General features: G+C 36.7%; 4 protein-coding genes across 5 annotated transcripts; 1 reads left to right on the forward strand and 3 right to left on the reverse strand.

Moving 5' to 3' along the window:
• Nucleotides 1–1,448: 1,448 nt before the first annotated feature.
• nrm (neuromusculin) lies at nt 1,449–210,635 on the reverse strand. Its single transcript, XM_068293654.1, is given in 26 exon segments — nt 1,449–2,888; nt 3,980–5,866; nt 7,524–7,618; nt 14,481–14,621; nt 17,565–17,751; nt 19,064–19,146; nt 19,290–19,448; nt 19,561–19,656; nt 19,763–19,892; nt 20,904–21,288; nt 21,862–21,977; nt 22,053–22,184; nt 22,259–22,434; nt 22,501–22,635; nt 22,638–22,681; nt 29,182–29,293; nt 29,436–29,595; nt 29,659–29,757; nt 30,702–30,778; nt 32,520–32,678; nt 34,290–34,460; nt 36,579–36,727; nt 36,817–36,988; nt 62,395–63,178; nt 164,903–164,972; nt 210,587–210,635. Coding segments are annotated over 24 exon segments (6,312 nt in total). The 5' UTR covers nt 62,531–63,178; nt 164,903–164,972; nt 210,587–210,635; the 3' UTR covers nt 1,449–1,577.
• A 7,229-nt stretch (nt 210,636–217,864) lies between these two features.
• LOC137579960 (serine/arginine repetitive matrix protein 1) lies at nt 217,865–220,076 on the forward strand. Its single transcript, XM_068293872.1, has one exon. The coding sequence runs from the start codon at nt 218,028–218,030 to the stop codon at nt 219,840–219,842; it is 1,815 nt and encodes a 604-aa protein (XP_068149973.1). The 5' UTR covers nt 217,865–218,027; the 3' UTR covers nt 219,843–220,076.
• A 1,596-nt stretch (nt 220,077–221,672) lies between these two features.
• Mes2 (Mesoderm-expressed 2) lies at nt 221,673–229,170 on the reverse strand. Its single transcript, XM_068293926.1, is given in 4 exon segments — nt 221,673–222,764; nt 222,767–223,302; nt 228,269–228,569; nt 228,686–229,170. Coding segments are annotated over 4 exon segments (1,449 nt in total). The 5' UTR covers nt 228,846–229,170; the 3' UTR covers nt 221,673–222,312.
• Nucleotides 229,171–266,942: 37,772 nt separating this feature from the next.
• Nucleotides 266,943–282,696, reverse strand: LOC137579978 (uncharacterized protein DDB_G0275275). Of its 2 annotated transcripts, XM_068293891.1 has the most exons (5): nt 281,533–281,588; nt 279,813–280,296; nt 279,003–279,719; nt 278,405–278,961; nt 266,943–266,977 (listed from the first exon to the last, which is right to left on the reverse strand). In XM_068293891.1, the coding sequence occupies exons 2-4, from the start codon at nt 280,118–280,120 to the stop codon at nt 278,544–278,546; spliced, it is 1,443 nt and encodes a 480-aa protein (XP_068149992.1). In that variant the 5' UTR covers nt 280,121–280,296; nt 281,533–281,588; the 3' UTR covers nt 266,943–266,977; nt 278,405–278,543. The 2 variants fall into 2 exon arrangements, with proteins under 2 accessions (XP_068149992.1, XP_068149991.1); XM_068293890.1 differs by lacking the exons at nt 266,943–266,977; nt 281,533–281,588 and adding an exon at nt 282,559–282,696 and having other exon boundaries at nt 278,842–279,719.
• Between the last annotated feature and the right edge of the window lie 5,662 nt (nt 282,697–288,358).

A 288,358-nucleotide genomic window follows, 5' to 3' on the forward strand; every position in this document is an offset into this window, starting at 1 on the left:
ACACATGCTATAAGAAATCACAATTTTTGGTTGGTTTGGTTTGTTTTAGAAATTTTTAGAACACACTTGGACATACAAAACAATATATATGTTTCTATATATAGAAAACTAAAACATTTTCAATTAGTTTTGTCAATGGATTAATATAATAATGAAATGAGAGTTACAGAAGAGGAAGGGGGGGTATGGAAGGTAATGTTATGAGTCTGAGGTTTTGGTATGCTGCTCAAGAGGTTTCCTTTTTGTTGGTTTTTTGTTTTTGCTTTGGTTTCGAAATAATTGCTGCATATTTACAGATGAATGAAATGTATATCTAAAAATTTTAACTCAATTATTGCCACTTTAATAAAATAAAGTTGTCATTTTTAAATTAAATTAAACATTAAATACATCTCGAGATGAGTGCAGAGAACTGTACAAGGGTTATTTCCTATATGTATGTATATAATAGTATTTATTTATAAATAAATATGCTTAACTATTAAATTATGCGTCAATTTATTATATATATACACATAAAAAAAAAACTATTTGCAAATATTTCAAACTTAACACATACAGTCAAATGCCGATTTATGCGTTGCCTTTAAGAACATTTTCTTTTGCCATTTTGCGACGCATAAATTTGGCCGTAGTTTTGTTTTCCATCTAGGAGGGAAGGAAAGGGTAAATACGTTTCGGTTTCATTTCCTGTTTATAGCTACTGTACTTAACTATATAGATCGAGTTGAACTTGGGAATGATTTCTGTTTGTTTTGGTATTGATTTGACATCATTATGCTTATACTGTCGATTGATCTATTTAAATCGGTTTTCTGGATATATGCCTATTATATATAAAGATATATATGGTTTATATACCTATATGTGTTATGTATCTGTACAATACGTTAACTAGATGTCTTTTTTGGGATGTATAGAGTGAACACTCTAATTGGCCGCGAATTAAACAATTTCTTCAAATTTGGTTTTGTGTTCCTGGACATCATCTCATCTGTGAGAGCAGGAATTCTACATATACCATGTGTATGTATGTATGTATGTATGTATTCATGAATGTCTATATAATATTTGAATAGTGTTTCGAATGAGTCTATTTTTGAATATCGGCCAGTATATTTATATATATGTATATATATATATAGTTTTTACAAAGTCTATAATTCTAAATCGTTTCCTTTTTCAGCTGAACTCACACATACACACAAAAAATTTGCTAGTATAGTATAGAGAGAATCTTGATCATAATTTCTATTTGTCTATAGAAAGCCGATATTCATTTTATGTGAATGATATTGTGTTAAACTTTGAATTCTTGTTTTTGTTTGTTTACCTATATCATAATATCGTTATCATTAAAATTATGTTTATCGTTATATTCCAATTTCACACATGAGACTTAAAAAAAAAAAAAAAAAAAAAAAAAAAACATTATGCTACATTAGTTTTATATTTATATAAATATATCCCCTCATTTTTCATTACTCTCTATATATTCTAAATACCTTGTATGCATCGTTTAGGCCATTTCGTAAATTTCGTATCTAGGGTTTGTGTATCTATGTTAAATATATTATTTAAATGTGAACTTCGCGATAGCTTTGGGTCATAAAGTATCTTAATGCCCCAGCTGTGGCATTGGCAATTGCCGTTTGCTGTTGCTGTGTTGCGGCATTCGTATGGGCGGGAGTTGGTGGTGGTGCTGTCGCATTTCCATCACCATTTGCATACGGATCTTCGTCGTCTTCAATGCGATCTTCGTCTCCATTTCCATCTACCATATATTCCTCCTCGCAAAAGCTATAGCCGAGATCCTCTTCATCCTCATCATTGGCTTCCGCTGATGCGGCAGAAATAATAATTTGCTCGCTTTGTTCCTTTCTTGGTTGTGTAAACTTAAAGTCTGGATGCGTTTTAGTTAGCACCTCTAATGCCTCCAATGAGGCGGCGGGATTTAGTTGCTGCTGTATGTGCTTGTGTTGTTGTTGTTGCTGCTGCTGCTGGTGTTGCAGTTTAGCTTTAGTTAAATCTGGCTCTATGCTCTCAACTGCTGTTGCTGCCGCATCTTCTTCGGCAGCAGTAGCAGCTGTTGCTGATGATGACGTTGCTGTTGTTATTGTTGCTGTTGTTGCTGGTGTGGGTGAAATTGGCTTAAAGGCATGACGCTCAGTCAGAGTCAATGGACGATAGTCGCCCTCTTTATGCCGCTGATGATGATGATCCATTTTCTCCTTTTGCAGCTGCTGACGTAGTTGCTGTAGTTTGCCATTGGCCGTCTGGGTGGTCTGAAAGTGGAAGGTGTGATGTTTGCGCAATGGTAGACGCATTGGACGACGCACCACCAGACAATCGTAGGCACCATCTGCTGATGTTGCTGCTGTTGCCAATGGATGTGGGTGTGAATGCAAGTGGGCAGCATTAGGCGGCACTATGGGCGGCACATATCTTAAATTTCCAACTGTATTCGAGGTGGAAGCTAATTGTGTTGCCTGCAGCAGCAATTCGTTTGGCATTAGCATTTGTTGTTGATGATAGCCATTGTTGTTGTTGTTCCTGTTGTCATCGCTAATTTGTTGCTGCTGCTGCTGCTGGTATTGTTGCTGTTGTTGTGTGAACGATGTTGCTGCTGATGACGCAGCTGGCGCGGATTTGGAGCTGCTATCACCGTGGGCAGCAAAGGCTTCTGAATTACCGTCGTATTGTTGGTAGTTGGCATTAAGGGTATCTGCATTGTACCGTTTGATATGTGCGTAGGGGTCACTGATGGTTTGTCGTCGTAGTTTCTTGTTGCAGGTGTTATTATTGTTGTTGCTGCTGCTGCTGCTGTTGCCGATGTTGTTGATCCATTTAATTGCTAGAAATGGATTAGTAGCCAGCAATTTGATTTGCTTTGGTTAGTTTGTAAGCAAATTATTTGGCATGATATTTGTATTTGCATGTTGTGTTGTGATTTGTTGACATTGTTGTTGTAAATTTCACCATGTTTCCACATGAAAAATCATATATTTCAGAACAGAAATAATATTGCATGTAAAATAAATAAAGAAAAAAAAAATAAACACAAATATATATAAGTACTATTTAAAATTTTAAAATAATCACAATTATCATAAAGTTTTGGCTTCTCTTTTTTAAATTATACACTTGTATTTAAAACAATTGCCAAAGATAGATTAAAGTAAAATTGAATAATTGAACATTAAACAAAATCTATATTCACTTAAACCAAATTACTAATATTATTGATAGTTTTAAGTGAACTTCTCTTGGGGTTTTGCTCAAATTCTTGAGTTTAATAACATTTAGAGAACTTTTTATTTGAATTGGATTAGTGATGGCAATTAAAAATCATTAATCAATCATTTTATCATATGATTTTTCAAACTGTTGTGATTATTTATCACGATTAATCGAAGAAAAATAAAAGTAGTCGATTTTTATTATTTCGTCTCATTTTAAATTGAAAGCAACAGCAACTAGAAAAGACATTTAGAAGCACAATAATGCATTATATTCCTCTATTCAGTGGACTTGCATTGGCAAAAAGATATTCCTGAAGGGATTAATGGTGGACCCATATACCAAATTGAACTTCGCCAGTGGGTATAAAATCGTTTAGGCTTTCATTTGCCTTTGCTAGTTTAGGTATTTCTTTTCTATGTTCTTTATAGCTAAAACTGAGATCTTGGATCTTGAAATTTTTTTTTTTTTTTTTATATTTGGGTATTGTATAAAAAGAGTCTTTTGCTTCTGAGACTAATCGATTTTAAGATAAATAATTGTTTACTTCGTATTATAAGATTCATCGTGCCATCACTAGATGGAATATCATTGCAAGTCTGTTGAAAGGTTTTAGGTCTAGTTCAAAAGTTTTCATAAATGTCTTAAAACTAATAAATCAAAACAAAATCCCCAATGGAAAATAATTTTGACCATGTTTGACCATGGAGGACGCTGCGTAAAATGGTAAATTACGTACCTCATAGGAAGCTGGAGTTGTGGAAACTGCGCGCTGCTGTTGCTGCTGCTGTTGAAGATTATGCTGCGACATTGTTGCTGTTGTCTTGCATTTACCTCTGCTAGCGGCACTGAGACTACTGGCTACAGAGAGCATGGAGGCCGAATGAGCTGGCTGATGGCCCAATTGGTACTGTTCGTAATCCTCAGGTGTTGTTATGTCCGTTGCTGTCGTTTGCTTTTGTATTTGCTGCTGCTGTAGCTGCTGGTGATGACGATTGCAACGTGAAGAGGAGGCAGCTGTGCCTCCAGTACCACTGCTATATAGCGATGTGCAGGATGAGAGAGATGTTGGATCTGTGACTCCACCACCACCGCCGCTACCGCTAATGCCTCCGCCTCCGGGATGGCTGGTGGAGGATGCCGATTCATAGGAGGAATTAATATGGGCAGGCGAACCGGAGCGCTCGTCCTCAACATTCATGTAGACGGGTTTGCGACCCAATAGCCCTGAGGAAGAATTGATTCCTCCAGCTGACGTTCCCAGTGCTGTACTATTAGCATTTCCAGACTTGTGAGATTTTTGTGTACGTTGATGACCCCCCATTGCTGTGGTGGGCAAATGAGACTCGTAGGAGCTATTGGATATACCGGAGTCACTTCTATAAATACTCAGACGTTCGGGTTCCATTAACTGAAAGTCGGCACCACCAGATGCTCCTGCTGCTCCTCCTACACCTACTCCTGCTGCTCCTCCGACCATATCATTTTTTTGCTGGTGCTGGCGATGGTGATGTTTTTTTTTGTGATGCGAAACGACAGCAGCTCCCCCTACAGTGCCGCCACCAACTGTTGATGTTGTTATTGCTGTTGATGGCTGGGAATGTAGTTGCACAGTGGCCAGATTTATGTTCAGGTTGCTGCTGCCGCCGCCCATATCCACATCAATATTGTCGGCAACGTTTTCATAAACAGGTGGATCATAGAGAAGCATGGGCTTACCACTGGAATCAATATCGCCATGGCCGCCACCAGCAAAGGAATGATGTCTTTTGCATTTCGATGCACTCGATGCCAATGAATTCGATACCAAAGACGAGTTTAAACTATTTAAAGGTGGCTTCTTAAACTTATTGCTTCCCGGAAATTTGAGTGAATAAAATTTTTTGTCCGTATCTTGTCCTCCGCCTATGCCAATACCACCGATTCCGCCAGATTTTCCACGTTTACCCCGCTGCATGCTGCCGTGCAATTCTTCGCCTGCTGCATCATATTTTTTAAAATTGCTAGCAGCCAGAAACGGATTCGTATTGAGTAGAGCAGAAGTTGGTGCTGGCGGCGGTGGTGGAACACCACGTTCAACTACCGCATAGGTGGGTTGATAATCGTGTTCGATTGCATTCAATAGCTGAATATTCGATGCAGAGTTTGTATGAAATTTTTGCTGCGCAGTTCCAGGCAATTTTTGATGATGATGTTGTTGTTGCTGCTGCTGCTGCTGTTGTTGCTGATGTTGCTGGTGCTGCTGCTGCTGCTGCTGTTGGTGATGTTGCTGATAGTATTCTGTATAGCTTTTGGGGAAACAATTGCTCAGATTATATTGTATCTGATGATGTGAGCTATCGTCGAGTTCATTCAAACTACGATTATGCTGTTGAGCCGCCGATGCTGGCAGGCGGTGCATGGTGTTGTACTGTTGCCCATGTTGTTGTTGTTGCTGCTGCTGTTGCTGCTGGTCGTAGTAAATTTGCTGCTGGTGAGGATGAGGATGTTGTAGAGTCTGGTGATGTTGCTGATGCTGCTGCTGGCTGTTCGTTGGCTGACTGATACTTCCATTTAGTCTCTTGGGTCGTGGAGCGACGCGCACCACATTTGTGTTGTTATTAAAATTTGTAGGGGTAGTAGAGAACTGGATGCGGTATGCGGTAACATGCGTTTATGGTTAGAAGGCGGTACACGTTAGGCAACAAGTGACGATGCAGCAGCGTATGATGGATAAAGTTGAAAGAGAACATGACAATTATTGGTTAGTTTTTAGTTAGTTTTTGGAATAGCACAAGTTTAACCTTGTTAAAGTTTTTTGTGTTAATAAATGTTGTTTAAATGTTTTTAGTTTGGCTTAGTGTTAATTACTAGCGACCAAAAATGTTTGTTACAAAACATATATGTATGTATGGGTAGGTGGGATAAGAGAGAAGGGGTTTATATTTATGTACAGGTGTTCAGATTCAATTTGCAAAAAATTTCTATAGAAAATTTGTCATCAATCTTCTTTAGTTTTCCTTTTTTTTTATTTTTATATGTGCAGAGTATAGTTATATATTCAATTGACTTTTCAACAAATAAAACATTAAAGAAAGCTATATAAGGCAATAGCCGAAATATGTATATGATCGGACAACTATGTTTTTTAACTATGTTGAAAAAAAAAAAAACTGAAATCATAATTTTGTTGATTTTTGCATAAATTGAATTTTCAAAAATGACTTGGAAAATAAATTTAGAAACTCTATCAGAACCTAATTTACCTAAATAGAAATTAATTAATGACATCGGACGACAGAGTTTAATATTTGATAAAGGCAAAGTTTAGTGTATCATAATGGTCGATTAGTTAAGTTAGTTAAAGATAATGAAAAGAGTTGTAAGTTTTAAAAACTGAGAAATAGGAAACTTATAAACTATTGAATAAACTCTAATTATCTATCAAGTAAAATATGTTTTTAATATAACTAAATTATAAATAGATAAACAGATTTGTTTCTTTCTTAAAACAAAAACTTAATAAATCAATATATGAAGTCAAGAGATACAGAGGGATAAAAAAAAATTATATATCGTGGCATAAATAGTAGGTAAATAATTAATTATAAAACGAGATTTTTTTTTAACAAGATCGAATAATGAGGTGAAATGAAAAGCAGCAGGCATCGGTTGAAGCAAAAAGAAAGAAAGCTTAAAGATTTTCTCTATAAATGGTTTTAGCTTTGGTATGTAGAATACTTGGTACACATATGTAATTCTTCTATATATCGCTACAGATATCGTACGTCTAGTTAATTTTAAAAACATATTTTAAATTCTTTTTGTTTGCTTTGCTGGAAAAACTCTTTTTTTTTTTTTTTTTTCTTTTACAGTCAAGACATTACAGGTCAGCAAAATTATAATGAAACCAAAAAAATAGAGCCAAATAAATTGAAATATATGTAAATATAGATAGTGAGAGAAAGAGACAGAGATAGAGAGAGCGAGACATATAGCGTTAGAGAGTGAGAGAAAGATAAAGGCAAGAGGCAAAGCGAATTTCATATACCAATTTTTTGGTTTTTGTTTTAGTTCAATTTCATGGAGTTTGGTTAATATTTATTTAGGTTGTGTGTTGCAGTGCATTTAAATAGTGTGAGTGAATTGGGTGGTGGAGAGTGCTTGGTTGTGGGTGGATGGATTGGATTGGATTGGTGGTGAAAAGTGGTGAATAAAAAGGTTTTTTGTTTACGATTTTTCGTTTTTGTTTCTCTAAAGTTTAAGTTAAGCAACAAACAGAAAATATTTTCTTGTAACTGTACCTTGTTGGGAGCCGTTTGGAGGCCATGAAATGGTAGATTCTCATACTCGCCAGGTTCCGTCAATGGATCCCCCAGTGAAGACGACTTGTCGTGTACTATATATAAGGTATATATATATTTTTTTTTGATATATGATGATACGGATCGGATGATTTGATTTCGTTTCATTTTTTTTGGCAATTAGAGTTGATTTTATTTTTTGATAAAGTTTTGATTTGTTGATGTGTTTCGACGGATTTTTTTTTTTGTTTTTTATATAAATATACATATAGAATATATATATATTTGTTGTGGTTGTTGTTTCATCAAATTAGAAGCAAATCAGATGTGATAATATAGATAAAAGAAAAGGAAGAATAATGGGGAGAAAAAAAATGGGAAAGAGAAATAAATTAGTCGAATTATAAATAAATATATATGTATTTAACTTATAATTTCATTGCTAAAATCATTACACTTAAAACAAACTTAAGTTGAGGTTTTTTTTTTAATTTTTTTTTTTTAATGCACAATTCACCTAAATGCAATATTTTGCATTTTGTTCTGCATCTTTTCGTATTGTGGTATTTGTAAAATTAAAAACATACAGTTATTCAAGTGAAAATTGAGAGACAGAGATAGATATGTATATCACAAGCATGCAACATGGACAACACGAAACGAATGAACAAATCAACAAACTCATTCTACATACTCTTTATTGCAGGCCATAAACAAAAACAGGAAAAAATAATAAAAAAAAAACATTTAGAAAATAAATGATATATAGAGACACGTTGTTGAAAAGCAAATATGTATGTATATATAGATTTGGTTAATGAATTATGATGGATAGGCAAGCAAATTATATCACAAGTTCTTTCTTGGTTTGTCTGTATTCATTGATATTTATTTTTTTGGTTTTTGGTTTTGGTTTCGTGTTCTCTTACTTGTCGATTATTTGTTGTTCTAGTTGTTGTTGGTTGTTGTTGTTGCTGTTGTTATTATTGTAGTTGATATATGATTATATGAGGACCTCAGTATTCGATTCATTATAGTAAATTACTTACAGCAATAATAATAAAGTTGACATAAAGAGAGTATGGATATAGTGAGGTACATTGTTATATACACAGAATAATGAAAATGTTCATGACAACGATAGTGTAAGGAAATCAAGTCAAAATGGGAACACAAAGAATTGATACGAGTTTGAATATGTATGTACATATATTCGATTATATATACAGTCTTCTAAAATGCATGAAACTTATACTTATAACTGATTCATTATCTTTTCAATCATTCTTTTCAAAAGTTCCTAAATAAGTAAATCTATGTACATATGTAAAAGTAAATCTATATGTACAAAAGTCGCAAACATTTTGATTTTAACTTGCCAAAATTTGAATAGTTTTTAGTTTATCTCTTGTTTCTCAAATGCAAAAATTAAAGAAACATATTAGGTTGTCTTTGGAAGTGAATCAAAGCCCTAAATTTGTTAATAAAACTCCATGGGGCAAGTTAAAGCTTTCAACAACTTTTGGATACTTATAATCATATGCAGATGACTAAAGACTTTTTTCGCAAAATTGAACAAATTTTAAAATTGGCAAAAAGAAATACTTAATTAAATGCATTGGATTTGCGTGTATATAGCAATTTTTTGCCTGTCTGTTTTCTGGTCTTATTTCAAGCAAGTCATTCATTTCTAATAACCTGAAGATTTAGGTTTCTAGATAGGTATCTCTATGTACATACATATGTATGTATGTATATTTGTTTGTAACCTATGTTGAACAAAGTCACCTTCAAATATTGCAAGTACATGGAATTAACTCCAAAAAAAAAGGAAAAAGAAATCGCAAACATGGAGGTAATAAAATTGTAAATGATTTATGGTTGGATAAAATGTGATAAAATAAGATGAGATTGTATATGAGATATGTGTGTATATATGTTGTATGTGCATGAGCATGAGCATGAGCTTGTGATGACTTGCCAGAGTTTATCTTACTTTGAACGCGTTCGATTTTGCTGCTGGGTGATACGAGAACCGTGCGTTTGAGCAATGGAGGCAATGTGGTGATTGTGTTGCTGCTGCAGCTGCTGTTGCTTCTGCTTCTGATCCTGATGGGTATGTTGCTGGTGGACAATTGTTGTTGCTGGTGTTGGTGCTGCTGTATGTTTTGCTGCTTCTGCTGTCCATGGCCATGACGCAAGGGCAACATTGGTGGCGGTGGGCGTGGCGGTGGTGTGGGAGATTTTAAGATGCTCCGCTGTTGTATGGGATGATGATGATGATGCTCCAAGGAACTCACGCCAGGCCCAACGCGGACTATGGGAGCTGTTGCAGCTGTTGCTCCTGGGGGGAGATTTTAATGTGGTTGTTGTGGTGTCCTGTATTACAGTTGCCATTGCCGTTGCTGTTGCTGGCGTTGCTGGCTTGTCTAATAAAGGCGCTTGAAATGTCACAGAGGCATGTGATTGGACACTGGTGGGATTGTGAACTACGTTGCTGATGACATCTTTCAATGGTGTCGTCGTTGCCGTTGTTGATGTTGTTGATGTTGCTGCTGTTGTTGTCGTTGTTTGATTAGTTGCTGTTGGCGTCTTTTTGTAAGTGACTAGCGATACGTGAACGATATGTGAGAAATGTGTGTGTGTGTGTGTGTGTGTGTATGCGTGTGCATGTAAAGGTGATACAAAAAATTAAAAACAAAAGAAAAAAAACAGAAATCATAAGTCTATATATTTTTAAATATGTAGGTTTGGGGGTTTTTTGAATCTTTACCACTGCCACTGCAGCGTATGCCCTTGAGGCGATGTTGGACACCAAATGGACTTGCTGCTGCTGCTGCTCCTGCCACATCATTATTATTGCCACGTCCTCGCCAAAATGTTTGCAATAGACCCACATGACTTCTCTGGCTATCGCGTATGCCATCGTCTGGTGATTTCTTGGCCCGTCTAAAGACAAAAGCCAAAATCCTTTCCACTCTCGATGATGAATTTGTTGTCGATGCCGATGGCATTATTCCGCTTGGGCTTTCCAGGCAATACGTTGCTTCTGGACCGGAGGATGCGGCCTCATGTTCATCTGTTGATGATAATGGTTTTATTTTGATCATTCTTCGACTGCCCAAACGTGTCGATGATAATCCATTATCTGTTGTTGTTGGTGTTGTTCCTAGTGCTGTTCCAGTTGCTGCTGTTGTTGTTGCTATTGGTAGTGGTGTGTCCGTCACCTCGGTTAACATTGTGCTATTGGAGTTAGTTGTTTGAGTATCATTCAATACGGCACTCAATTGTGCCGACAACTGGCTTGCATTCCCTGCCTGCCCTGCCCCACTGAGATTCGGTTTCAATGTCATACGATTCACGGCTAGATTCTCTTTGGTATCGCTGCTCACATGTACCATTACGCCCGGACGCAGTGGCCAGCGTGGGGGTGATTTTGGTATATTTCCATGTCCACCATTTCGCTCAATGGTGGTCGGAGGCGTGGCCAGCAACAACTCGTTGTTGTTTTCGGCTGCGGGTAGCGATTCTTTTTGTTGCTGTTGTTCATGTTTTTCTTGCTGCGGTGGCAACAAAGTAGCTGGCAGCAATGTTCCTACCGCTTCTGTTGCTGCCGCTGCAGAATTTGTTGTTGTATCTTGTATGGGCAGGGCAATGCCCACTTGTGGCAAAACTGGCTGATATGAGAGCACACTGATAGTTGATATCGTTTTTGATGATGTTGATGTGGTTGGTTTGGTGGATTTGTGGGTGCAGTGTGTGGTTGCAGTTGTTGTTGTAGTAAGTTTGGTTTGTTGTGTATGTTGTGTGTATTTTGTTATATTTTTTTTTGTGTGCGAATTTTTTTGGTTGAGAATCAAGCAAGCGATATGAAAAATCCATTTTTATGATTACACATGTGAGTGATATTACACAGCATTATATAACGCAAATTATTCGCAATAATCAAGAAGCAATTATTCAATTGTTTATATATGCAACGAAAAACGTAATTGAACAAAATAACAAAAAACAAAAGAAAAAGAAATAAATAAATTAAATAATTTTATAGTAATTACGTATGTATCATCAAAAAGTACATATGTATGTATGCAAAGAGCAAAAAGCATGCAACAGTTTACAATTTAAAGATTTGAACAAAATTTTTCAATAATTTTCTTTTCATTTGTAAATTTGTTTAAATTTGAACTTGAAATCATAAAAGCGAAAATAAACTACGCAGAGTAATTTTTAATGTTGAAAATAATTTGATATTGTAAAATTTTAGAGCTTTCTCTCTCTACAAGATGTTGTAATTCAGCGACCAACCCTGTCAGATGAACAACCTCACAAAAAAAGTAATCAATTTTGACAGAGTTTACAGAGTTTTTTTTTCTTCGTTTTTCTTTTGCATGAAATTATGGGCTGCGCCTCCTGAATAAACGCTAATAAGTAGGCAATAGATTTTAAGTTTCTTGTGAAATTTTATCGTGTTTAATTCATTTCTTTATTTAACTAAATTTTTACAAAGCAAGGTGTGCTTCTCGATGTATCCTTTTAATGTCTGTATAGGCAACTTAATTTTTGTCCAGTATGCCAGATTTGTTTTTGGCTATAAGTATTGCTATTCGATTTTTGCATTGACATTTTATTTCTCATTGAACTTCAAAATGAAAGTGTTTGTTGGAAAAACTGTCGTTGCAGAAAATGTTTAAGTTTATAGCTATAATCTTTTTGGTATCGCTTATTTATTCCCTTTCACAATCCTCTATTTGTTATTGCTGAGAATCTAGTCTTATCCTTTGTCATAGAATAGGTTTATAATAAGTTATTCATTTCAGTTGAAATAAATCGAGTCTAGCCTAGATGAAAACTGTTTGTTCTCGAGTCCGAAGATGGTTTCGGGATAATAACCAAAATTTTAGATTAACTAAACTTAGTATAATAGATGCCAGTGTTGTTTACACAATATTTATGATTTCAAGTTCAAGAAACTGATTGCCAAAAAGAAAATAAACAACCAACTGAGGAGAATGAAAAATGGAAAAATTTTATTGATGGAAAACGGTATGTTCACTTACCTTTGATTAGCGCTGATGGAAACTTCCGTATGATCTTTACCAATATATATATATATTTGCACACGTATATATATATATATGTCAAAAAAAGCATACATATATATTGATATTGAAATTGAATATCGATGTATGTGTAGTTTTGTGTGCGTGTGTGTTTAATGGTGTCATTGCGTGTAATTATTTTATATTTGATTAGCAGAATTAAAATGTTGTTTAATTTATTGTTGTTGTTGTTGTTTGTAGTTTGAATTGTTGTTGTTGTGGTTGTAGCAGCGAGCAATTATGAAGTGAAGCCGCGGTGTATGGGGACAATGGTCGTTGTCGTTGTCATTGTTGTTGTTGTTTGTTGTTTTTTTTTTTTGTTTTTTTGTATTGCAAATTAAATTGAAATAGACATAGGAAGAAAGAAACAAAACGGCAAGAGCGTAAGCGAGATAGTGAATGTGTATGACAGAGACGGAGACAAATGGAAAGATAGAGAGCGAAGCATATCAATAGAAAGGAATGAGGGAGAAAAAACAAAATTTCAAGCGAAAACAATTTACAATAAATTTGCGGGCAATAACAAAAGGCAATCATTTTGTTGTTGTTGTTGTTATTTGTTTGTTTTGCGGTTGTTAATTAGTTGCATTTGTTGTTGTTGTGTAATTAATAATTATTTTAAGTTTTTTTTTTTGTTTTGTTGTTGTTGTTATTGTATTTTGCATGTTGTTTGCATTTTGCAATTTTCGCAATATTTCATTATCCAATAGAGTTTTTTTTTTGGTTTTCATTTGTGTGTATAGATGTGTGTGTGTGTGTGTGTGTGTGTATATTGATGTTCCATTTTTGATGTTGTTGTTGTGTTATTTGTTATTGTTATCGTTGTTGATGTTGTTGTAGTAGTTGGTATTGTTGTTGTTGTTGTTTAAGCATTTACACATTGATGCAGCCAAGCAAAATTATGTTTATGTACATAGAGCATAATTTTTAATTGAAAAAACAAGAAGAAATTTTTTAATCAATATTAATAAATAATTAAATATATTGTATATATGTATATATAAGTAGACAAATGAATATTTATCCAATTCTGTTAATTAATGCTAATTACTTTGAATATTGGTTCGATCATAACAGGAAATAAGTCAATCTGTCTTTGAATTAAACATTCAATCATTTTAAAACTTACAATTCAATTATATTGGAAATCATCTACTATTATTTTCAGTCTTTGTGTAATTCAATTTCTAATTTTAATTCATTTGAATGAAATCATGTAGGATTATTCTTTTCAATTATAATTCGTAAGTTTTGTCATTAGTATTAAAAGCAACATTGGTATTTTTACTGTCCTTTTTCTCCTACTGGAAGTCATACGAATGTTTAAAATTTTGAACTCTGGCTGTATCTTTATATTGAGTCATCTGTCCAAGAAGTAGAAGGAAAGAGGAGTAGCCTACTTAAATCGGCAATCCAATTTTTTTTGGCGAAACTGGCAACATGCTATTAAAAGCAAGCGAGGATATCTCATGCAAAAATTAATGAAATATTTAAAGCGAAGGCTCAGCACGTGCTGGTGTCGTTCTAAATTAAACTAAATATAGTAAAAAAAAAAGAAAAAAAAAAAAAAATAAACCAAAATACGTAACAAAATATTTAAACAATATTTAGTATTTGTTGAGTAGTTTTTTAACCAATTGATAGATATGGTAATTTATAACTTAATTCTAGAATTTCCTCTGTAGCCTGCTTAATATTAAACTAATTTGGAGATGGTAATGGTACGAGAGGTACATAGGTCTTTGGGGACAAGGTTAAACATATTTTTTTGGTAGCGGGAGGGCAATGGATTTGGGTAATAATAATAGTAATAGACTCTCTTCTTACATTGCTAAAATTGGCATAAGGTACTCACATTTATCCTGTCGCCGACGTCGACGGCAAATGCAAATGATTATGCAACAAATGATAATGACGGCTAGCAATAAGCCCAATATGGCGGCCACCAATATAATGAGCGTTGTTTTGTCCCATCGCTGCCACCAAGCGCGTTGTTCTATTTAAAAAAAAAAGAAAGTTGAGTAGAAAATTAGTGATAAATAAATAAAGCGATTGAAGATAACATGGAGAGATTTATCAGGTAGAGGATCAGAAAAAAAAAAACTTGAACTCTTGACATAGACGAGGAGGGGTGGGTTCGTGTGACATGCCATAAGAGTGACATCTGGTTTTAAGGCTGCCTACTTATTATGATTGGATGCTTCGTTAGCTAACTGTCTCACTGACTGACTAACCGACTGACTAACTGACTGAGTATAGCCACATTCTCTTGATTCTGGCTTAGACAGTAGAACATGGCTTCGTCTTCGTTCAGCCTCTTTAATTTATCAACTTGTCACATGGCTTTGCCCCATGCAATTCTCATTTCTATCTTCCTTTCTTATTCATTCATATCTTCCTCTTGCTCTCTCTCTCTCTCTCTCTCCCTTTCTATTTCACTCTTTCTCTGTTATGTCTGAGCATCAAGTATGCAGTTTTTGACACAAATGCATTTGCAGGTCTACCCACAATTTCATGCTCTTACCCCCTGAAACGAAGCATGTTTCTCTTTTTATACCCTTACAAAAAAAGCATATTCCTAAATTAACAAGGTCTTTACTTTCACACAAAACTTCTTAGGTGTATTGTATTAGAATCACTAAAAGAGCTATAAAATTTTAAACCAAGTTTTGTTTTCCTTTGCATTAATTTATTTTATGCCCAGTTGGGTTAGCTAATAAAAGAAATAAAAGACGACAAATGTTAAGAATGACAAAATATAGCAGAATATTCTAAATCTAGATTATTTTAAGATTTTTCAATCCTACATACATACACATGAACTAGTTGTATAGTGTATTAAACTGTTAATATTTATATAACTTTTATGGCATCGTTTCTATTATCGTTTTGGCTAAAGGAGTAAAAACTGTGTTAGTCAGTAGGTTGTAGATAATATGTATGTATGTATGTAGTAGCAGTGGCAACAGCAGCTGGCTTCCATTTCTACTTACTCCTATATTCTCTGCAGTTCTACAGTTTGTCTCTCATTGTTTTCCGTATTGCTATAATTCAGCTGTTTATCTTCCAAACAAATGAATTGTCTTTGCCAGCAGCGTACGCGCGGCACATTGCATACTTTATGGCTGTCTGTCTGTGTATGTGTGTGTGTGTGTAATGTATGCCAGCAGATGCCTTTGTTTCGAGAAACGTTTATCCATGTATTTACTCTCTGCGTGAGTAAGTGAGCGAGTGAGTGAGTGAGTGTGTAAGTGAATGCATGTACTTCGTATTTCTCGCATATGTTATGAGCTATTCATTTTGGCGTGCTGATTCTCGTGTCAACAACATTTAACAGTTAGGCACCACCTACAATTCAGCCCTGTCCTTAACCCCTGCCCGCTGTCCCTATTGACTGCATTGTTCTCGCTCTGTCTACATATATGCATGTATATGTATGTGTATATATTTATACCCTTTTCCTATCTTACCACACATACAACTCTAAATAAGCGAAATGAAAAATGGCGGTTTTTACAGTTGTGTTGGATTAATGGGGTAAGCAGCAACAGCAACAGCACTAGCAGCGTAGTGTATATAGATATATCCGTTTTACGTTTTTAACGGTCATTGTACTAATTTCCTACCAGATGTGCGCATTGCTAAACTTAAGATTTTCACTTTAAACTGACATTTATTTAATTATTTGTAGCTATTGCAACTATTTTTACTAAAATTACGTGTTTTGTTGTTCAATTGAGGTATCTACTTACTTTTTGGTCTCACTATTTAGCGATTAGTAGCATTTTTAGTTAGTGTTTAATTCAAGCAATTCAACGAGAAGATAATAGTAAATCAATGATTGGGTTAATATATATAATTAATTAGTTATTTATTGTGGTTTAAATGGCTACTAGTCATTGTTACTAGTTGCTAGTATGTAGTCTTCTTTCTCCACACACACGCACATACACACCCACACATATGTATACAATCATAAATCAAACGTTCAAACTTCATTCACATTGAACAAAATAACAAAACTAACTCAAAGAACCTATATTGGCATTTACCTTGCCACCAAATAAAAAGCGCTGAACCAGCTGTCGAACAATAAAAATAAAAAACACACAAAATAAAACCAAAATTAAAATATATAATACTAAATAATTTTTGGGGACAAAATGAAAATAGAAATAAGGGTGACTAAAAGCTATAAGTATATGATAGAAACAATGGGTGACAAACAAAATTTTACATTTTCTAACGAAATTGCAAATTTAAATTTGCAATCATAAATTTAAAATAAAAAAAAAAACACGAAAAACCAAATTAAAAAAGAAAATGAAGTCAAGACAGCGCCATCTGCAGTCAAATTTCAATTTCAATTCAATCAATTGAGGAGCAGACCGAGAGGGTCAGAAAGTGGTGAATATTTAGCAAGTAGATAAAAAGGAGAAAGATTTGGAACAGACATTAAAATTGAAATTGAAAATAGACTGGGCGAAAAACTCATGACTTAAGCAGCTTATCAAATTGAAGGAGCAAAACTGGAGTACGAGTTGAAGTAGAAGTGAAAAAGGACGCTACTGCGAATGGCATAGTAAAAACTGTGAACGGATTTTGGTCGCGGTTAAACGCAAAAACGTGAATGATGGCAAAAAAAAAAAAAAAAATTCAAAGTAAAGAAAAACGAAAAGTGAATAAAAAGGGCAAAAGCCGAGAATAAAATTCACGAAAATCAAGAGAATCAATTTCCGCTGACTCTTGTTCTTGTCGTTGTAATAAAACGTAAAACGAAATGAAAACCAGATTTTATTACACTTTAGAATCTCTTTTTGGCAATATAACCATTAATTGACAATTCTTTTTTGAATTCGTGGGGCTACTAGTACTTAGTGAAAGCAGAGATCGATTAACTAGTTGATTGTTAGCTTTAAGTTCTATAAACTATACTTACCGGCAACTTCAATGTCACAGAATGCACCCAAACCGACTGTATTATTGGCCACACATCTATAGGTTCTGGCAATGGCATAATCCTCTTGTAGTATATAATAGCTTTTGCTAACAGAAGCCTTTTTATCGCCATTGCCCAAAGATTCTACCGTTTCATTTTCAGCTTTAATTGACCATGAAAAATCGGCCTGAAACAATAAGAAACATACAAAAAAAAAAAAAATATGAGAATATGAATTTGAGTTACACTTAAACTAGTTAAACATAGAGTTAGGTACCACATACATATTCATTTTGCTTTCATCTTTCATTTTTCGTTATCCCTTTTTGATTATTCAGGTATTTTTGGTTTTTATCCAAGAATTTTGCTTCGATTTTGCTTGTTTGTGTTTGTGTTTGTGTACTTAGTTCTTCTGATAGCTCTCGCAGGGATTTGCTGGTGATGCATTTCTTTCGAGTTTTACTGAATGTTTGCTTGGAGCTACAAAACCAGCATCAGCCTTTGGAGTGCCTACTATTTGTGATGACATATGTCCCGACTCTTGCCCCGGCCCAAAAGCGTTAACCACATTACCATTTCCAATTCCAATAATTGGCCAAAGACTTTACTCTGAAATTTCCATTTACCTATACCTATAAATTTTACTACCACCCCACGTCAAGTTTTTAACTGAAGCAAATTAAATTACAGAGCAGTTGAAACAAAAAAAGCGGGTAAAAGAAATCCAAAAGAAAAACCCGGGTAAAACAAAAAAATGCAGCACTGATTTATGCGCCATGGCAAACTCAAACTGCAAACTGTTTGGATAGTAGCTGCAACCTGGCCAGAAGGTAAACTCATAAAATTGAAAATTCTTGCAGCTACCTATCGAGCAACCAGCCAAGAGGCAGATGAGCCAAACAGCGGCAATAGAAGTAAGAGAAAATCAAAGAAAAAAATTTAAGGAAAAAGGTGAGGGAAAAGCAAAAACGCAGTTCCGCTTAGTTTCTCCAACTCTTGCACAATTGAAATGCTATCGTTATTGCCATTTCGATGGCCTGCCACCCATATATGTATGTATGTATGTGTGTCCCTTATCCCCCCAAGTGCCATGTGTGTAGGTCTGTGTTTGTGTGTTGACTATCAAAGTAAGGTTAGGTCGTTCATTGAGTGCATACATATGCTTACTTTGCAAGTCATATGACTTTAGAATGTCGCTTGCCTTACGGATACATAAACTCTTAGCTCACCATTTAGATACATATATTAAGAATAATTTTTTCCCCAATTAAGATTAGGTTACCCTTGGGAAAGTTTATGTTACGCTTGACGATTTCTTCATTAATATTTCTGATGAAACAAAACCTTCCAGCTCTTTTGTTAGGGTATTCAAGTTGGTACTGGTGAAAATTTGTTTATCCCTTGGCTTGTTTATTCATGATGTTGCGTACCCTTTATGGGTTTGTTCACTTCCTTTTCATTTCCCCCCACACTCTCTATATAGCCATACTAAAACTCACCTCTTCAGGATTTCCGTATGCTGTGCAAATTAATGTATCCTGGTCATCGATCTCTTGTCTTTCAATTTCACAACGTGGTTTAACTGTCGCACACCAAAAAAGAAGAAAAAGGTGGAAGAGAAGAGTTAAGAGAAATGAATGCAAATACAAGGCAAAAAGGGGAAAGTTAAGCTGGCGTAGTTAACACAACCATTTGATGATTTTGTTGGTTTTTCTGTTTACTCACATTGGACATCGATTACGGTTTCGGCAATACTCTTGCCATGCTTATTAAACGCCAGACAGGTGTAGGTGCCATTATCATTGCGTTGCATTGCCTTATTGATAATCAAAGCGTTACCCCGGGTGATGGTCTGGTCGCGGAAACGCCATTCATACGATGGCTCTGCAAATCAATTAATTGGTGTGTTAAACAAATCTCGAAATCTCAATTGTCTAATACTAAGTAACTAACGCTCCCTAACGCTTATCAGGCAGCACTCGAATGAATCACTTACCGGGATTAGCTCGAGATTTGCATATGACACGTCCCGGTATGGTATCTTCCTGCACATAGACAATGCTCTCCGAAACGGTTGTATTATCGGGGGCATCTGTGAAACATTTGTGAAATATAGTATATACATCGATGTATGTATGTATATGTAACTGTGACACGGCAGTAATCTGGGGTCTCGGATCTCAGTTCTATGTACTCACATTCAATGCTAAAGTAGGTGGCACTCTTGATGCCCGCTCCCACCGAATTCGATGTGGAGACGCATGAATAATTCGCATTATCTGCCTCAATATCGAATTTTTTATTTGGCCAATTTGACATATTGAAGTGCTGTAATCGGTTTGCAAAATCCAACATGTCAGTGAGAGAGAGAGATAGGAGGAAAAGATTTTCATTTTAATGAACGGATAGTACATGGGTGAGGCAAAGAGTGGGTGGTTGGGCCCTGGTCTGTTGCTCTTGTTTTTGTTGGTGTTGGAGGTGGTGGTATTGCAGCTGACACATGTCGTTTGTTTTGTCGGTAGGCGGTTGTATTGTATTGTACAATTCAAAATTAATTGGGATTTCATTTGTCATGTGAAGTGGCGTTTTGTTTAAGTATATACTGAGAGAAATTAATAAAAGAAAGCAAACAAAAAGCAAGAAGAAAAAAAAAAAGACAGCAACAAAAAAGAGTTAAGTTTGTCAACCGAACTGACTGAAGACATCAACATTTTTTCAAGTTTAAAGCGAACTGTAATATAAATTTGAATTAATTTGCATTCTTTATCTACTCTTTTTGTGTTTTATGCTTTTGATTTTTCTCAGTGCATTTGAATGTTTAGCTAATTACACATAGAGAGTTGTTCATGTGACAAAACTTGAATTGTAATTTGATACAGATAAATATTTAAGTCGGCATTTAGGTATTTGCTTTGCTTTCTCCATATAAATTTAGATTAAGTATAATTGATTTGATGCATTTCTCAATTGAAATGTTTACACCAAAGGTTAAACAAACATTGAAGGACTTTCGCATATAAAACGTATAAAGTTATTTTCCTTTGGTTTTCTGTTTCTGGGAATTTCAACCCAATTGGAACTCCGCCGTAGTCTGAAGCAATCATCTATCAAAAACAAATCCCCAACTAAGCTCAATTCTGTTGCTCACCTCACTAACAAAAAAAAAAAAAAAAAAAAAAAAAAAGAAAAAGAAGAAAAACCAAAAATCCTGTGAGCAGTACTATGCAATTGACCCTTGCCTCCCACTCTACGCTTTTCATCAAGCCCTTTATCCGTTCAATATTGCTATGGAATTTAAGTAGTGAATGTGTGTGTATATATGGGTATATATGTACTTACCAAAACTGAGAGCATACTCTCAAAATCACCAGTTGCCGGGGAGGCATCCATATACTTCTCTTTGACAAAGTAACGGGTATCGTTCTTCTCAATCGGCACACCATCCTTCAGCCAGGAGATCTCACAACGTGGCACACACTCAATGCGACAGGTCAGATTGGCATTGGCCGAGGAATGCAGCATGCCCGTATATGGTGACAGATTCTTGATGAAAAATGGCGGTGCATGTACCTCCAAATTGACTGTGGCCATAACACCCTTGCCGCCCTCATTGTATGCATAGCACGAGTAGTTCGTTCGGCTGTCTAGGCCAACTGGCTCCACTGTCCAGTCCTTGGTGACAATATCCTGAAGGGGGCCACGACCGCCGCGTAGCCAACGATATCTGTGGGGTTGCATAACCATTTGAGCAATGAACGTGAATTTGCCCATTTTGCGGTATAGTGCGTAGGGGGATTGTACGGAAGCGGAGGCAGAGGCAGAGGCGGATGCGGATGCGGATAATGGTTGTCCCCATTCCCCATGTTTCCCCGTGTATAGGGTTAAGATTTGTGATTGTGGCGTGTATGTGGTGAGCGTGAGCAATGTACAAAGGGAATGATTCAAATGTAAATCAATTAGAGCATGCGTTTCTTTAATTTCATTTGTTGAATGGGAATTGCCAATTTTTCTGGATCCTCCGACTCCCACGAACGATGATGATGGAGATGATGATAATGATGACGATGACGATGTGAATGGAGTTTCTTGCTTTTCGAGGAGTTCTTGTTGCTTTTGCAACAGCAACGCCTCGAATGCGGCATCAGCCTCATGCGGCAGCAGAGCTTGCACCGTATGATAAACTATTTCTATTTTTGGTATTGTTTTTGTTGTTGTTGTTTTTGTTGTGCTGGTTATTGTATTGGTGTTGTTGTTGTTGTTGTTGTTTAGGTTGGCTTGTGGTAGTGATGGTACAAACCTATTCGATTCGGGATAACCCGGATCATCCACAGAGCAGGAGAATATCACACTCTTCTTTTTAACAGCAATCGGAGGGAAATGAGTCAGAGTTGCCGGACCAGGCTCATAGTGCACCTATAATGAATAATATTGAAAGCACACAGGAGAACATGATCATACTGATTCTATAGGTTACATGTGATGACCTACCATTAGTTCCTTCTCCTCACTGCGAGGACCCCAGCCAGCAGCATTCAGACCTTCACAGGAATAATTGTAAAAGAAACCACGTCCAATACTCTCCAATAACAATTTACTGGGATCAATATGGCAAAGATCCTCCTTCGAAAAAAAAAAGGGAAAAATATAAGAAATAAATATTTAAAATAAAAATTTCAATGTTTTGAGTGACTTACTCTCGTTTCCTCACAATCGGGCAGCTCTTTGAGCAGAGTCGAATTGGCATACCAACGCACTTTGGTTAACATCGATGGATTGGCATCGATGATATTACAGAATAGGGTTACATTCGATTCATCGCTCTCCTTGACTGGTCCCTCGGGTATCATAAGAACCTCCACACGTGGAACATCTTTCAACAGAATCGTTCAGGATTAGAATGGTTTACTTTTAAATAAATATGTCTCATGATTCTTACATTGAACATCCAAATCGATTAATTGATCTGATGAGCCTTTGCCAATGGCATTTGAGAGTTCGCATGTATAATTGCCAATATCCTCCTTTCTGGTGGATTTAATAACCAGGGCTACATTATCGGAATTTCCCCCTGATAATGATCCGTATCATTCACATTGACCGTTTCATTATTCCGATACCTAATAAATCAATGGAAAATAAACATGAAAGAAGAAAATTTTACTTTACAATCATGACTTGTCATAATTTAAGGCTAGTTAGAAAAAAGTAGAAAAAAAAACACACACACACACACACTCATACACAGTCATTCTCACTCTCTGTTTCATTTATTATGTAACAGAGTTACAGAGAGAAAAGGGAGAGACTTTTACTCTTGTCGTATCCAAGGCTATTTAAAATTTATGGGCACGTTTCATTGTATTTTTGTTTTCATAACACAACTTGCACAAATCTACAAAAAAAAAAAAGGAAAAAAAATGAAAATATCCCACTCCAATTCACTCCCTCAAAACATGAGTGACATGAATTGCTTGAGAGGGAGTGGCTATGGAGGGTACTAGAATGAGATGAAGTGGACTCTGACTGTGACTGACTTTTCAGTTCTCCTTTTTTTTTTTTTAGCCGGACAATTGTACGAACGAAATTATGTCAAATGTCTTTGGGGCCTTCTTCTGCCTTTAACTGCTTTCCATTGCTTTACTTATTTAGTACTCTTTCCACTTTTCTCCCACCCTCTCCATACATCGCCTGCCTGCTTGTGCCTTTCTATATTTTTCTGTAGTTCTATCGTGTTCATTTTGCATTTTGTTGTTTGACAAGCTTGTATACGTATACGTATACATATTACGTATGTAGGTCTCTTAGTAGGTCTCTTCTCATTGCCAGGGTTTTAAAATCTACTTACAAATGCTGCACAATTGGCAGACACAAAAGAGTTCACGTTGACATTTCCATAGAAGTAAGTCTGTAAAAGTACTACTCTGACTGACTGAGTGACTGACTGGTCCCTTAAATACTTAACTCAACCTTATTCTTGTGACTCTCTCAAACATGACACAAGTTGCAAAGTTAATATTAAACCAATAAATTTAAATAAGTACAAAACAAATGTAGTTTAGGCATGTAAATTCGAAAACCTTGTAAGTTTTTTTTTGTTATTTTTAACCATTAACTACTTCAGTTGATATTGAAATGTATTTTCCTTTAGTTTCTTGTACTTAAATCTGCTTTAAGTGTCTAAGTGTTTTAAACTAACTGCAAAATTTTAATCATTTAACTCAAAATAACATCGTTTTGCATTTGCAACAAAGCCCACCTGCTGAGTGCAATATTTTGGATATTTTGTTAAAGCTTTCTACAAACATATATTTGTTGACCACTAAAAGATTTCTTTGGACATTCGACAATTGTCTCTGTGGGATATATGTATGTATGTATATAGGATACAGGGCAGGCATATCCTTTGTTTGTTATTGTTGTTTCTGTTTTCTTTGATGTAAAAACAATTTTACAGACTTGCCTTTACTTTTTGTTTTGCAATAAAAAAGTGAACGGACGAAAAGAAATTCCTTTCGGTAACCGTGTGCGTATAATTTAAAAGGCATTGGAAGGCGGCATAAATCGAAATTATATTGCCATCGAACGAACCCAGGCGGATTACAGTTGAGTATAAATTTTAATTGATTTGCAATAAACGCAAAAGGTAACACAGAAAAGCAATTTCCACTTCGCTTCCTTTTCACCTCTGCCCTTCGTTTCACAGTTTTACAGTTGTTTTCTTTCTGCTTTTTGGTCATTTCACGGACCCCTTTTATGCCCAGCCATTGATCAGCCAGAAAAAGGGGTATTGACAATTTGGTGATGACCATAAAAAGAGTATACATACATATATAAAACTCTGATCGGGATAATTTATCAAAGGTATTAATATGACTATTTGTCTCTTTTAAACAAAAGGTCTTAGAATGGCATTTTATTTACTTTGTCATTTTATGGGAAACTTTCTAACTAATCTAATCCAACTAACAAGTTGTTTGCAATGAAGCGTGACCACTTGTTGACCAAGTTTGTGGTTTTTTTTTACAAAGGGTATACAAACGTCGGCAAGAGTTGATTGAGTTTGTTTGTTTTCCTTTTGGTATCCGGCCTCGTTAATTTAATGAGTGACCGACCGCTTGCCACTCACCATTGGCCTGGACTGTACCGCTACCAATACCAGCTCTACTACTATTTTCAGTCTGTCCATGTGTGTGTGTGTATGTGTGTGTGCTCTATGGGGCTCAACTTGTGTTGCATAAATCCGCACATCACTACAAGCGTAATTAATTTTAATTATCGGCCCATGGCAAGGTCCACCGCTCTGTTTCCCCACATACACATATGCACATACAAGTGTGTGTGTGTGTGTGTGTTTGTGTGAGTGTGCGGACAACGAGTGTTTGCCAAAAAGTTAACGAGCCTCGCCTGGTCTGGTCTACTCTACTTTACTTTTGGGTTTGGGTTTATCCCCTTGGAACGTAGAAAAATTGTCGGCTTGAAAGAAAAACATTGAAATACCTACTGAGTCAAAGTCTCGGACAGCGGAAATGTGCGTCCTTCCATTTGGTATGATTCGCTTTCTTTTTTTTTTTTTTTTTTTTGTCTTTTGTGCTCTTACTCTTTGCTTTATTTTATTTTTTTTTTTTTTTTTTGGCTGACAGGAGCGGAAATGCTCTTAATGGTAAACGGAAAAAGTATTGAAATTATTTTTATATCGTGCAGACCAGCAGACAGCTGGCAGCAGGATTCTCGCTTCTTTGTCCTTTCCTTCACATAATGTGCGTACATATGTATAGGGTACATTTATGTGCATATGCTCTTTGGTCGGGAACTTTTTTTTTTGCCCAATTTACTATATATGTATACATATATTTATATAAATTCGCGTGTATGTGTGTGAGTGTGTGTGTGTGTGTGCATATAGAAAAAGCCTTCTCTGAGGCAGACATTTTTAATTGGTTCGAGAATCTGTGATTCGGTGCCTTTGTCCCTTCCCCATTTGACTGCCGCTTTCTTTTGTCGCAAAGTCAACTTACTTACGAACACTCAGGGGCTGGGGAACAGTGAACAGCCTAAAGAACGAGTGAGGATAACAGGAGTAAGCGAAACTCTTGTGGTTTATTGCTTTTTGCGCTTTAATAATTCAACAATTACAATTACTTTTGTGGTGATTTATGTGGGTGTGTGTGAGTATAACGGGGGAGTAGGCATAGCAAGTGAAATGAGGAGAGATATCGCTAGAGTGATGCGCGGGGGTGGCAACAGTAAAAGTTGTTTCTCTTCTTTTACCCTATCTAGTCCTTGCTTGTATTCTATCATTTAATTATTAGATGAATTTTCTTTGACAATGGAGTTTATTTTTTTACTTTAGTTTATTTTTCCCCCTTTTGTTTTTGTTTTGTTTGATCAAAATGTTTATTATTGTTTATTGTTTCAAAACGTCCATAAAGACGAACAATTTTAAGCAAACAAAATTTAATTGATAGAATATACACAGTGAAGACCCTTTTTTTGTCAATTTGTTGGGTCAATTAAATAATTTAAGAAAATTTATTATGCTTATTGCTCAGAAGTATGTAAGCAAATACAATTTTTAATCCACTGTACAATAGATAACTAGCAGCCAGGGCTTTCAACTGATAAAACATGTCCTAAATTTAGGGAAATTTAACGAAAAATTACTTTCTTTTCTTAAAAAAAAGATATATCTTTTGTTATTTGATTATTTGTTGGCACATTTTTGTAAATCCTTTATAGATATAGCATTTTAGATTAATGTTTTAGAACATTGCAAAAGTCAAGCAGCTTCTGCAACGAAATTTGTTTCTACAGTTATATCTACACATAAATATCTGCATAAGAAGAAGTGCATATACTTATGTACTCTTGTTCATATGGAATTAAAGAACATTTTTTGTAGATTCCGCATAGGAAAAAAAGCTTTGTTTCGAGATACCAATTAGAATATTCTCGTGTCAAAGGCAATTTAGACATTTTCCACAGCAAAAACACATTCCACATACAGTAGAGTGGAAAATGCATTTAATTTTTTTTTTTCTCACTAACTCTTCCTCTGTATCTCTCTCGCTCTCTGCCTTTTTCTATTCCTCCTCGGTTGTGCATGTGTGTGTGTGTGTTTTTGTTGTTTATATTTTCATTTTTTAAACCACAAACACATAGAGGCGTAAATAAAATGCCTGCTAAATAAATTTGCCCTGTATGCCACTTTTGTGTGTGCATTTAATTTCTCAGTTGGCAAAGCAAAGCGCCAAACTAGATGCAAAGAGGGGTCTTCTGTATGTGTGTGTGTGTAGGATAGAAAGAGATAGGTGAGGTGGAGTAGGGGAAATGTTGAACGTGGAAGGGCTTGTAAAATGCAGCCACTTGACACAGATGAGTGTAAGTGAGTGAGTGTGTGTGTGTGTCTATCTTAGGATTTACTAGAGTATGTGTGTGTGAGTTTGTTGACTGTTCCATCTTCATTCATCATAAGGGTGAGCTGTTGCTGCTGCTGCATCCTTAGCATCCTTCCACCCCTCGCCTAATTAGACTCGCGTATGTTACTAACATTTTTTGCTTTGGATATGCTGTTTGTATAAGCAAAACGAGCGATGTAGAGGGGTTGGGTGAGGCGGGTCTTGGGGAAAGCAGTGTGGGGAGAAAAAAGTGACTGCATTTTGTGCACTATTAATCAAAAGTAAGGCATTACAACCATCTTACTCTAAGTGTGTGTGCTTGTAAATATGCACACACACACTCACATGTCTCTGAATTCATGTTTATATGTACTTGTGAAGCGGCAAATTCAATTTCCAAATTGATTACGCGTTTACTTTTGCGAAAGGAAGGTCTCACTGAAATGAGACCCATCTACTCTCATCATATGATCTGCACTTTAATATATTTGAACAATCATATAAAGCCCTCATCCTGTTCTCCCAGTGCTCTGGTCCGCGTACAAAACATTCCAATTAATACAGCAAAAATCCACGTATCTCATATATCCGCGAATCCTCATCTCAAATCTCGGCGAAAATTGCATTTTGGGGGTACTCAAATCAAAGAGATGAGCTGCAGCATCAGCATCAGCATCAGTGCAGCATTTCCAGAAATATGTCAGACATTCGCCAATGAATTTCGGCCAAGTTTGTTAGCTATGCATACTGGAATTCGTTGGGATTTTCGAGTGGCATTGGGTGGCTAGATGGGTTTGTGAGAGGTCGGGTTGGTTTTGCCCAGTTACGGGTGAGGGAGGCAGCTCCTCCCTCCACTGAATGGTTGTTGCCATGCCAGCGATAATTTCGCATTATGCGTGTGCCTGATGCCACGCGCTATATGATTGTGTGTAATTCTATATGGCCCTGTTGCTGTTGATGTGAACGATGTCCTTCATCTAGGCTAAGGCGGCGCAAAATCAAATGACACTGAACAAAAAACACAAAAGAATTTACTTCAAACTTATTAAAAAGTCAAGCAGCCGATTACTTCGCATATTTTTTGTCGGAAACGTCGCAATGAAATTTAATCCAAGCAATGAGAACCCAATTCTTTACAAACTCATAATATTTTATGGCTTTAACAATTGATTTATCAGTCAACAAGGGTAGCGTTGAATAAAATTATTGTTAACTTAAATATAATTGGTTTTTTTTTTTTTTTTTTTTGTAGTGTAGCGTGCCTTAAAGATGAACTTTAATTTTGGCACGTTCTATCCGCATATGAACTGACATTCGCATACGGATTCACATTACGCATTTTCGAGTTGCATTTGGAGTTTGTTTTGATTTTCAGCAGATAAATGCATCTTCGCTGCGACAACACTCATGATGATGATGATGACGATGACGATGATGATGATGGGGATGGGGTTGGGGATGTTAAAAAGGACGTTTTGAATGTGAATGGGAAGGAGGATGCTGTACGTGTACACTTGTCTAAACAGAATGAGGTTCCCATGGCACGCACTTTATTACCACTCTTCTTCTTGTTTCCTATCTCTCCGCCGCCTACTCCCTAGCTCACTCATTCGTTCACTTTCCCTCTGTCTCACACTCTCCCTCTCCCTCTTTGCTTCTGTCTGTCTGTCTGTCTATATGTTTACTTTTGTATTTGTTTTTAATTAGATTTTTGTTTACTGTGGAAATTTTAGTTAAATTGAGTTCTGGATGCAATTCCACTACCCTTCCAGTCTGTCCACTCTCTCCGCCGTGCAGCCTGTTACCTATGCAGTTGAAAGTCAGAAAAGCTATCACCTCCGCGCACGCCCTTTCTCTAGTTTCTCTAACTCACACCTTTGCCAGGCGCCTATGTAGTCAACACAATACACCCGTCACTTTTGCCTTTGGGGAACGAAACACTCTCACACACACGCACAGAGAGAGAAATTTTCGGGCCCTCCTCTGGCACTCTTTCTATCTCTCTTATCTAACTCGAATGTGCGTATTTGCACGGCGGATTTAAAAGCAATTTAAATTCGTTTGCATTTTGCATTTGACTTTTGCATTTGCTCGGATTTTCTAGCTTCCGCCATGTTGGCAATTCCACTCGTTTCGGTTCTGTTTCGTTTTGTATTTCGGTTTTTTCGTCTAGCTTTCACTTTATCACCGATTTTATCGATAAAAATTCTTAAAAAACTTACCAAATAACTTCGGTTAGAGATGCCGGATTAGAGATATATTCACAATTCAGCAAAATTATTTCACTTGTATTCACGACTAATTCTGGTGGATTAACCCTAACAACGGGTGGATCTGTAGAAAGTAAATGCAAAGTATGGATTGAGCTTAGTTTTACTTCTTTTTTTTTAAGTAAAGTTTTAATTAGAAGTTGATAAATTGATGAATTCATTATTGTATAAGTGAAATTCAATTTTAATATATTTTATATACTTACACAACACTTCCAATGTCATAGCCGATGATATGGCCTTCTCACGATTGATTTGTAAAACAATATTCTCAGCCTCACAGCGAAAAACGCGCACATTTTCAAAACGAGTGGCATTAAAAATCAATTCCGATTGGGTGTGATAGGTGCCATCCTCTTTTTCAAACTGTTGCAAATAGAGATAACTCTTTGATTGATATGAATGCCTAAAAATAATGATTGAACTTACCGCTTTGGTTCGTATTTCAGTTAGTTCATTTTCCTCTGGGTTAATAATTGATGTGGCATTATACCAAGTTAGGTTAACCGCTGGGCGTGCACCATGAATCTGTTGAAAATCAAAATGATTATGCATATCATGATTTAAACCTATAAATTAACAACTTTTCCATTTTCCTGCCATGGGCAAATACTGTCGATTCTGGTTTAGAAAGGCAATCGCTATTAAATTTCCATTAAACGTCAAGTGCATACTCACACAAACACACACACTAACATATATATAAGAGCATACATATTCATTTATATATGTATGTGTGTACATACTTATATGTATACCCATTACCCCATGAAACGTTTTTACTATAGTACCTTGGCAGACAGTAGAAAACAATTGCATGAAAATTCCATTAGAACACATAATACGCAATCAATAGGCAATTTCGCATAATTTTACGGAGCGCACAGCTCAGAGGCATGTCCTCTGACTTAAGTTACATGTCCGTTGCCCGCTTTTCACCTCGTTTTTATCCCTCTCCTCCCCCCAACCATGTCAAAGTGCTGCTAAACTGCAGTCAATTGAGCGCTTTTCCATTAAAATGCAATGGGGAAAATTTATAGGAAGAGGAAGTCAGAGCAATGACAGGACGTTGTCGAAAAGGCTATATGTATATGTATGTTGAGAGGGAAAAAAGAGGCTCAGTTAGGTAGAAGTCGAGCTTGCCCATATGTCGTTTTCATTCTTGTCGTCGATGTCGTTGTCGTTGTCGAGGACAACGTGGACGACAACTACGAAAAATCGCAAAATAATTGGCAGTTAATTGTTGTCAATTACTCGACTGCAACGAACAAAAACATTGAGGACGACAGGATGAGAAAGACTACATTGGGTAAGTTCTAAAATGAACAAACCATAGTCTCTAAGAATGTGTGCCCATAAAAGTATGCTACAAAAAGAACCGACCAAGCACAAAGATAAAATAAATATGCATTCACTATGTACGTTTTTCTCTCTAACCGGATTCAATCACATACTAAACCAAATATACTTACATCACATGTTAGCACCACTTTACTGCCCTGTACTGTATGATGTTCCACTCCATTGATGTCTATGCTTGTGGGGCGCACTGTAAAACAATGAAAAAATACAACAAGTTAGAGGAGAAAGAGAAAAAAAGATAGCAAATTGCTTAAAATACTTCAGACTCACAGTAAGAGTGAAAGGGAGAGAACTTTGTAATTGGTTTTATTCGGTTCTCTCACTCTCTCTATGTCTCTTTTCCTTTTTACCCCCTCACTGCCGTTGGTTGGTTGGGGCCCTTTCTCTTCCATAATATAAAACATTAATAATGGCAATTTGCATTTGGGCTCACTTGCCTACCGAACGACCGACCACTTCTTCCCCTTCCCCTTCCACGCAACACCCCTCGGCGCGTCAATATACCAAAACCTTTGCCATCAATCAATTTGTCCACTTTGTAAATGAAAAACTTGAACGTTAGACATCATTGCCGTTAGCTTGCTCAGTTTTATGTTACATTTAATGACTTTCATTAATTTTGAAAAAGAAAAAAAGTTAAAAATAACACAACAAAAACAACGTAGTTCTAATGAAACAAAAAAAAAATGTCAAATCATTTGTTAATTGCAAAGCAAAAAACGAAAAAAACGAGCCACTAGATATTGTCAAAGAGCTTTTAATTATAAAAATTTATTTGCATGACTTTCAAAGTCTGAAAATTGAAAGCGCCTTGGGACACAATGCCTGAATGATGGCTCATGTTCCATTTGCTGTTGTAATTCGAACGGTTTCGAGTTTAGATCAACCCTCTGGGTTTAATGAACCCGAAATACCAATGGTAGACAATATGCCGACAAACGGTCGAAAAGTTTAAAAGAGATTTGCCATTCTTTTAATTGCCACTTGCTTAAATTAGGCATGCAAATGAGTCGGAAAATTATATTACTAATTATCGATTGGTAAATTAAAACCAAAACAAAACAAACAACAATAAGTCATAAATAAAAACATCGAGGAAAAAGAACGAGAAATGTTCGAAATATTAACTTTGGTACAAAGTTGTTTGGAAATAATGTTTTAAGTCGGTGCTTCATATAAATCCTACTGCAGGTAAAGGAAGAAGTCATAAAACTAAGGTTCATAAAACAGGCGACGTTTTTATCTAAAATATGAATTGCTTTTTCTTTTAAGCAAATCATGTCAAATAAAAATTGACAGAGTTTAACTTTCGTCTTAAAGGTTTTATATTAAATGCAATCAATTTTATGGGTCTTGGACCAATAGAATCAGACTCTTATTTTAAAACATTTTTGTCTTGTGCAACACAGACATAATGATCTGCCTGTTTCCCATTATATTTGGCATAGTTAATAAAGTATTTTATTGGCCCGCTTTAAACATTTTTCATAAAGCAAGATGACAAAGCTAATCCTGTGCTTATAAGTAAGTTTATGGTATCCCATTTAAGTTTTCTCTTAAACGAAACGCCAATTACATTTAGCATCTACAGCTGACGATCGACCAAAACATTTTCTTCTCCCCTTTATTTTTATAGGCTTTCACATTCACAATGTAGTATATTGTGCGCATTATAAAGTTTCAAAACAAAGTCGTAAACTGTGAAACGAAAGCATTTTCCTATGACCATTTCGCTAAGCGCACCTATTTTCTGTATATGAATGAACACAGAAAGAGAGGGAGAGGAAGAGAAAGAAAGTGAAGATACATAAAGTTGTCTGGCCTAAACATAAAGCATTTGGGGCGCGGAGTCATCATTTCCTTTTGGCTTCGTGTACTTTACGACCGTTGTTGTTGAGTCATTCACACAGAACTCATAGAAAACTCACCTTGCAAATCCACACTGAATTTGGTAACAATTGCATTCTTTATGGCCGCCGATTCCACACGACATTCAATATCCTGGGCGAGGTCTTCACGTGATAATTGCCAATCCAATTCAAGTGTTGATGTGTATAGGCCATCCTTAAGATCATGAGTGGGCGAATCTAGAGAAAAAGAAAATGTGGGAAATGTTTAAGTATATTGAATCAACCTTTTAGTATTCAAAGCAAAAAAAACCCATTCTCAACATTTTATACATTTTAATGGAGAGGAGTGAGTGGAGGAATTCCCTGTAATCCTTTTTGCATTGCTATAAGTTCTTATTCCACCTTTTATGAATGCTAATTATAAGCAATTATGCTCCCGTTTTATGATAAGGGATGGGCTTTTAAAACACAAAACAAAAAGGAAAAAAACAAAAATTATTTCAACATAAAATCAAATTTGTTTTTGGAAGGAGGATAATAAACTCCCCGCTACCCGTTTCATAACCTCGCACTTTCTGCAAAAGGGTTGTGTCTTTTGTCTGTGCTGTGAAGGACCCCAATTATCCTGCTTTGTTACAACGAAATGGGTGGGGCAAAAAAAATGAATATATATTCCAAACCGGAAATGTTAAAAATACTCAAGGCCAATAAAGTTAAGAATTTTGCTTGAATTTTTTTTTTCACCATTTTGCTTCTTTTTATATTTCTTCAGATTTTAGCTTAAAGTTCCTTTTGAGCTAATTGTTATGAAAGATTTCTACCTCCCTACTTTCCTGACATTTATTTCAAAACAAAGGGGGGAAAAAAATGCGAAACAGAATAGAAAGGGAAATGGTTAAAGTCAATTAATTTAAGGATTTCAGAGGAATGTTTTTCCTTTCCTCTAGCTCTCCTTTTTCCCTCTCGTGTTGCAGTTGAAATATTTAATGAAATGTCTCTAATTTTACTTTTATGCTTTACAATAAGAGCACATAACATTTTATGATTTCAGCGTGGTTAGGCTATATATATGTATATATATATGTACCTATTCCTATTCTATATGCAAACTGATAAGCATTGCCCAAATCCTTGCCAGAGCTACCCCAAGTCTCTTATTCGTTCGCTCTTGCTTTCTCTCTCTTTATTGTCGTCGTCGTCAGCCACTGCATAAACTTTGTGGCGCATCGTAAACTCTCGAGTCGACTGGAATCGAGTCGACTTTGCCACCGTCTTGACTTACTTCGACATTGACTCTGGGCGCGGGGGCTTATGCATCAAATTGGCTACTTAACCCTGGTCTGGAAATCAATAAACGCGCTTCGTTTGCTTTTATGACCTGGCAGCAGCCAAAGTACAACACCCAAAAACAAAAAAAAGAACAACAAAAAAGAGAATAAGTTTTATGTTCCTATACCTTTGACAGGGGAGTTGGCTTAGGCTTACACTTGGCAAAATTCTAAACAATCAGAGAGATGTAAAAACTGTAACATTTAACATGTAGTTTAGTCTACTAGTCCTGCAACTTATATCCTTTGTGTTTGCTTAAACAAAATGTTTGTTTCAATAATGATGACTTATTTGTGCATTTAATTTCCTTTGATATGATTGACTTTCTTCTTTCTACTTTTTGTTATTTAGTTTAGTTTTTTTTTCCCCATTTTCATTTAATTTGATTTTTGAAATACTCGTCTTTTGGGCTTATTTGTTACTTGGACTTGGTTTTAAATGGTTTTTATTTTTATAAGTGTAGTTTAAAGGTTGTCATAGTTGAGGATGGCAGATTGAGGGATTTGTTATTATACTCACATGTTGCCAGGCGCTTGGTGCCACGGAACCAGCCCACATCTGGTTGGGGACGTGTGTTCTTTACAGTGCACGTTGCCTTTAGAGATTGGCGCTCCTGCAGGGGTCCCACGATGCTTCCGTTCTCGATGCGGTCGCCCTTAGCGTCCAAAATCACGACCTCAGTGGGTGGCACTGTATTGTCCAGTCGTTTCCAATATCCAATATAAACGTGTGTATGTGTGTACGTGTGTGTGTGGGCGGGTGCAGTGTGTGTGTGTGTGTGTGTGTGTAGTCAGAGTGCGTCGTTATAGTTGTTGTAGTTCATGTGTGGTGTCGATTTTTTATTTTTTCCAATTTTTTTTTTTTTTTTCGGGAGGTAAAAATGTTGAGTTGTGTTTTAATAAATCATATTTCGATTTTCGTTTACTTATTTTTTTTTTTTTGCAAAATATTAATTGATAACAATTAGAAACTAAGTTAAAATTAAATCATAAAATTGATGAAAATGAAATTTGAAATTGAATGATCATTAAATTGAATGATAGAACTAAGATAATTAGAAAATATAAAACCAAATTAAAGCATAAATAATTTTCAAACATTCCACCATTCATCATCAGCAGCAGCACACCATCATTCGAAAAATTTCGATATGAAACTAAAATTGATAAACTAAAACCGAAACTGAAAATGAATTGAATTTGTAAATAAACAGAAACTAAAACTCTTAAACCGTTGAGGCAAGAGAATTTTTTATCAGATGTTTATCATCTTTTTTTTTTTTTTTTTTTTTTGTTCAAGCACAACTAAACAAAAACCATTAATGGAAATCGTTTAAAATTATTATTTATCATTTAGTTGGAGATTTACCAATGTTTTCTACGTTTTTAATGCGCAGATTTTGTTCGTTGGTTTCGTATGGGGGGATGGGGGGATTCAGGTTAAAAATTTGTTTGATTTTTTTATGGGAATGTTTTTTTTTATATAAACAAAAATCAAGTTTAATTTCAAAAGCATTTGTTGGTTGGAGTTTAAATTGTTTTTAGTTTGAGTTACAGTTTTATTTTTAAAATTTTTTTTTTAGAGGAATTGGGGTCGGGCGGGGGGCACACAGTTAGTTCATACAATATCGGATGAAAAAAACACAAATTTTTTGGTGAGTGAACAAGTTGTTGTTGGATTTTTTTTTTTGTAATTTGTAGTTTTTTGGTTTGGTAGTAGTGTTGGTGGTTGGAGATGGTGGTGGTGGTGGTGTTGTTTGGTGATGGGCATGGATTGTTCCATGTATCGATCGATTTTTGCAAATTTGTTTGAGTATTTTTTTGTTTATTTTTTTTCACGTATACACCCAAAAATATATGTGTGTTATATATGGAATTTCCATGTCGATGTTGTTAAGCGATTTTTTTTGGGGTTTTTTTTTTTTTTGTTTTTTGGAAAAGTACAATCAGTTAAGAGAAAATATTTGCATGAGTTTTGACACGTTTAAAAATGTTTATGGAATAGAGCAAAACAAATAAAGATATGTAGATAGATAGATAGATAGGTAGATAGTTAGAGAAAGGAGAGAGAAAAAGAGACAGAGAAAGAGAGAGAGAGAGAGGATAGCGATTGGTTATATGTAAACTTGCGGGGTTGCACTTGTCAAATTGGTTATCTGTTTTATAGTTGTAGGATATATATATACACTTTGATTCAACTAAGGGGGTGGGGGTCAAAAGATTGTTGGATACTTATATACAGAGAGATGCAAAGCACACAATAAAAAAAAAGAAATCGACAATGGAAATGGCATTTAAATTCAGTCAAAAATTTAAACTTATTCCGATTTGAATAATGAAAAATCAGAGAGATTGAGATACAAATCTTTGATCATGACTGATTTTCCATACAATGGACAATCACAGTAAGCAAACACATGCAGTTCCTTTAAACATAAATATTAAGATTAGGATTCATCTCTTCCCTTTATTTTATATTTGAAATTCGAATGAATTTTCCCATGCATCATTTTTTTGTGTTTTATTTTCTCATTTATCATTGGTTTTTTTTTTTTTTTTTAATTGTTAGAGATTAGTTATTGGCATTTTGTTATTTAAAGCGCATACGAACAAACACAAAACAGAAACTTAAAAGCAACAATAAAGCAATTACAATAACATTCAACAAATGCATAAAATAAGCAACAACTTGAAAGAAATACAAATGTACACAAGGCGAGTCGATAACATGTGAAAATATGTGTTTATATGTATGTATGAATGCATGCATGCAATTTGTTTTCCAATCATTCCGAATGGAAAAACTTACCTAGGACTCTCAGTTCAACACGATAGCCATTGAAGTTATCACACGTTTCCTCGGGTATATAAAATGTTGTATCACATAGATAGATATCCTCATCAGATATTTTTAAGTCCTTAATAACTAATCTGTATGGATTTTGTTCAACTGTTACTCTGAATGAGGTCAAACATAAGAAAATAAAGCCCATTAGCCATTATATATTTCAAGAAGAATCAAAAGATGTATGTTTATTATTATTTACCTATTTTCAAATTCTTTGTTTACACTCGTCACATTGCTATCACCCAGTAGCATGGCAGCGATGCGACCATCGCCCTTAAACCAATTCAATGAATGCAGTTTACCGCATTTCTGTTCATTGACCGGACAGGGTAAAACTACATTTTTGCTCTCATGTTCGCTTATTGTGCGATCTGTAATGAAATTGTAGAGAATACAATAATATGGATTAGATCAATTTTGCCATTGCAAAAGTATTATTTTATTAATTAAGTTTAATAATTATGACTTCGAAAAAGTCAACTATATGATTTATTCAGGAGAACATTTGCCCCATTTCTTAAAACAAAAAAAAAAAAGGAGAAAAATCAGCAGCTAAAGAAGTCAATTTCGTTGTCAGATTTCCATTTGCATAAACTTTGGCGAGAGACCAAAATGAATGTTAAATTCTAGAATTGAATTCTTTATCAGGGAGCGTATAAAACACAAAAATTGGTAAATTGAAATTAAAGTGGCATTAGGTTTTGCTTCTAAGAAGTAAGCCTTTAAGTAGGCTATAAATATTTTCGTTTCGCTTTGCCTTTTCATCCAATTCCTCCTATTTCTAACCACATTTTTTTTCCTCAGCTTCTCTGCTTACTATGTAAATTCTAATGTTTACATTTCGGTTTAACATTTTCAACATTGATTTATTTGTGTGTGTGTATACGTGTGTGTATGTGTGTGTGTGTGTGATGTGTGCGTGTATGTGGCAATGTTTGTTTTGTCTACGCCTACAAATTATGCAAAGCAAATATAATATTGAGTGTATTTTGATTTGTTGTTGTCCCAAACTAGAAATTGCTGCTGCTGCTGCTCCTATTAAGTGTAATACATTGAAATCGACTTTGGAACGACTTTAAAGGTCTTTACCGTAACAGTTTATGGGAGAGCTTTGGCTGTATCTTTTATTTATTTTCTGTGGGCAAAGCCAATAGCATAATTTAAGATTTACATTTCACTTGTATTACATTTCTTTTGCATTGGTATAAAAATATCATTTATTTCGCACGTTTCATATGCCATAAAAAGTAATGCCAACTTGTCCACCTCATATGCCATTTTGTTGGGCTATAAGCGTGCTGGTGATGGGGAGGGGGGGGGGGAGGGGGGAGAGGTAGTAAACGCACATTGCCCATAACCGACAATCAGCTCCTACGTCTATGTGGCTTCCTTTTTCTTTCTCCCCTCTCTCTCTCTCTCTGTCATTTTTTCCCTTTTGGTGTCTATAGAGTAATTTTTTTTTTTTTTTGCTCTGTCTGCTGCCCCTCCGCAAATATCCTGCACTGTGGCATATTAGATTATGCTTGCTTCAGCCTCTCTTTTTCTCCTTTTCATCCGGCTGCTGTTTCTTCATCTTCCTCTGTGTGTGTGTGTGTGTGGGTTTTTTTTTTACAATTTTTCCATTTGGTTTGCTGTTTTCGTTTCTTTTTTTTTTTTACTGAGCTACACTTCCGCTTTTCCTTTGGCTTGAATTGGTTCCGCTCTTGGCGCATATAAAATTCAGACAGACATGTGAAATATTTAATTTTTCAACTAGAAAATCCTAGCCAGACGCTGTCCTTGTCCTCGTCCTAGTCTTGGTTGTCTCGTATGTCCTTGTCGTCCCCAGCAGCAGTAATCTCTTCCACTGTGAAAAGTTCCATGCTGAATTAGCTGAGACAAATGCCTCTGCATAAAGCGAATTATAAAGAAGATAAACGGAAGCACCATCGAAAAACTATATATGTATGTCTGTACATACATATATAAAGAGATATACGTACTAAATTCATATAATATATCCGACTTCCAAATAATCATTGTCTCTAATCGAAAATCTAATTTATATTTGTATAAAGCCCTTGAATTCCCCTAATTTTCATACAATTTGAGGAAAACAAATGCCGTGAAGAGAGAGAGAGGAGGAGAACCTGACCAAATGAAAAGGCAATATGTGAGAATTACAGAACTTCCCCTTCTGCATTCAGACAGATATCCATTCAAACACTTCCACAAACTTTGATTTGTTTGACCATAAATCGCACTTCATTTTTCATTAAGTTCTTTGTACGACGACGATTCTCGTTTCACACGCTTTCCTCCATCCTCCGCCTTCACACACTGCTCCATCGCTTTGGGAACCGCCCTGCTCATTTTCAACCATTTTTGTGGTTGCCTGTTCATAAATTTTTTACCCCTATGGCAAAAACTTGGCAAAAGTTTCTCTTTTCCCTACCATATTTAAGCCTTTGGCAAAGACACACACACAGATACAGACAGACACATAGAGTTTTCTTATCTCCTTTACTCGTGTCTGCTATATGCATGTGTGTGTGTGGTTTCCCTCCTGCTATTTCCCACTCAGCCATTGCTTTTTGTATGGTCTGTCAACGTCTTTAGCTTGGCTTTTATAATTCTATTTCCGTTTCCGTAGCAAAGCACAAAAAAAAAAAAAAACTTTTTCCTACATATTTTTCGCCATGTTTCATGCATTCTTCGCTCTGCTGGGTCTGGTGGAAATCAAACAATCAGTGTGCATGTGTGTGTATGAATGTCTTTCATTGTGTGTTTGTGTGTCATCATCATCTCTGTCTGGGCTACTGTTGTCCATTTATATATATATGTATACACATACATATATAAGTATACAGTTATATAAGTATATTTCATGGGAGACTCTTGTGCCCATTGACATTCAATTTGGGCAGCATTTAGAGGCTCGTCTTTGTGTATGCCTTAGTGAGATTGTGGTTTAAAGTGTGCGTTTTGAGCTGGGTGTTAGCCAGAATTCAACCCCAATCCTCTCTATCACCCACAAAACACACGCACACTCCTGGGCCAAATCCCCAGCCCGATTAAGTTTAGTTTTACTCTATGTTATTTTTGCGCCCGCATGATATTGTTGTAGTCTGGTTAAATATATTTCTCTCAAGTTTTTCTTATCTCTTGTTTTCTCTCTTCCTCTCATTGTGTTTTTTCCTCTTTTTCCTTTTTCGCAATCGAGAGTAGAAATAGATGAAAACTCGGTTGAAACATTAAAAATTTATAAATTAATTTCTTTCTTATATTTCTTTTTCTTCTTTTTTTTTTTTTTTGAGTATTCGCCCATAAAAGTATGCTATGAAAGCCAGCAAATAGGTTGAAGCAGAATATGAAAAACTTAATTTCTATTATTAATATTTTATGTTGGCTGTGCGAAAACCAATTAGGAGCCAAAAGAGAGAAAATGCATATATGATTTTTATGGTCCATATTGAGAGCAGGCTTGGAGGCGATGTGGATGGGGGCTGGCAAAAGAGAATTCAATATAGTGGACGACCGACCGGCTGCTGCTTCTCCTATTTGTACTGCTGCTACTGCTTGCTAGTCATTAAAGTAATATGTTTTGCCTAATTACAGGCTCTTTCCTTTTCTCTCACACACACACACACACACACATACTCATAACTCAATTGCCAGAGATGTGAACGGCGGCAAGGGGTAGCATACTTTTTGGGGCATTTGGGACTCTTTGACTTTTTATAGTTTTTAGCCCACAGCTGACGACGTCCAAGTGCAGCCTTCGTAACGGTAAATGTAATTAAAAACGAGCAATGTAACTGTTGCTTTTTAATTAATGCCTTCTCCAACTCCCCCCCAAACTCTACCCATCCATACGCACAAAAAAAAACCTCAAAATGGGCAGCCATTTTGATTAATAAAATTAAATTAAAGCCCAAAACCAAGTGCCGGGCATCCTTTTGTGTATAGCATTAACACACACACACACTGAGATACATAGACACGCCCACTGGCATGGTAAACAAAAAACGGAGACAGTTGGTAACCCCAACAATAACCACAACAAGAGTAAAAACAACAAAAGAGACATGTGGCCCATTGAAAATTTTTGCATATATATTTTTTGGCGAGGCGCCTTAAAGCGAGCAACACGTTTTTATTTTGCGATGCCCCATTGTATGTGTGTGTGTGTGTGTATATATATATGTGTATTCGACTTGTGCTTTATTTTTAATTCATTCTAAAATTCCCTTTTGTATATGAAATAATTCCATTAAAAAGAGAAGACCTCCGATAACATGCTTCACGCTTGGCCAGCTTCTGAACGTTGCCGAAGTAGAAGGCTGTACATTCATACATAAATACATACATTGTATGGTATTGGTATTGGTTTTAATGTGTAGAGTGACGATGAAACGAAGGCATGGAGTCAGGAGATAGAGCCCCTAAAAATATGCAATACCAACCATTTTTCATGCCTGCTAGCCCCAGCAAAAATGTGTTTTTTCTTCTTCGACACTCACGTGCCGCGCGCTAAAAAAAACATACCAATACATACACTAGGCATGTATAGCTCGTATAGCTCTATGTGTATGTGAGTGTGCTGCCTCAGCATGGCTGCAACTCTGTCCGTGTGTTATGTATAATAACACATCTCCTCTTCATCTGCTATTCATAGCATGTTCATCAATCAATTAATCGATATACATATGTGAGAAATTTTCTTTAGGGCGAAATAAAAATGGTTAAATTGCGGCACACACAGAAAGAAGACCACGAGTGAAAAAGGATGGTTGTTCAAATCTAGCAAAACAAGGAAAGCAATATTTTTAAACCAAATATAGATATATAAATATATACATATATATATATATTCCATATGTATATGTAGATGTTTATAGATTGAATGACAAATGGCCATGTGACTATGCCAAAGCCAATAGAATATGTTGTTAATTAAAGCCCGAGAGATTGAATTTAGCATTTAATAGTCGTTGTAGTATATGTTTATTATAAAAGTTTTGTGTGCACATTTTGAGCTATAAATGTTTTCAATTAGAAACTTGAAAATAAGTTGACAAAAAGTATAAAAAAAGAAAGGCAAATCAACTATATGGAGAGTATAAAGCATTTTGTCCTCTCTTTTTCTTTGTTTTTATGTTAGTAAGCATTCCCAGTGGCACAATTAAGTTGGCAAGCGGCTAACAAACACACACACACACACACATGCATGCCGACACTTATCGCACAGACAGCAATTCGAGAGTAAGACCCTTGGGAGCCCCTTGGTCACCAGTAATAACAACAAGAACCACACCATCATTATGAAGTTCATACACACCATAAGGGTCTCTATATGATTATGGCCTGAAGTAGGCGTCTTGTGTTCTCTGTCTTGGTCTGTTCACCTGTCCTGTCTCTGTCTGTCCCTCAAAGTCCGAGTCACGCCTACTCTTTTGTTCAACTAGAGAAATGGATTTCAGTTCAATTATCCATCAGATTTCTTTAGTTTTTCTTTTGCTTGTTTCGTTTTTGTTGCCCTTACTCGTTTAGGACATTGTTGTTTGTGTTTTCTGTCACATACTTTAAGGCGTTTAACACGTCTGCCAACAGTTAGAAGTAGTTCTTTTTCTCATTGTTTATTTTGTTCCTGGCTTACCTTTTCGTCCTCCCTCGCCTCACGTTCGGTAAACTTAAACGTGCTTTGTTTTTGATAGCGCTGATTATCGGGCACAAAACGAAACAAATAAACGAGACATATTGAAGGGAAAGAGCTAGAAGCTTGGTCTACGTATGACATGTGCTAAACTATATATGTACACTGAGCGAAACACTTGCAGAATAAACGCCTAACTAAAAAGGTTTAGTCCAGGTATTGGCATTACCAACTTTCTTAATAATGCAAAATGCAAACCACTTTAAGAAGTGCCATTATTCCCTTAATTTGTGCTCACTCACAGCTTTAAAGATCTAAATTTGTATGTGTTTATACTATTTCATGAGCAATATAAATGTTTGTTGACTAATTCATAATAGAATTTTAAATAATTTTCAATTTGATATACAGATAAATCAGAGAGCATGACTTCATTAATAGACAATTTAGCTAAACAAAACGAATGAAAATCAGATATATTTACACTCACACACACACACACACACACAAAACAGATTCAAATCAGTAATTCGCAAACAAAGCCAACAACACGTAAAAACGACGCTTTCACAAAAATTAGCATAGCCTAATTAAAATTCAGATTTGTGAAAATATATATATGTATATACAAATGTAAGTACATAGACATCATTTTACATACAAAAACGCTTAAAAAAAGAATAAGGAGAGGGAAAGGAAAGGAAGGAAATATGAATGCAAGATAATTCAAAGGCAGCGCCACAAACAGCCTACGTGAGGTCATGCCTACACAAAGAAGCCAGACAGACAAACACCTCCCACCCTAAAAAACCAAAACCAAAACAACAACAAGTGCTAAAAAAGATGAATAAAGCTGAAAAACAATTCCTCACTTGAGAAATCCCTCGCCCGAACCATTGGATGAATACCTGAGCGTAGTGTCTAAGCTGGTGTTGTACTTTGGGGGCTAATTAAATGACAGCAAACGAATTCGGACAAAAAATTAACCTTTAATTTTTTGATAAACAAGACGCCTCGTCGACCCCCTCCTAAAAGTATGCAAACAGAATGAATGAATGAATGAATGAATGAATGTAAATGAAGTAAGACAGAAGTTGGCCAACCAGACAACAGGCAGTCCAAGGAGAGGGACAGTGAGAGCAAGAGAGACAGTGAGAGTGATTTAGCGCAAAAAGTAGGTTGGGATCGAGAGTCGACCTGCAAAACCCCCCACCCCAGTAAGGTGGCAAACAATTTTTGACAGTAAAAACAGAAAAGAAAAGCAAAGAAAAAGAATGAAAAAAATCGTGCCCAGTTTCCGGACTCTCAACATAATTTCAATATGGCGTTGCGCGTGGCCAGCAGACGAAACTGCCACTTAACGGACGTTCACGGCTCACACCCCTCTAGATATTGCCATTCTTTTTCTCTCAATCCCCCCTCCCGTCAGTTATTCGACGCCAACGCCAACGCCGACAACGACGACGACTCATTCAACTCGACTCGAATCCGTGGCATTTTATTGTGAGTAAGAGATGAAAAAGTAACAAAATAAAAATTTGTGTTTATGTTTCATTTGTTTCCACCTCTACGTCCATCCTTCCGTTCCATTCCCCGTCACTGACATGCCTCGTTCGACACTCATTTTTGACAGCTTAAGGACATTTGAGGGTCATGCCACTTTACATGAGAGTTGGGGAATTTATACATACCAAATTCGTTTTGCTTCTCTTGTTTTTGTGTTCATTTTTTTTGTCTGTTCTTTGGTTGTAGCTCTTGTTTTTGTTGTTTTGTGCCATGTCTGAGATTTAAGTGCTGTAACCACAATCATTATGAGGCAAGCATCTGCAACAAGAAGCACCTTTACCAATTTTGATACCTCTCCTTTTTCTATGCAACTTGTGGGCGAGGGTAAAACCCTTTTTCTCTGGCCACTTAAGCGACAGGCCTAACAACTGTTGCCTGTGTTATTAAATTAAATTATGGTTTACCCCCGCCCCGTCCCGTTTAGCCTCCATCTAACCCATTCACCCACATTCTCTCCCATTCCCAGGAGGCGACCAAAAACAAAACCGGAATTCAGCTGATGCCAGCAGCAGCCCAACTACTATATATTTATATAGTTATGGAGGTGGACATGGACCTGTACATGGGCATTTGGGTAGTTTCGTTAGGTGATTCGCATTAAAATTTAGTGTTGCTTTTAGATCCCGGTAATACGATATTTCTATGCTTTCACTAAGAGTATGACATCTGGCCACTACGACAAGGAGGACCCAAATGGTTAACTAGTGTTCTATTTGTGTTTGGTTTTTTTTCTCCTTTTTCCTTTACGGCGCTTCAGTCTAATCAAAGAGAAACGAATGTTTGAATGAAGCATTTTTCATTTAAATTATTAAGTCAATTTTTCTTTGCCAGCTTTTGGTGTTCTTGCTGGGCCATTTTGCTATTTCCATTCTATGTGCTCTGTGTGTGTTTGTGTGTATATGTATATAAATCAGCCCATACCCACACCCATACAACTGTTTGGCTGGCTTGCTGGTTGCTGGTCTTCTCTAAGCATAATTAATCTACACGGGGGAACGTCAAGCGTCCGAGCCTAGTTAATAACTTGCTGCGGGTTGGCAACTGGTAACTGGGAAGTTGGAGCTCGTTCCTTGTCCTCATGCCGCTTAAACGCAACGCACTTGTCAAGATTTATTTCAATTTGCTGCCACCCAGAGAACATACACACACACACACACACACAAATAAATGGCTCTTATCAAGACATACACAAACACACTCCATACATACATACATATATGGGGCAACAAGTCACCTCCCTGTTCCCCTGAGACGTGCAAAAAAGTTGTTCGTGCTTTCGTTTTGGGCCTACGTGTCGTATACTTTTTCTTTCTCCCCCTTTCTTTTTTTCGGTGTATTTTTCTACTTCGTCTTGTGTGTTTTATTTTTGCCTTCTTGCAAAGTAGGCAAGTTTGCTTTTATATTTTCCTCTTTTTTTTTTTTTTATTTTGTTTTCTCTCCTTCTCGCAAAGAAAGAAAAATGAGACATAAAAGTGCTGTGTAAATGTGTGAAATTAATACGCACATACACAAACACACACACAGACACACATGTTAAGAGTGTGCCAATGTTAGCAAACCAAGGACGTAGCCCTTAATCTAATTTAGATATGAAACAAAGAGAATTCTTTTCCATCAAGTATGCAAGTATGAAATCTTAATAACATAACATATGAAAAGTTCTTCGATTTCAGATATGGATGTTCTTAAGTTGGTGTTTTGGAATGTTAAGCCATTCTTTGATTATGGGTTCGAGACCATCAATTAATATCACAAACGAAATAAATCTATTGATGGTCAATTGGTATACAAAACCCATAAAAGATCTTTTTTCCTTTTAAATTTCGATTGCTTTTTCTACTTTGCTTATTGAGATTCTTTTTGAGGCTACGCCCATGTGCAAAAAAACGAAACTTTTGCGTTCATATAAAATATTCGTTATTATTGCATTAGCAGAAAGTCCGAAATAAACTGAAATAAACTGGAATTTATGCCTAGCAAGCAATAATATTCTGCCATCTTTTCCCCCTTCTGTTCTGTTTTCTTTTCGTTTACTCCTTCCACTACATTTTCTTCTATTCGCTAAGCAACATTTTTGCTGGTCTTTCTTTTTGACTAGGTGTTGAAATTTATAGGGTTTGAGCAACAGTTTGTCGTAGTCGTGGTTGTATATAGTATTTCGTTGCTCTTTCTCTTTCTTTTTCTCCATTTCTTTTTCCCCAGCATTATTAACAACCTAACAATGCGGTCATAAACATTTCTTATATAGCAGTTTTTTGTGCTATTCCTCCGTTCAGTTTTGGTTCTGTTTTTCTGTCTTTTCTTGGACTCTCTTCATTTTGATAATTATATTTTCGAACGCATTCCATGTAACGGTTCGTTGCCCACGCGGATCAACTGCATCACAACTGTCACTTTTTAGTACTTGCTGCTGCTTGCTGGTGGCAACAGAAAGAAAGGGCCACTAGACAAGTTCATGTTGTAGGTCGTCAGGCCGTCAAGCCGTTTGCCAGTCGGAGCGTAACAATCGCTTTATTTCATTGCACTTTCTGACCCCTGCTGCAGGTAGTTTGGAAGAGCACTTTAAATGCAATTGCTGTTGTTTAGTCTGGTTTTGCTTGAATGCCAGCGACCCTGGTCAGAGTCGTCGTTCATTTAGATATACATATGTATTTGTGTATATATGTATGTATGTTTATTTGACTCAACTAACTTGATATAGCAATTTGTATGTATGCATATTAACTATTTTGGCCAACTTGAAGTTCAGGGGGAGAAAAATATTCACTTGGCCCATCAATCAACAAAGAACAAACTCCCAAACAAACTAATGATCCAGGAACACTTTTAAACCTAAACATGTTCAAAGTCCAAGTGTAATTACGTCCGAAAAACATTAGTAACATGACATAAACAAGAAAGGGTGACCCAAAGAGAACGAGAGGGGTATGGTGGAAAAGAAAAGTTACGCGGGAAAAGTAAAAAAAGGGCAACTTAAATTTGCAAAAGGGGCAAGTCCTTTCCGTTAGTCGCTAGGCAAATGTGTTGCCAGCATGCAAAATTTATTCAATGCAAAACAACAAAATAGAAACAAAAAAAAAACTAGCATTCTCGTTTACATTTCAAAGCACCGACTTAAGGTTACCCTGGAATAGCGAACGTCATGAATAAAAATGAGAATTCCAAAAGTCTATAAAAAAATTTGGATCTGCATCGACTTTTGTGTAGAAAACTCACCATAACGGTGAAAAGCCACCAGAAACGGTACTAGTTGACTCTACGGTTAGCCGTAATAGTCTAACAACATCATTTTGGCCTTTTCACGAGACCAACGAACGAACGAACGGGCGGACGCGCGGACAGACAGGCGGAACGGAAATGTGAAAAACTGACGCAGCGGGAGGGAATGTCAACGAAATGAAGAGGACAGAGAGCCGCAATGTGGGTCGTTGTGTGAGGACTCCCTTGTCGTGTTTTAGTTTGTTTTGTTGTTACATATATTCTCTTGGTTGCTTTTTTTTAATGTTTTTTGTTTGTTTTTTCCTTCATTTTCAACACTTTATACAACAAAAACGAGCAAAAGGTCAAACGAAATGACCCAGACATGTGAAAGAGTATGGCGCGGAGAGATGATGATGAGGGAAGGTTGTCAAGTTAGAAATGAGAAGGAATTTGTCTCCCGAGTGCTGTGACATAATTTTTAACTCTGGATTAGATTATCACAGAGTCCTTTTGGGTCGAAAGTTCCCTCTTCATCACCTGCAATCACAAAACGATGAAGGCAGACAAACAGAGAAAGAGAGCGAGAGAGAGACAGAACGGCATGGCATTGAAGGAAATTGAAACGACTTGACAAATTTATACATATATTTGACCATATATGTACATACATACATATGTACATATGTACTACACATTTGTATATAAATAGATTCATTTTCTATTTATGAATTCTGTGAACATATGTTTTTTGTGTGTGGCTATCGTGTTGAGACTTTTTGTCAAAACTTTCTTTAACAGTTTAATAAATATTTTCAATCAACAACATTTACCAATAAATGTGAAAGTTAAAACGCAAAGGCCAATATGTTTAATAAGGTCAAATGGTGGGAAAATGGTAAGTTTATAAATAATACTCTTGACATTGGTTCGTTTCTCCCCAAAAGTGTTCCAAACCTTTCTGTTCTTAAGCTCACTTGAACTTAATTTGGCAAATGCTTTGTATCTTTGGCCATATGGAGTTGTCTAGCCCACGCGAATTTCCACACCAAGTAAGATAAAAGAAGAAGGGGGGAAAAAACAAACGGCGAATAAATATCTCTAGGCCGCTGTTTCTCTTTTTTCTCTCTCTCTCTCTCTTTGTCTTCCAATTTTGCCACAGGTTAACCACTTCCGGCGGCAGAAGCAGTTCCTACCACAGGTAGCCAAAGGCAACCCCAAAACTCTGGCCTGGCTTGGTCTTGCTTGACTTCCTCCTTTCTCGGAGCAACATATGCAAATTTAATATTTTTATTAAAAAACTTTTTTGTTGGACCACACAAAGCAGCAGAAGCAGCAGCACCAGAAGAAGAGGTAAGAGAATTCAGTTGAGTTGCGTTGGTGGTGAATTGCGAACACTTCAACAATTTATACCACCAAGGGATGGGAGCGGTTAGGAGGTGAGCTTGAAGGTAGAGGCCAACTGTTGGACTCCTGCTGCTGCTTTGATAAGAAAGCGAATTAAGTGCTGCGGCTCCTGGAAAGGTGTTTTTTTTTTTTTTTTTTGCCCTCTCTCTTTCTCCCTCTCTCTTTCTCTCGCTCTCTCTTGTGTAACCCTTTTTTTGCAGTTAAACAAGTTTTTTTTATGCATATAGAGTAAGGATGTCTATCTCTCCCTCTCTCTTTGGCAATTTTTTGTTGGTTGCTGGTTGTTGTTTATTGTTACTGATGTCAATGGTTTTATATTACCATAGGCAAAAGTTTTATTGACTTTTGCTAACAAGTAACGACAATCTATATATTGCCAATTAAATTCAATTCTTTTGACTGACACAGCAATACGAAAAAAGCAAATACATATATGTACATACATGTGTTTGTACACTGTACACGTACAAGAGACTTATCAGGTATCTTTCTTGCATAATCTCTTTCAAACACCCCCAACCTCAACATCTCATGCATTTGAGTTACCACAGATATATATAAGTATACATATATACTTATATGTACATGTACGTATGTATGTATATGTATATAGTAACTCGGGGCAACTCATCTTTTGGCAATCTTTTGTTGTGGTTTTTGGCCCAAACTGCCAAACATGTAAAATATAGCATGGCCCAAAAAGTGCAGTTAACAAACAACAAAAACATAAAAAAAACACACAGGAAGTACATTTCTAGGTAGGCTGCTGTTGTTTCCTTTGCTTTTTCATTCTACCTCCTGCCACGCCCTCATATCAGTTGGTTTGTTGATTCGTTCGTACGTTGACTATTGCACAAGTCAGAAAAATGTCAAGCGATAAGCAAAAGCCGCTTAAATTCAACAATCGCAAGAAGCAAACGGCCGCCTATCAAAAAAAGAGAGATGAAGAATCTACCCTATAGCTTTTGACCGATTTTGTCTGTTTTGTTTTTGGTTGTTATTCACGTTATGGTTGTTTTTCCTTCTTTATGTTCCTTGAAAAGAATTTTAAAATGTTGTCGTGCTCTTAAAGTAGGTATGGTATATTGGATTTTCTTTTTGGTTGCAGTTTAAAAGTCTTTAAGCGATATTTCAAGCTAATAATTGTATCGAAATCATACTAGTAAATAAGTTTAGTTACTCAGTCACTTAGAAGCACACTGACTCATTTGTTCATTTGAATCATTTGTTTATTCCATTTCTAACGTTTCTGAGGTCCCTGATCCCGTTCTATACTCTTGGTAAAGGATCTATTAACAGATGTTGAATGATGTTGATGTGCAACGAATAAAGCATTTCTGACTAAAGATAGAGCGAATCTATATTTATAATTAAGAAATCGATAAATCTATTTGTTTTATCTTTAACGACCCAACACTATTTAAAGTATGAGTTGCATGTAGATATGTAGGTCCCTATTAAGAACATAGAACATTTTCTGTCAAATTGCAAAACAGAATAATTGATTTACTTTAAGAGTTTTTACTTTTAAGCTGTTGAATTTAACAAAGCGTATCTCTTTAAGATTGAAAGCAAAAACTTTGTCACCCACTGATATTGCAAGTGTATTTATTTTGCCTGACTTGACAACTTCATTTTGCAGCTGGAGTTGACGTTTGACGCAATGTTGAAAAGAAAGTTGTACTAATAAAGAATTACACATTATACTACATAATATTATGACAAGGGAGGAGCAGTTCAAAGACAAAGAGAGAGAGAGAGAGAAAAAGTACTGAGCATGGAGCATGTCACTCCTAGCAACATGGAACTCCGCTAACAAGCTACGAAAAATCTCGTTCCTGTTGCTGTTGCTGCTGCTGTCAGGGAAAAACTTTTATCCTGGGCAGAGTGAAAAACTTTCCATCATCATTAAAATGCGTTCAGGCCTAATTTAAATATGTTTGAACTTTGTTTTTCTTGCCGCCTCATTTTGTATTTATATTTACATACGAGAAAAAGTTCTTTGTCAGATTTGGCAGACAGAAAAAGAGAGACAGACAGATAGACTGAGGGGAAAGTTAATGTTGTTAAGAAGTTGATTTTTTTTTTGCCTCTCTCACTTTTATATACATACAATGTCGCATTAATGCAAATATAAACTGAACAAATTACAAAATGAAAGCTGCCTTCACGTTCGGCCCGGACTATCCCCCCATATCTCTACCCCTTTTCACATTCAACCCGCATCCCTTACATTTGTGGCACTTCTTGGTCGTCGATTCCGTTTTGGAGCGCCGGACAACAACACCTTTGACTTGGACAACGGGGAAACTTAATGCAGCCGCAAGACAACTTCACAACTTGAAAACTAAACTAAAAGTTGGGGTTAAGTTTTTAAGTTCTTAAGTACACATATCACACTGCTTGGCCAACGAGAATGTGGTGAGAAGGGCAAAGAGGAGAGGAGTTACCGCAACAAATGCGGTTTGGGTTTGGACTTTGCAGGATCTTAAGCTCTTAGACTGAAAATGTGAAAATGATTTATTTACAATAAGATGGTAGATAAGAGAAAAGAAAAGCGAAAAGAAAAAGAGAGATGAGACCAATGAAAGGAACTTAAAGAAATAACGAATAGTGAAATGGTTAAACAGAGAGTACTAAAGAGTCGAGAGTGAAGTAAAGTGCTAGGGAGGACCATGCCAATGCATGCTTAGGAACACGCTTTTACAAATACCATATACCCGACTATAATAGGATTATAAGTAGAGCGCGGGTGACTCATTGTTGCTATAATTACCTTTCACCTCCCCCACAACCAAAAACTCTACATTTTCTCACCCAGCTACGGCGGGGGAAATCATCAACAGCAGCAGTAGTAGTAGCAGCAGTCTCGCCTTTTGAACCAATTTGCTGTTTAAGTGCCCAAAGCAGGCCACATGCAATCTGTTAATAGCTTTTTAAAGTATCTACATGTATCCCCGTCTCTCTTTAGCTATTTCCCACTCTGTCTCTCTATTTCTCGTTTTGTGCTGTTTATACGAAAATAAACTTAGGTGGGCATTAGTCATTCAATAGAAACAATGCGGCAAAATATAAAATGCTTTTAGATAGGTCAATCTGCTAAAAACTAAAAAAAAAATTATTCACAGAAATAAAGTATTCATTAAATCAAAACAAATTCCAAAAACTAAGAATTGTAAGGCATATTAGTTCCAGTTTTGTTTTATTTCATATATTTAATTAACCAACTGATTTCATTTAGATTTAATGAAGGACACCTAAGAAAAGTGCAAAAGATGATTCATTTTTCCTGAATTAATAATGCCGAAACCCTTGGCTCAAAAGGGGGAGATATATAAAATTATTTAAAAAACTTATATAACTTTTAAGAATCGATATAAAACAAACATTAGAAGTTTACTAATTAGAATTATCACTCATAAACTTAATATTAAAGAATCCTTTTTATACACAAAACATTTTGCCTCCTTCTTTTGTTAATCATTTTTTTTATTTTTAGGCGGAAGTATACAAAATATAATTTCCGTTGTAATTGAAAACCTCACAATTCATTAAGCGATTAAGACAAAGCAAAACTTGAGAGCTGATGGCAAAAGAAAAAAAAAAAACCTGGCGAGCAAGCAAAAAATTAACAAAAGGAAGAGAGAGAGAGAGACAAGAAAGAAAGAAAGTAATCAAAATATTAAAGCTTACCAAAAAGAAGAGGTAGAGTTAGGCCAGCAAAGGGACATAATATATTATGAAACATTATGGCAAATGTTTTACTTCAGGTTTAGTTTAGTTGCTTCAGGGTTAATCACTTGACAGATTTTCTATATTTGCAACTCCTGACAAGATGGCAACGGAAGAAGCAATCAAGGAGCCACATAAAAAGGGTAAGCAGAAGTGATCAAACGGGAGGTGTATGTGTGCGTTAAGAAGGGGAAGCCATAGATGTGGCCTGAAGTTGTTTTGGAAGCAAATGTTCCATGTTGTATGGGTGATAAACAGAAGCAGCAAAGCAAATGTGTGGACAGCGTCTCCAAAGTATTAAATTTCACTTTCAAAATTTGCCAACTGTTCGAACTGCTGTCGACAGTTGGTTGACTGGCTGAACTTACTAACTGACAAACAGACTGACTGACTAAGTGACTCTCTGGCTGGTCGTTTGGTTGCCTAGTTGTTGTTTGCAAATACTTTATGCTCATTGATTTTGTGGCATGTTGCAAAAGCGACCAACCCGTTTATCGAACAGGCAAATAGACAGATGGGTGACAGGAGATACAGAGAGAAAGAGAGAGAGCGAGAGAGGTAGAGTGGGAGGAGAGGGAGGAAGACTGGCAGGTTGTACAAGTTGAGACTTTTGTAACCAAGCAAAAGGACAATGAGCATAGATTTGAACTGACTTTGGTTGCGAGGTTATGGGCGTACCACTTGAGTTGGGTACGACTTGGGTTAACTGGTATTGGATTACTTACTAAGAAAATAAAGGGTTTTCTTTTCTTTCTTTCTGTTTTGTTTGGTCAGAACCGAAGAAGATATTTCAAAACTTTAAGTCCGACCAGCTAGTATTTTTTTTCTTAACAAACAAAGGTAACAAATCTTAACAATGTCAACTTTGAACTGCAGCAAACGAACAAACAAACGAAATAACGAATGAACGCCTCAAGAATTTGTTTAACGCGATGCATTTTATCAATGTCAGTGGCAGTGGTGGCGGGTGGTGGGGACATGGCCATTATGCATGAGCTCCGACACTGCACCCGCCACCCCACACACACTGCTCCTCCTGCTGCTGCTGCTCTTGCTGGTTCCTAGTAGAGGGACATTAGCAAATATTTGCAACTTGAGTGAAAAGAAATGCAGCCATTTAACTTGTGAATCACAACGTTGCCATTCGCTACAGCAGGTGCGACAGGTGCGTGTGCCTCATGCAAGGAATGCAGTGGGAAACGAAACTTCATGAGGCGAAAGGCAAGGGGCGAAAGGGTCTTAGAGGAAATGACAGGAGGATCATTTAATTTATGCTGACACCACCCTGCTAAAATTTTCTCATCTTAAATCTTAAAAGGCAGCGGAACTGCATGTGCTTCAGCTGCAACTTGGAGACTTTGACTTTCGATGCTTGAGCATCTTTAGACAGTATTCCATTTGTCTCTTTTTCCCTCTCTCTCTCTCTCTCTCTCTCGTTTTCTTTTACTCTCTGTATATCCCTCTCGCATGGTCTCAGTGTGTCATTCAGCGTTAAATGAATGGCCAACTGTCATGTTGTACAAACTAAATGACAGTTTATGCAATGTCAAGAACCCGCACGAACCCAAAAAAAAACAAAAAAAACGGAAATGTCAGTCTCTGACAAGTCAACAAGAAACGGGGTGAAGTAGGGGGCTGGATAGTCATACTTCAAAAAAGAAAAATAAAAACAAAAAACTTTAGCGCATAATTTTCAAATGCGCTTTTTGATTTTTTATTCTTTTCTCTCTCTATCTCCCTCTATCTTTTTGTTGTTATTTTCGCTTTTTGTTTCAGCCATTTTGCATATGCGATGACGTCGCGCTGCTCATGGATGTTGGCTGGTTTATTGTCCATGTCTAAGCGCCACAAAGCAGTCAACGTTATTTTGTTCTTCTTTGATTTCTTGGTTGTTGCTTACCACAAAAACCATAGAGTGAAGTGCGGAGTTGGCTATGCCATGGAGTTTGAAACTGGGACGGAGTGGAGAGACCCCCAGAAATAACAAACATGACAGGTTAATTCGACTGTCAAAACGGGAATTTATCAAGCACAGGGCGTTCGTCCTCTCCACCCATTCCCCACCCCTAGCCACCTACCTATCTATCTCCCTTCCCGGCCTTCTTTTCTACATGAGAAAATATGTAATTCTAGACAATCCCCGGGGGCATTTCCACAGCCCCCAAATATGGCGGTACATTAAGCTCTCTTTCTCCCTCCTTTTCTCTCTGTTCAGGGTCCCCATCGACTTTAACTTTATTCTTTTATACTCTTCAGCCGAAAAAAAAAAGAAAACAGAAACCAAAAAAGAAAAGAAAAATAAAAAAAGCTAAATAAATATTGTGAAATGTTGAGCCTCAGCAAAACGGCGGCTGATTGTGAGTTTTGCCTTGCTTTTGTGGGTCTCCGCTGGCTTAGTTAGCAATTTGGTTTACTTAAGAGGGTTTCCACCTAAGCTACGTCTCCCAAGACTGCCCAAATAAGAATGGAGAATAAATATACACAAAGACAACTGCAGCAACAGAGTAACTAAAATATAGGCAAACATACTTATTGTAAGTACTACTACTACCAAAAATGACTTACTGGTCAAGAGCCACCATAAGGCACTTTATTAAATGAGTGGACTGAATCTATGTGTGTTTAAGGTATCTATCTGATTGCATAAATATTAAGCATTAAAAGTTTTGCTATATATAAAAGAATAAAATTAAACTAGCTTCATTAAAAAGTGACAACTTAGTCTTCAATTTATCTATCTGGTGGCTAAATATAGAGAACTATTTAGGTGTCAGACGTTGCCTGTTATAATTTTGCGCAAATGAATATGAAATAATACCTTTAAATTAAGCCAACATAAACAGGATATTGACCTAATAAATAAAGTTCGAAAGTTTATATAGCGAATGAAGATAAATTATAACAAATTAGACAAAAGATTACTACGAAATTTTCTTGGGAAATAATAAAATAAATGCATTAACGATTTGTTGAAAAAATTAAAAAGGAAATGACAAAGAATTATTAATTTTTTCGATTCTGAGAATTTGTTTAGAATTCATAAGAGAACCTGGCTAAAATATATAGAAAATAGATGGATGGAATGACTATGAAATCAGATATAAAATTGCTGTTGGCAGCAAATTTTATTTTATGTTATGTATTTATATAGTCAATTGTATTTAAAATCGAATTGAAAGGTTGGGCTACATTTAGCTGTTGATTCTGCACAGCCTTTGAAATGTGTAATCAAATTTAATTATGAATTTTTGTCAAATTAACATTGTACATTGAATCGAAATTATAAATTTAGTTTCACCAACGTCATCATTATGAATGGGCGGGGAGAAGTATGTCATTGATGAGGTTCTTTTTATGCGTCTGATGCAAATCGGTTTTGATGACATCTGTAACAAATTGCAAATTGCCAGTAACATTTGTTGCTTGTCTTGTTTTTGCCGTTGCCGCCCCCCTTCCCCTACCCATCCCTACCCAACCCATCATTGTCTTAATGCATTAATTATGCACTTTTCGTTCTCTTTGCTCCTCCTCCTTCTGCATGTTGTTGCATACAGGGATATTGTTATGTATTTTTGTGGATTTTATGTACTACATTTATGTAGTTATGTTTCTGTTTAGCTCACCCCTCTCACGCTGTCTCTCTCTCTCTCTCTCTCTGTCCAATACACATGCACATATGTATATTGTCTCTTTCCATTTTTTGGCTCTCTGCTTAATGAACGAAATTTAGTTGGAATTTGGTTTTTGTTTTAGGTTTTCCAACTGCCACGCAGTTTTAATTATGTTGCCGTATGCATTTACCCCGAACAAATGTATGGATAGTGGGGGTGGGGGCGGGAGTGGGGAGGCAACAACTATTACAAATGAGTTGCCTTTTGTCTGAGTTTTGCCAAAAATTTATGCAGTCCATGAAAACATAACGAGCTGCATTGAAAACATGGCTCAAAACAAGATCATAAAATTTAAATGTAATGACTTGCAGTTGAGGCGGATGGGCAATATGAAGAGAGTATGTATATAAAGAGTGTTTGTGTGGGTGAAAAATGGTGCCTTGTTGGGTGGTGATGGGTGGTGTTGTTATAGGCCGTTTCTCTATTCGTTGTCTGGCTTATTATTTAATTAATTATGCACTTGCGCTTTTGGTACCCTTTTATTTTTCTTCTCTTTTTTTTTTTTCCTCTAGTTGGAATTATTAATTTAGCAAACTTGGGCGGGGGCGAAAAAAAGAAAAATCTGAATAAATGAAAAGGCAAGAAAAAATGAAAGAAGCATGTAAAAGGCTTTATTGTTAGTTCCCTTTTCTTTAATGTTTTTCATTTCTTTTTTTTTTTTTTTTTTGTTGCATTTCGCCAACTTGTCTATTGCTGTCTTTCTCTGTTCATTAGCATTTGTTGGGCATCAGCTTCTGGTTCTCGTGAAAAACTGCAAAAATGCATAGTTTTCCTTTTGCTGCTTAGTTGTTGCTATTGCATATAGTTCAGCTCTGCTGCTACTACTACTACTACAAAGTCTTGCCTTCAATCTTCTCCTGTCCTGCCCTTTGCCCTGTGGCTTGTACAACAGTTTTTTTTTTTTTTTTTGTTTTCTCCCCTCTTTACTCTGGCCTTTGATGAGCTTGTTGTGTTGTCGCGACCAAAGGCGAAAAGCGGGCAAGGCAACAGGAAGCAGGAGTAGTAGTAGGACAAAGTTGGAAGAGGAGCTGAATAGAGGACTGTGCCAATGCAAACTAGAAAATGTATAGCCTGCCCTTTGACGGTGGCATACCCCTCCCCACGCTTTTACATATATGAGCTCTTAAATGGATGCCATGACTGGGCTAAAAAAAGGGGAGATTAAAGGCAGAACACACACACACAAACACACACACACAAACACAACCTAACAAGTTAACAATTTCACAATTTTCATTTTATTGAGTTAAGCAATTCTTCTTCTTGATTTTCATGTTCTTTTTTTTTTTATCCGCTCTTTTTGTGAAATATCCCCTTTTTTTTTGGTTTTTTTCCTAGGTCTTTCAATCTCATTCTCTTTGTCTCAACGCAATCTACTTAGTCTACAACATTCGTTTTCACACGCTAAAAATGGAATTGAATCAAGAATGGACAGAAACTGAGAAAATAAAAAAATGCGACCCAGACAGCGACAGAAAATCACTGACCCTTGAAAATAAATAATAATTACAAAAAAAAAAAAAAAAAAAAATAGAAAAAAAAACCTAACGATAAGAGTTACGACAAAAAATAAGAAATAAAACAGAACAGAATGAACATAAAAATAGAAATACGAATCGACTTGTTAACTTTTTTAGGTTCGAAAAAGTTGTGCTCTAACCTCAATATATTAGAAATTTTTATGGAAACTCAGTCTTAGAAAAGTTTCGACTATAATATTTAAGAGTAAATACAGATCAAGGTGCAAACCAAAGTCTAGCTAACATGGCCTCAATAAGAACAATGTCCGAAACGTCAAAAAAAAAAACTTTGTGCCTTGGCCAAAATATTAGTTCGCCTGTCTGAGGATTATAATTGAAATTCTACCCAATTGAGGTTTGGTTTCTTAGAAAGGGTATACAAGAAAAGGGAGAATGAGAGTGAGGTAGAGAGAGAGAGTTGCAAAGAGTTGGCCAAATTAATTACTACAATAACAACAAAGCGCTAATGTGACTAGAAAAAAATACAAACAAGAAGAAAATATCAAGAATATGGCGAGAGTTGTGTTCAAATAGTCAAAAACGAAAGAGACGCATAGAGAGTGAGAGAGAGGGAGAGCAAGTGCGGGAGAAGAGTGGGAGGTCTGGCTGATGATGAACGGGCCGAGCTAAGCAATTGAAATGAAATGTTGCACGCAAGGTAACAATAAAACCAACAAGAACAACAAAAAACAACACACCAGCGACACCGGCAACAACGCCAACAACAACAACAACAACTACAACATTAGCAGCAGCATTGCAGGTGTTTCGTGTGAGAAAGTGAAGATTGTTTTTAGTTGCTGCTGTTTGCGGGTTATTTCGGGTAAAGTGGTGGGGGGTTGGTAGGAAGGTAAGTGTTGCTGTTGTTCTTGTTGCCATTGTCGCTTTTAGTTGATTTAATTAAATTAACATTACACACACACACACACACGCATACACACAAACAGGCAAATGTATGTATATACGAGTCATTCTTAGGGCGCTGTTTGCCGGTTGTTGATGTTTGCTGTTGACTTAAATATGCATTTCCTCTTTTGGCTTTTTGTTGCGCCTCAAAACGATGGAAGAAAAAAAATGCATGAGAAATGCATTTGTGGAATGTGCATTTTCCTTTTTTTTCTCAGCTTTGTTTTCGAAAAATCTGAGACTTGCCTGCTGCAAACCTGAAACATGCTTGGTTGCATGGGAAGAAACTCAACTTGGAGTGTTGGACAGATAACAAGAGTCGCCGTCGAGGAGAGTGGAATGGCGAGGCAAATGTAATAATGTTGGGGGAGTCGGAGGTGCAATCAAACCGCTTCTCACTGCCTCTTGCCCCTATCAGCCCCTACCAATGACTGCCTGACTTTATTTGCCTTCTCGACTTGCTCGTCATCTGAATATGTTTTATGAGGCAAAAGTTTTCATTATACATTTTTATAGCGGTACAGAGCAAAAAAAAAAAAAAAAACCCGAGATGGTATGAATGGTTTATATGTATGTATGTATGTATATATAAATATATGTACATATATCTATATACAAGCAGATATGTTTGTATATATGTATATTCTAAGCGCATAAACTGGCTAAAAGAAGTTTGTGGTGCAAATTCTTCACACGTTTAGCGTAAAAGCAAATTTTATGTGCAAACTTTTGCGCCGGTTTTTCTTTGGTTTGTTCTGGCCTCCCCCCATTCCATTCATTGCCATCTTGCCTTAATGAAAATGCTTGCCAACCATTTTCCCATTCATTTTGTTTTATTCTTGCATATTTCTCCCTTCATCCTACGGCCCTTCCTGATGCTTTTTTTATGCTTTTATGACTTTCATTTGAGTTTTCATTTTGCCTAGTTTATAGTGTGCATTATATATTCTACTTTTTGTTGTTGTTGTTGTTGCTGCTGTATAAGACAACTTGATATGACAACATCTGGCTATATTTTGGTCTCTCTTAGTTTTTTTTTGGTTTATGCCGATCAACATGACCATATATACATATACATGTAAAATGCTAGGGGTAGGAGTAGGGGAAGAGCACATAGTCTGTATTTAATGGTTAGTTGCGCTCAATTGCCATTGCCAATGTCTGAAATGGAAAATGGAAAAGCGTCAAGAAAAACCCAAAAAGTCAAAACAAAAAAAAAAAAAAAAAAAAAATGAACCCAAAAACAACATTGTTCAATTGCTCGAACAAAATGAATTTGTCTATAAATAATAACAAGAGAAAACATTTACGCTTCTACTTTTTTCCCCTCACTCCTCACCACCACCCGTTTTTTGCCTCTGTCATTTCCTTTCGAGCATTCACTTGAACAGAATTTACAACGAAACATCAGCAAAATTTGTTTCTGTGTGAAACAAATGTTTTGGCATTTTCGATTTTTGTTTTTGTTGTTCTCTGTATTGTTTTTTTGTTTCTTTTTTTTTTTTTTTGTTGTTATATCATTGTGCTATTTTTATAGACATTTAATAAAATGCGAGTAAGACGAGGCAATTTTTCAATGATGTCGTTTCTAAAAAGCTTTTCATGTTGATTAATTGACCTTTTGGGTTCTAGTTAATAAACCCAATTTGTTGGGTAGAAGCACGAAATATTAGTAAATTAAAATATTCATTTATGTATGATAGAAATTAAAGAATAATTAGCACAATAAATATCAGAATCCCAGACTAAATGCAAAGTAAAATTTGATTTAATTTGAATTCTATAAAATTATTGGTAAAATTCTATTAAATCACTTGTTAAATTTTGATGTCTAGTATTAGACGGCTCATTAATTCAATGTCAGCCCTATATATATGTATTTTAAAATATGATTCGGATCATAAATACCTATACAGCTCTTGTGCCTGACGAATGTCTTTTAACAATTTGTTGGCATGCTCAGTTATAGCTCGAATTTAAAAATAATTTGTATAGGGAAAGTGAAATTATTAGATTTATAAATTATATTTAGATAAAGGAGTCAAAGCAGTTGGAAAGGGGTGAAAAAAAAGGTTAAATGGACTTGAAATGAAGGAAAAAGCAGTAAATGAAAAATGAAACGATGAATGGTAACGAGAGATTGATGGCGAAGGAGATTTCAATTGGATAAATGATTAATTGCAATTAGATAATATTTGTCCTACTTCAAAATCCTTTTGTCATTTTTCGTGTCACTTCAATCAGTTGTTGTTGATGTTTTTTTTTTATTTTTATTTTTCGTTCTTCCCTTTCAGTTCGTTCTAATGTCAACTGGCTGTCATAAGACAAATTACATCAAGTATACGCCTCGTTATGTGTCTCATGTTCAGTCATCAGCTTTTAACAACTCTCTGGCTGCCATTTAAATCCAGTTAAATTTAAAAAACATTTTAAAAGTCAAAAAGCACAAACGCGTAAGAGACTCCCTTCTGCCCACCATACGCCCCTCCATTCCTCCTTTTACCTCTACCCCATTCCAGTTTAAGCACGCACAGGCAGCAAATTTTATTTTATGTTGTTATCAACATTACAATACAATGCAGCATGTGATGTTGTCACACAGATACTCATCTATGTGTGTGCGTGCCCCATGTGTGTGTGTGTGGGTGGGTGTGTGATTTGTAAAACGGAACAAAGACGATGAAGCAAAAGCATAGCCAGAACAGTACAGAACAGCACAGGCAACAACAATTGGCACGTGTTGGCATAGAGAGAGAGCGAAAGGGGGAAGGGAAAAGGAACATTTTCCGAGTTAGCTGAAGCCCTATATATATACATTTACATGCCATCCCCGCCTTTTACAATTTGCCTCTCCAAGCATATCCCAGACCCCTTCTTTCAAAGACAGGCTGTGGCTTTGGTTTTGCCTCTGCTTTTCTTATTCGCCTTCGTCTTATCTTGATTTGTGGCAATTGAATGTCATGTGCAGCAGCAACAACAACAACATCACAACAGCAACTGACAGCATTAACATTATCAGCAACACATGCATAGTGAAAAGTAAGAGGTGGCAGGGGATGGTAGGGAAATGAAAGATACATTTGACGATGTGTCGCTTTGAATTTCGCGAAATAAATTTCCGTTACGTTTCTTCAATTGTTGAATTGAAGAAAATTTTTTTTTTTTTACTTTTTATTTTTTTGCTTTTCGGAAAGCAGGTGGTTCGAATTAGTCAATATATATATATACATATAATCGTGTAACATTTGCGATAATGCCAATATGTCTGTGATTTGTCTTGTTGATTTTACTTGCTTATCAAACAGAAAGACAGATGGATGTGGAGCAAGTTCTATAGGATGTGAACTCGAATTGTAGTTAATTATTATGTACATGATTTAAGCAGAAACAGAAACAACAAAAACTGAATGACACTTTCAATTAGTTAAAGTCCAACTGCATCCAATTTCGTGTTCAACTATGGCCAAATACATACATATGCGTATCCAAAGAGAATTGGGTAAGGTAGATAGGCACAATGAATGAATCATACAAACAGAGAGTCAGTCAGTTAGGCATTTGCCACTTCTAATCGAGTCGAGTTGAGTCGACTAGAGTCGGACTTGTTGTTGCCGTTATCGTTGTTGGTAGTCGTCAGTGGGGTCCGTCTGGACTACCAATCTACACTGAATATAGCAATTGAATATGCAAATTGACAACTTTTTCCATCCGCTCTTGGCAAAAAGAGAAAAATTAATGAAATTGTTATGACTATATATGTATGTTGATATCGTCTATATGTATTTGCTGCCATATGCCGGCTTTTAGTGTGCACTTCAATCTCTCTCGAAGAGAGAAAATTGGATCTTTAGACGTGTGAGTGTGTGTGTGTGTGTGTGTGTGTGTGTGAGTGTGTCTGGCTTTCATCTGGTATTTGCATTTTAAATGAAATGCTTTTTTCAAATTTTGATTTGTGCAAATGTTGACAAGGGATTTTTGTAATTATTGCAAAGAGTTGTCTCTACCCACATTCCATCTAAAAGCGACCCACCCATATTGATATTGTTAGTGTAATTTATCTTCTTGTTTTGTTTTCTATCTTGCTTTAAATTGATTTGCTAGAAAATACATAAGTAGAGACCATCAAAACAGGTAAAACTTACCAATTTGAGCTGTACTTTGGCCAATGGCAAATGCCAAGCTAAACAGCAACAGCAGCAGACCCTTGGGGTTCCATTGAAATCCGATTAGCGTCTTGTTGCCGCCGTTGCTGATTTGTTGTAAGCGCCTCAGCAACATGTTGCCAATGTGGTTAATGATGATATTGACGCAATGTTGCACCGATTTTTAGTTAACTCAGTGTGTATGTATATATATTTAATATATATACTCTTTGTTATGATGTCTTCGCTTGGCGTTCTCCTTGGATCTTCTTTGCATTCAATTCACTCAAGCACATTCAAAGCGTTTTGTGGGCGCTGCAGTAGAGGGGAAGTAGAGGAGGAGAAGGAAAAGATGTTGTTGGTTGTATGTATGATGTTGATGATGTCTTATTTTGATTCGTTTCGTTTCGGTTCGTTTTAATGCGATTCAATTCGATTCGATTCGATACGATTCTATTCAGTTTTTTTGGTTATCGTATTGCGTTTATATTTCAATATTTGAATTTTAATTTTTGGCATTTAAATGAATTTTTCCTTTATTTTATGATTTGTATTTTGCAGTTCCATTTCTCTTCTGTTTTTTGGTCTTTTTGTTTTTTTGTTAGTTTGCACTGATTTACACTTTTTTTTAATTCCGTTTCTCTTTCCCTCTTGCTTTCTTGTTTACTTGCTTGCTTTCTCTCTATGTATGTATATGTTTGTTTGTTATTTGTATTTCTTTGTTTGTTCACATCTTTGGTATTAAATTTCTATGATTGAACATTTTTAGCAATTGTGTTCTGTTCTGTAAAACAAAAAGCATACAAGAAATATTAATAATAGTAATGCAAGAACAATTACAAAAAAAAAGTCACAAAAAAGTCTCTCTACCATTCAAAAGGAAAAAAATAGTGCAGACTAGAAATATGGAAAAGTTTCTAGATTTTGTCTCCATGGAATTGTAGAAGAAAATTGCCTTTCTCTTTGTTTATCAAAGGAATTGCAAAAATGTTTCGAATATTATTACTTTTTTTGCAGTTTACCAAATAATTTAAAGTTTTGGTCCGGATTACACACCAACAAAATACAACTATTTGTATTCAGTCATTTAATATTCAATTCATGTTTTTGGGCCCTATCAAGAAGCATTCATTCTCTTCATCATCGTTCATTTCCATCATTGCTTTGGTAATTTTTGGTTCAGTTTCAGTTTGAGCCTCAAATTTCACATATTCGCATCGAGACGTCAGGCAGACAATTGATGATATAAATTTGAGAATTTTAACTGTCAGTGCCCATTTACTTTTGCAATAAGTATATAATTTCAAATTTAAATTACTGATTGGGTCTACTTTTGATACCATTCAAGTAGACTCCCCTACCATTCATCCCATTTCCACCCAATGGCATCCCATTACCTGCAAAGTATTTGGTTACTCATTGAAGATTGTCTAACAATTTCAAATGAAATTTGTGTCTTTGAAATTGATATTTGTACATTCTCACGTATTGAGAGTGGGATAAGGAGAGAGAGAGAGATAAACTTAAACTGAATTTTACAACTAATGCAATGCAAAAAGAAGGTTAGGGAATGTTTCGAAACACCGAAACTGTGACAGAATTTGGGCAAAGAAAAAAAAATCCTGTAAGATGAGAGAACGCAAAAAAAAAAGAAGGTTATGAATTTTATTTGATTTTCCAGAAATGGCAGAGGCAACTGGTCTGTGTAGAGCGTGGGAGCAGGAGGAGGAGCAGGCCGAAGATAAACAACAATATTGATAGGAGAAAATTGTGAAAACTCTTGCCAGCAAAACAGCAAAACGAGAAAATTATATTAGCTTTGCCAGAGCAATTTCCTAAAAGTATGCTGCACAATATTTTTTGTAATTTCTTTTCCAGCTTTTGTTTGTGTTTGTCCAGCGAACTCCTCTCGGTTAGCTTCAAGGGGCGGCCGGGCCTCCAAAAGAATAAAAGACAGAGAGAGCGAGAGAAAGGGCAGGGACTTGAAATCAGGGAATAGACTAGCTAGAGAGCTAACGGCAGCGATCCATGTATTTTAGAGGCTACTTTTCTATTGATTTCGGTCAGTCCCCGCCGCCGAAGGCCATATGCGGCGTATGCGCAATATTTGCCTTTTGCACTTGCCAAAGCGAAACGAAGCGGGCAAAATAAATAAATATCGTTGAGAGAAATCGAAGGAAAAGTCGAAACGAGAAACGAGACAAACAAACAACAAATACCAAAAATACCAAATAATATTAACAAAAACTAAGCCAAATGAAAACGTGACTGGGCCACACACACACACACTTCACATAGATACATATATACACAAACACAAATACAAAAACACAGAGATAGAGACGTTGTACCAAAATGTACTAAAAGTAAGCCATGGAAATAAGTATAAAACTACACAGACATTATGTGTCCATGTATATTGATCTGCATGTACATATTGAATATGTATATACATATATATTCACATAGATTTGTATATACTTGACCAATTTCTGGCACGCAAAAATCAACGCCAACGCCAATGTCGACGCCGACGTCAGACACATGCCGCAACTAACCCCTCTTTAGATATATCTAGTCAACGGACACATCCCACGTTTTAGATAGTGGGCGTCATTTCTTTTTTTCCTTTTCGCTTTGTATTTTTTAAGTTCAATATGTTGAAGGGTATTCTAATTATGTCACATTGAATGAGTCCCACACATGTAGTAAAAAGATGTAAATTAAAACTTGTTCAATCAATTAGATGCAAATAGTTCTAATGCATTTGTTGTCTTTCTTGAACAACGATTTTAGTATTCGATAACAACAACTTTGATAAATCAGCGTCTATATATAAATATATGTATGTTACATAAATTGTCTTCTCTCTCTCTCTCTCTCAATTTAAACTAAAATTTATGCTTTTTAATTCAATAAAGTCTTTAATAACTACATATATTTTTGTATGTTGTCGTTTTTTAGTATTTTTCTGTCCGTAGTTTCCGTAGTTGATTTGTTTAACTTTAGTGCTCAGTTCAAGGCATAAAATATTATCGGAAATGGTCGCAATTTAAAGAAATACATAAGTTTATTTATTTAGATTTCGCAGAGAGGGGCCTCTACATCTCTCTCTCTCTCTCTCTTTTCTATTGTTGCCCTTCTGTATTTATAAATCTTAAGTCGTTGGCCGACAATTTGTTCTTAATGTTAAAGCCATTTACTTTAAATGCCTGTCAGAAGGCAGTAGCTGTAAGAGTAACGCTAACTAGCTGTCTATTTCTTTGTTCCCCTGGAAGTCTCTTCCTACCTCCGTTTGCTATCGCTTTCTATTTGGAAAAGTCCTTGTGCGGACATCGTTGATTGACAGGCGCTTTTGCCTGTGTTTGGCTACCATTAATCAGCTTAAACAGCTGGCGCGTGCAAAATTAAAATATGGAATGGAATGGATGGATGGCGGATGGCCCAAAGATGGAAGTTGATTTCGAATCAGCAGTGAACAGAGTAAGCTTTTCAGAGGAGTGGGAGAGCGGTCACATCAAATGGCAAAAACTCAAGGCCGCAATGAGACAAAGAGAGAGCGAGAGAGAGCGAAAAAAAAGTAACACTAATAGTCATTTGAAGGATATTCTTCATGTGCTTCTGTATAGTTGTTCTTGCCTGTTTTTTTTTTTTTCATTTGTAATATATCTTTTCACATATTCTATTCTCTTCATTCGTTTTGTTTGGCATAAAGTTTGGTTTCTTAATCTCCTTTTCTCACTGCTTTTTTGCTATTTATGATATGCAGTTTTTGGTTTTTTCAGTTTTGAAAGTTTACAGTTTTCCTTTTGCCATGTAATTTCCCGTTCAACACACACACACACACACACATACACACAGGAAGAAGTAGGAGAGATATCAACACACAGAGTGAGATTTGTTGCTTCATTTATTCCATTTCTACGCCATTCTCTATCACCATATTCTCAGAAATACGTTGGCCTTGTGGTCATTCAACTGTAAGAGAGGCAAAAATACAATAACAACAACAACAACAACTACAGAAAGAATGAAGCAAAAATAAATAAAAAATTATTTGATTTTCTTTGCTGTAGTTGTTGTTCTTCCTCTTATGTATACACACATATGTATGTATATGAGAAGTACAGATATACATGTATGGGTGTATGTGTGTGTGTGTGTGTGTGTGTATATGTATTTTTTGTTGTGAGGCCTGGCCAAATTGCTTTTGTATGCATATGCCGGATGGTTTAGATGGGGACACAAACTGTTCACCCACAATCGTGGGAAATTAGGCAGAAACATATTTAAGGCGATTTTCTTGATGAGATATCGTTTAATGGTTTTTGCTGTTTATCTTTGTCCGGTTTCCGTTCACCCACATGGCTCCACACCCCCCACCTGCGGCACCACCCACTTAAGTGCTGGCATCTTCTTCTAATGAACATGGAGAAAAGAAATCAGCAAGTCACAAAAAACAAGTTTCCCTTCTTTCATTCTTTACTTTTTTTTTCGCTTTTTGCTTTTTTCTCTTTCTTCTCTGGTAGTCTTTTTTTAGTGTCCTGGCATTTAACGTATCGTTGGCATTTCAATGCCAAAGAAAAGGTAACTGAAAAGAAGCATCCTTGATGGTTCAAAGGACATACTCACACAAGTACACACACACTTATACACCCACATGTCCACAACAGTAGGCGGCATTTAGTGGCATGAAAATATTTTTATGAGAGACAACACAACAACAAAAAAAAACCAACTTCAACTCCTCATTCAATACGACTGTGAAATGCTCTACATCAAGTTTAAAACAGCTTCTTATACATAATTATATTTAAAATAAATTAAACTATTAAATAATAAAGATTCTTCTAGGCAAATTTTCTTTTCCAATACTAATTTATAATTGAATTCATTTCAAAATTTTAACCTATGAAGTGCTTGCTTAATTCAAGGTATAACTAAAGTCCAATATTCAAGGGTTTTTGTTTTGTTATCAAAAAGTGAATAAATGGAAGGTGCCTGAAGAGAGACTTTCATTCATTGGTATTCAAATAATGTCATTAAGCTTGATTATAATGAAAAGTAAAATACTTTTTTGACGACTATTCGGCGACTATTTTCAGTCAGTACAATTGGCTTAATGGTTTCCCAGGGCTCATGTGGATGCCCAGCCACTTAAAGCTTCATTAGAGTTGACAAAAAAAGAATCTAACTTGGCTATCATAATAATGCCGGAACTTTCACTCGGCAATTGTATGGGCCTACTGGCTTTCTTTCCCTTCATCGCTCTATCTATCCGTCATCTGTCTGCCTATCCATCAGGTAAATGACTAAGTAAACGCCTCATTAAAACGGTTAACAATTGCCTGAGAAAATCAGGAAAAATACTTAAAAATAGCAATTTTTTAATTGTAAATTTCCTTCATGATGGACTGCAAAATATTCCGCATTCAAACTTTTAATTAATGAGCCGACCTTTTGGAAAAATGAGCGATTCGAGGGGCAATAGGTGGGTGGGTGGCTGGTTGCCAGTTGAATGTGACTTGAGCTATGTTTATGGAGGCTCTGAACGAGTCGTCGACACGTGAGTTGAGCATTAAACAAACAAAAATGGAAACAGGAAAGAAAAACTAGTGACTAAAAAACGTAACAGTGAAATGTTGCCCACTTTCATAATTTGCACAATATTTTAAGTCACGTGGTGGAGGGGGGACTGGCGGGGGTGGGAGTAGAAAGCGACAGGAAGGATATACTGGCTGACCATATTGTTTATGGCTTGGGCAGGACGACAGCGACAACGACGACGAGTGGCTAAGCCAAAAGAGGAAGCTTTGTTTTCTCCATTCTTTTTGCCATTTTCTCTTTATTTATTTTCTGTTTTTTTTTCTCTCTCTCTCATTTTTGTCGTGCAAAGACAAACCCATAAAAATGTCACAATTCATCAACGCTGCTAAGTAGTTTCGTATTTTATATTGGCCCAGGGGAAGGTGGTAAGAGCGCTTAGCGGGAAGACTAAAGCGTAAGGAGAGGGGGGTGGCAAACGGGACTAGCGCTTAAAAGTTGGCTACAAATTTGAAACGCTTTTAGCGTGACCTCAGCGAAGTTTTTTTTTTTTTTTTTTTTTAATTTTTCCTCCTGCTTTTTTGTGTTTGTTTGGCAACTTGAAACAGGCCCAGCTTGGCTTTTATTGTGTGGTCTGCCCAAGAATTATTATGCATATATGCAAAGAGATGGCGATAAATACATATACATACACAGTATATGTATGTATGTGTGTGTTTGGGTAGAATGACAGATAAACAACTTCAACTTGAAAACCATTTCTAGATTTTCAAAACTCACTCAAAGGATACTCGAACAAAAGCAAAAGGCGGCATATATTTGGTATGGTATTTCTCTTAACGAGTTAATGCAAAAGCAGTTAACAAAACTTTTCAAGTGCCTGGCAAATTGAATTATTATAAACTTGCATAGAGACAAGAAAAACTCAATCAATGAATTGTCTAACAGACTTCTTTTGTTCATTCACATAAGTGGGCACTTTCAATCATTTTCTATATTCCCACCTCTCAGCGCCCCACAATCATCTGCATATTATATGTATGTGTGTATGTACATGTTTATGTATGTATATTAAAAGTTTTAATTAACTTAACTCTAGAGATGCCAGCCTCTGGCAATCTTCCATCATTCAAACAGCTTCACCAATTTGCCATTGATGTCAAAACACAGTGGGATGACAGAAAATTACCAATATATTTATAATCTACATGCATACATACATATGTATGTACATACATACAAATAAATATATTTATTTATATTGATGCTGCTGCCGGCGGGTAGAAAAAGAACAAACAACCAAAAAGAGGAACGGCGTGGAGGCATAACAAAAATATTATAAAGCTTAACAAAAAAAGGAAAAAACACATAAAGCGAAAAGAATTATTGAAACTTTTTAACTTGTCGATCAGAGCAGTTAGCAAGCAATTGGCAGTGCAAGCCAGTTGGTCATATTAAACAGCTAAAACTAGCCTTTTTTAAAATCTATTTTCTAATCAAGCGGACTACAAAGGAGCTAATAGCTCATAAACTTGGGAACCTGCCAAAAGGTTTGAAACTCAAATTGGTACCAGGATATGTTTTACAGTACTTCCAGTTTAGCATCTATTTATTAAGACAAAGTAAAAGGATCTACTGAAATCTGAATGGTCAGTGTAGATCCACTTGAACTTAAACGGTTTTCTTTTCTTTATGGATGCTTTTGTCATCTGCAAATTGACAGCACTGGCTATCAGTGTAGTTCCTTTCTCTCCCATTCTCTCTTTTTATCCATCTCTCTCGCTCTGTTTTAAATTGCATTTATGAGTCCTTCTTTTCCTTCTTGTTTCAGTCGCTTTTTTGCAGTATATGTATATGTATTTTCCATTTTTGATTCGATGTTTTTTTTTTTGTTTGTTTTGTTGTTTTTGGTTTGTTTGTTATATATATATATTTTTTGTTCTCCACTTCTGGGCAAAAAGCTTATGCATTCGAGTTTTTTATATTGTTTACGCCATTTAAACTTTGTTGTTTTGCGTGTGGCCAACAGTGTTGCTATCTCTCTTTCGCAGTATGTGATGGTAGAAAGGATGAAAAGGACAGAGTGAGCGAGAGAGAGAGAGAGAGAGAGCAGAGTATCTGTGTGGCAAAAGTGAAATGGTTATCGCGCTTGTTTGATTTAATTTATTGGCTTAGCGCCATTGTGGCCTGATGTGCAACACTTTACACAACACTCTTTTTTTTTTACGCTCCCTCTCAGGCGGCTGCGGCTGAGAAAAAAGGACAGACAGATAGAGAGCGAGGGAGATAGAGACAGAGAAGGAGTCAGAGGAGCTGAGGTTCCTGCTGGCTCTCTAGAGTGGCTTTTTGGGGCCTTGCTTCCAGTCAATCTACTCGGTTGGTTGCCAACTTTATAGTTGTTGCATGTTGTTGAGTTTTGTTGTTGTTAAATTTTTTTCTTTTGCCTTTTCTCTTTTATATGATTATTCCCTTTTTGCTCCTGTTTTTTTTCTTATATTGTTGGTTTTTTTGTTGGCATGTCGGTTGGTTCCTCTTGATAAAAGCTGCTGATTGCTGGCTTGTCTTGCGTAAACCTCGGAATGAGTTTGTTCTGATGAAGGGAGGAATGCCAGCAGATGAGTGAGTGGGCAGGAGGTTAAGGTAGCATCCCCAAACTGGACACTTCAGTGCAGTGGAAAGCACTCAATTTTTTTTTTTTGTTAGAAAAGGCAAATTGAATATTGTTATAAATGAAATTCCTGTCCAAAGTCCATTGAAGAGCAGCAAAAACATTTAATTTTCTTGTGATAGATTTTGAAAAAGTGGAAAATTGTTATCATAAATCACCTAACGCTCTGCCCTTCATCATGGAATTGTTTAGAATTCTGATTATAATTGATATCAATTACTCAGTAAATTGATTTAAAGATCTAATTTACTAGTTAGTAATTCTATTAAATATAACAATTAAAACGATGGTTGTCACCCTCGTTTCTTTGAACTGTATTTGTTGTTGAAAATGGTGGTTGATGTTGATGATGATGAAGAATAGAAAGTAGAAACCACTTAACAAGGGGGCAATTATTATTCATTCCCCTTCCCTCAGTGGATTCCTAACATTTGTAAAAGACATTTTTGTAAATTGAAATGCTTTCAAATGCCTCGCCCCTTCAATGAAATCGGAATCAATAAAATAAAAGGTGTATATAAAATAATCAAATATTTGATTTTAATTCGGATCACTTGACGATGATGATGATAACGATGCTATAGGCTATATATAGAGATGTATGTGGGCGACAAAACAAAAAAAGAGAGAGAAAAAACAAATGTCTAATGTTAATGCTATTACGTGGTTACATATATGGAATTCTCCCCTTCCCGCCCTTGCGTTGGCAATCACTCTCGTTCTCTCTATCCCTCTCTCCAATGCCTTTCTGCTCCCGGCACATGTCATTCATTGAAGTTTGATTCGGCAGCCCGTAAACACCAAGGAGTCATCAAGTCACGCACACATCCCAAAGTAGAAAAAGGGGGGACGAGGTTGGAGGTGACGTACCTTCCGCCACACACATGTCACAGTGATGGGGGGGGACGCCGAGACGGTGTTGCTGAGACAGGGGAATATTGTGCAGGATCAGAAGCCCGAGCAGGGGAAGGATGGGGTGTCACCTCTCTTTCTATTTACTTGGCCTTTTCTGACATTTGCTGCCAAAGTTGATATTATTAATTTACAGGCCCGGAGTACAAGACTTTGACATACATGATGGCATGGAGTATGGGGGAATGGGCATGGAATGATATCGTATGAAGGTTTTTCCCCCCGAAAAGCATGCCACACGCATTTTCTTGGCTCTCGAATTTTATCGACAAGTTTGTTTGAGCCCCAGCCAGCCAGCCAGCCAGCGAGAAAGTGAGCTAGCGCGAGGAGTGAGTGAAAGCCAAGTCACACACTCGGGTACCATAATCATAAAATCATTTTATTGCGCTGGCAATTTCATTATTTAGGATTTTAATGTAATTTCCCTCCAACCTCACACTAGCGCACATATATATGTATATATGTATATATATATATGTATATACTTTTATTCCTTTCCTTTTCTTGCTTCATGTTCCTCTCAATCTCCTAGGGTCTCCCCCGATGTGTGTCTCACTTTCTCACTGGGGCACAATTGACGGGGCGTTTTCGATAATTAGGCACACGGTCGAGAAAACAAAAAAAAAACCGTTGATACAATTTCACTAATTAATTTGCAAAGTCCTTGCATTGTCCCCAACAATTCTCCAATGTGTGCTTAATCCAACAACTTTGCGTGCCAAAAAGTTGAGAGTGAGCGTGAGTGAGTTGAAAGAGTCCCACATGATACATCCTGTGGCATGTGGAAGTATGTACATACATACATATATGTAAAAATGGTGTGACTTTTGTTAGTTGCACATAAATTTAGATTAGCAGGCATTATAAATGTGATTTAACCATTTAAACAAGGGTCTCCAAATCTAAAAGTAGCAAAACAACAAAAAAAAAAAAAACACCAGGGCTAACCTTCCAGACCAACAGCGAACCGACAACCCAAAACCGAATGCATGCCTCTTAACAATTTATCATCTCATGTGAGCATTAAAAATATATATGTATATATATGCAGGACCACAACTTGCGGCAACAAATGATAAATATCAGAGTAAAACCAACAAGTTATTGCACAAAACATTCAAAACTATGGTAATCACTTGGGCTTGGAATGTATAATTTTCATAAATATTTCAAAGTATTTGCCAACCAACAAATAGGTCACTGAAAACTGCATTGCACAAAAAATGAAAGAGAGATAGAGACGCACAGATTTCTAGATTCTACTTCAATTTCTAAATGTATCCCAATCTATAATATTTTGGCGACAGATCCGATTGATGCTTTAGAGATCTCTTCGTTAGACAAGACAAGTTGGCCGTTAGACGGCCGTCTTTTAAGATCGTGACTGTCTCTATTTTGTTTGTTGAATGTCCTTATTTTCTTTCATTTTCGAAAGATGCAATAACAACAGATAGAATCTTGAGACAAATTGAATTACTCGAATGAAAATATCAAATACTTTTGATTGTTTTATTTTGTCAGAAAATGAAATGAAAATGAAATCCTTTCGACTCCTGTTTTTTTGTTAAGAATTCACTATCAAAAATGCCGGCAAAGCAAATAAAACATTGTAAATTTGATTAAGTAATGCTTATAGAAGAATTTTACATGTCAAATTTTACATATTTTTGCCATAGACATTGTCTGGCGAATCGCCGACATGTCGCGACATGTTGTCCCCAAAATAAATCCCATGGAAAAGTACATGCTATATATTACCATATGAGTGCTCTGGTCTCTTTTGTTCCTCCTCCCCCTCTTGCTATCTTTATCTCTCACCCGATGTCTGCTGCAGTGGCTGGCATAAAAAGCGAAAAAAAAATGGCAAAAAAAAACAATAAAGAAATAAATTTTTTGGTCCAACCCAAAATGGCTGCTCACCAATGCACCCAAAAAACGACAAAAATAAAAATAAAGAAGGGCAAATGGTTTAAACAATGCACTACAGACTACAGACTACAATGCCAAACAAAATAGTATGATGCATGGGGCCAGACGTTGTTACTTCCCTTCCCCTTTTACCCCCCCACCGGCAACCGTCTTGCCGCACTCTGTAAGCTTTTCTAGCTGTTTGTTTAGTTGGCAAACAAACGCCCAAACGCCTAGATGCAGGCAACATCAAATTTTTCGAGAGCCCCAGACATAGGACAAATAATACTTTAGAAACAGCAGGAGCAGGAGAAGCAACAAGGAGCAGGGCGATGGGCAGGGCAAAAACTATTTCCCTTTCGTCAACATCATCATTATAAAGCGAGAATCAGAATTTATGACACATGTCCATGTCCATAAGTGGAGGGGTTGTGACAGAGCGAGCAAGGAGAGAGAGAGAGAGAGACAATCACTGCGTGGTTGGGTAGGTGGGTAAAGAGAGAAACCTCTTCAGGGATGACCGCAAATGAAAAATAACGTTTAGTGCGGTTTTTCCTATACACAATTCTATCTTTTCTTTTTTTTTCTTCCTCTCCTTCTTCCATGTATTGTTTTTTTTTTTCCTTCTCCTATATTTTGTTGTTGTTGCCTTTGTTTTTGTCGTAGTGCCCTGCGCCTTTGTTTATATAGCAATTTATGACATGCAAAGCAGCAGCAGCAGCAGCAACGGCGGCTACGTCGGCGTCGGTGGCAGCAGTAACCGAAACAACATACAGCACATTGAAAGGACCACAAGGACAATGGACAAACACGGCCATGGCTTAACCGTAATGTGTTGAGCAAATATTTATGCGGTCGCCAAACCCCTACCTCCCTCACCGACCCAGCTATACAACCCCAAAAACCCCTACATATTCTATTTGTATATGTTGTGCATATGCATGTGTCTGTGTGTGTGTGTGTGTGTGCTTTATATGTATGTATGCGTGTAGGAGGGAGAACTGGGTGTAGGCATCACATTAATATTTTTATTAGGTTTACCCAATTGGTATTACGATTTGCTCAACGTTGGACAAATGTTTGATATTCCCTGGTTATTTTCTTTTAATTAGTTGTCCAACGACATAAAGATATGTACATATATACACACACATACACGCACACTAACTCGCCATATATTCGTGTGCGTGTGTGTGTAAATGATTCTTTGATTACGACAATCGTATTAATTGTTTTTTCTTGTCTGTTTATATTTTATCAGTCAATATTTTTAAGGCACTACAAAGGAAGTGTTTTTATCATTTTTAAAATATTAAAAAAACAAAAATTGATATGAACAAAAATAAAATCGCTAAAAATGGCAAACAGTTGGTAAAAGGGTTGTTCTTGTTAAGGTTCAATATTTACTTTGGCAAAGCCAACACAAAATTCCAAATTGTCCCTCAATATCGAAAATTACTACAAATGTTAAGCAAACTTCTAATCCAACTACTGGTGAAATTTAATATATTTCTGAATCGCAGTTGTGAAAGCAAATAAAACAGTTTAGTTTAACTCTCCATTTCGGAAAAGCCATTGTGATTCCCAGCAATCAGAAAGAGGCAAACAAAAGAGGAGGAACCAAAGCCAAAGGGAGAAGAGAACTAGAAGGAAGGGGAAGAGTGGGAGTGGTAGCTTGTGGGAGTTGAGCTAGAAAGAAATTACATTTGCGCGCTTTTAATGTTAATTCATGGAAACGAGACAAAAAAAAAAAACCTTGGGAAAAATGTTTCGGTGTCTGGCCTTTGTATTTTTTCATTCTTGCGGTTCGATGTTCTGGGACCGCAGCGTAGGCCAACTTAAGGTTTGGTCAGGTGCAAAATAAGAACCAAATGAAATGTTGAATCGGAAGCAAAGTGGGAAAAATTTCGTTTCATTTTGATAAAAAAAAGTATGCTGAACTGAACTAAATTGAACTGATGCTGTTGCAAAGAAGTTCAAATAAAGTGAAATCGAAGAACTTCTCAGAAATGTACATACGTTTTTGTAGCTATTTCGATTTGTGCCAAGTAAACGATGTGCAGTCATTCTTTAACTTTTAACAAGTTTACAGAACAAGAAACTTGACCCTGTGCATTCTGTCTTTCGCTCTCTCTCGCCATCTCACTCTCTTTCACTCCTCCATAGCTCTTACAAGTTTCCACTTTCTCTCTCTCTCTCTCTCTCTCTCTCTGACGTTTCTCATGCGCTTGATTGATTGCACAAATGAAATAAACTAAACGACGTGGCTTGGTCTACCTGAAAAGTCGTCCGGACTGATGTCGGACTTCGAGTGCCTGTCTGGGCCAAGTATGCCCTATCAAAATGGACTCAAAGAACCAAAAACCAGAAAAAGAGAATCGAAAGATGGGCAAGGAAGATTCTTGCCCTGTAATTGTAACAAATGAAGCCCGTACCAGGCATTTCTCATATGAATCGTTTCGCAAAAGAAACGGATTCCACTCGTTTGGACGGATGGCAAATCCACCTGAGCATGCATACACATCACTTCATCCACTGCATTCCGTATTGCTCCATGAACTTCGCTTTTACCCACAACACAATCAGTCGGTTGCCCTCTGTCTGTGTGTGTGTGTGTATATGTTGTCGGTATAATGAAGTCCTATTTGAGTTTTCAAGTGGTCATCTGATGGATGATTTGATTTGCTTGGTTTGCGTTTCAATTAGATTTCTAATTTACCAATTTAATTTACTTACATTACTCATTTGCATAAATCCATAAAATTTCTATATGGGTACTTTTATTTACATACATTTGTGCATGTGTATGTAAAAACCGATATCCGTTTGAAATTGCATATGATTTATAATTTCGTATACATATTATGTTCATCTATGTATACAATGCTCAAATTGCATTATTTATTATTGCATTTTCAACATTCAATGCGGCGAAATAAATATTAGATTAACGTTTTAAATTTGTTTCATTTTTATTTCCCATTCTCCCCTTTATGCATATCCTTTTTTGCGTTTTTTGTTTGTTTTAGTTGCAATACTTTCTAGATCAATGAGCTTCATTATTATAATATTAAATGACAAAAGTGAAATTTACGAATGTTGTTGTGTGCGTGTGTGTAGGTGTAATATAATAATAATTTGAATCGTTTTAATCATTTACATATATTAAACTAAATGCCAAATATATGTATATATATAGTTCTTAGGCTACTTTTTGTTTTTTTGAGTTATGAAGGCAATTTGATGCGAGTTTTTGGAGTTGGGGGAGTTGAAAAACAGTTTATGTTCTATGATTTTCAAATTTCGTTCTCATGGCACGTAAAGCACATTACATGCCCCTCCTAATACTAAGGCAACGGTGCGTATAATTCGCAATTTAAATTTTTCCGACAACAACAACAGCATGAAAAAAAAGAACAGAAAGAAAAACATCTTCTGCCCATCTGTACACATCCTTATACACATAGATATGTGAGGATATTCTATATACGTATGTATGTATGTATGTACATATATTTAACCATATTTCTATCTGTCTGTCTCTCATGTGGCAAAGGCCGTTAAAAATTGGTGTTAACGAAAATGCAACATTGCGTTTCCACGCGAGACAACTATGACCCTTGGTCGATTTGGTTCGATGGCAGTTGGGTTCAAGCTACCACCAGCAGCAAATACATGCACACATTATTATCATCATCATCAACGTGGTCGTCATCATTATCATTGTGAAGCGTAACCCACGTGCACTTGTCTCTTCCCCAGCTGCCCCAGGGCAGGGCACGGCAGACCAGGCCAGCAACAGAGCCGACCCAAGCCGACTCTGCCAATGCCAGCCGTCATCATTGTCCGCGTCGTCGCATGTGGTCATTAAAGGAATTTCCGTTTGTGGTCATCGAACCGTAAATTAAAATGTGCACAAAATGATCACTTCTTTCGTTTTATTCATCCCCTGCCCCCTTCTGTGTGTGGGTGGGGGGATGCGGTGTTGTCGTATCCGGGGAAATGGGGGTAAAGTTTGTCAAACAGCTCTCACACAAAAAAAAAAAAAAATGAGAGAGAGGGGAAAGAACGAGTGAACAAAATTGTTTGACTTGATTCTTGTTATTGAGGCTATCGTCTTGCTCAAAACAAAAAAAAAAAACAGGTAGGAAACAGGTGCACATCCTATTTTGTTATTCAGGTTTTCAAAAGGATCTCGTACGAGACCAAGTAAACAAATCCTATGTAGCTCAAACTGTTGTTGTTTAATACATACTTAAATATGAAATTTGCACAAATATACGCAAAAACAACTTCTTAATAGTTTGGTTTACAAATTAGTTTCACCTGGAAATAAGCATTTATTTGACATTTTTATCTTTTACTTGTGGCCTACATATATGTATTCTTGATTGATCCTTATTGTTATTTTAAGGCCGCATTCGAATGTTAATAATGCAAAATTCTGTGTACATGGCAATGAACCGACGTTTAACCATGTCAAATTCTGTCATTTAGTATTAATTCCATTAAGGAATAATCCTTATTTAATCTTTCTCTCTCTCTCTATTTCGTGATATGTTTAAAACTACGACTAAGAATATGTCAAAACTTATATTAAATGTGTTTTGTAGTGATCGATTAGTTTGATAAAAACTTTTAAGACATACAAAAAAAAGATTTAGTAATGCCAAAGTTTCTAATTCTTCTAAACATTCGTAACATTTAATTGATTTATATGAATGCTTATGTAAAACTGTGAATAAGCGCATTTAAAACGGAATAAATATTTTGTATAAATATTCAAAAGAAAACAAGCAGTGAAATGAAACCAATAACAAAATCCTTCAATTCAACGAAACAGCATTTAAATACCTTTTAGCTTTAACTTAATATTAAAATCGGCAAGAACAGCTGTAAGTGATCTATGGCACCTCTTTGGACTAATTGACATTTTGTATATTCTACTTTTACATAAATCAGTTGGAAGACGAATTCCATGAGCTTGAATTTCCTAAGAATTCAATAGACAATAAATAGGCATATTTTGGAGTAGATTTTACTACCATAGCGTTTCTTTTATTTAGCTTTATGAGCAGCATCTGGTTAGAATATTACTCATCTATATCTATATCTTTACCCATAGATATACAAACATTACTCTGAATGTGATCGCAACAGAGGAAATGATTGGTACATACGAATGTAATATCAAAACCGTTATTGCCTTGTGGTTAGCTAATCAAAATGGAAGATTCATCTTTTATTCAAAGACATTCATATGTACATATGTATGTAGATATGTATATACATATATTGAATATATATGGATCTTTTGCCAGGCATGACACATTTTTTTACTTTTCGTTTTTATTTTTTGCTGCTGTTGTTGTTGTTGTTGGTTTTTGCATGAATTATACGTGAAACATGGCGCGCTATTTTTAAAAATGGAATCGGCTATGATATAATTTTGCCTGCCCCGACATTTGCTTAGCCGGCGATTTATATATCGTCGCTTATACATCTATAGATATATAGTACCAGCCAGATATACATACATTATATTTAAACATTTACGTTTTCGCTTTTAGCACACACACACACACACACACACACACATACACACACACACACACACTCATCACTCTCGGATATTTTCAACATTTGCTCATTTTCTCGTATAATTTCTATGACAACATTTTTATGTTTTCTTTGCGTTGATTTACTTTTGGCTATGACATAAATTTATGTTTTATGCAAACATTTCAAATTCTTTCTTAACATTTAACTTGTTGTATTTTATTATAAAGGTCACTTAAGTTATGAGTTTTTCGATTTTGAACTATTTCGGTTACATTTTCCAAAAAAAAAAAAAAAAAAAACAAAAACTAAAAAATAAACAAAAAAAAAAAAAACTAAAAAAGAACATCACAACCGGAAACTGCATTAGCAGATCTCAAGGCCAACCTGTGGTATTTATATGGAACAAAATTCTTGATATTTATTTATTTGAAAAAATTATATTCAAAAATCGTGTCAAGAATTGAACGGAAAATTTTCCATTGAATTTCACTTGCAAAAAACTCACAAATAAAAAATAAAAGAATTTTTTTTTTCAAATATGTTTTTTTTCTTTTTTCTATATTAATGCATTGCGTTTTTCATTTTAAGGATTTCCTCAGCGAATTTATTTCACACAAATCAACCGAAACTAACGATAAACCAAAAATACAAGAACAAAAACAAAACAAAAACCTACTAAAAGACGTAAGTTTTGGCTTACTTTCAAACTGGCTGTTAATATATATATATATATGTATATATACCAAATGTATGTACATATATATTTATGATATTTTGGTTTAACTGATGAATCGCGTAAGTCGCACGATATTTTCGTAATTACGATAAGTCGTTTTTCATTTTCAGTTGTACTGTTTGTGGTAAGCTTTTCTGGTCGAGACCGACACGCAAATCGTCCACGTACTCGACGCACGACGTTCAAAATGAAACTGAAATCCACTTGATGGCTAAAAGGCATCCAAAGCCAAAGAGCCAAAAGAGCCAACGGCAACAGCGACGTTCGCAGCGACAGCGACAGTGGCAGCGAGTGTGGCAGCATTATCGTCTCTCCTTCTAACAGTGTGTTGTGCCACACAGAGACAAGTGGCAGAGACAGCTGCGGTTCGGTGAGGCCAAAAGCCAAAGCCACCCCTAAAGTGGCTCACTGTTTGCCGCGCGAAATGTTGGCGCTGGCTTTGCCGTTAACGTTAACAGTCGCAGTCGGCAGCGACGTTGGCGTAGCTCGCTAACTTACTTGCACAGCTGTTGGCTTGTGTTGGTCAAGTGTCTTGCCTTGCCTTTCCCACCCCCCCCCTAGTATATGTGGCAGCAGCAAAAGCAGACGGCACAGTCAGCCAGCCACATGTTTCCCATCTTTTGTAGAGTTTTCCGTTGCTCAGCTACTTATACATTTGACTTTGGTATCTGGCAAATAATTAGATTACTTGATCTTTTGTTTGTTTGCTTATATTATTCTACATGAAATATATATATTTCTACATACACACACACAGGCAAACCATTTACGATGACGATTATAGTCGATCGAGAGAAATATACATATATGAAAATGAATTGATATTTCGGGTGGTCAATAAATAGTCTATAGGCTGAAAGCGAAAGAGTTTATTATTTCATCACGTATTTTCGCTAACCTTGAAAACTCAACAAATTATTGAAAGATAAATTAAGCAATATAATTATATTGATACCCTTTCCATCTAAGGGACTATTACATGAATAGAAAATTTTCATAAAATGAGTCAATGTGATTTCGAGACCAGCAAATTGTAATATGTTTAGGCTGTAATTGAGTCCTTTTTTCGCTGATTTCAAACTTAAAATTATGTTTTTGGTATGTTTTTTCATACCATTCATATCTTTTACCCAATGACTTTTCATTAATCGCATTCAATGTTCTAAATCTATTAAATTTTAAAAGATCTAGGACTTGTATTAAGTTATATTTAAGCGATAAGAGTTTTGATTTCGATGTAGACGACAGAAAACTAAAACGACTCGACTTTTTTGTAGGGTACAATAAACAAATACAAACAAAAAGAATAAAAATCTTCAAGTAGATTGAGATAAACTAGGCATACGAGGAATATTGAATGGAAATAATGATTAATTCAAATGAAATCTGAAGGAATGTTGAACGTAGAGTCTACCACCTAAAATACCAAATACCAAAAATAATTTTAGACAAACGCTTTGACTAATTTAAAAAATTCCTTGGTTTAGGCTTAAGTGCGATTGAGTGCATGGTCAATACTTCTTGTGGGTTTTGCGAAAGGCCCTCGAGCTTAAACTTCTGGACTATTAGGCGAGCCAAATGATCTGACAGAGACACTAAATTTATCATCTAATAAAATTCGTCATTAGATTCTCTTCTCAGAATTTTTTAAAATATACTCTACTTGGTCATTTGGAGCCACCTCCCGGGCTATAGGGTCACATGATTATGCTTGCTCTTGTCTCAAATCGGGTGCTTTTTAAGCCGACACACTAATTAACAAGTCAAACTTTGAGGACCAATCTCTGTCCATTTTCAGAACAACTGCTGCCAAATACTGCGGCCCATACTCAGCTGATTTCGAGCATCGACATTGTAACCTTAACGCTCATCAAAAATTGCATGACACCTGCAATTCAACGGGTTGAATTTTATTTCTAGAATGGCCAATCAGTTGAATGTTGTTAAACGATTTCAGCAAAATGAAAGACATTCTCACAGCTATCAACGAGCTATCACAAGATATCATTTATTTATGTACAGGCGTAATTCTCAATGCCTTCGAGTAATGAAATTTTGTTTTTTCCCCCTGCTTCTTAAATTTAATTGCCGACATTTCGGAATAAGGCATTGTTGCTGCTAATCTTGTTTAATCCTGCACGGCGCCTCAAAATTTAATTTGAAAATAATAATCATCTGGATTTATGGCCATAATTAGAACGCAAATACAACGGAAATTTTACAGCAAATTTAAATGACAAAGGAAGCCTTAAGTACCTACTAACGAAAAACAAATTTAAATTTATATCAAGTATTTATATTCAATGGTTATATTTAATAGCCAAATTTCGTAGTTTATTCTGTTGATGTAAATATGGTTTTTTCCAAATGATGAAAATCTTGTTGAGAATGTGTTTCTTTGGGACCTGGACTGTTTTTCCTCTCGCTTGCACCCTCGTGTTCAAATGGAACAGGAAATTTTATCGTACATGCTAGCCCGTGTCATCGCTATCATATAAAAAACTAGCTCCATCTCTATCTATTTTCGATCATGTTCGATTTAGGGGTCAGTTTGCATTTGTTTTGGTTTGCTTTCGTTAACTAGGTATATTTTCACTGTCTTATGTTAGATCCATACCCATGGATATCTGATCTACTGATCAGAAATGTAAATACTTTGCATGGCCGAAGATGTTTCCCTCTATTCCCTCTATGCGCTGCACACTTCTGACCAACATGAATATATCCCTTCTATTCTTCTTCTATATACATATGTAGTGCTCTACAAGATAAGTTCTTATAGACAAGTTAAGTTCTTATAGACAAATTCCTGAAGAGTGACAAATCTCAATAAGTTAGTTAGTTTTGACGAAATTGTAGGTAACGAAAGTTTAACAAAATTACTTCCAATGGTTTACAAACTTCAGCATAGTTGAAGTTAGCCTACGCTCTCCGCTTTTGTACGAAATAAAAAATGTATAAGACATTTATAATACAAAACTCTAAAATTAGCTTTTTATTTTAGATCTGTTTTGAGTCGAGTATTTTGTGCTTAGTTTGGAAAAAGGTTAGTAGACTTTTGTGTGATTTGCCACAACGATACATAAAAGTGTATAAGTTTTCTCGTTAAGTAACAAATTCGATCCTCTTCTTAGAACTTCCATAGATTTTGTTTGAGATTGTACACATGCATACATATATGTAAATATTTTGGTCGAAATGTGCCAACCACATACAAATGTAAATACATATGTATTATGGATGCATTAGGCCATTCCTGGCCATTGATCTTTATAGGTCACAGTCTGAAAAACACATTATCCCCTGAGGGGAAACTGGGCTAACAGCTGACCTTGTGTATGCTATGTATATATAATCTAAACACATATGTTCAGAATTTACTTCGAGATGATTTACTAAGCCAACAACAACAACAACAAAAACCATTTTGTTTGCGTGTGGGCGGTATCCGACCCAGCGACAATTTCAAGTTCAACAAAATGTTCTTTTTCCTCCAACCCCCTCCGACAAGTTTCCCCTAACTTTGTTCACTATGTATTTACATCAAACGAATGCGAGGCATCCATTAAATTGGCCCAAACGACTGGAGGAGCAAAAACCAAATGGTAAAAGAAAAGCGAAACCAAAAAAAAAAAAAAAACGCAGATTTTCGAAAATGCGAACGATTTATGCCTAATGCTTATTTTTGGCATCGCTTGACAAAAAACAAAACGCAGCGCCGATAGAAAAAAATTGAGAAATTCTTTAAGGACAAACAAAACGGCAAAGAAATTTGCTAACTAAAAAAATAGGAAAAAAACGAAGGCAAGAATGGCAAAAAAGAGAGAAAAAAATTAAGCTGGCTGCCGGCCAAAAACCAAAAGTAAAAAGCAGGAAAAAACTCTCCAAAAGACAGCAGAAGTCTACATAGCGAAGTGAGATTGAGATAGTAAAGGCAGAGAGAGACAGAGAGAGAACGCAGAGAGAGAGAGAGACAGCGCAGCAGGGCCTCTGCCGTCGTCAGCGTCGCAACATAATGCGAATGAGCATAGCAAAACAAAAGCGGCAATAGCGTCTTCCACTTGGCCACAAAGTGGAAGGAAAGGTAAGGGCAGCAACGGCAACGATGCCAATGTCTGACACCTGTGCGTACGTTTGTTGTTTGTGCCGCCTCTCTCTGTTCCCCCCCTTGCCGCGCATCTCCCTCGAGCCAACAATGACTCTTTTTTTTTTGTTTTTGTTAATGTTAATGAGTGGTATGAGGCAGAGAGGCGCCGGCAATGCCGTCGCACGCGCCTCTCCAGGCAGGTGGCACCATTGGCTGCTGCTGCTGCTGGGCAGGTAGCAATGCGTTGTTGGACCGTTCCCTACACTTGTGTGTGTAGTGTGTGTGTGTGTGTGTGCCGCCTGCTATATTATTTATGTGTTTTCATTTTCCGCCTGGTTGTCTGTGGCAGTGTCCTTCATTCTCTTCTTCATCTCTTCCTTAATCCGCCGGTTAGTTTGCAATGCAGATGCTGCTGCTGCTGTTGCTGCTGCCCCAACAGCTGTTCGCGCCTTTTGCCACTGCCAGCAAAGTGTTATTGAATTTATTGAGGGAATAAGATTGTTGAAGAGGGAATGAAACAGGTGGAATTGTGGATTAACACGATTTAACAAGACAAATGCAACAGGGGAAAAAACTGAAAAACTGAAAATTACATATTCTGATGAATTGAAAACCGGAAGAAGAAGAAGCTATTTTTAAAACAATTTTCATTTCATTTAATAAAAGTTAAGTAAGGTTAAAAAATTGTATGAAAAATAGATTTGTGATCACTGCTAACAATTTTCAATTTATTGCATCTATGCTTATTTCAGTTCAGGTCTAGAAATCTTTTCTTGCACATGATCTGGATAAAATCCATCACTACCTATGATGAAGGGATCTGGTAAATAAATAAATATTTTCTTATTAGTAACGTTGGTAATTTTTAATAGGGGATTTTGGCCAGTTTAAGAATTTATTAAAAATTACCCGCAAATTATTAAAAATATCGTTCTTTCGGTATGCCTAGATTCCACAGACTTCCATCCTATATCCGTTCATCCCACTGATATTAACAGTGGTGGTCAGTGGGTTAGCCTTTTTTTTTTACTTTGAATTTGATTTTCTCGGCTCCCAAGAAATTTGTAGAAGAAATTATTTCAGTCATGTACCTATATATTGGTTATTGTATTTAGATGATGGTGACGTAATTATTGTTATGCCAGCTTTCAACGTTTTTTTTTACAGGTGCGTTTGAACAATAAGGTCTTTTGGTTTGACGCCGTTTTACGATACCAATTTAAACTAAAGTAGTTTTTTCTTAATTTAAATATGAAAGAAAATTGAATTTCCCGTCAAATGATACATGTTCTGTAAAAATCCGACAAAAATTAGATCGATTTTATAGCCCATATTTTCAAAAAACTATGTAAGCAAAATTTCCCACACATCCGCCATATCTTTCTTTGCACGCATATATGGGAAATTTGTTCACTTAATATTGAAATTTACTTTTATTCAAAATATTCTATCCGATAACATTTCTCTATGCGACTAGAGGTGAATGTCTGAGGTTGAATGGTGACAAGGGAGCTTGAATATAATTTTGAGTTGAAGAACCTTGCTAAGACCCAAATATACATCCATACATATATAAAGACAAGAAAAATAAAAGTAAACAAATTTAATTTAAATTCGGTGAATAGAAATACAATAGAATAGTAACAAAATAGTCTTCGCTACTTTATATACTTATGAAATAATTTTTTTTATTACTTTCGTTGATCTGAGTGATTTTAAAATTATTGTTCAATAAATAGAAAGATTTTTTTTATTACATTTTGTAGAATTTTTGTCAATTGAAATTAACAAAGTTTGGTTGAAGCACCGTTGAAATGTCGTAATTGTTTCTATTATCTTTAATTGATCGCTTTAAAGGAATTTGGTCTCTTTGATGTTAATACCCGTTTCGAACATTGTTGCGAATAAATTGTTAAATAGTTAAACTCTAAAATGAATTTTAATCAATGCACTTAATACGCAAGTTTATCTACTTTAAAAGAGAAAGCAACTAGCCTCAACCGCAAGATGGTTGCCTAGTGTCCGCCAAGTGGATAGAAACCCATTCACCTGGGTACTAGAGAAATCTCCTTGTTTTGGGTTGCTGGCACACGTACTTAACCTTTTAGCGCTAATTTAATTGCCACAAAATGGGAATTTAACTTTTAATCCTTTTTTGTCCCGACAACGACGATGCGAAAAGAAAGTGCACAAGTAAGAAAAACTTGTCAGGCTAGCGTTAACGGAAAAGTGGCGTGAAAAGCCAACCAAACGACGATTCACCCACAGACCCAGCCAAACACACACACACACACAAAGAAACAGACACACACATACAAACACAGTGGGCCCAACACCTTGTCCCTGATTTTCTTCGGCTTCTTCAGTGCTTGGCAATGTTCGCGCTTCGTTAGCTTTAATTTCTGTAATTTGCAGCGACGATGTGCTAAAACGCAAGGATGGAGAAATGGAAATGAAAATGGAAAATGGAAACAGAAACGGCAACGGCAACGGCAACACGGCAACGCCAGAAATAAAATAAAACCAAAATATATATAAATACAAGGAAGAAAAAAAAAACAAAAGAAAAGTAAAAACGTCGCGACATTTTCACGAATCAAGACGCTCTAAAAGGGCCATACTCAATCGTCGCCAGGCCTTGAGACTTGCTTCCGTCTACTTCGTCTCCTGCTCCTGCTTCTGCCACATTGCCCACCTCCTACGCCTTTGGGGACTTTCGCTCTCTGTGTCCCTTTACTTCTACTACGGCTACTACTATGTACAATTGCTGCTGCTTCTGCTACTACTACTACATATCCTTGCCTACCTCTCCCGCTTAATATTTAATGACCAGCACTTGCTGTTTGCTTGAAGTCGCTTGGATCCAAAAAGTCTCGTCACCGTCCCACGTCTCCCGTCGTCGTCGTCGTCGCCGCCGCCATCTCATCCTTGTCCTCTTTCTCAATCCTTGTTCTCGTGCACTGTAATTGCAAAATGTTTCGCCCTGGAATTTCATTTACATTTTCCATGAGAGCGAACTCCGCTCTCTTTCTGAATAGAGTTTCGGTCTTCCTTTTCCCTGTTCCATTTGCTTTATTTTTTTTTTTTTTTTTTTTTTTTCTTTGCCTTGAACTCCGTTCTGTTCGTATTCGTCAATATGTGTAGGTAGGAACTCCCTTTCAGTCTCTGTTTAAATACTAATGTGATTTTCGTTTCATGTGAAAGCATTTTAAGGCCCAAAATGCGGAAATGAAGTGTAATAGAAGAAGTACTAAAGAGGTCTCTTCTACAAAACCTCTGACTTCTTGTTAGGGAGACGATTTTTATTAAGAAATGTAAAATGTGCTTGAGAATTAAAGGATGCACAAGCTTTTAAACGATTTCTTTCGATTACTATACGTAGAGCAAGCAGCATCATGTATAAATTGATCTTACATAATATCTTTGATATTATATTGTGACTTATAAGCGGTCAGACTTAATATAGATACAGCGACTAATGAAGATACATGCCAGGTAGATTATCCATGTATTTATCTAATATCAATTATTGTAATTAGTAATTTTAATCTAAAGCAACAGACTTTCAATGAAAGTCTTTCAAAACGTCGCTTCACTTTGCCTTTGTTTTACTCGATACATCTTCACAATTGCTACATCTCGAGGGTAAAGTTAAAGTTTTCAAAAACTGCCTTTAAAATGAAGCAAAAGTCATAAAGCCAACAAGCGATTCCCTTTCCAAGTCTCTCACCGCCTTCACGGTCTGGGCCCCTTTGGTGATGACTACTAAGTAGCAGGCCTCAACGGAACTCAAGTGGTACGGCATAATTTCCACAATTAAAGTACACAAATGTGCAATTTGAACAATTACTTCAACTTCCGAAAGCCATAAGGAGCCAGTAGTAAGTACTTCGCAACGGCACGCCCCGTCAACCCCTTTTAACCAAAAAAAAAAAAAAAAAAGGGGGGGGACAAAACTTTAATCCTTTTTACATTTAAATGAGGCAAACCCCAATCTCAACCCGGTCTCTGGCTCTGGGCCCGAGTTACTCCCACAACGAAGCGGTACATAAAATTATTTGCCCACCGCACAAAATGCGCAAAGATTTGCATAATGTTGGTTGGTGGAGGGGGACGGGTGGTTACGAAAGAAAACTAATTTTACAAAAAAGAAACCAAATATAAAGAGTACAAAATGAAATGCCTTGTGGGTTATGGGGAAATGTTTCAATGTTTCAAGAATATGATAAAATTATTAAAAATAATTTTTGTGTGTTTTCATAGAAACGGATTGGGCGCCGGGCGAAGAAAATTTACACATTGGGGTGGGAAATTATGCCATCTCTCCCCATATACAAACATACTCGTACATTGTTTCCATTTTTAATTAAATAAACAACTCCCGACAATGACGACAGGGGAATTTCTACTGCTGCGAAGTTATTTTTCCGGCTACAGGACGCAGTGCATCCGCAGGACATCCCAGTCCAAAAAAGACGAAACATGAGCAAAATAAAAAAAAAAAAACGCCACACACCATGCCAGAACAAAAAATAGAATTAATATGGAAAAAACCGGGCAAATGAAATAAACAAAACAAAAAAAAAAAAAAAAAAAAAAAAATGAGTTGCAAAAGAAATGGACCACAGAACACAACAGAAACAACAACAACGGCATGGCAAGGGGTACATAGGGTGTCCAGGCGGGCAAAGGTAAAGGGGAAGTGAAGACCCCATTGAACGTGAACTGACATTAGGGATTAAAAGCGTAGTATTTTTTCCGGCTATCCGGGTTGCTGTTGTTGCTATTGCTGCTGCTGCTGGGGCTACGTAACAACAACTGGCAAACAATTTGCCATTCATTCAGTCATTCATTCATTCATTCATTCATTTGCTCCGTCGCGTGCAACTGCAACGTGAAATGGGAATCCTTCGCCGGATTCATTAGCGATTTTTTTCTCCTACTGCTGCTGCTGTTGCTGTTGCTGCTGATTTTGCTGCTGTTGTTCCTGTGTTGCTACAGGATATGTCAGAGCAGGCATTGTTATTACTGGTTTTGTTGTTGTTGATGCTCCTCCTGTTGCTATTTTGTTTTATTATTTGTTTGTTTGTTATTTTGCAGTATTTGTTTGCTCATTACACACGTCATCATGTTAACCGCCAGTGGCCAATACCTCTTTTCCTCCACTCTTCCATCCACATGCCATCATGATACGCCGATTCTGCTCCTGGTACTGTTAGTAGGAGGGGTTCATAGAGAATGAGAAATAACATCTGCACTGGCGGTTGTCAACAATGAAGGTCCTGAAACAATTGCATTCGGATTGAATAAATGAAACGGATGAACCAGAGAGATTGTTTGTTTGAAGGGAAGAGTCCAAAGCTTGAAGAATATGGCTCCTAATTAGTTGCTGAGAGTTGGATAACTGTCGACTGACTGACGGAATATATATATTGTTGGCATACAAATTTCAGGCAGGAAAAAAAAAAAAAAGAAAACTCCATCAACTTTATTTCTAGGAAAAAGCCATTTCAATATAATAATACGAAAAAGAAACAGAAATACAAAGTCGGTCCCATGCACACACTCATACCGTTTATTGAGCGATTAAGATAGAAATCAAGATAGATAAAATCGGAAAGAAGGTTGTCTATTAAACTATTCCTTTCACACTGCAAAGGCTATTGATTTCTATATGTAAAGGTATTCCGGTTCGGACTAAAGTATTGCACGCATCAACAAGGAACTTAAATAAAAAGTTTTGTGTTCATTTCTCAGAGTCTTAGAGACAAGTTAGCATAGAAACAGAATAAGACACATTCGGAAATTGATCATTTTAATTATAAAATATCTTAAAAAACCGAAATTCAAGGCCTGGAAGATTGTATTTATCTTAAATTCCATATGAAGTTAATCAGTTTGATCAAATTAATGATTCAAAAGACTTAAATAGGTCAACCAGATTTATCAATGACCTTTTAGATCGAGACCATTCGCAGCATATGCGATGATCTGATATTATCTTTAAACTTTTCATTTGGCTTTTGTAAAGACATTGGGTTTAACTTAATTTTAGAATTTTTATATACTTATTTGACCATTGTAAGTAATTTATTATGCTCTTTCTTACTGTTTGTACGCCCAAAAGGCACAGACATTAGCCGCAGTCAAAGTAAACAGACAACCAAAAAAAAAAAAAAAAAATTGGAAACAAGAGTGGGTGCATGAGCTAACGAGAGAGATGAGTGGGCTGATAGGCCAGTGGACACCCACTCTATAAATATTTTCTCTAAATATAAGTAACTTCAATGTCTATAAAATAAATAAAAGCTCGTGTCCTTGTTAGACCAAATTTTAGCCCAAAGGCACAGCGCACCAGCAACAGTAGTAGGAGTGAAGTAATAGTATTCCATAGAATGAAGTAAAGTGAAGTGGCTTGGGGAGAACAGGAAGTATCTTGTAACTATGACGAAAGCAAAAAGCTGACCAAAATCATACCGCAGGCTAGTTTCTTAGTTCAAAGGCATTCAAAATCAAGAGCCAAGCCGGAGATGGAGAGTGAGAAAGAAAAATTCAACAAGGCCCAGCTCATTATATGCACCCATGATGATGCCCAGATTCTGGATAATATGATGGCGGCAGTAAGAAGGATGTGAAGTGTATTTCTGGGTAACATAAATCAGTGGGGCACCGCCTGGCAGCTTAAAACGCACGTGCGCTTTAGCAACGACTCAGTCCTGAGTTCTGATATAATTAAGCATCATAACTCGAGGGATATTTGTTGTGCCAAGGAGCAACAGCAGCAGCAGCAGCAGCAGAAGGAGAACAAGCACAAGGAGCAGCAGCACCTCCACCTCCACCCGTGAGTCCTAGGGCAGGATGGAGAAACGAATAGTAAAGGGAGGGGAGCAATAGGAGGAAGAGGAGCAACAACAGCAGGAAATGAGCAAAGCTGCGAAACTTAATCAAAAGTTGTTATTGTTGTTGTTGTTGTTGTTGTTGGTGGTGTGGCTGATGCATGCCATAGCATAAACTTTTATGTAGTGCAAAAAATTTTATAAACTTTATACAAAAACAAAAGGTAAGACAAAGACAGACAAAGGAAGTGACGATAAAAATGATGACCCAAACAGTCGAAGCGAATGATCATAACTTTCGAATTGCCACGGATGGGTAGCCGGGGTATGGTGGCTAGCAAAGAACATTCGCATTAATTTGATATTTCATATATACCTAAACATATAGATACACATACATATATAGAATTATAGAACAAACAAGTGTAATTGTTGGACATAATGTACAGTACAATAATGTTAGCTGGACAATGGCGGCCTCCTTTCGCTACCTTGCCTTGGGGCTGCACTCCCAAATTAGTCGTCCGGAATATGGCTGACAACATGTCATCTGAAGTCCGTTCCTGTTTGATGTGTAGAAAGAACAGAATAAAAATAAAACAAAACAAATGAAAAAAAAAAAGAAAAACCGAAAATGAAGAACCCAAAGTCAGAAACGAACCCAAGCAGAAGGTTTCCTTTTGCGTGCTTCTTGTTGTATGTAGTGTGTTTTTCTTCAGTTTCTTTTGTTTTTTCTCATACTTTTTTCTTTTTCTTATTTCTTTTTTTTTTTTTTTGTTGAAAGCATTTCGTTGACAAGCGAAAAAGGAAACTTTCGGCAAAAAAAAAGAAATCAAAATTGCCTCGCGGCTTTTGAAAATGCAAGACAAAGACTTAATAGGAAAGGTGCCATGGCAGAAGGAAGGAAACAGGTGAAGCAACCAGGCAAGGGATCAGAGGCAAGAATCAGGGAACGTTTGTTCGTCGTTACTTCGTGGTGATGATGGGAAGGAAAACATGGTGCAAATGTTGTTCTATTGTTTTTGAAGTTGCGTCCAAAAAAAAAAAAAAAAAAAAAAAAAACAAAAACAAAACGAAAGAAAACCAGAGAAAAGTTCACTTTGCGGGGGATGAAGACAGAGGAACAAAAATCTTAAACAAAAGGAAAAGCAAAAGTTCAAGTTGTTATTGAATGAAAGTTAAGGGTTGGACCTAAGGGTCGAGTCACCTGGCCGGCCATCGGTCCAAAAGGTTCACGGGTCTCTTCAATGGGCGTCGACATGGTCAGCGAAATGTGTTATAATGAGCCACAATCCTATTGTTTACCCCTTCCTCTACACCATTTCCTTCCTTTAAGGAGTGGAAGGGCCTAATGTTTCGTATTAAATACAATAGCTTTCAATGGAAATGGGCGGAGGAAAGGTCAAACAAAAAAATAAGGAAATATCTTGCCCATAATCTATTCAAAATTCTTAGCGCAACTAGAAGAACATGAAAATTGAATAGAACAATTTCGCACATGGCTTAAAAGTGTGAGGAAACGACACAACAATTGTGGATCAAGTTAGATAAGGCTTTCTGTTTGGAAGAGAACATTTGCCTATATGTAGAACAACCATTCAATGATCAATCGAAATTTTGTCATATATTTCTTTTCACCTCAATCGAAACGCAAATAAGACAACAGCTCCAACTCGCTACCATTTCACCCATTTCACAGCTCTTTAGCCTTGTTCAATGACGAGGGTTTGATGAAGTCTGAATGTGTGTATTTATTTCATTTGAATGTAACGTTTTCATTATGCCATTACCTTTCAATGGTAGTTAATATACATATGTATGGATGTAAGTACATTTATAGATGTATGAGTATATATAAATACCATTAATTTCCATAAATGATTTCCCTTTTTTGTGTATTTCTCTTGCTCAGTGTGCTTGTTGGTTTTTTTTTGTATGTATGTATTATACAAAAACCAATTTACTCGAACATTAAAATGTAAGAGAAATGTCACATTTGCCTGGACAAGAACCCAGAACGTAGAAAGATAGGCTAGGACAATCCAGCCAAACCAAACCAAACTAAATCGGGCCGAACCGAAGCGAACCGTACAAAACCAAGCCATATCATTTGAGTCCTTTTCAATTATATGTAGCACTAATTACACGCTTTAAGCCGCCGCCGGGCCAGAGGCCGTAATTAAATTCAAACAGGACGTGTAGGATAGAGGATGATAGCAGAGGACAGGAGAGCAGCAGCAGGATGGACGGATAGACGGTAGGACGAACAGACATCAGGACGACAAAATTGTAAATTTCTATTAAGCGAAATTCCCTAAGCTGATTTTGATGTCTGGCTGTCAGAGAGAAGAGAGTAACAACCGCAGGCATGGTAACCACGCCCCCAGTGTCGCCCATACAAAAAAAACAAAACAAAAAACCAAAAAAACACAGAACAACACAAAAAAAAAATGGCATAAAATTTGTATAATGTCGACTAAAAACCATAGAGAGAGAGAGAGACAGAGATGGAGACGAATTGCCTTAAACAACAAAAACAAATTCCTTTTTTTTTGGCAAGCCTTTAATGCGCGCAAAAAGGATTAAGTCAGAGACACACTCACTCACACACACACAGACACAAACACACAGATAGATAGTGTGTGTGTGTGTGTATGTACGAATGTAAATATCCTTACGGCATATGTACAGCCCTTGTATGCAAATGCCATATACTGAAGGAGAATGGACCACCGCGTGGGCGAGGACATTGACGGGGAGGCGTGGTCGGTCCGCTGCTGACGTGTAGCGAACTGTAAGGCGCGAGGAGAATACGATTTACATACATTTAAATTTCGCAAGCCTCGACGCTGTGGGTGTGGGCGGTGCCATCGGCGGATTCGAAAGGGAGAGAGAGAGACTAATGGTGGAAGTTGTGGGTGTGGGACAGGCAACCACACGTATCCAAATTTACACGCGTGTTCAACGTTGTCGACAGCCAACAAACATCATTAAGCGACAAACATTCGCCTTAAAAAAAAAAAAAAGAAACAACAACCAACAACGCACACAAAATGAAGAAAAACACTCGCAAAAAAAGAAACGGAATCAGTGGATCGCCCCGGTCTCCCGGCTCCTGCATTTATTTCTCCTCACTTGCCGCCTGCATCCTTCCTTGGGCACCAACAAATTGATTTGCGAAATGTGGCAGTGGCAATGGCAAAGGAAAAGAGAGACAGAGAGCGAAACAGAACGACAGAGAGAGATAGAGAGAGAAAGCAGGAGAATGATGAGGAGGAAAACCTGCAAGTGACATACCAAACAGAACGCACGCACGTAGCACTCCTCACATGAGTTTTGCTTAAACAAGCAAACATACTTCACTACCTCGTACCGCATCCCTTTTTGCCGCACATTCCCCCATAGCGTCCCGCCCCGTCTCCAGGGCGCATTTGGTATGGTGGACGTGGCAGAGACTTTGCTTAAGTGGCTTCTGTTCCTGTTCACAGTGTTGCTGCTGCCATTTCATTTCTTTTTGCAAATTGATGTGATGTGCACATGATATGACAAGCCAGGAGTGTGGGGCATTGGGCGGAGAGGGGGGATTGAAACCAAACCAAACCAAAACGGGAGTCGAGAGTGGATGAGAAAGAGAGTGAGCGGAAAGGAGAGGTATTATTGGTGGTGCCCTGTTAAGTATGCTATGATTTTTCCTTCTCCGATTTTATACATACGTATCTATGTATGCATGTATGTGTGTTTTCGTGTATGTATTTTGGTTTCTAATTTTTTTTTTTGCGCTTTCCTTTGCCTCATTTCAAGCTATTGAAGGTGCGATAGATGCCCTTGATGTGGTCGGGTACTAATTAGATTTTATGTAAATGGCAATAATGGATAATTAAGGAAGTTAGATTTATCTCTTTTCGCAAGTGAAAGCGGCGATCAATACTTCCGCCACCTCCGCCAAGTTCTGTCTCTGTTAATGGAAAGCTAATAGCAAATTGATAACAGACATATTACAACATTTAATTTGATAAGCCACAGAATAGTGTGAAAAGACTTCATACCTTCTTGGATAAGGTAACTATTTTTTCTTTCCTTTTTCCCTTTTTTCACTTATTCTATTTTGGAAATTTTTGCAATTTTCGCTGCTGATTCTGAGCAACTGACGTCTCGAGTAATTTGGATTTACATCAAATTGCAAGCTGCTTCAATAAATCGCTGCCACGCCAAAAAAAAAAAAAAAGAATAAATGCTGCCTACTCATACACGAGGCAATTTCCTTAAAGGGAGTAAGTAAGCATCAGCAGAAGCTGAAGGAGCAGCCTTAGTATAGCCTGTCGTTGCCGTCTGCAGTGTCCTAAATGCAAGTCGCCTGGCATTAATATCTATATAAATTTTTCATCTCAAAAGCAAGGAGACAATGCAAAAACCGTCAGCTGGCTGGTCCAAGGATAAGACGGGCTCCCAGCCAGCCAGCCAGCCAGCTGGCTTGCTCCTATGTAGCTCCTCCCCCATTATTTTGCTTCACTCTTTTAGGAATTTCACAGATATTTCATTGTCAGCATGATGGAATTTTTGTGTCCTTATTCCAAAGAGTCTGTCACTGTTCCACTCTACACCCAAAACACGCTGCACTTCCTCTTCCTCTGTGAGCCACTGAGAATTCAAGAGAACAAGAGAGAGAGAGAGAGACAGAGATAGATAGTTAGAGAGAAATGTCTGATGGGATGGGGATCTGAGTGAAAGTGCGGGAGAAAAACACACTTTCACTTTGTCATCACCCGAAATATTTTTGTCCAACTGGCAATTTCAATGATGAAATTGCTCCGGTCGTCGCCTTTCCACTGATAAAACTTTTTTTCCTTTTTTTTTTTTGTAAAGGAGAGTAACTGCAACGTTTTTGGGTTAATTGAAATTACACTCTGAGAGCTTTTAAAGTTGGGGAAAATTGTAGTGACGACTCACTCGCAGGCAAACAGGCAGACAGGCATCTTCTATCATTTAATTAGCCCAATTAGCGGGCTGGCACACACTCACACACACACACATCATCATACCCTGGTCTCAATACCGATTGGGATCACAAAGAAGAGCAATCGCTCTTCAACTCATTTGGTTTGCAAGAAAAAAAGAAACAAAAAAACAGATGAGCAGATGACACCGAAATGTTTATTTGCCTTAATCTGTCAACCTAATTGACTTGCTGAAGTTCGTATCCATGTCCTTTACCTCTTGGCCTCTTTTGCTCATTCCCATGCAGCAGCGTCTCGGCGAATTGCATCTCGACATTCAAATAAAGTCTGTTAATTAAAAATGAAAGAAATGTGCAGATTGCCAGACTGTACAGCAAAACTTAAGTACCATTTAATTAAATAAGAATGTTTTTAATTGTTATTGCAATTAGCAATCTGTCTACCTCAAGTCATGATGTGGTAAAATAAATCACTTTTCCAACGTTTAAACATACACATACAAGTGTTTGTAAAATTAAATCTCTCTTTAAACCTTTTTTAAAGAAACAAAATTTGATTATAATTTTATGGAATTGTACTTAGTTTATATATAAGTAGCTTTAGCTTTACATCTGGCAGAATATCGTATAAAAATCATACAAGAATTGTCATTATCCTAAATCAAACAAATCTTACTTTAAGATTTTCACACTTTTTCACCTTTGATATTAAAATATCAAAGAAGTTAAATTCGGCTATGCCGAAGTTTATATACCCTTGCAGTCCTTGACAATAATAATTTCACATGTTCAAAATTTGTTTTCTGCAACTCAATTCATTAATATACAAACAAAACAATTTTACTCTTCATACTATGTACAATTTGTTCTTCTTCTTCCCTCATTCCCTAAGCAAAGCAACGCACGCATACACATACAGTTTATGTAGCGTTGCGTCTGTGTGTGTATGCATGTGCTCTGTTGATTTGATGATGACGTAGTAGGCAGCAAGCAGAGCTGCCGGCAGCGATTGAACCGATTTATATAGACTGTAACTTGTGTTCTATTTATCCGATCAGGGTCAAATTTTGGGATCTGAGATTTTATATCAAATTCTATTATATTGGTAAATTTCATGGGGATACTCCAATTTTTGCAAAAATTTTTGTTCCAGAGTTATATGATATAGTAGTCCGATCCCAAAGATTTTCATACTTTGTCTCACCCGGGTAAAAAAAAGCTCCCAAAAAAAATTTCATCCCGATAGCTCTTAAGATGGCTGAGTAAAACGCGTACGCACCGACGGACAGACGGACAGACGGACATGGCTATATCGACTTAGCTTCTCATGCTGATCAAGAATATATATACTTTATGGGGTCGGAAACGTCTCCTTCTGTGCGTTACAAACATCTGACCAATTTTATAATACCCTCTGCAAGGGTATAAAAAGGAAAAGAAAAACAAACATCTTGGTTGGAGTTTCTTTTAATTTAGAGCCAACTTGTTCCTTTCGATTGTGAATAAAATTGTGAATAATTCAATTTAATTCGATTTTCATATTTCTCGTTTGCTCATTTATTATCAGTTGCTTACATGAAATTCAATTTCATGCAATAATTTGAGGAAATTTTTTTTTTTATGTGATGTTTTGTTATTGTTCAAATAACAAATAACAATCATTAAGAGAAAAGACTTCAAAGGCTGCTCATTCATTTGCATCTGATTAAGCATAACGAACATATCTGTACCTACATATATATACATACATATATATGTATATCTGATACATACGTATGTATGTATATACATATGTATATGTAACTAAGTAGGTAGGCAAAATGAGAAATGTATAAAAAAAAAAAAGTTTACAAGGTTTCTCATGGGCGTTGCCTGATAATTTTAAAATTCAATTTCTGGAAATGCGAATCATATTTCAACTGCGGCAAAGGCAAGTCGAGAATAACAGAAAAAAGAAAAAAAAGCTAAAGTGTGTGAGGGGTAGACAGAGAGGGAGAGAGAGAGAAAGCGAGAGATATTCATATTGATAAATCATACGTAACTGACATTTGTCATGCGAAAGAGTGAGTGGGTGAGCGGGTGAGTGGTGTAGCACTTTCCTGTCCCCTGTGTGACATGTGAGTGAGAGACAAAAAAGGTCATGGCTTTTCCCACTTTTCCATGTACTTTTAAGATTTGTCTTGAATGGCGGTGGAAAGAACATCATTCAAAATATAATTACATTGGAGGCGGTTTCTAGTGGCGGGTGCTACAACCCATTCCCACCTTACCGCTCCCCCTCTTTCTCACTGTCTCTTATCCTTGCACCGCATATCTCTGGTATTTCTGCTTTAACTTTCTGCAGTTGACATGTGATGCATGCAACCAGAAAGGGGTAAAGTAAGATGGAATGGGATGGAGATTGAGTGCAGCATGACCTGGTCTGGGTCATTTCTGGAACCTTACATCAACCACACTGAAAATTTTCTTATTTGCTGCTTGACTGAAGTTAATTCGTCTCTGAAAAGGATGCCTGAAAATCGGTTAAGGTTGCACGAAACGAACCAAAAACAACGTAAAAACGAAAAAGAAACGGGGCAAATAAATGAATTTTCATTTTTAACTTGCAAACACTTGCCACAAAATCCCCGTGCTGGATAACATTTGTATGTGAGTGTGTGTGTGTATGTGTGCCAGTCCATGTGCAGAGGATAAACGCATTTCCAAACACAAACACACACGCAGCGTCGCATACTGTGTGTGTGTGTGTGTGTGTGTGGGTGTGCATGTGGAATACATTCACTCACACAAAGCATATTTGCATTCAAATTTTGTTGCAACAAACAAACTGTTCTAGGAGATGAGCAGAAAGAACTGCAATTGCCGTGGTGTATATTTCCAGCGAGGCGTAAACCCACAGAAAAGGAGAGCGAAAGGAGTTTGAAAACATTGAAAAAACAACCTGCAACTACAACTACTACTAGCTGCATATACTGAAAGAAATTGAAAGTTGTTTTTCCCTAAAGGTCATAAAAGATATGTAAAAGCGAAGACTTTCCTTTTGATCCATAGCTTATACATTAAGGACTTTTCAATGATCTCAGATTTCATTCTACTTGAAAACCTAACTCATTAACAGATTGACACTTTAATTTAAGGACTCAATGCAGTATTTCTTTGTCATGACATTTATGTTGGAGTAATTCTTATAATTAATCCTTTGGCTGTTCGTTGCTTATTTTGCTTAAAGGACAAACAAAATACGATTTCTGGACAATAGTGGGAACTTTAAAAAAATTGGCTTCGATTCGTTTCTTTCAGTGTATGCAGGTCTACAGGAATTTCGACTGTTGCAAGCAGGAAGGGAAAAGAAAAATTGCATCGCTCCCTGAAAGACACACTCACCAGTAGACAAACAAACGAACATAAACGAATGAGGGGTGTGGGGTAGGGCGTTAAACAAGGAAACGTAGGAAAAAGGAAAAAGAAAAATCTGTCAGTTTGAAAACCGCGTGCATGTATCGCAATCGGGTTTCGTTTCCTTTTGGCCGCTATGAAACGCGTTGCCAAGGTGAAGTCAGGGGCCAAAAAGGAAGGACGCAAAGGACCTTTACCCCAGACCAGAAAAACCAAGTCATGGAAGGTTGTGTACGTACGTAGTATGCAGCCTCTGACTTGGCAGTCGATGGATGAATGTGGTTCCCACATGGACCCACACACACACATCTATATTGTTAAAGGACTCTATGGCCAGGTAGGTAGAAGTTTCAGACACGGCCTTGTTGCTTTTGAACAACTGGCAAAACAGTTGAGTAGCAGAATGGTTACACATGGTTTATAATATATAAATATAAACATATATACTTATATATCTTTTTTATATAAGTTTGTATATATATAGGTATGTTTTATGTGAATTGAATTGAGGTTAGGTATAAAATGCAGCCATATTGTGGCAAACAATTTGATTGAGCAGCATTGTACTTAGATTGACGATATAATTTTGGGAAGCATTATTTAGTTACTTCTAATGGAAACACAGAAGTCAACTTGACTTGAAGTTTTACTTGGAGATGGATGGCTTGATGGATGAATGGATGTATCGGTCGAATGTCTGACATGAGTTATATAAAATACAATTTTAGTTTTATAGTTTTTACAATCTAATTGAGTGCTGCAAATTGTTAACAATCAAAAAGAAAGTCGAAATAGAAAATAGAAAGCAAACTTTCAATTCGGGAATGCACTGAAATGAAATGTTTCTTTCCTATCCCATGTTTCTTTTCGCTGCAACAAATCAGCGTTAAATGAATGCTAATCATGTCAGCAGTAAATTGCCAGGAAACGGGACGAGGGCCAAGCCTCTTGTTAAATCAAGTAAATAACAAACTAAGAGCGGCCAAAACAATTAGAGGATTCAAACGAAGACCAGCAAAAAATAGAAAAACGAAAAGAAAAAGTACAGAGTAAAATAAAAAACCCAACCGAGGAACAATTGCCAATGACAAAATCCATTTAGTGCAAAAAGGATAAACGCCAATGAGACAGGGCGGAGGACTAGTTGAAAGATACGGAGGTTAGGGGCCATGAAGTCAGCTTGGCTGATTGCGACAACGACAAAACAATGCAATGTAGCACAGTGTACACTGTGCATTTCCAACGCTAATTCAATTATCGCTTATTGACATCAATTTGCAACAAAACGAGAGACAGAGAGGCAGAGGTAACATAGCCGGAGTAGATCGAATGGGTAAAGCAGGTGGAAGGTGGGGGAAAATGATAGAGAAGAAAATGGGGTGCAGCGCTGAAATATGCGCTAGAAAAATGCCAACTGGCCTCTGACTGTGTGTCTGTCTCTCTTTATCTGTTTCTGTTTCGCTCTCTCTCTCTCTCTCTCTCTCTCTGTTTCTCCCTCGCTTTCTGCGTGTGTGTTCAGTTGAAGTGCAATTGACACTTTTTGTGATTTAGTAGCAAACGTTTTAGATTACCAAATGCACAACAGTCAGACAGACAGACAAACAGATAGATAGATATATAGACATACGGATGTATATACAGACGAACGGATAAAATGGTAAATGCGATGGAAATGCGAGGGGGGAAAGGAGCGAATGCTAAAAAGAGCTATAGAGGGAACGACAATTGCTAATGCGAATGGAAATGGGGAAAATGCAAAAGAGCTCTGCTGGAAGTGGAAGTAGAATACTGAAGCTGAATCAAAATCAGAATCTGAAGCAAAATCTGGCAGCAGGTGCACACACACCATAGCTGAGCTTCTTTCTTTCTTTCTTCCTCTCTGTATTCCATTTCTATGGCCCCAAAAGTTGTCGTAAATAATTCAGAAGTGCTCTCGACTCTCTATTCTATTTGAAGAGAATAGTGCTTGGGCGGGGACGTTAGGGCAGTTTGTTGGATAGGAACAGGTCCGGTTAAGTAAAAGGATTGACATGCGCTTTGTTTTAATTGCATTAACTTTGATTTATTTACTTTCGTACGCATCGAATAGGTTTAGATTACCCAATTCCTGAGGGAATTGTGTTTTCTCCCCACACACAAACACATACGTACCTACATACATGCACATACATATATGGGTGAGGCAATCGATTTCATTATTTGGAATTCAATTATATTGATGCATTACCATCGCCTGACAATTTTCGGTAGATCGCTCACCTGCAATGAAAAGAAAAAAAAACATATAAAAATACAAAATTGAGATAAAGAGAATGCACTACAAGCATAATGGCAATTAGATTAGTTTTGTTTCAAGTCACATTAATCCAATTAACCTTTTGTGTAATCTTATGAACTAATATCTCTAAAGGAGTGCATTATAATGTATGTGCATATGTCAAATGAATTAAAATAAACATATTTCAGTTTGAGAAACAACAAGCATTGGGACTGCTTGTTAAATAATTATTTTTTTTTTTTGCAGACTTTTAGGAAATTTATTGTGTTTTTTTTTTCATTTTGTCTGAAGATACATATTTTGTCTCTTGCTGAGAGTATTATGACATGCCAAATTCCACCAAGTTCCCAGACAACGTTATGAGATTTTTAACAAAGGATGATGATACGTCTATGCTCTTCATGCTCATATGATTAGCATGATGCGTCAATCATCAAAAGACTTTGGTCAATAATTCAGAGCTGTAATGACCACACTATATCTTAAACGCTAAAACTAGTTGGGAATTCAAAGCTTGCATTTACAGATTACACATTTTTTTCTATGTATGTATGTATGTATACCCTTGGGCGCCATCCGAATCGGTGTAAAGAGTTTCGCGTTAATCATCTTGCAGAGGGAATTATAAAATTGGTCAGATGTTTGTAACGCACAAAAGAAGACGTTTCCGACCCCATAAATTAGACATATATGCTTGATTAGCTATGTCCGTTCGTCGGTACGTATGCACTTCAAATCGCAATATTGAAAGAGATAGAGTGAGAGCTTGAAAGCTTTGGCACACAGAGAGAGTTTGAAACCTTTAAAATTATTATTGCCAATGATTGCAAGGGTACACAAACTTCGGCAAAACCGAGATATAAAACTATTCGGGGATTTTTAAATGTTATCAGTAGAAAGGCAGTCATTTCAATGCAGAAAGTGCTCAAATTATTCTTGGACTATCAAATTGCGTTTTTATTTTGGACAAATATATGCACAAGTGTCAAGTGCCAAGTGCCAAGTGCCTGGCCTACCTTTCATAGCATATGGCACATATGTGAGTATGAGTGTGTGTGATGTATGACCTTTTTCCGTGGGTTTTCAATCATCATTCCAAAAGTCAACATCTTTATGGCTGGCAAATGTTTGCTTGTTTTTTTTTTTTTTTTGAGCAGTTCATAGAAGTTTTGTTATTGCATTGGCATTTGCAATCAAATGGCTTTACATGTTATATACATTTGCAAGCCTTCATTTAGTTTTCACTTTAACACTTTCTGCTATCCAATTAACATTTTTTATTGCCCACCCACCTCTCTCTCCCTCACGCCCATACCCTAGGCAAAAACACGCACTAGACTACGTTTTATAGGTGTGTGTTGTGTGTACCCACTCACATCCATATATATTCCAACTATAGAGTTAGTTTAGCTATGGCTTTTTACTCGTTCTATTTGTTTGATTTTCTCCACTCCTTCTCTGGTGTTTTACGTGCAATTTGCTCAGTTGTAATTGCTGTTGGATTTTGATTGCAAACAAGCCCGTTTATGGTTCTGTATGTAACTGGTTGATATATATTATAAAATCATTTTTCACACCACCCATCGTATTCTCTTTCCACCTGAAACCTGCCACCCCGTCATAACAATCAAATTCCATTCCATTTTCAAACCATTCCAAATGCCATAAATAAATAAAAAGGCAAAATAGTAAAATAAGAAGAGAAAGAACAAAAAAAGGAAGCAAAACGAATAAAAATACTTCGAAGGAGCAATACTCTAACGTTAATGATTAAACACGCTCTTTTGTTGTCTCAACTAAGATTATCGATATGAAATTCTATGCTACTTGTTTTTTGCAATTTGTTAAAGAAATCAATCCGATATGAATGTATCTTTGATTTTGAAAGAGTATTTGGCTAAGAGATCTTCAGAGGGCCCCTGATGACATTGACCATACTGAAGTTAGTATACCCTGACTGGCTGACTAGATACGTTTCTGTTGAAAGTCTAAGCTGAAAACTTAAATGTTACTTTCGGGGGCTTATACTTATATCAGCCCTAAAAGGAAATATCCTTGATCTTGATGTTTATAATAAGAGTTTTTATATATTTAATATGGACTGCTTCCATCTACTATATGCTGTTGACCAAATAGGCAAAATAAATAAACCCTTTTTGCAAGGGTATAATAACGGGCTGGTCCTGTGCGTCCTGCCTAGACGTGGCCATAAAATTGGCGTTAAATTACTTTGCACGCAGCCCCAGTGAGGAGCCTGACGTTGACGGCTCCCAAGTTTTCAACACTCCTTCACCTCCAACTCGACCTCAGCCCACCTTATCCTGCGTCTAGCGATTGGCAAAAGTCAAGGACTGCCATATTGTTTTTGCAGAAAAGGAGTGAGAGAACAACAAGAGAGTTAAAGCAAAAGGGGAAACGGGAGTCCAGCTGTTATTGCAATGCAAATTCATCACGTAATCGTTAACAGGCCATAGCTATGCTATAAAGGAGTTGGAGCGACGAGTTCTAGGAGTAGGAGATGGAGTGGCAGCAAAAGTTCAGTGGGCAATTCATTTCAGTCAAGTGCAGTTGCAGAGCCATCGTTGTAGTCACCAGGCAGTGAAAAGACATTTGTCTGCAGAATGCTGTTCTCTCTCTCCTTCCCTTACTCAGTCGGGCATCATTTTAACTCCTTTCTCCTTCGTTCGACCTGTGTTCCGTCATCCGCCTGTCATCAGTTGCCATCAGCTCTTCATTGTTGTGTTATCCTTGCCATTCTCCATTCCTTGTTTCTGACTCTGTCTCGACTCTGTTTGACTCTGAAGGCTTTGGTTGCCAGTCCAACTTGTTGACCTTCATGACATTATTTCATATTCATGTGCACGCAGGTTCTGGCACAATCCTTTATCATTGTTTTTCCCCGCACCTCCGGTTTTCGAACCCTTTAACAAATCATTGCCAACCACACAATCACCACACGTTGCCAAAAAACGTTTCTCTCCTTTAACAATAAAATTCGAAAAATAAATAAACAGATGGCATCCTGAAGAAGCATATGGCAAATTTGTAGCAATATAGTATAATGTCATGTATTATTTATGTCAAATAATTTATTTTCTCCCTTTGTGGCCAAATAACTGATACTTTTACTTTTGATCAATATAAAGTTTGATTGGAATCGATCATTGTATTTATTTTTGTTTTAATATATTAGGGAATTTTTTTGATCTCTTAGAGCTTAAATTGGTAATAGATAATTTTTGTGTGGCATAACCAATATCTACACTATATTGGACAATATTTAAAAATCATCTGTAAAACCGCTTGGACTTGTGATCTCAGGACTTTTGAACTCGATTTCAATCCCCAAACGACCTATTGCAATTTTTTTTTTTTCGACTTTAATTTTTTGTTTTTCAAGTGGCACACTGAACGACTTACAGGAAGAATATTTATAGCTTCCATAGCCGCAAATATTCACCACAGTGGCACACACTCCGCACTCTGAAAATCCGCACTCTCCATCCAATCCGTATACAATGAATGTTCCCTTGCTTCGTGCATCTTGCCACCATGTGTCCAGTCATTATTTATACGCTGCTAATCTTTCTCCATGTGGAAACCCTGACTCTCTGTGCTCCGCTTTCTCTCACTCTCTGCGTGTGTGTGACTTTAGCTCTGACTATGGCAATGGCTGTGACTGTGGCTGGTTGCCTTTTTGGCTGCTTTCCTCTGTTTCAGCTTCAGCTCGAACGCTGGCTCCGACTCCTGCTCTTACTCCCATTTTTGCTGCTACAGTTTATTGTTTATTGCGGTTGCCTGTGCCCGTTCTCCATTTCCATTCCCAAAGGACTTTCGTGTTGGCCATGTCCTTGCACTGTTGTTGGTTTTTTTTTTTTTTTTTTTTTTTTTGCTATAGTTGCTGTTGCTGCTGCTATTGCACCGGCTGCATTGCAACGAATATGACCACAAAATGCTAAAACGTCTTTTCAGTTACAGTTTAAGTTTGCCGCATTTTAGCTAAAGTGCAGTTAGTTGCTTCTCCAAGTCCCCCGTCTCAGATCCCACCACTACCATTACCACCACCTGCCCTAGCTACTGTGTCAATTATGGCAATTGCTTTGTACACTTGGCCACAAAATGTTGCCAGTTTTGTATGCCTTACCATATAAGATATGTTTACAGTAAGTAAGAGACAGAGCTACATAAAGAGAGCGACAGAGAGAGAAGCGGGAGAAAGCAAAGGCTTTGTTTGTTTGTTTATGCAGAGGCGTAATTTGTACGAACTTTTACCCACATACACAACGACTCCTCCAGAGGTGTGCAGTGAAATTTATGCTTAGCCTTACATAAAGCAGACAAATCGATAATCGTTTGATATTTATTGAGTCATTCGAGATTAATAGAGCTGTTTGAGCGATTACAAGAGAAAATTGTTTGTGTATATATAGAATTACAAATAGCCATGTGTGTGTACATATTCCTTTTTTCTCCCCGTTCTTCTCCAGCACAATATCCGTCCCTTTTTTTCAATTATTCAGTGTTTACACAGAAATTTCAAAATGGATTTTATTTCATTAATTGTAAGGGAATAAAAATTGTTAGTTTAATAACTATTTAAATCAACTAAGGTAAGCTTTGTTTCTAATAATCTCTGTATCAATGGACAATTAGATGCATTTTATAAATTACTTGACATCCAAGAACTAATGTTGCCATTTATTCTTATATTTTTCAATATGCTTAATGGGTAACATTCTATCTAACATTGATAGATTTTAGATATCTGATGTTAAGCTGTCTTGCATTTCATCTAAAAAGCAAAAATATGATTTGCCATCACGACACCGCAAAATGTTTGTTTCATACCAAAAAAAGTGCATTATGCCAATAAATTTTGTGGCAGCAGCCAAAAAAATAAAAATAACAGGCATTTCAACTAGGAGCTACTATTGCAGCAGCAACATTGGTGAATTTGTGTATGTTTTCCTAGAAATTTTCAAATAACTTTTGGTGCCCCCTCACACACGCACACACACACAAACAAACACATACTCTTTTTCGGGCTTTTGTGCGTGTGTGTTTGTGCTTTGAAAGGCAAATTTCCATAGCATAGTTTTATGCCTGGTTCCTGTTTTTATTCCACTTCTATTTTTTATATATATATGTACATATATATGTATATATAAATATATGTGTAAAATAAATAACAATAACCATGTGAGAGCCAAGAAATTTAGGTCAACTAAAGAGCATAGAACAGAAGGGCAAAAGTGTTTTGGATGGGGGGTAAAAGTGTGTGTATGGGGTGTATGGCAACAAAGTTATGCGCTTGAAAACTGTAAACATTTTTCGGTTTATGGCAGGGCACAAAAATATTCATCGTCATGAACATAAATTTAAATTTATAGCAGACGACCAAAATTAATGAGCAGAAAGCAGGAGTAGTAAAAGTTTTTTCGAGGACACACACACACATACACACACGCATACCAGGCACATACACATGGGCAAATTAACAGTTGTGCCAAATGAGCAAACAAAGCAAAAACAACAAGTGTCGGCTGGCTGGTGGCTTCAGCCTGAGAAATCATAAACAAAAAGGCTACCTGCTGTTTATATCCTTGGACATCCTCCATCTATACCAACACAACATGTTCATGTACATATATGCGTTTGGATGAATGTGTGTGTGTTTGTGTATGCATCTGAATGGAATGCCAACTATGACTTGCCTTCCATTCTCAAACTCCACCCTCCCCTCTCCATCTTTTACCCTCTTGCAATTGGCCATTATTTTCATTTTCCCCCTTAACCGAAATGCTTCAGTTGCTTTCCTTGCCACACTTTCTCTATCGCCATCTTGCTCTCTCTAGACAGCTGACTAACAAGTCAGGATTAGGGAAAGACAACGATGCGAATGCAGAATACAAAACCAAACCCAAAATGCAACAAACACAACCAAATCAAAACCCACTGGGAAAGGGGAATGACAAACAGAACAGCATAGAACAAAACTGAACAAGAACAGAGAGTAGAGCAGAGTAAAACAACATGGGCCAAAACCAAGAATGAACACACATAGAAGGACAGAAAGACCATTGGAAGGGGGCGGGATGGGGTTGGCAAGTGGCAAGGGGCTAGTTTTGTAAGGGGACTCGAGCAGCTTGCTCTTGAGTTCAAAAGGTCAACGCATTTTATGGTAATTTCTGAAAGCTTACAAGCATAATTTTGGCTCTGTGTGTTCCCGGTCTCTGTGTGTGTGTGTGTGTGTGTGGACGTTGCCTTTGGTTTAACAAAACATTCAGCTAAATGCATCCAAAGCCATTAGTAAAGAAATTTAAAATCTTTTTGTTTTTCGAATTGCAGATTTGATTTTTATGTTACAGTACATGTAGAAAAATTCCCCAAAATGTATGCTACAAATTTTGAATATTTTGCTGTAGAAACAAAAATGGCCTACATAATAGTCCCCGAAATGTATGCTACAAATTCCTTTTAACAAAAATAGGAGTAAAACCTATTTAATTAAAATTAAAAAAAAAGTGTTTAAATCAAGTTTTTGTAAACAAAAAAAATTGTACATTGTATATTAAGGAATATCTGGCACTTCAGAAATGTTAATAGAGCTAAATTTTCCTGTGTCTGATTGTAAGATATTTCTCAAAATTCATTTAACTACTGTTTGCCATCTCAGAAATTTATTCAGAATGCCAGATTTTACTCTGAGCATTTCAATGTAACATCAATTAATAAGCGAGCCATGGAATTTGCAAATGCAAATGCATAAAACAATGGAATTGCTGCACAGGAAGCATTTTGTGCAGTGGACCTAACTCGGATCTAGTTGTTGTGTGTTCCCTTTTTCGTTGCATTTCGTATTGCTGGAAGAAAGGAAGAAGAAAATGGCGAACAGAGGCACAGACCTATGGAAAGGGGCAGAGGAACAAATATGTACATATATATAGATATAGAGACAGAGAGTGAGAGAATGAACTTGGCAGTAGCTGCCGCTGCAAGTGACAAAGTGCCAGAAACAACAACAATAATAACTACTAAGGGACCATGACCAAGTCAAGCCAACGCAACGCAACTGAAACGAGGATGGGCAGGGCTAGGATCAGGACCAGAACAGGATGGGGCAAGGCAACAACAATGCCGCAGAGCGGAAACTCATTGCGGGTCCGCAAAAAACGCTGAGCTGTGGGCGCTGCCAACGCCAACGCCAACGCCAACGTCAACAACGAAAACAACACCAACAATAATACAATATTAACACGACAACGCCCACAAGGGACACAACATGGACACTACTCCATGGCGAATGCCACTAAGGATGCGTTTGGGGGTATGGGTATTGGTATGCGGATGGAATTGGGATGCATTGCAGCTCATTCGAATGCCAGGGCGTCACTTTTTGTCTTCCTCCTTTGGCTTTTTTCTCTCCTTTTTCATTTTTCGTTTTTTTTTTTTTTTTTTACATTTTGCTATTGTTATGCGCAAAAATATTTCTGCAAGCGAAAATTTGAACCAAAAAAAGTTTTGAACGGAAAACTTTGCTAATTACACGCGAAATGTTTGGGTTTCATGGACGAGACCCCAGAAGCACCAGAATTCTTGCTGTTTGTCATAATTAATTTCTGGCCACCATGGAGTTTAGTTGCTTCAACAATGTTCTTGTGGTCGCGTTGACAGCGTGAAAACATGGTGAAAAACTTTAAAAAATAGTGCCAAACGAAAAAAAAAACACACACACACACTCGCATACAAACGAAGCAACAAAATGAATAAAGCTAAACCAAAAACCGTAAATTGTTGGCCAGTTGTCTCGATGAAGAATAAAGTGACAAGTATTTATATGCACCTAAACTAAACATCTCTATAGATTTTGTTTGTAAACATTAATCAAGCTAAAACCATGCAATGATAGCCAATACGCAAATCTCCCTCGATAAAGCTAGAGCACTTTTTCAACCTGTTGTGATGTGTTCATCAGGCAATTCTATCGTGTGCTTTTCCTTTTCGAAACACATAAGATCTGAAGTGCTCTGTAGATAGAAAAAATTTGCAATACAAATATTGACTAATCACAATATTTAAATTACACGGCATCTGATAAGTTATCAGTTTCATAAATCATATTATTTTCATTGTCGCTCAATCCTGCAAAGGGATTAAGCCAAATAAATCATTACAACAATAAATAAAATTAGTGCGCTGTCTTCTCAAATATTTCACTCTTATTTCAGTGCAAATAACTAAGCCTTAGCATCGAAACCATTTCAATAAATATTTTATTCCATTACTGTTATTTTGCGGCGTATTTGAAATGACTAAAGATGACGAGAAGAATCTTAAGAATCTTGCTATTCATAGTAATAATATAAAAGAACATTTCGTCACACTGTGCACAGTAAACTGAAGTTGTGATGGTATTAAAAATCAGTAAAACGAAATCAACAGACATTAAAAGCGATGACGATGAAAGGCGTTGAGAATGATGATGAGAATGACGATGAGAACAATAATGACGCTCAATATGGCAAGGTGCCAGGGTACCTTGCCCTACCCTAAGGCAAAAGCCAAAAAGGATAACCACAAAGACGAAGCGAATATATATATGTATGTATGTATACATGCATAAAAATAAACAGAACTTAGGACACTACAAAGTTCTTTTCTACTTACAATACACTCACACAAACAGATACTACTTCCTATCTGTCTGTCTCTTTCTCGGTTTGTCTTATGGGTATGTGTGTCTGTGTGTGTGGTTTCTTGAGTATAATCCACCTGTGGGCCACACTCGAAACTGTCAATTATGTAATGTTATACAATGTTTATTATAATTTTTATGATATCGCTTGGCTCCCTTGTCGAACGCCGACGCCTCCGACCGTTGAACCACAGCTACCGCGGCTTTCGCAACGTAATTACATGTCTTGCGCTAATATTTATGGAAGCCATAATAAGCAAAAAGTCGTCGTACATTTTTATGACTGTATTAATGAGACTTGGTCCCTTCGTCACTACATCGCTCTCTCTTTCTCTCTTACTCTGGGTTCCTTCATGCTCCAAGTTGCCTATGTCGTTGTGGGTGTATATATTTTTTTGCCTTGACTTTTTTTTTCTTTCTGTTTTTTTTTTTTTTTTTTTTTTTGTAAACACCTTACTGGTTTCATTTACTTTTACCACATGTCCAATTAATGATCCTGGGGAATCACGTAGTCGTACGTCGTAACGTTGTAGCGAGAAACTAACAAAACCCAAAACGAACGGGACAAAGGGCAGGCAGTGGCCCTAAAAGAAACTTAAAGCTATCGACACGTTCGGGAATCAGCAGGCTAGCTACTAGCTGAAAACTTTGACTCAATTAGCATGTTGGCAGAATGAGAAGTCGTTGGATTTTGTTGAGAATCGGAATTGGAATCACAGAGTCTACACTTCATTTTGGGGTCACGTACACATACACAGAGAAGCAACAAAAACTCAACCTGGTCGCGCTTTCCTTCTCCATCTCTCCATCTTCATTCAATGAAGCAACAATTCCATGCTAACAATGAACTCGTTCTGTGAGTTTTTTTTTTTTGGGTGGGTTTTGTCGTTGCTGTTGCTGCTTTTCTTGCTATTATGCTCTTAGGTCAGTTCGTGGCTTTTCCGTACTGAAGTTTTCGTGTTGTCCTTGTTGTCCATGTTGACGCGAACGTGTCGGATCAGTTTTGGGTTTGAAATTATTATCTCCTAATTGGGTGACATGTGTCAGCTAAATAAATGTTATGAGAAGTGAATACAATAACCAAATTATTAGCATGGCAGACTACTTAAAGTTATTGATATCAATTCTGATACTTAAAGCCACGCAGATGAATGTGGTATAATATTTTAATTTCATGCTTATTATTTTAGCAAAAAAATGAGAAGGGCGTTTCTTCCTCTTCTTTTTTGCTTCTATTTGTTTGCTAGTCCCTTGATAGTAAAGCCTACACACCATGCGAAATGTGTTCCGTTGTTCCATTCGAGATTATATGAATTATATGCTCAAAGGCGAAATTAAACAACTTGCCAAGTCCTTTGCAGCGGCATTCAGCAGCAATTTCTGCTCTGGTGACTTTGACTTTTTCACTACAAAACAAAACCCGGAGAAACCGTCGCGCCCTATGAATGACACACCGCCGTCTTTTGAATCTGCTTCCTTGTGCGTGCTGCTGAGTCGGCAGCCCATTATATTAAATAATTTAATGCTTGTCGAGCCCAAAAGTATGCTACAGCTTATAAACGTCCAGCCACTGGCAACCACCAACACCTACAGAACCTACACAGCTGGTATGTCCTTGAACTTGGCGTTGGTGTTGCCGTTGGCACTGGCATTCTTTGCCAGTTGCATTTAAATTATACAAATTATACGCTGGCCCATTGCATATTTCAAGGCAAAGCATCATCATAGAAAACTTTTGTCCAGCACCCACGGTTACCATCCTATCATCATCATCATCATCATCATCATCTCCTTTCGCATTACTCAAACGCAGGTTTGAACTTTTAGCTCCTTTTCACCCCTCTCTCTTTCTCTCTCTCTATCTGTCTCTGCCTCTGTTTTTCTCTCAATTTCTGTGGATTCCCTGCTGTCTCCCTTTTTGTGTTGCATGTGATGTAACTGCCTAAAAAGTCAATGTCCTGTTGAGTAGCGTGTGTGCATGTGCTCGAGTGTCTAACTGGCGTCGTCATAGTCATCGTCATCATCATCGTCGTCGTCGTTGTAGTCGCAGCCGCAGTCGTCTCTAGCTTTAGCCATAGTTTCCAAGCCGCTTGTTTACTCACCACGATGGCGGTTTTCGTTTTTAATGGCGCACTCCAAAAAACGAGAGCTGACGGCATTCGGCGGGGTCTGCTTTAGTCTCGCTTTAAACGTTATTATAGCGCCTTTTTATAGACATATAAATATCATCGTTAAGTTCGTCATAAAAAAATCCAACCAGCAAAGGAGAAGCTATGCCACATCTATGTCCCTTGTGTGTGTGTGTGTTGGTATAGTTCAGTGAGGAGGTCTCTAATGATCGCCCTGGCCAGATAGCCTGGTTGCTCCGCCAGGATTACTTAGTGCAGCGCAAACAAATTACTGTTAATTAAACTCGAAATTGTTGTGCGGCATACTTGAAAGCACTTTTGTGTTAGATACGCCACAGTTGATAAAAGTTACGAGAGCACACCGAGAGACATAGACAGACAGCGAGAGAGAGAGAGAGAGTTGTACAGCGAGGAAATAAGAATGGTATATGTTGTATCGTATGTAGTCTTAGGTACAATGTGCTGGTTCAGCCTATTCTTATAGTTTTTCTTCATTTTCAGCTTTTGGTTACTGCCAGCTAAGTGTCATCATTCAAGTCAACTATGTCTAATTCAGGTGCGGCTGTGCCTTACTAAATCCTTGGCTGATCTTTAAGACTACGTAACAAGAATTTTGTCTGGTTATAATAATAACCATTTTGTGCAAACTTTTATAAAACCTTTAGTTAATCTTAATCAGCTAAATCAAAGGGAGACAAATTGTATTTTGCATCAGTTTATTTGGCAGACTTGTTTAGTCAAGATTCTCAGAAATTCAATTTCGAATAGCCTGTTCTCGATTTCGATTTCAAACATAATAGTTCGGTTTCAAATCGTTTGCCTTTGAGTTAGTGAAGTGAATAGCAATTGCAAATTTTTTTACAAAATCATAAAATTTACGGCTTTCAAATTTCATTTGAAATTTACGGCTGGATAATTTCTTTTCAAACATTAATTTAAAAAAAACGTTTCTTAAAAGTCAAACAAAGAATTGAATGTGAAAAACTAATGACAACCCTGTAAGGTAACAATTAGGTGAAACTAAAGTGTTTCGAACTTAGTTTCAAAACCTAAAACGATTAAGAACATCAAGTTCGATTCCCGATCATCCTTAATATCTTTATCTAGGCATTTTTTTCTTAAATCTTAGCTTGTTACAAACATTCATGGCCTTAAGGACATCTTAAATGTCAATAATAAATGGCAAAGCAGCTATTTCAGCGAATTGGCTGGTTTTATGCATTGTATCAATAGTACCTTTTACTGAATTAAAGAAATCTATATAAGGATTTGGTAATTTACAGCTCTAAAAGATCATTTGAATTTATGGCAAGCTCGTGTTAGTAGCTGCAATAGTTGAAAATACGGGACTACATAAGCATTTGCTGTTAACCTTTGCTGACCTCTGATATCTTCGTTTTTCTTTCACACACATTTCCAATGCAGTTTGCAGCTATTACGTGCCGAATAAATAAGCAAAAACCAGGAACAAACATGGTCATCTAATGATGACCAATTTGCAGTTCTGTGCTCCCAATTCTCTTAAAGAGAATACGGCCTGAGGGAGAGCAAAAGTAAAAAGAATTTGCAAATCATGGGGAAATGAATTTTTCAGTTTAAATAGTAAACTCTAGTCAAAGCAATGAGCTTTGTACTTTCAATGAAATTAAGAAACTTTCATAAGGCATAACCACATGCTAAAATCTTGTCTATGGCCATAGCTTGCGGTCATTTTTCAATTTATCTCTCTCAACAACGCCCTAAAAGTATGCAAATGTGTTCATTAACACATTTCCTCATCTAACATGCCATTAGTCAAAAAAAAAAAAAAAAAAAAATTAAAGGAGGCAAAGGAAAAAAAAAGGAAAACCTACGCAGAGACGACGACCACAAATACTATAATGAAAAACCCCAACAGGAGATGGCTGGCAGTCGTATTGGTAGGGCGGCTGAGAGGAGAGGTAAACTCTATATCTAGGACATGAAAAATACGAACGAAGGGGGCAAGAAGGAAATCAAATAGTTTACCTACCATTAATTACAGCCAGGGGGCAGTTTGTGCACACCCCAAACAACAACAGCAACGAGGACAACAACCCGTGGTAAAAGGCGAGAGGGGAAAGCTAGTAGGTACCCGGTGGTTAGGTTAGAAGCCTGGAGTTGGGGGCTATAGGGTAAGGGTAGGCAAAACTTTTCAGGCAAACAGAGTAGCCCCAATCCTGAACCTAAAAAACACAAAAAAAAAAAACTTTGCCCTTGCCTCTTACATAGGTGAGTAAGTAGTAGACTAGTTTGGGGAGGGGTTAATAGGGGAGGGAGTGGTATAGCTTATGCGTCAGCCACAAAGTATGCAGCAAATATTTAGATATGCCTATGCCATTGCCCCATCATCATCATCAGCAGCAGCAGCAGCAGCTTACCTTGCGTCTGGGGGGCGTTGCCGCCGCCAAAGAAACTTGTGGCATGGTCGAGAGACGTAAAAAGAGACAGGGAGAGTAGGAGACAAATGCAAGGGTTGAGCACTTGAGAACGCTTAATTAACACTTTATTAGCTTTACTCAGGCCAAAGGCTTAACCTGGCTTATGGGTTTAGGCTTTTTTTATATGTAATACCAACAGAAAGAGAAACAGAGGGGGAGGGGAAGAGGGGTGTGTGATTTTTGCGGTGGATATGCTAGCCGCCCAACCATACAAAATTTTCTAACAAAAATGTTTAAAATCTGGAAAAACTATTTTCAGATAGGATGTATATGTGTGTGTGTGTGTGTGTTTTTCGAGGCGACCGGATGGGCGGCCATATGTAATTGGAGACGATATACCCAAAAGGCATAGTTAAACTCTGATGCGATAGAAATCGTATAATTTAATTAAGCTAATGAAATTTCTAATGCTTCGTTGAGCAGGTAAAAAAGCAAATAACCAAGGGTTTTTTTTTTTTTTTTTTTGGGCACAGGATGAACTAAAGCTATAAAGTATTTTATCCAAAAATTTAATTACCCTTTGTATGGCAAAGAAGGAGGCGAAAGAGACAGAATTAGTAAAAAAGGGTGATTGAGTTAATGTGAAATTTCTTGCCTAGTTTACCGCACGAACTTAATTTAGACTTGGCAACTTGTTACTTGTGGAATTTTCAACTTAGACAGGTCTAAATATCAACATTCTACCATGGCTACGTATACAATAGGAAACTTGAGAACTTGTGGCACCTAAATGTCACTTTAATCAGCTAACTATATAGCTTGAAAATGAGTTCATTTAATTTGATAATAAACATTAAGCCAACACCATCAACCCCACACTAAAAAAATACAAAAAAAAAAAAACGGCATTGCCAACGACATCGGCATTGCCGTGAATTTGGTAGTCGTTATGTCTACTTACGACAAATAAAGATATAGCTAATATGCAAATGATTGTAATAAACGTTAAATTTTATGTTTTAACTTGGACGCAAAAACTTGCCCTGCAGGTAAGTCAACAAAACTGAGAAAATGTTCCTAACCTACATAATTGAATGAAATGTCCAAAGCTCTTATAGAAAAGAATGTCCAACCAAAAGGACTATAAGTGTGAGAGAATATATGTATACAATAAAGAAAGTTTCGAGAATGAGAGAAGAGGACATAAGACTGACTTATCTTAATTGAATTATCAAAAATTATGCATAAACACGTAGAGAGGGAAACAAGAGCAAGAAGAAAAGAATCTTAAGGAAAATCTGTTGCTGCCGCAAAACCTTCAACAGTGTGAGAGAGATAGAGAATGTGTGAGAAGGAGACATTGGCTGGTCTATGTACATTTTGTGGGGTATTTAGCTTTTTCAAAAGACCCGGCACAACAACAATAACCCCAAAGCGGATTCTCGATTGCTTTGAGAACTAATGAAGACGCTTGTTCATAATTTATGGTCGTTCAACACGCAACTTTGTGCGTCCCATCAGAGAAATGGTTCGAGGTGATTGTAACTGAAACTGAGACTGAAACGGAGACGTAAACCTAGACGGATACGACGGAGACTGAGATGGTGACCGAAACGAAAGACTAACGCTGACTTGACTTGAAAGTTTCTTTTGAGCGCTTACACTGGCCGACAGCCAAATTATTTGTGTGACACTTTTTACATTTTTAATATTTTCTTATGTTTTTGTTTTGCCAAAAGACATAAGATATTTACAAAATTTTTATGTGTTTCATAAAAAATTTGAAAAATATATTTTTATTAAAAAAAAGAATCAATTTAAAAAGTCTTACCAAAAATGGTAAAACAAAAGTTGAGCAAACAAAAATTTGTGGTCTAGTGTCAAAATGGTAGGATAATTAACAATTGTCTGCCGTTGCCCTTTAGCCATATTGAGAAAAGAGGTATATTTAAGTCAGCCAACAAATGCAGAGAAAACTTTCAGTTATTTACCTCTTAATAAACAAAAATTTCTTGATAATCTATATTTCGATTGATAAAACTTTAAGGTGATGGTTCATAGTCTGGTAGGTCGTCACATACTATTACAGGGTATGGAAAAGCTAGGTGACCTAATGGCGTCAACGTTAATGCCTTTTGTTGTCCTGTTATTGGTTTTTGCATTCTCGATGCCGTTTATGAAAATGGCGTGTAAATGGCATATTTAACTCGAAACTTGTTAATTGTATGCTTTGTCGCATTGCCGAAATCATAAATCATTTGCCAAACTTAAAGGAATGATTAATGCTTAAGCAAACAATAAAAGGACAAAACAAAAAATTGATGAAGATGGCTAAAAGATAACGGCAAACTGCCGCAATACGAAGGCATTTTGTTTAAAGCAAATTGAAGTTGGACCCACTGCTAACAAATACTGGGTTCAAAAATTCATAGCACCAAAATGAATTTATAGTGCAAATTTTTTTATTGATTTTACTGGCACATAACTGGCATACACACCACACTTCCCGTTGGCGGCCGCCCTCGAAGCGGCATGCCCCATTTTTTGATTTATGCGCAACTTTCGCTGGGGTGTCCTGGTTATACTTTTTTTCATTTCAATTTTTTGTTTTTTTTTCTTTTTTTTATACTAATTTGACCGCAAAATCTATAAAAGGTAACTGGAGGCCTCGCCAAACTGAGCCGAAAAAGTTGAAGTGTTTGACCTGAAATATTTGTGATTTCATTTTATGGTTTTTCATTCTGTTTACCTTTTTCTTTTCAGTTGTGTTGTTGTTTTTTTTTTTCTATTTTAGTGAAGAGAAAAGCGTGCGAGAAGGGGAAAATTGAAAAATTTGTTGATTCTTTTTGTTTGTTTTTTATTTTAGTTTTATTTCATTCCTTTTTTTTGACTGGTTAGTTGGCGCTGAGTGCACTTGACGCTTCAAATGAGCGTGCTAAAGTTTGCCATAGTAAAAGTTTTTAATTTTAATGGTGCACGAAATTATTGTGTGAATGCATACCTACTTGATAATGAGGCATGGTCGGATGGTTGGTCGGTGGTTGGGTGGTGAGTTGGTTGGGGAGGTTGTAATATTATGGCAATGAGTTGGCTGGTTGAATAGTTTTTTGCTGCTTTGGACTGTTTACTTTTTCAACTGTTTATATTAATTACATCGCTGGGCCGTTGGCAGAGCAACGAGAAGGTTAAAACAACGAGCCAATTATATATACAATGGAGTAAAGGTATGAGAACGACAATCTACAATCTTGACGAACTTACTAATTGTGGAAAAAATCATTCCATTTTTTTGATAATAAAGGTTAAAGTCAATATAAACGTTTCGAAAAGAATCATTGTATGACAAGCTAAGCCTACAGAAAGCAAAAATAAATGATGTATGGATAAAGAAGGTCCTTCATTTATTTCAAATGAAAAAGGAGGTTGCTTTCCCTATTTATTTGTTACTGAGGTGCCTATGAATAGGCAATGAAACTAAAGTAAACCTAATAAACGTAATGCATACATTTCTTCTTTTTTTAAGTGGTGGGTGGTTGGCTATCAAGAAACTTATACTGCCGACACTTGCAGGTGTAAAAAGATTAATTACAAGGCTATTTAGTTAAGTTTGCCAAACACTTAACTAATTAGATGCCAGGACACACACACACACACACAAAACCCAAAAACAACAAACAAGGCAGATACATAGGACATAGGACAAATGTCAAAGTTGATGGTGTGGAATAAGGGCAGGGTGATTTTATGAAGAAATGCAATTTAATTTACCATTTACTCAAACGTTTCAGAGTTTTCAGTTTTGTTGCAAACTCAAATGTAGGTACCTGCTTTGATTTAGTTCAGAAGTGGTTACCTCTCACTTCACTGCAACCTGCAGGGCTTTCTCATACTCTCCTCCCCACCATTGCACTCCTGTTTGCCCTCGAAAAGGAAAAAAACTTTGGCAATAAAAATTGTGGAATGTGAAAAACTCAGTGAACTCAAGTGCATCTCATCTAAAACAAAAATGTTTGCCTGTCTAGACTGGAAAATTTGTTTCGAAATTCTTTCCTTTTGTTGTTGTTGTTGCTGCTGCTGCTCCTGGATGATGGGTTTATTAAAACAAAACAAAACATCAACAACAAAGAGAGCTCCAAAAATTGCTTACAAAATTTGTTTTCGCTTTAGTTATTGTTGTTGCAGGCAGGAAAAAGTAGAAAAAAAAGAACCAAAAAGTAAATAAACGATTACCCTGTAAAACATTGAGCAAACGGGTATACTATGAACGAGAAAATGGCACCAGAAACTTAAGTGCCCAAATAGTAAATGACTAAATGCATTAAAACGCAAAACAACAACTGATCTGTGATCTGTGAATGAAAAACATTCGAAGGAATTTACAGAGTATCTGCAAGTTGATGAACTATAGGTGATGACATGAAAGTCTTTCTTTTTGCCCCTTTTGCTTTTATTTTTATTTTTAATATTGGCTGCCTGTTTTTCTTTTTACTTAAGCCCAGGAGTATAACGTTGAAATAGGCTAACCAAATGTTGATGGCAGTAATTTTTGTATTTAGCAGCAAATACGATTAACGTTAAGAGAAAGTAGAGCATGAGCATAAGAAGTGCGATGAGTAGGGCTAAGATTGACTGTAGCGAGGGAAGTAGCAGTGGAAACATTGAGTGATTTTGCTTAATCCTGGCACCCGGTCACATGGCACGTACCAATATTCCTTGAAGGGGTTATAAATTATTATCGAACGACCCTGTGACTTGGCACAAAAAACCAAGGGGCAAAAAAATAAATGAAAGCTTGAATTGGCCGCATTGCTTTTCCGCAAACCGAACTAATTGACATTTCCACTAAACCATAACCAAAAGTCCTGGGCCAAATTAAGTTTTCTGTTTTCGTGGCTAACATACAAATCCATTAGCACCTCAGCACGGAGAGAAAGAGAGAAAAACGAACTTCAAAGGGCCAAAACACTTTACTGTGACTGGTCACTTTTCTCTTTCTCGTTGTTTCTACTTGTTATTTTTGTTTTTTTTTTTTTGGTTTTTTTGGCCGATGGTTTTTTCCGAATTTTTCAGTTTTTTTTTTGTCTGACAAGCAAAGTTTCCTTTTGGCTAAGAAATAATCACCGCGTTAAAAGCAATGACCTGACCCTCTGCTGGCAACCATTAATGTATCGCACTATTGCTGCAGCAGCAGGCAGCCATGCTTCTAGTTTCTCCCATTCTCGCTCTCTCTTTCCCTCTGCGTCTTTCTCTCTCTGACTCTCTATTTTTCTTAGCGTCTTGAACTTTTTGCCTTGCGGTGCTTTGCGGTATTTTCGTGTACGTGCTTTTCATACAAAAAAAAAAAAAAAAAACGAAAAAAAAAAAGTTCGAAATGCAAGGCCCGTGCAAAATTTACCTCAAATGTTGCTTGTTGGACGATGTAGTGGAAAGAAGAACGGACTGGCGCAAGGATAGAGAGCCAGAGACAAAGACAGGGAACGACGGCCAGCAGTCGACACAGAGGACGAAGGACAGGCAGAGGTAGCACGCACTTCATGGCGCTTGGTTTTTATTTTAACATCATTAAGTATTTCTAAATGAGCGCTGCTTTGAAATTAAAATTAGATTTTTTTGTTGCTCTTGAATTTAATTTGAAATTCTGCCACGAGAGAGAGAGAGAGAGAGAAAAAAAGATAATATAGAAGGTGAGGTGTCTGTGGGGATGGAGACATTGCTCCGGCAAACCGCAGCATTTAAAACTGTGGTGCGGCATAATTAAGTGAATTATGCATGTGCATATATGGGACTAAAGACTTGACTTGGCGCGACTTGACTTTTCCACCACACCGCTAGCAAGACGAGAGAGAGAGAGAGAGAGAGAAAAAAAAAAAAAAATGAAAACTTTTGCACTAGTCACCTAAAAATGTAACGTAATTTATTTCAAGTGACTGCACAGAGAGTGTGAAAGAGAGAAGGCAGAACGAGGCGGGAAACGGGAGACAGCAAGAAAAAGAGAATTGCAAAGAGAAAGACACATGTTAGACAGCGACTCTTGACCAGCATTTCATGCTGTGGCATTTTAATTTCATGGCATACTTTTCAGGCATCAACAAAATTTCGTATGCAATGCATGAATTTCGTTACGTTTATAGAGCGAAAGAGAAAGGCGCACAAAAGCACACAGAGATGTGTGAGAGTAATAGAGACAGGGCATTCGAAATAATTGTGGCTAGAGCAAAATCTTTTGTAGAACACAAAAAAAAAAAAAAAAACACAAAACAAAACAAAGCAAAAATAGAAAACAACAAAGTAGAAAGAAAGAAAAATAGAAAAAACCAGTGCGTCTGACATTTCCTTTGATTTGTGTTGCCTACTTTTTGGGCTGACTCTTTGTGAAGGGTCTTCATTTCATTTTAAGTATGTACATATATGTACATATATACACATTCAACGCGAAATTTCACTAGCATAACTAAATAAATGATGTTATAGCACATTTCTTAGCCAAGACAAACTAAAGAATTGTAATTAAAGACTTTTTTTTTTTTTATTATGGAAATTGGAAATCAAATGCATGATTATTTATAATATTTAATTTATCAAATAAATGCTCGATGGGTAGATAAATCTGATTTGTCCCTTACAATGGCTACGGCAGAGTATCAAAAGATTTGCATATGCCTATCAAGGGTAAATGCCAAATTGGCTTATCCCTCAATTGATAATGTTTCTCGCCCATTGGCATATTTTCAGGGCACTCAGACGCCTTTCGATTACACAATATACATAAATATTTAATTAAAAATTAACGCTATTTCCATTTTGTATTATTCACAATTTTCACAATCCATTTCGCTGAGCATGAATAGACATGGAAAAAAAAAAACAGACGGCGCAAAGCGGTGCGGACCATCAATAATGCACAGGGAAAAATATTCCAATAAAAATTAAATTCAATGAGAGAGAGAGAGAAAGAAAGAGTAAAAAAAACCTCACATACACACATACATAAAAACATGCACATAATAACTATGTATATGTATTTGTATACCCATTTGAATTCAAATAGCGAAAGGCCAACTAAAGTTGGCGCTCAGCTGGAAAATTTTCAATTAATTAATAACAAAAGCGGAAATTGATAATATTAGAGATGAGTTGAATAATGAATGAATGAGGAAAGAGTGCATAAAGTGACCTATGAAATTGATGGGGTAAAAACTTCGAACTGATTGAATGCAACAATTTTTAATGACAGCAAGCATTAACTAGATTTTTTATGCTATTTTATTTCAAATATTATTTAATCAGTTGAATAAAAAAAATGACTTAAATGCAGCTAAAAAAACGATGGAAAGGTTTCCCAGGTCCATATGCGGATCTAGAGAAATGAAATAGAGAAACTTTGCCCCTTAAAGTATGCAATAGGCTAGAAAAGTATTCATTGTTCATTGTTCATTAAAGTTCAATAAAGTCAGTTGGGACAAACAGACTAATTAATCACTTTTATTCAATCTGAATAAGTAGTTGGTAATTAAAGTTGGAAAATAATTTCTTTCTAATTTAACAGGAGGCCTAAAAGTATGCAAGCCAATTGAAAAATTACAGTTCTTGGCGCTAAGGATAGTATCTTAGGCCAGTTGCAGATTACCTTTCAGTGTTACCAATATTTGTTTCAGATTCTAAATTTTTGAAATATTTTATATATGTATATATTTTACCCTTAAGAAATTTCAAAACTTCTGTATTTGTTTCAAAAAGTGAATTTTAGAGCTTATTACATACTTTAGAGGTCAAACCGCTTTCCATATCAAAGACCTCAATCAAGAAAGAACATCAGAATTGCAATATCCATACATCCATACACTTTTCTTCAACGCTTAAACAAGTTGAGAATGATTACTAAATGCAACAAATATAGATTGGCAAAGAGTGTGATCCAAAGAGAGTTAAAGTAAAAGCTTTTTGAAACAAAATTCCAATTAGCTACGATTACTCTTAATGAACTTATCCTTTGGCTCTTGCTTCTCCCTGTGCTTAATCCTACTGCTGCGATGGCTTGCTGCCTTTTTTTTTAATAGTCTTTATCTTTGATTATGTAACAGGATAAAGACCGCGAGTTGGCAAAGCTTTTAAATTTATTCTACTGATTTAGTTTAATTTAAACTAACTGAGTTATATTTCTTACAGACATTTGCCCATCTTTCGTATTGCAATCCAAATAATTATATACAGGTAAGTTTTGTTATTTTATATACAAGATGTCAATACGTAGAATGTTACAATATAGATACACAGAATATTTCAAAGAAAACATCAATAAACATTCCATTATTGTACTTTAAACTCAGTTAAATTAAAGCGAAATTACATTGGCTCGCTGCCTCTGCTAGATTTCTCATGCCCACCCAATGCTAATGAAAAGTGACGACGACAATCACTTAATCATATAATAATAAATGATAATGAATTGATGACTTAATTTTATTACTGGTTAATAAGAGTATGTGTTTCTTCGTGTTTTTTTTTTCTCGGTGTAGTCCAAATCGCTATGTGTTTGACTGAATGACTTTATTAACCTCGACAAAAACAAAAAGCACAAGAAAACACAAACAAAAAAAAAAAGAGAATAAGGAAAAAAGGTGAAACTCAATGAAGTTATTCAGCAGTTTAAGGGCCATCTAACATTGCCACCTCTCCATGCCGTCTTTTGCTTCTATCGGTTGCCAGCCTTTTGCGGCAGGCCCACAATCGATAGCAATAAATAATAATCAGACACTTTTTGGGTGGTCCGGCCCCAAAGTAACGAGGAATCCTTTTTCCTTCTGTTTTAAATGCTGACCCAAAGCTGACTTCTTTTTTTCTATGTGTTTTTTTTTCTCCGTGAATTACGTCGTTTAGCTTTGACCTTTGACGGGTTGGCTGCATACACAAACCTACCACATTTTTATATACATATATATGTATATGTATATGTATATATAAGTAAGTATATAAATTCAACCCTAGTCAGCCCACTCTTTGCGGCATTTTGGTTGGTTTGCGTGTGTGCGTGATGTGTTTATTAATTCATCCATCCATCCATCCAGCCATCCATCCATTCATTCATTCACTCATTGTTTCCCCCATTGTAATGGTCGACATTCAATTACGTTTTTAGTCCAAAGCATTTATGAAAATTAAAAAGGAGCCCAAAAAGTAAAATACACCACATAGAAATAAAAAAAGAACCACCTACACATAAACCCACTCACACCAACACACACACACACATACACACAGGCAGACACACAGACAGACAGACAGAGTAGAAGTATACATAAAAGGGACAGTACAAAATGAGTGACAATTTATATAATTAACAGGGAGGGAGCTTCAGATGGAAGAGAAGGCGTTTGAAAATGTGGGCGTTTGCGTTATAACCGAAATTTTTCGGGGTACAGCCTTTAATTAGTGTTACCAATTTGTAGAAAATTTGAGGCCAATTGCCCGAATATCCCTTTTAAAAGTTGGTGATGAGTCAAAAAACCAAATTGTTACAACCTAGAGGATTATGCAATTGTTACATGTTTGCTTTGTTTTCTGTTACCTTTTTCTTACTTATGGTTAAACAAAATGTTCGTGGCGTTCCCTTCTCCTCTTACTCTCAGCTCGGTCGTTTTCTCTGTCTCGATGGCACTGGTTGTGAGTTGATTAAATTTATTGCCCGGCCACCTGGTAGAGTGGAGTGTCCTGGCTGCCATTTACAAGGCGCAACACCGAAAAGTATGCAACATTTGCCCAACTCCGCGTTAGCTGCATAGTTCCAGGGGCTGTTGCACTTTGGGCATCTGATAAGGCTCTGGCCTAATGGTCTACTGGGTGTTGTTGCTATTGCTATTGTTTGGCGTTAGTGTGTGTAAATGTTTGCATTTTCCAACTCTACGGTTTCCCCTCTGGTTTCTCTCTCTCTCATTCTCTAGTCGGGCTGGCAGGCACTGTTCCTTTGAGTACATATGTACAACTCTGTGCGTGCCAGTGAACGGAAGTTATTTCAGACGTTTTTATGCCTTTGTTTCGGGTGCAGCTTTTGTTTCTAACCCTTTTGCTGGTCACTTTGGTGTTGCTGCTAGTTGCTGCTATGCGTGAACGCCAACAACTAACGGGATTTCATGTGCCGTTCATTTTATTCAGCTGATAATCGTTTCGACTTTTACACAGACACATTCGCCGTTCGCCCAAAAACTCGTGACTCTAGCCCGCTCCCCACCACTTTCAGTTGTTCGCTGTGCCGCTCAAAGTGTGGCTAAAAACAGCGGAAACGGAAGTGAAAGCGCAGTTTTTGTATGTTGTTTTTAACCGAAAGGCTACAGAGGACAACAATGAAATTATGCACATACATAAAGTCGTATTTGTGCATGTATTAAAAAAGACTGATTCTTGCCTTGAAATTCAAGTAAAGTTTTTCAGTTTTAAAGCGAATGTCAAGTAAATGTTGATTGGCAATGTTTGCTGATTTTTCTACTTGATTTTCTTATTCTTGATGCTGTATGTTGTCTTTATGTTTTATTAAAATTCTTTTCAACTTCGAAATTCTTTTTTCTTTTATGAATTTCCTTTTTTTGCTCAGTGAGCCCCAAATTGATTTCTGTTGTAGTCTAAAAAACTTTCCATTTAATGCAAAAGGTCAAAAACAATAAAAAAAAATGTTTACCAATCGCCACAATATTCTCCTCCCTTCCGTTCTGACATTCCATTACTGTGCTTGCCTTACTTCTTTTTTGTTTTTATTTTTTTTGGTTATATTTATGATCCTAATTTAATTAATACGGCCATGTAATTGCTGCATAACTTTGATATGGAAGGCAAGTGCTAGTTGTAGGAAGAAGGGGGAGGCAGAGCAGGGAGGTCGTTTCTTGGCTCAATTTAATTGCAGTAGGTCACACACAAAAGGGAACATGCGTAAGAAGGACAGGGAGGGAGGTTGTGGCAGCAAATGTCCTTTTTTTTTTTTTTGGTTGTTGGTAGCACTTTCACACGCCGGAAACCGTGAAAAGGCTCAACAACTAGTTGACATGATGAAGCGAGAATGTTACACCAGTGTCAAGCCAAAGGAGGAAAACGAAGGAAAATCACAAAAAAGAAATGGCCAAAAAGGGACACAATTTGCTTGTCTCTCTCCCTTCCGTTGCTATTGCTATGCCTGTCTCTGTCACTCTGGCTGATTTCTTTCTCTTGTCCGCTTGTCAATGAAAATGCTACGCGCAAAGGGCAAGAAAATGTAATCAAAAAATTTGTAATACCAACAAAGTTTTCCTCTCACTCACTTTTCACTTCTCTTTTGTATAGCTTTCTCTCTTTCCTTTTCTCACTCTCTCTCTTTCTGTTTGGGTAGGTCTGTCTCTGCCAAAATCGCATTGAGGAAGCAATAAAAATGTCGCTTAATTGCCAAAACTTTTGCTTAGATTTTCATTATTTTATTGCATACTTTTTGGGGTCGTCTACTCTCGTTTTGCTTTTTTGTTTTTATTTTTGTTTTTTTCTTTCGTTTTTGTGTGTGTTGAAATAATTCTCTCTCAACTCAATGCATGCATGATCACACACTATGAATATATATATGTAACTTTGTATGCTCTCTCTCGAGATGCGTTAAAGAGAACAATGACTCGATGAGAGACAAATAGAAGTCAGTCGCGAATGAACTGCACAACCAACCACACGCATTCTGTTTTTCATTATAACAATAGGTTATGGGCCCAGGCAACGTGCCTATGTGGTTGCTGTGGTAATTTTTATAAGAAATTAGTTTTCGCGCTGTGTTCTAGACGGTTTTTTCACAAAGTATATATGAACAAGTATAATGTCGGCGTTATATCAGATTGATAAACTCGAGGACAGTAATTATGACTCGTGGTGCATCCAGATGAAAAGTGTGCTGGTGCATGCGGATTTGTGGAATGTGGCGTCAGGCGTATTGGCAAGGCCAACTACGGGGGAGAACACCGAATGGACGACGCTGGATCAGAAGGCATTGGCAATGATCACCTTAAGCGTCAAGACTTCACAGTTGGGACATGTGAAGCACTGTGCAAGTGCACATGAGGCTTGGAAGAAGCTTCAGGAAGCTCATCAACCCAGAGGACCCGTTAGAAAAGTAGCACTTTTCAAGAAATTGCTCAGTAAACGTATTCAGGAGGGTCAAAGCATATCGAGTTATTTGTCGGATTTCAAGGAAATCTTGGACAAACTTGCTGGCGTTGGAATCGAAATATTGGACGAGCTCACGACGATTATTTTGCTTTCCAGTCTTCCAGACGAATTCGACAATTTCGTTGTCGCCATAGAGACACGCGACAGTTTACCGTGTTTCGACATGTTATGCATAAAGCTGAGAGAAGAAGGAGAACGCAAAAGAGAGAGCGAAAAACCGATCGAGAGCGCAAAAGCATTTACAGTGGTGGAAAAGCAATCGATGCAGAGAGACAATTGGAAGAAAAAGCAAAAAGTTTGGAACTGTTTTGCGTGTGGCGGCAAAGGCCATTTTAAAGCAAATTGTCCCAGTGTAAACGGTCGGAAGGTTGCATCGAACCCGAATAAGGCAGTACAGTCATCGTTAGGTTTGCTGAACGCGTTGGACGCGAAATGTTTGGAACGATCGAACTGGTGTCTGGACAGTGGCGCCACCAGCCATATGTGTTGTAACAGAAATTTGTTTTCAAAATTTGAGAAACATTCGGAAAAAATTGTTTTGGCTGATAATAACTTTCTTCAGGCTGAAGGAAAGGGCGAGGTAAAGCTGAATATGGTTTCACGTATACTTACATTAAAGAATGTATTGTATGTACCCAAAATGAGAGGTAATTTCGTGTCGGTGAGCAAAGCAGTTGAACATGGAAGCATCGTTGAATTTGGACTAAAGTATGCACGAGTGATCCAAAAGGGCGAATGCATTTTGAAAGCGGACAAAGTTGGCCGTTTGTATATTTTTGGAACAGCACCGAGCGAATGCTATGCCATTGAACAGACTTACGAAGATTTGTGGCATAAAAGGTACGGACATCTCAACTATGGCAGTTTAGCTGAAATTGCACGAAAGGATTTGGCCTGTGGCATGGGAACGTTTGACTCAACGTCGTTGGAACCCTGCAAGATCTGCATGGTAAGCAAGATCACAGTACAGCCATTTCCAGATTCGACCAAGAACAGAGCTAAGGAAATCTTGGAGCTGGTGCATTCAGATGTTTGCGGTCCGTTTGATACAAAAAGCCTTGGAGGCAGCAGATACTTTTTGACATTTATCGATGACAGGTCTCGTCGCATATTTGTATATTTCCTGAAGGGAAAGGATGAAGTGTTTGGAAAGTTTGTCGAGTTTAAAAACATGGCAGAGCGGCAAACTGGAAAGAAGCTAAAGTGCATTCGGAGCGACAATGGTCGCGAGTACGTCAATAAATCGTTTGACGAGTTTCTCAAGGGCAATGGAATATTGCGGCAGCTCACGGTACCATACACGCCGCAGCAGAACGGTGTAGCAGAGAGAGTTAACAGAACTCTTGTGGAGATGTCAAGATGCTTGCTCATCCAGTCTGGTCTACATCAATCTCTTTGGGCTGAGGCAGTTTATACAGCTGCTTATCTGCGGAATAGGTCACCAACTCGAGCCCTGGTTAACATGACTCCAATGGAAGCATGGAATGGTAAGAAACCATCAATAAGTCATTTAAAAGTTTTTGGGTCTATTGCAGTGGCACTGGACAAAGGACATCATAAGGGCAAGTTTGATCCAAAGGGCAAAGAATACCGAATGGTTGGTTATTCTCGAAATGCGAAAGGGTATCGGTTGTACGACGCCGAAACCAGGCAAGTTGTTGAGAAGCGAGACGTTTTGTTCGACGAGCGTTTCGGCAATGGCGATTCGAATGGTGATATCGTCAAGTTTGATTTTCCATATACGGATGATCAGGATGCAGTATTTGTTGATGCAGCAGATCACTTGAGTAGTACAGACGAGTCTGATGCAGAGGTCACCGAGAAGGGCAGCAGTAGCGAAGATTTCGACATGGCAGTTGAACAAGAAGTGGCAGAACCTGTGGTTGAACAACGGGTTGGACCCGGTAGGCCGAAGCTGATTCGAACTGGAAGGCCTGGTAGACCAAAGAAGCAGTTCAACATTTTAAGCGCATTGATTACAAGTGAGGTGATCATACCAGAGACCTATGATGAGGCGGTTAGTAGTCCGTTTGCTTCGTATTGGCGTGAGGCTATGCAAAAGGAGTATGACTCCTTGATGTCAAATCACACTTGGCAGCTTAGTACGCTACCGGAAGGGTATAAACCTGTTGGCTGCAAGTGGGTCTACAGTGTAAAGCGTGATGCAAAGGGAGAAGTCGAGCGTTTTAAGGCGAGACTAGTAGCAAAAGGATGTTCACAGCGCTATGGAGTGAACTACAATGAAACATACTCGCCTGTATGTCGCTTGGAGAGTGTTCGATTCATCTTGGCCCTAGCAGCGCAGTTAAAATTGTATCTACACCAGATGGATGTATGCACGGCTTACTTAAACAGTGATTTGGGCGATACCGTATACATGAGGCAGCCCGAAGGATACGCAACTGAAGACAAAAGCAAGGTACTTCTGTTAAAAAAGGCGTTATATGGACTCAAACAGTCGGGACGGGAGTGGAACTCCAAACTCGATAGTGTTTTGCGAGCTAATGGTTTCATACCTTGCGACAATGAACCATGTCTATACAAACAGCAAGCAAAAAGGTAACCTATCTCTAATCCTTGTCTATGTAGACGATCTTCTCATAGGATGCCAGGAGAAATCGGATCTTGACAGGATTAAGTCAGCTATTATGGCAGCGTTTGAATGTGTTGACAAGGGACCTGTGCGTTTGTTCCTTGGCATGGAGGTTGACCGTGATGGCGAGCTTGGCGAAATATCATTGGGTCATTCACAGTACATCAAGGATCTACTGGAACGATATGGCTATGCTCAGTGCAGAAGAGCCGCAACACCGTTAGAAGCAGGGTATCAGGTAGCCTGCGATAAAATGGAGTGTAAAAGGGTTGATGCAACTCTTTATCAGTCAATGATAGGCGAGCTAATGTGGCTTGCGTTGACTACTAGACCAGATATTCTCCACTCAGTATCGAAGTTGGCTCAACGTAACAAGGACCCCCATAATGAACACCTTGCAGCCATAAAGCATGTTTTAAGATATTTGGCTTCGACAGTTGGCTTCAAGATTCATTACAAGCAGTCGGATGCGGCGTTTACTGGTTTCGTGGACGCAGATTGGGCAGGCGATAGGATTGATCGCAAGTCTTATACAGGATATGTATATTTTCTGGCTGGCGGACCGATATCATGGAAATCGGAGAAGCAGCGGAGTGTTGCTCTTAGCAGCACCGAAGCAGAATACATGGCGTTATCAACAGCGTGCAAAGAAGCCATTGTATTGCGTCGATTAACCATCGAGATTGGTTGCGGAGAGGAAGATACATCTACCGTTTTGTATGGCGATAACCTCAGCGCGCAGCAATTGGCTAAGAACCCGGTACACCATTCAAGGACGAAGCACGTGGACATTAGATATAATTTTGTTAGACAAGTAGTTAATGATGGTCAGATTATTTTAAAGTATAAGTCTACTAATGAAATGATAGCTGTTATCCTAACCAAGAATCTTGCAAAGAAGAAGCATGTAGAGTTTACGAATTTGTTAAGTATAAGATAAATTTGTGGACATACTTGCATTGAGGAAGGGTGTTGAAATAATTCTCTCTCAACTCAATGCATGCATGATCACACACATGAATATATATATGTAACTTTGTATGCTCTCTCTCGAGATGCGTTAAAGAGAACAATGACTCGATGAGAGACAAATAGAAGTCAGTCGCGAATGAACTGCACAACCAACCACACGCATTCTGTTTTTCATTATAACAATAGTGTGTTTGGGCGTGTTAAGGGTTTTGCTTGACTTTTTTTCCATCTTTCCTCATCTTGGTCGTGGTCGTGTGGGTGATGGGTTCTGTTAGATTTTTTTTTATATTTTCGTTTCGCCATTTCGCCTCTGTCCTGCTGATAAAATAAAAATGGCTATACTAGGAAATCCTTATTGCTGAGTGCACAATTCTAGGAATTATTAAGTCAATATTAGAATCACTTAATACATATTTCAAAACGAAGTGGGCGAAAACCTTTCAATCGTCTTAATTAATAAACGAAAGTGATGCAAAAGCAAAGCAACTTTAATTGATCTAATTAAAACTTTGCTAAGCCAGCATAATTAAAAATAAATTTCAAATAAACTTTGTACTTTAATTTTAAAAATCAACTGCGGAAATCACCCAGCCGCTGGCCATACTAGTTAAAATGTTAGCAAGCAGAAGTTTTTGTTCTGTTTTCATGATGTTAACCCAATTTTTGGTTGTCTTTCTTTTTACTTTTGTATGCTTTACCTGCATATGCGAAAAATGTGAAAAAAATGCGCTTTTAATTAAATTTCGTTGGCAGTGCAAACTTTAAAACATACAAAAAATGTATTCAACAAAAAAAAAAAACTAAAAAGAAAAACCGGAGAAAAGTGTCAAGCATACATGTGAGTAGAGTAATTCCTGTATGTTTACTTAAGGGCCACACCGAAAAAGGCAATATGAACAAGAACTATGTAGAACGTTTTAGTCTATGCATATGCATATATGTATTGTATATCCATACCGACTGGACACGTTGTTTTTTTCATTAAATTTTTGTAGCCAAATGTTTAGTAAGTTAGCCAATTTCTATTGGCCCAAAAATATGACATGGAAATTATGAACAATATCGTGAAATTAATTCAGGTTTTTTAACTGGTTCAACGAAAACGAAATTCATTTAAATAAATGTGCATATTACCAACACATTGACACCCATGCCTCTCTCTCCCCCTCGCCTGCTCCCATAGTCTGTGCACCACAATTTTCATCTGCATTTCACTTTGCCATTTTCACAGCATATTTCCATATACACATTCAGCTCTTTATTTATTTATATATATGTATGTAGATATATATATATATATATATATATATATATATATGTATGAGAGTTTCAGAATTTTTTTTTTTTTTTGTTTTTTTTGTTGTTGTTTTCCGTTTTATTTCTGAACTTTCTCTGGGACAAACAATATCCATTTAAATGCCACGTATGCATTTAATAGCCATACAGTTATTTAAACTGACCGAAAGAGGAAAAGCGCCTGGTTGCTCGACAAAATGCTGCAGTTGGTTTTAATTTTCACACACACACACACGCACACAAACAAAAACCAAACCAAAAACAAAAGAGAAAAAAACAACAACAAAAACAACAAGTTGTACTCAAATGGAGTAGCAGCAGCAGGTGTAGAAAACCCAACAACAACAAAATATATTTGAAGAAACTAAAAAGGGAAGAAGAATAATAAAAAACGCAAATAGAAATGATACATGAAAATGATATAAATTACAAAAAAGAATGGCGAAAAATTTATTAACTGAATTATGCTGAATAATTTTAAAGAGATTTTCATTGGGCAAAGAAAAAAATGAAAAAAAAAATTGATCAACAGCAATTTACGGCAAGCAATTGGGCAATAAAAAAAAAAAAAACCCTAAATGCAAACTATATGAGATCAAATTATGCAATTTACGAGAACGAGTTTTCCCAATGCGTGACAATGTGCAAAACTCAACAGTCCAAACAGAGAGAAAAACTCGGCTCTTAATCCATAAGAAGCAGGTACAAAAAAATATAGCATACTTTTTTTGGGGCAATGGCATTAAACACATTGAAAATGACTTCAAGGATCTTGGTATTAGTAATACTAAATACCTATATGAAAATGAACTTTTATTTGCCTACATTAAAGCGAGGAAGAATCGAATTTGGTTGATATACCTACATATCTACATACATATGTACATATATTCGCTCAGTGTAGGGATGGCGAATTGAATTGGGTGCTGTGCTTGGTTAACCATTTCAAACTAATCCAGAAGAATCTCGTTGCACATGCAAAAGTTTGCAAGAAAATGACATGAGCAGCTATTCCATTGCTTCCTTCATTGCCACTACCCCGAACCTCATACAGGCTGTATGCTCCGCTCTGTTCCGTGTGCCATGTGTCCCCGTAACCAGTTACCCGCACATAGGGTCTCCAACTATGAGCTGATTTAATGGTGCATTTATAGCCAATCTATTCGCAGAGCTTTGTGTGCGTTACTGCTTCTGTGTTGGTGTGTGGGTTTGTGTTAGTGTTAGTGACGTTGATACATTTGGCAAGTGGAGGTTAGGGATTGGGAGTAACGGAATGGAAAGGTGTTGGAATTGCTACTGCTGCTTCGTCTTCTTCTTCTTCTTCATGTGCTTCTTCATCGTCAGCACGTGTGCTGAGTGCCATTGAAACTAATTGAAAATGCGTCACACACATCCACCTATAACACACACACACACACACAAACATACAGAATGGGCGCACACATACATATGAATGTACACCTACATACATACATAGGTAAGAATAAGGCAAAACCTCTTCATGAAAATCTTGCCAGACAAAGTTTTTCCACGTCTTTTAAAATGGAAATTATTAATAATATATTATGCAGCAGCTGTTCATGATGCATATGTGTGTGTGTGTGTGGGGTGTACTATGCATAGGGGTGTTTGCTAGTGCTGGATACACCACTCTAGGTGTAAGGTGTATGCCAAAGTTTTTGCTTTTCCTTACTTTTATTCTATTTCTCTTTTCCCTTTTCTTTATTTTTTTCCTGTTTTTTTTTTTTTTTTTTTGTGTGTGCTTGTATATATATTTTTATTTCTACACCTTTATTTATATGCATGATTTATAACGAAATGACATTGATTGATTTGGAATTGATGGTGTGGAAAAGTAGATAGAATGGTTGCGCTAAGAGCCCCTTAAAGTATGCTAAACTATGCAACTAAACGCAATTAATATTTCAACATTTTGTTTCGTTTCATTCGTTCGTTCGTTTGTTTGTTCACATTCGCGGAAAAAGCATTGTAAATTATGCAAAACAAAATCAAGCATATTTAGTTAAATATACAAAATTAAATATTCAAAAATTATGAAGGAGACTAATTGCAAATTACACGCCATATATACACATATATACAAACATATATATATATATATACATAAATATAGACAAATAGATAAACATTATTTCAACTAATTCAAATACATGCATAGATAGTCGGTGGCTCAGTGAAGACCAACTAAATCTACAATTCTGTTGTTCTCGAGTTCGAACCCTGACGTGGGTGGCTTTTCCCTCTACCCCCCGATAAAGCAATACTAAAAAGGTAGTTCCGTCGAGGATAATGGAAAACGATTGTGATTAACGAATATTAACTTGGCAAATGTTTAAAAAACCAAGTCTTCGCCTCATCATTAGATTAAATTATTTGCTTACTAACTTTATTAAATATCCCTCGCATTTACATATATTTTTTTTATAGCTTAAACGTTTCCTTGCCTTAAAATATCTCAAATTACCCACGTATAACCCTGCCTTGAGCTACGTTTTATTTTCATATATTAATGAAATTTGGTTTTCTTTTTTTTTTTTGTTGTTTGGCCATATTTTGCGCAGAATCTGTCCACACATGGGCACATCATCTGTCACACATGACAATCCTTGATTCTCTTTTTTTTTCATATGTGTATGTTTTCCATTTATTTATTTATTTTTTATTTTTTTTTTTTTATTATTGTTACTCTTAATTTATTTAGTATGCAGAAAGTCAATCGTTTTTTTTTTTCTCTCAGTTTAAATTATTATTCCCTACAAACAAGTCCCTGGCTTTCCCTCACTTTCCAGTCTCAGAGTTGCTCTTTGGCTGGGCTTGGCTCTGACTCAGTTGACGTTTTTTCCCCTCCTGTTTGCTCGAATTGCATTTTTCATTTTATTTATTTATTTATTTGTTAAATAAAATCAATGAAAACTGATTGATTGAGAAGGAACAGAATCAGAAAGAAGCGGTCTCTGGGTCAATTTTACAAACAATTAAGCCGAGAGTATACTTTAAAAGGCCTCCCCTATAACTACCATCACTATTACCTTCATGTCGATGTTGGCAAGGGATTTTGGATAAATAAAGCTGCCGTTGAAGTCAGGACACGTGCCAGGGCTTGGAATACTTAAACTTGCTGCTGCCCTCTTCCCATCGTGCTGGGCTCTCATTTCTTTGCCCAAACTACGGCAAGTGGTAACTGGCGACTGACTGCTGTCGGAGGGGTATCCTTGCAAAAACAGACATCGCTGTGCATTGGTTAAACAAACTTTGAAAGCTGCAAGACAGGCGTTAAAGCACGTCCTGGACAGCATCATCGGTTCATTCACTTCACATTCACTACCGACAGCCTCATACCATCATCTAGACTTTGCTATTATGGTTTCTTCTCCTCCTGCTGCTCTTCCTAGCAGCGATGCAGTTTATGTCAAAAATTTACCAAAGACTTTGATATAATTTGGCGTGTGCCGCATACTCTTAGCCTCTGCTCTTGTTTCACTCACTCGCTCTCTTTCTCTCTCTTTGTCTCTGTCCTTATGTAATGAACTCATCGTCCACTGACTTTTGCTCTTGCTGGCTAGATGGCAAAGCAAGCCAAACAGAAGGTGCTTCCGGGCTTAGTAACGCTAATTAGAAATACGTGCTAAAAATTCGCATGAGTCTGTCGCATATCGCCTTCTTGTCCATCCTTTTGCGACTTATCCCATCTATGTTAGAACTTTTAATGCGATTGCCATCATTAGAAAATTTCGAATACAATTAAATGCATTTTGTAAAATTCAGTAACTTATCATTGCCTTATTTAAATTTCAATTTGTAACATTTGAAAGTTAAGTTTAATAAATCACTCATAGCCCTAAAAATCTTACCAGTGATAGAAAAAATTTTAGGGGGCGTTTCCCCTCCGATTAAGCAATACAAGAAAGTTAGTTCCGTCGAGGATAAAGGAAAGAATTGTGACTAACAAATAAAAAACTTATCTCAAATCGAACAGATCTTATTTTAAATATTCTGTAGAATTCTTCTTTGTGTATTTTTCTGCCTTATCTGAAGCCCAAGCTTCCTAATATAACTATTAAGACTGAAACAAAATTTCATGGGCTGTTCCTAAAAAGAAATGTTGGATTATAATTTTGAATTACCTACGGCCAATCAGTAGCCATTCCATCATTCACAAAGCTCGTGACTATCAGTTGAGTGTTTTGCTTCATCTTAAAATATTTTTTTTTGTCATATCGCTAAGTTAACCTGAATTCAATGAGGTTACTGATTTTAGCTGCGACTGTCCTGGATTAATCTCCGGCATTCGAATTCGCTGAATGAGGGCAAACAAAAGACTTTTTTTTCTCAATTTAATTTTTTTTTTTTTCTTATTTTTTTGCGGCTTGTCTCAAGACATAAATCGATATTTTCAAGTGCGCCCACAATTTTGTCGACGACAACGACGGCGACGACTTTGGTTTGGTTAGATGACTATCAAAAACCACTTTGCCCAGAAATAGCATAATATTTGCACACGGCAAACACACACACACACACACATAGAGAGAGAAAAAGAGACGGAGAGACAAACACACTCATATACACTCACGCGGCTAAATGCTTGGCTCCTTCACTCACTTACCTTCCATTTTTCGTCTTCATTTTTTTTTATTTTTTTAAAGAAGAGGCGACATTTTCCTTTCTTTCTTTTTCATATTTGGGGAAATTTCGACAAAACGTTGAAAAAGGCAACGCGAACGTCAAGTGGAAATTTCTGCTCGCACATAAAGCAAATATTTTTATGATATTTTATCATCTCAGAGTTGAGTTTTTCATTTTTTTTCTCTGGTGTGTTTTTTTTTTTTTTTTAAGAGAAAGCCTTTTGAAATTCAGTTGGCGCGCCTCGCGTTGATACCATGCACACCTCATCCCCCCATTTACCCATCACCCTTACTTGGTTACGTTGGATAGGTGTGGGAAATGGATTTTCGGATTTCGGCCCAACCAAACAACAATAATAACAACAACAAAAACGTAAAGCTAAAAATTTTTCACGTTAGGGGGATAGTGAAGGCGAGAATAAAAACATAAAAAATTCCCAAATTCTATTTATTTAAGTATTCTTACATCTTTAGACACTACCCACGCCTTATCTTGTACGTACCCAAGTATATATATGTATGTATATGTGTACATATACATAAATAATAGGATATATTAGGTAATATCATTGTCTGGCATTTCATTCAATATGCTAGCTACGTTTTAGACAGAATCAATAACATTTGTTAAATGTTAAATATGATTTAGACTTGAATGACTGCAATATACATAATTGTACTAAGTTAAAACAAACAGAAGCCATTGCGAGGATAATCATAGAATTGGATATATGCTGATTATGTCGACATGCTGAAAAACTTTAAAAAAAATTCTTTAATACCCAAACCGAGTGAGTAAAAGGGTTAAAAAAAGATTATAATTAATATAAATTTAGTAAAATCAATCGGATAATATAGAAACATTTATGACTATCAAAGAATCCAAGAATGAATGAAATTAATAAATAATTTAGAATGGTCTTAAAGTATATAAAATAAGATTTCGATTAATTCCAAGAAAGAAGGATTCATGCCCAAATGCCAAACAAACTTGGAAAACATTCAAAGGGGATCGACCCTTGTGAAGATTGTGTTTAACACTTTTTTAAAAGTTAGATCGTTAATTTTTGAATCGTTTATAATTATATTTATTTAATTTTTGAATTAAATTTAGAGAAATTTTTCATTTTTGTATTTTAAAAACTTTGTGTGATAAAGTACAAGAAAGTGGGTTAACACAATTACGGGGAACTAAGTGATCTGATATCAAAAAAGCATCTTTGTTAATTATTAAATTAAAAATTTATATGAACTTGAACTAAATTTGATTGGAAACTCTTTTGGTTCTGTTTTAAGTCGTACAAAAAGAACTACTCGTTTTTAAGATATCCTTCAGCTCATAGCCCCTAACGGGATAAACAAATTACAGTAGTTCGGTCTCAGTTGAAAAAAGTAGTATCGACAAAAAAACGGCATTAGAAAACAATCCACTATCGAACAATCCTTTTAACCACTACATACATACATATCTTGCATATCATTGTCTCACGTGTTAACTTTATTTAGAAATAAAAGAAATGATTAGAAAAACCAATGTCACATTTTTTGACGTTGACGAAACAAATCCTAAAAAGATAAAATAACTCTTTCGAAAAAATAAGCCTTTTAATGTAATCAATATTCGATGGATTAGTAATCAATGACCCATTTGCCAATTAAACACTTCTATGTCAATGCATTTCCTGGCATCATTTAGCATACTTAACTTAACTTAACTTAATGCATAACAAATCCTTTGAATGGCTCAACTATAGGGACACTAGCACAGGGAAATCAACACAAAATAAAGATGGGGAAAAAAGAGAGAATTCCATGCCTTATCCTGCATCTAATTACCGCTAAGAGCTCTGTGCCATCATCATACGCCATCAGACAGCTGTCAACTATGTGAAGAGAAAAAAAAACAACCAACAACAACAACAACCTAGAAGGGAAGACTGAAAAAAGCTATAACAAGCACATGCATGCATTAGCCGCTCACGAGAACGCTTCTATGGCTAACTACGACCAGACTATTTCTCACATACTCACTCCTTTACACTCGCTACTACTGCGGAAAAGTGGAAAACTTCTAGCTATGGTTTGCATTATAACAAAGTAGCCTCGCGTTAAGTCGACGACGCAGGGAAAACAATTTTTAATGCCTAATGAAAAACAATGCAGCAGCTCAGGGATGTGTAAAAAGTTGCGCTAAAAACAACTAAGGGGAACCAAAGCACAAACAGCCAAACAAACACAAACAGAAACAAACACACAAACAAAAAATGGGGCAAAAAACTACAACAACTACTACTAAACAGAAATACATACATACATATATACCAAAAGTGACGGGAACCGAGATGTGCGGGGAGTAAGTGAGAAAGAGAGGGAGAGAAAGAGAAACAGAGAGTGGCATATCTATTTGTTTGGCTGTTTAGCAACAAAGTTTCCGGCTTTTTTTGTGGCATTCCTGTGGTTCCATTTAGTAGTCAGTTGGCTGCTGCCTGGTGCAAAAAGCGACAAAAGAAGCTGTCAGTTGTTTGTTTCAGACCAGGCGAGAGAAATGAAAAAAAAAAATAAACCAACAACTAGAAAAAGAGGTATAACAAAAAACAAAATACAAAATGAAAGATAGAAATATGGAACACTAAATATATAAATGTGGCAAAGGCAAAAAAATATGGCAGTAAACTGGTCAAAAAAAAAAAAAAAACACAAACAAAGAAGTTAAAAGGCAACTAAAGAAAATCAATATCTTATATCCGAGTCATATTATTGCCACATTGTAAAAGCGTAATGACTTCAAAATTACTTCAGATTTTACCTCAATTTTTTTGGAGATGCAAATCAAACCAACATCATTTAAGGACAAGAAATGTAAAGAATACAAATTGCTTGGCAACTTGATGAGCATAACAACAACAAGAAATAAAACGAACGAACTTCTAACTCCTTTCATAAAAGTAAATAAAAGCATAAAAAATTCCAAAATTAAGCTATTAAAACAAGAAGAATGCAAATCCATTATAAATTTTGAGCTGCTCATGTCAAATTAAGTGAAAAAGGCGGATACAACAAGACAATAACAATAGCAACAAATGCGCGACATTGAACAATTAACGAACAACAAGAGCATTAATACCATGACACAAATTTCTAATCAATCTTCACGACTTATTCATGCATATAAACCTAAACGGCGGCAACACACAAGCAGAGAGATACAGACACACACACACACACAGACAAATCCACCGCAATATGCCTGCCTGCATGCCGCCTCTTTGCAGCTATGTACATACATACATATATATGGCTGTGTGTGCGTGTGTGTGTAGGTATATGCATGTGTGTTTGAGTTTTGCAATTACAACTTAAGCACACAATCATTATCATAATCCTTAATCGATATTATGGCTTACGACCGGAAGAAAGGCAAAGAGCAGACAAACATCTGCATATAAGTATAAATATCTTCTCAGTCAGTGTGCGTGTCTGTATGTGATTCTGTGTGTGTGTGTGTGTGTATGTGTGCTTTGCTTTTAACCCACTTCCGCCGTCTGGCTACATTCTTGTCTGGCCATTCTGGTTGTGTCCTGCTTTTGCTTCCTTCTTGTGTTTTTTCTTTTTTTGCTCTTCGTATTAAAATTCCACATACGATGCGTTTGCTTCGATCGCATGGCCCATCAATGTGCGAAAGAGACAACTAAAGCTAGACATCTGAGAAACAAGGACAGTTAATAATCCTTGTTAATTTCTGTAGGAGAAAGCAGCTGCTGTTACTGCCGTTGTTCGCCTCTCTATCCCTGCCTTACCCGTCGAAACTGTCGTTAATAGTGAAATTGCTGTTAACAAATTTAATATCCTTAAAAATATATTACGACGCCGCTGTATTGTACTTGCTGTATTCTGTGCGGTATCCTCGTTGTATACTCTGCCGCCATGGCCGCAGGATTAAATGATAAAACTGAAGGAAGCAAGTAAGCAGGCAAACAGGCAGGCTAGCAGCAGGCTGCTTCAACCTGTTTAAAGTCACCGCAGAATCTCAAGGATAACTTGGCTCACAAAGCGTTTAATGAAGGTTGAAAATTTCATTTCACTTTCTTTTACTCAGCTTTACTTCTTTTCATTTTTGTGTGTGAGTGTATATGTAAGTGAGTGTGTGTACGTGTAGTCCGCCTCCGCTCAATGCACAATGGGGCGTATGATTGTTATTGAAAGTGGGGACAGGGTTCAGTTCAGTTTTTTTTTTCTCTGCTGTTTGCTCCTTTGACGATGTCATGTACGTGTTAAGTGGTTATTGGTTTAACAGAAGATGGCCAACAAAGTGTTAGGTTATGGCTTAGAACATGGGTTAAACTTCCATTCATATTTGCATTAAAATTTTCTTTATATTACCCATTGGGCCAACTGAATTTGTAGCATACTTAGGGGAGCTCTTGGCAAATCAATGCAAAACGAACAGAAAAACGACAAAACGTTTAATAGAGACAAAGTCGCACGATGGGTTAACCATCGATGAAAAAATTTTTGAGGAAATTGTGCAAATCGCAAGCGAATTCCATTCCATTTGTTTTTATATTTTACCGTTTTTTTTTTTTCGTTTAGCATGTTATTTGAACGGACATAAATAAAAATTTACTCAAGTTTAAATCTGTTGCCTAAAGCCTTTAACTTTTGAAAGCCACATACAGAAAATGAAAAGAATCGGCAACAATGTGAAAGGAAAAACCCAACGAAAAATATGTAGTATAAAACCAAAATCCGCCAAAAAGTATGCAATAAATCACAACGAAACGCAGCTAACCAACAAAGCGAATGGTGGGTGGTTGTATGGCATTTGTGAAGGCGAACCCAAGGCTTTAGCTCCTTCTGCTCTCTTTTGGTCTCTCTTTTGCTGCTGCCCCAACTCCACCCCCTTGTCTTTCCCTTGTTCTGGTTGTCTTCAATTCGACTTGCATACACATAAATTTGCGTTGCTTACAAGGTTAGTTTGTCATGTGACGCCTTCGCACAAGAGATTCAAAGTGGAAAGAATAGCAAAACGGGGTAAGAAGAGGAACCAGGAGACTCAGAGTTCTACTGAAGCAGGGGGAGCCGAATATGCTGAGGGACTTGGCTTGAGGGGAAGGGGCTTCTGTAGAGATGGGCGACAACTGATAAAACCGTATACGAAAACCAAAAACGTTCGAAAAACGATTTACGACACCATGGCGTCGCATAATTTGGTTCAATGGCTGGTGTGGCGGTTGGATTGAGCGTACGTCAAGGAGGGAGTACGGCATAGTGGGGGTAGAGAGGGATTCGAGTGCCAATGGAAGGGGAATGAGTGGAGAAGACCCGTTTGGTTACCCCCGAATGACGCATCATTTATTATTTGGCACTCAACAAAAATTGTAAAACAGGAAGCAAAGCAACACCAAAGGCAGACAAACGGCAGCCACTTTGAAAGCGAATTAAAGTAATAAATTAGTTTGACTGCTCCCTATGCTCAACTGGCAGGCTTCCGCACCATACCTCCCCTATCAAACTCTGCACCTAACCCCGCTATCGTCGCACACACACACACACACACACACACTTACTGGTTCTGGCTCATATGTGGGGCTGCGCTCTCATTTTGATTTGAAAGCCTTCGCACGCCGCCACATCGCTGGCAAAGGATGGAAGGGACAGACGGGGGCAGGCCGCAGGCATATGAGAAGAATGAGAAGGGACAAAAAATGTCGCCATGTTTCCAGCACTTTGAGTCTGTGGCGGCTTTTTCCACTAAATTGCTTTGCATTTGTTTTTTTTTTCTCTCTCTCTCTCTCCTTCTCTTTCTCTTTGGTTAAGTGGTGTGGGGTTAGCAACATATTTTTGGCTCTCGGGCTTGCAACATTTCTCATAACGATTCGACATTGGCTCAAGGGACTGGGCAACTTTGGCATTTAAAAAAAAAAAAAAAAAAAAAAACCAAAGAACCAAAAGCAATGCAAAACATAATAGAACACCAAAAAAGGCAAAACACACACACACACATCGGGGAAGAGAAAAGATAAACTGTCGTTGATATCTAAACTCCAAGTTTTGTGAGCCTATAGCTCGCCTTAGCTTCTTCGATTCCATGCTCCCTTTCCCATAGTCGTCTTCCCATCGTTTTACGTTTCTTATGATATAATCTGTTTTGTTGTTATGGTGCTTTCTTTTATGATATTTATATGCGCGATATTTATCTCAATCGCTGCGTTTGCCCAGCCATCTCCTCCTTTTTTACTCAGTCTTACTGTCTGCTTGCCTGCTTGCTTGCCTGCCTGCCTGCCCTTTGTGGCATAATTTTTGCGGCCTGACAGTTAATATATCGAAAAGGTTTTCCTCCTTCCCGTAACTCTCTCTCTCTCTATCTATCTCTCTAAAAAAAGATGATAAAATGCTAGCAAATAAATGGAGATTTACAAGCATATTTGGTTATTGGTTTGCTTACTTCCTTCAAGTTTGAAGGCAGTTGCCTTGCAACTTTGACTGGGGAATTGTGCATAATTTTTGAGTCCATAAAACTTGTGGGCAATCGTTCAGGCCTCCTCCCTCACTTCCACTAGCATTTTCTAGCTCTCCACCTCCTTCCTGTTCGGAGATAATAAACGATATGGTCTGGGAATTGAGTTAAGTTAAGCCATATCGGAGATTAAGCGGATATTACTTGTTAGGCAATAGACAAATATAAACATTTCAAAAGGGTCTTAAAGAAGGTTAAACTATCAATAAATAAGACTACCAAAAAATAGTCGAACCCGGCTTAATTGTATATATTTAAAAAATTACAAAAGATGCATTTATAGATAGAAAATGTACATTTGATATTATTTAAAAGTTTGCACGGATTTTTAAATTTCGAAATAATTTTCTAAGGCAATTAACCAATTAATCCAGTCACTAGCCCAACCAACTAGTTATTATATTTTGTTTAGCCCTTAATTATTTACTTATTTAGCTTTCTTTAGTCATTAAACTCCAATGAGGTTTAGAAGGTGTTTCGATAAATACAAAATTAATCAAATTAATTAATTTTTGGTTGGACTTTATGTATTTGTATTTAGTTGTATTATAACTTACAAGCGCTTACCTGCTTATTAACTACTTGGATGTAACTAATACCAGTTAACAATTTCACTCACCTGGAAATTCAAGCAGAGAGAAATAAGAATATTATAAAAGATGAAACTAACAAGTAACATTGCTCTTTCTCTTATTGTTATATATGTATGTATGTATAAGCAAAGTTAAAGTGATTATTGTTATAGTTTTAAACAAAAGAGTCCATCATTCAGCTTCATCTTCAACTGCAATTATGTTAATTTCACTTCATGGAAATTTACATTTCCACTTGCATAATTACAGATATACATACAACCACAACAACAATAATAATGCTAACAACAAAAACAAGTCTATGAAAATAGAGAGGAAAGTAATATGCTTACTTCCACATTGCTAAACATAATTTTCAGGTTGTTTTTTCTTCTTAGTTTCTGTTCTTTATTTTACATCTTTCTCACTGTCCTATTTTTTCTCCGCCTTCTTCCTCGAGTAAGGAGTAAGGAGTAAGGAAAAAATATTACGCTTATTTTGACGTCAAAAAGCTTGTTGAGAAATTAAAAAAGCGGCAAATGGTAGCAAAAACGTAAGGAAAGGAAAAAAAAAAAAAAAAAACAAAAACGAAATGCAAATGAAAGCACTCCCAAAAAAGAAAGAAAGAAAAAAAAACAGGCAAATAAAACTGAAAGGAAGTAAAGAAAAACGAAAAATTCGCCTAACCATAGTAGACCGCAGCCGGCAGTAGACGCTTTTGTTGCATTTTTCTAATATTTTTTTTTTTGTGTTACTTCATTTCTGTTGCTCCGTTTTCTTCTTAATTTACTACGCTGTGTTTTTAATAACACAAACCAACTTCTAAATATGTACATAGTATATATGTATATATATCTGTATAATTTAACATATACGTTTTCATATTTTCCGCTACGTTTAAGCATTTCCGCCGACTTTTCTCTAAAAGGTGGAAAAATGTTTGGTCGACCAGCCACAAAATGAAGAAAACTCAATCGTCCAAGGAGGAAGGAAGAGTTGTGCTTACTTATGGGAAAAAAAAAATCCGTAGGCAACGTTGAGCCACTTTTATGCTCTGGCCATAAAAGAGTATATTCGCTATGGTTAAAAGTTTTTAATCCACTTTTAAGCAGAGGAAAATAGATGAAATGCCTTTCATTGTAAAAATTTCTCCCTCTAATCTCTCAGATTAGATAGTAAACATAATTAAAAGCATAACATAACATAGGCAAAATATGAATAGGAGAAAGAAAGATAATGGACAAGTAAAAATGAATATTTATGTGTTTAAAAAAAAAAAGAACTTTTTAACATAGATACGTCGAAAAGGCGAAAATAAGTAGAGAAAAACTAGCAAATATACAATTATTTATCTTCAAGCTCTGAATGAACTTCAAATTTTCTACTTAAACTTGGCACTCTTGTTTATAAAATCCTTTCAAAAAACATACAATTAGTTTGTGTTACTTTATTGAGAATAATCAGGATTAAAAGTTCGATCTATAACGTTCCTTATCAGCTTACTATTGTTATACCTCTTTGGCAACGATCAGTCATTGATAATTAAGGGTATAGAAGTTGCGTTGCGTCCAAAGCTAAAGTATCGGCCCTTCAGGTCGCTCTTTTTTTTTTATTTTGTGTTCTATTTGGTTTGTTTGTTGTTAGTCCGTTTTGCGGTGGCGTATACGTAATATACAATACGTATACGTTATATTTTTTTATTTGCCTCCTTCGTTGTCTGCCCACTCTGTGCATTCATAACTCTCTCATTCCCCTGCCCATCTCTCGCTTTCTCCCTTTTTTCTCCCCTCGCTTTATCTCGAAGAAGTACACAAAAAAAAAAAGAAAACTTAATGAATTTGCATGAATGAATATTTGAAAAGCTGCCGCTGCTCCAGTAACAACAATATTTTCGTAAGAAAAAAATACGAGAAATAAAAAATACGAAAAAAAAAACGAAAATTCGGGAGAAACAAAAAAATACCGCCGCCAGGCTAACGAAACCAAAATGCGAACAGAACAAAAAAAAAACAGATTTCAGCGGCAAGAATTTATGCACGAACAATTTATGAAAGCATGCGAAAATTTATGAGTACTAATATTATCAGCAGATTAGAAAGTAACTGGAAATTATGGCCTCAATGTGAATTTTCCTTTTCGTTTTTTTTTTTTTTCTTTTTTTTTCATTTTTGGTATTTGTATGTGTGTGTGTGTGTGTGTGTGTGTGGGTTAGAGTGGGTTAAGCATTTGCATTTTGCATTTTCAGCATGTGGCATGTTTATTATCATTTGGGATTTTGTGATATTTTTTTGGGGGGCATTTCAAGTGTTTTAATTGGCCCTAATTGCATTTTAATGCTAATTAGAGTTAGAGTTAAACTTGTTTGCCACTTTGCCATAGTATTTGTGTATGAATATTCAAATTATTATTCATTGCCAGAATGTGGTCAGACCTACAAAAACGAGCCACATATACATATGTAGTTGAGTACATGTGTTCCAGAGGAAACAAAAAAACCAAGTTGACATTCTCTGCTAATTTCGTTATAAAGCTTTATTGAGTAACAAAATATTCGATTAATAGATAATACATATTCTTGTCTGATATTTTATCATATCAATATTTTCATATTGGTGTGTTTATATAGTCTTTGCTTCAAAAGTCATTCACATGGCTACCATTATGGGTAAATGCAACCAAATGACTTCCCATCATGGCCAAAAGATTATCTCCTACATATGCCGCTTTCTTTGATGTCTCTTTGTTGACTATCGCAGTCTTGTTGTTTAATTGAGTGATGTTGCTAGCAGTGGTTGCTGTAGTCCTGATGGCGGTGGCATTGCTGCCAGTATCTGCGATTTGGGTAGTCGCATTCAATTGGCTAGAAGCACCAGTTGCTTCCAAATCGGTATTACGATTTTTCCGATTCTTTGGCTTGGTTTTGGTCTGGCGTTGGCGATTATTAGCAACTGCTTTGGCAGTTGTTGCCTTTAGTCCCCAATAGTCGGGTGTTACATTACCCACAGCTGTATTATCAGCAGAATTCTCCTTAATCACCACCATTACAAAAATGGCACATAGAGCGAATAGTGAAATGAAACGCATTTCGTTTTCTTTTTTTTCGCAAAGTTGTGTAAAGTATTGAAACGACTGTTGCAAGTAAACTGATTTTCTAAAGCTAAGTTGGAAGCTTTTTATACTTTTTCCATAGTCTGACAGTCAATAAAAACAGTTGGTCAATATACGAAACAATTGGCTGAATCATACTTCTTATTCACCCCAAGCCATGTCTGTGTTATTCATTACTAGATAAACGTAATTAAAAACCAGACTCTAATTCATATATAAATAAGTGCAAACTGTTGCATTCAATCATTGTGCAGCATCAAATATGAGGAGCCTCATATTTATTATTCTGCTTGTTTTCACTAACCAATTGCTAAGATCACTTGCCCTTCAGGCGCAAGAGGAAACGCATTTGAAAAACTTAAGGCTGCTTTCCCGGCGTTCCATTCATGTGCCCGAAATGAGTTTCTCTGGTCAAGCTTATGAAGCTTTACTAAACAATGCACTTCGCACTACCACAGAGGAACCAGCAGTGATCACCACCACAGAGATCGCAAAAAAAGTGAACAGAAGACACAACAAGACCAAAAGACGCAACATAAGGAACAGAACTAAAACAAAACTTCCTGCAGGAGTATTTATAGCGAAATAAACGAAAATATCCAAATTGACTCATTGTAACTTTAAAAGTCTATTAATACTATTAATTTCTCGAATTAGTTAGCTCAATTCTTAGTAGTTTCTAAAGAAGAGAGACACATTATAAACTACTAGAACGTATGTAATAATAATTTCAATAAAATGGGACATTCAAAAAACCAAAAAACTAATTTGTTGCTTCATCTGAGTTATCCAAAGGATGAGGCCAATTTGATAATTATTAATTTATCAATCTCCCAAACGCTTTGATCAATTGACCTTTAGTTTTTTAACGTATTTTTTTTTTTTTTTTTTTAAATTTAAGAATTGTAATTCTTAAATTTTACTTCTGTAAAGAGCCATGACCCCTCCCATCTCTCATAGTGAAACGCTTAGGGCCGGCGTCGAGGTTTTTGGAGTAAAGCAGGCAAAGTTTACCGTCAACTTTTTGGCAGTCATGTTGCAGCTGTGTTTCTTTCATTTTTGTTTTTCTTTTCTACTTCCACCACGTCAGCTGGGCCAACATCCAACGCCAAGATCAAAAAGAACTTAAACTCGTTGCCCTTACCAATACAAGGGCAACCCCTCTTCTTCCTCGCTTACAGTCTGCTTCTGGGCCCTCTCTTCCGTTTGTATATAAATTTGTGGCAAAGGTGAAAGCGCAGTCAGTTGAAGGTGAAAATTGCAAATGGCGAAAAAGGAAACAGATGTGTGAAAATGTTTGCATACATACACACACACACACACACACACATACACAAACACACAAAGATGGAGCTGCAGGATGCAGGGGCGGGGGGCTAACGAAAATGGCATTTTGATGGCCCCTTAGCCAAAAACTCAAAAGAACTTGGCTCTGAACTTGACACCTGCCTTGCTGCCTAAATGCCGTCTACTATTTAGTGTATAGTGTCGACTGTCTGTCTTCTTCTGCCCCCGTTTTTAGTCTGTTAGACGGCTTGCTTGTTAGCCCAGTTAGTTGTGCTTAACTTTTGATACCTCACGATGACGTCACGCGCCATCTAATGGCAGACGTGCATCAAATATGCGGCAAACTGGGAAATTTCGAATGCATTTTTAAATGCTAAATAATTCACATACACTCAATTCTCTGGGGCGCCAGCAATTTTATGCGTTAAATGAATTTATGAACAGTTTGTGACATATTTTACTATATACTACATATACAATTTAAATGTATGTACATATATGTATCCATTTATCCATTTGGTTGCAGGTGCTGCAAATTTGATTTTTTTTTGTGATTTTATTGTTGTTTTGCTTTCACTGTATTTAGCAGCAGTCAAGTTTTTATATCAAATAAGGCTCGGCTATTTGTTTTTTTGTTTGCCACGTCCTTAATACAATTTTGTGAGCAATTTTTTATAACGAAACAATAATTTGTCATTGTTGTTGCGTTTGTTTTTTATTGGTAGAACAAATCATCATCATCACAGGCCATCATCATGATAACGATGATGATTATGGCTCTAATTGAAATCGCCATGAAAATTGAGAGCACACATTCTGAATATTAATTAAAAATCCCATTAAGTTGGCTTTAGGCGTTTCACATTTAACCAATGTCAGTTGCAGTTGTAGACAAGCCAAAATAAATAATATCCTGGGGACTATTACTTAATCAACATACACATACATACACTAAGGGAAATCGCTAACGTAAATAGCATGAATTTAATGCCATTAAAATTGAAAAGTTTTTCACTTTCCATCAATTTCAAAAACACCTCAGTTTGTGGGAGTTAACTTTAGTTCGGTTTTGTGGAAGCTTTTAGTGTTGGTGCTCCCAAAATTATTCTATATTTCTATATAGTTTTTATACTTTGGAGTACGTTAGGTTTGCATCTAAGCTAACTTTGAGTTAACTTGTTAATCGGTTTTAATACTTAAAATACTGTTAGTTATTGCTCCTAAAAGTAGTCTTTTATTTACATAATGGTCAGCGACCCATTATCTATGTCTAATGAAAATATTTAGATTTTTGTAAAGACAGGACAATGATTTCGATGGGTATCAACTGACCCCCAGACCTGCCCTTTGGATACGCCCATGCATTATATCAGTGTCATCTATTTTCAAATTAAGTATCATATATGTATTTATGTGAAATAAACCTACGACATTTTTTAGTGATTTCGATTCTATATAAAAACACAAAGATGTTAAAATTAGTTACTAAATTGATACATGAATCGTGGGTTAAAAAGGAATCTCTTTCGGTTAAGCAACATTAATCCAGAGCAACAAAGTTGATAGCAGAATAAGTGTCTCCAGTTTCCATTTCTTAGTGCCATTGCATTCGAATTCCAAATTGGACTTTATTGCAGTTTCTGTCGTTTGCCTGATATTGTGATGTTCACTGCCAGGCATTGTAGTATTCGTGGGTGAAGGACCACTGCTGGTACTAGTGGGGCTAGTGGTGGTGCTAGTGGTGGTGCTAGTGGTGGTGCTAGTGGCGGTACTAGTGGCGATGCTAGTAATGGTGCTAGTGTCGCTGATAGTAGGACTAGTAGTGCTATCAGTGGTCGTACTGACTATGCTTGTTGACCTTGGACTGGTGAAGAAACTAAAAAAATTTGTTTTCAAATCAGTAGCAAGCGGTGTGAAAGCAGATGTTGTTGTCGTTTTCATATTATGACCAAATTCCTTAATGGTAATTTTTGAGACACCAGTTCGATAATATCTAGAGCGATCCGATGTATCCGCAGTGTGATCATGATCGCCATAATAATGGCTCGAATTGAAGAAAGCTCGTCGAACAAAACCAAAACCATTATGATCCATAGTTCCATTTCTAGTTTGGTCAATCGATTCTTCGAATTGAGGGTTAGCAGTTGATGCAATCGAAGAAATCGAAAGCAGAGCCAATTGAAGGACTACTTGAAGCTGCATCTTTAAAGCTGTAGATTACAAAACGGAATGTCTGCTAACTGGCTTGTGGCAGGGCTTTTTATAGTCAACAAACCTTAAGAAACCCAAAAACAGCTGAGAGAAATCTCTGGTTTACTCATAACGAACGTTCTGTCATCATCATGCCTTATCGGTAAAACATTTGGTTTGCCTTTTTGTGGTTACAGATGCAGATACAGATACACAAAAGGCAATTGACCAAAAAACATACCCAACTTTAAATTTATATACGCATGTACAACTGCTGTTCTTCATGTTCTTGTTGATGATGTAGCAATAGAGTAAAACAAAAGATGGGAAATGGAAAAGAGTTATATACATACACACACATACATTTATATTTGTATGTATGTATGTGTAGATATAGGTAGAAGTAGAGAGGACCGCAAGCTATGCACATTTTTATGGGCCTTGCGGCACTTATCAATGCAACTGCCAATCACAAAAGCAACCAGGCGACCACACACAGATGATGACGCGGTGTGTGTGTGTGATTTGGGTATGCAATAAGGGAGGCAACAAATGACTGCCACATATCGACAGCAGAGACCGCATTCTGGCCATTTGTTTAAAAAAAACATTTCATCCTCTGTGCTGACACATACAATTTTTTCAATTCATTAACTATTTTAGTCATAAATTATGGTTGAGCCAACGGCAATTCCAAACAGTGAAAATGGGAAAATTGCAAACACAAAATGATGCCATATATGTACATATATACAATACATTTATATGTATATATATAAAATTTGTTTATATGCCAAGTCAATTAAGTGAGGACAGCGACACATGCCGCCATCGTTATTCAGCACAATGTACAAAAAAATTCCAATTGAATTGTTAAACGATCTGGAGATAGAAAGGATCACATGTTAACCTGTCTTGCTCTCCATGACCCATAACAATTGTAATCCTCAAATCTCTGTCATCTGTCATGAGCACTTAATTCTTTGATCCACAAATGACAAAAACAGCAAATTAATCGAATATTTCCACTATCGAAGTATTTACTTTTGTGTGTCTACTAAAATATCGTTTTTATCTTAATTTCCTAACTTACAACGAATGATCAATAAAAAAAACAATTTCAATTAAATTCAATTAAGAAACGAGCTTCAGAAATTGTCTAAAGTTAACTTATTATTATGATCAAGTATCCTGCATCAAAAAAATATCGGATAGTCCTAAATTGCTTTATCCAGTCAGCCACGTATAATATAATTATTTCCTACGACAAAAACTTAAACTATAAAATAAAGTCGAGCTGGCAAAAGAAAAATTGCCAATGTTTTGTCCCCAAACAAATGTCTTGCCATTAGGTAAATTAAAGTTCTTTAAGTTTGCTGGTCTTTAACTATTCATTTATGTAGTTTAATATAGGTATCACAAGTAATAATTCTACATACATATACATATATAAAATAGTGTATATTGGTTAACCAATATTACAAGTCTAAAATCCTTTGTTGATAATAAACAAAACGCCTCTGCTCATAAATCCCAACAAAATCCCTAGATCTCTCATCGAGCGCTCTACAATTTAATGCAAGCAATTCATATTTTGGCACTGCCAGCAACTAATCCCTAGACACACACACACACACACAGACACACATATACATATATACATGCCCATACACACAGTCATAAACAAATCAAATATTGAAAAACAAAACAAATGTGTAAAATTTGCACACAAATAAATTTGCAAAAAGAACACAACAAAAATCTTTCTCTTTCGCTCTAAAAACTAAAACAAATGAAATAAAACAAGAATTTTGTAGAAAATGCAATATATTTCATATATATAGTGTATATATATATATTTTTTTTTTTTTTTTTTTGTGATATATGTATTTTCATTCGGCATGTCCAAAAACATTTCCCGAAGCGTTAAAATGCATATAGAGAAAATATTTTGACACAGATTAAAAGCAGCAACAGCAGAAGGACTTGGATCACGACCAGGACCAGGACCGGGACAAAACCTATTGCAATGTCGTTGCTCATCTAAATTTAAATGAAACGTGGCTACATTCGTTAGGATAACCCTTTCACCCCTCCGCCATATACCCATATACCATATACAAATGGTAACATTTTACATTGCAAAGCTGGGGCGAAAAAGTCGCACTGACCCAAATCAAACAAACGCTAATGCCCGATTTTCAGCGCCACAAAATTCTGCGGCTACACATTTTCCCCCAAGTTTCCTTGTATAGTCTCTGTAGCTACAACAATTCATATATGTATGTTCCCATACGGCATACCTATATATGTACATACACACGTATGTATGTATGTATACCTACATATATTTTTCTGACATAAAAATGTCTACCATTTCCAAATTGTGTAGAGCAATACATGCCAGGGAAAATGTTAAAACGAAAACAATGCATATCGACATAGAGCATAAAACAAAGTACACAGCAAACAGTACTACAAATTTCCCCAATGCAATGTAACAAATTTTTCGACTTCAGTTACTATAGCATGGTCGTTTCCAGAAGGGGGGTGGGGTCCTGTAGCAGTTTAAATGAATGTTATTGGAAATACCTTTTTAAGCAATCAATACTGCGTATGCGTAATATTTAGTTGTCATTAAAGAATATATAACCTCCAAGATCTCGAGTTCAGAATATCATGGGTAGAATATAGATGACACATAGGACAATAAAAAGATATTTGACTTATTTTTTCAATCCCCCCTTTCTACGCTGCTAAAACAAATGTCAGCTGTATCGTACTTTTTTTGTTTTTATCCTGTTTGCCAATGGGGGCCATGCATATTTATGAAATGAGTGAAAAGTGTATATGCATGTGTGTCTTCATGTCGCTGGTGTTCTTACTATATAATTTTTATAGCTACGCTTGTATTTTACCTTTTTTATTACATTTCTGTCATATTTAAATGCATTTCTGAAGTAGTTAACTAAACAAAGTATTTAAGTAGAATTTTTATTATTTGCAAATCAGTTGTAAATACATTAGGACTGTGTTAATCATATGTATGCTAGTATGTCGATTTCTCTTGCTGGTCCCTGTGATCTAAGATCATATTTTTTCAACCACTCCGTATCGAATACTATATTCTTTTTGGTTGGTTTCGTTGACTTTGAGTGCCAAGTGGGAAACTCTAATCCAATACCGTTGTGTTCGGTTGCCCCATTTGCATTATCAGTACTTTGTGTAGATGTTCTTCTATTTTCTTCCGTTGTGGTGGTTTTAGCCGTAGTATTGGTTCTCCTCCTGATTGTTGTTGTCGTAGTAGCTTTATTCCTCCTTCGCATATTCTTTTGATTTCTTCTGGTAGATCTGCGTGTGGTACGACGTGGAATTTTCTTTTTCTTGCCATAAGTCAATGGTCTTTGGGCACTTTTCCTTCCGTTCGATGTTGAACTAGTTCTTCGTCTTGCAGATTTTCTAGCTTTAGGCTGTCTCCTTCGTGGTGATTTAATAGGTTTCCCTGACCTGTTATTTGTTGTTATGCTAGTGATTGTTGTTGAGGTCCCTAGAGTTGTAGATTGTTTTGTCGACTTGGTTGGTGCTTCAGTTGTGTGTACAGTTGTCACTGGAGTTTTTGCCAGAGTTATTGGTACACTTATTGCCAGAGTTGACGTCTTCGGTTCAATAGAAGTTGTTGTTATCTTTCTTCTTCTATGCATTGTTTTAGAATTTTTCTGGTTGGCATGGGCAGTTCTTTTGGTTTTTCCTTTTCTGATGTGCTTGTTAAGTTTGTTAGCTGTTTTGTTTCCTTATTAAGGTTTTTTATTAACTCATCAAGAATGTCCTGAACTGAAGCGATTTTCTCGCGTCTCAAGCGGTTTCTTTTAATATTTTTTAAAATGAAGCCTTGTGTAGTACTCGAATCGAAAGATGTTTTCTCCTTATAGATGGTTGAATGTCCTGTTTGTGGAATAGTTGTTGTAAAGTCAGGCAAACTGTTCTGATGAACCGTTGGCATTGCCATTGACTCTGACAGCAGTTCATCTGCTGCGATAGAAAATCCAGACCAACAAGCAGTGGCCACATAGAATGTGAACAGGGCATTCGCTTGCATTTGTGTAACTTCAACTAAGCCAATGGCTTGCTGTGTGCCAACATTTTATACTATATAAAGGGACGGTTGACTACAACAATTCAAAAACTCTGACAGCTGTGCGACTGTTTCAACGGGAAAGGTCCGATAAGTAAGTAAATGGGTACGGTAGGTACGGTAACACAGACACTGACTGACATTGAATAACTACATGCCAAATAAATGGCGACAGAATGAGTCAGTCCAAACGGGTTTCTTTCTCGGTCTTGGGTTTTAATGGCAAAGATATTTAGCCTGACTAACGACCTTCAACGATTTCACTTAACCAAAACTGAACCGAAAGCAACTTAAACCGCTAACTAACTACCCAATTCTCATTAAACTTTTGCCATTACACTGCAAACTCAATTGCAAACGGCAGAAGCTAGAGAGAAGCAAAGAGATGAAGCAACCAGAGCAACGTTGCCAGCCGCCACTAAATGGCAGCCTGGCATAAAAATTACAAATTAAAAAACGCTTGAAAATAATAATAAGAGGAAGCAGCAGCCAGCCAGCCATCTAGCCAGTCAGAAGCTGGCAAAAGCAAGAAGAAGAAATAAAAAAAAAAAAAACTTTTACCAAGCAACAAAAGCTAATTAAGCCATGGCAGAGAACAGGCCAGGCCAGAAGCAAAGACACACAAACACACAGAGAGAGTGAGCGAGAAAAAGAGAGATGAGATAAAAGCGGGGCCAAGAGATAGAAAGACAAATGCAAGTGGGTTGAAAAACTAAAGTAAATTGAAAACTAGCAAAAGGAAACGTTAAGGAAGGAATCAGAAGAAAGCTCAAGGAAGCTGTTAAATAGCTTAAATGGCGTTGAGCGTGTACGACATGTGTTCGAGAGATGGTAGTGGGTAATAGTAAAGAGGGAGAAGAGAAACGATGAGATTGCAGCACTATGGAGAGGGTGAGGAGTGTGCGTGTGTGTGTGTGTGTGTATGTGTGTGGTCGTGCTCAAGTCGATGTTAGAGCTGGAGACGGAGTCTCAGAGTCGAAGTCGGAGCCGGCTTGCTGCCACGTCAAACAAATCCATTTTAAACCTTAAGCCTTGAGTAAACAACACGCACACAGTCGCACACATATGTATATGCATGTATTTGTAACTAGCCGCCCTAGTGTTCCAAGTGGGCGAGGGCGTGGCAAGTAGTTGGCACAGATGCTTCATGCATTTTGTTTGTTTTGTTCTTTGTGTGCAGCAGCATCAGCAGCAGGAAATTGAAATGAAATTGTAATCCTTAGTTCTCAAGCACAGTCTAGAGAAAGGGTTAAGATGCATCCTCATCCGCATTCGTATCCGCATTTGAACGCCTCGCCGCGTCTCGTCTCGTCCCGACCTCTCCTTGCCCTCATCCTTGGCCCATCTCTATGCGCACGTATGCATATTTATTTATTTGTATTGGCCATGTACGTGGAAATAAAGAAAGAATGAAAGGATACCAACACGGAAATGCAACCGCTAAGCAGACGTTTCCTCAAAGCCAACTGTTGTTGTTACTTCAAGTGTGCTACACTGAGCGAAACAGCCAACATAAAACATAACTTAAAATGAAAAGAAAATATTAAAAATGTTGGATAAACTTTATTCAAACAATCCAAAAGATATATTAACTGAAGCTCACTTCTTACATAGATGATTATTGACTTTTTTCAATGATGAGATGAGCTCTGTGTGGTCTCATTAAAGGTCTTGCCTGACCGTAGATTGTCAGAATCGATTCGACTTTATATATACGATTTGATATTGATATTTATGAATGTCATAATATTTATTTAAAACAAATCCTTAGGATGGAATGTATGTGTTGTGGCTTCTTCGAAGAGATGCAAATCGGGAAAACAAGCTGTGGGTCTGTGTTTAAATTTTACAAAGAGAAGAGCATACAGTGTTTGTGATAACCGTGCGAGGAACACACACACACCTTACATATCCTGACATTTTCCATGTGCACAAAGAAAAGCGAAAAGAGTTCAGCGAGGGAAATGTGAATGTAGTGTGAGATGGCAAGAAAAACATGGGAAAACAAGGACGACAACGACAACGAGAAGAAGCAGAAGAAGTAAAATTCTTTTGGCTGCCTTTCGGGGTGAGCTTTGTTTTAGTTTTTTGCCTGCCAACTTTGTTTATGTGTTTTTTACAACTTCCTGCCTTGTTTATGTCCCAACGATGTCTGCACTTTTAATCGTCGTCTGCTGCTGCTTATTTGCTTCCGTTTTGCTCCCGTCACTGACTTTTCTCCCCACCAGACTCACTCTCTCTCCCTGTCCCTATCTCTCCCTCCCAGTCTCCCGTCTCTCTTTCTCTAACTCTCTTGTTGGCATTCAATTTTTTGCTTGCCTGCCCTTAGACTTCTTCGAACTACAAAAAAAGACTTACGGACTGCAGACTGCATGTGTCGCTGACATGTCTAAGGAGCAGCGGCAGCAGCAGCGGCAGTGGCAGCAGCAGCAGCAGCAGGCGACCGACCTGCTTCTTCACCGGCTACTGTTCCTGCTCCAAGCTCCTACTCCATCTGCTGGCTGGGCTCCAAAGTGGCAGCTTCGATGCGCTGCACTGCAATGCAATGCGATGCGATGCGATGCGATGTGGAAAAACTTTACAAGTAAATGTGACAATGAACAGACATAAACACGTTTTGGCTGCACAAACTGTTCAGTGGGTGGGTGAACTTAGACGAGACAACGACAAAGGTGGTGGTGGTGGTGGTGGTGAGAGAAGAACACTCACTGTTTGTCTTGTGCTAAAATGAAAATAAAAAAAAAAGAAACCAGAGAAAAACAACAACACATGTATGGCTTAAATTGTTTATAAGCATGTGTATGTATGGTGTCGTTTGGTGTGGGTGTGGGTGTGAGTGTGTTTGTGTCTGTGTGCCGGTGGTGAAGCAAAACGAAACAGAACTCTGAAAAAATTGTCAAATTGTCAACGACATTTTATGGGTTTGTTACAAATTGAAAGAAAGTTTAATGACATCTTCGATTAAAAGGCATTTTGTGTGACTTTTGATACGTATCACTGTCTCTGCGTGTATGTGTGTGTATGTACAACTGGGCGTATAAGCAATTTATGGATGAGTTGTCAATAGCTGCTTTTGCAATCACTTAAGTGTTGAGAGAGTGAGGTACACAAACATATATAAAAGACATAATATAAATGAATTTTCAACGATTTAATTCAATATCCGAGAATCCTCAATAAAGTAACACATATGTACATATGTATCTTAGATGGGCAACGAGCCAAGCAAATAAAGGACAACATGTTTATACCCTTGCAAAAAGGGTATATTAATTTTGGTCAGAAGTGTGCAACGCATAGAACGAAGCATCTCCGACCATACAAAGTATATATATTCTTGATCAGCACGACGAGACGAGTTCAACTAGCCATGTCCGTCCGTCCGTCCGTCCGTCCGTCCGTCCGTCCGTCCGTCCGTCCGTCCGTCCGTCCGTCCGTCTGGATCAACGCAAACTCCTCCTAGACCGTAAGAGCTACAGAGCTGAAATTTTGCTCCTAGGCTTGTATATACTGCAGGCGTTGTATATCTCGGATTCAGCCGGATCGGACCACTATATCATATAGCTCCCATACAAACCCCAAAGTCACGAACAGTGACTTTTCTCAATAACTTCGTTATTTTCTATGCTATTATCGTGAAACTTAATATTAGAGAGTTTACTATGCCTATAAGCGACTATGCCAAATTTGATCAAGATCGGGTGACTATATCATATAGCTCCCATACAAACGGCCAAGTCACGAACAGTGACTTTCTCAATAACTTCGTTATTTTCTGAGCTATTGTCGTGAAACTTAATATTAGAGAGTTTACTACGCCTATAAGCGACTATGCCAAATTTGATCAAGATCAGGTGACTATATCATATAGCTCCCATAGGAACGATTGGTCGAAAACAGTGACTTTTGTAAATAACTTCGTTACTTTTAACGCGATTGCTTTTAAATTAAACATTTCTTAATTTAATATATATGTTAATGACTGTGCCGAATTTGATAAAGATCGGGTGACTATATCATATAGCTCCCATAGGAACGATCGGTGGAAAACAGTGACTTTGATCAATATCTTCGTTATTTCCTATGATTGTAGGCCTTTCTTTCTCAAGCTTAAGCCTTTTTAGATAAAACGTTCTTCCACATTGATGGCTAATAGGTAAGGATAGAGTTACCAAAAAAGTTGAACGCATGGAAAAGGATTTTGTATAAATAAAGATCAAAATAGTAACGACAGATTAAAATTATGCCAACTGTAAAGGAAAGGAGGGTAGTTAAAGGGAAATGTGTTTATGTTTCAACTGTAAATATACTGGAAGATCCATCTTTGTCAAGACTTCTATTTAAAAACTATTTGCAAGTTTCACATGAATAACTTGAAGTTGGCCTAGGTTTGTACTTTCAAAGGAACTTTAAACTAATTGAAATTGAGAAACATTTTTTAGCAGAAGCTTTAACAGTATATCTTGCTATGCATAATTAGGATGGGGCTTGTTCAATTGATGAATGTTCAAGATTTCGACATGAAAGTCAAATATTGATGGATTACACAAATCTATACTGATTGAACTCTATGTTTTACACATTAATTTTGCTTTTGCGCAAAACTTTTCATGTTTCCCCAACATGCCTCACAATTCAATGCCCACCCGCATTTAACCACGCACCACAATAGCTAGCCATAGGCAAGACAGATAGAATGGATCCACGGCCAAAACTGCTGGTCCCCCATCCGCCCATTCTCCAGTCCGTCCATTTCGATGCCAGAGTCTTAACCACACTTCAACTTCATGTTCGTGCCCCTTATGCATAATACAATTTTCCAGCAGTAGCAATTCAGTTGCTGCTATTGCAGTTACCCAAAATTCTGTTCCGCCCTTCACACTTTGCTGCTGCAGCTCGTCGACTTGTCCTAATACAATTTGCAGACAAAATTTTGCCCTTCCTGGAAAATGTACTTCATGTGGACGCGCGCGCTCTGCCTGCGGCTAAGCAAATCAACTGCAAGTTGCATTCGCTTACCCCTCCGCACCCCCAATCCCACCCGATTCGCCCGATCCATCCGCTCTTAGCCTTGTTTCAGCCATTCATCAATTTGTTTAAATTTTGTAGAAGCCGCAGAGCTTGACAGCTGGCTGTCAGACGCCTCACTGGCCAGCCGCAAAAACTTCTCTGGCACTGCACGGCACTGCACTCTCTGTCTTTGTAGGAGGCTCTGCCTTGACTTGCCTAACAAAATTATACCGCCATCCTACTTCACTTCGCCTACTTTGTGGGCCACTCTGCGGCAAACTGGAGACGAGAAGAAGATGCTACAGCTTCGGCTGTGTCTTCTTCCTTTCCTCTATTAAATCATATTTTCTGCTTTCTCTACACATTTTTTTTTCCTACTTTTTCTCTTCTTTATTTTTATTTTATTTTTTTGTGCTTTCTATTTGCTTCAAGTTGGAGACTGACTTTTATGCCGTCAGCAGCATCATCCTCCTCATGCGCACATAATTTCTACTTATGTACTTTTCTCCAGCCCCTTCCCATGTATACATACATACATATAAAATGTATTTTATAGTTTTGCAAAAGAGAAACTTGTAAGAGCATTATACTCAAAGTTTCAATGTGCATTTCAATTACACTTTGCAGTAAAGTGTAGCCAAGCAAAAGGAAGAGACAAAGACAGAGATATATACGTATATATAGAGGGAGAGAGGGACCGAGATAGAAATGAAAACGAAACAAATGATAAAAAATGAAAAGTTGAGTACCGCCGCCAAAGATGACTGAGAGATCTGTGAGTGTGAAGTATGATATGGACCTGGGCGTGGCAATAGCCATTACACACATTGTAAAATGTGCGGGCGGTTAGGAAGGGAGGGCGGCACATTGTTGACAGGATGAACGAGTTGTCTTCTAATTGGAGTCGAACAAAGACTCGGTCACTCATACGCCATGTTGCTGCTCGGTTGCTGCTTGATGCTGATGCTACTCCTGTATGTCATGCCTTATGTCAGCTACTGCTGTTGTTGCCATAAACACACACACACACACACACACACACACACCCGCAGACAAGGCAAAAAGAATCGTTCTTCTATCGTATAACTTATATGTACATTGTTGACATCTTACTAAATAGCTCTTACAGCACTCTGATGAGTGACTGCAGTTTCGCTACCCTCTTGCTGCTGATGTTGACAAAGACAGGAAGTGACAATATAACTAGTTCAAAAACACAAAGCAAAGGAGATGTGTGGACACATATAGCGTGTTCATTATGTTCAAAAACTCGCTTAAATCGAGAAGAATTGCAATATTAAACACAGAAATAAAGAAAGATCGAAGTGTTACTTGGATTGTTTTCTCCTGCTCTTAACTGCTTGTACTTCAAACGTATTATTAACTACTGAACAAAGAGAAACTGGGAAGGAAAGTCCACTAATTATTATAAGTATTTTATCTTTCATTCGGATATCAGACTCTACTAATTACCATAAGTATTCTATCTCTCATTCGCAGACTTGCATCATTAGATCAGACAATAAACATATTATAAAAGAAAGTTCGATTTTTTCTTAAATGTAAACAATGAATCTTGCATTTGTTGTGTGTAAACAGAATATAAACAATATACTCAAAAACCTTTATGTGGCTTCGCTTTGGCGAATAATATTAAAAGATTTCGAGTCAAATAAAAAATAATTAGGAGGAAATTTTTGCTTTAATATCTTAGCTAACTTTGCTTTAATATCTTATTTACACATTCGTGTGCCTATGTTACTTTAGTTTTTGTTGTTTTTCTTCAGCATTTTCTTCAACCAATAACACTATTAATTGACTAATGTTTTTAGTATTTTGTGATTCAGCTGTTAAAATTGATGTATGGGGTTTCCAAAGTAAAAGTCTTCATTAAAAGAGTTTTATGCATTCGTGAAAATTACTTTTCAACTGTCTTAATATGCAACACCTGAATAAAGCCAGTAGAGTGTCTATTTCGTTGAACAAATTTTGCAACAAAAGTTATAAAGAAAACACACATATGTACATACATATGTGTGGTGGTAAATAGATCCGTTTTATATCAATGGTAATTTTTAATCTATTTAAATCTAAAATGTCTTTCAGGCAGATTTTCATTGCCCACAATTGGCAGTTATCATTATCAATAGGTGCTAGTATAGGTGTGATTGTTGCCGTGTGTGTGTGTGTGTGTGTGTGTGTGTGTGTGTGGGTGTGTGTTGCTGCTGTCATCGTGTCGTTTGTGTAACATCTTGGGTCCAAGTCCAAGCAACTTTGCCCTCTTTTAGCACCCTTTCAGTTTCCCTTTCTCCTTTACCATACGGGCCAAGTGCGACTTTTATTTATGGCTCCGTTTGTCGACTGTCTGCACGTGTTAAACCCTTTTGGGTTCAGTTTTTTTCTCCCCTTTTTCTATGGCTTATCTCAAGACTCTGCCTTAGCTTCTTGTTGCTGGCTTGGCATGTCAACAGGCGGGTCGTGGCAATACTAGAAGAAGCAGCATCACGACCGCAGGACGACAACAACAACAACGACAACGACGACGACGACGCTTTGGCCACAAGACCATTTACTTTACGTTGCTTCACTCCAATTTTTTTGTTTTCTCTCTGTTTTTTTTTTTTCTCTGCGTCTCTTCTTGTTGTCCTTGTGCTGCTCGATGGTTTTTTATCTTTTAATGGAATTTTAAAATCAAATAATTGGTTTTGTTAAATTTTTAGTTATCCCTGTTGTTGTCTCGTTGTGGCAGGTAAACACAGCAGGACAGCAGACACACACAAAAAGAGATAGAGAAAGTGAGAAGAGTGAAGTGGGACATATTGTCTCCTGTCTTCTAACTCGAATGTGGTTTGATATCACCAGTTTTTACTATTTGGTGTTTATTGCAGTGCAAAGGATACGTGACGATGTCCTTGGGACTTACACTCGCACACACACACACACACACACACGAATTTCATACATTTATCTGTATTGTGTGCACGAACATTTAACATAGAAATTAAACTCTATTTTTCCCCAAGGTGGGCCAATTAAATAATGATAAATCCAAAAAGAGAAAAACGAAAGATATACAAATTTCATGCTTTTTTCTTTTGTTTCTTCAATCTCAAGAGTCTTTCTTGTGTATTCGGTCAATCACTTTAATCACTATGACTAAAGTAACATATTAGTTACCCAAATGAAACTGGAGTATCTCATTAACTTTGCCCAAAGTCTTTAAGTTCCGTGGACTCCTATTATGTATTTCACCTACCAACTGATATACTTGGAAAAGGAAAAGTAGATGATACTGAACTGAGCAGAATTCTCACATTTCAAATGAACGAGATGCACCAGAATGGCTTTATATATATACATATACATGCCTTTAGAATTACGTTCACATTAAAACCAGACAGCCAATTGACTTAGCCAAGTTAAAAATACGTTTTTTTTCTCTGCTTCTATTCACTACTACTCTTTGATCCAAATGTCGCCGAGTTTCACAATTGGCAACTATTCAGAGTTTGAATTGTTATTTGGCAAACTCTTGCCAATGTAGCCAACCCACTTTTCATTCCGCCAACCTTCCCGCACATTCTGCACCTTTTCTTGTGCACCTTGCCTACTTGTCCATCTATCAAGACCAAAGAAACTTGACCTGTATTTTGAGACTTGAGCAGAGCAGTTTGCTAGCATTTTGTAGGTAAATGGAACACAATGTGCAGAAATGTGCATTTTATATATATATATATATTCGCGTATATGTATGTATGTATATACATTTATATGTGTGTGTGTGTGTGTATATATGTATGTATATGTATATGTGTATCTTTAGAGTACATACATAAATCAGCAAATGCATACAAAGCAAATATATGCATACTGCACTTAGTGCATATGCACTAAGAGAAATTAATCAAATTCTACATTCATATATCTTGATGGCTTAGGAATTTTCATTTGCAATATTTTGACAATAAAAGAGTATATGTTATTAACCTTTAAGAAGTTAAATAAAAAAAAAAAACTTATTTTGTTAATAAACAAAAACTTCAAGCCAAATTCGTATTAGCACTAAACACTTAAGAATCAAATTCGATAAGTTGATAATAGATTAACGAAAAACTGTTTTTGAGTTATTGTTGTTATAGTGAGAAAATCAAGTAAATTATTATTAATACTCCAATGCTCTCTCAAACCGAAGGAAAGTTTTCCATGAGGATTTTGATATTATACCTTGAGTATTGTAATTATTTCTTTGAGTGCATAAATCTACAACACACATGTTCATATGTTCCTATATACATATACGTGTATACATATACATATATTTGTATTTGGATTATATATACTAGCTCTCATATTTATATTTATTATGCCCCGTGTGTGTGTGTGTGTGTGCACAGGGGAAAAAGAAAACAATTTGAATGGAAAACGAGGCGAACAAACAATTTGCCCCTGCGGCGTTGACGTTGAAAACGACTTACGCAAATGAAAGTTGGGCGTAGCTGGAGGAGAAGAAGCTCCAGTTCCCTATGCTATTTGGGATAAGCAGGAGAAGAAGAAGAACCAGCGTAGAGCATGGAAGGTGAACAACAAACTGCATATGGAAACTACAAAGGAGAAGTGAGGGCCTGAAGCTAGCAGCTAGCGTTCTACAAGTTGTTCAAGTCCAAGCCAAAGTGGAAGCCATGGCCAAGTTTCTTGGCCCCAGTGCAAAGTCCTTTCTAGAGTTTTGCTACTTGAGTAGGAATTGCGTCAATATGGCGAGTATAGAGAGAAGGGCAGAGAGGAGGGAAAGAGAGATTTGCCACCATTCCCGCATCTACAACATAGTATGTGTGTCATGTAGGTGTAATGTGTTTGCATGTGTGCGTGTATGTGTTTGTCTGTGTCTGTGTGTCTGTGTGACAATGTCAGTCGTGCGTGGCCAATGCTCAACCCCATCCCTAAGAGTGCTCTATATTTGCCAATTCACGTTATAAACTTGTTTTCAATTTCAAATTCAAATCCTGTCCCAAGAAAAGGAACCAACTCACAGTAGCAGAGCATGGGGCACGGGTATATGTACATTGATGGGGGCATGGGGCAATCTTTACAAAGTCGCTTCAAAAGTTGCCTGTGCGACTGAGAGCGCGTTATGCAAGAATCTTGTTTCCTTCTCGCTCGCATAATGGCTGGACGTGTTCTAGTAAATTGCTTCACTTTTTCCACATTTTGATCGTTTCATTTTCATGTGCGTGTGTCGCTTTTTTTCCCCCCTTCATCTGCTACTTCTTTTTTTGCATTTTCTTTTTGTTGCTCTTATATATATATATATATATTTTTTTTTTTTTGCTTTTTTGAGTAGAATTTTCATGCGGTAAAAGTTTTGCGAAATGGAAAAAGTTTTATAATAACCAAACCATGTAGTTATTAGAAGGCGCTGGGACAGAATCTTTGGTCCACTTGTAATTTGTAGGAATTAGTTGGCATAGATAAACGTTTCCTTCTTGGAACCGCATCCCTAGACCGACCCCCCGCAACCCCCAAACTCTTATATAGTAGTTATGGTTCATTTTTTGTGGGTTTTCTTCTCTCAATATATATATATTTTTTTTTTTTTTTTTGGTATGTCTATGGGTCAGTTGTGTGAAAGTTTTTGGGCGAAAAATTGCAAGTTTTCTTCTAACAAGCGTAGATGAAAAATCGAAACAAGTGAAACGAAGAAAATCTCATGCTTTTCATTTTCTTAATTTACATCAACTAGTAGAAGTTTTTTTAAGTTTTAGCATGAGCTTGAGTTCTTATAAAAAGTTTTCAATAATTTTCAAAATGAAATACAAAAGTCGACACGCACACACAAACACACACACATGCACACATTTTATTTGGCATTTCTTCAAGCATAAATAAATGAAATGAGATAAAGAATGAAGTTTTTAATACCTTATTGTTTGTGTATTGAATGTTCAAATCCTTTTTTCACCTCTCTGACCACCGCAAGAAATTGCCGTAACTGCAAAAAAAAAAAAAAAAAAGAAAAGGAAGAAAGTAAAATAGAGAAATGCATTTCATTTGAGAAATGTTTTGAGCCCCCAAGAAACAAAAATGTAGATGAATTGAGTGTAAATAATGCTCAACAGAGTCTTAAATATCAAATACAAATATTTGCCCTTCAACACACAACACACACACACCAAGTGGATAAAGCTTAAATCAAAATTTGCACAATGCTGGTAAAATTGAAAATTTAAGGGCAAAAATTTAAGCTCTCTGTGCCAAAAATAAAATGAACCAAGAAAAGGTAAAAGTAAAGGTGATTTTTTTGTTGTCTCTTTTTCTTTCTCATCCACCTAAAACCGTATACAGTTCAGTTGAGTTCAGTACAGACCTGAAATGCGGTTACTTAGCCCAGGCACGCGTCTGGCAGCCAACCCACCCAAACCGACTTGAAATCTTGATGAAATTTTCAGCAACAATGTAAAAATTTCTTCTTACACTCCTGCGATACTAGCATACGATACACAAATTCCCAAAGTGTGAAAGCCACTGAGGAAGACAGAGACAAATACACACAGAGACAGAGACAATTGAAAGAGATGGCGATAGATAAGAGAGAGACTCCCCTCAAAAACGACATTACTGAATATTTTGAGGCCGACAGCAGGCAACGAAAATTTCAAAGCATCTTTAAAATACTTTTACCGTAGATGGCCAAATTTAATAACCATGATTGAGCATACCAAAAAAACTGCAAGTGCCTCTTCTTATATTTAAATCTAAACGATTGGAAAATTAGCTACAAATTTCGCCACCTCTTTAATATTTCTATCCACCATTCTTGTGCCCTCACTCTGTGTATTTGTATGTATGTATGTACGTTCTAAATTTTCTTTCAGGCAAAAAGGTGGTCACATTTTTGTGTGTCACTTTGGCATTTTTGGTATTTTATGCTTTCAGCCTAAAGCGAAAGGCTAATCACTGGCATGCAGGAGAATGGAAATTCGAGGCAAACAGCAAATACTTGGCATTGTGCAAAATCTAAGCACAAATAGGTTAAAGAGTTTAGATTATTGCAAATATAAATTAGATTCCTCACATAGAATAAAGCAAATAAATTAGATTAGAATGTTAATCGAGTGTTAACAAGATCACTTGATTAATTTGGAATTACAATTAAGTCTAAGCTTATACCAATCATAACATATTGTAGGTTCAAATGGTATTTTCAACTAATAATATAAAATAAAGTAAGAAGTAAGTGATTAATGATTAAATTAAGCAAGAATAAGCTTACTTATAAGCACTCAAACTTATACCAAAACAATCAGAGAGCCTGGCGATTCTTTAACCTGGCATACCAGGTGAAACAAAAATGTTGGGAAACGTAGCGGAAGTGCACCTTTACATTTGAAGGTGACTCAGGACTCTGGATTTTATTGTATGTCAACGTCCACTGAGAATCATCGAAACAGTTTACAGGTTTTGCTTCCACGATTTTGCTGGCACACATGGGTTAAACTATAAGTTTACTTTGACAACCAAGCAAGCAAAAACAATAAACTACCAAAACAAAACAAGTTTTTGTTCGGATGAGACTATGTACTTGTATATTTGGTTAGATTCTCATTTCATTCAACTTGCTTTGGGTACATTTTGAGTCTTTAACCTCTTAAATAACAATTTAAAAGTCATAAGCAAAGTCTGCAGATAAAAAAACTACTTAATTACAAAAGTAATACAATTGAACAAGTCTAAAGAACTAACAACTCTTGTTCGGTTAACTAAATAAATAAATATTCTACAAAAGTGTATTAGCTAAATTTGAAAAAAAAAAAATAATTTAAATTACTTATTTGCATATATACATAGCTAAATAAGCAATCGATGTATACCAAATTGAGGTTAAAAATCTTTTGTGGATTTTCCGGAGCTATTTGGTGGTATTGGTGAAAATGGTTACCGCAAAACAATTTTGCCAAGGTTTCAACACACTTTTAGTTGGCAATTTCAACGCCAAAGATTGTGCCAACCAAATGTTCACTCTCAATTGAATATTTATGGGCCATAAACACCTAACTCTATAAATATATGCACACAAATACATACATATATGGGAAATAAACCGCACAAGAACTAAACTATTTTCATTTCGGTTAACAGAGGCATATAAAACGACATTTTAACATTTACCCTCGATCCCTTCGAGTCATCCATTCACGTCGACTTAATCGCTTCTATGCTTTAAATCATTAACATTGCGCATACGCCACGTGTGGCAACTATACACATACATATGTATGTATGTAGTTGTAGGTAGGTAGCAAGGTAGCTAGCTATGAGGTTCCTCTGTCAACTAACCGCTTAACCAAACGTACACACACACACACATATGCATATACATACATACTCGCACATGCAGATGAACATCAAATGCTGTGTAAATGTCACAAGCAATAAAAATCTTTTCTAGCTCCTGAATCCCATCCCATCCCATCACAGCCCAAACCAACCAAACTCAACCCAAACTAAACCAACCCGTCGCAGTTTGTGACGAGTGGCAGTCGTTAAGAGTTCCATCAGCACAGCGACAAACAGTTAACCAGAGCACACATTTCCTTTGCCCCAATCCTCCAACCGAACGCATCACCCCCTCTCTTCTCATCGTTCACTTTCCACGCTCTGTTTTTTTTTTTTTTTTGTCGTTGTCCTTGCTATTCCTGTTGTTGTTTTTGGCCCTGGCTGGCATTTGAAATTGTCGTAGTTTTCGCATCTAATTGTGAAAATTTTTGGAAAACTGTCAAATTTTCAGCAATTGCCAAACCACAGGCTCGAGGTTTTTTGGGTTGCCATCCATCTAGCCATCTAGCCATCCAGCCATCCAGCCAGCCATCTAGCTAACCACGCCCCTAGCATATACGCCCACGTAACTTTATTACGCGTGCAGCACGTAAAATTTTACTCTAGACTTTTACTTTTTCTCAATGCGTTGACTCTCGCGCGACTCTCACTGTGTGCTAGTGTTAGTTTTTTTTTTTTTTGTGATTTGTATTGCTGTTTTTTTTTTTTTTTTTTTGTGAAAGGTTTTACAGTTGGTAGAAGGTGGAAGTTTGGTGACTTGCTGGCTTGTTGGCTGGGTTGGCTTTTAATGGCCGCCAGTTTTATAGTTCTCTCAATTTGGAAATGAAAATAGTTTTTGGCTTTGATTTATGTGGCCACCGCTAGTACTTTTATGACCATTCAATGTGTCGAAGAGGAGGTAAAAGAAACTAAAGCATTTGAAGGTTCTAAACTTTAATGCAGATGTCTCACTTTTCCTACATGGATGGCCACAGGATGAGTAGGGAAAAAATCAAAACGAAAAAGGGAGGGAAACAAAAAACGAGAGAGCGAGACAACAAGAGCAAAAGGATTTACATTTACCTAAGCTCTAGAGATGATGCCACCAACGCATCATAAGAAGAGCAACTGAAGCTGAAGCTAAAGCTGAGCTCAACTGTCAGTTGAGTTGCGTGTCGTGTCGTTTTGTATCCTGACAAAACGGAAATGGCAGCCATTACAACGCAGCTAGGACGAAACTTTGACATCTTTTTACGTCTTCTAGCTCCTACTCCTGCTATTTTTTGCTTCTCTTTCTTCTTCAGTTTGTTCTCGTTCTTTAGCTGGCTTACATTTCATCTAGCGCTAATGATAAGAAAACAATTCAACAACAAGAACTCGACAAAAACAAAACAGAGAAGAGCAAAAAAATGAAACAAAGAGTGAAGGGGAGACATCAAAACGTTAGAAAAAGGGGACCAACTAAAGCAAATGGGCAACAGATATATAGAGAGACAGAGAGAGAGAAAGAGTAAGTGAGAGAGAGATAGAAAGAGAGGGGGGAGAGATCCAGAGCAAAGACTGAAAGTCAAATGCCAGGACATCAGGCAACACTGGCAAGCGCCAAGGACACGTCTGGGCCGTCTGTCTGCTTAGTGCGCATAAATATTGTAATAAGCATGAAAATTACAATTTTCAGCTGCAAAAGGATTCACCCTCTTACTTGGCATTGAAGCATTTTGTAATTTACATTTAATTAGGGGATTTTGTGCAGCAGCGACAAGGATGGAAATTGCAATGCCATTCCCTGCTACGTCTTGCCCTGATACTACCCTGCACTGCCCTGTCATCCACCTAGCTTCTAGGTGTTGCCTTCAGTGCCATATCTCTGTGTTGGCCCAAGTGTATTTGCATAGGGCGATGATGGCTTAAAGTCACTCAAAGGATTTGCCAAGCAGCTATAGAGCTACGGAGAGAAGATGCCGAGTTACTGAAGAACGTGAGGGAATGTTAGGACCTACAGCTTCTGTGTGTGTATCACTTTCCATCTCTCTCTCTCCCTCTCTCTCTCTCTCTCTCTCTTTCTCTCTGCTGTATAACATTGCGTATGAGCAACATTTAATTAAGTGACTTGTACACTTTCTTCCTCCACCTGCTCTACCTACCACCTACTAACCCTTACTTGGCTTTTATAGTTACTGGGTTGTATTTTTTTCTTATCCTACTCATTGCGTGTTTGCCTTGCCTGAATGTAAGTCAGGGGATGAAGAGTGGGGGGAAAATGGGGAGGCACCTGGTTATGAGGGGAAACAGGAAATTAAGTTCTAAGCCGCTTGCCCAATGCAGGAAGAAACGAATGATAGATATATATAGAAAGACTGAGGAGGAGGAGGAGTCAGTGTCGGTGCCAGGGCCTATGCCGATGCAGGGTGTCAGTGTTGGTGATGGTGCTGGTCCTGCTCCTGCTCCTGGTCCTGGTGGTTGGTAAATGGTTGATGTTAGTTGCATATGGAAGCATGTTGAAAACATAATTGAAGGCATTTTGCTTGAAGCTTAAGTGAATTTATTGTGGCAAATGGAATTAGGCTACGACGAGAAGTCGAGCTACCTCTCTAGGCTGCGATTTAAGTTAGTTAAAACGGGAGGGTAAATAAACTAAGCAGCAAGTCACCCTGATGGAATCATATTGAGAGTAGAGTTGAGGCGATGGCCAGCAAATGCCAGAGAGTAAACAAAAATGTGAAAAATCTCTTAACCAAGTCAACAAATCAAAAACTATGAGCAAAGCAAGTTGGTAAAAGTACAAATTCATCAAACCAAACCATAAATACTCTTATATTTGAAAATTCGCAGTCTTCAGAGCCTGTAAATGGACAATAAACATTTAGATTATAATTTTATGTAACACAATTCGTGTAAATTGCCAAGAGCCCAAAACGAAAGACTATGTTTCCACAAGTCTCCAATCAATTGTAGTTAAATAATTAGACAAAAACATAAGTCTCTCACAACTCTCCAGTCACAATTGTTAAGAAAATGTAAACGCAAAATTTAAACATTCAATAGCGACTGAAATTGTTTTAAATTTCGCTATTATCATTCTGTATATATTCTCTGATAACTCTCTGTGTCTATATATACATGCATATACATATATATATATATACATATATACAACGAAAGAAGAAAAGAAAATGGCAGAGTATCCTCCCAGCAGGCACTTAACTTTGACTCCACCCTGACACTTGACTACAATTGCGACTATTAGACAAAGCGTTTGGTTAGGAGAAACAACTTGAAACTGTAGTTTTATCTCCTTTTTCTCTGTTTCTGTTTCCCTTTCTCTTCCTCTTTGCTGGCCATTGTCCATAACCATAAACGATGCGAAAAATGCCGCGAAACACGTGCCAAAGTGCCTACGATTATTGACACTCAGCGGGAATGATGACAAGATGGCCAGAGCAGGGGCGTTGTGCTACGATGCGGCGAGAGCACTACTCGTACATAGCCGCTGCTCATCTGAACTTTTCGTTCTGCTTTGGTTTCTTTTTTCTTTTCGTTTTTTGAAGCACACTTTCTGGGGCGCTAAAACTCAAACATAAACAAAACCGTAAGACAACCAAACCAACCAACAAGAAAATTGCGTTGAAAATTACACAAGGAAATCGAACAAGAACATAAAGAGAAATAAAAAGGAAAAAAACTCGAAAAGTGCCAGGGCAGCAGAAAACAAGAATGTATGGAGAAATAGAAAGCTGAGGGGAAAATGGGGAGTAAAAATAGGAATTGGAGTAGAGAAGCTTAGGGGGAACATTGAAAAGCAGCGTGAACACACATAACACTTGCTAACACGAAGTGTTTGACGTTGACACGCACACACACACTTTCACATATTCGATACATGGTGATACACAATGGAAAAGGCCAACCATTTTGAGTGCTATTGGCAGATTTTTGTTTCGATTCCGATGCTTGTTGATGGCTTGGCCCAGTCGGATGAATAAAAGGAAAGTTGGCGCCTGATGACGACACCAAAGGCAAACAGGAACACACAGTAAACGAGAGAGAAAGAGACAGAGTGAATTTGTGACATGGCAAAAACTTTTCAAATTTAAGCAATGAGAATTTTGAAATCCTAGTATTTATACAAAAATCAAGTAATTAGAGGTTAGCGTCGACGCTGCAATACCCTGCATTCAAAATGGAGAATTTTTTTAAGCAATATCGCTTCCAAATCCTTTGAACTTAGCTACTTTTACATGGGACAGATATAAATATAATTTATAATTAATGTAAATGTTCCTACTATAATAGTGGTAGATCTAGAACTGTTAAATAGGCGTATTTAACTCCATAAAGTATGCTATATTATTATTTTATTTTATCTGGTTATAAAGGTAAAGTGGCAAATTTTAATGAGCACAATAAAAACTCTTCTAGGCTTTTGCATACTTCAAGGGGCATACATTCACGCATAGCACAGTTAAAAGTTCTTAAGAAATCTTTGATCGTTGGTGAAATCTGCTAATAACTTAGACCTAATTTTTAGGTATCTACATATATACAGGAAAGATCATTTGTATTTTATAATTTTAGTTATTTCATGCCGTATAAGATCAAACATGTTTAAATTAATTAACAGAAACAAAGAAATAATAACTCGTATATACATACCTATATACATATGTATGTACATATGTATATTCTATTACTATACTCATTGCTGTTATATATGTAGGTACATACATACATCCCAGATTAACATTAAAGGTAATAAATTTATAGTTTGCTATATCTTTCAGTTCAGTGTGCCTGATAAAGCAAATTTTAAAGAAATTATAAAAGATAATCACGATCCTCAGGGGAAAGTCCACATTAAGAATAACCGTATAATAGTTTCTTCTATTTCTTCTCCTAAAAGTATTTTCATGAATATGGTTTTTCCTTCAGTGTACTGTTGTTTGATTTATTCTAAATGAATTTCAGCAGACCTAATAATCATTTTTGAAAGTTCCTATTCTTGTTGGCGCCAGGGGGCAATCTGTGGAAATAAAAATGCTTTTTGCAACTTTTCTTCGTTTTGCTTTACTAACCATTTTGCCATTTTTCGTTTCCATCTACGTTTGTTCGTCCAGTTTTTTGCTTTTCTTTATTTTTTCTTGGCTTCATCTTGAAGTGTCGCCATCTTTGTCGAACAAACAAAAGAAGTGCTCTCCGAATGAGAGAAGAAATGAAAAGAAACTTGTGTAAACACACAAACGCAACAATTTAAAAGCAATAATTGAAAAAAGCCTTTATGACATTGCCAACAGCGTATAAAAGTTTTGTCAGCTGCACACTTTGCCACGCCCCCACACCAACACATAAACACACACAGACACCCACACACACACACACGTAGACAGAAACATTCGCAGAGACATGACGCCCCTTAGCTAACCGGACAATGGCTTATTAAACGGAAAGTCACAGTTTGGTTTTCTGCTTCTGGGTTTTCTTTTTTTTTTTTTTTTTTTTTTTTTTTGGGCATTTAATGTTTTAGCTAAGCTGATTAAAGGGCAAAAATTTTAGCAAAATGCCATGGCCACGCCCACACCCACACTCATTCATGCCCATATCCATGCCCATGGCGAAAAGCAGCTGCTAAGCTCCGACACGCGTGTGCATTTTGGAAGGGAAGAAGAAAAAGTTTTTTGGCTTTTTTTTTGCTTTTCTGTGTGCTGCCACGCCCACTGATTGCTTTGGTTGATCCAAAACGAACTTGTAGTTTTGTGGCGTTTACCTCGAGGGCAGCAAATATTTCTCGTACATATCGATACAGAGAACTGGGTAAAGCCAACAGGAGACAGAAGAGGAGACGTAACAAAAAGGAAGGAGTAAAAGCTACAGCTACAGAACAGGATCACGGGGAGTCCGGGAAGAATGAACTGAAACTGTTGGGGAGCTGGTTGTAGGCGTTGCCAGTCAAATTTCGCATGTGCGCACCAAATTAGATAGCATTCCAAAGCAATAAAAACTGACAGGATGAAAGAAAGTTCCCATGTAAACGAGTGAATCGAGCAAGTGCAGAGCAAAGTCAAAGTCCAATCCACTTTTCAGCCAAAGGCAAATACCAATGCCGCCGCCCTCTATCCCTCAACTATCTGGACAGAAGAAGAAAAAACAAAAAACCAAAACATCCAAAAGGAATTGGAGAAACAACAACGTAAAAAAAGTTGATTGTAAATAATGGTAGAAGGTTTACAAACTGACTATTTTGTAATTGCAGTGAGAAAGAGCCTACAAAAATGTTGCAGACAAAAAACAAAAAAGCGAATGTATTGCAATTGGTTGAAAAAGGCAAAAATGCAAAGTGGAAATAGAAATCGAAAACGAACTAAATTGTATAGTCCAGTACAGTTGGCTACAAAAACTCAAAGGGAATTCTATAATTTTCAGTTAAACTACAACGCCAAAGCGATTTGTCTTTAAATGTTTCTTTAATCAGAGGGCATAGCATTTAAAACCATTTTGGGTTTGAGTGAACTTAAATGCAGAAATAACAGTGCCTCAAGACAATTTCGAATAAGCCATACAGCGCCTGCTGGTACGGTCGCCTCGTCTCGAAAGATTCAATGTTCATTCGTTTTTAATAATTCACAAAAATTTCATTAGAAAAATTTCGAAAATTCTGATCTGTAACATTGCAAAATTTTAACCGATTTCCGTTATTGTATATTTTAAATAAATCACTATCATTACAATGTCAAAAAGTATTACAATAAACTTGAATTTGTTGATGCTCTAGTTTAGTAATTTTTAGACGTATTTATTTAGAATAAAGTCTTTCAATCCTTTTGATGCCATTTGGAACTTTTTGAAATCGGTTGGAAATGCAGTCTGATGAAAAAAGGTGTGTGGAATCAGCAAAGATTATCTTAAAAATGTCTCTCTTTGTGAATCTGTTATTCTATCAACTTTCGAATCCGTTTGTTTTAAATTCATATATCAGTTTTCCAAGTAGAAAACTTTTAGTTTCTTCAATTTTTATAAAAAAAACTTGAGAAAATGATTTGCAAATCATTCCTACGCATAAAAATAATAAAATACATACATATTTGAATAGATATTTGAATGAAAAGTTCTTATTTTTCATTCCTTTTCAGTACAAATATTACAATTTTATTTTCCAACTGAAAAAACGAGTCGAAGTATAGAGATTCAATCTTTTGCCTAACACTTCAAATCCAATTTGTCTATGGCAGCGCACACAAAAAGTACAACTTTCTCAAGGCCAACAAATAAATATGTACATACATATATGTAAATATCTATGTGTATGTGTATCTGTGTTTGTGTGTGGATTGCAGGTATTGGCAATCAGCCCGCAAACGAAATAGAAAACCCTTTAGCACACACAAAAACCTAGAAGACCCAAAAAAAAAAAAAAAAAAAAAAAAACGACAAAGTTCCTCAACCTAAACCATTTTATATTGCTCTGCTCGTCCCGTACCCTGCTAAAGAACCTTATCTGAAATACGAAAGAGGCCAAACTGAACCACAATTTTTGTTTCTTTCTTTTATATTTTGTTTTCGAGTTTTTTGTGTTGTTGATTTTGGTTTTTTGTTTTTGTTATTTTTTTTTTTTTTTCTTTTTTGTTTTGGATGTAGTTTGGCTGATGAATGTGCGAATCGTGCGCGCTTTAGTTTTTCGGTACACAGGATATGACTTTGAGCCACTTCCGGTTGCTGGTGAATTCAAATTGAATGCTGACTAGTTGGCTGCTCGTTCTCGTCAGTTCGTTGCTGCCTCAAGGCTATTTATGCGCCAGTTACACAAATTCAAAGTCAGTAAACGAAAAATAAAAAAAAAAAAAAAAACATTTAAAAACTTGTAAAACGTAAATTCAATAGTTCTGATAGACTGATAGACAGACATCGACATACAAGAAAGAAAAATGCAACAACAACAAGTTCCTTGCCGACTTCTAATGTACTCTACTAAATACATATATACATATGAAGGATCCAAAGTGTAGTTTTAAAGCTAAGGATAAAATAAATTATTTCCATAATTTTAAGGTTTTGTTTTCGGACTCATCTAAATTCTAAGAACTGTACTTTTAGTTTCTTTTTGCCTTATTATTGGGATTCTAGAATAAGTGATATCTAAAAAGATATACATACATATAACTCAAGCATATGTCAATTAGTAAATAATTATTTTGATATGCCATGTAGCCTAATTTAATAGCTCGAGTGTTAATGGGGGAGTGGCAAAAGTTTTGCATATTCAATCTATTGCTGTTCGCATTCAGGGACTTTCAATCAGTCCCCTAGATGCTTTGTCTGCTGACGTCTGACCATTTTGACTAATATACCCCATTTACCCAAAGGATAAAGGATACACACAATACAAAAACAAAAAAAAAGAAAGAAACGAACAAATTCAATAGTTGTGCAACGAGGCAATTAAGTTTATTGCATTCCATTTTAGGTTTTTTTTTTATTTTTGTTACTGCTTTTCGAGGGATTTCTACTGTTGGTGTTGTTGTTGCTAATTTCAGTTTTAACTGAATGGGCTTGTCAGGGTAAATAGTTGGTCATTCTATACATATTTATTGTGCTTTTGGTAGTTTTTGGTCAAGTTTACTCTTTACACACCATTTTGACCAACAACAATTCCCCCATGCAATTAGAGACTCGAAAATTGTGGCCTCTTGCTGTTGTGTCACTTTATAGCCAACAACAACAACGGCAATAGAAACAACAACAATAACCACAAAAGCTTCACCTTTTTGTTGGGTAAAATTCAATTTAAAACAGCGCCACGTGACCCTCTCACAATTTTAAGAAAGAAGCAAAAGCAGAAGATAAAATAGATGTAGTTATAGGTTTAGGTAGGTAGGCAGATTCTCACTAACATATGCATGTGTTGAATAAAGGACACACGTGTCCTCTCATCCATGAGCTGTATAGCCCGGCCAACCCAATGCTTAGGGGACAGTCAACAAATTGACCTTGACAAAATAATTGAGAGCAAAGAAAACAGAAACAGAAACTAAAATTAAAGTTAACCATACAAAAAGATAGATCTACTAACACACACACACACACTCACGTGTACCAACAATACCGAAAAATACGAACAAAATGACAAAAAAAATATATATATATATATATAAAGCAGTGTGAAGAGAGACGATGACAAAGAAAACTTTTTAATTTTAACACATGCGAAAAGTTTGAGAGGGTAAAATGAGAGATAGAGAAAGCGAACGAAAGAAAGAGTGTGAGAGAGATACAGAGAGACGTTGCACATAAACGGAATAAGTTATTTTTCTCTCGTTGGGGGAATTAAAGCAATTTGTAGCATACTTTTTGGGGGCGGCCAACTCAGGTGCTTTATGACCTGGGCCAGCAGCAACCACAAGCGGACATCACAAATTAATTTCACGCACACACACACACACTCACTCACATGAATGTGTTTAATAAAGTTGGCAAGAGCAGACTCAACTCCTGTTTTTAATGTTTTCCTTCTTCTTCTCCTTTTTTTTATACCCTTACAGCACCGAAAGACAAAAAAAAAAAAGAAAATTTACCCATTAATTTTGCAAAAACCTTGGCAATGCCTAAAATATAAGTGAGGGTTTGACTTGACAACGAAATATTCAATCATTTTCCTACAACTTCAATGTAATCTGATTCAAATAGTATTCATCTAAATCTACAGAATCATTTGTTTTTTTTTTTTAACAATTAGTTCCAATTTTCTTTACATAATCCAAGAAAGTTGCAATTCCAATTAGACAAAGTTGTTCGAACATTTTTTAAATATGCTTAACAACAAAAAACGTGCAACCATTTAACAATTTCACTTTGAAATTTAAAGAGAACAATTTTTTAGGGTATATAAACTTTTGTATACAGTCCAGTTTTATTCTGGCCTTTCAGATTGTCGTTTTCGGTCTTCGGTTTTGTTTTTTTAATTCATCCAGAGACCAGGAGCAAGAATATTTTAACGGGTCGTTTGGTTTTCAGTTTGGAGACCGCAAACAATGTGTGTAGATATACGTGCATGTGTAGGTGTATCTGAGTATGTGTGTGTGAGTGTGTGTGTGTGGGAGGGGAAGGACTGCTGATGAGAATGGAAAACTGTTTTGGTGTGTGCGTGCACTTGCCTCATTTTGAGCTCGTTTTAATTTTAAAGCATTTTCTCTCATAGCGTGCCCTGACTGCATTTTCAATTTGATTTTAGTATAAATTGTAAGCTCCCCTCTCATCACTGCCTCACCTTATTATACATACATACATACAAACATACATATGCATATATGTATGTATGTATATACATGTGTGGATATGTTTTGCCCTCTGGCCGAGCGTGCTAGTTGGCCATTTAAATTTTAATCATTTTCTTGTGTAAAAATGATTTTAATTGTTGTTCAACACATTAAAAAATTTTGTTTCGAAATGTTTCATTTCTTTATACCAGTTTGATGTATAAAAGTGCGCAAGCCACGGGGTCCTGATGGGGAGGGGGAGAATGATTTGAGCTTGGATTTTTGGTTAAGGGCATAATTATTACTCATTTCTCTTTTATATTTAGCATCTTGATAAGTTTGAAAAGGTTGTGTGTGATTTATGTTGTAAAGCGATTTATGTTTTTCCTACAAGGAAGTAATTTTTTAAGATTCTTTTTTAGATTTCTCTGTGGCATTTTTAGGCAAAAGAGTGGCAGATGTGTTCATTAACCAACCGCGTGGCACAGTGGTACAGGGGGGATTGGAGGGTTTTGTGATTGCTGATTGAAAGAACGAAAGATGGTGAGGTGGGGCTTTGCCTCTTTTCATTTTTTGTATTTTTAGTTTTTTTCACTTTGCTTTCTTAATCACAGTTTGTGCTTGTTTCAACAAGTTTTTGCTCCAGCTGTCGGCTTACCTGGATCCTAAGCTGAATTCCCATTACAGCCAAAAGTATGCAGCATAATTTTTAACCTTATGCAACATAAATTTACCATCTCCCTGGTACCTTCAACCACTTATCCAGAAACCTCCTCTGGCAACGTCTACCAACTCATTTCAAGCGAGCATAAATAACAAGCGTGAAAAAACTATTGAAGAGCATAACGAAAGAAGGCGAATGAGAGATGATGGAGACGAGAAGCAAGGAGCAAGGAGGAACAAAGCCAAGGGCAGAATGTAAGATGACTCAAGTGCAAATTTATTTTTCATAAGTAAAGAAAAGCAGAAGAGGACCAAGAAAGTTGCCTCCTCTCCTCACCCCAAAGCCCGACTCTTTACAGTGCCCCTTGCAAAACAGTCAAATTGATGCCTAAGTCAACACAAAAGAGAGGAGGAGCGAGAGGGAGACGAGCATGATAAGGAGAATGGGAAGAAATTGCAGCCCTGGCTGCACTTGATTGTAATGGTATATGTACCTTAGGGCCACCAAGCTAAAGCTTGCTCTCTCTCCAGAGACAAGACCTGCACCTCCCACGCCCTACCCACTGGCATTCGCTTCTGCGTTCCCCTTCTCCAGAATCCTCTGCCTTCTGTCCCTTCAGCGGAATGTAATAAAAACCTGAAGTACGTTTGTTTGATAATCCCATTTTAATATTTATAGTAATAAACGCTTTTACGCGTTCGCACTTCGAGCCAAAAAGCAGAAACGAACTCTGTGAACACACAGGAACAAAAAGAGACAGAGAGAGAGAGAGAGAGAGAAAGGGAAAGAATGATAAAGAAAAACCATATTGGCAGTTGCCTTTTGGCTAAATCCACAGGCGTCTTTTATTAGAACGACTTCTGGTTGGCTGGCAAAAATTCTTATTTATTTATGAGCTCATCAAAAGAAGAGAAAAGAAAAGTAACCTAAACGAGAACAGATGGAAGAAGAGTAAAAGTACAGAAAAAGCAAAAACAAAATTTGGCCAAGACTCCAGGACTTGCATGTAGATTCGATTTGCAGTAGTACTTACATATTTGATTTGTCCTGATTGAGAGACAAAAAAAAATATATATAAAAAAAGGGAGAACTGAATGACAGCGATAGGATGAATATACATATAGATAGATAGAAATGATGCGAACAAGCAATGGCTTTAGCTTTAGTTTTATTCCAAGTCCATTTTTATGCAGTCAATGTGCGAAATGGAACATGGCAAAAGAAGACATAGATATAGACGAAAACGAAAATGACCCACCATTCTATCTAGACAATCCAATTGTCTGGTGTTGCTTTGATTTTCAATGGATAATAGAAAAACACCTTTGAATGCTGTAAATTGCATACACTTGAAAAAAAAAAAACAAACAACAAAAAATATATACAACATCATTTCTTCTATTCATTTTGACATTCATAGCAAAATAAAACTCAAACAATTTTTCCTTTCAATAGAGATCTCAAGTATATAGATGTTTTCTTATATAAGCTTAGCCAATCAAATCATGAATTTTCGAATGTGTTTTCCAGATTTTCTTTATCGTATAAATCAAACTGTAAATCTGTAAACAAGATTAAAATGCTTTTTGCCCAAAAATAAATACCAAATATCCTTGTTCAATCGATACTCTATCGAGGCTTTTTTATGTTCCATTTGGACTTTTTAATTTTGTTCATTCTACTTCTCATTTTACTTGTTAGCTAAAGTTTTTCTTCCTTCTCTTGAAAAAAAAAAAAAAAAAAAAAAAAAAAAAAAAGAAAACGTACAAAAACGAGACAAAAGTTTAATTTTCGCGGTTACTTTGGCTCTTTTCAGATTCCCTCTTACCATCTTTCTCTCTGTCTCGGTGTCTCTTTTTCTCTTTTTGTGTGTTTTAGTGTTTCTTGTGGCGAAAACTTGCGGCGTATTTCATTTTGTAAATAGCGTAAAATGGCAACAGGAAATTGATGCAGCTCTTCTCCTGCATCAGCTGCATTCTATTGTCTGTCTATTGTCGTCGTCGTCGTCGTCGTCGTCGTCGTCGTTTTGGTTGTGGTTCTACACTCTCTGGCAGCGGCAACTTTTCATTAAGCACACCTTAAGGCCGAGCAAATGGACCAAACTTTGTCTTGGCCCTTTCTATACACACACACACACACACTGATACGGTTTGCCTTCAAGTAAAGTAACTCAAACGAAATTCTTTTCTTTACTGGTATTTGGCTATTTCTCTTTATACCCCTTCCTTCATTTAGACACACACACACACAGACACAAACATACACATACACTTGAAGCTGCCTGAGCAAATAAAAAGCGGAAATGAAAATTGTATGCCTGCAAGGAAGAAGAAAAAAAGAGTTTCCCTCCATCAAATAAGTTAAAGCAGCTACTAGTGGTAGCTCTTCTTCTCCCCCTCCACTTCATCTTCATCACCCTCTCTTCTTTATCCGTTTCGCCTTCATTTCCCGCCGACCCTTATTCGTTCACAATGTGTCGCTCTTTTGTTGCTGTTACATTTCATTTGTGTCACGTCTCGTTTCCCTTTGACAATTCTTGCAACAACGACAAAAAAAAAACCTAAAAAAGAGAAAAGAGAAAAATTTGCTCTAAAAAGCTGTGAATGTTATTAGATCCCCCAAACACTAACCTCTCCCACCACCCACTGATAGGGAGAAGCGAGTCCTTTTGAGTTTCGTTTTCCCTTTTTTTTTTTTTTTTCATTTATTTTTTGCTTAAAGCCTTACTTGCACTTTTGCCATTGCTACTTTGCAGCTACTTTGTATCACCTTTCCCCATACAGAAGCAATTGAATTGCCTTTGCCAGTGTACCAGGAGCATTGCCAGGGTCTTTGCCTTGGCAACTTGCAGATTTCATTCAATCAGCGAATGCATTCAGCATGCATTTTATGAGGGCATGTGAATATGAATGGAGTGTCAATTTCGGTTACTTATTGAAAGTGAAATGACTAGAGATTGAATAGGCCAAATGGGAAGTATCAATCAGGCGACCTGGCAACAAGCCAACCAAATCGGATTATGCAATCAGCAATAAAGATAAGTTTTCAATTTTTTAATTTGAATTCTTTACCTTAGCCTCGAAACTTTATTTACAAATCAATTAAACTAGTTAGAGTTTCACAAAGAATTGTGATTGCATTATACATGTATATAGCCTAGATAAATATTTGGTTTTACCTTTGTAATTATACTTTATAAATCTTTCGATCTAATGACAACTTTGCTGATTCCTGAAGGGTAATCTACAAATCAGCTATTAATGATCTAATAGAGTAATGATCTTCTTGAATTTTCTGGAGTTTAAACAGGAATTACTAGTAGGATAATACATAATACTTCAGACAAGTAATTTCTTTAACTCTCTATTGCATACTTTCAAGGGCGAAAATACCCTACATGACATCCCTATATCTGGCAACATCGTTAACTCTGCAAAGTCTGAAAGAACCATAGAATCCTCAAACCAAAATCAAGTTGCTCTTCACTAACTTCAAGTTTAAGTAAAAACTAATATAAACAACCTTCAAATAAGACATTTTCTACCTGTTTGAGAAGAAAATTTTAGAAATATATAGCAAAGTATCCTTGAAGAAGTTTTGCGACCCCCCAATCCTTAAGCGCGGATGCATTGATAAGCGAACGGAAACATTAACTAGACACATTAGCTTCCTTATTCCCGAGCGAAAACAAGCGAAAAATGCTTTTTATCTTCACTACGAACTCCAATTGCTACAACTTGAGGCACTTCTTTGGCTCAATCCCCCTTCCCTCCGTTTTCTCACCACATAACAAAAGAATTTACGCCATTTGTAATCAATGTAGAAATAATATGGCGGTTTCGTTTACTTATTTTGCAGTGATTTTCCTCCACACACAAAATGCTTCGCGTGGTTAGTTTTGTGCGCGAGAGAATCGAGAGGGAGTATAAGTATAGTGACGATGGCTTGTAGAGGGACAAGGGTGTGGTGGGTGAAATGGGTGGATGGTAACGCATCTTTGAAATTCAATGCGCATTGCAAGTTTGTCTCGCTCATCGCAGGCTCTCAAGGATTTGCTTGGGCTACAAAAAACTTTGTCCTTGGGATCTCAACGCCAGGCCATCGCCTACAACGAGAAGCATTATCTTTTGGCAATGCCAAACATTTCCGCCCAACGACAACGACAACGAACGATAAATTGTTGCGGAAAAGTGTTAAGCGTAAGGGAAAAGTTCAGGCTCAGGCCAAAAGTTTTCCTAGGAGCGCACTTTTATTTAGGGTTCATTATGCTAACCCATCCCCTCGTTTTCTTTTCTTTTTTTTTTCATCCTGTTTCCCATCTCTTCTAACTTTGTCTCCCTTTGCCACTTCCACATCGTCTTCATTCTCTTCTCTTTTAGTTTTCTTTTCTTTCGCGTTATTGTTCTTCTCATGGTATGGATGCCTCTTCTATTTTCTTGTTTGCCGATTGAAAATAATGATTACATGCTTACGTTTTCGCTTTCTTTTAGCCTCAGCATCATAACGAGCATCATCATCATCATCATCATCATAATGTACTTTTACAGCGCGTGTATGCGGAAAATTATGGCAGGAGAAATGAGAAATTGGCTAGCCAAAAACTATAAGCCGATTATCGGCAAATTCTTTTTCTTCTACTCCCCATCTATAATTCTTTTTTCATTTTCTTTCCCGTTTTTGCTTATGGCCAATGAGGCATATTGTGGCAGATGAATTGCTCTTTGAATAGTTACTGATGAGGCTAGCCTGAAGTGGCAGGGCAAAGAAGTAGGACATTGCATGTCATCAGAGTTATTAGTGTTAATGCTCCATTAATGGAGAGCCTGCCTTTTGGTGCGGCCCTAGGTGAGGTTCTCTCTCTCTTTCCTCTCTCTCTCTCTCTTTTGTGCATGTCTCTGGGTAATGGATATTGTTTGTTTTCACTAGCTGTCAGCTAAGTGGAATGGGTTCAATTAGTCATATGATAAGCTACATACATTTATGCTATACATACATGTACATACATATGTTAAGGAGTTGACTACATAAATTCTACACAAGATCACAATAAAAGCAAAGTTTAATATATTCCACAATTTATTTTAGCTAAAATGTACTTCAATCAAAGCATAAATCTTTTGGACGATATTGTTAGTACCTCTTAACAAAATAAACCATAGACTGGCTACTTTAATTTTTAATAGGTTAAGTTAAGGCAAACATTTGAGGATAAGTATTCACTTTATAAATTGCCAAATACAAAAATCAAATACAAGTAAATTTAGTAATTAAATAAAGTTGTCGAAAATTAATTAGCTGCTTAGCAAAATGAGCAATCGATTCAACAACAATTCATTAATAAACTAGGCGGAAACTAGGCACCGAAAAGTATGCAAAAAACTGGAAAAATATTAATTATTTGCAACAAATTTATAACTTTTCGTAAACGCAAGTTATAAATTGTGTACGAACAATATTCCAAAACTTCCTTTTGTTTCAAAAAGGGAATTGTTGGACTGCTTTTTGCATACTTTTGAGGGCATATTTCCTTATTACCTCACTCCTATCCTATATCCGACTGTGGATCCGACAGTATATACGTATACCGATTCGGCTGTTGATTCTGATTCTGATCAAGAATATATACCTACTTTTTAGGGAAGGTAACGCTTCGTTCTGAGTTCTTTAAATCCTTTTGCAAGAGTATAAAAAAGTAATTAAAAATTTGCAACTAAGGCATTCCACAGATGCAGTCGCTGAAGGATTCTCTGTGGTCTTCATTCGGTGATGAGCGATACAAGTGCAAAATTCTCCACACATCGGCACTAAAAGACAAAACTATAAGAACAAAAGATAGCAGGAGCTGCACCAGTAGCCGAGAGGAAGGGCCACTATGCATAGGTCATAAAACCGAGACGGAATGAATATCATAAAAATGAGTATAAGAAGAGGAAAGAGAGAGAGAGAGAGAGAGAGGAGGAGATGTCGTGGCAAGGGAAGAGACCTCAAAGCCAAAGGCTAGAGTCCTAGCGACATAAACTACAAATGGTTGGATAAAGGCTGCAAATGCAGCAACAGGGAATGGTTTCTGGCGCCTGGCACTCGAAGTGGCAGTGGCAACGTGAAATGAAGGATTACAGGGATTCGCATTAACCGGGTGACGGCTGCCAGACTATGCATGTATGTGTGTGTGTGGGTGTATAAATGGAGGGCTGTAAATGCCAAGACAAAGTAGTTGCCGCCTTTTAGGCTGACACTTTGGCTTCCGCTGTTGCCGCTTGCTGCTTGCGGTTAGCCAAACGTAAAATTCATCAAGTCAAAACACGAAAAGTAGTAGTCCAAAATTGAAAAGTTCTGTGCTATTATTTTTTTTTTTTTTTCGTTTGGCTGTTTTGTTTTATATTTTAATTGAAAACTACATTTTCAACCAGCTGTCATCACTCATTTTGGGGTCGTAGAACAATTAATCAAATGACGCCACGATAAACTCGATAGAAAAAGACAGCACCAAAAAGTAGGCAATACCACATCGATACACACACACATAGATACACATGCCATAGATACATAGCAATAAAAACCACATTCATTTATTAAATTTACCCCCCTTTTTCGACTACGACAGCTATCAATCAAAATGAGAGAGACGTTTGAGGGGGACCTCTGAGGGAGTGGAATGGGCGAAATGCTAAGGGATTGCCCCGTTGCCGTTGGCTGCTGTTATTGTTGTTGTTGTTGGTGGTGGTGTTTGGCCCTTAAGTATCTAGGCAGTAGAAAATTTTCAATTTAATAAGTGCTAGCCGCTTGAGCATATGATGTGGCATCTACCTATTGATTTTTCTCTTTTTAACAAATAGACACCACGCCCACAACTTCAACTCTTCTTCCCCACTCCTTTAGTTGACACTTCAAACTCAAACGGCATTCCTTTTCTTTTTTGGGGGGGTGAGAGCAAGGTGTTAGGGCCGAGTTTATTGACTTTTGTTTGGAGACAAGTAGAAATGGTTGAGAAATCAAAAAGTAGAAATGAAATTGCCAAACTGCTTTTAGGCGAAAATAAGTATTTGTTGATTTCTCATTTCTCATTGGATACCGTTTGACATTTTGTCTTCACTTTTTCGGTTCTCCATGACTTGCTTTTTTTTGTGAATGGCATAAAATTGATTTCTTAACCTGCTAAAAGATCTCTACACATAATTGTAATATGCATTTTGTATTAACTTATGTAAAGGATAAGTGAAATCTTTGTTTTTTGTTATGTTTTGGACTGGTTTAAGAAAACTTTACTAAAGTTGTTTTACTTTGGATCTCAAATTTTTAAGTTTTTCGCCTCCTTAGAACCTTTTTAGAGCCTTATTTTAAGGTTCAAAGTGTGATTTAATACGCAAAGTGTGACTTAATTTCCTTAAAAACAAACTATGCAATATCTTTTAAAGGGAAACAATAACTGAGACTTTTGTTCAAATGCTGCAATTTGTCAAAAGAAGAAAAACCAATTGTAAAAAGAGAAAAAAAAACTAAAATGAAACTCAAGGTAAGCCTTATCAGTGTGTCCAAAGAAAAATGCGAGTCGCAGCTGCACAAATGGGAACCAATTGAAGACGAAAAACCACAGCAATGCAAATCTTTTGAAAGCAAAAGATGAGAATAAAAGAAAAACACAAGTAAAAAGCAGACGAATTTCTTTTATGGTTTACTTTTTTCTTTTCTTCATCTTTTTTTTTTTTATTTAATTTTAGCTATATTGATTGAATTTTTACCACCTAAAAAAAGCTTCTTCTACTATTGTTCGGCAAACTCCACACACACACACACACAGACACACAGAGGGAGAGAGAATATTTAAATTGCATTTATATGGTGAACTTTGAACTTGGGTTAAGTTAATTGAAATACTGCCAGACAGATGGCAGGCAGCTAATTTGATTGTGATTAATTTTTGTGAAATTAGAAGTCTATATCTTAACTCGAGACCTATCTAAACGTACATACATACATGGGATACCTACATATGGTAAATCAATTGCAAATAAAATCGATCGATCAATCAAATGGAAAGCAACATAATGCGGAAAATGTGAACGAAGGAGTTTTAAGTCATTCAATTTGTATGCAATTTTGACCGCAAACATTTGTTAATTGACCGCAGACAGAGAAATAGAGACGGACCAAAGGACCAATGTGTTGTTTTGTATGTGCATGAGCGTGGGTAAAGCGATTTACTTTTCAGCCACATACAGACAAACATGCACACACACACACACACACACACACACACACGCACACACATAAACTCAAAATGAATGAGAGAAAAAGAGAGAGTGAGAGGCCAGCGGTGGTGTGCACACAGAAATAATTAATTATGTACGCTCAGTTGCATTTGGAAGCTGCAGGAAACGAGACTTTACTCCAATGGCAGCTAAATTATGCCAACTAACTACTCCAAGTTAGCTGTCCTTGATGTCCTTGCTGTTGTCGCCGTCCATTCGGTCTGTTGTCCTTCTGCCATGCCGTCTGGCACTTCCGGTCCGTTGAACGTCGACGTCGCCACGCTTAAGTGCCGATAATTGCTCACCTTTGGTCAGAGAGATGGCAAACTGGGAAATGAGAAGCCAGCCAGGCAACTTGCAACCTGCAGCCAGCAAACAGCAGCCAACAACTAGCCAGTGAGGACAAATCCTTCCCTTCTAAAGTCATCGCCAAACATATCAACGTGTAATCAAATGACATTTAAGTGACATTTAGAGCTTAATCGTTAAGCGTTTTGTGGTTTGAAGTGGGCGTCATTGGTTATATCATGAGGCTGGGCTTGAGTTTAGGTGTTGTCTGCATCCCTGCGGGCAGCAAAACCAGAATCACACACACACACACAAATATACACACATACAAACATATAGCAAAACGCATTCAAGTGTTGCCAGCAACCAGGAAAGTATGCCTGTCATTTCAATAAAGACACAAGACATCGTCATCACACATAAACAAACTAGAACAAACTAAAGAGATTAAATTTGCCAAAGAAAAAATAAACAAAAATTCACCTCAAATTGGAAAACCTAATTAGATTTAACTTATTTTCAAGTTTAAATGGAAATTAAGCAACATTTTAATACACTATTAGGATGTCATGTATGTACATATGTATACCTGTATATGGGAAAAGTTCTCTTCAACTAGCCGCGCTTAAGTGAAAAACTTTTGTTTACAAAATTGTATGTAAAATATTAGGCCTTAATCATTTAAAAACTTTTCAAGTAGTCAATTGAGTAACTTAAATAGGCAAACATTGTTTTTGTGGCAGTAAATGATTTAAAATTAAGCCTTAATTTGTTTCGCAAATCAAATTAATTATTGCAAATTTCGTTAAGTTTACGGAAATCTTTGCAGTTAGTTGTGACCTAAAAGTTAAGATCTGCGTCATTGAGTATTTACGAATTGACTAAGATAACAATAAGGTCATTTGAAAAAAAGTTCAATTAATAAATATGCAATCAATGATTACATTTGGAAAAAAGACATTGTCTACTACTCCCCTATTTCTGCCCACTAACCTTGTTTTTTTCTCTCCCTCTCGAGTCGACCTCTCTTGACTTTTGGGCAGACATCCAAACATTGTCGACAGTAGTTTATGACCAGGCAGACTGCCAGACAGACAGATTTACCCCTAACTCTAACATACATTTGGAAATAGCCAAAAAGCTAGACAACAGGAGTGAAAAAGAAAGAAAGAAAGAAACAAAAAATCCAAAAAAACATGTGCATAAATTTTCAGGTCAGTTCGACGTTCGCATAAAACCAGCTACTTACTGCCAATGTCGAGACGGAAAAACGCCTTTAAACAAAGCCACACAAAAGGATATAGAATATAGTGAAGGCGTCGAGCAAAAATATAGCCAAAAGAAAATCAAACCTGAAACTGGCAAATGAAGGGAAAGGCAAAGTCAAAGCCAATGTAAAGCAAAAAAATAAAAGAAAACGAAAACGAAAAGAAGCAAAAGAACAGCCGCAGCATCTAGTTGGATCCAAATGTAGCCGATGCTAACGAAATTGATTTTCAGGCAATTTGTTCCTTTATGGATTGTTGCCCAGACAGCCAAAATACCACCCATTCCCCGTCCCCGTGCCCGTGCCCGTGCCCGTGCCCTGCTATACATCTCAAACCCAACATTTTCTCCTCTTCTCTGTCTACCACAAAGTAGAAGAGCAAGTGTGAGCGAGTTGGAGATGGAGATGATGATAAGGAGGTGGAGGTGAAGGAAGAGAATAAACGATAAAGGACAGCTGCTTCTATTTTTTTGGAAGCCAAAGAGGCGATGCTATCGTCGTTATCGTCATCATTGGGCAGTCACTTCCCCCGCCTCGCCTCTCTCCACCAAAAACCAAAATTCCACCTCACCCCCCAAAAAAAAAAAAAAAAAAAACTAGTGAGCTGGCAACTGACAAGAACAAGAAACCGTAGAAGCAGGAACAAAAAAAAAAACAAGAATAAAACGTGAAAGAAAAGCTCATTGACTGCAACACTTTGACACCTGACAGCTGCACCACACAAAAGCGTGCGACGTATTACGAGACATAACACACTCCAAAAATTGCCGCAGGAAATTGAAGGAGAAACTTTTTTTTTAGAATCGGGATTTTGGGGGATTGGGTTGAGTTTCTAGATCCTTCTACACTTTGCGGTAACAAAAACTAAAGGAAAAAAAAAAAACTTTGCCTGAATGACATAAGATTTATTTGTGTTATGGCTAAGAAGTTTTCTTCTTCACTTTTTTTCATTTTCTTTTTGGTTGGCTGAGAAAAAATGTGAGTGGCGTCATCTGCCAGTTTACCTGGGTAACTATGCATAAGGTAAATTGACATCATCTATTAATGGGAAGAATAGCAGTGGCATCATCTGCACTGAGAGAATAGGTGAAGATTATCTCAGCCAGTAAAGTGAAGTAAGTAAGAGTTTCGTTTAAATTGAATTAAGCAGGCTATCAGCTAAGAAACATGGACTCACTCCTAACTACTTAGCTAATATTTTGGCTAAGAAACAACGTTTGGAAGATAAGCAATGAAAAGTCATTCAAACTATTTATTGTAATTTTTCCTAAGAATTAATTAATCTATATTTATTGAAAGAAAACATCGTGAAGAAGAGCTGCATCTTTAATAAGGCAAAGTAATCATTCTCAACCTTTAATCAATAGTTTTGTAGATAATTGACTCTTTATTGAAAAATAGAGACATAATTCAAAATAAATGTGCATAAAGAAGGCCGAAGAGAGTAGAAAGCAAACTGAAAGTGTTAGAATTCCAATTAAGTGAATCTGGCCATTGAATAATTTAGCAATTTGAAAATGAATTCGTTTCTAAGAAAAGGAGTCTTAAGTCCGGTTTTACTTTTTTAAATCCCAATTGGTTTACCAAAAAAGAGATTAGTTTTTAAATTGTTACACTTGTCGATAATGGGCGGAGGGGACTACGGGAAGGGTTCCTTACCTTAAATATTCTTTCTATCTCTATCTCTGCGCGTGTGTGTGTGTGTGTATGAAATAATAGGCAATGCATTGCCACAATTTTCCCCTTTATAAGTAGTTAATCTTTTTGGCCAAGTTTCCAATAAGGGAATTCCATTCAGTCAAGCATGCTTACAATCAAAAGAAGGAAATGCAAAGCCCAAAATTGGATTGCCTATTTTTAGGCGGCATGGCACGGTTACGGGTAAGGCTAAGGGTAAGGGTAAGCACTCGGGCTTGGTCTCGGGCTTGAACACGGGCACCACCACAAATCTAATCAAAGTTTTACACATCAATTGTTCTCCCTCTTCTAGTTGCGCCCAAGAGTTTTCCAATTTGAAACAAAGACAGGAGACAAAAGTGACATAAATAAGAAGCGGCTCTGTCACAGAATGAATGAACAATAAGTAAAAGGAAATTCTCGATGTTTGTTTCTTTATTTTTTTTTTTTTTTTTTTTTTTTTTTTGTGTTGCTTTTTGTTTTTCAGTATACTCGCTGTGTGTGTGTGTATGTGTGTGAGCTTGTTGGCCATGGCCCACAACCAAAAAGGTATGAAAGTGGAAAATTGTGAAATCTGTCAACGGAAAATATTTGAATATCGATGGGTAGCGCGGTGAAGAGCAGGAAAAAGTTGTGGAAGATGAAGAAGGATGTTTGCATTTGGCCGCAGACGACGACGACGACGATGACAACGATGACGATGACGTGACTGCTCCTCTGACGAAGCATCTCCTGGCAGTAGCTGAAGTAGCAGCAACAGCAACAACAACAACAGATGGAAAGAGAGTGGCATCTTCTTCATCTACTTTGTTGTTGTCGTCTTGTAGTCATGTGAATGAATGTTGAATGAGCAGCAATTCAAGTGTGGCAAACACACACACACATACACAGACAGACAGACAGACAGACGGAAAGAAGGATGAGGAGGTGTTTTTGGGCATGGTCTCTGGTCTGAGGTTGTAGCCAAGTTTTGGGGAACGGGGCACCTGTCCTGTTGCTCTGTCTGTCGATTTCCGGTTTCGATTTCATTTGTTGTAGATGCTGCCACATCTTTTAGCCAGCTAGCCAAATGTTGTCGAATAGGAAAAAGAGTTTGCATCTAAGTATATATTTTCTTTTTCCACAGTTCTGTCTTTTTTTCACTCACTCTCTCTCTCTCTCTCTCTCCCCCTGTCCTCTCTTTCTATTGATATTTTTTGTATCTTTTTAGTCCTTTTTCACATAAAGTCCTTCTCTGCATAAGCATTTGTTTTGTTTATTTAGTAACGTCAGTTTTTGCCTTTTGTTAAAAGGAGTGTGTTTGTATGTGTCTGTGTGTGTGTATATGTGTGTGGGTGTGTGTATAGAATTATTTCATGTTATCTGTCTACGTTTTTTCTTTGTTGTTACAAAATATTCAATTGCTTGATTTCAATTTATGTCAATTGTTTCACTGTTGAACTGTGGGATTCTCTTACTCTCTTTATCTCTCTCTCTCTCTCTCTCTCTCTCTCTTTATTCCCCTACTCTCTTTTGGTATTTGTCTCTCTTTTTTTGTCTACTAAATGGGCAATCAAAAAAACATTTAGAACAAATTTTCTAGCGATTTGGCACTAACAATAAAGGCAAACTCGAAACATTTCATCTCACAAATGGAATAATAAGTTTCAAAAATTACCCCCAAAAACATACATGTGAGTGAGAAAGAGCACCTCCAAAATGAGCAAAACTTAAGTAAAAGCAAGAAATGAAACACAAGCAACACACACACATGTATGGTGAAAGAGAGGGAGGAAGGGAGGAAAGGAATGAAAACAGGAAATGGACAAAAGGGAATTCCTAACAAAATATAAAACAAAAATTTATGGCCCACAAAACGGGCCAAAATTTACGCTAGTCACGATTTTGTAATTTGCGATTTTTCCCGTTGTCCTTGCTGTTGTTGTTGCTGCTGCTGCTGCTGCTGCTGCTGCTCCTGCTGACCAACTCCTCCTGACTGCTTCTGCCAGCTGAATGAAAAGAAATGAGAAAAAGTAATAAAAAAACAAAAAATATAAGAAAAAACAACAACAACAAAACGAGTAGAGAGACTGTCTGACAATAAGAACAACAAAAGTAAAATGCCGAAAAAATGATTAAACATATAAAAATGCTGCACATATCAAAATGAAAGCGCGCACACAAAGCTCATTAATGACAATGTGTGTGTATGTGTGTGTGCGTGTGTGTGCTGGATGCCCAAGATGATGATACGAGGGTGGAGGGTTAAGAGGTAAAAGAGCTGGGCATAAGAGCGATAAATGCGTTGAAACATGCTTGGCAATTACTCATTTTACGATCATCGCACAAATGGCCAACGGGGCGTATAAGCAACGCCTCCAACAGCGACTCGGAATTGTCCAAAATGTCTTTAATAAGCAACAGCAAACATACACACACACTTAAATAAATTCGGAAACAAAGAGACAGCGAGAGTAAGAAACAGAACAACGGGGAGAGGGGAAAACAAAACAAAAAAAAAAAACCGAAATGAATAATGCGGATTTAATGTCCTTAATATCCCAAGCAGCCCACAAAAATACATCTCTCACTCTATCTCACTCTCTTTGTCTTTTTTCTTCTTTTGTTTGCTATTGCCTCTGTAAGTCTCTTTTGCTCATGTCCCAACTCTCCTTAAGGTCCAGCCACCATTCTCCTCTATATATGAAAGCAACTTCAAAGTTCATAAGAATGACACCAACATACAAATATACATAAACTTGAAAAATGTTAGTACTTGATTTAAATTTAAATTTGAAACAAAACGTTCTAGTCCCAGTCCTGTTATGGTACTTTAAAAGATCCAAACATTGTTTAAAGGGAGCTAAAACTAAAAAGTGTAAACCAAAAAATATGTTAACCAAATCAATTAAACTTTACAGTATCTCAAATTTTTACCTTTATCCTTGTTTGATTACCCATTTACTTAGTCTTCAGTCCATTCTTAATCGACTGTTGATTAAGAGATATAGATAAAGAACTTAAAATTTTGCAAAGAGTATTTAACGCCTCGACTTTCATGTTGTGGGATGTACGAAATTTTCTTTTTGGTTTTGCTTGTTCGTTGTGGTGCTTTCTTCAATTTGGTTGAACTAAATTAGGCAACACTTAAAGCAACTACAAGACACTGAGACCAAAGAGCCATAGTAGCCACAGGACACACAGGAAGTTTGAATTTAATGTGAAGTCCAAAGCTTTAGATGGGCAATGGGAATAGCAATGGCGACATAAACAGAGGGATATGAAGGAGGAGAAAGAGATGGAGAGAGAGAGAGAGAGAGAGGGGGGATTGCAAAGGACGTTGGTTTGTTGGATTTTCTGTGGCGACAACGGAAGTGCGCGCTTAAGTGCTCATTATGTTTAGTTAATGCCGCTATTTATTAGAAAATCTAATGGGTTTTTATCTCTCTGTTTTACTCACTTTTTTCTCTCTGTCTCTCTTTTGGCGATTTCATGTCGCCATCCCGGTTACTCCGCATACTCAGTATCATCTGTGTATCTGTGGCTATGGCAGACTCATAAAAATGATATTTGTGTCATTTATTTGGTTATTTGTTGATTTATGTTTTGGTAATTTGTAACAAGTTTTGTCTACCGCAATTTGTAGTCAGTCGAGAAAAGAAACTTCGGTTCATTGCGGTTGGAATTGTCCTTGTTAGTCTTTTGTGGTTTTTGCATAATTTAAATTTATGCAGTCTATTTTAAGAGAGGGAGAGAGAGAGAGAGAGAGAGAGAGACAGAGACAATGAGGATGAGTTTGCGTTTGAAGATGGTCGCTCTTCTGTCTCTTTGCCTCTTTCAAGTGATTGGGTGCATAAATAAATATTAATGGCAAGTGAAAACAAAAGAGCGCAAAAAACAACAAGGAACATTAAGTTTGGCCATAAGGCACCTAGACACCAACTCCTAAGCAACTTCAAGTGTTGAAATTTATGGTATCGCAATTTCCCTTAGCGTCATTTAACTTGCTTTCAATTATCATCGAAACATTCTTCCATATCAATATATACATATGTATATGTATACGGCAAAAATATTTCACAATCTGAAGAAAAAGTATGAAAGAATGTTAAACTTATTTTACCTACATATTCTTGCCTGCCTGTCACTTTTGCGAGTTTCAAGAGTAACTCCATATTCGATTCCCATCTCCATCTACTTGGCTGTCAAGAGCAAGGCAAAATGCCGGCATCCACATTCATATCAAGCTTTTAGCCTGGTCTAAAGCAGATGCTAATGCCTGATGCTGCTGCTCCTGTCAAATGGCCGGGCAATCACTCAGTCAATTTGGCTTTTTGGCTTACAAAATTTTACTGGAATTTTTTTTTTTTTTTTTTCGTCTTTGCCGTTCTTTGTGTCTGCCTATTTGTCTGTGTGTGGTTTGATTTATGGACAAGCCTTGGCCACTAAAATCAATATCTCAATTTGACTAAGCCAATTATTTGAGTTTGACACATTTCCTTTTCTTTTCTTTTCTTTTGTTTCTTGTCTTCCGTTATAGCTTTTTTTTTTTTGCTAATTTTGAAATAGATCTGATCTACTTATAATGCCATATATAACACAAATAAATGCTTCAAGAAATAGTTAAGTGTTCCCTTGCCAAACGACATACAAATCATTTATGTCATTTGAGTCAAACATTTTGAAGAATTTCCAAACAATTGTATACCCTGCAACCAAAGGATGTAAGAGGATGTATTCATTTTGAGAAGCATTTACGCATTTTAAGTCTAAGGACATCTCGTTATTTGTCTTCAAGGACTCATATCTTTTTTATCTGCATATGAGAAACTCAAGTCCCAGGGTATCTGGCAAATCGATCTCTGAATATGGTTTTCTGTATCCATTTCTTTTTGTTTTCAACTTCCATTGTTGAGTTATGCTTCTGTTGTGTATGCCAAAATGTGTCACACTCTAGTTAACTTGTTGTTGCTGCAATTGTGGGACTATAAATTTAGCGTTTTGCAATTGTTTGGTATAGACTCTGGTGTCAAATGAGAGGCAAAGTTGGTGGCACATTTCGAATTTTTGGAGAGCTTTAAGCAAATGTTTCCCATTGTCAACCATTTTGCCCAGGCTAGAGCTCCTAATGGCCAGTCAGAGATTTTTTATAAATTTTATAACGTAATCTGAAGAAAAGGGAAATCTTCATCATTTAGAATCTTTACAAATATATTAGCAGATTTTGGCGATATTGTAGACTTGGCTAAACTAAAGACCTATGTATATGAAACTGTGGAGACTTTGTAGTCTTTTTATGAGTTAAATACTCAATTTGTGTCATTTTTAAAGTTATTTAAAACTGTGGAGACTCTGCAATCTGCAATAATCACTGTATTTCGTTCGTAAAGGCTGAATACCCGACTTTTTCCATATAGATTGTTAAATATAAAACTGTGGATCACTTTAATTTATCGTTGAAACCTAAGTTAAGAGTTCGATACTCAGTTTGTGTCATCTAGAGACTAATATTAAATTGTGTAGACTTTATATACAATCACCTTATTTTATCCCTGAATCCTAAGTTATGAGTTAAAAACTCAGTTTGTGTCATCTATGGAGTTTTTGTGCAATTGTAGAACTAGTTCAAAAGTTATGTTTTCGCTTTTAACGAAGGCTTTATATATGTCTCGACTTCCAAAGCGCAATTGCTGGCGTCGATTGGGAATTTTATGGAGAGTTTATAGAGTTCGCATACGCATCAGCTGAATCAAACACGAGTTGGACTATTATTTGCATACATTTGTGATTTAAAAGCAAAAGATACACATCGTTCGTATTCTATTTTTGGAGACTGTTTAGACTTAAACTCGCGCTAATATATATACATAGGTACTTTAATTTTCTGCAATAGCTTACCATGTTACTCTCAACTCTTTTAGTTTTGAAATTAAATCCCCTGATACGCCACCAATCCACCTCCACGCCTTCTCTTACAAAATCAAGCTATAAAATTTGCTCAAGTCTCTAGCACACTTCAGTGCACACAATTGTTGGTGTTGTGTGTGAGTGTCTGTGTCTGTGTCTATGTGTGTGTGTATGTTCCCCCATAATTTCCGTTTTGATTAATGAATGTTGAAATGTCGAAAATTGTTTGTTGACGTCGTTGGAGAGTAACTTTCCTCTATTAGTATATACGTGTGTGTGTATGTATGTGTGTGTGTGTTTGTGTGTATGAGTGGGTGTAGTAAGCAACTTGATGGGAATAGAAGGGAGAGAAACAGAGTTTCGCCGTATAGGAATAGAACAGGGAAAAGGTTGTTAGCCTTCAAATGTGTGCAAATAAACAACATAACGAACGAAGCGCAGGACCGAAAGCATAAACGTCAAATATCAATCAAAATCACACATTAGCAAACAAGGGATCAGATCAGAAGCAATGGGCAGCGCCAAAAAAACAAGAAAAATACAAAAAAGAAAACTAGAAATAAAAATAAATAATTGATAGCTGCCATCCGAGTTGATAAGCCCGTCGACCGCTTATTGCCCCCACAATTCACACATTGGGGTCACCATTAATGCCATCGAAAGCCTTTATAATTTTCAAAAAATATTTCAGATTTCCTGGCCATTTCTTTAAACGATTTTGTTTGCCATTTTAAATGTGTATACTTGTACCTCGAGGAGTAGAATTTTCCCTTATTTAAATTATAGAGCTTCGTTATATAGGTTAAAGTAGCAGACAAGTAGCGGTTAAATGGCAGGACAACTAGCAGGAGAGCTGCCTGAAACTGGTTGCTTGCATTGCATTGCATGTCAATGAAGAGTATAAGTATTCATTCCCCCATCCCATCCCATTATCCTTCGGATGACCCCTCCTTTTGCCCATCATGCACCACCGTCACCTCCAGCACTCAAAGTATTGTCTGGCATGAGCCAAAAAGTTTAAACTGTTTTAGCAACTTGTTTTTTGTTTATTTTCATTTTGTTTCTCTGTGCTTCTTATTTTTTTATTTTCATTTTTTGTTTTTGTCTTTATGTGTGTGTGTGTATAGTTTGGCGCTTTTCTGTATCGGTTTTTGGTGGTTGTTAATGTTGCTTTTGTTGTTGTAGTTGTATCGGTTCTTGTTCTTTTGTTGTTTCTTTTCCCCCTATATTTTTTTTTTGTTGATTTGTTGGCCAAAAGTTAATTGAACTGCAAACGCCCACAAAATTTACATTTACACAGCGCATATTAAGAAAACGAACAAGTTTAAATGAGAAACTGATAAATCATTAAAAAGAAGCAGCAAATATAGTCTGCCTTTTGGAGAAGACTAAAATAGAGAGAAAGCTATTTACCTGTAGAATTCTTGGAATTTACCAACATTATTAAAAGCCGAACTGTTTATGAAAACATTTGAAGATGCCAAAATGAGACCTAGTCAAATAGATTGGCAATGCTTCTATGTACTAGCTAGCAGTCTGAAATTGTCTCTTTCAACCTCATTCATATTTACCCTATTCGATTGAATCTTTTTTCCTTAAGCCTCAATCAAGGTACCAAATCGATGTCATAAGGAGATTAACTTTCACTTAAGTTCATTTGTTTAGTTGCTTTTAAAGACTTACTATGCATTTTTTGTTATTGCTAGTGTTTTTTTTTTCCTCTATGGGTAAACTGATGAAATAATGTTGCCAAAATGGGCAAGATCCAATTTATGTTTTCACTACATCATCTATCACCTGCTTAGTCAGCTCAAGTGTCTGAATTTCATATTACCGTCACGGTGCCTCCATCTGGGCAATATTTCCTAATTTACCACAATGTGTTTCGCTTCCCTCACCCTCCCTCTCTTTCTCTATCTCTCGCTTTCTCTCTGCCTCGCGGCCGTCATTTCTCCCTTTGCTTCGTTGTTACACACACATATAAATTTTTTTACCGCACATAGCAAAAATATTTTTGTTTTTACTCAAAAGACCAAAAACCGTAGAAAAAAAAAAAAACAAATACAGCAACAGCAACAAGAAAAATGTTTGAAATTCCACGCAAAAGTATGCAATGGTAAATTTTTTTATTTTTTTTTTTTTTTTTTTTGGACTAGACATTTGCGTAGTCAGTTTACTGGTTAGAATAAGGGTAAGGGCAAGGGGACGACTGTGAGGAAATGTGGTGAGGATTGAGGGATACGGAACGTGTGAGACAATATCCAAGAGGCAGGGGGGAAACCATAGCCAACGTCAAGTCGCATTGGAATGGCAGACGGAAGTTGTACGCAAAAGACAATGACTAAGCACAGGAGGCAGGCAGGCAGGCAGACAGACAGACACACAGAGAGCGACTGAAACCCACATACAAGGAGATAGATAAACAGGGGATGGGAATGGTTAAAAGGAAGCGAGGTGCTGGCACTAGGGACAGAGAGGGGGGAATACCAACATATGCATACAATGCAAAACCACAGATAAAGTTTCTTCTATTTTTTATGCTATACTTGGACTTTGGCAAAAGTTTTCCTGGACAAAATGCAACTAGAACATGGACACATATCCACCAGATCCATGTGTGAGTCTGTCTCTCTCTCTGTGTGTGTGTCTGTATGTGTGTGTGTCCTGTCAGTGAAAATAAAAACATTTCTTAAGGCCTTTTGAAATGTTTTTTTGATGAACATTTAAACTGCAATGGCCATCACCAAAAACTTACTCTCTTTCTCTATCTCTCTTACTCACTTTCCACCATCTTCTTGAATCTAGAGTGTTTTATTTGTCTTTTTTTTTTTTTTTTGTCACCCATCTTCCTCCCACAATGCTCTTGTTTGGTGTCCTTTTGCTCTTCGTTTATGCATGAGCTTAGTTTCTCAGGATTTACATTCATATTTTTGTCTTTGCCTTTTTCTCTATGTATGTACATGGCTAACATCTTTATTAGGCCGTTTGCCATTTTATAGGCAACAGCAAAAGAAAAATATCAAAGAAGTTAAATTCGGCTATGCCGAAGTTTATATACCCTTGCAGTCCTTGACAATAATAATTTCACATGTTCAAAATTTGTTTTCTGCAACTCAATTCATTAATATACAAACAAAACAATTTTACTCTTCATACTATGTACAATTTGTTCTTCTTCTTCCCTCATTCCCTAAGCAAAGCAACGCACGCATACACATACAGTTTATGTAGCGTTGCGTCTGTGTGTGTATGCATGTGCTCTGTTGATTTGATGATGACGTAGTAGGCAGCAAGCAGAGCTGCCGGCAGCGATTGAACCGATTTATATAGACTGTAACTTGTGTTCTATTTATCCGATCAGGGTCAAATTTTGGGATCTGAGATTTTATATCAAATTCTATTATATTGGTAAATTTCATGGGGATACTCCAATTTTTGCAAAAATTTTTGTTCCAGAGTTATATGATATAGTAGTCCGATCCCAAAGATTTTCATACTTTATCTCACCCGGGTAAAAAAAAGCTCCCAAAAAAAATTTCATCCCGATAGCTCTTAAGATGGCTGAGTAAAACGCGTACGCACCGACGGACAGACGGACAGACGGACATGGCTATATCGACTTAGCTTCTCATGCTGATCAAGAATATATATACTTTATGGGGTCGGAAACGTCTCCTTCTGTGCGTAACAAACATCTGACCAATTTTATAATACCCTCTGCAAGGGTATAAAAAACAAATACATATATAAAGGGGTATGCGAAATTCCTTGAATATATCCCAGAATTCATGATTTTAAAGAGGAAACTCTTCAAGTTTTAAATAGTGAAAGCAATTGAAATGTTGCTAGCTGATAGACTTTATTAATATTCCCTTCTGATTAAAAAAAAAATTCTCATCACTTTAAAAGGGTACGCCATCTACTCATGTGCGACTGATGTTTCACTGGGTCTTAGTGACTCATTCGACAGGTTAAGCAACTCTGCGTAGGCATCTTTTAATAATTGAGTCAAATTTTGTATCTTTCATCGGGCAATTAATGGACGATTCGAACTGTCAGATCATGTCAATCAGAAATCAGGCAACCAAACAATTTCGCTGACATTGCATTATGCCTTCGAAATGTGGAAAACAATTAAACTGTTCAGTTGGCGGAAGGGTATGTGGACAATGGTGACGTAGGGATTCAGAGGGGTGGATGGCAGGTGGGGTTAGTGGATAAAGTCCTTGCCTATAAATTAATAATTGTCAAACGTTGCCGCAAGATTCACACACATACACACACACACACACACACACACACACACACACACACACACTCATAAAGAGTATGCATATATATTTTATTTTATATTATTAATATTAATACGCTGCGCATTAACGCGAACTGAATAATAAATTAATTATGAGAACAGAAAGATCCTTTGATGCATAGCCTGGGTCCCTTTCTCTCACTCTCTCTCTCTCTCTCTCCTGCTTACTACACACCGATTTCCGTCAAGTAATTAAAGAACCAATGAAACATCGAATAAAACCAAAAAAATATATATGTATACATACATATATGTACATATTTGTATGTCTGTAAGTACATATTGAAACATATCGAGTCATCTGTAACTGCAGTCATCATGTAAATCATTTGAAATTTTCCAGTATTTACAATTATTGTTGATTGTTTTCTCTTATTGGCACTTAATGAAGAAAAATGATGACAGCACACAACAACTCTCTCCATCTACACATACATACATATGTATGTACATAAATACATTCATATTGGCATTTATATGTACATACATAGCTCATATTCTATATATTATTATTATTATATGTATATGCCAGGATAAGAGTAATTTCAGCTTCATGACATCTACTTTTGCTCAATTTTTTTATTATTTTAATGCACTTGAAGTATTTGCAAGCTTTTGTTAATCTATAAAATGTTTATATCTTCCAAATACATTTAACTATATCGCAAATTTATAAACAATTTTCTAATTAGAGAATGCCAATACAATATACATACATATATCCCCATATATAATAGATCAAGTTTCTGAACAAATTCGAATCTTTTTCGAATCATCTTTCTGATTAAATTAAACAATGAGCCAGTTTTCTTTAGTCAGGAATCTTTCTGGATAGTTGAATATGTATGTGCCTTCCTTTTAATTAGTTTCAAATCATTTTTGGGTTATATTTAATGATCAGATTCGACGATAACGTTACTTTTCGTTTTTGCACTTTATTAAAATCAAATTTTGAGCATTTAGAAAAGATATTTTCGAGACGCCTTCAATCAAAAAGAATTTTCCAAGCATTAAAAAGAATATGCACATATATTATAATTAAGATTATAATGACAATTATTTGAAAATATTTTACAAGTTGCAGTCCTCGGTAGATAAGTTTTCTAAATGGCCCAGTCATTTACGAGGATCCAGGTTCGAATCCCAGGCTAAGTAAGGATGTAGCCGAAGACTAAGGCCTTGCTTGTAAAATATGGTTAGGTTGATAGTTTACAACTATATCCCATACTTATAATAACAATAATAATAACAATAACAATAACATTTTTACAAGTTACATAAATAGATCTTATTCAATTAAACAAAAAGTTAATAAAAGCAAAAGTTGATTATTATATAAACATTAAAATCTTTATCCACATAAATACTGTCTACACCAACAGATCTAGATCTCACAAGTATCCCAAAGTAATAAGCTCTGATCGAGATAAGTGATACACCAATCGATGATACTTGCTATATGCTCATATATCGCCTGTCAAATATCTTGAGTGAATGCTATGATTGTTTGCGATAACTGTACTGCAAGCCCTCTCGATTTTATTGAGTCAATTGACCAATAGAAAGAATTTTTGAATAATAAATCCATAAAAGATTCAATCCTTTTTTAATTCAATAAATATAAAGAATAATTTTATTTAAGATTGTCTATTTCTATCTATTCCTAGTAATATCTATATAGAGTAGTAGAACATTTTTAAATTAAACTTATTTTTAAATAGAGTTTTAGACATACATAACTATTACTGGTATCAGAATTTAAATGGATTTTTTCAACGTTTTCAAAGGCAAACATGAAATGGAATGGCAACAGACGGAAATTAAAATCAAATGGGTGTTTTAAAGATGCAAAACTTAACTCCAATGCAACTACTTAAAAAAAAAGTTAATTGTTAATTAAATTAAAAACTGAATGATTTTGGGTAAATATCATTGATTGACAAACAGGTCAGATATGAATACTGAACACTAGGGGCGACAGTGTGTGAGTCTGTTTAACACACATTCCAATTTTATAGTTCAATTTTAAATTGACAGCACATGAAAGAGATGTGCCAACTTTCCATTCGTATGGATAAAGTACTTTACGATCGATTTACTTACATTTGTGAAATATTTTGTTGTTTTGCATTTTCTTTGATGGCTTTTGTTTGTTTTTTATTTAATTAAATTGCATTAAACTATCAATATGAATACACATTTTATGGGTATTTATAATTAATTAATCGTTGATTGAGCATAAAACAAAACAGAACAATTCAATACACAATACACGTAAAACGTAAACGAGAATACAAAATGTAAGCAAAATTATGACGAGGGGTAGCGACAAACAGAGAGAGAGAGAGAAAGAGAGTGTGGGTAAAAGAGGGAGAGAAAATTTCATTAAATCATTGGGTAAATCATTGGGATAACTTGCCTATTACAGTTTATGACGATTTTCATACAAACAATTTAATTAATTTGCCAAATATTTGTTGGTCAAAAGTGAAAAATGAGCTACATTCACTGGCTCACCCTCGCACCTTGTCAACCTTCTCGCCCCTGGACCCGCCCTCGCCCCTCTCTTCATACAAAGGGCGAGCAAAATTGAATTTTCACCAAAAAATTCTTCTTCCATGGAATATTGCTTTATTTTTGGATAGATAGATTGTGGGAATACAGCGATGCATCCATGCCTAGTGCCAGAGCCATCGTTCGAGCCAGTGTCGAGGGCCAGAATTGTTGCCCCATTCCCCTAGCCATGACAATTCCCCATCGGGCCGTAATGTTGACCAAAAATCGGGACAAGCAGTAAATATGAACTGGACAGCTGTGTCTGCGTGTGTGTGTGTGCTGAGCACAATTGAAACCATCAGCACACATACTACCTAGCATCCCCCAGCCCTCTCATTCTCTCATGCTCTTCCTCTTTACAACGAACCATTCTCATACCTCCTGCTGTCTCCTTATCCTCCATGCAGGCCATTAATAATACGCTTACGCGCTTTTGTGTGCCCAATGCCTGTTGGCTATTGAAACGAGCGAAAACTTCATCGCGAATCCGCCTCGAGTTTCCATACCGAAAAACGCGAACGCGTACGTTGCAAACGAACTATGGGGCAAGGGCTAGAGGCAGTTTTTTGTGGCCTGTCATGAGAACATCTACGTACATACAAGCAGGAAGGGAGAGGCAGAGTGAAACATCAGAGTGAGACGGCAAGAGAGATCACAATATATTGACAATATATTGATGCCAGGGCATAAATGAATTTTTCCATTCCTTTTTATTATTTATTTTTACTTTTTATACCCTTGCAAAAAAGGGTATATTAATTTTGGTCAGAAGTGTGCAACGCATAGAACGAAGCATCTCCGACCATACAAAGTATATATATTCTTGATCAGCAAGACGAGACGAGTTCAACTAGCCATGTCCGTCCGTCCGTCCGTCCGTCCGTCCGTCCGTCCGTCCGTCCGTCCGTCCGTCTGGATCAACGCAAACTCCTCCTAGACCGTAAGAGCTACAGAGCTGAAATTTTGCACGTAGGCTTGTATATACTGCAGGCGTTGTATATCTCGGATTCAGCCGGATCGGACCACTATATCATATAGCTCCCATACAAACCCCAAAGTCACGAACAGTGACTTTTCTCAATAACTTCGTTATTTTCTGTGTTATTATCGTGAAACTTAATATTAGAGAGTTTACTACGCCTATAAGCGACTATGCCCAATTTGATCAAGATCGGGTGACTATATCATATAGCTCCCATACAAACGGCCAAGTCACGAACAGTGACTTTCTCAATAACTTCGGTATTTTCTGAGCTATTGTCGTGAAACTTAATATTAGAGAGTTTACTACGCCTATAAGCGACTATGCCAAATTTGATCAAGATCGGGTGACTATATCATATAGCTCCCATAGGAACGATTGGTCGAAAACAGTGACTTTGATCAATATCTTCGTTACTTTTAACGCGATTGCTTTTAAATTAAACATTTCTTAATTTAATATATATGTTAATGACTGTGCCGAATTTGATAAAGATCGGGTGACTATATCATATAGCTCCCATAGGAACGATCGGTGGAAAACAGTGACTTTGATCAATATCTTCGTTATTTCCTATGATTGTAGGCCTTTCTTTCTCAAGCTTAAGCCTTTTTAGATAAAACGTTCTTCCACATTGATGGCTAATAGGTAAGGATAGAGTTACCAAAAAAGTTGCAAGGGTATACAAACTTTGACGCGGTCGAAGTTAGCCCCGGCCCTCTGGTTTTTGCTTCAATTCAATCTTTAAACGCCCCACACATATTGTTCTCCAGATAGTTTAGACCAGACAATTAAGTGAATTGGCTTACTTGCTAAGCCAGAACCATTTGTGGATTAGTTTCACTTTCACAGATATCAGTGTGAATGTCCTGACCGATTTCGAGGACAATAGCTACTCGTTAAATCGATGTTATATTCCATTTAATAGCTTGTAACAGGCAAAAGCTTTGGTCATTTTAACAAATATTTTTGTAAAGCTTGCAATTACTCTAAACTCTCGTACTATAAGGACTTAAATTAGCAGCTGAAAATTCCAGATCCTTTGGCTAGAAACAAGACTAGAAACCTTCTTGGCATATAAGCAAAGGATTAGGCTATCGAATCACCTGAACTTCGGCTTTGGCAGATTTGACTTGAAGATATGTGTAAATGCTTCAAGGCAATGCAACAATTACGTATACGCAATGTATGTGCTCTTATGTGGATGACCAAAATAGCCAAAAATTAGTTATTTTTTCTCAAGTAATTGGTTAAATTAGGTTTTACGCAAAAAAATCAGAAAAATCTAGGCCATAAATGTAAAACAAACAATTATATTTTAACAGAAGCCTAAACAGATTTCAAGCTTTTTGTTAAGCCAATTAATTCTACAAGTTCCATGTGACTAAGAACTTTCATTGTCAACAAGTTCTTGGTAAAGGTCGTCTCCGTATTGATTGTCTGGTCTATTGATCATTAATCTTTAAATAAATGAGGAGATATTTGTGTCCTCCTGGAGTTCTTTTAAGGAGCGACTATAATAGCCAAAACCATTTGCCAAAATATTTCAACCAAAGTCGTAATTGATCTGTTCCTCATTTCTGTGGAACGAGCACATGCCCCTATCTATGATAACAATATGAAAAAACTACAAAAAAAATTGGGCTCGCCCCGAATTTGAGAAGTATTATTGGCCCCTTTATGGCGTTAATGGGCAAAAGTTTAATTGTGGGCACATAAATCAAATTTGACTTCACCCCTAGGTAAAACGTCTTTCGGTCTTTCATTTGCTTTTTTTTTAAATTAAAAACTCTTGTATACCGCGGTACGATTATTTATGTCTTTAATCGTTTAACGATTCAATTCATCGGAAGTCAAAAGTCTCTGAACTTCGTAAGGAATCAACAAATGAAACTTTTTAGCCCAAATTAATTTACCAAATGATTAAAAAAATTGTCATTAATGACTTTTTAAAAAATCGATAAGTGCCTCAAGCCATTGTTAAATCTTATCTTATCTTACACATACAGATTAAGACTAATTTTTTGCTATTATCAAGCTATAAAGTTCGAAACATCATATGTGTCTTTATGAACTTGGAGGATCATTCGCTTATTCTAATCGCTCAAGATGAACACATTCGTTTACCAAAACTGAAGTCAAACAAAAAAGACAACAGGATTGGATCCAAGAATAGCTTGAGATGGTATTGAAATCATGTTAAGAACACTTCTTTCCTACTGACAGCTTGAAGATAAATTATTATGATCTTATAATCTTTCTGCTTAATGTTTCTTTTCCAATCCTGTAGTCCTTTATTCGCCCAGTTAAGAGTACAGAGTCTTTTTTTTCTTTTGCAGAGTCTTTACATTTTTATTAAGTAAACTAAAGTTAAAGTTGAGTTAAAGTGCATTTTTCGCATTAAGTTTTTAAATGATAGTTAAAATGCTATATGCATTGGTCATAAATGTTAAAAACTCTATCATCCGTTGTACATTTTTATTGATATGAAAATGAAATTTTAAACGGCATGACAAGCCAAATAGCAAAAGTCAATAAATTTAAATAAATAAACTGGAAAAGCAGCGGTGAAAAACTGAAACACCGAACACCGTATACGGGGAACGGTCCAATGAAAACCGTAAACTAAACGAAAACTATGGATTTTGGCCTGGTGGAAAACTAACAAAACCCAAAGCCATAAAAATGTCAACATGAATTTCAATTAAAAATACACAACAGACTGAACCGAATTAAAGTCAGTTTTTGACCCGCGCTGGCTATATGTATGCATATATACCAAAAGTACACAAAAATCTAAATTGGAGTATGAATATTTCGCTTAGAATTAACTATGCCATATAATTGTAGAGACGCAGGCGACAAAATCAATTAGCCATAATTGCAAGCAGCCGTTCAGAGAACACCGTAAAAAAAAAAAAAAAAAAGGAGGAAAAAACCAAAATGCCAACATTTCCAAATTCAAACCACGAAAATTGTTTGCTTTACCTTTCCATTGAATAGTTACATATTTATATATATATATGTATATATCATTTGTTGGGATTGATGATGATGATGATATGAATGTAACTGGAAAGAACTGACGGACGGACGGACCTCAAAGTGTAATAAATATTTCCTGACATTTTGTGGCATTTTTGCATGTCAATAATATTTATTATGATTATTTCAAAGGCATTAGCCTGAGTGGTGGATTGAGGTGAATTCACCGACGATTCGTGCCGCAAAGTATCCCACAAAAATGTGCAATAATTGGAAGCAATAAGTCCCGGATGGAGTATGAAGAGCAGGGCAGTGGGGGACCTTTCAAACTAGTAAAGTCAGCAGTCATAACGACCAATAATTGTTACAAATCGAAAGCCGCCTTAAGTCAGTTCCCGGTTACCTACCCCGCCATGCCCATTTTCCATTTTTCTTTTTGACATTTTCTTTTTTTTTTTTTTTTTTTTTTTGCTGGGCAATTTCTCACATTTCGTTTTGTCATGCAAATCGATTGGTGGCGTTTGGCACGCAGACCTCCAAAATTGGCCATATTCATCACGACTAGAATATTTCTTTCCCTTTTTCGCTCTCTCCTTTTTTATCGAGTACTTTTCGTTTATTGATAGAAGTAACCCACAAAATTTAAAAGCTTGCTTTATGAGTTCCACTTATGACTTTAAAAGCGAAAAATAGAAAACGACAAGTGCAAAATTCGAAATATCTCTTAGTGAGTGAGTCATTGTGGTCTATGTACTTCAGATGAGCTATTAGCCAAGCTGCGGTTGACATGCCTAACAGCTGGATGTAAAAGCAGCGAAGATTAAGACAAAACTTCATGTCAGTGTTTCTAGTTTAAGTCTTTAAATGCAATAGTAGGGCAATACGCTTAAATGGCTTTAAAGATGTATCACTGTACTATTAGGCAATAAATTAATCTGCAATACAATGAATAAATACAATTGCTAGTTCACGAAGAGAAAACTTTGATTATTCTTTTTTATAAGTTGGTTTGCGATCAATCTTTATGATAAATGTGTTTCCTGATGTTCATATATCAGGACAAGAATCCAAATATAAAATGCTTACATACATAGGTAGTATAAATGCTTAACACTTAGTATCTACATCAAGTCAAAATGACAATATTGAAATTAAATATTGCATATTTAAGTTTAAATTTATAATATACATATCTATTAATTAACTGTTAATTTGAAAAAGACTTTTTCTACGTTTTTAAATTGTTCCCTGAGGTGTGCATTGAAATAGAGAAATCTATCAAGCTTTTGACCGATTCGACTACTTTAAGTACATCCAACCAAAACCAAAGACGTTAATTAGATGCAATTTTCTTCTTATTTTTTGCCAGCTTATTAGCCTTAATACGTTTTTTAATCAATCAAAGCCCTTCATTGGCCTGTGTTGATTCTCGTCCTCGACTTGAGAGACTTTCTCTAAAAGTTTCTGGGATTGCAATTTCAATTGATTAACTTGCAATCGTTTTGTATTCAAATTCTCAATTGTTTCATCGAAGTCAGTCATCAGCAAAGGATAATGCATATTACCACTCTAATGTTCAACCGTTGTGCTAGTGTTTAAGTTTTCAAGTGTTTAAGGACCTGTCTTATTTTATTAGGTTAATTTCCAGAGTATGACAAATATGAATTGCTATAATGAATTCCGAAATAAAAATGTTATACAAAATGACAGATAAGCCCTGACGGCAGCCGACATTTGACTATATTTCATTAATTTACTTCATACTATTAATTTTGAACAAGAAAAGAAACATTATGCCAAGTCAAATGCTGCTCCTGACCCTTTTAGTTTTTTGTTGATTCGGACTAGATTGAATGTACAGTGTTATATTACATTAACGATATATAGTTTTGTCATCTACCACTATAATTGTGTAGTTTTCTTAAAAGGCCTTCTTTTATTGAGTTAATTCTATTCAATTTTCCTTTGCCTTGTACAAAATACTTAATATTATCTTTTATCTCAACTGAACAAACATATAAGAGGTCGAAACTCTGATGTGTATTTTGCTCTTTTAGCTATATTAAATCATGAAATCACTGGAAATGAAATGATAAAATCAATGAATATATGAATTCTGAAAGTTAATTTTGGTTTAAAATGTTGCTGAGCTTTTGCCTAAAGATAGACTTTCTTGTTATGTCTTTCTATTGTTTGCAGTAACCTCAACTCATCTTATCAATAAACCATTAACTAAAATCTTAGAATAATTCTCACTTTTTTCGTTTAAATCTATTTGGCCACCAAAAGCAAGTGATTATTCCTTAAGGTGTTTTGTGTTGTCCATCGTCCAAACAATTTAAAAATGATTTGATTCCGGCATAAATATATGTATATCTATTTCTGCTATGATCAATTTGATGGGCCATGGCTTGAACACTTCCTGACATCCTTCCGGAATTTCTTTAGGCAACAAGCTGCATCGTTTCCACTTTCATGATTCTTTCTTTAACTGCATCATCAGCAGCAAAGAAGTGGGGAGGGGAGGTATAAGTAGGAAAGCAAGCAAGGGCAACATTCACCATACTTTATTCTCATCGATATCATCTTTGCTTTTATTTTCATATTTTCTTGTTTCATTTTTACACACCCAGACACACACACACACTCTCTCTGGGTGCTGTTAAGCAATTTCTTTCATTTCGCTCACAGTTTTTCCTATTTTTGCTATCTCTCTACTGTTGCTGTTGTTGTTGCTATATTTTTATTTCAATTTTTATCCCCAGAGACAGACAAAAGCATCTGCTGCAGTTTGTAGATGATTGTTGTTGCTTCTTATTGTGCCCGGTTAGTGGGTTGCATATTTTGCATCGTTTTCCATTTGTCCTCCCACCCATTTAAGAAACAAACAACAACAACAACAAAACAAAAAAAAAAAAAAAAGAAAACTCACTCTTCATCCTCTGCGGAGATTCTCAACGCTTTTCCACTTGAGCAGTGAGCTTTTCTTTGGTCGCACTCAAGCGGCGCTTCAATTCGCACTTCACCTGAAGAGGGATTCCACTCTTTGCCTCCCATTTCCATTTTCATCTTTAGCTCTTTCCTCCTCTATACATATATATTTAACTTAACATTTTTTCTGATGACAATCGATGTGCCAACAAAACACATGCCACAAAAAAAAAAAATCCCACACTAACTTACACACACACACACACAAACGCGATTTATTCTCTTAAGTATTTCGTATTTAATTAAAATACTTTCACCCACTTTTACCCTGTTTTTCTTTTCTGTGTAAAATGTTTAGTGCAATTTTGTTATTTTTTGTTGATTGATTGAACAGAACAAAGCTTCAACTAATGGCCCAACTTTCCACTCAACTTCTCTCTCAACTTTCCCCGTCCCCATCCAGTTGGATTCCGCCCCCTCTAGAGGCCACTTCATTGATGCAATGAGTTGCATAGTTTAATCGAAAGTATTTTAATATAGTTTTAACGTGTGGGCCAAGCAATAAAATGGAATATCATTTAAATTGAAAGAATTTTCAACTGGGGAATTGAGAAATTGTTAGAATGATTTTCCCTGTTGATGTTTTTTGCCTTTTATTTGTCGCTCACAATTTGCTAAAAAAAAGAATTTTACACAAAATATACATACATATACATATACATATAGCAAAAATCATTTGTAGTTGCTTTATTTTTATTTTTATTGTTTTTGTTTGGTGTAAACACAAATTTGCACTTACCTAGAGGAGAAATTTTGACCAACAATTGGCAAAGGCCAATAAATATTTTATTGCTCAAATAAGAATTGATCAATTTTCACAATTTCACTTGTTGTTGTTGTTGTTGTATTTGGTTTGTTTTTGTTTTATTATTTTTATTAATGTGGACACACACACGATATTTATATTTTATAAATACATTTTTTGATTATTTATTATTTTTTTTTTTTTTTGGTTGTATTGTTTTAGCAAATTTACTAAACTAATTGAAAACTTAAATTGATTTTAGCTAGAAACTTTTCTTAGTAATCAACTTGAAAGTCGTTTAACTAACTTAGCATAATATTAAAGCAAAACTAACTTGGATTTGTTTTTGAAAGAAACGAAAGGAAAATCATTTCCAGATGTCATCCAAATTAATTGCTATCAATTGAAATATTGAAAGACATTTCCGATATACAAAACACTTACCTAGCGCAATATTTTCCCAAGTATTTTGCAATTTTAACATATTTATTTATTTTGGTTTTGGGTTTTTGTTGTTTTTTTCTTTTTGCTTTCGAAGTGTCGCAAAAAAAAACAAGGTAACAAAAAAAAAAAAAAAAAAAATGAAGTCAAAGGCAGATTGAGAAGTTAAGGAAAATAACACGAAAAATTTTCGTAAGTGGAAATTTGCTTTTAGTGGATATTTGGCTAAGAGCTATTTGGCTTGAATGTTTTCAATGTGACAATTTGCTTGTTGGCTGCGACGTTTGGGGAAACTGTTTCCTCCGAACTCTCGAACTCTACGCTTAAATTGTTCGTTTGCAACTGAAAACTGAATGGCGACAAGTGCACACAGTTTGCCAGCAAAAATTCAACTTTTGCTTCCTGCTGCTGCTGGTGCTGGTGCTGGTGCTGTTGCCGTTGCAGCCAGAGAATCGGCGGATCCGAGGCGGGAGCCTCGTTTAAAGGAGTCAAGCAGCAGGATAACAGTTGGCAGTCGGCAGCCAGTCACCAGTCGCCAGAATGGCTCCCAATATGCGAACCGAATAGGAGCCGAAAGTGAGAATATTGTATTATATTGTATGTAGGAGACGTACCCAGAGCCGGAGTCGGTGTCCCGACACACACACACACACCCTAACACAGATACACGTACAATCGACAGCATTCGTGCCTGAATGATGCGAATGGCACTTTCATTCCCAAAAGTGCTTCGCAGCAACCACGATGACGATGAGACAATGACGATGAGGATAATGACGACAGTACGGCCGTATGCCAAGCACAAACGAAGTTCTAAAAACATTCGTGGTCTAAGAAAACAATTATTAGCCATTTGGTTGTTAAATTAAAATTATTAATTGACCATAAAAACATAATCTCTATCATTTATTTAGCCAAGTCGGTAAAGTTAGATGGACATATGTAAATTGTATTGCATGCAATTTATTGCATTTACAATTTTTATAAACTTTGTTATTATGATTAGTAATAATATCTGTTAGCATTCTCTTTCTGCTTCTCTTAAGTAAACAAGATATTCTCTTAAATATTGTCTAGTGTGATTTGTGTGAGATTCCAAGTTTATTTAGCCGAAGTTCCAGCGAGAGTCCCAAATAGGCTCTCTCGTTAAAAGGATGTTGCTCTCTTTCTCTCCACATAACTTTCTCTTAACGTTCTCTGTCGCTCTCTCACTCTCGGCCATAGTCGGCTACTCTGGCTCTCTTAGTCTCCATGGCTCTTAGCGCGTGTGTTCCACATTTCAAAAAGCCGCAAACTGCTGACAGCTGACGGGTCTGGAGATGTCATTTCTACCCCAAACCTCCTCTAGAGGACGCACACTCGTGTGGGCTCCACTTGGTGCAGAGTAGGCAACGCGATTTACGACCAAGTGAGAAAGCCAAAAAGGCAGCCGCCAAAAGGGAAGCAACAACAATAATATGAAGAGAAACAACAACTGAAACATGGCAAGGACCTGCCCCAACAAAACAGCGGGAAGCACATGGCAACTTTGCCGGCCGGCTGAACAATAAATTAGTGAAGCAAGCCAATGGCAATGGCAATGGCAACGGCAACTTGGTATGCAGAATTTCTTTCTTCATCTGCTTCCTTTGGGGTCTAGATGTGCTTCTCAGGAATTTGTGCTCTTTAAATAATGCGGTATTAGAACTGCATCATTTGTAGAGAAATAAAAATATAACCACATATATGTACATCATTTGAATTTATCTTTTCATGTAAACTTAATATACCCTTTGCACTTCCGGAAAAAAGTCGATTTCCTGGAATAAAATGGATATTATTTTGAGTCATTTCATGATTTTCATTTTAATTTTTAGAATCTTTAAGCTTCAGAGGGTATAACAAACATTTTTGACTTGAACAGTATTTGACGGCTAATCAAAGTTGGGAGATTTAGATATTTAGAAATCTTGAGAAGAAAATAAAGATCTTTTGAGTTTCGAAAATTAAAGTAGAAGTAATCAGACTTTATCCACATTTTTTCCCCATTTAACGCAAAATTGAGATGTTGCTTAGTTTACAAGCTTTAATTTTTGATGTCGTTTAAATAAAATAATGCCCCCAAATATATTTCAATTCTTGTTGAAATATACATAAGTGTGTGTAATACGATGAACGTGAAAACAAAAAAGGTAACAGAATTGAATCGAATGAAGAAATGACTATTCGAATGAAAAGATGCAAATTGGTTCTTCTTCTTAGATAACACAGGCTGACATTTTTGAGGTCATGAAAAAGTGCTTTAAGTTCATTAGGTCTCCTAAAGTAATTTGGGGGGTGCTGATTACGGCCCTGTACTTAATGTTTGCCCAACACGTCAGGATTTAAAAAATAATAATATATATATATATATATTCATGCAATATTTTATTGCATCATATAAACATAATATTACATTAAAAACATAATTTTTCAACCTACTAATATATTAAGTATGATTTAAAAGATATTAAAAAAATATCAAAGAGTAATTTCTTTGTTAATATCTTACACATTTGATATGGTTCTATAATGAGTAAAATTTAGACCAAAAAGTATGCTATAGGGATTACAGGAATTATCTGCTTTTTAATTTTACAGAATTACTGGAATTAATCAAATTGTTTGTTAGTAATGTGTGCAACCACGAGCTATTCTAAGGATATTCTAAGATCTGTTAAAAAAGTGAAGAAAATTATTTTTAGCTTTTTATAGTATACTTATTTGTGTCTACTTTCCAACCCCAGGTCTCTTGATTTCACAAAATCTGGACGTAGTGGACGAAAAGCCAAGTATGCTGTCTGAATCAGAATCGTACCAAAATTAGTTTATAACACCTCTCAAGTTGACGTCACCAAAAATCATGTCGGCCTGTGTAATTACAAGCAAGCAAAATATGCCGAAAAGTATGCATCACATTTTGAGTTCCACAAACTGAATTAACAGAGTGCTGTTATTCACATTTCAGCTGTCTGTTAGCCCTTAACAGAGGTAAATTTATTACCAATTCTAAGGAGCAACTTATTACGTATGTATTTGGCTATCAACAATAGAACGTTTGAATTGTGTTCAGGGCCCAATTTAATTTCAATTGTAACAGAAAAAAAAACCCGGAAAATCTAATGTATGTACTTGCCCAGAACAGTAGTAGATGAAAAAAACTTGTCCTAAAAGCTTCTGCGATTTACTGCCGTCCTGTAATCAGCTTTCATTCAAAATCTACTGCAAACACGCACTATGAAAGATCGAGATTGCCCCTCCCCCCCTGTCCATACCCGTTGTCCTCTCGTTCCGCAAGTTTGCTTGTCACTCACATTTGCCTAAAATCTTATATAGTTTTTATGTTCATGCGCTGACACAAACGCGGCCTTTTGTTCCAGGTTCCTGGTTTCGTTCGATCCGGTTTGGTTGGGCTTGGTACATACATACATATGTAAGTACATACATATGTATGTATGTGTATGGGTTTGTTTCAACTCCGTTGGGCTTAGCCTTCAGGCAGGTGGTGCCTAGTTTTTGGCCGGGGCCAAATCAATTGCTCGCAACATGGTAAATCTTTTGGATACACGAAATTTGGTTAGTGTGTTCTGCTTTGGCGCCCAGTAGCATATTTAGGGACGTGGTGGGGCGGGTGAAGGGCATGGGCCGGACCTGGCCGGACTAGACCGGCTCGATGGTAAAGGAAGAAGGCGAAAGATAGAAGTTTCCCCCAATGGACTGGGCATTGATTACAACTGGCAATTTTTCAGCTTGTTGCACATTCGCGTGTTCATGTTGCATGTTGGATGTGGCCTGTGGCGGGTGGCATGAGATGGGTGAACAGTAAGCGGTGGCTGACTATGGCTAGTGCAAAAGATGGTAAAGCAATGTTTCAGCTAAGAGTCATTATACATTATATGAATGTACATACACTCATAGATGAACAATAATGTTAGAAATGTGAACAAATCGTATGAAAAATTTAATGAGCTGCATTCCCTCTTCTCAAAAACATTTTATGACTGGATGTAATTCAAAAGCGAGAAATATCTTTATGTAAGATTTAAACAGTTATGATTTTTATCCTTTTAACAATTGACGGATATCTCTTTTACTAAACAATATATCCATATTTTAATTAATTGCATATTTTATATTAATCCAATTTGATGTACAAACTTATTGTAAACTATTTCGAAACTTTACTGTTTAAAGACATACTTTTCCTTAATTTTTAATAACAACAGTTCGAAAATAATAAAAAACCAGAGGGCCGGGGCTAAATTCGACGGCGTCAAAGTTTGTATACCCTTGCAAGTTGTTTGTTACTCTTTTTTTTACCTATAGCCGTCAAAGATGAAAAACGTTTTATCTAAAAAGTCTTATGTTTGCGAAAGAAGGGCCTACAATCTCAGCATAGGAAATAACGAAGATCAAAGTCACTGTTTTCCAGCGATCGTTCCTATGGGAGCTATATGATATAGTCAACCGATCATTATCAAATTCGGAACAGTCATTAACAGATATGTACATATGTATATTAAAAACAATGGTTTTGTTCTTTGGATGCCTCTTGGCGGTTCGCTTCTTAAGATAACGTTGGCAGACCATCAATGGTTTTTTCCGGGCTGCTCTAGACGAGAGATCATTACGTTTTAGAGCACTTCTAACACTTACCCGGGAAATTGTTCAATTTTTCTCAGCATAATCCACTCTGCCCTGCGTGTTAATAGACGAGGCCGTCCAGTTGCGGGCTTTGAATCGAGCTTATCCTGTTTTTTTTGCACGGTTCAGTAAATAATATACCGTTTTCCGGGAAATCAAAAACATTTGGGCAATCTCTTTGGCAGTTTTACACAATGTGTGGTTGTAATAGACCAACTGGGCCACATCAAATGGTACACGTTTGCCTGGCATTCTTATATTGGTAAATTATTACTACACAAAAAATTGAAGCTGTCGATCGGAAAATCCCGAGAAACAACGGTAAATTTAGAACATGCGGCAAAACGAAACGAAAAAGCGAGATTTATAAACACTTTCTTGGCAGCTGATTCTTGTTACTTTTTTTTGTTTTTTGTTATTTACTTTTGTTAATGGAAACATATTAATATTTTTTTTACTTACTACTTACTTTTTATACTTTAATTTACCTATTTTCATTAAAAAAAATTTGAATGTACCAATTGTTACTGTTTTTCCTTCGCTTTAAAGTAAAAAAAAATTAAATTTTTTCCCTGTTTTAATACTTTCTTGCCAAACTGTATGTACATTATAAGTGGATCACGATTGTAATTGTTCGCTATTTTTGACTTCGGGACAGCCGAAGATTCGGCTTGTATCATAGAAAGCTCCCACTCCTTTGCATTCTCTCAGTTGCCATTTGCCAGTCAGCGCGTTCGTTTTGCTGCAGTTTTTCCGCCTTTTTTTTTGTTGTTTTTTGCATGTGCTTAGTGACCAAACATTTACATAATAACAAAAACTGTCACAAATTAATTTAAAAATTTTTAATCGCACAAGGGAAAAGCGAAAGATCAACAGTGACAATACTGGCATTGCCGTCGCCGCCGCAGTCGCCGTTGATATTGCGCCTGAGCGCAGTCGATAATAATAATGGCAAAGGCGCAAAGAGAGAACTTATGGAGTATGCGTGTGTGTGAGTGAAGCATGTTTCGACATGTCGCCAAACTAGGAACGAAACAAATGTTGGGTTTGACTGTTGTTTTTATTTTTGCACTTAAAAAAATGTGAAGAACTTGTACTTTAAATATACACAACATGTATGTATGTATGTATGTATATCCAAATGTATTACAGTTATATCACTGTGTGTTAAAAAACATCATTTCTACGTACATATGTATGTATGTATGTACGTACATACATAAATTGTTATTTCAATTTGCAAAGTGATTCCCATATTCTTCTTTTTATTTGCAGCTCACGAAGACTTCAGCAGAACAAATTCTAATGGGATCATAGGAAGCTGCCTTTCCATCTTCTTCTCATTCCCACCCTAATTGGTTATTGTTCCATTTTGGCGCCTAAAGCGTTTGATTTGCTAAAGCTTGTGCTTAGTTATGGAGTGTTTTTATTTAAATTTTTTTTTTTTTTGTTGCATTCGAAATGTAAGTGTCATCTAATAAGTGCCAGCTTAAAGTAAGCGCAAAAAAAATGTACAAATGTATGTAAATACATACATACATATGTACATATGTACATACATACTTGCCAAAGAAAAAAGTTCCTACTTTTGGCACAAAAGTTAATGTTGGCAATGCCGTCGTCACAACCTCCGCCGCAGTCGACGTCGCTGTTGCGCCTGAGCATAGTGGAAAGAGAAAACGGAAAAGGCGCATCGCAAGAAATCGAGAGAGAATTGTGTCCGTGTGTGTTTTTTTTGGCGTGTTGCGTGTGTGTGTGTGTGCGACATTTTGTGTTGCAAAGTGTTTTTTGTTTTGTTTTTTTTTTTTTTGTGTTTTCACGTATGCGTGTGTGTCTGTGCAAAGAAGAAGTATGCAAAACTGATTGAAAATGAAGGTATGTATGTATGTATGTATGTACATGAAATGTATGTATGTGTATGAAAATATGAACTTATTAAGTTACTTTTATCAAATTATATGTAAATGAATTATGAATGTACATATATGTACATATGTAATACATATATTATGTATGTATGTATATTCTTTTGCAGCAAATGATTAACATGTGCTAACGATTCGTTTTTAGATTTTTTTTTCTATTTCGATCTTATGTATTTCTTACAGATCAGTAAAGTATTTTTTAATAAGACATAATTTTTAAAAATCACACGAATTGATAGAATGAAATGAATTTCCTGTGGGTTTCTTTTTGAACCTTTTTTAAGTTCATGTTGTTTCAATAACACCTTTAATAAACCTTTAATTTTTTCAAATTTTAAGATGTGTGAAAAGTGGTGGCGGATCTAGCTCATAATTTTGGAGAGAAAATCTTTCATAGATTTCAATATTTAACTTCCATTCATTGATAAAATCTAGGATTTAGGAGACGAGTTCCCGCATTTCCCACCCCAAGGATTAGCAACTGCTCAAAAGACTTTATAAAATCATCGTTTTAGAAATATATTTTTTAACAAACTGTCTTACTTATGTATGTATAATAATCTAAAGTAGTATCTTTGTATTAAAATATTGGTTTTAAAACATACCAAAAGTCAATTAGATGTTTGAAATAGTAAAAAAATTCAGCATATCCAGTTTGGTATTCTATCTTTATTACAATCTCTCGATATGTATAGAATTCTTATTGATTTTGGGGGGCCATAGAAATTTGTCATTGAAATTTTCGTAAACTCAAAATTTAAATATTTTATTCGATAAAACAAAAACCCAAATCAGATTGAGAACAGAACAACAACAAAAAAGAAGAAAATACATACATGAAATAAAACAAATTAAACATGAGAGATAAATGGAACGATGAACGGGAGGAGGAGGATGACTATGAAGAGACGAGCTTCCATTCCAATTCCAGTTCACATCTGAATGAGCGCGGGGGAGCAGGAGGGAGGAAAGAGCGTCATTATTGTGAGCTTGATGAGAATGGTGAGATGGTTTGTCGCCAATTGACATCGTATGAGTGCAAGCTGGAGGATGATGTCGAGCAACTGCAGGATGCACTCTTTCGGATCACTTCGCATTATGCCAAAATACAGTTTCGTTTGCGTCAAATAGCCACTGCCTCGGGCTGTGAGAGAATGTGTCTGCTGAAGGAACTGGAGCGAATGACCAGCCAGGATTTGGACAATGCCAAGCAGATGGAGATTGATAGTGAATTACCAAGCCTCGCGAGTGACTCTCAGAGTTTAGGTAACGTGCGAGTAAAACAGCACAAGATACTAACCCAACTGCGCGGAAGGCTCCAGAATCTAGCGGATGCCGCTGGAGCCTGTTTCCAAACGGAAACTGGTGGTTGCTATAATCTCAGTCGCTGTGTCTGCCAAAGCAAGGTGAAGCAAGGAGTGAAATTGCCCATTTTCGATGACGATGGGAATCTGATTGAGTCACATGACCAGGGTTGTCACTGCTGTCGTTGTCAGGCTCGTTTGGATCAGCAGGGTAAGGGTTTGCCAGAAGGTGCCATAGAAAGTGAAGCTCCAGCTCCTGTTTTATCCCCTGGACGGCGATATCTTTCCGAAACTTGGTCGGACACGGACTATGGCATAGTCGATATGGATGAAATGAAATCTAAATCAATGAAGAAGAAAAAATCTAAAGCCGCTAAGAAAAAGAGCTCAAGTAGATCCAGAAAACAATCGGTCCAACGGCATTACGATTATGAAGATTTGGGTAGCGCTGGTGATCAGAAAACCCGAAAATATTCTTCAGAGGATAATGCTGATGATCGCTATGCCCAATTGAATAGACGATCCCGTCCCAAGAGTCAAAGTAAACAACGTCAAAACAGAGTCCGTTCGACCAACACCAGACGACCCGAACGAATGCCACCAAACAGTGGAAGTCGTTTGTCCAGTCGAGCTACTAGCCGGACTCCATCTCCTCCCAAGATCTGGAATGCTAGTTCACCCAAACGTCTCTCTGGTCAAGCATCTTTAATGGGTAGCAATCACTCTGGACTTCGTCAAACGCCATTGCTGCCAAACTACTCAAAAAGTGAACCCTTGCGCCGAAGTACGCCAAATCAGCGTCCTTCAGGTGAAACACGGGTTCGTTGTCCAGCAGTTTGTCGTACCAATCGCCTATGTCAGAAGCCAAAGGAAAACGAACAGATAGCAGATAGTAGTGGACAAGGACAACCACGACGACGTCGACCCCATTATAGCTCTGAATCTGATGCAGACACTGATCGAACGGAAAACATGCGGCATACACCATACGTTCGAAGATCGGAAAATGAAAAAAAACTGGGAGGCGGACAAATGGTTCAAGAAAGATCACAGAAACATCTCTTTAATCAAATCATCGGAGATAATCCTCGACATCAGGCAATGGCTAAAGCAAACAACAACAATTCTACCAATCAAGGGAATACGGCAGAAACTAATAAATCACCGCATAGCTCTCATGGCATAGCTTGTACCTGTTGCTCGTGCAGTCGCCGTATGGCCCAGGACTTTGGTATCTCTCCGGACCGACCAAGTACTAGCACTAGCAGCAATAGAGCCGCCAATAATTCTCCCAATCAGAATAAGCCACTTATAGTTGTTAAATCGTCTGTATGGGATGATTTGAAAGAAACCCAAAAGGATAAATAATATAGGCAAAAAGGACATGTGAATTGAAATTTTAATTTAACATAAAGTACAGTCAACAGCAGAAGCAGACGAACAAACAAAAGTTTTGCCCAAATGTGTGAGTGCTTTGTGTTAAGTTAAAATCTCAATTCTGGCAACCGCACACAAAAAACAACAATACACAGATTTCTATATATATAGATGTATATATATTTTTGATATAGATTAAATGTTCTCTTCGAGCCCTTTTTCCAATTGTCTAATATGTAGTGCACAATGATGATGATGATGCTGCTTCTTGCTGCTGGCCATCATTATGATCACCATTCCAACCAACCATCCATCATTCCTCTTTTTGCTTTCTACCCTCATGTATTGCTGGCCATGGTCGTTGAACCCATCGATCCGACAGCTACCAGCAGCAACAGCAGCAGCATCCCTTAAAGCGCCGCTTGCTTGCTTTTTGTTTTTAACAAGGCTAACAACAATGAGAGGGGGTAACCAGTTTTCTACTTCTTCTTTTGGCAGCTTCCTGTCGTGCCAGAAAGAAAGAAGAATCGCAGTTTGGGCAAAAAAAAATTTTCCGCGCATGCCCGCAACGCTCTCGAAAATGCTCTGTGTTAGGTAGTCCGTCCGAACCAGGCCCGATTCTCTTCATTCCCAATCCCAAATACTATTCGAGGGTTGGTTTATTGTTCTGTTTGAGATTAAATTTCCCCCTCCCACCCCCCTTTCCCGTTGCCTGCATTTCATTCATGACTGAGCCGCCTCACTCTCAGCCAGCTAGTCTCCGTCCATAAGTTGGTCTATATCGTTTTTGGCATGCCCTCATCATCTGGCTTCCCCGCAGTTTATATTGCCTGTCCCTCTCCCTTCTTCCTTTACTCTTCTCTCTTTTGTGTATGGCGCATGCTCGCATCGTCGTCCTGTCCGCTCGTTGTTCCTTATCTTCATTGTCTCATTGTTGACTGGTTTTTATGACGCCTCCTGTACTAATGGTCTTTAGCTACAATCTATCTGTCTCACTCTTGCTCTTCATGTCCGATATTTAGAGGGTTTTCTCGCTGTAAGCATTATCGTCTGTGTGACATCTGGCCAAATGTGTGTGTTTGTCATGGTACCAACAAAAACAATACGAAGAATGCGTAGCAGATGAAGACGCAGCAGCAAACAGGAATAAATCATGAAAATATTGAATACCGAATTGGGTATACCCTGTAAAAATCAGTAAAATTATCTGTTTTATCTAGATCCTAAAAAACTTGCCCAAATAGCTAACGATGCTGATCTGAAAATTATATTTCTGAATTTGTACACATTAATATTTCGGAAGCATTAGGCGTACCATAAAAAAGAAGAGTTGCTCGGAAAGTCTTTTCTTTCAAAAAATAAGGGAAGTCTTGTCCCAGGAGTAATATGCCAAAAAGCTGGTGGGACCATGTAATTCTCCTGGACGAATGTAAGTCCATCTTTTTGGAAGTGATAGAGAGACAATGGTTTGGCGGAATCCCAACACAGAGCTGAAGAAGAACACGGCGGAGGTCACGTAATAACACGTACATTTTAAGGCTGCATTTTGACAATGTGAGTTGGAAATCTGGTCTTCATCGATGACATAATGAAACAACATTTTAGATTTATAATGGTTAGAGTATGTATATATATTGTATATAAATTTGCCACTTGAAAATTATAGCTAATCTTACATATATATATAAATATATATGTATATTCTTGGCAAACATTGGCAAGAGTTTTGAACTTATTTTTCGTTTCACTTCGATGATCAACAAGAAGTAGAATCTTGTACAGGAAAAAAAAAAACAAAAAAAAAATTACATAGCATTATAGTTTTGCTTCATGTGATGATACAGATATGATATTATTATGGATATATATATATACTATATATGCTACAGTTTGTTGGATCTTAAAACTAAATTAACATTTAACTAAATCTCATACTTGGCTATATCGATAATAGAAAAAAAATGTATGTATGTATATATAAAGATATCGTTATTTAAACATAAATTGTAAATTTTTCTTTGTCTTTGTGTTGTCTTTGTTCATATTTGTTACATTTTGTCTTTGCATTTCTTGACTGAAAATCATTTGGTTTAACTAGTTCTTTCGATTAAACGATTTACATATTCGTTTTGTTGTTTTTTTTTTTTTTTTTAAGTTTTCTTCTTTGTTTGTTTTTTTGGCATGGCACAAATTTGGCATTGAAATTGAAACTTATATGGCAAGATGAAAGTGTGAGAAAACAAAATGTATGGCAAGGGGGCAAGATAACCAACATCGTATCGCGCTTGCTTTGAGCAGCTGCATCAATCCATAATGAGCTTAGCTATACAATGATTATAATAGCGAAAAAAAAAGAAAGAAAAAAAACACTTATAATTCAACCCACCCACCCGACAGCAAAACCCACAACCCGCAGAAGCATTCGCCTCCCCTTTTTTGGATTTTGTCTCCTCCATCTCCTTTATTTGGCGCTTCCCTCACATTGTTGCATCTGGACGAGGAGCAAAAGAATCCGATTCATTAGATTATCCGCCTCGGAATCCTCCATGCTGTTCAATTTGGCTGATATGAAGCCACAGAACTTGGAATTGAGTATCTCACGAACGGTTTGAGGTGGCGCAATATCCAATCCTCCGACAACGGATCCAGGACCACCACCACCAGATGCGGCAGCTGCAGCGGCGGCGGCGGCAGCTGCTGCACTATGTTGTTGTTGACGCAAATGATGATGCTGCTGTAGCATTTGATCCTCGTAGTCATCGCCATCGATGCCGCCGGGCACAACATCCGCATCATCATCATCATCATTGTCATCGAGATCGTCTTGCCGGCGTTTACGTTGCATGCCCAGATCACCGCCCGCGTTTGTACTACGCGGTGAATTTGAATCGAGTATCAATGGATAGGGAAATCAGCATCTATGGCCTCCAATTCTTCGACCTCATCGGATGCATCGGCACTGCGCAGTGAGCTGGCATCCATGTCATCGTAACTCTGATGATGATGGCGATGATGATGATGCAGATGCTCATTTCGAGTGGAGCTCACACGACTGTCATTTGGCTGTTGTTGTTGTTGCTGTTGTTGCTGATGGGCGGGCAACGGTTGAACTCCAGTTGAGCTGGTGCTACCGCTGCTACTGCTACCAGCTCCAGATCCTCCTCCATTGACTCCTCCGCCCCCACCTCCAAGTCCAGAGCCCGTTGAGAGATCCATCTCTGGTTTAACATAATAATCGCTATAATAATCTTCATTGCTCATATTCAGTCCCGAGCATTTCGATAAATTGAGCACAGCGGATGAGTCATTAAAGGATGAGGATAACTTCAGGCCACCCGTTTTATTGCTATTGCCTTGAATGCTGTTGTTATTATTATTGTTGTTATTATTATTATTGTGAAGATGCTGAGCAAAGGCACTCAAGTTGAGATCACTGGCATGGGAGGCGCCCCTTTAAAAGAAAGAGAGAGAAAGAATAGTCACGGTTAGTTAGTTGCCACACATACATATACATATGCACATACATAATAGAGCGGGGAAAGCCAAGTTCAATCAAGTTTCAATTCCAAAAATACATAAACCAAAAACCTAAATCAACCCCCATGGAAATATTCAAGGGCATAACATATTTTAATATGTCGAAGTCTTAATACTCTATACAGATATCCTCCTTCTTTGCTATCTAAAAAGTATTTTCAATTGAAAAACTAGTTCACTTGACTTTGTATGTAAGAAAACCAAAGAGAAATAATATCTAATATCTATTTTACTTGTCAGTTGGAATGGAAAACCAAGAGCATTATCATCATCATAATGCTATTTAAGCCATAATTGTATACCTTTGCAAATAGGACTCTTGGACTCAGCCGAATCAGATCACGATATTTTATATAGCTCTCACGCAAATGCTCATTGCTCCAGTCTAGATGCAAGATCATTTGACTTTTTAGATAAAACGTGTTTCCAGATTTACGGCTATAGGCAAGGGAAGAGTAACAACAAAACTTGCAAGGGTATACAAACATTGGCTCGGCCCAACTTTAAGCCAAAAATTGGCATACCCGTTAAGTACCAGAGTAAGTATATGACCAAATTATGAATACGTTGACGACGACGGACGTGCTCAAAGAAACCAAAAAAAAAAAAAAAAAACACACACACACACGGACAAAAAACTACCAACAAAATGTACATATTTGAGATGATGCTGCTGAGTTGGTAAAGTAGAACAAGAAGACGAAGTCACGTCGAGGCCTGATTTCCTTTAGCGTCTGTCCCGGCCGACAGACCGACCTTATGCTTCTCAAATTTCAAGAGCATTTTCTTCTCCAACAACAAGATGCAGCTGCTTTTGCTTTACCCAAGCACTAATCAACCATCCATCCCGTCCCATCGCATCCTTGCTATTTTTAGCCATTTTTCCCCAACCAATGCAGCAGCTCCTTGAGAAACGATCGCAGGTAGTTGACAATTGGAAAATGTGAAATGTGAAGCGTATGAGAATATTTGAATGCATGGATATACATACATACATACATACATACATTAACTGGGGCCTGCCTAGAGACACACTATTTGTCCTCAATGGCCGTCGATTCCTAATCAGGGCTAAATGCATTTTCCCATGTTTCGTATAGACCCCAAAAAAATTGTTCTATTTGCCTGCGGCTTCTGTGGTCTTTTTCTCTCGTCTCACATTCGATTCGGTTTTTAGTTTAGTGTTTTGTACATGTTATTTTTTGGCTTATCAATATTTGCTTCCGCTTCTCTATACCCAACCGCAATGGAAACAGACTGACTGACCGACCGACCGACCGACCCATTAGACAAATGGACAATATTTCCATAGAATTATGTACATGTCTAAAAGAACTAAGTACATATGTATGTATGTACATATGTAGCTAATTTGTAAGTAATTACCATATATGTATGTATCTTTCATTTTGTTAAGATTATATGTATGTATGTATATGTATACAGTTATCAAATTTAGGCAATTCAGACCACAACTAACATAATGACGCCTCAGGCTAAAACACATTATGTTCTGTATGTAAATATATCGAAACCCTATAGAAACTTAGTTTCAGACTCTTGTTAGTTTAATTATATTTTCACCCAAATTTGCTGAAGAATATCTAGGGAAATTTAGCTGGAAAATCCCTAAGATATTCCATTCTTTAAGAGTTTCAAGTTTATTCTTGAATAGTGATATAGCCAAATTACATTTCAGATCAGTTTCGCAAGAAAAATATGTAGGTTCCTTAAGGTTTTTTACGGACCATGATCACTTCTAAAGGATTGCTGCGGAACAACAATCGTTTCTTGAGGTTTCATAGGGACAAATATCCTTTTTTGAGGATATGTACACAAAATCTGTTCTTGAGATTTCCTTGGAAACAAAGATCGCTGCCTAGAGACAAAGATCGTTCTTTGTGGGTTTCTAAGATGGTCTTTGGAGGATTGCAAGGGAACAAGCAATGTTACATATGTACATCAGTAGATAGAATTTCTACACATAAATTATCAGACATTTCAAACATCTTCAAAATTATTTTAATTTGCTTATTTCAAAACGATTTAGAAAGTTTTAAGTTTCAAAAAGTCTCAGAGAAAAGGAGCAATTCTAAAAGTCATCCTATGTGTATGTATGTATGTACATGTGTATGTACATAATGCTAAGAAATCATTTGATTTTTCAGTTGTAAAATTCCCTATAAGCCTCTCCCTCGCTTTTTCAATTAAAATTTTCAGGGGGGAGGTATACGCCCAATATTTTTTTTGAGTCACTGTTCTCTGGGTAGTTTGTGGAGTGGTGGTCAGTGACACGCGCATGCTAACGGGGTCGACCCGGGCCGTCCCGTCTGTACTGAGATTTTGTTTTGACTTTGGGGCTTAGTGGGGAGAAGGGATCGTAAGAGGTGTGTATGGTGGGCGGTGGAAGGGGACGTCGTTGCCGTCGAAACAACAATTTCATCAATTTTGCAGCTCATTTGCTTATTAAATCATAAGCGTGACACACAGCAAAACATACAAACACACAAATACATGCCCATAGGATGCGATATATACATATATGTGTGCGCGTGTGTGTGTGTGAGTGTGGCCAGCGACCAACCCCGTTGGTTGGATGTGATGTGTGTATGTTTGCTTTTCGGTCGGGTCGGTGGGCATAAAATACCATATATTTTTAACCCTGGCCGAAGCCGCAGAAGCAAACGGCAAACGCAGACGCAGCCAGCCGAGCCTCGTTCGCTAAATCGTTCACACACACACATGTGTGTGCTCTGTGTTGTACTCTCCCTGTCGAATGTAATTTTTTGCTCTCTTTGATTCTACATTTTTCTAAACTTGGTCCACAATCATCTGTATTTCTCCTTTACTGATTTTCATTTTCATTCGTGTGTGTGTGTGTGAGTGTATGTAGAGCTCTCTCTTTCTTTTTTCTTCTCGCTCTGTCGCCACCATGGAAGTTCTTGTTGGTGTTTTTGGTTTTAATTTTTTTTTTTTTTTTTTTGCAGCTTCCCTCGGCTCTATTCTGTTTTTGTTTTGTTCAAGTGGCTCACTGAGACGAAGACCTGAGGAGACGACACGAGATTCTGGTGGAATGATGTTGTATAAGTTTTTCGCTTTTGCTTTTCAAAGGCATATGACAGAGAGCGAGCGAGAGAGTGAGAGAGAGATAGAGAATGAGAGGGAGAGAGATCTGTTTTTATGGCTATGGCTCAAGTCCCCGGACCAGGCCGAGCCGGGTCCGTTCCGTTTTTATACTGTTGCTGTTGCTTCTGTCTGTTATCAGCTCAAAATAATAAAAATTTAAATATGTGTAAGCGTGTGTGTGTTTGTGTGTGTATGACTGTGCTGCGGGCATGTGTCGCGGGGCATTGGAACCGCTGGTTGTTGCTGCTGCTGCTGTTGCCCATGTGGGTACAGTCAATTGAAAGGAAATGGCCTTATTTCATATAAATATGTACATAAAGTACAATACACACACACACATATACACACACACATACACACTCTCACCCAACTCAGCCTCAAACTCAACTCAAATCAACTCGATTCAGAGATCTCAGTTTTGAACGTATTTGCGGGTCTCTGGCCGGCCTGTTGGTCATTCCTTTGTTTCTCGATTTGTTTTTTTCCACGACCATGTTCCCGATTTCTTCTTCTACTCTTTGGCCTAGGTGTTTTTTGAAATTTAACATTCGTATTAAAAATCTACACACACACACACCCGTAAGTACGAATTCGTTTAGCCCATGAGAGACACTTCCCATTTCTAGCGTATTCTTATCAGTTTTCTTGGAAGCGTTATTGGGGAAGCACCATTTGCAATTTATGTATTATCACTTGAAAGGATCCTTCTAACCATCATAATCAGACATTGTTTTTTTTTTTTTTTTTTTTTTTTGAGTGAGTCATTTCCCTATGTCTGTAATGCCAAAAGTAAACTTAACTGTCAGAGACCCTAAAATTTCCGAGTATTTCAATAAGCTAAACTCTTTGTAATCTTTCAGGTGGTGCTTAGGCATGTGGTTGGTTTTTCCAGTTTTTACCGCCGTTTTAGCGATCAACAGGAGGAAGCCTGAATAGAAGTAGTAGATGGTGCGAGTGTTTGAGGAGGGGTGAAGGAGATGGAAACAAAATCAACACACTCATATTCATTTTACTTAGCGTGCGTGTGTGTGTGCCATGATTGTTTCAGATCAGTTGTAATGACTCATTATTCAGTCCAAGGAAAATGGGGTGGTGCACGATCAAAATTGATCGAAAGAACTATGTAAATATTTTTGTAGTTTGCATTTTGCACCGCAGAACACAGAAGAAGAAGAGGACAAAACAAAAATAATGACTGAGTGAGTGTGACACAATGGCAAGGTTAAAGCTATCACACACAACAAAACACACAAAGCCAAAACGCAGCTAAGAACCGTTATTCATGGCTTTGGGTAACAACAACAGCTAGCCGCACTTTGGCCGCCGCGCTCACTCATTGCCTTGCTTTATGGGGACCGAGACAGAAAGAGTGAGAGAGAGGGTTGTGGAAGGGGGGAAGTGACAGAACGAGAGCAAGCTTATCGAATATACATACAAATGTACATACATATGTACATATTTTGCTCTTTATATGGATCGATCGTCGTCATCAATCCAGGGACTGTGCCTTTTTTCTACTATTACAAAAACGCGATCGCATTTGGCAGGTGGACTTGTAACGGGAGCTTTAAAAATGATAAGACCTCAAACAGACCTCCAAAAGGTAACACCCGAATTGAGATCGATAAAGAAACCCACCATTCAAATTGTAACTGATTCTATGTCAAATCAAAAATTTGGCCAAAAAATATGCATAGAATATCTCTAATTGGTATGAGATTGATTGACTAATTGGATGATAGAGCTCTACTTACTTTCTCTCCCTGATGACATCTCTGAGAAAATCCATGGCTTCATATAGACTCCATTTGGGTTTAAATCCAGTACCCATTAGCTTAACATGGGCCAATTCGCGGCGATAAGATTCTCGCAAAGATTTAAAAGCTCGCGCAACTCGACGACCTGGAGCATTGAACTCTCGACCGATGTACTCCCATGCTCGATTCTTTTCCTCTTCGGCGCCTTTAAAATTGGGCAATCTTGAGTCCCATAATATGGGATTGTCGTGAACCATTTGGATAAGCTTCAATTTGTCCGAAGCATTGCGACGCACCACTAAAAAACAGAGGGAGAGAGAACGAGATAGAATAGCAGAGAAATTAATTTAATTTTTGGAACAATTCAGGCGTGGAGATGGAGGATCGATTGGGTGGTGGGTGGGGGGTACACACATTTTTTAATCTTCTGCACTGGCGGCACTATAGCCGTTGATGATGATAGTTGATCCACTTTTGGCTTCATATCGAGGGCAATGGCAGCAGCTGCAGCGGTCATATCCTGCAACGAGTTCGAGCCCGTTGTTGTGGGCGATGAGCCAGAGATGGGCGCCATCAAGATTTGCTGAAGAATTTGATGATTTATGTTGGCCAGTGTTTAATGTTCACTATGTGTGTGTTGTTTTGTTTTTTATTTTTTTTGTTGTACTTTGTTTCTATTCACTTCACTTCGAACGCGATCAAATCGATGGGATGGATGATCCGCTGGGGTGTATGTATTCCCTTGCTGCTGTTATTATTGTTGTTGTGGTTGTTGATATTGACGGGGCTGCTACCCTCTCACGACCAAGTTTAAACAGCAACTAAAAACCAAAGCCAAAAAGAAAGAAAAACAAAAAAATAACAACCACCGTCAACGCGCCGAAGTCGTTGAAGCCGAAGGCAGCAGAGCAGTCGGCAGCAAGCCCGCATTTCGTAGGCCAAACTAAACCGCGAAATTGTACGCTCTCCCTCTCTCTGTCTCTCTCACTTTTTCATATACGCATACAAATGTACACTAAGCCAGAAAATCACGCGCACACAATGTTCTCCGCTCAAAAGAGAGAGAGAGAGACAACGAGAGCGAGAGAGCAGGCAAACGAACGGGCAAAAGATGCGCCCGCTTCCGCCCGTTCTCTCCTTGTTGACGCTGCTGCGTCTGTGCCTGGTTCTGGTTACCGTTATCTGCGTCGGCGTCGCAGCCCCCAAACAAAACCGCGTTGATAGCTCAGAGTCAGGCCCAGACATAGTTGCAGACCAGGCCACAATCTGAGAGAGTCTCGTCCTCTCTGTCTCTCTCTCTCTCTCCCTCGCTCATGTTCTTGATGTGGCCCCTCGCGCATTCGCTCAGGGGGAAAAATGCCGTTTAATTGTAAACCACAACAGAAAGTAAAAGCGAGCAAAAGAATGAACGCGACACACACACACACATAGAGCCATGCTGGCGCATGTTTATACGTGTGTGTTAGCACCAGCAACAACAAATAAGAAGTTCTATGCATGCAAATACCCTGCATCATGTAACTGATTTTGATTTTTGACTGTTAATAAAAATTATTAATGATCAGAATTAATCATAATAATCTTTTATTTGGCAAAAAGATGCATTTAGTTAGATATTTGTTTTAAAACTAAATAAAATTCTAAATTTCAATTGGAAAAACCAAAATTATCATTACCATCGAGTCGACTGTATTTTGAATGAACATCAAGCAAACTTATTTCTCGGAATTTTTCACCATTACTTTTTTTCAATTTTCTTTTGTGGTTCAGTTTGAATTTTCGCAAAGAATTACATACTTGACTATTGAAATTCGGAGTCCTTTAAGTTTTTTTTTCGTTTTTCCTTTTTATAATAGATTAAATATTTACTTTGAATAATTTAAATGTTTTGTTGATAATATTAAGCCATAAAATTGTTTCAAACTACATTAAATGCATTGAAAATACCATAAGAATGAATTGTGCAAAGAATTGTTTAACATACTGTATACATACATACATATGTACATATGTACATACATAGTTCAAATGGGTTTACGGGATCTTGGCATTTCTTTTGAATGCCGTAATACGTTTTGCTTGCTCAACGGAAGATGAGGCATCCTCCGGAGCCTTCTTGTTCAGCGAAAACCAAGTAGCGCTCAGTTAAAGATCGGCCTGGCCTACCCCAAAATTGCTTGCATTTTTCATACATACATACATAGTAACATTTACATTCACATATGTATGTATGTATGTATGTAAGTTCATACATACTCGAAATGCATTAAAAGCAACGACTTTGTGTGTAACTCAGACAGGCCGTCTTGAAACTCGGCCCATTCGATATGTTTGATCCTCCTCCTCTTAGTTCTTTTGCTTCTCTCCAATTTTTCTCACTCTCTTAAATTTTTGGTCTAACCATCCCCCTTCCAAAAATTGTTATTGTTGCACTTATTTCATTTTCCAATTCGTAGTTGCTGTTAGGTCGGTCGCTCTCTTTATCGTCGATTGTCGTCGTTGGCGTCGTCGTCGTCGTCGTCATTGTTGTCGTTTCTCGGTTTGTGTTTGGGGCAGGGATGGAGCGGCAGAGCAGAAGAGGGATTTGAGCCCGCTTAAGTAATGCACGACGATATGGCACTGCTTGCTTGCTTGCTTCTTCTTCTTCTATTTCTAGTGGCGTTTTGGTGGTGGCGTCTACAACAATTGCGTTTTTAGTTTTAATTTTTCGTTGTTGCTGCTGCTGTTCTTGTTCCTCTTCTCTTTGCCTTATTCCATAGGTTTTTGGTTTGTTTCTTGCAGTTCGGAAACATTTGGATCACACATGTCGTCAACGATCTTGCCAAAAGCGAGAGAGTAGGAGTCGAAGACGCAAAGGAAGACCGAAGGAGGAGGGTGAGGAGGCGGCGGAGAACGACGGAACGCTATTCTTTTGGCCTGCGCTTTGCCCTCATATTCGTTGCAGTGCAGCATAGAGAAAAATAAAAGAGATAAGCGCAGCACACTCTGCGAGTGCTTCGTTCACTCACACACACACTCGCACACATACAAATTCGTACTTCTTCTTCGGCCCAAGCATTTAAGCCGCTGAAATCTAGTAAATATAATCGACAGACAACAACTCGCCTGGGACCGACCGAATGCGCCGGAATGGGAATGGCGAAAAAAACCCAACCAACTATAGAGAAGCCACCGAGAAAAGAGAGAGAGAGAGAGAGAGATGGAAATACGGTAGGGGCGTCCGTGGGGGGGATGTGAAAGAGAAATGAGAATGAGAATGCTTTGTCTGTATGTAATTTATGCCTAATGAACTATTTCCGGCCAAGTGTCAATTAATGTATTCTGTTTTGGTCGAGTGTGGTATGGGGTAGGGGTAGCAGGGGGCGGGGTGTAGAACGGGGGCTTATTGGGGGAGAGGGTGTATAACATATAACGTGCCCGCACAAATGTTGTCATGATAATGGTTGTTGTTGTTTTTTTCTCTGTCTATATTTTTGCCTCATCTTTCTTTCATTTCTGGCAAAAACCTCCAACCCACCCTACCTCCCGCCAGGGTTTCTTAACTCTCTGCTTCCGTTGCAGTTGCACGATCGGTGCTCTCATCTCATCGCATGGCATCCCACATCTTCATCCCATCTCTTCGACCTTTTCTTCTTCTTCATCAGCATCTTCTTGGCATTTTTCAAGCCAAATTGAAACTCATGCAAGCGGAATTTGTGTTTTCTACTTGACGGCTACTGCTGATTAAATTTTGTGTATGTACACACACGCAAACACACACATGCATACATACATATGTACATTTATGGTTTTTTATGAAGCGAGATGAGTTTTGTGCTTGACTTGGGCAATAATACGCAGTTAATTGGGCAACCGCAAAAAAGCAACAGAATTCAAGTCCAGCGACGTCGCCAATATCCAATGTGAAACAAGATCAAAAAAAAAATTTACATATGTTTGTGCATACATCAAATTCTTCAAAGTTTTCCAACTTGGCCAATAAGTTTGAAATGATTTTCCTATTTGCATATTAAAATTGTTGGAACAAGCAATTGGAATTGCTCCATTTTGCAAAAGTTTCCCATCCAAGATCTAGATCGTTTTGTTTTATCATTTTTTTGATAAGAAAAATCTGTTTTCAAACACAATTAAATAAATATATAATAAATATATTCTTAATTCTCTTAATAAAGTATTCTTTTTGAAGTAAAAAAGTTCTTTTAACTCAGCTATCTGCTGGACTTTTCAGAGTCTGATAATGTCAGTTGACTATTATCAATAAGGATTAGATTCTGGTAAAGAAACCACTGGAATTTATGCACATCACTTTGTTTTTGTTGCCAGGACACCCTAATGTACATATCTAAATCCTGATTTTCGATACTTGCCCCGTCCTAAAAAATATCTGGCTTGTTGTCGATATTCTATTAATGGCCATTGAATTCAAGCATCGTTTTAACTAAGCTAATTCTGGTTTATTGCAAAAAGTATAAATTGTTTATCCCTTTTCCCAACAAAAAAGTCTAGATTGTCATATTAAAGTCATGGATCTTGGGTTATGGAATTATTGATATATTTCCATGTTTTTATACCATGCACTCATCCGATGAAATGGTATATTAAAGTCGTCAAAATGTATGTAACAAAGTTTTCTCAATCTGCAATAGCCGTCGAGTCGATCTAGCCAAGTCCGTTTTTTGCTCTGTCCGTCCTTATGAACATCCAGATCTTGGAGACTATAAAAGTTAGAGCTATCAAATTTCATTATTCATTATTTGAAAGTTTTGCCCCGCCTCATTCTGACCAAATATTTTGGGAAAAAATCGATTGCCTTCCACAATTTTTAATAGCCGTGATCAAATTTAAAACAATAATTGCTATTTGCAATACCTCTCGACTTACCAAATTTCCTAAGAATTGGACTAGAAATAGCCAGATTTTCACAAGGTGGGTCAAATGGCCGGAGTTGGCCATTACATTATATGTAACTAGTATATCAGGATATACCTATGTAGGTACATAAATAAGTTAGTCAAGTATGTACAAAAACATATAGGGGATATTAGAATGTTGTAATGGGAGAACATGGATAAGTATCTATATATGTATGTATATGTAAATGTAGACGTATGTATGTATGTACATACATATGTATGTATGGGATATTAATAAATACTTAATAAATCGCATACAAAAATACTCGTCATTGGCTTTTATGTAATAAGTCCATCAACAGCCACACATAAATACATTCATACATACATGTATGTACATACAAAAATATGTAGGAAACACCAAGCAAGTCCAAATCGGCCGATCCCCCTGCCGTGTGGCGTTATCAGTAAAAATTAATCACTAATTCAATGCAAATACCCCATGATGATGATTATGATGATGATGATGATTATTATGAAGAGGACGACGGAACAACGTCTACGTTTCTTGGCTGTAAAAATACAAAGCCAATAAATATTGACACAGGTCAAAACAACATTGTCGGGGGGCAGCAGGCAGCAGCAGCGGCAGGCAGAAGTAGAAAAAGGCACAAACCGATGTGAACATGAACGATCGGAATTGTTGGCATACATATACAGATACATACATACATATGTACATATAATTTTATTTTCATTTTTTTGCTTGTCTTCTTACCCATTACGATAAGCCTGAATACGAACCCTAATTGAACCGAAAAAAAGTCGAACCCAACCCAACTCAATTCAATCAGGGCCATAAAAAAACATACATACATACTACGTACATATATAGAAGGGGGGAGGGATGGAGAAAATAGGAGGCAGCCATGTCAACAGCAAGCTGAAAGACGGCGGAGAGTTAGGATGGGCAGCCGGGTCGTGGTGGCGGTGGTGCCGATCATCATCAAGACCAAGTTTGAAAAATAATTTTGAACCATCATTTTAAGGTCTGATGAAGCCGTCGACTGAGACGCAGCTGCATACACATATTTGGCAACAAATATGGGGAAACCATGGTAGAGAGAAAGAGACACAGAGATGAAGACGATCTTTTGGGAAACAGAATGATACGGAACGAACCAAAACACATACCAAACGATCAAACTTCTTCTTCTTCTTCTTCTTCTTCTGATGGTGACAATAAGTCAAGCAAAACGAGCCCGAATTCAAATATTTTTATTCCGTTCTGATGTACATATGTATGTATGTATGTACGTATTTTTGTATGTAGCTGAAAACGATCGATTGGCTCTCTGTCAGGCGAAAATCAGTTTGCCAGTTGGCGTTATTTTCATGTTGTTATTGTACATATTTAAATTTTGACCCAACCCCAATCCAAATAAATTTGTGGCGTAATATGCAGCTGTGTGTGTGCTTCTTTCTCTCTCTTTGTGTGTGTGTGAATGTGTGTGTGTGTGTCTGGTCTCTTGGGGTCAAAATTGTCGCATATCGTTAAGAACCTCAAAGACGAAGACGACAAACGGAAAGCGACAGCGAAATAAAAACTGAAACAGCGTCGCAATTGGTAAATGGCCATGTGGCTGGGGCGATATGTGTAGGTATACATACATTTGTATATGTATGTGTGCACATCTTATACATACATATGTACGTACATACATATGTACGTATAACGTATAACGGATAGATAGGCAAAAACAGTGAAAAACATTTCACAAAAGTCAAAAGAGGGGAAGAGAGAGTGCGAGAGAACGAGAAAGATGCAAATTAACGGGGGGCATTTCAATCACTTTAACACCAAAGATTCGTTTCGCCTTTAACATTAAATTTAGTCTATTCTATTTGACAATAGATCTCACATATGTATGTACATACATACATAGATACATTCATACATATTTGTGAGTTGCTAGACATGATAGTCTGATTATGTGAACACGTTTTTCTTAACGTATTGCTGGGATGCCAAAATGTTTGATTTTAAGTTACAAGAAATCCAAATCTGCCTGAACTTAATGGTACACTTCTCACAAGTAAAATACAGAAAATGCTTAAAAACATACAAAACTTACCTTTGTGGAAAGTTCAGCAGTGGTCCAAAATGGGTTAAAACGAAAGGAATACCAAATATCAATGCATATGCAAAAGTTGATTCGGAAATCGGAAGATAAAATGAAAATGAAATTAGGTCAAATGGTTGCATTGCACATTTTACAAATATCTTACTGAAGATGTGTCTCAAAATCGGTTTTAACTGTTGGCGTAACATTTTTTCAAAACTGTAATCAATACTTATCCGATTCGAATGAAAAATTGTCACAAATATATGTACATATATACATGGTCTGCGGGAAGTAAAAAAGTGGGTTATGAGTTATGGGAATTACTTATTTCACTTTATGACAGTACAACAAATCTTTGAGAACAAGTTTTCGAATCGTACAACTTGCCACATTATTTTTATATGGATAATTCTCAAATCTTTGTTAATAATAGAAGACGAAATTTTAAACTTAATCTACTGTGGCACCGAAAATTTGGGAATTATGATTACTTTTTTGCTACAGTGAGTGTCACTTAAAATCGTACACCTATAACGTAATCATTTCCTAATGAATAAAACAATGTTAAAAAAGTAAAAAATTCTAATTCATTAGTATTTTGTTAGTATACCTTGCAATTTTTGAAGAGTTTCAATCCTTCTGTCATTGAGCCCACCTCACTTTTGAATAGTTATACATAGTAGGCCCATGTCCTGACATTCGAAGAGCTGTAATTGGTATTGTTGTCTTTAAGCAGAGTTTAAACCAAGTTATCTGAATTTTTCAGTCTCTCATGCTGCCACTTAACGTTAGTTAGTAAATTTCCTTGTTTAATATTCGTTTACCTAACCAGATACTAAGCAGCTGAACATTTTAGATTTCGATTGGATCTGTTATTTTGTGTTAGCTTAAAATGTTGTGGTAAAGATAACCCACCACAAGTTGGCATATTTTCAATTATGTACACAACTCACATATAAAACATGAACACTCTTATGTACATACATATGTATATAGATACATATGTCCATACATGTGCAAATGTATGATCATAATAAAAAATAGAAGAAGTTTAGATCTACAAATTGTTTATTTTGAACCTTAAATACAAAAACCAACATTAATTGTATGCGTTTAGGATATTTTACCAAAACATTAAAGTCAAATGCATTTCTCGACCGATCGAAATGTTAATATAGATATAGTATATATATTATTTATAAGTTTGTTTAGAAATATATTAAGATAAGAGTGTTTCAGTTTTTGTTTCGGAGACGTTTGCCTTATGATGGCTTGACAACATGTTGGTAGCCAACATATGGACAACGTTTTCCTTAAACTTTAGTTGAATTTGTTGCATTTCAAATGATTAAATAACAGAATGAGTCAGTAATACACACACACGCACACACACACACACAGATATATATGTATATGTATATATGTGTAATCGCGGTTTTAAGTGTAGGCCAGCAGATGTCAACATTGACTTGGTCTTGGTCATGGTCTTATCGCATCGTATTGTTGTTGTCGTCGTCAGTTGACTTGAGTTAAGTTAAATTCAGTTGGTTGTTTTTCGTTCGTCTATTGTTGTAATTGCCATAATTTGTTGTTGTTGTTTCGTACGATTTTTTGCTTCTTGGCCCATTGAATATACATATATTAGCTTGATATTTGATACCCAGATGCCATCGGCTAGCTTGACCCGCATGTAGCCATACGCACATGTACATATGTATGTATGAATATACACTTATATAGAAAAACGAACTGATTAACAGGAATTCATCATACATTTTCAGCTATAGTTTTAATTGTATAGAAGGAATTTTACATACAGACATGGCTAAGAAAAGAGGGTAGTAGCGTCTAATTAACATAATCAAAAACCTTGCTTAAGTCAGCATAATTAACTTTAGTTTATTTGGCACTCCTAAATCTACTAATTTCCCTATATTTGGCAGCTTTTGACTTCTATTCAAATAGATATCAAACATGATGATTTAACTGACTACAAAAATTATTCAAAATAGTCTGACATAAAGCATTTGCACATAACTTACATTAGATTATATTCAGTCAAGGATAATACAAAAGTTTGACTAGTTTAAGTTGCTCAAACTGACAAACAATGTGCCAAAGCAATCCTCTTAAACCCAGCCCATGAAAATATCCAAATAATAATTAAATTCATAAAACAATAAAATACATTACATACTATATACATAAATTGTAAATATCATTAGAGAATAGGTTAATGTAATTTCAATAAATATTTAATATAAATATTTTATATTTGCTAATATGTATCTATATAGAAGTAATAATACATCAAAATGAAAAGTTGTTTTTAACATAAGTTAGGATTAATTTTCATTTTACATAGGCCATAATGAGCACCAGTGTTGGCAAATGGTAGTTAGTAAATAAGCGACTTAGGTATACCATGTAGCAAGTGAAAAGACCAAATTAATCGCAGCACACTCTTACATGCACATGAGCACCGTAGCGCCGCCAGTAGCGAACGGCCAATTCCGCTGTCACCTACCAAAAAACCGTTTGTAAGCATATATTGGCTATTTTCAGTCTGATTTTAGTTAAATTTGGTATATTGATAGATTTATGCAACATTTCAAAGACTTGAAAAATTTTTCCAACTTCTGGAGGCAGAAGTTTAAGTTAACCAAAATTTGGCAATTTTAGCTCTTTTGGTCTACGAGATGTAAGTTAATAAAACGGACAGACGGAGATACAAATTAACGGACGGGCGTGTCTAGAACTAGACCTATGTACATTTAATGGGGTCAGAATAAACTTTATTCTTGCTGTTACATACATTTTGGCGACTTTAATATACCCCATGGGTGCATGGTATAAAAAGCCCTTTTTAAATGGTTTATTCTTTTCATTTTTATACCATACACCCATAGGGTGAAATGGTATATTAAAGTCGCCAAAATGTATGTAACAGGCAGAAGGAAGCTTCTCCGACCATATAAAGTATATATATTCTTGATCAGGATCAACAGCCGAGTCGATCTAGCCATGTCCGTCTGTCCGTCCGTCCGTCCGTCTGTATGAACACGCAGATCTCGGAGACTATAAGAGCTAGAGCCACCAAATTTGGAATGTATACTCGTGTAGTATGCACATGTTCAGCATTGATTGGAATTTCGGCCACGCCCCCTTACGCCCCCAGTAATCACATAAAACTGTTTTTCTTAAAAAGTATGACAGCTAGAGACATCAAATTTGGTTTGTATACCCGATTAGTTAGTGCGCAGAAATTAACTGTTCAAACTTTTTGCCACGCCCCCTTACGCCCCCAGGAATCACACAAAACTGTTTTTCTTAAAAAGTATAATAGCTAGAGACATCAAATTTGGTTTATATGCTCGGTTAGTTAGCGCGCAGAAACTAATTGTTTAAACTTTTGCCACGCCCCCTTCCGCCCCCGGAATTTACATAAAAGTGATTTCCTTAAAAACTTTGATAGCTACCGACATCAAATTTAGTATGTAGACTAGCTTAATAGACGCGCAGATATTGGCTATTTAAACATTTTGCCACGCCCACTTCCGCCCCCGTAAATTAAACAAAACTGATTTTATCAAAAACTAACAAAGCTAAAGTAACCAAATTTAGTATGTATACTGGCATAGTATGCGCAGAGAATTTAGATATTTTCACATTTTGCCACGCCCACTTCCGCCTCCATAATTTAAAAAAAAACGATTTCCTCCTTTAGTTTTTTGACTATCGCATTTAAATTTGGCAGACTAATTAATCTTATCTATTTCTACCAAACTACCAAATTTTATTGAAATCGGACTAGAAACATGTAAAATATGCGTATGAACGTATTTTACTACGCGGTCCACAAGGCCAGAATTGGACGTTGGCTAGTAGCGGCGCTAGAGTGCTCGTGTGTTTGTAGAGTGAGCGAGATAGCACATAGTATAAGACATGTAAAAACAATTTAATAGACATACATTTGGTCTTCGAAATTTGAAATATTTGTTTCACCAGGTGTATGGTATACCCAAGTCGACGAGTCGACTTACTTGCTTCATTTCTATATGTTTTTATAGTTGTTGTTGTTGGTAGTTGAAAACTACCACATGTAGTTGTTAATTACTCACCTCACCTACACAACCAGCAAAAATACAACAAAAAAGAGCGAGAGAAAAAAACTCTTAAACTTTAACCCGAAACAGCTTGTATCTGTTTCTGTTGTTTTTTGTCTTTGCACTCTTTTCGCCCCACTGTTCGCCCAACAGCTCCCACAATATATCCGTTAGAGAATGAGAACAGAAAAATTTAATTAACAATTTAGAGCAACATTTGGGCCACCAACGAGTAAAAATAAAAAATAAAGTAACTGCAGTAGCAATACCCCATGGAAGTAAAGCGGAATGAGGGGCTACGGGTTTGTGTTGAGGGCGAGTAACTGCCATGTTCTCGACAGACAACTGTAGCAGCAACAACAACAACAACAACAATAAGAACTTATCACTCAACATTCAGAGGCAGACCACGTCCCTTTCCTTGAAACGGAACTGGCCAAGTAATTACCAGAGAACATGGCTTATGTGAAAGGGTTTCCTTCCCTAGCAGCCAAAAAAAAAAAAAAAAAAAACCAAATGGGGAAGGGGAAGGGTAAGGTAAGGGCAAATCACAGGCTTTAGTCAGTTTTGTGGGGGAAGCCCCCAAAATCAAGAGCAGATCTCAAACATTCTTGTGACTTGGCTTTTTCGCTAACAAGTGCGATGCTGACATTGGCGATTGAATTGGGGTTCGGGTAAATGGGGATAAATTATACCAAGATTTTCTATAAGCTTGTGAAATGTCCTTGTAAGAATCATGCAGACATATGGCAAATTATAACATTGACCAAAAACCAGCAATAACAAGAACCAAAAACTTACAATGGGTTCTAGCTTTTGTTGCAGCTTCGTGTTCATATTGTTGTAGTTGTTGTTCCTGCTGCTGCCGTTGTTTGTGGCATGTAAACCCGAGCTGTCATAATCAAGGCAAGTTGCCCACGGGGACCAACAATGTGAATGAGAATGAGAATAAGAACAAGAGACCTCTCGTAACATGTGCTGACTGCTAGTTGTAGTTTTAAAATGAACAAAAAAAAAAAAAAAAAAAAAAAACAAAAAAATTGAGTCAAAAAACCCGCAAAGGGGCAAAAACTAAAAAAGAAAAATAACATAAGGGCAAAGCAAACTGACTGTAAAATCGGTTAAAATAATGGTTACCATAACATAACGATTCAGTTGGCCCACACCAAATGTCCAAGATCAAACGATCTTCAAATTTCTGTTTAGTATTGCAATAATATACATATTTGGGAATCATTTTTGCCAAGTTTTGTTTTATTTCTTTCTGGAGAGTGTCCGATTTAGAAATTTTGATTTTCAGTTCAAACTAGTCTGAAAAAGTTTTGAAAATGGCATTCTGTCAGTTTAAAGATTTTGAATAAAAGCTAAAAATTTAATTGAAATATAGATATTTGGGGATCCGTCAATGCCAAATATCAATCTAATCTATATTACAAATCTAAAAAAGTAATTATTTACTAAAAAACAACTTTGGAAAACTTTTTCTATAATCAATCTTTTTACAGTATTTCATTCTGTTATGCATAATTCTTTTTCAGCGAGATGAGATCAATAAGTTGCAATAGTTTATGTAGCTATATACATATATATTCAACCAAAGCATATAGAAAAATGCAAGATTATGAATTTCTTTGTGGAGCAAAACATTCCATTTTGAGACATATTCCGACTCGGAGTCCTGAACTTAACACAATGGAAAAGCTTTGAACAATCCTTTACCAGAGATCTTAAGTCAAAGCAAAGCAATACGAAACCTAAAAGTTATTAAAGGGGTCAATTATCTTTAAATGATGGCTGTTACAAACTTTATAGAGTTGAACATAAATTAAAAATTAAAAATAGTTTTCTTAGGTTCAGAAATTTGGGAATTAATATCTAAAGTTGAACTTAAAATAACTTAAGTGTAATATGTACCATCATCTTGCCGTTTTTATTTAGATACGTTGACCCAGTACGTTAGTTTGTGGTGATAGGGTATCTTAGCAGTCGTGTGGCTTAAAATGTTTCAACGATTCTTTCAACTATGAACTAAGAGTGGCAAGAATCTTACTTTTGGGAAATAATTTGGCCTCTGTGTTATTATTGTGTTATTAGTGGCTGTATTACATTCAAGTTGGGAATCGAGGGACCACAAAACTGATTTCAAATGTTGCTCCAATTTCGCTTTCTTTTTTTGTTGTTGTTGTAGTTAGTTCTTTTCATTCAATGTACATATGTATATGTTTGTATGTGTGTGGCTGTGGGTGTGTGGGTGTTCACTTTCGCTGGCAAATGTGTTTTGATAAGTTTTCTTTTGCCTTGTTCTCTCATTTGTGTTCATTCGTTATATATATTTTTTTGCTGTTTTATTTTGGTTTGTTTTTTGATTCGTCCTTTGGGCTGCGCCCTATCCCGCTCCATACACACCGCTTTGCTAGGAGTCGTTCCCTCAATGCCGAAAGTAAACATGCACCCAAAGCGCAATCTAATTAAGTGAAGTGTAGATGGAAAGACCAAGAAAGCAAGAAAACAAAAAACGAAAAGGAAAGGTTACTGGGCAGAGACTATAGAGAAGATGAACTGTTGGACCCACTTGCTGCCTTTCTTACTTTCTCTCTCCCTCTTCCTCTCCTTTCCACTCTCGGCATCTGCATCTGTGTTCTGCTGGTGCCTGTTCCTAGTGTGTACCCAAAGGGGGATGCGTGTCCTGCGTCCTGGGTCCCATGCCTTACGAGTTTGAGCTTGAGCTGACGTTCTTGTCTCTTGCCTCTTGCCGTGCTGCTGCATGTGATTTGCTTCTTTTTGCGTTTTTTTCTTTCTTCATCTGCAGTTTCTTGTTGATTTTTTGGTTTGTCTATTACGATGAGTTTCTTTCGTTTTTTCCTATCCTTTCTTTTTTTATGTTTTGTTTCTTGTTCGAACAACATTTAAATTGGCTAAATGGTTTCCCCATTTGTTCCAACTCTCCCATTCCCTGCTGGCTTAGTTGCCTTTTTCATTTCTTTTCTGCTTCAATTTGAGCTGTTCAGGAAAATGTTACACAAGAAATCGACATCAAAATATTTTAACAACTGGAGGATTGGAATTGATTAATATTTATAATTATAATCGATCTTCGTCTTATTTGCGTTATAAAAACTAGTTCCACAATTTGTTTAAACTGTTTCATGAAGTTTCATTCAAGAACACGATTTATTTTATTTCGGTTATACAGTAGACGATGGTTAATTAAAACCACTTTGTAAATAAGGTGCTTCTAATTCTCAAATTTTCGGTGATTCTCTGTTGTTTTAGAACTTTAGAACAGAATCAACTACATTCAAAATGTGAAATAAATTGATAATACTCATTGGATTTACCCTTGGGTTTTATGTATGTATATATTATGTGCTTAAATAAGCACCAACATATGAACATATACATATGTAAGTATATACGTAGATATGTATATGTATGTGTAATAAATAAATTGCCTGAAATTTCTGATATTATGCTCTTTTGGTCCCTTTGTTGGCTAGTCCTTTTGTGAAATATTGTCATTATCGTATTAAAAACGCCTTCGGTTAAATGGACATGTAAACTTTTATTTACAAGCCAGAAAAATGTAAAAAAGGAAAAAAGATGGAAAAAAAGCCAAAGGAAAAGAGATGACTCCCAGTCATCCGCTCGACCATCCATTCACCTCTCTACCCTCTACCCCTTTCGCTCCTGCACTCTGTTGTCCCTGTCTGCTGGTGATTTCTTTCAGTTTGGCCCTTTTGGCAATTGCTTGGCATGCATATATTATGCATTAATTATATGAAGCGCTCCCAAACAAAAACAACAACTGCATACAATTGCGGCATCTTAAACAACAACAACAACAACAACAACAAAAAAAAATGTCGAACGAAGCAATAAAAAGATGGTAAAGTGCAATGCACTTTAAATGCAAACGATTGTAAAAATGCCTGACAAAGAGATATATACATATATTTGTTCCTGACAAGCCACACCTATCCTAGCGATCCATCCAATCCACCCACAATAGAGCCAACCCCTGGATCCAAAATCCACCTACGTAACATAGTAGTAGCACTCGGCGCCCAAAATATGTTTGTGTGTGTGTGTGTGTGTGTTCTGCAATTTATGAAGCAAAAGTTTATTTACCGCAAATTGTTATAAATCGAATTTTAAGTACAAAAAAAGCGGAAAATGCAAATAAAAATGCGTGTAAAAATATGATAAATTACGCATACGCCCCGTGTGTGTGTGCCTATCTCTCCTTTTCTCACGCTCCCCTCCCTCTCTCTCTCTCTCTCTCTCTCTCTCTGACTCGTGCTTCTCTCCCTTTCTGTTTTACACACTCAGTGTGCAGTTAATTGCCATTTTTAACAGCATTTTGGGTTCCATCAGCATCAGCATCAGCATCATTGCAATACCATAATTATGTCTGTTGAATTACTTTGCCCCCAACTCAGCGCACCCCGCACCCCTTAAAAAAAGGAACTTTAACGATGCACTGGGAGAGAGAGAGAGAAAGACATACATTTATAAAGAGAATGAAAAAAGATAATTGTTTACATGGTTTTTGCATTATGCTTATTGAAGTATGACTTTAAGCCTCGTTTTATGGATTGTAAGCGGATTGCAATGAAAAATTAAGTATAATGGGCATAATGCTTTGCAACATAGACCATAACTTATATAGGTATATGAATATGTTTAACCGTTTGCCAACCGAAACTATTCTCTCTTGAATCAATTAAGATACTACCACGATTAAAAAGTTAAGATTGTAAACCAATCTATTCCCCGCTTTAAGCTTTAACTCTATGCCAAGCCTATTCAAATGATGTGAAGAAATAACCTGGGAATAATTCGACCCCTCTTTTCGTTTTCTGCTAGATTTTTGTAATATTACATTTGATTTATAAACTTAGATACATATATGTGTGTACATACAAAAATTGGATTTTCTCTTTATAGTATATTTTTTTTTTCTTGTAACTATTTTGAAAATTTATTTTTAAGTATTTCTAGCACATATCTTACGCTCAACTAAACTAAACCATATCCTAAATCTGCTTCAGAGAAAACCAAAACTTCCATGGGATTGTCAGCCATAAATTGTAAATTTAATGTGCCCAAAAGGCTCTTGATTCTCCCTCTCTTTCGCTCCCACTTCGCCACCACCCCAACTTTTTCGACTTCTCCCCACTTAAGCTATTTCTTAGACTTATACATTTTTGGTTGAGCCCACCAGTCTCGCCAGTCATTGAGTTGTCAAACTGTTTTATTGACTTTCTATACAACTTGATTTTAGGACCACACTCATCCCCTTCGTTTCCCATTCTCCTATTGCTTGGCCACTCCCACTTTCTCCACACCACCCAAACAACATTGCGAAGAAGATAAACAAACCTTTGTCCCTATGTCCCAATACAGTGGGAAAATAAACACTTGGCCGATCAATGGAATGGCCAGAATTGCTTTGGGTACCTAAAAAAACTAAAACATGTTCTATAAGTAACCGCCTTTAATTTACCCTGTAGTTAGTTGTACAAAGAGATAACAATTCGCTTCACAATTAAGTTTTCCATTTGTTATATTTAATACTTTAAAATCATTTTCTCAATATATACAATATAAGTAGAAATTTATATTGAAATTTTAATAATTTTTAACAATTACCTTAATTATAAATAAAGTAGTATGAAAATTGTAAATTTCCAAATGGATCTTACGATTCTGTTATCCTTATAATGACTAACATACCCAAAAAAAGGGACATTTTTTGGGGTACTAAAGCGTAGCGAAAGAAAAAAAATTACAGATTAGAAAACTTCTACGGCTGACCGAATCGAGGGCCAGGGCCAGAAGTTGTTAAAAAGTATTTTTTTATTTATATATATATATATATATTTTTTTTTTTTTTGCTGTTGTACCAGGAAACAAAACTCAAAACAAATCAGCGGCGTCTTTACAAATTGAGTGGGGAGTTTGTAACTTAAACTCCGTGCGTTGTGCGTGGTAATGGTGGTGGTGTTTAAACTTACTATTGTTGTTGTTGTTGTTGTCGACCCACTGAACGAGTTGTGCCACATCAAATTGACATATGGCGGCGCCAAAACTTGAGAAACTTTTCGATTTTTCTAGTTGTTTGCTGGTTGTCAAGGCTGCATCTCTTCCTTTTTTTCCCTTTACGCTTGTCTATTTTGCTTACTTTACTTTTGCTAGTGGGTGAAACGGACGGGAAGGTGGCTAAGGGCGTGGAGGTGGGTTTGGTCCAAAAGTTTTGCTGACCAGCTTTCAATGTCATCTCGGCTTTAAAGTTCTTTTGATTTGGGTCCTTAAATCTCAACCCTCTGAAAACAGATTGAATGTATGTATGTATGTCTGTCTGTGTCTATATGTGTTTCTCTGTGTGTGTATGTGTGTGTGTTTACGTGATAGTAAACATGTTGAAGAAATGAGTTTCGTTTCGTTTCCATTGCTGTTGTTTGGCTGAAATTAAATTACACATTTTAACACGTTTGCTTGGGATCACTTAACACTTTGAAGAGCGGCTGTAAATGTGTGTTTAGAATTTCGTACAAACGTACAAATACACTTTGATTTAAATGTTTATCAAATATAATTAGGATTTCTTTGAATTGAAATTTTTATATCACTTGACCCCTGTAAGTAGGCAATATAAATACATAATGTTTGATTATTTCGTTAGTCTTTTTTTTGAACTCACATTATAAATATAATACAAAGTCACTGCAAAAACTGCAATTTCGAAAAAATTTTGTAGAATTTCTAGTAAAATATGTAGAAATGTTTACTTTGTTTGTTGCTAATTCTTATGCATTATCGATTTGTGATCTCCTTCTTTAACTTGTCCATATACCCCTTGGAAATAAACCCTTTATTTTACTAGATTCCTTGATACTTTCCTTCTTTTGGGTGCTTTTCTTTTCCTTTTTTTTTTGGTCCGTTTTTCGTTTGTTCGTTTTTGTTTCGTTGATGACTGAAAAGGCGTAAAAAGCCAGAAATACCTTCTACACATTCGAGTAGGTTTTATATCGACAACGACGAGCTGTAGTCGATGTAGGGGACGCTCCGTTCAGACACATTGGAATTTGCGCACATCGCAGCACAAAAACATTACAAAGAAGAAAATGTTGTTGCTATAGCTTTGAAGTGGTTTATACTGATTAGTCTGGCAAATTGGCTCAAAAACGCGAGCGGTTAAAACCCAAAAAGAGAAGCAGGAGCAACAGCAGCAGCATCAACAACAAGGAGACGGAAGTTGAAGGCTGCCCCCAAAAAAGAGGAAATTACAGTCAATGAAATACCCCAGCTTCATCCGTTTACCAGTTCCACTCTCTCTCTCTCTCTTTCTCTGTTAACCTAGTGGGCTAACCCTTACGTTTGACGACACATTGGGTGATGTGCTGCTGCTACTACATACTACTGCCGATGTTGGCTCGAGGTCATCCCCCAAAACGTTGTTTAGTTTATTGGCAACGCGTTGCTAATTGGCGGTTTTATAGTTTTAGCTTGGCTTTGAAAATTTTCGGCATGTGGAGCTGGGGTGTCGAAGTAAAAGATAGGTGGGGGGGAGTGAAGTGCAGTAGGCGGTAGTCAGGCGTTGGAGTCAAACCACGCAACCACCACGAGCTCTCAGCTTTGGGCACACTCCACACTCCATATTCCCAACACCAGGGCACTAATGATGATTGGCAGCTGTTAAAATGATTAAAGGGTACACCTCTTTCTCTATGTATCTATGTACATACATACATACACATATAGTGCATGTACATTTGTATGTATCTTGATGTACCTGAACATTGGTCTAGTCTAGTCTAGTGCTAAACCAGCCATACTTTCTATAGCTATCCAAAGGAATTTGATGTATGAACATTTCAAAAATTTTCTACTTCTGGCTAATAAAAAACACGATGACAATTGCAAATTAAATTAAGAAACTTTTACTTAAACGTAAATAGTTAACGAGCAACGCGAATCAACTATAAAGAACTTTCGTAAACCAGAGAAGAAGACCTATACATATGCCTATTATATAATTTTGAAATCTAATTGATAATGTTCTTCAATCAAGGCAACAAAAAGGTTGAAGCAAAATATGTATACTACTTGAAAATGTTTGAAACCCATTTGTTTCACAATCAATTTGCATTCATAATTTGAATTATGATCAATTGCTAGCATTTCAAATCATCTCCAAGGATAACCATCAGTAAGATGCAATTGGAAATTGTTGCAATTCGAATATGGTTATTTATGAAGGAATTGTACATATATTTGTGCCATATACACTAGTCTCTGACTATTCAAACAAATTGATTACGTTTATGATGGAATGCGCGATTTGTGCCAAATTCTTGCTTTTCGATTAAAATTTGAATCAATTGCCAATTCCATCGTATCGAACTATAAAACCTTTTAGCCATAAATCGATCATCAATTGCATTTTTTGATTAGCATATACAGTTACCTGTGCCCTCCCCTGAAACTCGAAGTAATAGCCATTTTTACCTGTGGGTCGGTGGGTCTATGGGTATGTGTTTATGTGTGGGTGTGTGTGTGTGTGTATGTGTGTGTATGTGTTCTCCCCAATACACCCTTGATGTCCTTTCAACGATTGTAGTTATGCAAGTATCTCAAGGGGGGAACGAGGTGAAGGTAGATGGACCAATTTGCTCTAGGTTTTTATCTTTTTATTTTCTTTTTTTTTTATTTTGAATATAACGAAGGTAGTAAAGAACGGAAGGGTGGGGGTTCCCACCTAGGTTTTCCTTTCATTTTGGTTGCTTGTTTTCTTTTTTTTTTATTTTTTGTTGTTTGTTGCGTGAGAAATTTTCAATTAATATGCGCAATTGCAATCGAGTGCGAGAGTTTTTAGCATTTTTCGCATAGAAATTTTTCGCTTAGCCAGCGACTGTTTGGTCTAACCTAGTGATTGAGGTTCGGTTTTCCGGGTTGGTTGGGGTTTTTGGTTATGGTTCGGTTCAGGGTTTATGTTTTTGGCATTGCATTCCCCTTCTTCCTCCCCCTCTCTCTCAATCTCTATTTCTGGGTGTGTGTGTGTGTTTTTTTTTTTTTTTTTTTTTTGTATTCTCTACATTTTGTATTCAAGTGTAAATTGCATTGCAGTTGGCAGCAACCATGGGAATTTGTGTGAGATTTTGCATTTTTAGTGGAAAGAATGTATGAAATGGAATGCAGTCGTCATCGTTGCTTGTTGTGCCAGGTGGCGCCACTGGATGGGTAGGGTAGGGGTGTAGGTGTGTATGCGTACGCCGTATGTGTAGGAGTTAGCAGACAAGCATCTATCCAACCATTCATCCATCCATCCATCTAACCATCTAGACATCCATTCTTTCAAACAGTCAGCCATTTCTTCTGCCGCACTTGATGCGCAAAAATTTACAATTCAAAATGCCACAAAATTGTCTTCCATTTGCCGCCAAGGCCGTACTACACATCTATTTGACAGCTGTCAGTGGGGCTGCTGGTGCTGCTGCTGCTGCCACTGCTACTGCTGTTGGCTGAGAACTTTTCTTGACGTCATCTAGATGGAAAGGGAGCGGCAACAACAAAAAAAGGAGAGGGAGGAACCATTGACAAACCACCGCGAGATGCAAATTTTCAATCAAACCCGAGCCGACGTAGCCTGCGACGACGACGACGTCGTCACTTGTGTCAGTGTCAGCGTTTCATCAACATCTTTGGCCCCACCGCCATTCCTGCTAACTAAACCCACTCAAACCCGCCGACTGCTGGCTACTACTGCTGCTGCTGTTTTTGTTGTGTGCGTGTCAGCCCTTGCGCCTTTTGCATATGCAACACATTTTCATTCGGAGTAGGCGCGCGAGCGCAAAACAAACAAACAAACGACAAGAACCGTTAGTGAGCTACAGTGGTCGCAAATGCATAGATTAATGTAGAAGTAAAGCAATAGAAAATTATTAACATTAATACATTTTGGCCATGTTTAATCTTCTATTTTTATCAGGACCGTTTCTAGAAACTATATTATTTCGGCGCAAATGCATTAGGTATACTTTGAAATATACTTAACAACTTAACAGCTTAGCTAGTCCAAATTGTAGCGAGCCCAAATTATTGTTTATCGATTCTGTGACATTATATTGAAATGATCCGAACATTTGAAGACTCATTAGTCTCTGCTCTCTCATTATAGATCTAATAGAAGTGGTTATGTAATTAATTTCAATTTGCTAAATGATCGTTGAGCTGATGCCGAAGTAACGGGAATACTTATTAAATACCTGTTGAATCGTATTCTATATCTTATTTCCAAAACAAACTTCTTAATGTTCAATCGTTTGCATGTATTATTGCTATTCATTACACTCCTTTCAAAAATTTTGTCTCTTCGGAAATTTATCTTAACAGCCTCTTAGCCAAATTTCATTTTATGATGTTATCAAAGGTATATTAAGAGTTATCTCAGGCATTTTGCCCCAAAACTAAGATGTAGATAAAACTTTCAATACTAATTCAGTTGAATTACTAAGAAATATCTGAAATGTATTTGAAGCATGTCATAAAGTATCTTCTGCAAATATCTTGTGTAAATCAAAATTATTTTAGTGAAATTAAAAAATATCCCAAAGGACTTTTTTGTTACAAACATTTGAAGTGCTTCGATCGATAACAAAAAAAAAGTTTGACTTATCGTTAAAGATTGTATATAATTTTATTCAGAGATAAGAAATATATCTGTTTATTTTGACTTTAAAATCTTTTTTAAACTGAAATTGAGAATATGGGTGTCCATATGCTCTACATTTGGCTAACGGATTGGGCCCATTGCATTGTCGTACCAAGTTCATTGCTGTGTGCTTTTGCGTGTTAGTCCTACAGATGCCACGGGCAACGGAAGTTGTTTTGCATGTTCGATGAGTGCCAGTTGCGATTTTCTTTCGTTGTTTTTTTGTTTTGTTTTCGCTGGATTCGTTTACCATTTGGCAAGCCAACAGAAAGGGACTAAGCCACAAGAAACAAAAACAAAAAAACAGAAAAAATAAAAAGGGACAACAAAAAGCTGAGAAGAACTTGCCCATATTTTTGGTCAAATTAAAGCAGGAAGATTTGCGAATAGTCGTTTGATTCTTTCCCCCAGGGCGGCTCCTCTAACACCTGCAGGGCTTGACTGGGCTATTTTAAGGCAAGTTTATTGATGCTTTTTATGAGCAGCCATCAAAGTGACCGCCAGTAAATCTCTAAAGGCGTTCAAAGTAGTTTTACGCAACGAAACGACAAACGACGACAAAAAAAAAAAAGAAAAGAAACGAAACGAAATGTCAATAAAAATGGCTGAGGCTGGTGGCATTAAAACTGAAAGGAAGACAATCCCCAAGAAGCCACACCAATTGGCTATATTAAAAGTGGAGCTCCAAAAAGCATACGAAGAAAAGAAAATCAAAAAAAGAAAAAAAAAAAATAACCAGGAAAAATGGGACGAGGGCAATGGAAACTATGTGGATAGGGAGAATGAAATGCTGTATTTTTTCTGCCAAGTAATGACCCCACGACCAAAGGCGGCGGAGGCAAAACGAAAATAATATCCTTTATGATTTATCCCAGAGGTGCCAGTTAAAAGTTGGTTACTCCAACTCGACTTCGACTACGACTCTCCGATTTCAACATGGTCGTCTCCTTCACATTTTTTCTCTGTCTCTCTCGCTCCTCTATTGATATTATCCAGGGACATTTTTAATAAGATTGCGTGGGCGTGCCTGCTGTATGGGCCCTTGGGTCATGGTGAGAGTAAGTTATTTGAAATTATTTATGTGTCAATTATTGAGGTTTTTGTGTGCTTGAATTTATGGTGAAACCGAACCGAAACAGAGCAGAAACCTAAAGAGAAACTGAATGTCTTCACCATTAGGGTTATAAGATTATTGAATTTATTATTTCGACTGCCTTAAACAATGGTATACTGCGGCCATTAGCACCCAACTACTGGCCTAATGAATTTTTATTAATCCAATCATCAGCATCAGAAAATAGGTAAAGTTAAGAAGTTTAATATTACAGTTCGATCACCCACATGGTTAAAGATGCATTTGCTGAAATCGATGAGTTTTCGATACAGCTGTAGCAGTTCATTCGATTGCCTTCAGGTGACACGATGCCCATCCTTATCACTCATATTTTTATTGAGTATGAATATATGTACACTTAGGTCTATACTGGAATCCTTTTTTGAACTCTGGAATTGTTAACGGCTCCATCATTGTCTGCATATAAGTTATATAGTCATTCAACGGCTCGTTGAAATAAAACAGCAAAAACAAATAATCAAATACAAATAAAAACGACAAATTTTAATCCAATACATATTTGATTTAAGCAACTGCGCGTGCATAATAATAATCCAATTATGGCATAAAATAGTAATCGAAATCTCAATTTAACTAAATCGTGCTAATACACTAACAAGGCTGATCAACTAAGGTGCTTGAAGCCTTTTCTTACTCTACCAAATGTCATTTGTTAGCAGAGCATTATTTGAAAAGTAACTGAACAATATAGCATTTGTTATTGGTCGAATTTTACTTCTTCAAGACGATTTACAGTATAAGTTCTGTGTGAATTTGAATTAATGACTTTATTAGCAGCAAGTTTTTGTTAAAGGTCGTCCTTTTACCTAAATGGTTAAAAACATGTTTAATGACTATGCAACTTTGCATGCCACGCTTTGAAAGAGTAACTTTGGCTAAGCGCTTGGCAATTTTTATACCCTTGCAAAATGGGTACATTAATTTTGGTCAAAAGTGTGCAACCCATAGAAGAAAGCATCTTAAAGTATAAACCATATAAAGTATATATATTTTTGATCAGCTTGACGAAACGAACCATGTCCGTTTGTCTGTTCGTCTGGATCAAAACAAACTCCTCATAGACGGTTAGAGCTATTGTATATAAAATATATACATACATATGTACATACTTAAGATATTGATGTGTTGACTGTACCTACAAACGACTATGCCGAATTTGATCAAGTTCGGGTGATCATGTATATCCCATAGTGTGACATTTATGAGTTTTATATAACGATTAATGACTCTACCTAATTTGATTAAAATCGGACAACTAAATCATATAAACCAACTATAAAATAGCATGCTACATGCGCCGTATTTCCACGGCCTAAGCTTGAACTTTAGAGTTTTTAGACAAAATCATATTTCCCGATGACAGCTATACATAGAGTAGGAAGAGTAACAAAAAAGGGTATACAAACTTCGGCGCGGTCGAAATTAGCCCCTGTCCTCTAGTTTTTTGTTCATATAAGTCTATAAGTAAGCAGAGAATGGCCTTTAGATAAACTAATATTAAACTAGTTGTTTGTGCATTCGAGTTCTTAATTGCCTGGATTTAAGGGATGTCATAACTGCATGCAGCATATATGTATGTATGAAACGAAAACAAAAAATGAAATAAATAACATTTGTAGATACATACATATGTAGGTATGTATACATATTTTACCGATTTTTGGTTTTTGCCATTGAGATGATTTCGAATTTTACTCTCATCAATGGACTGACGCTTCATGATTTATGCATTGAACTCATCGCCATGTATTGAACATATAACATACAACTATGTACATATGTACATATGTATGTATGTTCATATTGTTGTATGTAAGCAATAATTTTATTTTCTGTTAATTTCAGTTGAGATAAAAAAAAAAAAATATAAATAATAATAAATAAACCCAACAAAATGGAACATGAACAGAGACTCGACATAAACTCGTTGTCGTGGTCCTCCACATATTGAAAATAATACAACAATTTGTTTTATTGATGACAATTTCTATATCTCTGCCCAGTCGGCTGTTTTTGTGCATACCAAATCAGTAGCATTATCATCATCATCATCATCATCATCGACCATCGGCCATCATGACGATGATGATAATGAAGATAAAATGAAGGGCTAGAGAGAAGTGCATACATATGTATGGTCAACAATGGTCAAGCATTTCAATTGCATTACAAGGGGCAAAAAAGATATGTTCATATACAAATATATTTTGTGCACAATAATTCGCTGAAAGCCCTTTGAAGCATTTTCATTGGGATGGCTCATACTCATACTGATACTTCTGTGTTACCCCCATCCCCACCTTCACTCATGTTTTCTTTTTTTTTTTTTTTTGGGTGTAGTTGGAGTAAGGTCTATATCGTTCATTGTTGAAATTTACAATTGCGATTCATCAAAAATAGATTAGGTTTTCATTGCAACAATGCATATGCGCATATTGATAATGCAATGGGCAAAAAGTGGACCCACAATTGGACACTGGACAGCACATAGCAGGGAGTGCTACTGATAGAGTGATAGACTGTTAGTCTGTGTGGGAGCAGGGGGTTGGGGGGAAAATGTTTGGAGAATATGAGATACATTCTTGTATGCATATGCATTCTGTCCATTCACTTGACATTCACTCCTCTTTTGTTCTCCATTTCCTGGCCACGTATTGTCATGTGTATTTTGTTATGGATCGTGTGAGTAATCAAACAATGCCATAGCAATATGTTTATTTTATCATTCTTTTAGCATACATTTATAGTTCTATAATTTGTGTGTGTGTGTGTGTGTGTGTGTGCAGAATTGTGCCCCAAACCTCTTTGTCATTCAATCTTCCTTACTTTTTTGGTCTCCTGATAATGACTAAAAGAAATTTCAAGAAATTATCCTTAAAAAAGTTCCATCGTATGCCATTGTTATGGCAAATGGCGAAATTTGATAATTTTATCTATAAAAAAATGTGTCTCTAAGCCGCTGGTTAAAGCGCACAAAAGTGCCGTAAAATAAAATAGAAGGAAACAACTTTGAACTTTAAATAAATTTTTTTGACTTTGCTACAGAACGCGACAAACTTTTCACGTAAAATAAAATATGAAAAGAAAGAAAGAAAAAAAAAAAAAAAACACTAACAATATTGTTGCTACTTACAATACTACAAAGCCCAGAAGATACCCTGTAGCACACAGACTTGTTAATCAGATTTCAAAAATGTCTATTTCTAAATACTGTGCATATCTACTAGTCTAATGAACTAGTGAATTTGTTTCTTCTTACTTACATACTCACTGACTCACTTACTTAACCTGACTGACTAGATCACTAACTATAAGAGCTGATCTAGAACATGCGAACTGAACAAGTGAATGGTTGAGTCAGTCGTTTGGCAAGACTTATGAATGGACCTCTTAGACCTTTCTAAGCCGCGTGTGTTTTCATATAATTCAATAAAACAAATGAAAGTATTTGAGATAAATACATTTTCTGAATTTCTTAAAAAAATTATCAGTTTTAATAATTGTATGCATTAAATATCGATATCTGCCTTGAGGTACTCTTGAGTCTCCTAAGAGGTTAGTATTTTTTCTTCATTTTTAAGGAAGTTTGTAAGCTGAAATCAAATACATTATTTAAAGATAATTTATTTTATTTATATTTATTTACTTCATAACAATAATCAAACACTAATATGTACATATACTAAAATACATATAATAGTTTGTTAGTTGTAGTGAAAAATGTGTGAGAAAAAATCAGTTTTCTGTTTAGTTACTAATGGGATGAGGTTTTAGCTTAGTATATCCTTGACTCGTATGGTTAAAGGGTATTAAAATAGTAACAACAAAATGGTAAAATGGATGTAAAAAAAAAAAAACTCACTGAAATAATGGGCCCAAAGCCTTTTTCGGGCATTAAGTTAAGTTTAAGCCAAGACAGAGAAGAGCAACTGAAGTTGGAGCTAAAGCTGAAACTGAAGCTGAAGCAGTCATCCAGGATATGAGTGTGTGCATAAAATGTAATGTCCTGTTGTTTTTGTTCTTGTTGTTGCTCCTGCTGCTGCTGGTAAGTTTCAGCTAAGGAATATGTCAAAGAGAAGTACACAACCAGAATAGAACCGAAACAAACCAAACCAAGCCGAAGCAAACCCAACCGAGGCAATAGTGAGCCAGTTGTTGCAGCCAGTCGTAGCCGTAGTAGGTTGCATGTTGTTCTCGTCTTTCTTCTGCTTCTGCTTGGCACACTCTGCTCTGGCTCTGTTGCATTATGAATGCCGCATAATTTACCCAGAAGTTTGTTTCCCCAAGTCCGCCAAGCAGAGCCAACTGCCAGGAACTGGCACTTTAAATTGAAATTGAGTATGAGAGGTGTTCTTTTCTCCGCCCCGCACTAAACTCAAAACTCCAGCTCCAACTCCAACTATGTATGTGTTTTGTCTCAGTCCCATTTGGGTGTTCGGTCACATGTCCTAACGATTCCTTGAGCTTACTTTTGGTAACTTTACTTGCCACTTTTGATTGTGTGTGTAAGTGTGTCTGTATGTGTGTTGTCTTCAAAAGTGTTTGTTTGACGCTTTTAAAAATCTCAGCCAGGTCTTTTCTTATTTTTTTTGTGTTGTTTCTTCTTTGGTTTTTCTTGCTTCTTGACAGTTGCAGTTACTTCTCGGACGAGTTCAAGTATCCTGCGTCCAGTGCGTGCCGTGTCCGCTTCCGGTCAATCGCATTGTATTGTGCCCAGTAGGTTGCAGGACTTGAAGGACAAGTGTCTTCTTTTAGAATTGAGTCGTTTGAAACGTGCCTAACGACAGGATATTACAGGCACAAGTGATTGCAAATACACACACACACACACATAGATACACACATACATATATGTATGTATAAATTTCATCATATATATTTGACATTGTGGTCATGCATGGATGAAATTATTGAGATTTCAAACTTCAACTGCAAGAAATCATTTACATTTTTATTTTACCTTCGTCTTGGATTACTTGGATCTACTCTGTTGTCTGATAATATTGCTTTTGAATTCAATATGAAAATGTATTTATTAGATATGAGCAAATAGAAGCTCTTGTCTATTTGGATTACGCTTGCCGAAAGTATCTCTCGATTGTGGTTTAGATTAAAATTTATACATATTTGCCTAGTCCAAAGTAAGTTACTTCTTCCTTTATTAAAATGCTTTTAGCCTTTTCGTTCGAAATGGGAATCATTTCCTGTCCCATTTACCTGTTTCCTTTTTATTATTTTCTTTTTTATGGTTTTTAAATTAACTCGTCCCATCAATATTAATCAATTTAAATCTTAAACACTATTTATTCTGTATATTTTCATCAAATATAATTATAGCTGACAAGAGAGAATATGAGGAATCGTTTTATTTGTTTTTATCTGTTGCACACTTACACAAATTCATGGCAATTAATTGATGCTTTGAATGTTTAATATTGTTCTCAGCATATTTCAAATGCACTTAAAAGTAAAATTAACATTACAAATTAAATAAAATATATATTCATCAAATGGCAAATAAACCATATTATTGAAACCAAATATGCATATCTAAAGAAAACAGAAATAGTTAAAAATGTAGTTCCTAAAAGTATGCTCCAAAAAATAGGAATTCCGAGACCTTAATATCTACTTAGGAGCTGGGCTCGTACATAGATAGAATAAAATAGGAGGCCAGTGTTTAAATAACTGCTTCACATTGGAAAAAGGATCCTTCTCGTCTATGGCTAAATGGCAAAAATAAAATACCCGGGAGTAGTGTTTACACTTAATGACCTAGACATACCTATTATGCAAATGTTCACTATTCAATGCTATAGTAGATATGGTATTCAAATCTGAGCCAATGGTTCATCCAAGGTGCAGGTAATGATAACCGTATCGACACAGACTGAAGAGAAAGCGAAAAAGAATCACTTCAAATTTTTCAACTTTAGCAACTGAGAAATGGTCTTTGTACCTATAGATGCATATAGATAACCTTTTAAGAATGGTTAGCATCTGCGGCAGTGTCCCACATTTAGAGTTCCTCTATATATAGGTGAACGGGAGGCAATGGCCCAATCAACGCTGTCAACTAATTCCAACACTCCAAAAGGGAACTGCACTTACGCAGCTGCTGTGCAGATTGCAGATTGCTCCGGCGGCCCGTAACTCATAGCAGCCGCAGCTTTCTTCGACCCCCTTACCATCCCTCGACACCCCCTATCCCCTTCGTCTTCTTACAATTATTTCACTCCAGTGGCATCTTCCTGCCTTGGCCACAGCTTTGACAGTTTTTCTTTAGTTTTACGCGCTGCTGAAAGTCATGAAGAAAGTGGAAAAACAACAAGCAGGAGGGACAAGACGGAAAAGAGAAGGGCACAGAGAGAGCATTCAAGGCACGAGGCACGTGTGCCTTACTCTCTGTGTCAGTCTGAGACTTTAGACTTAACTCTTTGGTCAGGATGCAACTTTTGCATGCTCTCATCCTTGGATGCCCTGACTGCCTGCCTGCCTGTTTGCCTGCCTGCTTGAGTTTGCTGCACGTGCCACACGTAAAACTTAAAAAATGCCGCACCAACAGCTGGCGCCAGCTGCATTCTGCAATCCACAACCCACACCCGCTCCCCGTATCAATTCTAACTGCTGCTACTCCTCCTGCAACTGTTGCTGTCGATAGCTGGCATTACTATGCCAGTAGTAGAGGCAACTTGCCGCATTTAATATGCCATTTTGATACACTTTTACAAAATTTGACACACATTGAATTGCAAAACTTGTGCAAAATAAATGACAAATTAGACATAATTACTTTATTTGTTTGCTCTCTACTTCTCAAAACATAATCACAGAATTCAATGCTCTACGAGTATATAGTTTTAGTTCAAAGTTTTTGCCGAGGGGCGAGATAAACTGAAATTGCTAAGACGTTTTTGTTGTTTTTTGGTTAGTTTTCATTTTGTATTGACTTGCCCCAACTGCATATTTGGCCTAGAGCACTTTTTAGATACTTTTTGCATGCCAGAGAAGAATGGTGCTACTGCTGCTATTGCTTGTGGCGCGGTGCATCCTCCAGCATTTTACATCCTGCGAGGCGGCACAGGTTGGCATCGTAATTTACCAACTATATCCGCCTTGTTACCTTACCATTCTACCTACCCACATTGAAAGAGGAAGAGGGCAAGTGAAGGCAATGACAATCTCAAATGGGTGAGATTCAGCCACCTCGTTCTCGTTCTCGTTTCACTGGCTGCTGGAAGCGGAAGCGTGCCATAAAAGTGGCATATTTGCCGCATCCTGTGTGTTGACAACAGCTGGGCCAATGGTGCTCGGTTGCATGGTGCACGGTGCACGGCGTACGGTGTATGGCCCGCTGTGGCAGTAAATGATGCGCGATTTTTGGCGGTGAAGTCACTTTTCAGAGAGTTCCGCCTTTGTAATGCAGTGGAACTTAAGTAACGCTCCACTTCATTATTCCACATGGAAATCGTTTTCTTCAACAACAACAACAACAAGAGTGACAACAGCAACAATAACAAAATACACAAAAACAACAAAAACAAAAAAACAACTTTCTAATTGAGAACCTCTCTGATAATGTCCCATCTAAATAACAAACCATTAATTACAAAAAAAAAAAAAAAAAACAAGCGAAACGAAAATTCTTGAGACTCTGCGGAAATTTCTATACACTAACATGAAGATGCATTGAAAACTGTTTTATTTCTATAAATATCTGACTAATATACATATACTCCGAGGTCTAGACGGACATGGCAAGATTGATTCTGCTACTGATGTTGATCAAAATACTTTCACGATATTAATATATCATTCAACATTTAAAAAACCATACGCAGTGTTGCCCCAAATATACAATATATTTAATTAATTTTTAATGCTCTAAATGGAAGTCTGTTTAATAGACTTTTTTTATCGCTTGCTTGCTTGATATGTTAAATTTTTTAGTGTATTAAAAAAATAGACACACAGAGAGAGAGAGAGAGAGAGAGAGAGAGAGAGAGAGAGAGAGAAAGCATTGTAACAGACAAGTGCTTTTGCCTTATAAATATGCCTAACTAAATTAACTGCCCTCAAAGATTGACGACAAGGCCTAGAAAAGAAGAGAAAAAAAACAACAACAACAACAACCCGAAACGAGAATGAGACAGGAGACAAAGACAAAAGACAGAAAAAGGGGCAAAATTTATGTCGTAAATTTTCTCGCAAGAGGCTGGCAAACAATTAAAACAATGATAAGTGAGCTGGCAAACGGCAAAAAGGATCCCAACACACAGTCAGGTGTGAGACGTCGACAGATGGGCAACGAGAGAGAGAGAGAGAGAGAGAGAGAGCAGTGTGGGTGTTTCAATGGGAGGGGCAAAGCAACTTCATTGCCTAGTTACGGTAAAGGCGACTGTCTCTGTCTACACTTCATCAACAGCCCGGCCGCTGGCATCTCCAGGTTTTGCCTATTGCTCTTTTTATACCTTGGTTTTGTTGTTGTTGTTGTTATTGTTGTTGTTGGCTAGACAAAGGTGTCCTGCCTTAACTTGCCTGGAGACGACAGCAGCAGAGGCAAAGGCGGAGGCAGACGTAGAGGCTACAGAATCACCGCCTGTAAGCAGGCAACGGACGAAAAATTATTATTTATAAATTGTTTGTTTTTGTCTCTGTCACACAACACACCTTTTGTGTATAAGAAAAAGAAGGAAGGAAGAGGGAGAGAGAGAGACGGAGAGACAAAGAGAGGGAGTGAAGGAGAGCAATAAACAGGGAATTCCCTCTGAAACTTGACAAATCTTTTGAATAAAGTTTATGTCCACCCAAACCAACACCCACCTATCATTCTATTGTCCTTTCTAGGCCTATTGTCCCCGATTGTTGAAAAACATTTTGCACGCTTCTGGCATTTAACATGAAAATTATTATTGCCATCAGGCTTTCTGCTTCACCCCCCTCTGACCGTTGCATCCACCCCCCTTGGGCCACCTTCAATTCATTTCAAGTGCAAGCGCCCGCAAAATGCATAAAGACGCAAGAGTAGGCGAGGGTCGCTCAACAAGTGTATGAAATATGAAATAGCCAACAAGTTGAGGGACTTTGTATGGAATGCTTTCAAATCATCGACAAAATACGAATAGGATTTGCTTCTACAAGCATCCATTGATTTGTATTGAAACAATTCTGTCTTACAATTAGACTTGAGAGCAAGCGATGACAAGTGATATTTAATGGGATGCTTGTTTGTTTTTTGATCATAAATTAATGTTACAGCCCTCGCATTTCAACTATATATACATACTATATGTATATGAATGCAGTGCTGAAAATTTTAATTAAATTCTGCCTGCTGCAACTGAAAAAATAGAAATGGAAATGAAAAATTTGATTTTCTCTTCGCCCCCCTCGCTCTATCTTTGTCTCTGTGTGTCTATCTCTATCATTACCTACTTCGCGTATTTCCATTTTACGTTTTCCTTTCTTTCACATTTCAATAAACAATTTTTATTGCTCTTTCTCGTAAATTAGCCAGGGCCAGTTGTAATAATATTTCATTGCAATTACATTTCACTCCAATTTTTTTTGTTTTACTTGTTGTAGAGTTGTACCTTCTTACAATTAGAAAATAGAAAGGAAATAGAACGATAGAAAGTGAGAGACAGGGGTCCTTGGGAAATTTTTGTAAGATTTCCAGGATTTTCTCACAACGCGCCATGTGAAACAAGGAAGAGAAAAAGAAAACCATCCAATTTATGGTCGAAAAATGAAATTCAACTTCACTTAAAGCTATCAACCATAACGAAATTGTATGCCAGAGCGAACAGAGCTGAGACCAGGGCAGGACAGAACAGAACAGGACATACACTTAGTGCGGCTCCTACCAAACCATATATAGAAAGAGGACTATCACGTACCAGGGCATCTTCTCTTCTGCTCTGTCTGCCTCTCTCTCTCTCTCTCTCTCTCTCTCTTGGTTTTCTCTCGTCTGTTTGCATTTTTCGCATGAAATTGACGTTTCATTTGTTATAATATGCATTGAGGCAACATTTCGATACTCATAAATATTTAACAGACATTCATCTGTTGGGGGAAACGTCATCGTGAAGGAACCACAGGAGGACAGAGCACCACCAACAGAAGCAAAAAGGAGAAGCCAGAGGAGATGGAGTTGGCGGAGGACCAGTAGCACCAATATTCTCTGTCTCTGTCCGCCTGCGTGCATATCAAGAGATATCCGATATGGTAAAGATGGCCCCTGATACTACCCATCGCATGTGTGTGTGTGTGTGTGTGTGTGTGCGTGTCCGGGTGTGCAAGTGTATATGTACATATGTATATACATTATGACCATAAAAGAGGCGATGGGCGATGTCGTGGCGAGGGGGTTGTCGAGGACGCATTCCAACCCACAACATGGACAGAAACAACACAAAATACAACAGCAAAGAATAAAACAAAACCTCAATGCATTCACAGTAGGCAGAGAGAATCTCTGACTCTGTAGAACCTGAAGTGTTGTCAAGTGCATTAATTATTGATTTCAATAATACTTGACTTGCGAGTTTACTATATGTACATACATACATACAGACACATACATACATACATATACATATGTGCAGCCGATCGAAAAAGGCAGCCATATTATTGATATACAAACAAAAAATTCCTAAAAAATGCAAAAATATGTGTAATATTTTGTTGATTTTATTTATGTTAAAGATTATATGGATTGGATTGAAGGATTCCAATTGAAGAACATATTTCATCAGACCCACTTTGGTTTTTATTATAAATCATTTTTGCCCTAAATAAATGAGCTGATTTCAATAAGCAATTCGTTTTGTAAAATAAAAAAAAATAAAAAAAATACATATGTATATTATTTTTTTTTTTTTTTTTTTCGAAATAACTAATGGAATAGTGTAGTTAGTCATAGGAAAACAGTCGACTAAAAAGTTAAATTTGCGTTTCAGAAAAAAATTGAATTAAATTCATTTTTATTAAATATAAACATTTTATTCTGCAATATAAAACAAATAATTATTAGATATATTCCTAATCACATGTAAGTTCCAATTGTAACACGGAGTTCAGAAATAAGAGTTTGGCAAACATTTAAAATACACTAAACTAATGCAGGATCAGTGCCTTTTATGGCTTTATAAAAGTGAGTGATGGAAGAAAAGGATTAAATGGAAGGAATGAATTACGGAAATTATGGAATGTTTCATTAAAAACCACAAAAAAATCATTGCTCACTTTTAGGCGCAAATAGTCGAATGGTGGACCAATCGACGGATGGATATAACAATAGTCGACTAAAGTCGAAACTTCGAATAATGTTTCGAATGCTTGGGCGAGACCAACACGTGAATACCGAATTCTTCCTGTTATTTCCCTTTTTTGCAGTACAAACTCTTATATGAATATTCTAACCACTGGCACGATGTTTTGAAACCTTCGAAATCATATCCCAATAGCTTGCGAGACATCTCTTGAAGCCGTACGATTTTTACAATGCAAAGAGCATAGTTTTCATAGAAAATCCGTTCCCGTAGGCACACAAAAAACTTCAATCGCGGCTCTACTCCCACGGAAGTATACTTTGAAAGCTAAAATGAATCCTAATCCTGTCGAAAACTAGGCGAAAGCCTTGTGGTTTTGCTCTTTATTCGTTGGTAATTAAAATTGTATTGAAATCTAAATTCTAAATAATTGTTTACTTTTCTATTTAATAATTACCTTCGATTTAAATTGGTGGTAATTTTGAATGTACAAAAAGCATTTGCTATCGATTTGAACTGCCTGAATGTGCCTTTAAATGAGGTGTAGGTGGATAGACAAGTTCAACAAACGTGCCACGTTAATTCTATGCAATGGGCCGAGCTGGTTTGGTGAAACTGCTTGGCAAGTGCCCTTCTACTTCGTCTTTTTCTTCTTGTTGCTATTCGAGCTTCACCTTTCACCTTTTCACACGCACCGTTTGTTTGTTTACCGTTAAATCGCAACAATCAGCGCTAATTGGAAATTTAACAGTTCATAAAAAAAGTTAAGTCCTTGCTTTTGCCCAACTACACAAGGGGGAAGTGTGGGTGGAGCGCCTAGACTGTAGAGTAGTTGACCCAGTTAAAGCCTAAGGGGGGTCCGCTTAGGCCTCGAACTGTGTGTGTGTGTGTGTGTGTGTGTGTCTGTAAGGGGCGTAGTAAGGCAGACTTGTGGTTATGGGTCGTCGACATGGAAATTATGATGTTGATGTAGGAGTACAGAAAAGTGGAAAGGCACACACACAAACTCAGACACAGATACAGAAACACACATTAAAAAACTATCAGCCTGTGTTTCATTTCACTTTCGAGTTGCCATCTCTCTATCCGTTTTCCCTCTTTCCCTCTCTTTTTGCTGCCCCTCTAACTGTTCTTCCATTTCTATTTGCTCTCAATGTTTTCACGCTGTAGGATAACCCTAATTTCGCACCACTAATTACAGCTCCATTGCGACACCTCACCCATAACCATAGCCACACCCGCACACCCGGACACACACCCCCCCACGAGCCTCACCCAAACAGCCAAACAACCTCTCTCACCTGTTTGTAATTATGCGAAGTGAGTTTTGCTACTTAACTCAGTTGGGAAATATCGTAATAAAAATTACACGAACCAAAGCAAAAAACACACAAAAACAACAACTGCAACAAACAGGAAGGAAAAAAGTATATGCCAAATGTTGTGCAAGAAAAACCCGACAAGCAGAGGGCAAAAAGAGAAAACTCTCAAATTAACTATAAGTCTCCAGTTTGATACCCCGTAAAAAGAGGTTTAAAATAAGTCTTGGCCATCAAAGAAGTGAATTAACCCTTCGTTATGTTTGTATTGAATGGCAAATGCTGACACATTTTTATAATATATGTATATATAATATATAAAACAAATGACCGTACAAGGTAGACTACCTATAGATTTTCCCATGAAAAGAAGAGACTTTGGAGCTCAAAGTAAGGTGAAAATTTCCGAAGCAACCCGAAAGTTTTTGTTGAAGACTATAGAGTGGAAATATGGTCAAACCTCAGCCAAGGTCGGAAAAGATACGGCCGGACTTATTTGCGCAAATGAGGGTTACTCTTTTCACTCGCACACACAGGGTTACTCTAGTCACACGATCTGAATCAAATTCGTTAGTTTATAGGTGTGATAAACTCAACAATATTAAATTTCAGTTCAAAATTCAGCTCTGTAGCTTTATTGTTCAATGTATTAAGTATTACTAAAATGGTTTTCTTTTAATATCCCTTTCAGATACCTACAATTTGCAGCATATGCCCTTTGGAATCCAATGATTACATGGTATCAAAGGAAAAGGTAAATGAGCTACAAACATTTTCGAGTATTTATAAATGTTAACGAACAGAAAAAACGAAATGAATTAGAGGTAACTGTTAGTTGGAATCTTTAAATGAAGGCTTCAAGTATGCGTTCTCCACTCTTGTGTCGTGTTTTCTCAACTCTCATTTCAATTGCCAAGTATTCTGCACACACAGAAAAAACTCTTTTTTTTGGGGCCGAAATCAAATCAATTTCAATTCAATGGAAGTAAACTAGAAAACTTAACTTGCCTTCGACTAAAGTGCATATACTATACGATTATATGCCTTAGCAACTTTACGAGTCCTCCAGCACATATATGTATACTCATACAAGAAATAACAACAACTGCAAACTTTTCGTTTTTTTCTCTCTTATTTTTGACCAAGTTTACACATCTCACAAAACTTCAAAAAAAAAAAAAAAAATAATAAAGAACTCCCTCTTCAATACATACATACACCGAAAGGAGTTGAACTTCTCTTGCAACAGTTTTTCCTACTACTAGCCTGTAGGCTTCATAAGGAAAGATAGAAAAAGTTACCACGATTTTTTAAATTGAAAACAAGGTGGCGGGGCAGTGAAAGCAAAAGCAGGCTGCAAGTAGCAAAGATTAAGCGTTCAGTTTAAGAGGTGAAAGCAAAAAAAAAAAAATCTAAAGAGAAACATCCGCGCTCCACCATAATAATCGCTTTAATTACAATTAAAATGAAACTGTAATGACTTTGTTGTTCTTGTTGCTGCCATGAAGACAAATGACTGGCCCAGCCAGCCCATCGTCCATCCATCCAACCATCCAACCATCCATCCATCCAACCATTCATCCACGTAGACAACGCCCAGACAGGGCGGAAAAGGGAGAGATGAAGATGGAAATTGCTAGTATTGCGACGGGTGAAGAGTGAAGTGAAGAGGGGGGCCAGTTGGGGGCTAGGTGAATAGGTGGCCAGAGTCAAAGTCGCGAAATGCTATTATAATGCTAATGACATTTAATCGTTTTTGGTTTTCAAGAAGATTCCCGACCAGTTCTATAAAATTAGCATAAAGTTGAAGTTTTTTTGTTTCTTCCCCTTGCTCTGTTCTTTTTTTTTTTTCATTTGAAAGAAAGAAAATGAATTGATTGGTCGGGTTCATTTGAAATTCATGGACATGAACTTTGGCGTACGGGATGGGCTTTGATTTTAGTGTACAAATATTAATCAATTTCTGGCAGTACAAACTTTAAGAAGGTAATTGCCATTTAATCACTTAATAGGTACACATGAATAACTCCATTAAGTTTAAATTTGAAAACACTTCAAAAAACGCTATGCGCAGGAAATCGATTTAACAATTTCAAGGAATTTAAAAATCGTATTCAAGTGAATAAGTGAACGGGCATAAGACTCAGTCTCATAACATTTAAACGAAGTGAATAAGTTTGCGAGCTACTTTTGCTTTTAGTAACTTTTTCTATCTTTCCTTATGAAGCATAAAGGCTAGTAGTAGTAGTAGGAAGAACTGTTGCAATAGAAGTTTAACCTTTTTCGATATAAATATGTATTGAAGAGGGAGCTAGTATTTATTTATAATGAATACTTTTCAAATATACATATCTTCTTTCTGTATAGTAGAGTCGGCCTAGACGGTGGAGATCAAATTATTCGACACCTAAGGAATTGTTGAATTATTATATACCTAAACACAACTCAGTGTGTTTAAGTCATTCTTTTCTTAAGTTTTAAGATTCCATTGACTCACAACTTAAAAATTCAAGACGTAACTCCATTTATTCTTTGAATACCAAATACTAAATTAAGAAGAGTAGGACTTATGCAATGCTCTAGTGCATAGTTAACTACTAACTAAAGAGCCTTTTACTTCTGCTTGGAATCCTTGTTAATTCTTGCTATTTTGCGCTCAATAGTAGGCAACAGTTTATTTGCCAATAACTGCTATAATTTTCCAGAGTACTGCAATGAGTCATAAACTTTGCGGTGCACTCAATCATTGAGTTTGATTTTGTTTAATGCGGTCCTTCTTCTTGAGTGAACAGTATAAAATATTATGATTGCAGTATTATATTCAAGTTCCAACGTTTTGCATTAATTTGTCTAAATGCAAGTTCTTTCAAATTATTTAAAACATTTTGAATGTCTAAACTAAATGAATTAAATAAGCTAATTAAGCATTTTTACTTACCATACAAGCATATGCCCATCAAAATAATTCGGGATAGATATTTAATAAAATTGAGTTTTATTGATACATTATATCATAGAATATCAAGTATGTCTTATATTTTTATAGTTCATATGGCACATTATACAGACTTTATTAATCAAAAAAAAAAAAAAAAAAATTTTTATATATACATATATGTACATATATATGTATGTATGTAAATCTATAAAAAAAAATTATTTTTATCAAACCGCTAGCAACTGGAAAGATAAAGAAAGAGAGAGAGAGAGAAAAATCGATTAGGTAATTATTGGTAACAAAATTATCTTAGGCTTTGGGTTTTGCCAATTAACAATTCTCCATCATAGGCAATAAATCAATTTTAACGACCATTCCTAACCTAATTAAAAACCCTCGAACCATAAAAACTTTTATGATCTAACCAAAGAAAGAAGTAACAACCAGAGAAAACAGAAAAAAAAGAAAAACCAAAATGTTGTAAAATGTAGCAGGCAATTAGGCGCCGCCACACACTGGCCAAAAGCAGTAGATGAAGATAAAGATGAAAAAAAGTCATACCGAATGAAAAGCAAATATTATTATTGGAACGACAGAGAGTGAGAGAGAGAGAGAGAGAGAGAGTCGGATATGGAGATGATATATGGAGATGAAGATGAGAGGAAAACGGCTCATGTCCGAAGTGCCAGGAAATGTGGATGCATTGACAGTTTTTCAAACACTTGGACAAATAACTAGAGGGATGACATTGAGAATGCACCTGGTTCAGGCCAAACGTCCGGCCGGACCCCCAAACAGGCCATAGAAACAGTTAGATGGATGGACTTTCTGCATCCTCTTTCTTTTTAATGGAGAAGTAACCGCTTGCTTGACACGCTGTTAACTTTGGCTAGCTCCGCCCCATATTCTAACTGACCAAAAGCAATACCGCCAGAGAAAACTAGGCAACTGTCAGCGGAGGGACTATAGGAAGGGTAAGGGTAAACTGCAGTTAGATATGTACATATGTATGTGTGTATAGAGATGGAGAGGTAAAGAATAACAGAATCATCTTCTTCTTGTTCTGGTTATCGCCTTGACATGTGTGTGTCCTCGACGAAAAGAACCGCAACCGAACGAGCGGGAACAGGAGAAGGAGCAGGAGCAGGAGCAGAAGCAGGCGTCGAGGCAGCATCAGTAGAAGTAGTAGTTGCAGGACGATACTGTGGATTTTACGCACTGCTAAATAAGCAATTTGCAAAATGTCCAAACCAATAACATAACAAATGACACCCCAGCTACAACAACAACAACAAAAGTAGGAGCAGCAGCAGCTACAACAACTCTGCGGTTAGTTTGGATGAGAATGAGACAGAGACTGAGACTGCGAATGAGTCTCTGAGTAAGAATGGAAATGGGAATGAAAATGTGGAGAATGGGGTTAGTCTGGTTGGCAGATAGAAAACTGAAGCTAATGAAAATAAAGGTTAAGTCAGTCGCCAACAGACGACGAGTGTGAAAGTTTTTTACCCCTCCCCACCACTCACCACTAACTATCTCCACTCTTCGTCTTTTTACCGCTTTCTAGTTTAGTTTTTTGCTCGTCAGGCAAATAGTTTGAGGACATCTGAACAAAACAAAAAAAAAAAAAGGAAACGAAAGGGGAGAAAATGGGGACCCAATTGATGAGTACACTGTTTTTTCTCTTTTTCTCTCTCTCTCTCTCTCTCTTTTGTTGCCATACATAATAAAATTCTGGTCATAAAATTTGAACCAAGAGCTGATGCAAATTGTGGAATATGTTAGCCAACATGATACTCACTTTCAAGTCAGGCTGTCGATTTGCAAAGGCAATTGGATTTCAGGTTTCCTTATTAAGAAAAATTGTCGTTTTTTATTGCGGTAAGAATACTTTTTACTTAGATAATTTTCAATCGATATGATTACCAATAACTACAATTTAATGTAGTCCTACAGCTAAAAATACTTAATGTCATTAATATCATCATCAATCTGTAACATATGTTTGCTTTGTAAGAATATATATATATATATATATATGTATATATAAGAATATATGTATGAATGTTTAGTTGAGAATGTATTTTAATTGGTCTTAAGTCCCAAAAGTGTAATGAATGGAAACCTACTAACTGATGAGGCTCCTCAAGTTGAAAATCTCATTAATTGGCCAACCTGAGATATGCTGATGAAATGGCCCCCTAAAATGGCCGCCCGCATACTTCAAATATTAAAGGAGAATTCACTTCCACTTCATATACAGGCCGACACACACTCACACATAGGCCCAGGGACAATAACGTCAACACAAACCACAAAACATCAAACTGCGAACAATTTGAAGAGGGTAAATTTGTGCGTGGGGGGGAGACTAAAGGATGGTTGTTAGGACATAAAGGCATAGGCCGAAGGACTTTGAGGTTAGGCCGGCTAAACGCAAAAGCGTATAATTTACAGTGCACCTTTTAAAGAGAATGATGAGAGATGAGTTGAGTTGAGATGAGATGAGGAGATGACAATGCATAGGACAGACTTGCATAGAAAGGGACTACCTCAACACCTAAAACGACAACCAAGATGATCACAAGGATGACGATGATAATGGTGGTAGTGGTAGTTGTGGTGGTGGTGGGTGCTCGATTGGTGATGATGGCAATGGCGAAGAGAATGATGATAATAGCATTGACAGGCAAGGACAACGACTGTTTATGAATAAAACGTTGATGTCGAGGAGAGCGCTACTACGCATAATTGGCGTAGGACATCTTGGATGTTTGGACAGACTGCTATGGATGAAATGGGATGGGATGACTGAATGTGAACGATTGCAGACGTGCCGGAAATCAACTTAACACAACCGCAAAAGCGCAATCTCCTTTTTGGGGACCTCCTGCTGCAGGAACAAAAGTAGTTAGTATACTCAAACCAGAATTTCTTTTTCTCCGTGTGTGTGTGTTGGCATTTTGGATAATTGGTGTGTCCATGTTTTTGGCTTTTGCTCTCCCTCTCTCTCCGTCTCTGTGTGTGCAAAAGACTTCGTCTCGAGGAGCGAAAGAGAGAGAAAGTCCCAAACTGCACATTAAGTTGGCGCTTTGGCCCCGTCACAAATTGACTTAATGACGACGCTTTGGTGCAACTGCAATCCTGGATATTTCGACTCGGTGTCGCCCTTGTGGTGCCATTTTGTTCACTCTTTGGTTTTACGCATTTGGATTTTGTCCGAGTTGTTGTTGTTGTTGTTGTTGTTGCTGCTGCTGTTGTTATCGTCTGGCTCAGTCTCCCCACTCTCATTCAAGTCTATGTCTTCTGTCTCTGTCTCTGTTTCTGTTTCTGTATTCTCCTCGAGACCATTTCTCGACTGGTCGGTAACGGTGGTGGTGGTTCCCTGTGGTCTCGTAATGATGTGGTAATGTGTCGCGTCTGACACACTTGTTTGCCATCTTCATTCTCCATTTTTGCTGGCGCCTCGGCAAAATAATAAATTACTCTTGGCCAGTCAGTCGCTCGTGTCGATATGCAAAAATGAATACACCACCGTTCAGGCAAGCGGTCAAAAGGGAAATTAGAAATGGACAAGCAAATGAAGAATGGGCGAAAAAAGAAAAAAAAAAAAAAAAAACAAGAACAAAATGAATAATCCCAAGATCCCAAGCACTTTCGACTTTACTAACTACCAAAAGGAAAAACACATTATTGAAATTAAACCAAAAATGTATATTTTTAAATCCACCCTTAAAAATTCCTTGACTGATTAGAAACACATACAAAAAGGGAAAAAATAAATTTGGATAAATGTTATTTCCATAAAAAACCGAAATTTAAATACTCTCTTCAGCAGTTTATTTAGGTTTACATTATAATGTTATGTAAACAAAAAGAGATCAACTTTTTCGCCATCTAGAGACTAGAATAAAAGCATCTTTAAAAACAAAATCCCTTATTCTAGGGCTGATCTTCATTCATCACTTTCTAGGGGAGACAATTGATCTTGGATGTCGTAATGTTGATCAGCTACAGAAACAAAGCTTAGATCACAAAAATATTTGTCTCTTTAAGTCTCACACAGATAAATTTTTCCAAATTCTTCTCCTTAGATAAAATATTGCTTCAAAGTCGTATATAGTCTTTTCATACATTCAACATTGATCTCAAGCGCAATGCCTTGTGTTAAAAGTTACTGCATTTTGAAAGGGTATTGAAGAGCACAAGAAAAACAATTGAAACATTGTGAAAATATTAAATGTAAACAAAGTAAGCAAGACAGAAAATGGCATACAAATATAAGGGTAGAGAGAGAGAGAGAGAGCGATGAAGTAGGATAAAGTATTTTGCATTGTTGTTTGGGCTTTTTCGTTTCGGTTAGCTATTAATCAAAGCAAATAGCTTGCTGGCAAAGATAAATATTTAATTGCCACTCGACAAGAAGAAGAACTGAAACAGGCAACCAGTCAACCAACCAACCAGCCAACCAACCAACCAGCCAGTCAGCTAGCTAGCCAGTTTGTAAGCCAACCAAGTACCGGTTAGCTAGGCGGATAACCTGAGCCCTCTCAGGCCTTTTTCTTTTCATTTCATTTCTTTGCATTTCATTAGGAAATTGCACAATACCAAATTCAAAAACTCTGAAATAAAATATCCCTCAAAAAGTCATTGTCCTTTCGTCTCGACGGGCAACTGTCAACATGTTTCCTTCCGTGATTTGTAAAGACCGAAACATTATACATATATATATTTAGCTATCTCTGTCTCTCTTTCTGCAGTATTTTGCATTATTTTTTGATTGAGTCGAGAGACAGAGAGAGAGAGAGAGAGACAATTTGTTGTGGCAGTTAATGTAATTAGGTCTGTTCTGAACTAGAACTGGCCGCAGTTTTGTAGTGATAATTAATTATATTGTGGCTTTGCTCTTCTGAGCAAACAACAAAAGCAACAACATCATCTGCCAAGTAAATTGACATTAGGTAGATATGCCAGTTTGCTGCTCGACAAATTGAAAACGCATCCGGCAATTTGATATTTCTCCTCAAAAATTTCTCTGCGATTTATCAATGCTGTGGAAAACCACAGAGCAGTTGCACGAGATGACATGGACAGGACCAGCATAGGGCAGGGCAGTCAGGGCCCAGCACAGTGGTAGGGGCCGATAGGGGAGGTAGTTAGACCAACAAAATGTTATTTGCTTTTCCTATTCGGCTTTTACAGCAATCAATTTGCTGTGGCTAGCCCTTAATGCAGAAATATTACCAAACAATTTATGTTTGCAGTCAATCAGAAATGTGGCTAGCAACAGTTTCAGTCATAACAAAATGGAAAAACAATGCCCAAATAGTTTTCTCTAATTAACAATACAACAAAGAAATAGAAAAACAATAATAAAGCATAAATATTTTCTCGGAAAATTCAACAAAGCAACGCACTGAGTTTAGATGGAGCTTGGAAATTCATGTAAAAGAGACCACCAAAGAAAAGGCACAAAAATTTGTATGAACCGAATAGGAATGTGCTTTTAGGATTTCACTTTCTTTATTGAATATAATTATTAATTTAATTATGTTGAGTCTTGACTCTATAGGTAAAGCTATCCTTAAATTGTGTTTTCAATTTTCAACGTATTATCTTCTCATTCATTGAGGAGAGCTGCCTGAATGTGTTTATAACTTTGATTGCTCTAAGTAATCATAAAGTGATCATATTCATCGAAAATTTATGACGTTGTGGGAATTTACTGTCTTTCTTCATTACTTTCTACTCAAAAAAGAGTTATAAGTTATAAAATTTTATATCCTTGTGTATCCATATACCTACATATACGATTCTATTTGCTTTGTGTTTGTTAATTTATTCCTTAAAAGATATTCCAATGTAATTTATCACAAAAGCTGTTCATTATAACCTTTGTGGGAAAAAAGCAGAGTATTTACATATATCTCATTTATGATCTATAATATAGATAGATATAGATTCTATATTATGGTAAGCTTTTCGATACACAAGTAAGATCCACTCTACCAATTTGTCGGATCGTATGACTATTATTAAAAATATCTTTTTAAAAATATAAAAAAATCTGATTAATTTAAACTTAGAGAGGAAATTGTCGTCTTTGAAGTACTTTGATGCTTAGTTGCCCGTACTTAAGCAGCAACATCTAAATACCATTTAATATGTACATACATAATAAAAGATTGAATTAAATTGATTGTAAATTGATTAAAAATATTCATTAAAGTCCGTTTAATGCGACAGTTCGAGTCAAATACGTCAAAGGTCATAAAGATAACAACTTTTTTTTATTAGGAAAACATAAATTGTTGTTTTTTGCTCTTGTAAATTAATTACCGACTTTTGACATATTTTCAGTACATATACGTTTGTATATATTTAATGTACATTTACACTATAAACTCTGGAACTTTGCAAACACTCGCGTTGATTGTGTCAAAGCAGAAGATTCTGCCAAAACTTTAGGCTGGAGCAGGAGGAGCAGCAGAAGCGGCTGATAATTTTTAATATGAAACTTAAACAACTTGAAAAAAGAAAGTTTTTTTTCCTTCTTTTTGGCGGGCAAATCTAACGAACGATGGCAATCAAAATTATTAATTTAAAGAAATTTTCTTTTGTCAACTTTAAAGTTGATGTTCAAATGGCAAAGGTAAACTTTGTTTTCACAGAGTAAAAAAAACTAAATTGGATGAGAAATTTTCTACAATTATTCGCCATCTGGCTGGATTTTCATGCCTGATTGATATGCAGTAAACGGGATGCCCTACCCGCTCCCCTCTCACCCAGATGATGCGACCCACCCAAAAGCTATCATTTCTGCTGGACAATAAGTGACTAAAATTAAGGAAGGTTGTAACTAGAAAGCGTTGCAATAGTGTAACCGATGGATTGCAGTCAATGCACGTCGAGGCAAAGATGCAGACGCGTCATCAATTCCTTTGACATGTCCTGCGGCCATTAATACGATGAAGACGAGACGAGCCGCTGACAGAGAGTATAGGGGGGACGAGCTGAAGTATGAGATGGAGACAGAGTCAAAGTCGCAGTCGAAGTCGAAGTCGTGTGTGTCTGCGCGTTTCCGCTTGTGCCTTCCGCCTTTTGCTTCGTACCTTGTACCCATATACCTTTTGAAATTAACCTGACTGCGTCCTGCCTATACCTGACGACCCCTCAACCTACTTTATCCGGCTTGGCAAATCTCCAATCGCAGACGGAAACATTTCGCAGTCATCAGTAGAAGCAACGGAAGCCAGGATGAGGCGCCGCCTCTTGCGCTGAAGCTCATTAAAAATGCAACACTGCCAAGGAGACAGGAGGCAAAGGTCTCAACTCTCAGCTCTCATTCAGTTCCTCAGCTGCTGTTGAACTGCTCAGCATTAAACTCCTACTTCTTCTCCAACCCACCCAATCTAAAGACTGATTGACTGACTGACGGACTGACTGACTTGACTGTTCGCATTCATTTCTATAGCTTTCTCCTCTGTCTCTTGTGCTGCTTATTGTATAAAATGCCATATTAATGGTTGTCAATATTGATACTACTCATCAGAACGGGCGTAGCCTCCAGGGGTTTCTTATCGAAATCCATAAATCGCCACATGCCAATTGTTTTTCACAACAAGTGATTAGAAGGGCAAAAATATGTGTTTTCTATTCATTTTTCACTTTTCGATTCAGTCTTTCTTCAATATTTAAATTCATGAACTGCTCTACAAAAACGATCCCTTTGAGTTGAGTTGATTGTTCTTAAATAAACTATATTTAACTGCACCCATGGTTCTTTATAATCATAACCATAATCTATGGGCTATACTCGTCTCTCTACTTCAGTCCACTTCAGTTTTCATCACTCTATGTGTATGTGTGTGTGTGTGTGTGTGCAAGGACGACAAGTCATTTTGTGTGCTTATGTTAGACATAAGATTTTTCGGTTAGCATTATCATCCCATGTCGATGTCAATGATGAAAAGGGGAATGGCGGTGGATACGAGACGGGCATTGAGGCTTTGCTTCATTGTGGGTTGCTATGACTGTCAAATCCAACAACCAATATGCAATTGCAATTGCAGGTTCAGTTTCAGTTTGCCAGTTACCAGTTGCCACTATCTACTATTTTAGTATCCAGTATTCAGAGTCTTGTTTCAGGCTACTCTGCTCCGTCTGACTCTTCTCTGCTGTGTGGGACTTTTGGGGTTTTTGTATCCTTTCAATGGCAAATACAACCACATGCACACTTCCATATACATACACATACACGCACGATTCGATAATTTACAGTTATAATTACGTTGATTGGCATATATATTTCATTAGATGATGAAATGCATTCAATCACAAGTATAAATTAGTTTGATGAGTTTTGCATTTACCAACAGATAATGTATTCATCGCCTCTCTCTCTTTCATTAACTCCCTCCTTCTCTTTCCCTTTCCTTCAATGAACACGCTTTTTTCCATCATTGATTAGATATATTTTTGACCCAATATCTTTTGTATATATTTATATGTAATTTCATTTGCCATTTCGGTAAGGGAATTTACCTTTATTTTAATGGAATTCATTTCATTAGCCAAAATAATAACCAAAACATTCATTTTCTCTCTTCCTCTACCTATTTGGTTTCTTTTACTACAGTAAATGTTCAAATAGCCGGTAAAGTGTAAAAGTAAATTTTTGAAAAATCAACATAAAAGTTTTTTTCAACCCAAAAAAACAACGAAAAGGAAGCAATAATAAAAACAAAACTAAGAAAAACTTGTTGTTGTAACGTATTAATCAAATAAATGCATTTTTATTATACAAACACTGCGCGAAGAGAGCAACACAGAGGAAAAGAGTGGCAAATGTTTTAGGCAACGAAAAAATAATAAAAATTTGGGCGAAAAAAAATGATTTTGAAAGTTACAATCCGGTCTGCTGCCCCTTGAAAAACCGCCTACTCCTCTTCTCATCCATTGGCAGGCGAAAATCCATTAAACTTTTACGACTATTGTAAACATTAACTTGCATATGCAATTTATGGTGTGTGTGCGTGTGTATGTGTATGTGTGTGTGTGAAAAAAGAGGCTAAGCGCCGCAGGATTTGCCATTTGAAACTTGCCCCATTGACTCCAACTTTATATGTGAGTGTATGAAGGAAATATATGTGACAGTATGTGTATGTGTGTGTCAGCGTTATACACATTCATATATCTATATGTATGTATGTACATGTTCTATCCAACATTGTAACCAACAGAGATTTTTGATATATTTTATACACTTTCCCCTCATTGGATACAATTAAAATTACAATTGGAAAGTATTTTAAAAGCAGATATTTGATTTTCAATTTGATAAGTTTTAAGAATTTCAAAAGTTTAATTTCCTATAAGATTTGTTTGTTCCACGTGTCGTATGAGTGATATTAATTTAAAACGAAACGAAAGACAAACGAGAGACAAAAATCTTTTACGTACTTAACAAATTTACGTATTTTCGATTTCTTCAAGAAATTTTTAGAAATTTTATGAGACTTTCCGATTCGCTGTATCAGCAAAAGAATATTTAAGCTTCGTTTGAAAAAATATTCAAAGAATTGTTTGGCCTAAAGGAAATCCTATGAAAGGAAATGCGACTGTAAATGCTGCGGGAAATCTTTTCAAGAGCAACGCGACTATGACTATCTTCTTTATATATGTTTGCATGTATGTGAGTCTGTTAGTGTGGACAAGGAAATGTTGAAAATTATTTATCGGCCATGTGTGAACTTTGTATAAAAAGTGTCTTGTGGTAAAAGGGGTATGTAGGAACAGGCGCTAAAACTGCAGTTGAGAGACGATTCATTTCGTTTGAAATTTCTCATCATCATCAGCAGCAGCAGCAGCATCATCATCATCGGAGCATCATTCCATAAAATGGATAATTTATGGTAAATTTATAATGTTGTAAGTGCCAACAAACTTGCTGTAACTATCCATAAAAGGTCACACACACACTCACACTTACACACACATACCACCCACTGAGGCTAAAAGTGAATCTCTGTGCTCGTAAAGGAAGCAACTGGGTCCAGCAGCTCATAGATAAGGCCAAAAAGAGGCGGGGCCAAAAGTGGAAGTGGTAAAAAGGGAAGCCGCAAAAGGCGTCGCTGCATAAATATTACAAAATCGTAAATATACACGCCCCATGACTCTCTTTCTCTCTGGCTATGTATGGTGGAGTGTGAAGCCGTTTCGCATAGATCCAAGTGCAGCAACAACAACAATAACAAGCAAAACCAAACCTTAACCAAGCCCATACAAATTTTTAACTTGCTCCTTATCCTGTTGAAGGCAATCTGTATCTAATTCTTATATATGTATAAATATGTCTTTTTTTTTTTTTGTGTCCAGTCTTTGAGATCTCCAGTTTCAGTGCAAACAGGATGCGTTTGGTATTTTGCTTTACGAATCAAAAATTTCTATCATCCGTTTATATTGGACTAGGTCATGGCATGGGTGTAGTCAAAAATTTTCCACCTTAAATCGACTTTATCTAATATTGTTCAATGTATCCAATAAGCTCCAAGCTAATCATTGGCTCAAAATAGACATGCTAAAGCTATAATTCTGTTGTTCTCGAATTCAAACCTCGACGGATGTATGTATGTGGTCATACTTAGCTTTTTAGCTTAAATTGTTAAATGTTTAAAAGTTTTTTGCAACTCGAAATACTTTGAAATGTATGACACATTTTGTGAGACAATGCGAAAAATAACTTTTAACTTAAAACGAGTTTTTTTCGAGTTTGTAGCGGCAAAGATACAGCCCGTAAATCGAATCCTTATGCAGAATTTTATAAGAGACTTTTTTTCATTTTTGAACGACAGCCATTTAGTCAAATAAAAGGCCAAAATTCTGAATGATTGCTGGACCAGAATTACATCCATGCTGAACTTAACGCCGCCCTCAACTTCAATGTCAAATGATTCTGCATCGAGTTATCCTTAACGCCAGCAACATGCCTATTTTTTATTTGGGCTAACTTTAAAGGCAGATTACTTTTTGAAAAGCTCCTTTTGAAATAATTGAATTATTTTATCAGATCTAATTTAAAAAAAAAAAATCCCTCTAGCTCAAGATTAAAAACTTTTCAAGTGTAGAGAGGATACTTAATTACGGTAATTGGTTATACATATATGATAAGGGATCACAATATTGGCATCCCATTGCTCCACCCATGTAGCCAACTGGAAACAATTTTGAAATGTTCTCGCAGCGAAAAGTGTTTGGCTGCATTTTGCTTGTAAATTTTGATATTTGGTCTGGGTCATTCGCCTTTCGGTTTTGGCCCATTTTAAACTTGGCATCTTGCATGTATGTGAAGTGAGAAGGGCCTATAAGCGGCAAGGGGTGGGGAGTGGCAACACTTCTAGGCATTTTATTTATGCGTGAAATGCCTTTCGCAAATCTCTCTCTCTATTTCTCGACATGTGTGTGTGTGTGTGTGTGTGTTAGTGAGTGTGTCCACTGAGGTCCACTGGGGTCCACTTCAACAAACGGAAATTACAACTTTTTTATGGTCTTGTGCGAAATAAAACTACATGCCCATACAAGCCATAAATTTTAGTGGAGAAAAGAAACAAACACATAAAAAAAAAAAATGAAAAATCAAAACTAAACTAATTCAAGTTGCTTATACTCACTTGATGTACTAATATATATATATATATATATATTTGTTTGTATATAAAAGTATAAATATATATACATATATATATAAATTGATGGGGTTTCTCTTAGTTTCGGATTAGATCCTTTGCCTCGATATGCAGTCTCATCATCTCATTTCTCGGCAATCAGCAGCAAAATCTTATTCATTAGCTCATTGGCCAACGGTTCGGAGAGTGTGTTCAGTCGAGCTGCCAGAAAATCGCCGAATTTGTTATATAAAAGCTCTCTAGGTCCCTGCTGATGATGGTGATGATGCGTGTGGTGGGTATTACCGATGCCGCCCCTGCCAACTCCATGCCCTCCAACAGGCCCGCCGCTCCCTCCGATGCCAAAGCTACTCGATGGCGAGAGATTTCCACCCATACCGGGCATCATGTCGACATCAACCACCCGCGACTCATCATCCTCTTCTTCCTCATCGAAATCATCTTCGAGATCGTCATCCAAATCCCCAGCATCGGCATCGATTAGCTCATTGTTGGCATTAATAATCAAATGTGGCGGGGGCGTGGCGTATAGGGCAGTGGCTCGAGCCATAGCTCCATCTGCCCCCCACTTGGTCCTTCCCTGTTAGTCTTTGGCAACTGAAGGCGTGATTTGAGCTGTTGTTTGGTGGCAGGTCGAATTGTTGCCAATTTTTGGCGTGGCTTTTTCAAAATTTCATCGTCATCGTCATCGTCGTCGTGGGAGTCATCGGGCTCATCTTTGATATAGATCGATGGCGAACTGCTGCATGACCGTGAACTGGATAACAAGACCTGAGTGGGCGATGTGGCGGATGCGGCTGTGGGCGTGGTGGTGGCGGTATTGGTGGTTATTGGAGTGGTTGTCGATGTGGGTTTCAGTGAGGTTAATGTCACATCCGGTTGCAATTGTAGAGCCTGCAAATGTTGGGCCTGTTGCTGTCGTGCCAAAGGCAATTGACTGAGGTTAGGTAACATTGCAGAAGTTGTTGCTGCTGCTGATGTTGTTGATGCAGCTGCTGTTGTTGCAAGCGGCTGTGGCAATGGCAGTGGTAGCGCCAGGGGCATTGTGGCTAATGGCACTACTACAGCTTGTGATTGAGGTAACACTGTTGATCCGGTTTTCAATTGATTATTCGGATTATTGGGATCACTTGGAGCAAAATATTGATATTCATCGTGGGTCACACTATTGTTGTTGTTGTTATTATTACTATTGCTGTTATTGTTATTGTTGTTGTTACTGCTGACATTGTTATTATTATTGTTGTTGTTGTTGGAGGTTTCGCCAGAAGTAGAGTCATGCTTAATGCGTTCACGAGATCTGCAAAATAAATCATAACAATATTTAAAATTTAATCAAAAAACTCATATTTATTCATATATTCAATGTTAAGTGACAGAGTGGGGTACTTACTTTCTCTCCCTGATCACCTCCTTAAGGAATGCCATGGCGTCATAATACTCCCATTTGGATGTAAAACGTTGGGCTCCCAACATTTTCTCATGATTCAGTTCACGACGAAATATCTCGCGCAACGATGTGAAAGTCCTTTGCACACGCTCGCCATTCACATTGAACATGCGTCCCAGTTCGTTCCATTTGATGGCCTTCTTTTTGTCCGAACGCTTGTAATGGGGCAAACGGCAGTCCCATAATATGGGATTCTGGCGAACTAGCTCGATGAGTCGGCGCTTTTCGATATTGTGGCGGGAGAAGGCCATAATGGCTTCAGGCTAAGCAGCTCTAAGAGGCCTCTACTTTGCTCAAATTACTCTCTCGTGCAATTAACTCTCTCACACCCGCTCTCTCTCTCTCTTTCTCTTAAGGTTTGCTACCAAAAAAGTATTTGCGCATGTCCTTAATGTAAAGTGGTTTGGATGCTGCGCGTTTTAAACGTCTGCAAAGAGAAATTTCAAATTGAAAATTTATAATGCATTGCATACTTTTTGGCGCTCTACTTTGTGTGTTTCTCCAAAAATATTCAAAAAGGGTTTGAGGCCTAACCATTCATTTGTACACCTTAAATACATACAAACGCGAACTTTGAAGGAATTATAATTTTCTCAAAGTTCATTGAACTCTGCCTACCCATCCAACAAGCAGTTGAGTGTGTGAGGGAACTTGGGTTTGAGCTATTTGCCAATCATTTCAATTGAATCTGAAGCATTGAATTAGTTTAAAGTGCCACAAAGACAAAATTCACTTTGTTTAAACAAAATACATATAAACAACATAACTAAAAAGAAAAAGTGCAAACCGAAAATTAGTTAAAACAATACAGAAAAAGCCAAGAAAAATAAGCGAACAAATAATCATGATGATATGCGAACCCCTTTTGCTGCCTTCGATATATGTATAAACAACACACATGTGGAATATACACTACAAAAAAAAAATAAAGGCATTCAAAACTTTTGGGGTGACTCTATTTATGTTATCAAATTCTTGAAACACATTTTCAGTTTATTAATTTATGACGAAATGTAGAGTTAAGATGAATTTTACTTCTGTCTTATAATGATCATATCATAAGCAGATCTAACTCTTAATTTGGTTAGGAGAAATTGGCCATTAAAAGGAAATTTTGGAAATTTTGAGGGAAAATTGTTGCTGGAGATCAAAATTTGACCAATTGCTGGGTTTGGGGGATTAAATTAGCACATTTAACCTACGATGACCCGAAACTTTATAAATTTGAATTTAGATAATTCAAATTGTTTTCGTGTATACATTCATACTTTTACATTTACCAAAGAAATATATATAAATCCAGTTAGTTTTGGCCAATTTAGGGCATTATTATTAAAGGACCAATTGTTGTTAATCAACAGATGGCAATAAAATGAAAGGGTCTGAAATTATTTGTAGTGTATTGAATCTGTTGCTAAACCACCTAACACACACGCACACTCGCACAACTACACTTATTGATAGTTAATATAAACAATTCGTGGAAATAAAAGTAAGTGTGCGGTTTTTTGTTTGTGTGTGTGCAATATTGAATTATATTAATTAAAGAAGAAATTCTCTTAATTAATCACGATCCTCTTGTTCCTGTCAAATGTTATTTTTAGTTAAGTTTTAAGTTAGGCAAAAGTATAACAAAAAAAAAAAAAAAATCAAATGTTCTTACCAATTTTTGTATCCTAGTGAGAGCTAACCTCGTGTTGTTTCTCCCTCTCTCTCTGGCACACTCGCTAGCTCTCGCTCACTCTCTCTGCATATCTCTTGCTCGCTTTGCTTGTACCGCTGACACACACTTTTTTTTTTTTTTTGTTGGTTTATTTATAGCAAAAACAACGAACTGCAAACGCAATTTGCAAAAACTTAATTATTTGCCAGCACCAGCAAGAACAATAAAAGCCAAAAAACCCAAAAAAAAAAAAAAAAAAATAAATAAAGAAAAAATACACAAAAACCAAAAGAACTATAATCGAAAAATTATATATCTAATATATAATTTTTTTTTTGTAATATTTCTGTTTAGTTTTCCATATTTTGTTGATTTGTTTTGGTTTTTGTTGTATTCTTCTTAAATTTACACTGAGAATATTTGCAAAGTGAGAAAAAATGATTTTAAATATTTTGTTTACAAAGTTGTTGCTGCTGCTAAATTCTACAGTGGTTGTTGCTGTTGTTGCTGCTGTTCTCTATTAACAAAATATGTACGTCGTATAGGTTGGAGGCTGACAAAGTCGTTGGAATTTATTTCAATTTATTTCAATTAACAACAAACGTTGTAGTAGCTGTAGTTGCTCTTACTGTTTGCTGTTGCTGTTCTTGCTGATGTTGTTGTAGTTGTTGTTGTTGTTATTACTATTATTGTTGTTGTCGTTGTTGTTTGATGTTGTGTGGAGAAGCTGAAGGCCCTGCAACAACTAACACAAAAGTCTGTAGAATAATGTTGGCGAGGCGCACAAAATTTACCACAAAAATTCCATTCTGTATATAATACATACATATATATTTATTTGTTTGTGTGCGTAGTGTGTGTGTGTGTGTGTGTGTGGGTATACACAAATAAGCGGGCGGACGAAGCGGCAGCAGCAACAACAACATCATCAGCAATTGCAAGCCCAATTAACAATATTTTCTATTTACTGTTACTTTTCTTTTAAAACTATTTTACTTTACATATTTTCTTTTAGTTGATATTTACTTTTGGTTTGGTAGTTTGTTTGGTTCTTTATTGTTGTTTTTTCTTATTTTTTTATAAATTTTTGGTATCTCTTCTTGCCACTTTGGTTGCGTTTTACAAGCTACTTTTTGGCAGCAGCTTCCTTTTGCACGTTGCACGTTGCTCTCCTAGTTTGATTTTCACAACTTGCCCACAGAAACCAACTGTAAACGAACTTAATTTTCTTGCAAATTGGCGGCGCAGCAGCCGCCACAATGAAACTGAGAGACACACACACACACACAAAGAGACTCACTACCACAGAGAAAGAGAGAGAGACAGAGAGAGAGAGAGAGAGCGAGAAAACGAGAGAATTTTGTGATGCATTGAGGGAGAGAGTGCTGTAGGTGTGCTATGAAAAGAAAGAACTCTCTCTCCATCTTTCGCTCTCTGTCTTTTATTCTCTCTCTCTCTCTGTTTCTCTCTATTGAAATAATTGCTGATGTCGTGTTGTTGTTGCTGCTACCGAGGATGCTGCTGCCATGCTGAGATGTAAACAATTTTGGTTTCTGTGGGGAGGCAATGCAAAAGGCAAAGGCACTGTCACACATCCACCGAGAGAAACCGACATAGAGAGACAGAGAGAGAGAGAGAGACACTTGCAGAGATAGAAAGCCCGTGACAGAGAGACAGGAAGAACGAGAGAGCGAACTTGAGTAAAGTGTTTAATGCTGTTCTTGCCAATGTGTAAACATTTTGCGGCTCTTGTTTCGGGATTTATCAACCGTTGTTTATTGTATGTGGCAGAGTGACAAGTTTATCGCTTTTAAGTTGATGACTAATTTAAAAAATTGCTGATTAATATGTTTCATTTCATTGGTTTAGGCATAAAACTTACCATAAAACGTTAAATTTTTGCCCCTTTATTTCATAATATGATTCATAGTTAATTCATAGTTAAACTATTAAGTTTCTTCCAATTACATCTCAAAGTTGTTTCCACTATTACAAATGAGACTAACCAAAAAAGAAACCAAACCATCAAAGAAGCTTAGGAAAACGAAGACAAAAATATAAAATGGAAAAATTTAATCAAACAAATCTTGTAACTACATTAGACTAAACCTTTCCACGTATATTGGATCATTCAGTTTCTTCCTCAAAAGGAGCGCGTTTTAACCAATTTCTGATCACGCTTTTCTAAAACAAGAACAATTTTGTTACCGATTTTTAAGAAGTCAACTGATTTTTTTTGGAAGGAATCCAAATCTTTGATCAAAATTCTATCTATTTTAGTTTGGCCAGTTCGGTTCGTAGGTTTATTTATTATAAACATATATTTAATTTTTTTTTGATAAGATTTAAGATTCTAATCGGATATTCTACTCTATTTTAAATAAATAACTTTTTTGAATTAAAATTATGTTGATATTGTATAATATATGGGGAAAATAATAGTATTTTGTCCTAAAAGTCAACAAATGAGTCAAACTTTCTACTGATTTGAATATAATCAACTACAATATAGAATTTTTTAAAAAGATACAAAACTTATTATTCCAATAGTCGAACATTGGCCAAAAATTTTTTAAAAACAAAACGTTGCTTTTCTAATCGTTTTAATACCTGAACCCAAACCTCAGAAAAAAGTTAAAAAACTTTCGATTGAAACTTGTACCGAATACGAGAATCTTCTAATTTATGTTATATGTACATTTCATAACCAAAAGTTAACAAGATCACCTATTTGTCAGAGTCACCATTAGTTCTCTTAAGTCTTTTCTTTATATAATAACAAATTTTCACCCTAAATTTAATGAATTTCTAAAAAAGAAAGTATAAAATTGAAAGCATTATGGAGAGGCTATGCCTCTTGCCAAATACATCCTATATTAGTTTTACTATTAAAAACTTTAATATGTAGAATTCTGAAACCCCAATCGAAATAAAAATGTAGGTACATATGTACATATGTCTCACTTAAGGTTTGACTTACGTTTTTAGACTTTGCAGGTACCAAAGATTACATTTTATAATAATTAGTTGATGAATGTTTATGAAATGTGGGCTAAGAATAAGCTGGCAAGTGTACAAAGTGGCAGCAGTTGGTCTCGAAATTGATTTGCTAAGCCATGTTTACTCATTTGAGTTTTCGTCTTCAAAATCGTCTAAAATCTATTTTGGGGCTTATTCCATTTAAATAAAAATTTTAAATAAAAAGCAACAATTTGCAGACGAAGAAGCAACAGCTGAGAGTTAGCGAGAGAATGAGAGAAAGATGGACACACACACACACACATGTGAAAGAGGAAATGAGCGTGAGTGTAAGAATGAGCCAGCTAAAGAAAGAGAGCAAGGGTTGGTCTTGGGTTCGAATTCGAATTGGTAGCAATGGGGCAAATATCTTTGACCTACAGTTAACAATGGGGAGCACAGTGAAAGAGAGAGCAGAATACTCTCTTTCTCTCTCAGTGTGTGTGCGTGTGTGAGTCTCTCCCTCTTTTGGTTTGGCATTTATCAACCAAAGTTGATGCTGTGTGACTGTGGTTGCTGCCGCTGCTGCTGCTGCTGACATTTAACAATGCGAACAAATACAAATAGAGGCACACACACACACACACACGAACACACACACATGCAGACACAACAACAAATATTCAATTTGCCGCCTTGGCTCTACGGCTACTGACTGCAATCAACTTTATTGCTTGTCTCCCCCCGTTGTTCTTGTTGTTGTTTTTATTCCTCTTGTTTACTTTGTGCTGCTGCTGCTGCTACTGCTGCTGTTGTTGTTGTTGTCGCCTCTCATTTGGTCATCTGAAAAATAAGCTTCGCAACAACAGCATTCGTATTCATATTTATCAATCTCTTTTTGTACACTATGTCGGCCAGTTTCCCCATTCCTCATTGTTAGACTTATCAATACACTCACACACACACACATACGAACTCTAAGAGATATACATATGTATGTATGTATGTGTGTGTGTGTGTGAGTATGTAAATGTATGCTCTCAGTCTACAATTTCAAATAAAATTAATGAACATTCAATGTGCACGTATCGTAAATATTGTTTTAAACATTATTCTGACAATAAATAGTTTATTACACATACATACATATGTATTCTTATTTCATTTAGGATGTCCTTGCAGTGTTATTAAAGTAGTTGTTAAATATTAATATTAACAAAGGACTAGGCACACTGAACTATCATAAACTCTTCTCTATTGATAAACCAAGCTAACTACTAACGAAGGACTTACAGCCAATTGAAGACTTTTCTCTATAGATCCGCCTAGAATTCCTTCAAATATTTTAATGTACATATAAAACCATCTAAATGGGTTTTAAAAATTCATGCTCTTATCTAGCAAATAAATTTGCAATTGTTAGGAATAATTAATGATATTAAAATGCATTTGAGATTTCTTATTGACACGCGTTAGTTTTCTTTTACCTTAAGGGGTCACCAATTAATGTGTCGCCATGAAAAGTCACAAATAATCTGTGACTTACAAAATAGTTGAAAAATTACAAATTGGTTTTCTTTGTGAATGGCTAATTTTATTTGATTGAGTAAGTTTGAGACTAGTGAAATGTTAATTATGTTTTTGTTTGCATATAATAATTGTTTATACATACATAGTTGTAGTATCCAATGGTCATTTACCTACCTATCTATGTATGAACAAACAAATGGACATATTGGCCTATTGGTCTTCCTTTTTGTTTCCATTTCCATTTGCCTCTCTCCCACATTTGGCTAAATGTCAGAAGCGAAAAGAATAATCGCCAGAGCCGTATGAGATAATATTTAAATGGATTTTTAATGGAAACATACGGCAGACGACCGAGAAAATCTCTGACGACTGCAAAAGATAAGCCCACAAGGCAACGACAAGAGTATGCGGGCAGTGCCACATCTGTGTATAAATACATACATACATACGTACGTACACACAAATGTAGTTATCTATATACTTATGTACATACATACATTCGTGTACACGATGTTCATACGATAAGACAACTTGAGATAAATGAAATTCTTCTAGTTGTTAGATAAGCCAATATGCCTGATTACATTAAACAATCCATTAGAAATTCAATGAAATAAAAACCTATAAGACGGCCAATTGAAATTCTTTACCTAGAGTTGAATTCTTGAAGACAGAGATATCTCTGTATTATCGTTAACTTAATATCCAAATTGCGATCAGATGTTAGTTTGTTTTCCTTTTCTTTATTTGGTAAAAGACAACCACTTGATACATACATACATATGTTATATTTATTTCCAGTTAATAACTCAATAAGATACATTAACAAGAAACATACATACATATAATTTGGGACTTGAAACCTGCTGTCCTTTATATACATATAAAGAAGAGATCTTAATAAAAGTCAAAGAATGAAAATAGAAATGGAGTTGGGACTTTCTGGTCCATCCTCTCTACTAAGAATAGTTTCTAGAGAATCACCATGGAATATTAAAGGGATTAGTCTCCATGAATGATTGTAATTGAGAATTTAGTCAAACGTTTTAAACGAGGGAGGAACTCACTAACTAAGACGACTCATCTTCATTAAGAGACTATTAATGGAATAATTCTGTGCATTTAATTCAAAGTCGTATAAACGTCTGGTCGACAAATTGTTTTCCTTCTATCACATATGTATGTACATATGTATGTCTGCCCCTAAGCTTGACGCCTACCACAACCCTCCAAGCTGCACCTACATACAAACATATATATGTACCTCCCATACCCATTAGCCCTGTTTCCCCTCTCCCCCTAGTGCATATACACCTTCGCAACCTATTCGGCTTATGAGTCATAAGTCAAGCCGATTTCGTCTTAAATACTTCAGCTCAATTTGCTTGCCTCACAGTGGGATGGTATGGCATGGTCTGATGAGTTGGTATTGCGTGAGATGGGGAGGGGCTGGGGACAAATGGCAGACTCCTCTTCAGATTCAAATTGCGATTTTTCGATGAGTCACTGACCTGGGCCAAATAAAGAAAAAAAAAAAAAAAAAAAACTATAATTTTAAATATTTCATAAGTTTGCAAAAAGTTTTTTGGTCTCTCCCTGTCGCTGTCTCTTTTTACTATTTTCGGTTTCTTTTTACATTTTCTTTTACTGGCTCAAAAAGTTTGTCGTGTTTGTGTTTGACTTTGACTATTTTTCCTTGACTCTCTTATCGTTGTTGAGTGTTGTTGGTGTTGCCGGTTGCCGCTTGGACCCCAATCGTTGCTAATTGGGCCAGGCCAAGTGAGTTTTTGAGAAAATATCAAGTAAATTGCCAAAAAATAACCCAGCCTAGCCTAGGCAATTAAAATCGTGTCTCGTGTGTGTGTGTGTGTGTGTGTGTGTGTGTGTGTATGCATTTTCCACTCTTCAAAGACCCACAAAAATAAAAACAAAAAAATATGGGGGAAAAATTAATAAAGCAAATGGCAGTGAAAAGCTTTTTGGCCAACATTTCCCTTTGACAGCAATTAACATACATAAATTATACATATTAAAACAAGGCAAGCGCACTTCACTCTCGATAACAGAGTGGGAAAGGGGGGCGGTGGCTGGGTAAGAGAGAACTATTTTTAAATTTGGTTTACTATTAAACATTAGGCCCAATCAATTTTACTCTCTTTTGCAACATTCGATTCAACCTTCAATATGCTAAAAAGAAACGAAAATATTAATATCCATTCAACTCTTCTCCTTCATTTTGGCAACCTTTTTAGTGCAAAGTCAAGCGCGTTCAATTACGTTACGGCCAAAAAAAATAACACTTAAAAAACAAAAAATAAAGCTAAAAAACTAAGCGAAA

The sequence above is a fragment of the Drosophila tropicalis genome, unplaced genomic scaffold (assembly GCF_018151085.1).
Source record: "Drosophila tropicalis isolate 14030-0801.00 unplaced genomic scaffold, ASM1815108v1 contig_805, whole genome shotgun sequence".
NCBI classification, from domain to species: domain Eukaryota; kingdom Metazoa; phylum Arthropoda; class Insecta; order Diptera; family Drosophilidae; genus Drosophila; species Drosophila tropicalis.

Bases quoted from the DNA above. Each gene is read 5' to 3' on its own strand.
- LOC137579978 (XM_068293891.1), bottom strand. From the start codon at position 280,120: ATGGCCTTCTCCCGCCACAATATCGAAAAGCGCCGACTCATCGAGCTA. The intron at 279,720-279,812 runs GTAAGTACCCCA...TTTATTTTGCAG, and splicing joins GAGGTGATCAGGGAGAGAAA to ATCTCGTGAACGCATTAAGC. The intron at 278,962-279,002 runs CAGGGAAGGACC...AGCTATGGCTCG, and splicing joins CTTCAGTTGCCAAAGACTAA to AGCCACTGCCCTATACGCCA.
- LOC137579960 (XM_068293872.1), top strand. From the start codon at position 218,028: ATGAGAGATAAATGGAACGATGAACGGGAGGAGGAGGATGACTATGAA.